The following is a 288,358-nucleotide window of genomic DNA, read 5'->3' as shown; positions in this document are numbered from 1 at the left end:
CAGGCCATGAGTATGGACGTTTTTTATTTCACAGAAAATTTGGGTCTTTCGTGTATGTATACTGTTTTATTTGCATCAGTTGGAGGGTTTGACGCGAAGATGTTTGTAAATTGGTGCGATTCCACTCCTTCCTGCAGTGAGAGCCGCCAACGAGCTAAACTTATCTAAGAGGAGAAGCTGGTGTTGCAGAATTTTGCAAGAACCCAATGACTAGTTTTATATTTATAAAACTTCTCCAAATTAGTGGAGTTGTGCGACATGTCCACCGTTTTGCTAGCTAAACTTGCCATTGAAACCATTCGTAAGTATCAAAACTCCCGTGCATTCAGCTATCACCATCATCATAGATGTCAGTTCGCGGTCAGTCCAATCCAATCCATCAGTACGGCTCCGTAGCGCTGTTGTTGATTTGTCGCGTAGTGTTGTCTCGCAGAGCTTTATAGCTCTGTTATTATAATGTGTGGCTTTGTTCGCTCTGTGGACGAAAGTAGTATGTAACTTAAGCAATTCGAAAGATACGGGAAGCGCCTGAAGCTCTTCTGGAACACCGGAATCCCGTACTGCGTCGACCTTGGTTTAAAGAAGGCTTAGTGCACATGTGATTGCCTACGAAGGTATGTATCAGTACACTTCTTGGAACTTGCTTCTAGGACAATGCAGCATGCTCATATAACATTCGTTCAGAGGACAGTGGGAGCAGTAAGCGCGAGGAGATGGCTTCCACAAGTGCGTCTTGTTCTCACACTTTCGGGAGCCTACATCACACAGCTGTGGGAGCCCTCAACTCGCGCGGCTAATTCCCACTCCTCTTCAAAGTTGCGGGACAGAGTATTTTCACATCTTGTTAATTTTTAAGGCATCGCTAGGTTCACTGTGCCTATATAAAGAGTGACAACGCGCGAAAGGCAGACCATAGAAAGCACGTGCAGTTCGCAGTGGTTCGCAACGGAAGCTTTGCGGCTTTCTGTGCACAGTCGCGTACAGTGCTGCGCAGGTTAGTGCCCTAGGGCCCATGAGAATAAATAACAGATTCATAGTCAAATATGATGTGGAAAAGTGAGAGCTGTTATTGCCTTATACTTATTGAGTTGTTTGTTAAAGTGCATTGTCTGTTATAATTGCAGCATTAAACACTTCTATTAATTGGTTCCAATGTTTTTACTTGGGCTGCTGCATTGCGCCATTTGTTTCACATGACTGATGTTTGCCGCGTTCTTTTTATTTCAGAAATCCTGTGGGTGGGAAGATTACGGATGTGTGTCCCAAGCTTGCCACATTTGAACAGTCACATTTAAGAAATTTTCCGAATATAACCCATTGCTCAGCTGATGTATCATCAACCACAATAAAATATGCGTGCTATGCATCAAATTGTTTTTGGTTTTATTGCATCGGGCGGAGTGAAAAAAGCACGCATGCACCATATATGCGAAAATTCGAGAAAGATCCGCCAATGGACGTATTCAACTGGACGTCCGTCGGCGGGCGAACCGTATACCTTTGGCCACCTTTCGGACGGCCGACGGACGTCTACCGGCTGTTTGCGGATGTTCAGCGGACGTACAGAACATCCGAAACAGACCTCTGTCGGCCGTCCGAAGGATATCGGTGGTTGCTTGGGTTCTTCCTCAGGATGGGTGCCGTAAAAGTTGATGTGCGAAGATCACTCTGTTAGCGAAACAACTTGAAATTTATTTCCCCTATTTATACCTAGAGATGTGTTTCAAAAGTTTACCAGTGGTTGCACAAAAAGGAAAATGCTGTCAAGCGTTGATTTCAAGTTTCTAGTTCGTGAAAGGCGTTAGATCCTAGCCTGTCCTTTCCATGCTGGAATTTCGCACCATGACTAGCAACTCGACGTGCTGACTTTTTCTGTGTATATTTAAATTGTCAGCTTCTTCTCAATTTGATCTACATTACCCCTTTTGCGACACGTAGTCGCATGAAAAATGCATGCGAGGAAGTTTTTCCATAGTGCCCTTTACACGTATATTAGCTATACTAAATCTACAAATGAAAAGAAAGAACTAAGGACATCACTAAGAATGAACAAGTTTTCGAACCTAAATTCTTGATTGACTTTCTCTGTGAAAGCACGATAGCTCAACTTTGACTTTAAAATTTTAATCAATGGTTTTCATTATTAAGACGATTATCAGGCTTCGCGAATGCACCAACGAGCACGGTGTGTTCGGGTGAAGTAGTGTTGTTCATTTTTCAGCCATAGCATTGCGAGGGAATACGGAGAAATGCAGTGTGCCGTTGAAAATTTATTCACTTTGGCGCGAAATATTTGTAGGAATAACAACGATTTGCCACAATATATGCTCTCCATCACTCAAATTTAATTGAGCGTAAAGGAGCCGAGCAATATACACAATCATTACTCTATCCCCCATCCGGATACGTAATAAGAAAGTGTTTCGAGCTCATTTATTTACACCGGTACGCATCACCTGCTTTGAATTTAGATCTGTACATGCGTATCTAGTGCAGCGGCTGAAACGCTTAAATAACCTATCTGCTTGGCAACAGCCGCCGTTCCTAATAACTATTAAAATCAGAGATGAAATATGATAAAGAAAGACGAAAATTGTGTCCGAATCTGCGTCCAGCCCCATGTCTCGAATCTGCCCATGAGGTCTGAAGAGAGGTTTAGTGAAGCGCTCCTAAAGAATTTAGACCACCTGGCATTCCTTCGTGTGCTTTAATCGTACAGCACGAGGCGTTTTTGAATTGTTTTAATATTCATAATGATGCTGTCGCGACAGGAATTCAATAAAACGGCTTTGGGCTCTGAAGGCAAACGTCATGACAAGTAAGACACCACGGCAATTACCTTCGTAAATATTGGGTAATAGGAAAACAAACTAACTAGCATTCCGGCACAGTTCCACGTCTGAGACGTCCAGCAAACTACATTGCACGGTCAGTATTTTAAGACACCTTTCAAAGCTTTGCACGCGAGCCACACCCAGAAATTCTGGACAAGAGTAATTCTGAGCAGGAAACCGTTTATGAACGCAATTTTTACATATACTGTGCAGTTTCACCATAACAATCAATACATCTGCAGAGCAGTCGACGGCAGTCTTGTATTTTTTCTTTCTAATCACGTTTCTACTATCGTCAAAAGCTTTCCCCATTGGTCCCTAAGGCAGTCTTGACTGTTCGATGCGATCAATGAAAAAACTTTAAAAGATTTTGCTACATAGAATAATAATCTACCATCACTTTCAAGATTTCCTAAAAGTGTCTTATATTTTTTAATTTTCAAACTTTTTGCCAGAGAAAGCTGGGCACGAGAGTCGCTGCTCCTAAACTCTCTTTACATGCGGTAGTCCGAACTTCAGTAACGAGAATCAAGACCGAAAGTTAAGCAAGTTGATTAAAGTTCATGATGAATAGTAGCGCGAACAAGAGGGATGGATGGAAAGACACATCAGAGTGGTATTTATTACTAACGCTATTCGCGTTTCCTCCAAACAATCCAGAATAAACGCTTAAGGTGCACGCATGTTGACTTCCAGTGCGGTTGGTCTGTGGACAACTAAAGAAAACGTGGTTCAGAACTAGGCGCCGGCCACAATTTCTGTAGACATGTTTCCCGCTAAGAATTGGTGCATCAGGCCATGGTAGTTCCTAATGGAAAATTCTAGAACTATCGTAGTAACGTTTAACGCTTGCAGTAACGGTTACGACCTAACGCCACTGTGAAACCCGTGAGCGGATGTTTATTCTATCCACATTTTTCTTCGCCATTGAAAACAAGCCGGAGCAGCAGCATAAGACTTCGAGTGAAAGGTGAACGCACTAACTTTGCGTATATTTCGCAGTCCTTCCGAAATGCTTTACGGGACCACAACTTCTGATCATCATACATTCCAATTTTATCCGCCCTGAAATAAAATAATAGGAAAACATGATTATTAATCACAAGCGTGGAACCCACTTTAAAGCGCCGCCTATTTCCCAGCTGAGAGATATCACTTCACGACGCTTGTAGAGAACAGCCTTGGCCTTTAAGTGCATTTTCGTGGAGTGTCAGGTGCCTGCAGCACATGTATTTCACATATTCGGCAAAGCTCTTTCCACGGAACGCGCAGTGACGGTACCAGACGTCCCATATATCCAAAGGCAACATGACAGGCGGTGTTGGGCTGCCTGAAAGGGGATGCCTTGTCGGTTGTGTTTTCAGGTTAAATTCCTCGCAACATATTGTTCTTGTTTTTTCTTCTAGCGGATAAATTGCTGTATTTAGAGAACAGAATAGTCAAGCATTATTCTATCTTTTCCTGTGCTTTGGATATGGCCGATTAGAATCAAGTGGCGTTGAAGTAAAAATTAATAAGGTGAAGCCGCATTAAAATTGCTTTACACAATCAAAAGATCTTAATCGCAACGACAGTCTCCTCTGTCATCGATGCTTTATAAATAGCAGTGTTGATGAAATTTACGTTAACAATTCTGCAAAAACCCCTGCAACGTAAGCGACACAAAGAACCAAGTCCAGTTTTTCATGAGCTTTTCACGATCGGGCACAGTTTCACGGTAATATAAAGACTGCTTTAAAAAAAAAACGTCACAGCTTTCAAGTCAGCAGTACGACACGGAGGAGGAGGAGAAGGTAAACTCTATTAGAGAAGAGGTCTTCGCCGTGGGTTGGTGTGGTGCTCTCTTCACAGCGGTGGGCTCCTCTCCTGAACCGGACGCCAGGTGGCCGACCGACGATGTCGTTCGGCGTCTTCGGCACGCTTCATGACTCGGAGTTAAACCTCCGGGCCCGAGCTGAGCAGCGCGGCCTCCCACTACGATTTGGTAAAGAGCTGCATACTCTTCGATGGCTTGTCTTGATTACATGAGTATAGGATGTGTGGTGCGTCTGCCTTTTGGTGCCCACAGAGAGAACAGACGGGGCTGAACTGCTCTAGGAACCATATAGAGTTCATGAACGGATTAACGAAAATGTCTCTTTGGAGCGCCCGCCAGCTGACTTGTGTTTTACTTAGAGACCTGTAGGGTTCTGGGAAGAATTGTCTTCCTTTCTTGAATTAGGTTGTAATTTCTTTGCAGGATGTCACTCACTCCTTGGCCGACCTGAGCTCGGTGTAGCGCACTTCCCGGTTAACCACGAATCCTCGGGCAAATTGGTGCGCCGCCTCGTTTCCAGGATGGTCCGAGTGGGCGGGGGCCCAGATCATTGTGATCTCGCGGGCATTGGAAATTTTTTGTAACATTTTGATGGCTGCGGATTGGGCGCTTCCTTTGCAACTCCTGCTAGATTCCAACCTTGCACGCTTCGCACGAGCACAACCCAAGTTTTCAGACAAAGGGAGCGCGCATTCTTGCTGCCGCCCCATGCCACCGCTCAATCTCGAGCTGCGACAATATCGCACTAAACTGCAAGCCCAGAACATGCGTCAAAGAATGTGCTTTTCGGCTGGATAAATTCTGCCGCACGGGCTCCGTTCACAGAGACAGCTTGGCTGGTTCGCCGACAGATGAACGGACAGCCCTAAATGCCTCACTCTAGGAGGCCCGATCAATGGCAGCGCGACACTGCGAAAGACCTGCCGCCCGTTGTGATGCTAACTTCCATTAAAATAGCCGGCCCGACAGCGTAGCGGCAAGCTGGAAGCAAATCTGCTTTGCTCGGCCCACGAGGGACACACTTCCGCTGAAGCCGACATTTTTGAAAGAGAAGAGAACATTTTGGGAACTAGGCAGGCATGCTTCTAGCATCGCCCAGGGCTCGCAGCTGATACTTGCAGTGGACGAAACAAAATTAGGACAAAGACATTCTGGCTGCAAAATTTTTATCTTCCTATTCTCGGCTTAAATGCAAGTCTCCAGTAAGCGTAATCAATGGAGGCAGGTTTATGTTTAAAAGAATTGAAAGAAGTCTAACTGCCGCTTTCTCATATGCGTGATGCGTGGCACTGAATTTATTCCCACCATGTTCCTTCATGGTAGGCCTGTAACCAAAAGTTCTACAGTGGAAGCCAGTGGAACGATGGTACAGATCACCTGAATGTCTCCTGGCTTCTAGAATAGGAAGTGGCCGTTGCAAGGTAGAATATCGCGAGATAGAATCCTAGTCACAGTGGGCGCAGTTTGAGGAGGAAAAATTTAAACACAAACCTCTAGAGTGCGATGTTCGTCCGTGTTAAAAAATTTCATGTAATCGAAGATCTTTCAGAGCTCTCCACTACGGCATCCTTCATAGACACCACACAGCCTCTGGACGATTGACCTACATACATATAGCTTGAGAAGGCTCCATACAGCTAATTCGCATCAGTGATCCCTTCTATGGAAGTGCAGACTTGTGCCTGATTGTTTAAACTTCCTCTGTTCCTTTTGGTGCAAAAAATACAATACATGAAGACTGTTGTTATGAATTATCATGCTGCCCTTTCGATTCTGCCTATTTGATGAAGTACAACGAAAATAATAGAGAAGAGAGTCAATATAACCCGTGGTACGAAGCCGGGTATCGGAATTTCATTTTTATCCAACTTTCTTTTTTTCTCTCGCAGAGATGGAGGCCTGCTGAGGGAATGGAGAATTCCGTGGTAAAAGTTTTCCTCCAGTCCTTTCCTGTTCTGAGCCAACGTCTCTTCTCGCATGACCTGCGTTATCTCTTCTACTCAGATCAAGAAAAAAAGAAAAATCAAGAACTAGAGGCCGGATATGACCGCAGAAGAGCATGTGACAATCTTAGTTACGCAATGAGCGACATCTCTGCAAGCGATTGCAGCCCGAGCATGCCGATTACTTCTGCCATTTCCCGCACTTATGGTACCGCTTTCCGTCTACAGGTGGTAGCTGAAGCAATAAGGCTTATTTGCTTGAAGTACTGTTGTACCTTAACGCTGCTGCTGTTTCTTCTGCGCTTTCCTTTGCCTCTCTGTACAAACAGAATGCCATGATATTCAGGCGGGCTTTTGAAAGCTTCCACAGAATTTTTGAGCTGCATTATAAGAAACTGCCGCTAATGCACTGTAGCTCGCAATCGGTAGCGCTTGTTCGCCAGTAAACTCTTTTGTTTACGTCTTGTTCCATCATTTTTTCTTACTTCCTAAGCGATAGGATAACCTTGTAAAAACCGAAAGGAAAGCCTGTTGAAGGCTTCAACTGAACATTCTTTTTTTCAGCGGTTATTTTTTTTGGGTGGAACCTTCCACATGGTTCTAAACATACCTGCATGTGCACTAAGAAATCGCATTAAATGCCTGAAGTGACATTTCTGGTCTTTATGGCAATTTAACACAAGTATTTGCTTAGTTTACTTATGCATCTGCTAGAAATATTTTCAAGAATGTCTAGTACGAACATTACTCCCCAACTTCTCTTTCGAAGTTGGGGAGCGCAAGAAAACTATTAATAAATTGGGCTCACATAAACTGCCTCTTCAACTCTACAATTTCCACATTTTTTTTGGTGAATAAACTCAATAAAATGATTCCACCGAAGGAAATAAAAAATACTTTCTGCTTTCTTGTCTGACTGACTTCCTTCTACGACAGTTTTTCTGTTCGGCTCACGACATTAATTAATCTGGGACCGTACCCGAGGAAAAGTCTTTGGTTGTCAATTTAACAGTGGCCATGTAGGAAGCTCCCGACACGTAGACTGTATTAGGCAAGACGAAGATTGGTTTCTCGGATGGCGTGCTTCTTTCTCCAGATCCAACGATCTCTGTTGGACACTGCTTCAGAGAGATTGTCAGCTTAATTGAAAGAAGCAATTAGTCCCTCTACTTCTGTCCCTCTGACACTGATCTCTCCCTAAGGCACCAGCAATTACTTCGCCTCGTTGCTTTTGGCAGTTGGCTTTGATTTCTATTATCTCTTAAAGGCTTTTTTATGGGGGGTGTCGCTCTTCTACTTGTGCTGCTTGACTAAACCTTAACACGCACGAAAGTTGATAGAGTACAAAAACAAACACAACTTATTTGTTTGAATGTTCTTGTAAAAAAGAATTTGTACTGCGAGCTTAACAACGTACTCTAAATTGACAGAAGCTGGCACGCGTAGTTAATAGATGGACTTTTATGGCATAATAGAGATAGGCTGGTAAACACATATTGCCTTTTCTTCTGTGGGGTTTAAAAATTCGGGAGATAAATCCGTATTCCCCGTTTAACCGCGGCTGACACAGTTCAAAACCGCGCGAACCCCACCCCGTGGTCGCGTATGCTACCGAGCGCACACCGACCACGGCGGGCCTTGCTCTGCGGGAACAAAGGAACGGCACACTCGCTGACACAAACAAGGAATTTGTTGCTATAACAACAATAACGCCAGCTAGCAACAAAATACACTGAGGAATCGAGGATGTCCGACTCACCAGCACGGTTACGAGCGAACGTTCGCCCACGCTAGGGCAAAGGAAGACTCCAGGGCCGGACGGGACGGGTTTGCGGGAACATGTTCCCACAACGAGGTCGCCCACCGGCGAAGAGCGGAGCCGCGCGCGACATGTCTGCGTGCTTTCCCGATACCGAGCAGAAGAGAACCGGCTCACCCCCCGCGCGCGCGCAGCAAAACGACATCCGTGGCGCTGGTGTCGCTGAGACGCGAGCGCCCTCCCCTGTTAGTTAAAGTAACACAACTGAGAAGAGTGCGTTGTGGGGGAGCTAACCACAGTTGGGGTGCATTGCGGAAAAGCGAACCACGGGGAGGGGCGAGTGCGTCCCCACACTTCATGCCAGTGCAACGAGTTACCTTGTAACAGTCAACTTTATGGCCTGAATTTTTTTGTTGTTGTTCATGAATTTACTACTTTACTGCTAGTCAATCATATAGTGTCTTTGCTTAGAGCGCATATCCGCTCCTTGCCAAAAACAAGAGGAGGCATATTTAATATCACACCAGGAATGATACGTGAGCTACGCGTGGCTCTAATCTCCGGAATCCTCAAGAGGTGTAACAAAATGGGCACCTAGCTGTAAGAAGCAAACTATTAAATTCAAACCGATCACGCATAAGCGCCAATTACAGACAGGTGTGCTATTTTAGTGTAAAAACTATGCTTTCATTCATTTGATGCTAATGTGTCACTGAAAATGACTCTCCGCTGCAGTGGCCTAATGGTCTGAGCATCCGCCCCGCATGCGGGATGTGCTGGGTGTGATCCCCACTGCTGTGGTGTACCTACCGGTAGTACGATGAGTACAATCTTTCCCCTTCGTTCCTCTCTTACACGCTCCCTTTCTTTCGTGTACACAAAACAAGAATTCACTATATAGACACGTGAACAGCCGCTGTGGAGTGAATAGTAAAAAGAACGTTGATGTAGTTTCTAGGACTGCTTTGTGTGCATGTGTTTCAAGCGTAATATGGTAATTGCTCAGAAATATTAGAGGCCTAAACCAACTAAATTAAGACTTCTCGTTGGTTGCAGCAATGATTAAGATATGAATGGCGTGGTGCAGCTGTGAAGAGTGAATAATTAAGCATAATGCTTTTTTGCGTATCTGGTTACCTGGTGCCTCCCATGTTTATCGAAGTTTTGTTGCTCTAGGACTTAACATGCCTTGTGGAAACGATAATAGAACGACTAGTAGCGTCATTTATGTAAATTATTGTTTTGTATTACTAAACTCGTGCGATCACGAGGGCGAAATGATGGATACTGTTTTCTGACTAATTGATGATTACAAATCTAAGCAAGGTGATCGAAATGCCCTGCTTTTACAACGTTGCTTCGTTTTATCTGTTTCAATTATGAAACAACAAAAGCGCTTGTTCTTCTGTCTTGTATGCATAATGAAACATAATTATGAACATCACAACCCATCCACTTCACTTATAGGAAGCAGAAAAAGCAAAAGTTACATGAGTAGTGAAAAGGAATAATGAGAAAGCTTGATATCAGTGTAGTTGAACAAGTAAAGAGCAGAGTATTAATAGCATGTTTCCCATTCTTCTGCCAGAAGTTTTCGGAAAACACAGTAGGATGTGGGTTGAGAACCGTAAAAACGCTACCATTGCCTACCAAGTACGGTAGGCTTCAGGCTAATGTCCTAAGGTATCTGTACTGGCGGGAGCAAGTTTTTTTTTTCAGTACTGTTAACAAAAAGGAAAGATACTTCAATCGATGGAGTAAGGGTGCCATGTTGCACCTCAATGGCTTTAAAATGCAGTTTTTAGTAATGAAAAAAAAAAGAAACAGAGCAAATCTTTCGTCCCTCTGGCCGCGATATTTATTCATATGCACACAAACATAATTAATCATTCTCTCTGAAGCATCAAACACAGCCTCCTCAAAGAGCACTAACGAGAAATTTCAACCTTATTTATAGAGCTAAGAGAATCAGACCTCTGCAGTCGTACCTCGGTGGTCGAAAAATATGAATTCTTTAGAGCCGTGTTCGTTTCTCTTCAGCATTAACATTAATGAATAGGGCGCATTTCCACTGCAAAGGGCACCCTGAATCAATCTTTAGTTCTCACTTTTTTGTAATGGGGCAGCTTACGTTATTGGCAGACTCAGTAAAAAATTTTAAGTATTAAGGTGGGTATCGTTGAATAGTCTCAGAAAGGTACAACTGCTTATGATAGACAGCGTATCATAACATGAGATGTCCCTTCCACAAAAATAAGAAACCATTTCAAAGAATTCGTACAGACGACGGTGAACATTGTTCGAAGTGTCGGGTACCAGTCAATCTGAAAGTATTTAATTTTAAAACTGAATAGACTCTATTTGAAATATTCTAAGGAAAAAATGAAGTCGTATTTGATAGATACTGACCCTCATCTGCCATGACCAATTCTTAACGTTCTGTTGCCTATATTATTCATTTTACTGCGTTCAAATTTTACGGTCTTTTTATCTGTTAAGTTAATACTGAGGACGCCAGTTGAATATTCAGGATTTGTGTGCTTTGTGTTTCCAGTGCAATGCTTCCCCAATGTTTTATATAATAGCGGTCATCACTTCATTCCACTTTAGCGTGTGTTCTGCTGTGTTTCCACCGTTTATATTGCTGTGTTTTTTCTCTTGCTTCTGTGTAAATAATGCATTCACCTTTATAAAATTTTCCCACCTATATAGTGCCGTGGCCATTATTATGGGCGGCGGAATGTCGTCAAGCTCTCTCCGCCTACCCAGAAGAATATAGTGCACGCTTTCAAGTCATTTGTTTTCTTTCAAACCATAGTAAATTGTAATTTAACGCCCTGTGAACGCCATTTAACGCATGTTATTAGGAAACGTTGCATATTTCGACGTTTAAAATAAAGGAAAAACAGCTTTTCTGAATACAACATATTTGCTAGCCATGTCATGTTACAAAAACCTGCGATGTATAGCATCGGCTGCACCACCGACGGAGTAAAGGGACGGAGTAAAGGCACTGCAGAAGCTGGCGGAGTGACACAACTACGAACGCTCCGCCCCTGCAGCCTTCCCTGCAATGCCAAGAAAAGCCCCCGAAGACTACTGCAAGAGCGAGCAAACAGCAGCCAATAAAAAAGTCAAAAAAAAAGAGGAAACTAGAAGCTCTGCGGAAAAAAAAATTATTCCACGAAGTTTGGGTAGATGAAAGCCATTCGTGACGGCTTCTCTTTTAAGTTGCCGATGGGTCGTGGTCTGGCGTACAAACACTGGCCGCCGTGTGAAACTTCTAGATACGCTGCCCGCAGTTTCCTTAGCATAGCTTCTTAAGGCGCTGGCAGCAGTGCAGGTCAAACAACGTTTTAAACTACGCACAGGCGGTGGCAGCTCCCAGCACCAACGCAACCAGTGGAGCAGAAGAATCCGCCGGATGGGGTCTCCTTTGTCTGAACGGAAGTGTTTGCACGAGCGTAGCGTCCTCATTGAAAGGCGGCGCGTCACAACTTGTGCCAGGAGGGTGCTGAAAGTGGTCTCGACTCTGCGCCTGCGGACGCATGTCATTAGGGTGCTGACCAGATTAACTTCGAGTGTGACAGAGTAGACGCCACTGTGCGACCTGCCTGCTTGTGAGGTGCTTTCTTCGAAGACTCCGGAAAGAACCATATTCAGCAGTGCCTCTTGCAAGATAGTTTACAGCCATTCTTTCGAACCCGATGAAGCCGTTGAACTCAAGGGGACGCACGTATCCAAATTGAGTGGTTTGTTTTACGCACTAGCTGCTCCTGTGACAAAAGGGTTGTGAGAGGTCACAGTCATAGCCACAGCTGGCTTCCTCACCTTTGTCTTATTTCAAGGCATTGTTAGCAACTGGTTTCTTAGCCTGAGAAACAGTCACACCAATTGAACAATTTCTTAAGCTTGAAGCCAGTGTTCCGTGAGCGTGCTCATAGAATACATTTTAACACTGTAATTTTTACTGAGCAACAGTTAGGGTATCAGTCACATAATCTCAAGTTAGAAGAATGTTTTTAAGTCCCGTGCTAGAGGCCTAGCTATCCGCAAGTGAAACGGATTTTTTTTACCAAAATACTAATTTACTCATGCCCTTGTTTTCAGATTTCAAAATTTATTCTCAAATGAGCACATTGATCTTTAGGCTATATGACTACACGTTCAGGCCGCAGAAGAGCTGCCTAGCCACCCCTCTTCATTAACGTCACGCTAGATATTCTTTATGTGAAATAGATTACCTAATATGTAATCTGCCAATCTCTATCCTGTCTGCTAATTTCTTCTCTTAACCTGAAATGTAAAATTACTGAGCCTTTTTTTGTTCTCCAGCGACTAGATTTCTGACTATTAGAAGGATTTTTTTAGTTGTATTGGTACCGTTACTCTGGATTAAACGACGTATAAGAAATTCAGTGCCCATTCCTTATTTTTCACATTGCGTTCCTTTTTTTTTTGTTTTTAATCAGGATCGACTAAAAGTGTTTCCCCTGCCATGCGCATCACCATTTGGTTTAAATTAGCCCAGTCCAGTCTGAGAGTAGCCGCCGTGGGTTCAATTCGATCTACGTAGTTTTCTTCCAGTGACACTCGTGTCCTGGATAACTGCTCGTCGGACAAATTAGTTTCTTCTTCTATTATTGGCAATTATGGACCATAAAAGGTTTTAACGCCATGGCACATGGCGGCGGGGAGCGCTGTATCATTGACCGCTCCAGTACACAGCGATTCTATAATGAAAATATGTCCGCGGCCATCGATAAATCTCATCACTGGCGGGGATCGTCAAATAATTCACGTGCTAAATAGAAGTTACCACATTTCAAATCGGATTTATAAACAGAGAGACCGATCGGTTTGGTTCTCGTGGACACTACGTGATATTTCTTGTCTGCAATCTCGAGCTTGAAGTTCGCTCTTCCATGCACACATTCTGCCAAAATGTACACGCAACGATTACAGTTTGAACTTCCGCCAGTTGATTTCAACGTCAACGGTGTTGTGGACCGCATACAAAAGGCTTGAAGATGGTTCTAATGTGTTCTCCTGCCTCCTGCACGTGGCAGCATGCCACAAGCATACCGAACTGTCAATGATTTCTTTAAGGTGCTAGCGCAAAACATTATGACATGGCGGACAAAATTTATTACTGCAGGCGCTGGCTCGCTCTGACAGATAATATTAATAAGAAATTTGTTTCACTGATGAATTTCGGGCCAAAAGCTAGCACGCAAGGAGCAACATTCTGATTAAGGCGAACCACCATTCTCGAACTGTAAAAGCTTCCAGGCCAGCATCACTTATTTTCGACTAGACAGCGAATCCCAGAAAAGCATTCTGCATCGGCACTGAACCTACCACTAACGTCTTTCACCACGCCCCCTTCAAGCCCCACAATTTAGGTTGCAGGATTTTAGAACGAGGCCAATCAACGCGGTGCTAATCAGTCTTATCAGTAATCCGGTGGCATGGCGCTCTTCTACAATTACCGCCTTCTGTCAAAGAAGCAAGCCCATTACGGGCCGGCTTTAGTTGAAGAAAAAGGCGGAAATTCTTTCTCCGCGCTAACAAGATTGCTCGCCTCATTCGTGACTTTGGGCAGATACTGCACCAACGACTTGCGCAAACATTCCAGTCGGGCAATCAGGATTTGTATCACACTGTCTAGAAACCAACGCCGCAGCCGGAGAGCCCCGAGATGCGTAGTCTGTCTCATTTCAGGCCGAACGTAGTACTCCGTTATAGGGGCCACTGTGGCGACTTCCTAAACTCAATCGTGTCAACAAAGCTGGAAGGATGTTGGAAGAGAAGTACTTGTAGCTGGGTGTGTTGATGAGTGTTTAGGGAGGACTTAGGAGCGCAAAAATACGAACACGAAAGAACTGAGGACACGTGGCAGACATTATGCAGTAGGGAGAAGGCCAGACGTAGAAAGGGCACATGGGAAGCGCTGGTTGTGTATAACGATGGCGCTGTTCGCAGCACCTAACATTTCAGTCACGGGGTGCTAGAAGATGGCCCCACCACCAAGCGCCAGTGTGACACGTGACGATGAGGACAGCGCTCTTCCTGCTGCCTCACTGCATCCGTGTTCGTATTTTTGCACTCCTGTAAGTCTCCTGAGGAAGCTCAAAGTTTTGCATTCGCTCCCACTGATGACTGGACAATGCCAAGTTCGTACACGTTTTTACCTGAATACTGGCCTGAGAAAATAGCTTTCATCTGGAAATTAACAATATCTTAAACCCTCAAAGAGACCCCCAAACTTGTACATCGATCACAATAGGCGACTGCACGTTATCCGGAAGGCAGCTGGCCAATCGCTTCAACGCTCACTTTGTTTCACTTGTGAGGAGTGCTCATGATCAACGCTCTACAGAATATCTAAAATTTCGTAACCCTGAAACTGCGTTTCTGTCGCCGACAGATAAGCATGAGATTCAGTCACTTCGCAACCCTTCGTAATAGTAGGTCTCGTGATATAGATGGCTTCCAGGTGTAACCTTTTAAATATGTCATTGATATTATCAGCCAAGTATTAGAGTACATATTCAATATCTGCTTATAAAACGGAGTATTTCCAAAGCGGATGCAAATGGCTAGGGTTTCTATTATCTATAAAAGCGGTGACAGAAACGACCTCTCTAACTATCGTTCAATATCGATACTTCCCGTCTTCTCAAAATGTCTAGAGAAGGTGATGTTTAAACGTATTCCTAGTTTTAGTAAAAAACACAACCTAATAACTACTTGTCAGCATGGTTTCAGAGAAGGCACATCGACAGAGAGCGCCCTTCTTGTGCAGAAAGAATTAATACTTGAATGAATTGAAAAGAGGGAGCTTGTTCTGGGCATATTCGTTGATTTTTCAAAAGCGTTTGACCGGATCAACTATGAGACTTTAATAGCCAAGCTAGACATATAACGTTTTCGGGGCGTCTTTCTTCAGTTAATCCAATCTTACTTAACCTTCCGTTGTCAGCAGGTCAAGATTGACAATCATCTTTCCGATATACAGGCTCTACGAGCTGGTGTTCCTCCAGGCAGCATATTGGGTCCACTGCTATTTAACCTTTACATAAATGATGTTACTAGTCTAGGTAACAAATGCACATTTATAATGTATGCTGGTGACACCAGCGTATTTTTTAAATCACTAATGTATATGATCTCTTTGGGCAGGCGAATCAGTGTTTGCTTTCTTTCCATGAATGGACAGCCATTAACTCCTTGGAAATTAATAATACCAAAAAAACCAAGGCAATGCTTTTCCGTCCCTGAAATAGGATCATTGATTTTCTGGGATTTTTTCTGTGGCTAGGTACGGAAAAAATTGAGCTTGTCTCGGAATTTAAAAGCCTTGGAGTGTATTTCAATGAACATTTATCATGGAATAAACATATAGATACTACGATTAACAAAATAGCTAAGGTAGTGGGTATTCTTTCCAGGCTTCGGTATTGTTTACCACAATGTGTAAAAAAAAATATCTTTCAGTCCCTATTTTCTTCTGTTATATTTCACTGCTTTTTGGTTTGGGGGGCCACCACCTTTTCGAATGTTAGCAAGCTTCATAGATTACAAAAACGAGCCCTTAGAATCATCGTCAACGTTCATCTAGACGCACCAACAGAAGCGATTTTTCGTAAATTGAATATAATTCTTATCCCGCAGCAATACAAACAAACCTTATTAAGGCGCTGCAGGACAACAGCCATAAACACGGCTATCTTCTTCAAGGAACTCTATAGACTTGAACGCAAGTCTCACAATTACAGCACTCGTACAAAAAATCATTTCGTCATTCCACAAACCCGAACAAATTACGGACGGCAGAGCATTAGTTACACCTTTCCTCTTTTTCTAAACACAATCGATTAGTTACAGTGTGCAGATAACGCTATTATTATTTTTATTACCTCACTAAAAGTGTGCATTTCTGTAAATATGTTTTCCACACTGCCTGTATGTTTTTTCTTCTTTGCCGCAATTGTACGTCACCTTTTCTACAGTCTTTAGTTAAGCATTATATGAAAGTGCCATTTCGCCCTGCTGTTTCTGTTAAAAATATATTTCTTTGCATAGTCAACTCTTACGCCGAAGTTCCCAAGTTTTTGTACGGGGAGCAGCCCCTCGTCAAGTCTTTTATAGGCTTTTTGGCTGCGCCCCTAGCATCTTTGTGATGTTGAAATAAAGATGACTTGACTTAACTTCATTCAGATCGTGGGAGCAATATCGCGACTTGATATCTCTTTTCGCTCGACGGCTAGGTTATCACCGCTTTCTTCGTACTCTGCATGCATGCTTCATACCCCTTCTTCTATATACAATGGGACAGGAAAATTTTATAACAAAGACAAAGTATGTTTTCAGCTCGTTTGTTTTTCGTTTACAGTTCATCAAGTGCCAGCTCATGAAATAATTTCAAAACTGCAATGTTTTCGAACTACAAGTGCCAGAGGCGTAGACAACGGACACGTCTGGGTAGATCGGTTGCAGTATTACCCTCGAGATGCAAATTTAGTATCTAAAGGGCAATTATTTCACACACAACACACACACACACACACACACGCACACGCACGCACACGCACACGCACACGCACGCACACACACACACACACACACACGCACGCACACGCACGCACGCACACACACACACACACACACACACACACACACACACACACACACACACACACAACACGGACACACACACACACACACACACAACACGGACACACACACACACACACACACACACAAACACACACACACACACACACACACACACACACACACACACACACACACACATATATATATATATATATAGGAATGTTCTCCTCACCGTGTTCACGGATGGTATTACCTGAGTAAAAATGCGCATATTATCCGCACCGAGTACTCTATCCGCTGTAGCCAGTTTTGTAAATACGTTCTCGCGTTAACTCCTAAAAAGGCCCCCAGCTCCGTAGCCCTATGTGACAGTTCAGATGTTGTCCCTTGTATGACCTGAGAACATTGCTGAAAGTTCGTGACCAGCTCACTGTGAACGATACGTCTTACATTTATTCAGTACTTTGCGCTCATGGCAGTCTCCAGAGCGTATATTCAGGAAGCGGCCAGAACATTCCGCCCGCAGCAGGCGCCAGTGAAACAATGTCAGCACGAATGGCGTCGCCCCCTCCAAGCTCTTTGCCCGGCAAGTCCCGACAGATACAAGGTCTGGACCCTGCGACCCAAGATGCCCGAACAAGCAGGGCAATTAGGAGGCCACGCCGGCAACTGAACGCGAGAAGTGCCCGTGTGCGGCGCCCAGACAGGCATTGGCCCCTTGCAGGCAGCAGTTAATCACGGGAGCGGAGGAACTAACGGCACGACGACAGCGCGCTCACAATGACACTTGATGATGGGGCAATCTTGCAGCACCCCGTGAATGAAATGGCACGCGCTGCGAACAGCACCATTGCTAGGCTCGACCCGCTCTTCTCACCAGCCGTTTCTGCACAAGCTCTTCCCCCACTGCATCATGTCTGCCACTTTTCGGCAGTCAGTTCTGTTCAAGCATCATCCGCTGAGCCTTGAAGCACACTTATATCGGTGTTCCGTAGATCATCCGAAACACAGAAGAGTCAGAGACTCAGAGTGCTCGTTATTTCTGACGTTGGCCTGCGAGCTTTCCCAACGCCGTTCTTCATGCCTGTTGTTACTGTGTATAGGTCATCGTCTCGCCATCACACGCGACCAGTAGAAAGGTGATAATAATACAGCTGGGGATCGAAGGTCATTTGGAGAGAGATCGACAGTGAAGCAGCGAATGTTGTTACTCTTTCATGTCTCAGTTCTCTGAGTGATCGATAGCAAAAACGTACTTTTTTATGTGGGGGGCATTCAAAACGTCTTGCTAGCGCTTTCCGAGCTGTGTACCTGCTGTTGCTTTTGAAGAGCGTTCGCCCGGCAGTTGACTCCAGTCTAATTAGAAAATTGTGGTCAAATTTTAGATACGCTCAGGTTATCGAACTGCAAGAATTCATCAGTGCTTTGCTGTCTTTGCCATGTGCGAATAGCAGGCAGAGTCACTATACAAACGTTTATGCACTCTTTTCGTTTTGTCGATAGTAAACAGTCGCATGGGAACGTAACGCCTACGTCACGTCGACGTGGTGTTTTTGCCTGTGCTCTGCGTCGCGGCGCGAGCATTTGTTTGAATTTGCGTTCTTTCTTGTGCTGCCACGCGTACCAGATAAGGGCTATGAGGAACGATGACGTCAGCGTTGACACTATCACAGACATTTCACTGAGATTTCAATGCTTTGAGCAGAGACGCACCGACAAATCAACGCTGCAGTGCGGCTGCGCTTCATGTCCCTCCAGGTCGGACGCTGACCCAAATGCGCATCCGGTACAGGTGTCCGTGGGACGCCTTCTAGATGGCGGTTCCTGTAACACTGCAACAAGCTGAAATCGCTCCAAAAAATCTTTACGGCACCGGTTGCGCGTCCTGCCCGATGAGAACAAAAGGGGCACATTCTGAGAGGTACGGCCGACGTACACGTGATAGCGCCTTCGACTTGTGCGGTAGTGTCACAGATGAAGCAGCCGTTGTGAGATAGGTAGCTATCTAAATAGTCAATCGTTCGTCATCACGTGAGGAATTTTGGCCTTCACAAGCGGATAAAACTTATCTCTAGTATGTTGCATTTTATATAAATCTTTCATTGCATCCTTGTGCTTCGTAGCATATGAAACGGGCTGCAGTTTTTACAAACGAAGTGACCCAGTTAGTAATTTAGATGGTGATGTACTGCAGCCATATCAAAACATAGTGTCGAGTACGCTTGGTGTTTCATAATATTAGCGTGCAGATTTTATTTTCAATAGCCTTGAAAAACACTTTGGTGCGTCCTGTGGATCTGGCTTGAGCAGTGAGGAAGGCATTTTTAAAAAAAAACTAGACGAACTTAATAAAAGAACGGCATAATAAAAATATACAATTAAACTTTTCATAATTTATTTTAGACCCGAATGATATGACATGAAATTTGATTAAAGACCATTTGGATGCAAGGAGAACGTAGTTCTTAGAATGCCTGAAATGGCATCGTGGATAGAGGTGTCGAGAGAAAAAATACGGTTTTAAAATTTGTGAAATCTTCAATGCAGGAAAAACTTATGCAGTTGCTCAGTTTGATGGAGTAAAATATATTAAGATTGTTTTCATGACGACACCAAATGCAGCGACACATTTTGTAATTTCGCAGCATGGGAAAGCCAAATTCAACAGGTTAGGAACATGTCAAGGAAACGTCTATTTCTTTTCAAGCGACGCTGGAGATTCAGAATTTTCAATAGAGGCTTCATTTTTAATGCTCCTTTTTTAAATTTCTTCATCCGATATTTTTGTCTAAGACCATAAATATAATTTTGATTGGTTATTTTAGTTTATTAGTTTCCTTTTATTTTCATTCCATGTTTTACTCCTAGCAGTCCTATCTATCTACAAGCTTAGATGAACCGAATCGTTCAGGTCTTTAATAGAAAGGTCAGCAAAGAATAATTGGAAACACACTTTCAAGATAAAAAATTGCCCCAAAACAGACGTTTCATCCCTTGCTTTTTGACGTTTCAGTTGCTGTGGACAACAAGATGCTTAAGCATTCAGCAACACTGGGATTTATGGGGGAAATAAACAGCATCATTGTTCTCTGGCTCGTATGACAAGTTGGCTACACCCATTTTGAATTCGTATTTCGCGAAATTCATTGCTAGAAATGAATGGGACAGCATTTGTGTTATACTTTTCAGGTGAAAAGTGGTACAGCGTGAACAAAAAAAAAACACCATTTTGTGCGACTTTCACTCCGGCCCCGTTATCGCGAAATAAGTTCACGCGCTCCCGGGAAAGCGCGCGACATTTAATATGCTGGTTGTAGCAGAGTTCCCTACGAAGATCCGTCTTGTGGTAATATGCGCCTTGTAGGTCTTTCCCTTATCGTGGAATTGGTATAGTGGGGAGGACTATTAGCCTCCACGCTTTTTAGAAATTGAAGTCCTCGCGGAAATTACGCGTAGTGTCTTACAGATTGAAATGTCACTGCCGTGTCAAGCTGCTTCCGTTTGGGGGGTGGTCAATTATCGGTCGTCAGTTCTCGTGATTGCTCTCGTAAGAAAGAGGTCAACGAACACGCTTCTAAAGTTCGTGCAACCGAAAACTTTTCAATTGGGGTGCCCCACAACACAGCTTCTTTAGGGAAACGGATTACTTCCTTCCGCACGTGTCAAGGGGATGCGTCCTCATGACTAGGAAGCCTAATTCTTGCAAGCATCTTTTTGGTCAAAGGGTTGCGGGCCCCTTCTGCCCATCCGTCTTGTCTGCGCAGAACTTTCTGCGACGAACGAAGGAAAATGGTATTGAGTGGATATGTCCTTAGCAGCTACGCGGATGTCCGTTCGCTGGGGTAAAAAAAAATCTGTTTATCGCTGCACTGAGTTATAAATATTAATTCAAAACTTAAAACACGAAAAAACTGTACCCAAGTGTTTGTCTCTACATCCTCTCTCATAGTTGCGACCAAAGTATTCTCTTCTCTCTTTCTACCATATATCATAAAACATTCTTCTGAAATAAGAGCTTTGCCGCAACGAAACACGCACGGCGACTGTGAAAAAAACCCAACTATTTTACTTAAAGGTGAAAACCGTAGAGCAAAGAGACGAGGACACAGAAAGACGGACAACACACGGCGCTACACACGGCGCACACTTGTCTACTTTGAAGCTGCTGTCAAACTGGCCTGATTGAAGTTTCTCATTAAAGGCTCCAGTGAAATAGATATCCATAAAAATGTTGTAAAGGAGTATCTCGCTTCAATGTTGAAAATTACGACATAGGCGCGGTCGCGTTTTTTTCCAGCCTGGCTGTACATTTTATTTGAAACTCAATAATGCAAGATGGCGCCTTAATGTAAAAATGTTACAAATTATGTAAACTCTTAAAAGAATTTCGTTTAAATGCATAATGTTCAAGTATACGCGCACAAGAGGGACGTCCATCGACTGCAATAATTGGGCAGCGTTCCACCTTTATCTGAAAGATAACTAAATTAGTTAGAAAAATAGTATACCTTACGTGTACACGGTTTTTCTATCCCCTGATAAATCCGGTTTTCTCTTATTCGTCAGCCTCTTATTCGTCGCGAGGCAGAAAGCTGCCCTTGTTCGTTATTTCTGAGCGATGTAAACCTACGCCCGCTTTTGCACGCTTTTCCGTAGTCGCGGCTATAGTTAAACTTGCTTTCTCTCAGCAAAGCTACCGGAGCATACTTTTCAAAATGGCTAATATTAGATCCTGCGCCGGCCATAACTCTTCTCGCCGCATCTACGGAGTAACGGTACGTTCGTCTCAAGTTTCCGTGAAAAGGGCGAACAAGGCTGTTCTGTTATTCCTCTAATTTAAGCGTTCGTGCCCCAGCACAAAAGAGGAAGGCAGTTTAGGTGCACGCTTAGGGGCGCAGGGGAACGGGGGGTGGGGGTGGGGGTGGGGGGGGGGGGTTGAGGCTGGTTGCCGTTATTCGCAGACTCTGCGAACGGCTGCGCAGATGATAGCAACCTTCACCGGATCACGTTAGGCGTCGTGGAATTTTTCTTTTTCTTTTTTTTTTTGCTCCACTCTCTCTTGTCTCACGTTCTCCACGAACGCGAACTAAAAGCACGGCGATATTCATGTTCGCCTTAACTACTCCGTAGGGGCATAATGTTCAGAGAAAGAAACTGTGCAGAACCAAGATTAGAAAAGGGGAAAAAAAAGCTGAATCTGCTCTGACCAAGCTGCCAATTCTCTCAGGTGCGGGTGCGGGACTGGCTTTAATTAAAGATAGATCCCGGTGGCGCGTCTCTAATTTGATGCTGCGAGGGAGCTCCGGCGCTCGATTCACGTAATTACATCTCCACCAGAAAAAACGCTCGCCTCGAAGAATTAGGGCACACATAGGGTGGAACAAAGGCCGGGCGAATCCATCCGCTACCGCCCTCCACACCGCCGTCGCTGCCGCCGAGTAAAACTACGAACGCAGAGGTATTTGCCGATGGAGCCAATTTGCACCTGCAGCACTTTTCTGCGATCGCCGCAAAACATTCACATTTTCCGCTATAACTTGGAGAATCACGGCATATTTGCGTGTAGGTTGTGCTTAAGAAGTGAAATAAAACCAGTTATAGTATTTTACGCTACCCTCGATGTATAGTGCAGTGGTTTAAAACGATTTTATTAGTAAGTAGACAGTACTGAACGTTTTAATATCCGTTTCTATTCTACGAAATCATTCGAAACGTTCAGGGTAATTCTCCTCTACCTCTCTAACAGAAGCCAAAACAGTCGCCTGAAATCTAGAAAGTTTCTGTGAACAAATTCACTTAAAAAAGGAGTTCAGGATCAAACAGCCAGGTTAGAATTAGGGCACACAGCATAACTGGGACGTTACACGATTCGAACGAAGCCAATATTTTACTATATCGTTGGCCATCCATCTCGCGTTTGCCCTTTTGGAAGATTAAAACGAAAGTCTTTAAACGCTGATACCTGCTAAATATCTTACTGGACAGTGCTAAAAGAGGATTGCAACGCCGGAAAACAAACACAACAAATGTTGAATGCTATATTTTTCACCACGTTCTAGATTCGGTAATGTCAAAAGTTGCCTCATTTTCAATGTTCAGATCTCGAGTCACAACAGTTCTATTTCGGTGGTGGCTTGAACTCAAATCGTAACTATGCACATCTTGAAAGAACCGCTGCTTTCTCTGTTGCATCCTACTTTAGTACTGTTTAACCTCACTGAAGCATTCTGTTGCTCCCTTTCAGCCCTCATTCAAGCATAACACGAATCACCAGTCAGAGTACGGAGTACTGTCTTGACGGTGCAGGGAATAGTATCGCGTCGCTTGAATAGTATCATAGGCTGGTCGGTTACGACGTGGTTTTAATCTTCCTTCAAATGCAATCCGAAAGGTGACTTTCTGGCGTAACATGGAAAAAGCGATTATTACGTTTAATTTCGATATAGCAGAAGACGAAAAGAACTGGGAAAAACAAGGGCGTGGAAGAAGAATTAGCATTCTCCAAAGTGGTAAACTTCACCCACTTCCTTGTCCATCCAGGTCATTGACTTGAATAGTCAATACATAAGGCTCCCAGAAGACATTAGACAGTTTTAGCTATCGTCCGCAACGGCTTAGCGTACGCACGGAACTCGCGGGGACGGTAGTGCGCATGCGTAAAACCCAAGTGCGAGCCTTGCGTCTGGCGTACGCACCCAAGCCAGCGGACTTTGCGTTGCGGTGTTAGCGTTACTTGCGTGGTTGACGTTGGCAACATGGCGGCGCCCTGCCCTCCCGCTTCGGGCTAAATACTGTGTCGCCGCTGCACTTTGTCGACGAGATATTTCGCTCTAAACAACCGTATTTTCTTTTATTTTGCTCATTCTCACCCCTTCGCAATGATATATGTTAGAAATAGTCACTGTTTTTAAGATGAATTCAAGAATTTCTTGATGTTACGCCTAACAATGTGCGGCGTACACTGTCTTCATAGCAATGACCCCCGGCGAAGTTCTCCAACTTTGCAGTAGATTTATAATTTAATTTAATTCAATTCATTATCATGAAAAAAACAAAGCCTTGTGATGCATTCATTACTTCCATTATTAAAAGAGAAAAAAGGTTCTTCAGCACACAGTTCAGGAGCTTTGACTTGTTGACAGTATGTTATGCTTCTCGGGTGCTACGCTAGCCACTCCCAACTAAAACTGTCGTTGCCAGGAGGAGCGGCAGTGCGCGCGTAAGGTACGCCCATAGCGTACGCAAAGCTTTTGCGGACGCACAGCTAAATGTGTCCGATCCCACTCCATTTTTTGCATTGACGGTTCCCACTAGTGCTTCAAAGGTACCTTTCGAGCATCTTGGTACCTGATGGAGCAAAATTTTGTCGGCGCTGCAGCAAGTCATGACACAGGCGCATGTTCCCCTCGATCACCACTGTTCACCGAAAACATTCATGAAAAAGCTTCAAGGCAAACTACCACACTCTACGTGTAAGTCACACGGTTCTAATAGTCATGAAACAAGGATTGCTGCAGCGTGCGATGAACTATTTTAAAGTGCTCTCATTCCAAAAGCTGTTTTTCTTATCTGGAACGATTTCCATCAGCAAATATATTTTTTCTTCACGCCGAGTACGCCAGATTTATAGATATCATTTTTATTGCGATGGCAATATGGATTGTACAGAGAACTGAATAGTGATCTTTAAAAGTACAAACCCTAATAGTGATCAAGAAAAAGCAGAATTTTCTCACAATTTTTCGGAATTAAAAAAATGCCGCTCTTGTCAAGTGCATAGCGCCGACAATGAGTGATTGGTTCGGCGGACATAAGAAAGCTAGATACTTCGCACTGTTAAGCGATAAATTCGTAAAAGATAATTTATTTATTTACTTAGGCTGCATGTTGCAATCACAGTCTTTAAGATTGTATTGATTAAAGACATGCAATTTTCTCGACGCCAGAGCGCTATGCTTCTCAAATGAGCACTTGACTTTGAGAAATTCACCAGCCAAACTCTGCGTTTTCACCTTCATTCTGAACAGCGGCACGTTGAGAGAAAGAGGAATTCGATTTTCGAATACTTGAATATATATTCCTCTTCGGCAAGTGCTGTAAATTGGATTGGCCCTGGATCAATGCACTCTGGAAGATGGTGATCGCAGCGTGCACCTTAAAGTGAAAAAATTAAAAATATAAGAACAAATTAAAGCTAGTCACTTGCATAACCCTAACATCTGTCTCCTTACATTGTGTCCGCCAAGCACAACAAAGTGAATGAAGCCATCATCCATGTGACCATTCGCGTAATTTTTATAAACCTCTAAGGATTTCTTTTTTAAATCACCCTGCGCATAGAATTACAAAATAGGGAAAAACAACCCATAAATACAGTCAAATAAGGCGAAGGTCACGAGTCTCTTTCGATTGGTTTTTATTGGAGCCTAACCCGTAGCACAGATTTCTCAACCTAATTTTTGGCTGTGGACAGTTTCTCGTCAACGCACTGTTTCTTCTTTTTTTTTAGTGATTCATGTGTGTTAACACATTCTATTTCACGAATCAAAAACTTAACGGTACGCTTCAGCTCGACCTGAAGGGTATGTCACGGTAGCGTCATTGCGTTAATGCACATATATGCGTACTTGGTCATCATCTAGTTACTCTCATAGATCAATGGGACCCCTGATAACAATCCTAGCGTATTAGCGCAGCTACTAAGCGATTGACCACTTCCCTCAGGCGGCAAGTGCTGCCGCCGGTGGGCCTTGTGCGATCCACGTTGCCGTTCCCTAGCAACTTCTCACGACCGATCATTAATTAAACTTTCACCTGCCATGGTGGGCAGTTTGCTCCTAACCCGATGGACAGGTTGTGATGGCGTCACAACGAGCCTAGGTTGCTTCTTCGGGGATTTTTTCGTTGATTTTTCGCTGAGGGCCAAAGAAGAAGGCGCCAGTTTTCTGCGACAGGGCACTCTTTAAAGCTTTCGCTTAAAATTCGAGCTACATTTGTTACGGGAAAGTATTGTGTCGTGTTCATGCGCTTAGGTGCGACGTGTAACAAACGCAGTGTATCTTCGTCTGACGCCAAAAAATGCTATAACTGTAGCGTATTTTTTATCTTTCATTTCCACTCCCCGAATACTTCCGTGGTTATATTTTTTCTTCTATATAGGCATACGACGGCGAAACAAATGTAGCATCAGTTTAGTATGCGGCACCTAGCTGCTCTTTATACTTTCTGATTTTCATAGAGGGAAAGGAAAGCATTTTATATGCGTGGCCAGTATGTATAGAAGACTCACCAAATCAATACCACCGCGAAGACATGCTCAAAAGATAAACAAAAAGATGCCGGATAACAGCTTCGAAATCTATCCACTTGCATCGCTTGTGGACATTATGGAAATATAGATTTTACTTGACCTGATTTTTGCAAGCTCCTGCTGATTTAATCGCAACACACGCTTCCAGCTTAACGAACTCCGGATGCAGAGCCAATGTTCTTTCGTTCAGAGTGGTAAAGTTGTGGCGCTGTTTATGATCACCCTAAAGTTGCGTTAGTTTGACCCACATGCTGTTCGGAATGAAAATAAATCCCAGCGATGAAACTTCATTATGGTCATGAGATCGGTGATGAAGTGGCGAAAGGCTAGGACGAGGAGAAAAATAAAATAAAGCAGGAAATAGATCAAGAGTATGGGCAGAGAAAACCACAGCGGCTCCATCGTGGGAGATGAGTGTGTTTACGGCCGGTTTTTTCCTTCGGAGACCCTTAAGGGAGTCCTTGCGGGGTGATGATGGAACGCTCTGGAAACGTTTGCTGCATCAAGCTAGCATACAGAGCTAAAGACATAAAACAGAAATAAAAATGGGGGAATGTAGAAGCGGAAGAGAAGAAAGAAGGACGGAACCCAGCGACGACGTGGGGTGCTGGCTGCATGTGTGTACTTTGCGCTACGCACCGAGAGCCGCACCGGTGATGCCGAACGGCCAACACATCCGAGAGCTCCACTTCCGCCCTGAAATGGTTCTCTTCTTCCTGCGTCAAATCCAACTGGCTATGCTTTGCTTGCAGTGCTTTCGTTGTTACGTGACTATATTTCTGTTGTTTTTTTTTATTCATCTAGTGTATTCCCACTTTGCTTATACCTGTGAATAAGTGTGTCATCGACCTTTGCTTTTAAAAAAAAAAACTGCTGTTGGTATCTTAAGTAACTGAAATATTTGTCCGTGATTGAGGTGTGGGTGCGAAAATCTCCAGGAAAGTCTCATTGGCATCAGAGTGTACAAAAAAAAGAAAATTGGATCTTCAGGTATGAATAGGTTCCCAAAAAGCGTCCTACATTTTATTTACGAAGGAACTGAGGGGAATGCAAAATACAGGTTTTACTCTAACCAAAAAAAAAAAAAAACGCTAACAGTATGCAGTATATTTTTGTAAACTTCCATTTTAACAGAAAATAGGACCTCACACATGTCCGCTATTGCCTGGTGGCTAATGAGAACCTCCACGTCCTCGTCAAAGTGCGTCTGCTGGCTTAGCTCCTACTAGTTCCTAGGCTTTCATGACCCGATTACAGACGTTACTTTATTAAGGATGTTTCAGACTGCTTGCCAGTCTGGTGTAGTACTTGACCGCAACCTTCTATGAACAACCCGATTAACCCTCTGCCCTCAGTCCCCTGTGACTGCGGAGCAGCTGACCGGGGTGGCGGTCAGACCTGTGACGCAGCGGAGGGTGCTAAGAATCATTGGCTCCGGACAGGCCGCCTTTGAAAACTGAACCTAGCAACGCTTAAGAAATTTGGGGGAGTACGGTGGCCGCAACTGGCGAGGGACAGGGTTAATTGGAGAGACATGGGAGAGGCCTTTGTCCTGCAGTGGGCGTAGTCAGGCTGATGATGAGGCTTGCGAGGAGCCAGTAAGTAACCCGAAAGAGCCGCCGCGAATGAGACATCATGAGCAAGAATCACAAAGAAGTGTCATGTACTTGCTTTCCCGAGTGTGCATTGAACTTGCGGAATAAAAGATGTAAAGCCATTCGACTGTTTCTGGTTTTCTGCATCCTTTACTGCCTATTTCTTTTCAATGCTAAATTTGGTATTTGCATCACGGTTCACAGTTTTATCAGTGAAGCGACGACCAGCGAGACGCAAGCAAGCCGTACGCGTGAATATCATATATCACAACCGATATTACGTGCACACAACAAGAAGCCAACAGAGAAGAAAGTTTCGTGACAGTTGCCTAAGCACGGCAAGTGAAAACGCGTTTTGTTTGCTTCTCGTGTATCTCGTCTTTGCTTTCTGCCTATTTAAGATGTGCCCAGCCCTTTTTTTTTTTTCATTTCACGCTTTCATTGTACGGCTCGGTCATCTAACATCGGCACTCATTTTTTCCTTCCGTGATTGTATTATATGCTGTAAGCTATTCGGTATATACGGTCACTGAGGTTTACTTGGTGGTAAATGAAATGCTAGTTCCAACTAGGAGTTCAAGATAAACAATACATCATTTCTTGAAGATGCGCGGGAACACTTCATATATCACAGAAAAAAAACTATTTCTGTCGCAAATGAACTATTTCTGTCGCAAATGATGTTCTTCGAAAAAAAAATGGCAGTAGTGCTCTACAATAGATACCTAGAAAAGCTTGCCAAATTGACGAAGGATAAAAAAGTCAGAAATTCCAGCCGCAAATAATATTCATCTGAAACACTTTAATAGTTTTTTCTTACCATATCGCAGAAACTTTCCGTCTGGCATGCTGACATAAAAATAGATCGGGTCAAGTTCGTTAAATGGTCGCAATCAGAAAATAAACTAAATACCTTCCACTAATCAACAGTATTTGGCGGTTCATTTATTAATTTTTGAAAAGTCGCACACACGTTATGGGCGGAGACATAACAGAAGCGCATAAGACTACCTCTAGATATCAGCTAGTTCTAGAGGGCTGAAAAAACACAATCCCGTGTAAAAACCAGAACATATGTTGCGGTAACTTCTAAAGAACAACATGATTGGGTGGCTAGCACACGTGTATACCGCAAAAAAAAGTTACCCAAATATTTAGTTTCTTACTTGAATGTAGCCAGAAGTGCAGATATAGTTATCAGCTTGGTTTCATGCAATCTTCCTACTTTGTAAGCTAGGTCACTTAGAAGAATATTGCAGAAGAATGTAAAAATATGCCCCATACTTGGATGTCACACTGATCTGTTGAAAAGGAAGCGAACAGCTATGTAGGGAGCGTTTAGAAGCCAACTGCATTCAAAAAACAAGGTGTTAACTTTATCAGTACTCATTCTGGGGCTTTTCACCTAAGAGAAGAACATACCTGGACATCTATTTGCATTAGGGGCACGTGAGAAAGCTGTCTACTCTCGTTGGCTTTCAACTGTTACCGCCCCACGTTGTGTTTCCTTATATGCCCTCTTCCTACACTAAAAAACTAATTCGTGTCCAGTGGATGTCATGTGGGCTTCTCCAAATCCGGGTTTTATTCTGTGTGTATTCATACTTTGCGCTGGTGCCGAGTTTCAAACCTGCATGCAGGGCAGAAAGTAAAGTACTAACGTGAACACGTCAACCAGCCTTTGTGCTTTTCCTTTCTTTGAGCACACACAAACTGAAATCACCAATTCCATAGGATTGACAGCTGCAATACTAGCATGAACAACGTATGTTGCTTATGCTACTTTTGTAGGCGTGTCACACATGTTACTGCAATATCTAGGTATATCTAGAAAACATGGCGTAAATGTAAAAAGAAAAAAGGCAATGATTCTGCTGTTAACTCAAACTGGATATAGGTACGAAGAAAAACTTTAAAGCATGAAAAACAGGTTCATGTCAATGATCGAACAAAACATAAAGGAGTCTAAGTAGCAGCATATAGAAATATAAAAACGTCATAAGACTGTACTTTAGGCCTTTTTCCTTTATTGCAACTCTGACAGTTGCTCTAAGGCTAACTGTTAGAACGTTGGTTTTGACGTCACAGTTACTAAGGGCACGTCATAGCGTGTTTATTGAAATAGTTGGATCAATTTCGTCTTTTATCAAACGCATGCACATTTCAAAGCCGTCGTTTCTTGCGGACAACGAAGAATTTATTGTGCACGGCAAAGTAAAGTGGTCAACAAAAAAGCACTTGGTTGCAATAACAATAATAAGAAATAATAACCAGCGATCGTCTTTGAACGAATTAGAGCCCATAAAACCAGATAAAATGCATTTCTGTGAATAAACCTACGATTTAGTTTTAAACAATCATTCAGAGCTCTTTTATTCAAATGTGCGTGTGCCACCATTGATCTCAGAAAGCAGGCTTTGTAGCGAAGTGCGGAGCCATATAAACAATCTGACAGTGAGAAGTATGCTGCCATCGATCATTTCGCCCGCCATGAACAGATCCTCTCGACGTATGGTTGGTTGTAAATCTCAAAGCATTTAGAAGGTTCAGTCATGGCCTTGTTTGGAAGACCAGCGAGCAAAGAGATTGCGACGGACACTTTAGGGAAACTTCAAACGGGAGAAATAAGCTTACGCTACGAATACGATCACAAAAATTTTGGTAAAGCTCGTGCTCAGTTCACTTCAGTAGTTGAAGATTGAACTTTAGATGTTGAATAAAAAGGTGAAATAGTTGAAGTGATGTTGAAAAGCCTGTGTTAAATGTGGTCACGTTCTTGCCATAAGAGTGTGGAAATCTGCAATTTTGTTTTTGTGAACGTATTTATTTTAAGTGAGAGTTCAATTTTTAATTGTACTTGTATATACTTTCCCTGCCAGTAATGAACCTCATGAGAGCGTGAAGAGTGTGAATAAATATTTAAACACATAACATGCGGGGTGGTCAGGAGTGGCCAGTTAGTGGCTTTTGTCACTTATTCGAGGGTAATGGAACCTATTATAAATCTGTCGAATCGAAATGTACGCATATAGGGCCAAACAAACCTTTAATGACATCACAAGCGGGATAATTGAGAGGTGAGACAAACATTTGAATAATGAAAGCATAAGAGAGAAAGGACAGTGATAAAATTGGAGTGGACACTCAAGCTCCGCCTTTAAAGGTATGACGCGAGAGCGTTGATGAGCTAATGCCTATATACCCGAATTTTGTCATCCTCTGCTCTATATTCGTAGATCCCTGGGAGGCCTCATACCACTCCTGGCGTAGTGGCAGAGTGGTTACGAGATTTTCTCTACAACGGAAGCCTTAATGTTGTCGCGTTGAAATTATCTGTTCAGATTAAAAAATGTTTGAGTCATCACAAATGAACGCCAAATTCCGAATAACTTAAGAAAAACCAGCCAAAAAGACGGGGACAAAGGAGAGACGAGGCACACACAACGACTGGACTATCAACTGTGCTTTATTGAAAAAAACAGCCAGTCTCCAAGAAAACCCAACAGAGCATGCGCAGCTCAACGGCACCGCAAAACCAGCACAAAAAACAACAACAGCGATCTCGTAAGATAGTCAAACTGCGGTGTCAACGGGACAAGTAACCTAATTCTTTCTGCATCAACGTGATAGAAGCCGTGCTAACACAGTTATCTCCATGATTGCTAATGTGAAATGCTTCGAGGATTTCCCGCTCAACCTTACCCTTGCCTCTACCGAGAAAGGTGACATTGGAAAACAACGGGTAGCACCCGCAATCGCGGCAATGGCGAGGCAAGTTTGCTCCGTCAGCCGGAGTCAGAGAGTTATGGTGCTCTCGTAGCCTTTCATTTATACACCGGCCAGTTTGGCCGATGTAAACTTTTTCGCATGCCGTTGTTTTCCAATGTCACCTTTCTCGGTAGAGGCAAGGGTAAGGCTGAGCGGGAAATCCTCGAAGCATTTCACATTAGCAATCATGGAGATAACTGTGTTAGCACGGCTTCTATCACGTTGATGCAGAAAGAATTAGGTTACTTGTCCCGTTGACACCGCAGTTTGACTATCTTACGAGATCGCTGTTGTTGTTTTTTGTGCTGGTTTTGCGGTGCCGTTGAGCTGCGCATGCTCTGTTGGGTTTTCTTGGAGACTGGCTGTTTTTTCAATAAAGCACAGTTGATAGTCCAGTCGTTGTGTGTGCCTCGTCTCTCCTTTGTCCCCGTCTTTTTGGCTGGTTTTTCTTAAGTATAATGTACCAACTAACCCAGATTTCAACTCTTCTCCGAATAACTGCCGCAAAAGCTCAGTGGCCAAAGCGTTCTACTATTCAGCATGAAATCTGCAAAAAGGACGGGACGTGAGAGAAGAAGAACCACATAGGACAAACACATGCGTTTGTCCTGTGGTTTTCTTCTTCTCTCACGTCCCGTCCCTTTTGCGCAAAGTTCGCATACGGGGCACGGCGGACGAGATACGAAGGTGGAAAAATAGAAAAGCGCTTGCCCCAAATATTTCTCGCCAATCAATCAGACTAGTAAAAACAGTAAAAGCCTCTAACATGGCGTTCTCCATAACCGATCGTTTTGTTTCGGTCACCCAAATTCATTAGTTGACGCAGAAAAATCCTCTGCCGCCTATAGCGCAGCAAAATCTAGTACGTCACTTAACCTTCCGAAGACGACCGTTCACCATTTGAACAAAAATGTTCGGGGAAATTACAAAAGAAAAAATGTGATTGCATTTCGCACGGGAAAACGCAGTCAGACCAAGGCCGTCGAGTAGAGATCAACAACTGAGCAGGAAAAATTGGGGCACTTAATTGGGGCGCCATACCTTCAAAGGCGGAGCGCCTTTGAAGGTATGGCGCGACAGCGGTTCTTCTTGCCCGCGCAGACACGGACACAGCTTCCTCTTTCACAACCATTACGTGAATAACCAAAGGACATATATATATAAAGCCCCGCTTTAACAACTCCGTACGAATGGGTCTGCGTGGCGTAGCGGTAGCATGTCTCACTCGCAACCAGAGGGCACAAGGGTAAGGGGTTTCCGATGCACTGCTTATGTGGCTGGCGCCACCTATGGGAGCCTCTTGTAGTCCTAACTTTTATGTCACACCGACGGCAATGCCGATACCACCTTTACTGTGACATGGGACCTTTACGCTCACGCGTAAATTAATATTTAATCTAATCTTTTAAAAGATGGAGGGCGAAGTTGTGGCGTGGCTTACTAACCCAACGAAGTGCCCACTCTAAAACCAACTTAGTCCTGGCTCGTTTAGATCAAGTTTTCACATAAAAAAATATCCGCAGGAAACAACTCCTTCAGTGGTTGACTTTCACGTCGTTCTCATTAGTAAGAGCGTTATCCAAGAAGTTTACATTTACGACGTACCATGCACGCTCCAGCAGGGCTGCTGGTTGCGAGGGAAACCTCAATCACGTCTGTCCTTGTAAAAAATGCGGCGACCAAATATTTTCACACATAAATCAGAAACAAGGCCGCACAGATAGATCGCAATGATGTATGTACAGGGTCGTCCACTCTAAGTACAAACACGGCGCAGCGTGGCCGCGCTCCGCGGGGCGCGAGTGCATCCGGCGCGGTCGCGCATCGAAGCTCTGCGGCGCAGGCGCACACGGGCCTGGAGGCGGTGCTTCGCGTCGTCTGCTACAGCGCAGGTGCGCACAGTGCTTGCTGTGCGGTGAAGCGCACCTAACTCTCTGCATGATTACAGCGCTGGTGTGCACCGAGACAGCACTGCAGGAAAGCGCACTAACTACAGCGCGTTGTCGCTGGTTGCGCGTACGACAACTCAGCGGCCTCTGATCTCAGTGATATCCATGTATTGCTGCAAACTGTCATTTCAGGTTTGAATTTATTTGTCCGAAAGCGACATAGACTACAAGGGATGTTATATGACATCAGCCAAAGTGTTCGTGGCACCCGTGTACTGGGGGATGTCAGCGCACGTTAAAAGCCCCATGTGGTCGACAATAATCTGGGTTTCTCGACTATAACTTCCCATGTAGTCTTGGTCGCTATCGGACGTTAAACCCCGTAAAACAAATCAATTCAAACCTGAAATGAGAAGTTTGTAGCAATACATGCATATCACCGAGATAGTGGAGGCCGCTGAGTTGTCGTACGTGCAACCAGCGACAACGCGCCGCAGTTAGTGCGCTTTCCCACAGTGCTGTCGCGGTGCACACCAGCGCTGTAATTATGCAGAGAGTTAGGTGCGCTTCACCGCACAGCAAGCACTGTGTGCACCCGCGCTGTAGGAGACGACGCGAAGCACCGCCTACGGGCCCGTGTGCGCCTGCGCCGCAGAGCTTTGATGCGCGACCGCGCCGGATGCGCTCGCGCCCCGCGGAGCGCGGCCACGCTGCGCCGTGTTCGTACTTAGAGTGGACGACCCTGTACATACATGTCGAGTCAAATAGTATGAAGACTGCTGTGTACTCTGATCAGTGCTCAACGGCTTAGCTTTAGCGGTAGCCTTCAAAGTACGCACTTAAGCTTACAAACTTACAGTAAAACGAATTTAGTGCCGTTACGCTGTACTCCAGACGTGCTTCATTCTTCTAGGAGGAAACTTCCCTTACAAAAATTTCTACCCAGTTTTAATTAAATACTTATTGACTCTCGGCAATAAATTGTATTGTGGTTTAATTGAGAGCTTATAGACTTTTTTTGTCGAGTTTCAATTTAAAATTGGCCACCGTATTCCAATTGACTGTTTATTAACTTAACTCGATAGATCCAAATTGAGATTTTATTGACTGGCAATACATATTTAACTGACTGTTTATATACCTGCAGTTCACATTTAATTGCATGTCAATTAACACTGAATTCATATTAAGTTAACATTTAATTGCCAGTTTATTATGAACTCTTTTGTGGTTTAATTGACAGTTTATAGACTTTTTTGTGTTGAGTTTCAATTTAAAATTGGCCACCGTATTCCAATTGGCAGTTTATTAATTTAACTCAATAGATCTAAATAGAGATTTTATTGACTGGCAATACATATTTAACTGACTGTTTATAAACCTGCAGTTCACATTTAATTGCCAGTTTATTACTTGGCATTTTTATTTAATTGACCTGCAGTTCACATTTAACTGACTGTTTATTAAAAGATCTAAATACATCCAGTCGAAAGTTTACTGGTTGTTTATTACCTTGCCACAGTGTTCCGAGCTACATAGTGCATCCGCTATGTGCGTGTGGTGATCTCAAAATCACAACACTGCGATACACTCGCACAAAAGAAAATTGGCGAATTACCCTTCCTGGTGTTTCGAGACCAGATTTTCAGAAATGAGTTCTGTGACATGGCATAGTGTGTTCTCATCTGGTGTGACTCAGCCGGCTGATACCAGCTCTGGTGTGCTTTGGTTTACTGTTTCCTGGTGCGGTTGGTGTAGCATTCCGGGATGATGATGTCAAAGGAAGGGTGAACCATCCAGAAACAAATTTGTTACCTAACATGTCTTCATAGTGATGCTCAATGTTTGGACATACTATCGTGAGCAAAATTAAGAAACCAATGCAAGTGCATGCTGAAACGTGCCATATTGCATATGGGCATCGGTCTCGACAACAGGATTGCTTCGTCAGGCGGCGCCCACATGCAGTTTGGTAAAATTCGGCAAGAACTCACAGGGGTCTCTCAAATTTGAGCACGGTGGTATGTACGTAGCAGCATGCAAATAAGTATTACATGATTCATGTTCTTGAGAAGCACGAAGAGCAAGTATGTATTGAAAGAACAAAAAAAATGCTCACATTTGCCTAAGAGCAACCTTAGCTTTATTAGTAGACAAAAGCAGCGAATGAGTCGCACTGGAGGCCCCTCGCGTCATAGCGTGCATCTTTTCCGAGAAAGTCGAATATCTTTCATTGCCTTGATGGCAGCTTGAATCCATTTGTGTGTAGCGACAGTGCCTGAAGATTAAGGGAGAAAAATTATATATTTATTATGATATACACTGCTACAATGACCCCATTGCAAAGACAACTAGCAAATGCTGCTATTTGCATTAAAGGAGGATGGCTAATGTGACAGCACCCATGAATGCCAACACTGCATCAGATCTCTTAGGCCTCAACACTTTTAAAATACCGATCTTCACAGCACATGGCTGCCAAATACCAACAGCCTTATTTCTAAAGCATGACAGCTGAGCATTCATGAAAATTTGTTAACTCCTGGCTAGTTTTTCTGCTCATGCACTGCCCCATTGGTCTCAGAACCTCGCCATTTAAGCTATTTATACTGTCCCTCACATGAGCTACAAACTATGCCCATCAATTAACCTCTTCCACACAAACCTTCACATGATGACATACCTACAGTGAATTGGTCACTAGCTTCCATCCCATACATTTGTTATTACCCTTTGTTTTGTGCTTCCTGATAAACCACTAACAAATCCTGAGTTGCAATTCTCGAATACACTGACGGAGTGAATATATACTTCTGTGCTAAATCCAGCTAAAACCAGTAATCACCTGTGAGTGCATCCATTTTCACTTGCGTGAGTGTCTTCTGTAGAGCCTTTTCCTTGCCTTCCAATAATATCCTTCTCCTGAGCAGCTGCCAATGAAGCTGCGCTGTACCACTGCTTCTCTTCACCACACAGTTGTGGTGGCCCGCTTCAGAAATACTGCATCCTTCTGGATTCCGTCCAGAGTTTGTACACAGCCTTTTCAATCTCGAAGCAATAAATGAATGCACCTGCAGGAAACAGAACACAGGAATAAAATTTCTATGCTATAGTCACAGCCAGGAATGAGGCGTTAATTGCGGGTTTAACGTCAAAGCGACTCAGGCTTTGAGGAACACCGCAGTGAAGGGCTCCAGAAATTTTGGCCACCTCGGGTTCTTTAATGTGCACATACATCGCAGAGTAAACGGGCCTCTAGATTTTGCCTCCATCGACATTACACCGGCACGGCCAAGATCGAATTGCATTTGTTGATTGCATAGTGTCATATGGTAATATGCTTTCATGCCTGTTGAAGCATGCAAGCCAGAAATCATGTAGTTGTTTAAAATAAACACAAAACTTACACCCTCACAATGATGGTGTCATGCAATAGTAGTAGGTTCCGATGTAAGAAAGTGAAAACGGTAATTGTGTACTTTGCCTTTTTATAACGTTAACTGCACAAATCATTTAGGAAAATGATTTCATGCTGATGAAAATCAGATTAGTGTGTGTAATAGCAAATATTCAAAAATAAAAATAGTATGCAACAGTAGGAGCACTGCCTGTATATCACACAAGAGGCTGGGCTTGCTAAGAGCAATTCTGTAATTCCAGCTTTTCCACATGCCCTTGACACAACACTGAAATGTGCAATACCTAAAAAATTTAAATGTGATAAAGAAGGAAGTGTAACACACACTGACGACTCACTAGTAGACAGAGGAAGTAGAAATAGTAATGCAATAACCAGCACTAAAACGCACTAGCCTTCATAACAAAACATGATGCAATTAGTCACATCAAGATGCAGAGCCATGCCAGACAAGCCACTTTCTTAGAATGGCAAAAGCACCACTACACTCTAGTATTTCCAAAAAGGTGCGCATGTTACAAGCCAAGTGCATCTTTATTGCTATGCTATTTTTCACTATGACCATTGCTGCTAAGTGCATGAGAAAAAGAGGGTAACATTTCGCATTTTACCTCTTTTTTGTTTGGTTTGCTTTTCTTTGTACTTGGCTCCTTTCTATTTCGAGTATATACAGTGCAACCCATATAATGTGGAAAACTGATAATGTAAACAGTTGTTAGTGCAGCATGCATTCATGTCTTATATCCTATTCTTTTCGAGTTGTTTAGCCATGCCATCAGGTAGCAAGCCAAAAATCTGAGTCAACCAGGTCGCTACAATCTCCTAGACAAATATATGTGAATTAGAGCAAGTATACTCACCGAAATGGCAAAAATCTTAAGGTTTACAGTTAAATTACTATTAATGCCTTTCATATTTTGCTCCTCAAGTGAAATCAGATGCCTTCGCTGGAAAGGTCTCTGAGGATCAATAACTTTGTGTGGGCTAGTCGGTTAAGCATCATTGTAAGAGGCAGCGCAAAAGAAACCAGGATGAAAAGGAAGACACATATACCACAGGACGAGCGCTGAACTACCAACTGGTAGTTGGACGAGTGCTGAACTACCAGTTGGTACTTCAGCGCTCGTCCTTTGGTATACATGTCTTCCCTTTCATCCTGGTTTCTTTTGCGCAGCCTCTTACAATGGGTCTCTGAGGAGTGTCATGTGACACTGGCGTTACAGTAGAAGAACGAAAGTTATCCTACTGCTACAACTGTTGAGGAGTGCTATGTGACACAGGCATTACAGTAGAAGGATAACAAGGCTGTCCTCCTGCTGTAATATCGCCTTAAAATGCTGCTCTGTAGCCCGCCACTTCAAATCCAGAATCAAAGTTGCAGTATTGCAGGACGCCTTATTGAGAAGAAACACACATATACTATTTCAAAGGCAAATGCCAACATATGCCGTCAACACTGGTTCAAAGCACACTGGTGCAACACACTGATCTCAACACAGAGTTCTAGAAAAACGCACTTTAGAAAACTCAGTACTTACATGTGTTCTGCAATACACGTTGAACGGGCACAGACAAGGAAGACAGCCCCACAGTTGGACAGCGGAGACATCCTTTTCAGTGACAGCTCTTTTCAGACCTCTTCACCATTGGACAGCAGGCACTTCACCTGCATAACATCATAATTTGAATTTCACCTGTGCAATCTATGGAAGATGACGTACCCACAATGACTGTGTTAATGGGTAAGAATTCGTACTGCCAGTTTCACACAAACACAAAGCAAAGTTTAAACAGACAAAAGTTACCTTGCTCACACTTGAATCCACAATAAGCTCTGCACTGTTTAGGGTTCTTCAGAAATAATTAATCTGAAAGGGCTATTAGAAAAGGCTGCAAAGTGCTCGAGCCTATTTTTGGACTGGTTATTCTTCAACATCTAACAATGATTTTTCTTCACGGTCGCCTGCCACTAAAAGCACTTTACGGCTACACTAATGATCGAACAGGCAGTTTTCTCATTGGGGAAGCCGCATCACTCCTCTATTTACGCGAATACGCGTTCATACAGCCTGTTACTGGATGTGGCTTTTTGAGCTTGTAAGACACCACTGCAAGGCGATTGCACCGACAGTTCAGCCTTGGAGGACGACGTATTCAGTCTGCCTTTGACTCCAACGCGATTAACCGCCCGCCACAGTGGCCAGTAGCGTGTATCGCTTGGTTTGGTTTATTGGGGTTTAACGTCCCGAACTATAAGGGACGCCGTAGTGAAGGGCTCCGGAAATTTCGACCACCTGGGGTCTTTAACGTGCCCTGACATCGCACAGTACACAGGCCTCTAGAATTCGCCTCCATCAAAATTCGGCCGCCGCGGCCGGTATCGAACCCGCGTCTATCGGGTCCGGCAGCCGAGCGCCGCAACCACTGAGCCACCGCGGCGGGTCTGGTGCCGCACAGTCCGCTGCAGCGAACACGACTCGATGTCGTATCGAGCAGAGTATATCAAATGCCGAGCCCTGACGCGTACTCGCGTAGCGCAGTATGCAGCGCCAGAGACCGAATGACGCGCACTATGGGCCACCGAGGCGGGCAGCTATGGGTTAGCTGCGTCGAATGCAGAGCGAACACAGCATACCCCTAGAGCTCGACAGCAGGTTTAATCGTCTCGCATAGGTGTGTTCAAAGCTTACGAAGCCACTTCAAGAAATTGTATCGACGCGTGTACGCGCAGCACATAATGCAACGCTAAACAGGTCAAGTTGCGTGCACTATCGTCAAACCGCTGCGAGCGGATAGCGACGAAAAACATGCGTGCAGGCAGCAGTGCACAACCACGTCGAACAATGATTTTAGCTTATTTTCACGGCGTTCGCGTCGCAACGGATACACTGTGAACACAGACAGGCCAGCTAGTTATAGTGACTCAATGTAGAGTGCATTTTGCCACCGCAGAAATAACCGTGCACAATGGCGGCAGCGCCTCATCTCTTCCGTTTCTTCTCGCCTTAGTGCTAGGTGGTTAATTTGCGTGGTGGCAAATTGCGCGCATCCCTGCGCATTATTACAGGTCTTACCTGAAAACGAAGACTCGACGCCTTCCAGTAACCGCTTTCTTCTTTTGTAAGGCGGTTCCGGTAGATAAAAGACGCAGCAGCTTCCATCGGTGAAGTCCAACGTGCTGTCATGACGAAAAGCCAGCAGGGTTCCCGGCGCGGTCGCTTTTTCACGAAGCACATGAAGGGCTGGAAATTGTACTGCCAGCGGTGCCAAAAGCTACGATCACAAGTCAAACCAAACACGAGTTTGAAGCAGCGATTTTGAAATAAATACAACACAAAACATGCCCCAACGAGCGAGCGGCGAGCACAAACGGCAGCACGCCGGAACGACCCACGTGGTCGCGTGGTGCCCGGATGTGTTCGTCTTGTCACGTGACCTGCCAGCCTGCGCGCTCGATTTGAACGGCGTTAGCAAGTCCGCGGCGCGGGCGCAAGGTACATATGCTGTATATTGGTTTCTCAATAGGTGTGTTGAATACTGGTCTCACGAGGCATTTCAACAGCCTGTATGCTTATACTCTATGGTCCAATCAAGATGATGCCACTTTATTTCATGCGTTTGCCTCCTTTTTGTTGTAATAGTCTTTAGTTACCCTCGTGTACATACGTGTGAATGCTCCCTTTGTGAGCAAATGTGTACGGCCCCTTATAACCCACACCTGTAAAAATCCCCAATTGGATTGACATCTTCAATCGTAATAAATATCAGGTTTTTCAGGGAAGACTCGAAAATTTTCAAAAATAGGCTTTTTGGGGTAAAAATATGGCTTTTGCGGCACATTATTACCAGTATCGCTGGACACCGGGAAGCCGGTTAATTGTCTTAGGTAGTAAGCTGGTAAACTAATTTCTAACTTTTTAACTATCAGAGATAGGCAATTCGTTGCAATTAGAGATTTGTAGCCGGTCGTTAGTAGTAGCCATATCAGTTTTTAGAATTTCTAAAACGCGATTACATTCGCTGCTGTGGCTCGACAAAATTTGGCTGCATCGTGCGAAAATACATTCGGTTTCGAAAGCATGCAGGCAAAGCAAGCCCTCCAGTGCATGTAACTAGTCGAAAAAGCCAAATTTTGTCAAGCCGCAGCCCCAAGGGTAATCGCGTTTTCCAAATTATAAAATCTGATATGGCTATTACGACCAGCTACAAATCTCTGATTGCAACTAGGCGCCTAACTCTACTGATTAAAAAGTTATTTATTAAAAATTAGTAAACCAGCTTACTGAAGACAATTTACCGGCTTTCTGTTGTCCGCCAACACTGGTGATAGCACAAACCATATTTTTACCCCAAAAAGCCTATTTTTGAAAATTTTTGAAGGTGATTGCTGAAACGCCCGGTATTCAGGTAATGCTGCCTCCGCACCATTATGCTGTCACATTTATGAATCAGTAACTCAAGTGAGCTCTCCCTTACATTGTGCTATTTAATTCCAACCTAAGGATAGTTTCATACCACATTTCTCACTTGGTACCAAAAAAGAATACTGTGTTCAGTTGTACGTTAAATTTTACACTGCGAAGCGACCTCATGAGCAGTGTTTTTCCGAGTCACAACCTACAACCAACTTCAACATCATGACCTCTCCCATAGCAGATATAATATGAATAAAGGCTGTTCAGCTGAAATGGGAATCGTTTGAGCTGTTGTTGCGGTTGGTTGTAAAATTTGTGAGAAATCTGTTGTAAATTTAATTTTTGTTGCTAAAGTTTTAATTCACTTGTAGTCAATTAAATTTATATTGGGTCATATCAGTCAATAACATATTGACTTTTTAATGAGTCGTGAGAAATGGGCTGTAAATGGAATTTTTGTTGCTTGAGTTTTAATTCACTTGAAGTCAATTAAATTTATATTGGGTCATATCAGTCAAGAACTTATTGACTTTTTAATGACATAGTGAGAAATCGATGTAAATTGATTTTTTGTTGCTTGAGTTTTAATTCACTTGTGGTTAATTAAATTTATATTGGGTCATATAAGTCAAGAACTTATTGACTTTTTAATGACATAGTGAGAAATCGATGTAAATTGATTTTTTGTTGCTTGAGTTTTAATTCACTTGTAGTCAATTAAATTTATATTGGGTCATACCAGTCAAGAACATATTGACTTTTTATAGACCAAAGTCATTAGGATTTGAGTATTAATAGACTTTTTATTGACTCAATAAATACTCTATAAACAGTTAATTGCATCTCAATGTTCATTTTTGTAAGGGTTGGCACAATACATATACACAAAGCCGTTTGTTAGTCCAAATACGCATAGTAAAGCGCCAGTTGTACCTCGCAAGGGCAACAATAACCCTCAACTCTACTATTCACGTGAGGTTTTGCATGATGTGTGCGAATCAGCGGCAACGAAACGGGGCATGATTTCTCACCTGCTACATTGTCTACTGTTCAGAAATTATGGAACAGAGTGTGCGGTGCTGTTAGCCGCACATCAAAGAATGCAAAGCAGAGAGCTACAAATGTTAGAACGCAAGAGTTTAGTAAGCCACATATCACCCAGGAATGCAGTACTGATAGTTAAAAAGAAATCAAAATACCCAAACAATACAGAAACTGCATTCCTTTTCCTGAGACAGGACAAACTGATACCTTTATGTATGAAACAATTTGCGAATGATAATGCTAATGCTACATTCGCGCACCCGACGCGTGTTGAATATGCAGCGCATTATAGCTTCGCCCGGAGTACAAACAAATGTTGAGCAAAAAAAAAAACGCCAGAAGTGAACCAAAAGCAATTCGAGGAGTTCTAAACCGCAGCGCTTCGCTTCTGCCCTAAGCAAGCTAAAAAAGTAAAACAGTCGCGATATTCTTATATGCGGGGGCAAGAAAGGAACCAAGCTCGGTTATCGCGGTGTAAGCAAGCTAAAAAAGTAAAACAGTCGCGATATTCTAATATGCGGGGGCAAGAAAGGAACCAAGCTCGGTTATCGCGGTGTAAATGACCAAAAGGAAAAGAAAATAATGGCCGAGTAAAAAAATCGAAGTAAAAGAGCAGAACAATGTCACCACCGGGGCAGTTTTTGTTCAGAGCAATTTTTTAAACTGGGCTGACAAAAGCAGCGGCGCAGTGTTCGGCATTTATATTTTACCGCATAAGGAAATAGCGAGATGGGGTTGCAAAGGATAAAAGCAGCACGGTTTTTTTTTCATGCCGCGTTCTGGCTTATGAACAAAAGAGCGCGAATTTCCCCTAGCGGTTCCGCTTTCAGGCGAGTATCGGTGTCGCGGCGTGCCATGATAACCGGCGGCAGGCGCGGGGTGAAAGCAGCCAAGCGTGAGAAGTGAGAAGAAGGTGAGAAGTGAGGGCGGATAGAGAGGTTTGGGTCTCGGCGTTTTGAGCACAGCTTTCTGCTGCAGGCGGCGTGGTGCACGGCGTTCGAACAATGGAGACCAGGGCAGATTTATTGAAGGCAGCGTGCCTGTGGTTAACCCGAAACTATGCGACGTGCCTTTTGGGAGACAACAGCCCCTGTAGTTGTGCTGCACATATTCTTCTCGCTTATTTGTTGTCATCAAAAGGCGAGAATGCAGGTCCCGTGGTTTCTGAGCAGGGCTTCAGTTCATTGTCGGTTTTTGCGCTGCCGTTAAGGACACGCGCCGTTTTAAGAAATATTGATACTGCCAACGGTAGTATTGCGTTTTCGCTAGTTTCATTCATTGACCACCTTGAGCCTTCTAGCGAGCGGATCATAGTTCGAGCTACTTCTTTTTTGTGTGTGTGGTGTAGGTATTAACGGTGGGTTTTTTGTGAAAATTAACTCAGGTCTGCCTTTTTATTCTTTCATTTCAGCAAACAAAGCTTTCCGCTCAGTGCTCTTTCATAATCAAGAAATTACCAGAAAGGCTGTCGATATTTCCCCTAACACACTTTCTCTTAAAAGTGCAAAGCAAAACATATTCAATGGATTTCTTCTGCACTTTCTGAAAACGTTAATCAGAACACATATGAGAATCCAAAGTAGTCCGCATTTCATAGGTAAACCACTCTCGTTTTCAGTGGCAACCTGAATATAAGAAAGAAACTGGTTTCATTCCAGAGTTCCAGCAACTGTTTCGGTGGTCAACTTAGCAGCAGCAGGTCCTTTGACGAGCTAGTAGTGAATGAGCTCAACTCCTTGGGCCCCGAGACTCTCTTCACCGAATAGAAAATTAGCAGCGCAGCCACGTGCAATCAGACAGGCATAAAACACCCCATATGAAAAACACACTGTGTTCCATCTTTCTACACTCAAGTGTTGTGAGCAACTAAGGCGGTTAACTTTTTTTGGAGGGGCGCAAAAGTTCAAGGAATTGCTTATTCAATAACCGCAGGCACATGAATGGAGTTTGGATAGGATGTGTACTTTGGTAAAATGGTGGTTTGAGCTAGTTGGTACATCTTTAAAATTTCACCAGCGCTGCGACTAGGAACAAGAAACAGAGAAGGAAGACAAGGGTAGCACTAAGAAGTGGATGAGGCCACGATAAATGTTCGGATTAAATGTTAGTTGTTCCTAGCATGCTTAATTGTGAGCTACGTCATGCACGTGCGCCACTTTTTGCTGCCTACTACTAATGATCATGTTACAAAACGAGCCGTAAAGATGTTCCACACTCAAGCCAATTCTCTTCAAGTTTAGTACAACGCAAGAATTTCTAAGCGGAAAATTGGTTCCTTCAGATCCAGCTATGAAATATGTATCAGTTCATAAATATGTCTCTTTCCTTTCAATATGCAAGAAAAAAAAGGGTATCACAAAAAGTTATTAGCCATAATAGAGAAGATAGCCCTTAAAATAATTTATTTCTTTGCTGTTGTGCTTCTTCCGCAAATCTTTCAATACGCCACAGAGTAAGTCATAAGCATGCAATCTGTAAACACATCGCCACCGTTTCCTCCCCCCTCAGTCCTCCAAGCGATCTAATTTCCTTTGCTTGCATTTTTTGTTGTTCCAAACTTTCTACAGAATGAGTAAATAAAGCCACATGAGTAGCAGTAAAAAAAATTATGAGTAAAAACAGCCCGTCACGAGATGCACACTATTGGCAGTTGAGATCCAAGAAATGCATTTCGAGACTTCAGCGAAAAGCTTCAATACATCTTTCTGTTTACAACGCAATCGTCGGCAAATTTGGGTCCTGAAATCGGACGCTGTTGGCACAGATCTCTTGTTTCCTTCGGAGTAGACCCGATCAAGTCAGGCAAGGACCACGCCTCCGTCCAAGGAAGAAAAAAATAAAAAAAAAAACAGATCGCGAGTTCAAAGGCAGGGAACCTCCATTTATATGCGCGGGTCCGTTGTTGGCGCTCCAGCCGGCTCTGTTTTCTCAGCATGCTGAGAGGGAGAAAGTGCTCCTACAACGTATCTGGTGTCTTGTATACGAAGACGCCAGAGGAGGCTTCACAGACACGCCGGGCGGGGCGAGCGAGTGCGCGTGGCGATTCTAATTCGACGTGAGCGACGTCGAGATTTCGGCGTGCTTTCTTTTGTCACCCGGCATGTGTACACGCCCGGCAAGGGTTTCATTTCCGGCGTCAATTTGCATGACAAGTACGCACTTTCTCTTCTTGACAGTGAACGTTTCTTTCTTTGTACGGGTTTGTTTCGTTTACTGCTTCCTTTTTTCTTGTTTTCTTTCTCCTCCTCACTTTTTCGGCACCATACGTGTTTTGCCGTTCCGGCAATGGAACATCCGGGGACACCCGGCATTCAATCCAAGCTTTGCAAGAACGGTTTCTCCTTCAACAACCCGAAAAAAAAGGAAAACATATTCTCGCTCCTCCTATGTTCGATTCTTTTTTGGGTGCAAGATGGAAAGATGTGTGATTTGGAAAGTTCAAATGCATACGACTGAAGAGAAACTTGTATTTGGGCAGAGATAGCATGCCTGTTCTTTCATTACGAAATGCTATATCATGATTTTTTTTTATTCCGGGAGAAAGACTAGGAAAATAGCAGGGCCTTCATAATCCCTCCACAAACTTACAAGGTTATCTTCGTAGTGCTTGGCTGAAAATTGTCCGAACCCCATGTAATTCCTTGGCTAGCACAAACTGCCCACCCGGGACTATATGCGTCTTTGTTACTTCGTTTGCGAGAAAATAAAACATACATTTTTGTTTTTTTGAGCGCGCACGTCTGACTGTATCAGTACATCCATTGGCAAGACTGATCGGAAAAATGTCTGCATTGTGCTGCGCATGGCTAGCTGCACTAGCCAAAGAGGTGAGGCTTATTCAAACACCACACGCAGGGCGAATATCTCGTGTTCGTTTTATTTTACAGCATTGTTCTTCTGTTGCGTGTTCTCAAACAGCATTTATCCCATAGCGCATCCTCAATTTCATTTAAAGCGTTTATTCTGGCGCTCAGCACTTTTTGAAATTTCAGAGGTTCTCAAAAGTTTAAGTGCATCTAGCTTCAATGTCATCAACGTCATGCAAGTACCATACAAAAACGGGTCACTATCCTTGTTGCCTTTTGGAAATTAATGATGTTCCCCATCCTACGTTCACTTACTGTTCGGCGTAAAAGAGGTGTTATTTATATTTTAAGCATAAAATGCAACAAGTGCACCCTTCTACACGATTTGTTTCCGTGTTAGAGATACTGGAAGTAACAAAACTAAACAAAACACATTCACAAAATCCCGACTAAAAGTCAATCAGTCGAAAATTTGACTCTGATGGCCACGACCTAAACAGTTCGCAATAAACCAGTTTCATGCTGTAGTATCGTGGTGGTTGAGCGCCAAATTGAACCGTCAGATCACACTGAAATTCACTGTGTAGGAAGCCGTAAGCATAGTGCTTTTCGAAACGAGATAAGCCTGATCTGGAAACATTTAGGCCAAAGCTGAAAGTGCTGTTACGTTGAGAAAGAGCGTAGTACTTCGTTATACACACCAGCCTCACACCACTTTACATTCCTCGCTTCCACTCGGCGGTGGTGCCTCGACGGCGACATGCACCCATAGTAAGAAACAAGTAGATCCTGCTGTTACTCCATTGTTATTTAAGCATGAATGAAACGACGGACATGTAAAAAGCTAGAATTTAAATGTTTGCCTTTTCGAGACGTTTGACGTTTATTAACAAGTCTCCGAGACAGTTAACATGACAACCTTGCGACAATAATAAAATAATGAGAACGTTAACGATTTTCACAAAATGACGTTTCTATGATTTAGTATAACGAGTACAAACAAGTAGGGCAGTAAGCAAGAAGTCATCAAGCAAGTATTAGAAGAAACAAAAACAAAGCCATAATCCCATTCCGTGCGTCGTGTATCTTGTCGCTATTTTTTAGATGACAGTCATCCGACTACGCAAAGAAGGCTTGTTTATGGTAGTCTTGAGTAAAATAAGAAAACAATAAAAAACGTGCTCTAGCTTAAACTATCATGCGCAGTGAGGTTAACTACGATGAATGGGGAAGACCGCCCTACTGCGCATAGCAGTTATTTTAAATTTAATGAGCAAAATCAATTACGAAAAAAAAAGTTTCAACGTCTATGGTGTGCGCCTGCCCGCTCAAAAGCTTTCTTCCGATGAATCCCGTCTTCGCTCCTTCACTAGTATTCCTGCTGCACAAAGTTGCTCCCTACTGTATGCTTCCCTTGTTTCTGTTCAAGGCTGCTGAATGTTTTCTTCTTCATTGTTTCATTCCCAATATATGCTGAAAAGAATAAGCGAAGAAAAAGATAACAGCAGAGACAAAAATTTAACATGTATCGAGAATTTCCGACAATATTTCAATTTCTTTCCACCAGGCCCCCTCCCAGATTTGTTTCAAACAAAAGAATGCAGGCAGCCCATCGTACGTAGAGTCAGGGAAGAAAAGAACGAGGAGGCCCATAGCGCTAGAAAACGAGTTATCCTGAAAATTGGTCAACCCAAAGAGAAAAGTAAAAAAAAAAGGTAAGTACAGCGCTGTCTCCGAGGCAGCCACTAGCACTGAACAGAGAACAGACGCACTCATAAGCCGCGGCGCAGAATCAGTTCCTCCCCTCTAGCCGGCTTTCCCGCTCCAATATTTGAGTTCGTCTCCCATGCTCGCAAAGACTCAGGGGGCTCCGAGACGACCAAGCGCTTGAGAAGAGAGAGTTTGGGAGGGCGGGTGTGCAGTGCAGTGGCGCGCAGCAGATTTGCTTTAGGGTGAAAAAAAAAAGGTCAAAGCTAAAGGGTGCCACTCACTTCAAAGTGTCGAGAAAAAAAGAACTGCACATGCCTTCGAAAGTTCAAATAAGAAAATACAAATAATTACTGGCCGGTGGGAAAAAAAAGCGCGCCTCTACGTGGGGAACTTCGGGGGAGTATAAAGAATACACTGAGGGAAATATAAGCATGGAAAATGAAACGCCACTCCGTAAATATAAAAGGAAAGAGGGAACCCCTGACGCGTACATAGCAGTAGAGGAGCCCTGACTGAGCCAGAGTGACGGCCGCGGAGGAGAGCTTGGCCGTTTTAAACACACATCGCTCCCCTCCGCTTTTGCCGTGAAGAGAAAGAAGGAAAGAGTGAGAGACAGATAGATAGAGAGGAAGAGAGTGAGGTCTGCCCCTCGCACAGCCAGCACACGCGTGCTCCCCTGGCGGCGGTTTTCGCTCTTGGACTCCTCTGGCGTGTGTACCGCTGACGTCGACTTGCGGGGATGGCTAGGGTCGCTCTCGGGTCTGGGTCGCAGTCGGCGCTGGGCCGGCGCTGCGGTCGGGTGTAGTACGTTCGCGCTCCGCATGCGCACAATTTTCCGATGTGAAGCGGAACACTTTGCGGGCATTCCTTAATCCTAGTTGAGCAATCACTGTCAAGTTTCTTTTCTGAGGCCCGTTTTTTTTCACCTTTTAACGGACTGTTTCCTCCCTTCAAGCACGTGGGAAGCCGTCGCCAGGAAGTAGCCGGAAGAGCGCAGGTTCGACGGCAACCTCCTTCTAAGTCACTGCGGGGTTAAAGGAAAAATGTTTGCAGGATATACGAGTTTCAAGTAATTTTCTTCGCATGGACTCTCAACGGCTGCTGAGTGAACTTCGGAACCTCGGAAAATAATAGAAATCGTCGTGTTCCTTGGATCTGCTGGCGCGGCGTTAAAACTCTCTATCCTCTGTTGGTGCTAGTGCGTGTTGTGGATGTGTGTTTGTGTCTCACTGGTGTTGTGTTGGCGCCGGTGATCTGAAACTACTTCCGACCAGTGCATCAGGCTTGAGCATTCATCGTCGCTTCCACTGAAACAGCAGTCGTGTGCTTGCATTTCTGTGCGTGTGTGTGCAGTGATTTTTTTTTAACAACGTTGGTAATAGTAGCTTGACCCTTTCGAAGCGATACAGTCAGCTCTTCTTTCTTGGCAAAATTTATTCGCAGCATAGTTTTCTCTGTGAGGCCTGAGAGAGAATTTAGGCGAAGTTACAAAGGTGAGGAGTCCGTCACTTCTTACAACAGTTAACGTGAAGGAGCTTTGGACAATCAGGGATATCTGTTTTCAAGCCTTGGTTTCATTCCACTCAAAAGTAATTTATTTTCTTAGAGACGAAACGCAAGAACAGCATCCGTATTTTCCCGCGGCATTACGAAATATGCCCTTTCCAAACACCGAAAACCAAATATAACATCGTCTATAGCAACTGCTTGTTTTTAAATTTTGTTTCACGCATCTCGCTTTTTGAGAAGCACCTTGATTAAAGAATGGTTCCTCTTCAGACCGCAGCTCAAAATCCGCCTCATCAGAATGTCTGAAACATTGACCCCATGTCACTTATTTTATGCAGAGAAAATGAGCTGCTAATCGATTCACCGTGGTTAACATCAGGCGAAAATTTGATTGGTCGCGCTCTACGTGTATACTCGCCGCAATTCAATCCTTTCTTGCGGACGCGGTGTGGACAACTCGGCGTGGTACATTAAATGAACGTGTCTTCGAGTTATTCAAGTTGAGCACGAAAGCACACTCCGGACACCAGCCTACAACGGCTGCATTGCAGCGAACACGCCCTCTACAGAGAGAAGGCAGAGCAACAAACGAGCTCGAGCAAAAGCAAAGCTGGAAAGGTGGTGGGGCTGTCGCAAGAAATAGGTTTTGCCTCAACGATCAGCGCATCTGGCGTTCGCGGCGTAACAAGGCCAGGGAGAGGGAGTGAGTGTAAGAAGCGAAGGAGAACTAGCAGAGACCGAGGCACGTTGCAATCAGCGCAAGTGGCGTAATTGGTGACGGAAATAAATGAGGCGCTGATGACGCTGGCAGCAGCATCCACGGCAGCGGCGGTCGCCGGAACTCAATAAGCGCTGAGGGCAAGCCGACCACGGACATCCGGGCTGACGACAACGGAGCATCGTTCAACGCACGTGCCTGGACGACAAGCGACTTGGGCTTCGTGAAGAGGGGCATTGGCTTCTCTGCTACTCGCATATTTTCTTTTTCTTCTTTCGTATCAGTTTCGTTAGTGATCACATCTTTTTGGCGAGAGATAGAACCGTGTCAAGAGAGTGACGAGAGGAAACTAGCCGCGCTGGGTAAAGAAGCCGAGGATCGTTCCTAATTAGCCAGCCTGTACGGAAGAAGAAGCCGATGGGCGGAATCGATCGGTGCGATTAGAGCGAAAATTTCTCTGCCGAATAGACCGTTCTCGGCTGTCATTGGCGGAGCATTCTCTTGTTGTTGTCGGCATTGTGCCGCTGCCTCTCCGGCTTCCGGGAGCAGATTGGGGAGGATTCGTTTTTAGCGACGACCAAACGTGCGCCTCCTCTGTCGTGACCATTACCAGCTCGCCTCAGCAGATAGGGAGGCAGCGAGACAAGCTTCTACGTGTGTGGTCACCGTGCTTTTATTTGGCTTGTTTTCTTCCTCTTGGTGATTGCATTGGACCGTCTGTAAGCCGTGCGGACATTGTCTTTTAGGGCTCTTACTTCCCAAGACATGCGGTCAGTGCAGTGATCCCTTTCCGGACTGAGATTTGTTTCGATTTTTCGCCGACAAAGCGAATCATCGCCATCCTACGTCCAGCATCCAGTACTGCTTTTCTGGCCCTTCGAATGCGAGGGTGTCTGCTTGACCTTATTCGCTGCTTCGTATTTCGTTATTCTAGGCAAGTGTGCGATTCTCCCGAGAAATCCGACGCGAAAGGTGAAACTACCGCCGCGTTTGAGAGCTGCAGACGTTAGCGTGAATTGTCTCCTTCTGCAGCCTATGTTTTGCGTCTAGAAGTGACACTGTTCGTAAAGTGATCGCAGTATCGTGGCTTAGGGCATTTTCATAGCTAGCGACGCGCTGTGCCGCATAAACGTGAGTCACCAGTTAAAACAAAACTTCGGACAAATTCAGTTCGCATGGAAAATAAGGCTCACTCTATAGTATATTCATTTTCAACCGAAGTAAGGTCTGAATAAGAAAGGCTTGGATACAGACTATTGATTTGATACCTATATTTCACTGCTGTAGGTTTTTACTCTCATCTTTCACACGGGCCTGAAGATTCAGTGAAGCGTCACGGCAGAAAACGCACAGTTACTGACCTCTGCCTCCACTGGCGTCTGCCATACGAGTAGACCATATACGTGTTCTCTCAGAGCGCAACTTATGTTTGAGCGCCATTTAATTACAGCTTTAATTTCATATGGCTCGTAGAAGGCTGCGAAAGACCTGAGTGCCATTTTCTCCGTAACCGGGCAGTTTACTGGATTTTGGGGCTTGAAGCGTTCTGCTGCTTCTAAAGAAAGCACGCGAGAAAGAGTACCACAGAGAATGAAACCGCTTTGGCGAGGATGAAAGTGCAAAAGCTTGAATTGACTCGAGCGCAAACGACGAAAGGGAACAAGGCGAAAGAGCACAAGCCAAAGACCGTTTGCAAAAACCCGCCTTCCGTCCACTATTATCGCCCGCATAGCACCGCGCGTGACAAAGCGGTCATTTTTTTTCTCTCTCTCTGCGGGTAGCGCTTCCCTGAGAGCCAACTCGTCTTCCCGCACCCGCCTTCCGCTTCGACCATTCACAATCCATCGTGGCTAAGGAGTAAGGAAAGAAGGAACGCACGCCAGAAAGGCGCAGCGTTGGATTTCCCTCCAGCGAACTGTTGCAGGTCTCATTCCGCTTTCTTTCCCACTGGCAGACTTTTGTGTTGATGTTCCGTCTTCTTTTAAAGACGGCTTTGGAGCACGCGGGACAGCTGAAGACGTCTTTGGTTTCGGAAGAATGAGACGAGACGTTTTCCAACGGCCCGGATGCCTCCGTGACGTTGCCGCAAGAGTGAGGGCATCGTGCTAACGGCCGAGCAAGCGGAAAAAAATAATAAATACACAAATAGAACGAAGGAGGAGAGTGACATGCGAGCAACGGCAAGCCAGATGTGGCTTTTTGATCCGCGGGACTAAACGTTTTCTTGCCTCGCTAGCAAGTGAGCGGGGCAGAGAAGGACAGCGGCTATAAAAGAGACTACTGGGAAGCGGCGGGAAAAAGAGGCATAAATACGGCAAACAGAAAAAAGAAAAGAAAAGAAAGGGAGGCCCAAGAAAAACATGAACCAAAGAAAAGGCAGTGGGCAGAAGAGATTCCGGTTCAGCGGAGCGGCACTGATGTCATCCAGTTTGACGCGCGGAGACCCGGCCCATGAAATAGGGAAATCTCTCGGTGGCGGAGAAAACGCCGTGGCGCCTTATCGATGGATGACCCGAGCCGGAGTTTTTTTGCCGTAGCGCAGCACCCTTTGTGCCGACGGCACCCGCAGAACAAATTGCAGGTTTTTCTGCTCCTGTTTGCCTCGCTCGAAGAATAGGAAGAAAAAGAGCGAAAGCAAACAAAGGGTGGCCGAGTTTTAGTCGGCTAGATCGAAGCTGCCCTGGGACGCTGCTCGCGTTCTCGCAACACGGATCGAACAACTGCAGAAGCGTGCGAGTGATAAGCCTTCCCCACGGAACACCTTCTATTTATTTCGTTTTTTTTTTATTCAGAAATCGCAGTCCAAAGCAACGGATTTCCCTGCACTCTTTGTTTCAAATTTCACAGTACAGAATTTCGTGTCCCGCCATATTTTTGGGATTGCTTTTTCCTAGTTGAGCTGGCATAGAACCGCTCGCACTTTGGTTCACGTGAAACAGAGCCTGCGCAAACGACAAAAAACACCAAGCAGTTTTGCGACTGACTGCTGTTAATCGTCGTTTTTTGATAGCATTTCCGAAACCCTTACTTCCAGTTTAGGCTCTTCGGCCGCTAGTGTTGTGTGCCCCAGGAAAAGAATAAGAGGATAGTCTTATCCTGAATTCATTCGGCGGGTATAGAACGTCTGCGCGAAACTATGACAGCCTAGAATAACATCCCACCTTTATCACTCGAAGCCAACCAATTCATCATCGCCACGAAGACTTTCCCAACTGCCGCGTCTCGGTGAGCGGCTTCGTGGAAAGAGTAGCCATGTTGGAGCCGCTTTGTCGTGCGTGCTGTGCTGTGAAAAAGTGGAGTGCTGTGCGTGAAGCGATGCCCGACGAAGGAGCGTCTGAACCGGCGGGTGTGACGGCCGCGGGGCGGCGGCATGAGACGAATAGAAGGCGATCCGCAAGATTCCCAGCGCCGTGCGCCAGGACGCTTTCCTCCCGGCAAAAGCCTTCCCACTGGCCCGCTACACTTGACTGCCGGATTGTCGCCATTGTGATTTATGGTGAGCGCTCCTCTTCTTGGTGTTTTTTTTTTCTTTTCGCGTCATGCATGGCCTCGAAAACTGGAAAGTCTTGAAAACTGAGGACACGACGAAAAGGGAGACATTTAAATGTGCCTGACTGGCTGAAATGGAAGCCTTAATATACCTCGCGACTCAAGTTCTTTTAGTGAACGGGATGGGAAAAGATTTTGATCATTGTCCTTGCCCCTCGGAACTGGCTGAAGCGATCAGTTAGTGATGTGACTGTACCACTATCACACTATGTCAACACGTTCCAGATAGTGTGCTGAGAGTCCGTTGACGGCGACGTGCTGAACCCGCACCGCCTTCGCGATGATCACAACCGACTCAACTCGCACTATTGACTGCTTAGTGCTAGGGCGTCGCAAAGAGAAACAAAGTCACAAAAGGCAAGGGCCAGCAGCAAGTTACTCATGCTTTATAGCTCTGTCTAACACCTGTGATAACTTGTGTCCATGGTAGAGAGAGGGTGTGGTTGATGGTCCTTTGCGATCACAAAAATGAACAAGGGAGGGGAAAACCTCAGGTTGCTGGAGCCAACGTTTCGACAAGGGGACTTGTCTTCGTCTGGCCAAAGCGTTCATCATTGGCAGGGATTAAATAGGGCCTTCGCTCCGAGGAGGAAGGCCCCGGGGGTGGGGAAGGAAAGTGGTGTGAGAGGGGATGCGTGTCAGGAAGGGGAGGGAGGTGAACCTTGATTCGTTAGGCTGCAATAGTGGAAAAACTTGTATCCGGGGGGTGTGTAATGAACAAAGGCTTTGAAGGGGCTGCGACGGGGGGAGGCGCTGTAGGACCTGAAAAACTCAGATAAGAGGATTAGTCAGCATGGTACAGGGAAATGAGAAGAAGGCAAACAACATAGGCTGGCACTGGAAGGCGGGGTATTTCCAAGGAAGGACAAGGCAGGGGGGGGGGGGGAATGGCTCGAGTTCAGAGAAAGCCAAAAAGGTGGGGCGGAGGGGGTAACAGGAATGTCATGGTTTCCGAGAACTGATAATAGGGGATTAGGAGAAAAAAAAAAGAAAACGGGGGGGGGGGGGGGGGGTGAGTCACAGGGAGACGGTGAGAAGGCCGGAAATGTGGTGGAAGATATGACGTGGGAAGGAGGACACAGGGGCGCAACAAAAAACCGGACATAGAAGCAGACAGGGACAAGCCCTTGCCCCTGTCTACCTCCACGCCCGCGCCCCCCATCCCGCCCCTGTGTCCTCCTGAAAAGATAATATACTTATGCGAGCTTCTAGGAAATGGTCTGAGCACGTGCAAGTCATTTGTTAATTTAAAATTATGCTAACCCTGGAATGTACCTGAGAGATTCCAGGTTTCCTCTAGACATGTTAATCCCTGTTGGTTGCAGTGTTTTAAATTTGTGGATTAGGAATGCTTCTCTGTATTTTCTGTCCCTAGTCGATTTGAAGCCTGACTGAAGAATGAACAATTTGAGTTCGTCGAATTTGTGATGGCGTTGATTAAAATGGGTCGACACTGCCTTCTGTTCATTCCGTGTTGTGTCAGCCCGGTGCCCGTTTAATCTGGCACTCATTGTTTGCCCGGTTTCCCCGATATATTGTTTCTGGCAGAAGGAGCACTGGAGCATGTAGATAATATTGGACGATGTGCAGTCAACACTAGTCTTTATATCGAAACTGAAATCGTTTGCCGTACTTTTAACCGTAGTGTCCCTTTGTAAATGTTTACATGTCTTGCATCTAGGTCGAGAGCATGAAGTTACTGTCGGTGGTGGTTTCTTACCGAGCCTAGCATGCACCAGGATGTCCTTCAGGTTTGTGTTGCGTCTGTATGTTACCCTTGGTGCGTCGGGAAATATTTTCTTGAGACGGTCGTTACCAGTTAAAATGGGGTGGCCTTTCCGCAGGATATTGTTTATGTTGGGAAGCGCGTTTGAGTATTTCGTTATAAGTGCAGGAGGTCGTTGACTGTTAGCTTTTGTTCGTATTTTAAGAACTACATCTCGTTTCAAAGTGGTTGCTCGTTGGAACGCATTATTGAGGGTTGTCTGTGGATGGTTTCTGGTGATTAGTGTGTTTTTTAGCGAGTGTAGGTGTTTCAGGTAGTCGTCGTCGTCGCTACATATTCTTCTCAGTCTCGTTGCCTGTCCTACGAATATACCTTGTTTGCAGTGTCTTGGATGATGGCTAGTGAAATCTAAGTATTGTTGTCGGTCAGTGGGCTTCCTGTAAAATGTGGTTTTGAGCTTGCTATTTTCTAAACGGACAGTGGTGTCAAGGAAATTGACTTGCGTTTTCGAGGAGTTGAAGGTGAATTTAATGCTAGAGTGGCATGAATAGAAATGTGTGACGAATGTCTTTAGGGTCTCAGCCCCATGCTCCCATATCATGAAAATGTCGTCTATGTAACGCAGGTATATAAGTGGTTTTTTAGAAATGAATTGAGAAGTTGAGATTCTAGTAGCCCCATAAAAATGTTCGCGTAAGTGGGTGCGAAGGGAGTGCCCATGCTTGTTCCAAATACTTGAAGGTAGTAAGAAGAATCGAATTCAAAGTAGTTGAGTGTTAGTACCAATTCAAGTAGCGTGAGGTACACTTCAGTTTCGTGCGGGTGAGGACTTTGAGTTAGAATTTTGGAGAGTGCGTCGATACCTTCATTTATGGGAATATTTGTGTACAAAGCGGCGACGTCAAGTGTGACAAGTATGCTATCTGCTGGGATAATGGAAGCCTGATTCAGAGACTCTATTATGCGGAGAAAGTGCGGTGTATCATCGACAAAGGAAGGGAGGTGGGTAGGAATATCTGCAAGATAGTTGTTCAGGAAAATTGATAAGTTCTCTGTGGGCGTGTTATTGTTTGAAACGATAGGTCTGCCGGGGATATCTGCGGTAAACAAGTCTTCTGCGGAAACCTTATGGATTTTGGGAAGTAGGTAAAAGCGTCCCGCCTGTTTGTTTAGCGGATTTAAGAAGTGGTAGTCGGACTGCGTGATTAGTTCCCGTGATAATAAGTTTGCCAGTTTGTTCAGAATCAATTTGCAGAACTCTGAAGTGGGATCTGAATCTAATTTCCTATAATGACAAGGGTTGTAACGAGAAATGGTGTTTAATTTCTTTCATCAGATGGTGGAAATTTGGGGAAGTCGGTAATGATCCATAACATAAGAGTAGCGCAAAACCAGGACGACGGACAAAAGGGGAGATAACACACACCCACAACACAGGCGCAACAAATTCTTTACCGCCAAAATGCAACGTTACCAACGCCTAGAATCGTCCTCGTGCCTTCCTCGGATCGTGGAGCCTTTTCTACAATGTCAATGCGAAAATGCAGTGTGTAATCACGATATTAGCTAAATCGAGCGTGAAGTGTTTTATACGTCAAAGGGTAAGGAAATCCGATGGAAGAAACGTCCCGATCCACTATGCCAAGACGTACGAACTGCCACAAGCTAGGTTTAGTGGTTAAGAATTGAGGAGCAATTAGCGAAGGATCCGTAAGCCGCACGGTGGTCGAATATAATTTTCCGCCCCAAGCCTAAAATGCAGCAAGGAATTTTATAAAAGCATAGACACACATTCTCGTTAAACACCAGAGACCCACACCAAAAAGAAAAAGTTCATAGCGCTATTTTTGAAAAAGGAGCTCTTCCTAGGGCATTTGGGAACCGGGCCAACTTGTATTCCTTCTCACTTTCGGCGTGCTTAGCGCGGATGGCATTACGAATTCTTGATTTTGCGCTTTAAACCAGCTTGCACTGTGCCACTGTATACTAACTTCATGAAATATCTTGGGCAGGGGCTCGTTAAATCCAGCGCATGGAATTAATGGTATAGCGTAGAAATTCTACGCAAATATGTGCCTTCATCAATTTCTACTTCGTGCGCAATTTTTTTTTGCACGACGTTATCTAGCAGTTCTGTATAGCAGGGCTGCTTTGCTGGATGCGGTTGTTGCGACGGGCGCATTATTACAGCAGGAGCCGTTTCCCAAATTGTTTAGCACCGGCGAACGAGTACCGGGTCCTTCGCCCAAACTTTCAGTCTACGTAGCACGAAGTGGAGCTGTAAGTACGATTTATCTGGAGCATTGCTTAAGCCCCATCAGGTTTTTGGGAACCTGACACGGAATGGGACTGCAAGGGTGCTCAACCGTAGATGGTGCGTCCACTTTCTTCCTCCCCTTGACCTGTGATTTATGCTGCATCCGCTTATCAGTTAACGACACTGTCGGCAATGCTTAGCCCTTAGGTGGCACTGTTAAATGTTGCACAAGCAACTGTGTTTAAGCGGTGACATAAAAATTGTTTTTCATTGGCCAGCAGCCATAGCTCAGCTGTCGCTGAGTTCGCGACTTTCCCAATAGTGGCAAGCGTCGGTAATTATTTAACCACTTAAAACAGCAGTTGTATCGTAAGCAATTGGACTTCCAGAGGTTTATACGTATACCTCGAAGGCGTTACGATATTTATAATGAATCTCTAGAAGATTTCAAGCTTTCGAAGGCAATAAATTTTGGTTAAAATAAAGTAATCACTAGTAAAGAAAATTTTATTAAACAATGAAAAAACAATGTTCTTTCAGAAATGCGCTTTTTTTTTTTTCAGGGCACGGAAAGAGGCGGAATGCATATATTGCGCCAGTTATTTAAGCCTAAGTTCACACTTGCTGCAAGACAACCATTTTCCCAATTATATGCTATTTTTCAATTGCCTGCAAAAGCACCAATCACATTTCAATCCAAGAAAACCAGAAAAATACAGGCACGAAAATATTCACCAGGCATGAAATTTTTCTAAAAAGACAAACATTTTCCGCAGATGCCATCAGCGCACGCAGCTCGTATTCCGGCGTTTTGAAGTAACTGTTTTGCTCTTGGTCGGTCGCTCACGAAACACCGAGGCACCAAAAATTTTTCGAAGGATTGAAGTGCGCGCTGCGTTCACTCTGACGCAATCTTTGCGAATGCATGATAAGCTTACATTTGCTTCTCTTTCTGGGTGGGATTTGCCTCATTAGTAAACGTGCTCTTAACAGATGAAGCCTGTGGCGTGCCGGACGGAAGTTTTAGCAGGAAAAAGTTAAGAATTGGGCTCATGAGACGTTTCTTTTTTTTTTCTGCCGAGAAAAACAGCTAGCGTGTATCTTTCTGCTTCAGAAATGTTTTTATTTATATTTTTGTTATGTATAATCTGTGCCAGAGAATCCGAGACGCAAATTAGGCCACAAGGTAACATAGTATATTACCTCTTTAAACTCTTTTAATATCGGTATCAAAGAGGTCCCTTCATTTTCACCGTAACCGTGTTCTGGTTGAAAAATAAATTAATATTTAGGCGCCACAATTTGAAATGAAAGAGACTCAGATATTGGCTTGCGTACTTTTCATTTTCACGCCAATATGAATGTTAAAAAGTGTTTTCACTGAATTTTTTTCTGTCATACGAGGTGTTTCGTAAGAAGAACAATGTTGTTTATTCCTTGTCTCTCAACAAGGGTGAGGTAATTATACTCCAAAAGAATTTGTAAAATTTCTTTAACAACTGGCAGTTATTCTATTCTGAAGCCTGCAAAAGGAATAGTGAAACGTCCAAATTTCTTTGAGCAGCTAATCACTCTGACATTCAGAGCCTTTGCTCTACATACGACAGTCAAAAGTTTTTATGCTTCCTTTTTAAAGGCACGCTGAGTACAAAATAATCTTGGCCAGGACTAACACACTGCCACCTTCTAATGTCAGATGAGTTTCACTTAAAAATGAGGAAATGAAATATAAGTTCATACTTAAAACAACGCGAAGGACAAGACACACAGATGTCGGGACACTTGCGTCCCGTTCTCTGCGCTGTTTTGGGCACGATTTTTCATGAAGAAGCCAAATGCGTTACACTTTTGAAATGCAGGTATTTCGGTCACCTGCCCCCTTTACATGTTAAGTGCGGCAAAGTCACACTAAATTTGTTCGTCACTCCGGATCCCTGATGTCTGGCTACATCGACATTTCTTTTAAAATGGTAGTCGTAATATCTTTTGTATTCCCACGTTACGAGTTCAGATCTAGTGATGGGGGAAAAAAACAGATATAAGGTGCAAAAATTCACTTTCTCCGGAATAAATGCGGATTTTGTCGCCAAACAAGCGAAAACACGGCAAGGAATAGCTATACAGGAGATTTTTTCTTCTAACGGAAATATGATGAAGTTTGGACTCAGTGTCCCATTAAAATGACCTTGGCAGGAAGCACAGCACAATAAGTTTCGCTTAAGAACATGCTGTGTTTTGACTTTAGCTTATTAAAAAACAACCAGAACGAAATTTTAGTGCTAGAAGTTGGATGGCACAGATGTTTAATAAAAGCTGGTGCTAACCCTTGCCTTTTCGAGAGTCGGAAGAGGGGGTAAGTTACGGGACAATGTAACGACAGCGACGTTCTTTTGTTTCCGAACCTGACGCCGGCCTGACGCGAATTCCATGCAAATTTAATGACGCCGACTTTGCCATAGCTGGTGCCAAACTGGCGCAGACTACCTGACAAATTGATGATTCAACGAGCTCCACCCCGGCGCACCACAAAAGAAATGATACCAATTACTCGGCCGCAAAGAATACAGTAAAAGTGACGACGTAGAGTGGCACAGGCACAAGAGAGAGATATATGCAAACGACGGTAAGGGGTAATGATCTACTGAATCTCCGCCCTTATTAATTTTGAATGGAGCAGTCATTACGCCCCGATGGGTGATATGAGCCCTTGCAGGTCAGCTAGAAAGAGAAGGAAAAAAAAAAGAACTGGAGGTAGAAGACGTGTCCAACGACGAGACCAGAAGGCAAACGGTGGGCCTAATGGCGGCACGTGGTTCTTTGCGGCATTGTTCCATATGCAGGCAGTGCTGATGAGACGTTAGCAGCTGTGGGAGATGGGCGCTGCGTTAAAGAACGAGGAACGTCGATAAAGCGTGAATCTTCACTGTTCTGAGCGCGCCATGATTCCAGAGCCTGAAGAAAAAAAAATGCACATCGTAGAAGCCGTTTAGGGTCTCTCTCCTTTCATTCTGGGGTGTTTGGGCCCAGCAATATAGGCGAGCTTGGCGGCAATGCTCATGTTGCTCGTGCACACGAAATGGCAGTAAGTGACCAGTGCCTCAAGTGTGGCAATGTCAGTTTTGGAGCCGACGTTGAGCTCGTCACTACTAACTAAATATCAGATCAATTATCCTATAAAATGGCGCTTTTCTTGATTTAGTAGTCTAACTACCTGCTTTACACTTAGGTGTCGGCATCTTATCAATAGTTTTGCGCCCATAACATTGCCGCGAATAGTAGCAAAAATATAGAGGACATACCTGAGCTACTGGCTGATAGTCATGCATATGTTTATTGCTACTGGATAGAAACTTGTTTCTACCAAGTTGCATGCTCTTCTGCGCTAGCCGTGGGGACGAGAGTATTAATCTCATGGGTGGTTCAGTTATGGCGAACACATTAGGTTTGCAATGGGAGTAGAACCAGTGCCAGTACATGTGCCGCATTTTTTAAATGTGCCACAAAGCAGTACATATCAATCCTGCTTTTGTAGCAGGAGGCGCCAAATTATTCAAGCGAGCTGCCATCGATGCTAAGGCTCCAGCCACAAGGCATTTTATTGCTTCAGACTAGTTTTCTCTTATTCGTTAAGGAAAAATGATGCGTCACAACTGAAAAAACGACCAAAATGCATGTTTTACGATTTTCGGCAGCACGTCGTGTGCAGTAACGTCTCAACCGTTGAGCGTTCAATAATAGGAGTACCAAATTTCTGCCGGATATAGTATATACATTTTTTTCTGCTTAGCATTCCTCTCCCCCTGTGCATCGTCTACAGTTTAACAGAGTGCATCAAAACTAGGCTAACCGGCCTCGGCGGTAGACGAGCCACAGTTAATTAGCGGGAGGGATATCCGGTCTTTACGCACCAGCTAGCATGGGGCGTATCAAGGCAGCGAACACGAGGCTAAAATTCTCTGCGCAACTCATAACGCAAGTATCAATAAGTATATTAGGTGCACGCTAACTTTTTCAAATATAAATACTAGGTATCAGCTATGTTGACGCCGGCTCAACATACCTTGCGTCTGAGAAAAAATGAAGTAAAATGCAACGAAAAAGCACGCAAATCTGTAATGCGCGGAAGTACAAGTGACTTCGATATTTTTCTCAATAAAAAATAACCCTTTAGATAGCTTAAACGCACCAGAACTGAAAAACCGGATTTTTATATGAGTGTGGCTGAAGTATGCATAAACGGCAACTTAAGACCGATGGAGCTTAATATAACGGATTCAGGCAACTCATCTGTGAGAAAAACTCGAGCTTGCATTATCTCATTTCCCCTTTTGTAGCCTCCCCCAAGAAGGAGTAAAATGAGGAAAAGAAAAGTGTCGTGAATTTATAAGCATTGTAGACTAAACATAGACATAGAAAGAAGGTAGTAGACAGTTCAGGTGAAGATCTTTCCTCTTCAATTATACTTAAAGCGAAAGCTTGATATAATCATCTCCTCCTTAAACCGAGTAGACGTCGGTTCCTTAGCTGTCTCCACCCTAAATATATTTATTTGTAATCTCTGCTGCGGGTCAACCAAAATGTAATGAGCCCTGCGAGCATTCACGAGCTTTATTTCGTGCCGGGTAAGTTGGCGAATTACTCACATAGTGCTGCACCTATAGCTTATTATGGTTTAATCTCAGGATGCGCTTTACTCTTCTCTGTAGATAATCAACTTACCTAAAACAATTCAGAATCAAAAACTTTAAGCCTGCGACGTAAGTTATCTTCAGTCGCCGAGTATAAAATAAAAGAACACCGTTACCTTACATTTTGTTTGGAAACGAGTTTAACGACCCGATGAAATGGAAATCGTCCTAAAAGTACGTCACAAAACATAGTCTGTGTCATCGCATGGACTCTGTATGTAGATTTTATCAAAAATGTTTAAAGCCCAATGTAATAATAATGCAGAGGAAACGACAATTGTGCTCCCGTACCGCGGCGCGTTGCTGGAAGAATATTTTTTCATCTGTAGAGGTGAGTTCAGTTGCGGAGAATTTGCAGAGAAGGGCGAACATTACATGGCGTGCCCATTCCTTATTTATTTGAAATATCTTACAGGCCCGTTGGGCATTGTGTAAGGGGGCCTCCACATTTTGAACACATTCTAACAGAATGAGCCGAACGATATGAAAAGAAGAAAGTAGTACATAGCAAGATTACGCAAACGAATGAGAAAAGAATGGAATAAACGTAACAATAGGGAAATAAGAAAAACAGATACGCATTGAAAAGTAAAGCACAACAATAAAATAGGATGAAACACCCGTCGTTCATGTTATCATTACGTAATCAAACAATACATGATAGAGTACAATATACGATATGCGGAGCAAATTACGCCAAACAGATATGAAAAAACATACAAAGCATAAAAGTAAAACACAATTGTAAGTATTCCATCAAAATGACGATTAACGGCGGCAACATAACAAAAACGATATAAAAAGATATGACTGAAGGTATGCTAAGTGATGGGCTCACTGAAATGTGTGGTGATTTGATGATGGAACCTATCAGGATGAGACAGAGAAGCGATGTTATCTGGTAAATTATTCTATTATCCGATTGCTCGAGGAAGTGCTGACGAATAGAAAGCTATTAAGCTATTATGTTGCCGTATATCCTTCTGAAGCTGAGGTATTGTGCAATCTTTTAGACGTGCGAGACGGAACATCAAGGAGAACCGGATATTACCTATCGAGGTGAACATGCTTGTGGAATAGTGCTAAGAGAGCATTGTCACGGCATGTCTAAAGACTGTATTGGAAGGCCGCCTTTGATCTGAGTGGTGCTGGAATGGTAGTTACAGTTTCTTGACATCAATCGTGCAGCTCTGTTCTGAATGGCGTTTAACCTGCTGGCTGTCGAGTTGAGAGGTTCTTTTTGTTAAGGCTGAATAACCTGCGGCATATTTGTAACTGCTATGAGCGACACTTATCCTTATCCTGCTATGAGCGACACTTATCCTTATAGGCCTGAAATTCTCACAAGAAAGAAACATTGTTAAAGTTTTGTGACAAAGCGAGCAACTCCCTTTCATGCTCGTGTACTATCCTTTTCGTGACACTAAGCACTAAAGATATTGTCGCATATTTCTAATTTGATCCTACAAGAAGAGTTCTCTCCCCATGCTAGTTTCTGTTAAATGTGCTAACCTTGAGAACAAAGAACCCGAAAGAACACAAAAAAGGGCATTGTCCGGCTCTTTCCAAGCTGTCTCTTCTACCCTCAGTTTTTCTGCGCATTATAAGATTCGAGAGTTTCTGAATGTGCGGGACGAATGGCGACGGTGTCGTGGGGAACTGCGAACGAGCAGTGACGGCCGAGCCGGCGAGCGGGGAGACAAGCAAAGAGGAGCGACAGCGATGAAGGAGGCTGCATGCCGGGACCAAAGGAGTTCCAGCAGGCATTGTGGGCTGGGCACGTAAACGAATTACGTCCTAAGCCTGATAAATGCCTTGAGCGCGCGCGCCAACTTCGCTGAATAGAAGGGCGGGCGACTTTGGAATGGGGGCAATTTGTCAGAACTTATGCAATGCCGTCACCATCTTCTTCCTGTCGTCTGCCGATTATTCTTTTACTCCCGCTTTACACCGCGGTGGGGCTTTTATTCTTATTTTCATCACATCGCTTTTTTTTTTTACACTTTTTAAGGTATCAGTGGTTTGTGGCTTGCTTCGAGCCCTTTTTTCCATTTTTTTATTATTCTCACTGACATGGTATTCACCAACCCCACTAAGGACCGTCCTCATTTTAAAAGGAGCAGTTGTTGCCTTTTATGAAAGCCTTCCGTCCTTCGCTCATCCTCTCTCACCTAGTGAACGGCTGCTATTCAATTTGTGTTTTATTCTTTTTTCAAAGAATAAACGCTGCCAAGAGTGAAATACTGTGCCGCATTGTTTGAGACGTTGAGTACAGTGAATACATACTCGCGATAAATTTAATGCCATAATAATGAATTTTTTTGCTGACATGACTAGAATACATTTTCTAGGCAGAGTGCAGAAAGGATGGAAAGAAAAAAATATAATCATACTTAAAACGCTGATGCTGGAAAGAGAATCAAAAGATTAGATCTAGGGCTTTATGCTGCCCAGAGAGGAAGGGGTGAATTGAAGATTATTTTTTCCAAAGAATTTTTTCTCAAAAGCTTTTTTGTCAAAAGCTTCCCTTCTGTATGTTCTGGACACTTTTAGCCATATTTCATTGTGTGCTATCCAGAGAATGCAGAAATGACCGAGGCGTAGATGGCATTACATCAACGTTTTTCCTTCATAACCTAAAAAAAAACTTACTTTAGAAGCTGAGCGTCAAGTGTTCGACTGAAAGATTCTCAGTTGAAGAATATCACGTGACCATCAAAACAATCACTTTATTCTGTTTTGCGTCTGTGAGGAATCCCAACTTCTCCGTTCGCGAGTTGTTCAACAGTGCGATATTGCTTTATTGTGTTACAGTTTTCAAAAAAGTTGGTTACATATACCGTATGCACATAGTGAGCTTAACTGCTTCACCTTTCAAGGAGAATGGTGACTGTACAGTGCACCACAGAAGCAGGTAACTCTTACTTACCAAATCATTTGTAGTCGCTCGTAGGTTATACACAGGCCTAAATACAATTTATTCCAAGTGTGCTATCCTCAGATGAACGCTTAATCAGCGCATCAGATTTATCGTAGGTTGATCGTAGTCGACCACTAAGCCCCAACAAATAGTTTATTCTGCGTTCAGTATCTCGACAAAAACTCGAGGATTCTAATATCGCTGTGAGAAAACAACTATTGTGCGCACTTGCCAGATTGACTCTCGGCAACGTCCAACTTGTCTTCGGCTATGAATCCAGACTGCCCCACTGATACAGCCACTAATAACATCTAGCCGCTGTTCCCTGCCGAAACCGCCGGTGAAAGCTTGTCTTCGAAGTTTTGAGTTCCCCATTTGTAGAATTAAGCTCTGATAGAACCATCATACCTGCAAACCTGGTTAATGGACAGATGAGCGAATTTTACACCCTCACCAAAACCGTGAACGCATGATGGTGATTCCGCCTTTCTTGGGCAGCACATTCTGATCATTAAGTGCAGAATTCCTTGTCTTACCTCCTTGATCTACTAACCAATCCCACTCTCTTCCTCCCACGCCCGCGATTTCCTTCCCCAAGCGCAGGATAGAAACAGGAACCCCTTCCTGGATAACTTCCCTCTATTCAGCTTCCTCCATTATTTTCTCTAGTTTACTGCGGAAGCATCTGTTTGACCGCTAAGAAGTCATGACACTGGAAAATCATAGCTTTTTCACACACAATCACAAAAAATTGAAAGCTATAAAGAGACTCAACATTCAACCACAATACGATAAATTACAAATTCCTCAATGTTTTTCACTAGTGACCAGCATACATAAAAATGAAAACAGATTGAACGAATTGTCTCCAAGACTTCAATTTTTTAGATTAAAAATAGTCGCGTTGTCCTTGGGGTTAGTGCGTGTGCACGCATCTGTACGCGTGTCACGTGTCATGCTGTGTGCCTGGAATCGGCGACTTACGGCTTCGTACCTGCGGAGTTTCGATAAATTTCAGGTGTCGGTCTGAGAATATTGTTGATTGCGCGTCAGACCCGAATGAAACACGAAAAGCGCCTATGAACAGAGATAGTTGACCTTTCTACTTTAAAATTTTGTATACAACCTGTGTGGTTCACGTGACCGATGACGCCAACGAAAAATATGTATTCCTAAACCGGTTGATAAGGATTGTTTGGATGCAACGTAGAAATGTACTGCATACGCATGTTCGCGTTTAAGCTCGACCTGATGGTGCATTGTCGGAGCGCGCTGTAAGCTCTCAGCCCACATGCCTTGTGCTAACTGAAAGCCACAGCAGTTAGTGCTTGCTGAGCGACTTGACAAAACTCGCTTCGCCGCCTCGACGCATACCAGCTAATTGATATCTTCACTTCCAGCAAACGTTGCAGCGTGAGTGGCGCAGTACACCGCAAGTAGTCGAAGTCACATCCTGTGGTCCCATTATACACGGTCATACTTCTTTTAAAAGGTAGCTGAAAGCCGTCATAATGGTAGTAAAAAGTCAAAAGGCACGTGATTCCTGAATGAAGTAATTCGCTGCCTGGACAGGTGACATTCCGTCGGGTGTCCATGTTCTAAGCAACTTTCTCACAGGTGTTGCCTGCGATGAGCACACCAGCTTTCCTGTGACCTAGTGTTCAGGTCGTTTGAGATGAAAAAAAATCTGCATTCGAATCCACTTCGTCCACACGAAAATCATATCCACTGATCTTTTTGGTCAAAACTGCCCTTGTTCTTGTAAAATCATCATTACCACTACCACCACCACCATCATCATCATCATCATAAAATATTTTTCCACACTCTCGTTTCTGCATAATATAAGCACCCTTTGAAATCAGTGTCTGGCTTATATCTTTCAAAAAAGGAACCTGTACCTGCATGTCATTTATTTTTTCCTGATTATAACACAGCCTTAGTTAACAACAACTACTTTTCTAAGGCATCATTTTGCTCAGCCTCAAACGCGTTCTTCACTGCACGATTCGCATCTACAACCTCTTCGATCACCTGCCGTTGTGATGTTGCCTAAAAGTGTCATTGGAAAGTAATGTTCGTGAAAGGAATGCACATAAAGAAATCAAGCACGAGGCATTCGAGGAGACGAGTGTTTTAGGTTCCTCTTTCGTTCAAGAAATGATAGGTAAGCGAGCCCGTTGGGCGAACTTCCTTCCGCTACAGAGTAAACAAAGTTTTTTCCAACTTGATCTTTACTTTCAGCTTTGCTCTTGACCACCACCTGCTGGTCGGAAATATAATATAGCAGTTCATGTGGAGCACGGTAAAATCAGTTGTACAATATAACGAGGTGACATTCTGCCAACACTGAGCCCAAGGGTTTCTTTTCATCCGTCGAATACGCATGCGGCAATCATTATACAAGCCGGATCTTAATCCCCGGAATTAATAAATAGCAGAGCCAAAATGCTACATTTGCTTAAAAACATTGCTCTGAATACGTCGTTCCTTATGTAAATGAAGCTAAGCCGTAAATTTGCCTTCACTTCATCTGCTTAGCAGCATCTAGGCACATTGTTCTCTCGACGCACTTAGATTGAATGCAATGGTGCCCTCAATGAATCTGCCATTTGGAGGTAGTTTATTTGAGGCGAAAGTCACAAATTGAAGCGCAGTTTGTCGGCGCCTAATATATCGGAAAGCCGAACTCCGGAAGCACTCTTGTACATACTCCTAAGCGTCATTTTGAACTAAAAAAAGGCACGCTAAGATAGTCAGTTAGCGGAGGAACCTACAGGCGAAATATGTTATTGTAGTGAGTCAATCAGCAGAAATAATTGGCTGACAAATAAAATTAACTGTACGTTCTCGCGCAAATGAAGCAAACATACGCACGTTGCCGGTAGAGCATACACAGAACTAAGCAATACAAGAAGAGCCTCCACTTGAGCAAAACAAAGGCTGGCATCAGGTCCAATGAAACCTCATTGAAGAAAGGAAAATGAGGCATGAGGCTGTTAAATAGGGCAAAGAGCGAAGTATTACTAAGTGAATACGGCCCCATCGACACAGCAAAAACCTGGTTTGGTTTGATCTCTCTTACTTCGCACTTCCAAAACGGTTTATTTGGGTTTATTGGCTCCAATGCGATGGCAATCAACCTCATTTCATTTAGGGCAACTCTATCCATCCGGCTCGTGACACCTCAGTAGGTTCTGTTTGAATGAAGCAAGTAGTAAGCTGCACTGACCTGTGGCGTCTAACCAATGAGGTATTCTCGTGTTTTGCTTTTTGAGAGACCGCTTTGCAGAGAGCTTAAACAGCTGTGATGAATATGTTAACACATCCAGACCAACATTGTGGTCCATTTGATAGCTTCCAGCACATACAGCCTCAAAAGTTGAGCCTTTGCATACTTCATAACTGCTGTTTTTGACATAAACATTGCTTTAAGTGCGAAAATGAAAACTGTTATGTCTAAAGCTTTGTTACAAGCCTACACTTCGTGTTTAAAATGTTTCCCTCGAATATTTTCACAATTCAGCCTCGACAAATTATATCGAAAGATATGCTGCGAAGCTTTAATATCATGACCAAATCTTTCATCGAAGCTTACACAACGTAAAGCTTAAATCTGCACATTTGAAGAATCAGAAAAAATATTCTCAGAAACGCACTCTTTGGAAGAACGCGAAGAAGCCGTCAGGCGCCAATATATTGATTTTCAACCTGCCTTTGGATAGAAACTGTATCGTCCTTTCCTGCTGTTTATTTTTTTTTTTATCTAAAGGCGGCCGACGATTCACTTCTTGTCTACCTTGTCGGAAACGAAAGGAAACGGCAATATTTCCGACAGTTGCCAAACACTAGCGGGCCATTCAGTTGCTTCCTCCTGCTTGTTTTCTTTTTTCTCGTTCGCGCCGTAAACCAGTTAATTCTGCCGTTCTCTCTTGCAGCTCCTATAAAGTTTTTATTTGTTTGTTTGCTAAATTACATCTTTCGTCCTGCGTGCAGTTGTTTACTCCAACGTTTTTATTTCCTGTCTCGATTCATCATTCTGTCCTCCTGTCAAGCCAGTTGTTCTCGGTGCAGACTCCGCAATATTTCAGCCTTCGCCTCCAATACTGTTTACTTTATTGTTGTTCCTTCGAAAATAAAAAAAGAAAAAAATTTGAGCGAAAGTGGAGCCGAACCCGAACTTGGCCTTATGAATCATGAGTCTGAAGCGCCCGAAACAACGCCACTCAGGACACACGTCAAACGCAGGCCAAAGAATCGAGAGAGCAAGCAGTGCCAGCACCAGACTCACGGCAGTGCCAGGCTTCCAATGCAGCCTGGAATCAATAACACAAATTTTGTCTTTCTAGTTCTCCTTTCCAGCTGACGCTTTCATTTTCTTTTCTTTTTATTTTGTTTTCGCACAGTGCAGCCCTGTAATCCGAGCAGAACTTCACATTTTTGTCGCGGGAAGTTGCCCGACCTGTACATTGCGAACCGATCACTTCCCCCTCAGTACCGGATTGAGAGACACACGCAGAAAAAAATCCATTATACCTTTTCAGCAACTGCCTCAGCGAAGCCTCATTTCAGTTTTTTTTTTTAATTATTGGTCTCTCCCGTAGTAAGCAAGAGCGGCGCTCTCAAGTGCAACGCGTATTGAGACCGATAGCGGCAGATTTGTCTGGAACCCCTGCGCGCTCAACCTCAACTTGTAGCATGGCGCTTTCGAGTTTTAAGCCACCCCTGAAAAATTAACTCGACTGGCGGGGTCGCGACAGCGAAAATGAAACCGCTTTCGAGGAATGAGAACGAAACGTGCGCAATGGACTGCAAAGGGTTTCTCGCACATGGCTTCATATGGATGTACTCTCCTCCGCTCAGCCTTTCTTCTCTCTCGCTCTCTGTCGGCCAATACTACCTCTGCCATGGTTCTCTGTCACGGAGCACTTACTTCTTGATGCATAAATGAAAGGAGGCGCTGGTGGGAGAGGTACATGCTAAATAACAGTTGTTTGCAGCAGTTTCGCTTGACATGCAGGACGTGATGAACTAAGTAGTGGGACCAAAAGAGAGGATGAGAAGGAAAGATTGTATGAGGAACGGAGAGTATAAAGGAAGACGAGAGTGATGGCGGACAATGAACGTGGTGGAGAGGGGCGTGAAAGGCTTAACAGGGCACGTCAGTGCGCTGATAAGAGGTTGCGAGCCGGTAGGAACACAAAACGCGCGTGTTCATGTCATGCTTGCGGCCCAGCTAGTCTGGCTGGGTTATCTCTTTGTCTGGCCCTATTATTTATTCCGTCCTGTTTGCGCTGGCGCTCCAAAGTAGGTCGCACATATTCTCGGTGGCAGTTCCGGATCCTTCCTGAAAGCAAGTTGAAGTTTTTATTTTCGGTGCTCGTTTCCGGGTGAATATCCCTGTTTCGCAAAGACCGCTAGGGGAGTTTTACACTAGTTGGTTAACGTTCCTCCCAAATTTACGCGGGCCAGGAATTGGGCACAGAAAAATATGGGACTAAAACTTGCTCGTATAGTTTTTTGCTTTCGACTCAGCAGTATATATAGAGGCTGGTAGAGCGTGTAATGAAGAGTCGATAGCAAATGTTCATGAAATTCAGTGGCTGGAGAGCTGGGCTGGGGATTTTGATTCATTTTAGATCTGTTTGCCTGGCACAGATAGTAACAAATGGCGCATCTATGCCTCCTTTACGCTAAACATATCCGGCGAGCAATGCGCTTGACGGGCTTAAAGTAATTTTCTTTTCGCCCATTTATCACAGGTAAACTCATCCTTCGCACAGCCCATGCTGTAGAGACCTCGCGCCTGGGCTTTTTTCCTGGGTTAAGTGCATGGTTAACGTCCTGGCCCAGGAAATATATCACCGGAAGAAGTGTTTCTGGAAAAAAATGTTCCTGGAACAAATGAGGTCCAGAGGAAATAGCCCCCTGTACAAAGTGGAAAAAAATGGCGCCAGAGTTCCAAGGCCGCACTCTCACTTTTTCTGAAACGATTGCGTCTGATGGTTCTAGCGTTTGGAAACTGATTCCTATGGCTGGTGTTGCCATCGGCTATCCAACCACGGCTGTCCCAATTGCCATGTCTGGCTGCCGTACCTGGCAGCCCGGTTCCGACTGATTCATGGCTGGTCCCATCACTTGTTTGAAGGTTAGGAAACTGGTTCCGATTGCTGCATTGAGTTCTAACCTTCGATACAGCGGGCTTCCAGAAGAAAACGACACTGATAAGATTAAACAATACGACTGAGAGAATTGGTGTCTTACGACGTCATATGATCGTAATATAATGAATCGTTTCGTCAAACGAATGATACTGTTGAGCGCGAAACAAGTGCTTTGCGCTCGTTGCAGGGCAATAGCTGTCAATGTCTAGTTGCAACGTGTGGAAGATACTTCGCGGAATTTTAAACAACCTCTTCTGGAACGCACTTATGAGATATAGAAATAGTGCCGTATTTTGATTCAATAAATATTGTCGCAATCTAATGGAGAGTAAACCGAGTGAGCGCCTGGTAACATTGAGTTGAGTTGAGGTGCTGTAAGCTACAGGGGGGTTAACCTGGTAGGAGGCGAATGATTCCTACCTATTCCCCCACGGCGTGGTACGTCCACTCGGTCACTGTAGATGTAGGACACAGGACAAAGTCATTCCGAAGCCAACAACAGGAAGCTGGAAGTCATGGTGTACCACAGCCAACCAAAATTCGCACGCTTGTCCTTCATGCCTCGTCTCTAGCATCGTCATTGTTTCGCACTATGTTTCGTTCTTGAATATGGATAACCAGCTTGTTCAAACTTATTCCGTTCTGAAATGTGGGTGGCGTGGGTGCTATACTTCTAAAGAAGTAACTGCAACCATTAAGAAGTCTCAGGGCCATATATTCATCCCTTCGCCGTGCAACAGCGTCTTCAGAACTTCTGTGCAGAATACACTACCCGAACATAAAAACTGTAGACTTCTTGCATGCTGTTGGATATTCGGACATGCATACCGCTTTACGGCCTCTTGTAACCTGCTTGTACGAAAGTTCGCGAGTCACATTTCATCATAACTGCTAAACAGAGCGAAAAAAGGACGGAACAACACAGACATCACACGAGCGCTGACCTCCTGCTATTTTACTTCTAGCTGTTGCCACACTACATACACACTGGAAGCGCAGGACCAGAACGAAATGAAAACAAACAATCTGGATGACTGGCACAAGAGTGCAACTGCTCAGTTTTTTGCCGATTGCCAACCAGATAAAAACGCGAGCACTTTTCTTAATAATGCGAGTGATACCAAGCTCACATACCGGTTTCCCAAATGTTCAGTATTCATTGGCTCAATAAATTCTCTAACCCGCTAGCCATTGTAACGATCGATAACGTGACTTTGTCCGAATAAAGGCATGTATGGCCTCGAACGGTTCCGTCGCATAGATTTTGTTCCGCATCAACGGCAGTGCACTCTGAGGTGAACCCTGGTTGTTCGCCTTGACACTGTAGTTACATTCTCCTAAACTTTTATTAACGCTTCTTCTAGTTTGCCCATTGTACTCGTGTCCTCAAGAGAACGACACGAGATAATCAACACCCAAATCACGAAATACAAATCGCTGGCACTATCAATTAAATAGTAGCTGGTTGGCAATAAGCAAGGAGCTGAGGAGTTGCACTTGTGTGTCATTGTCCTGATTGTTTACTTCTATTTCAGAAAATTACTTGCACCAGAGCTTGTGGGGTAGATTTTGGAAACATATTGTACCGCAAAAAAAAAAAATGAACACAGACGAAGTGAGGGAACGGGACGAGTGCTGTACTATCAACAAGCTTTATTGCACAAACAGCGTTTATATACCAGCTCCTTTACCCATGCGCCAAGGTGCAGACTACAGACATTTATGCGTTTATAGATGCGTATTAAGCAAACCATTTCCTTGCGACGAACAATCACTGTCGTAGGAGATGAATGCATTAATTGATACGTCAGCGGTTCTTCGCCGGAATGAAGTGGTTTTTCATTCATTCATTCATTCATTCATTCATTCATTCATTCATTCATTCATTCATTCATTCATTCATTCATTCAATGGCGCATTCTCTATTTCAATAGCTAATTTATTTGTATAATCGTCACGGCCGCATTCTTGTTATTAGATCCAGTCAGTCTCTTACCTTTTCTGTCCTTTTTCAGATTTCAGTTCCAGCCTTCTGGCTTCAATCATTTTTTTCCCTCATTCCTTTCGTTTTTAATCAGCAGTCTAATCAGCAAGCGAGAGTGAGGCCTCAGCGCCGATAGTGTCCGAGTTCGCTCATTAGTTGCTCCTTTTACTACCTGCGTTTTTTAAACTCGCTGCGGCGGTTATTCATTCCGCATGTAGGTTTTTCGAAACACCCTGCGTGACCGCTCCTTGGTTGGAGTAGCTGGTACTATGATGTTGCTGAATTCGTTTTTAAAATCCCACCAGCTAAATATGTTTGGTTTTTTGGCGCAGTTCCAGAACGATTTTCTGCACTCAGCAGAAAAACAGTTCAAGATTGTGGGTAATTCATGTAAGTATTCATAGCACAAAAAATTGGCTGGCGCTTTAGCATTGCTAAGAACGAAATATTGTGTGAAAGCAGTGCGTTGCAGGTGGGCACCACAGCCACACATCTGAAAGCACGATTTAGGTTTCCACTGACCTATTGTGCTAGTTATGCGCACTTTAACTCTTTCTTCGTCAGTGCCGATTTACCCAATATACGCCGACGGCGCATGCTCCAGTGCCAAGCTTCAGCGGCAGTTCATCGACGCCAACGCATATAGCTTTAGGGTGGTGTTTCTGCGAAAACGCTGCCTACGCCAACGCATGCAGCGCACATCTCTCTGTAACTACCACCACATGGCTCAAAACACCAATATTAGTTTCATAGTAGTATTAGTTACTGCAGAAGCTGATGTACAATGCATGGCGCGATAGTATGTTGCTGTTTAACACGAGGCGTGTTCGGCTGCGGCGACGGCATAGTGCTTTCGCGCAGTGGCCAGTGAAGCTGATCTGTTCGCACCCCCGCGGGATGGAAATATTTATATATTTATAGTTTGCCCAAAGTAGCTCTCAAGGTTAAGCTTCAGAGAAACCGGTGAGCCGGTTTGACCTAATGAAGTAGCGCTCTCGCGTGTAAACACACATACATGCACGTGTGGGCCAAAAGCTCGTGTCCTGTGTTTCTTTCCTCGGGCCGCGTGTGTCTTTCTGACGTATGGTTGTTCACATTAATTTCAGCGATCAGATTATACGTTTCTAAGCTCCCTATAGTGTTGAGTGGCTGCGTGACCGCTAGTGGTAGAGTTATCACCGTTCAAAACTGGCAGACTTCTTTCGGTATTATGAACGTAAAGCTATGATTACAGCTTTGATTGTGTGTCGAAACTTCGCGCCGAAATTGATTGATACTCGCTCTTACGCACGGCTTTCGTGCTGCAAACAGTCGCCATACGCGCTTGGCTGCACTCAGTAGTATGAGCTTAGGTGAAATAAGTAAGGAAAAAATAGAAAGGAAACAACAACGTCCAACTCAAACCTTCGGTGGCGACGCTAGTCACCGGAACGCCTGCTCAGTGTTGGAAAATGTCGTCAGCTAAGCGCATCGGCTCCGATATCCACTTGGCGCTTCTTCGACGCATCAAGCGCGCAGTCAGTAAAATCGTAATTGAAAATCAATATACCACATCGACCTTCACGGCGAGGACGGGTTCTTGCGAGAGTACTTTTCATGCGAAGGAGCTCGCTCTCGCTCTGTTCCCAATAAAAAAAAAAGAAATAGGAATAAAGTGCCCGCGATGAAAATACCCATGATTAACGACCTCGGTAGACAGAGTCGCGCGCCGCCCCACAGGCGTGGCTGGCACTCGTAAAGATTACTTCTCTTCGCGACGAAGTTGTGTTGTGGAAAAGCAGGTCCACTAGCCGGGTGCGGCGCGACAGGAACTCGGTCGGTGTTCGGCCGTCGACTTCACCGCCGCAGCGGTGTAATGTCCCCATTTTACGGCCGGTCGTTCTATACGATGCCCAGCGAAAGCAGTTGGCCCAGCGCCGTCAATTTCACCGCCGCCGTCGTAGCGGGAACGGAAGGAAAAAGGGGGTAAAAAGGAAAAAGATTGCAGATGGCATCACTTCGTCAACTTGACGCCCGCCTCGATGGCTGCCTTCGGTGGTAATGGCCGAGGTTCCCGAGATTCGACACGCGTCCCGCTACGGCTTGGTTTTATCGGCGCTTCTCGCCACTTAACGGGTTTTTTCGTTTTTTTACGGACATAGTTCGTGGCATGGTTCTGTTTCCTTCTTTGAACTAATACAGCGATGGCTGTAGCCCCTCAGACTGCGATAATTTGCGCCTGCATTTAGTGCGGTATATAAATATATGTGTAAGATGTGATTGATGGCGTTGAAGCAAATCATGTTTATGCGGCTTGCAAACTTTTGCGTTGTGCGCATACTTATGTCGCGTAAATCTGAACGCTTGTCGCTACAAGAGTTTGCCTGTGTACTGAAGAAAAAAGAAAAATATTACCACGGCATCAGCAAAACTGGGTGCCCAATATGTTTATCTTTATATAGTTTGCCCTGGATAACCATTTATCTGTTTCGTAGGCAGCTAACGTGTTTAGCCGGAACTTACAAAATGAAAATTACGGAAGGGAAGAATTTTTGAATTGCGCAGACCTTGAATTGCGAAATTTCTTCCCCTTAAAACGGCAGAAGTTTCAAGCCCACTGCTCCTGTCTTCAAGCACATTCTAAGATGCGTGCTGTAAGGTGTTCTGCAGCCAAGTCCATCTCAGTACAAGTCTTGCCTAGAAGAACTTCCAGCGTCTTTTTAACGATATTCAGGCCTTTTTCGAGAAAAACTTTTGTGTATGATACTAGACTGAATTTTGCATGTATGAGAAATCATGCCAGCAGGAATATTTAACGATGATCTTTGTCAGAGATACCGAAACTTCAACGCGCCTGCAAAATTCTGTGATTGGCCAGCCTTCACTGAATAATTGTTCAGTGACAGTCCAGAAAAACGCATCTTCTCCGAAAAAATGGAACAGGAAAGAGCTAGAGCAGAACCACCACATACCAGTTATAGTTACTATCGTATTAAAGGTTGATACTTCAGGCTTGTGCTATACACAATAAAGGTAAGTTAAAGCATGACATGCACTCAAAAAGCATATTATAGGACATGATTCTATCTGAATATTATAGAATATAACTGGTAATAATATATGACAGCTGCTGGACAAATGTTTTACGGGAATCGCCCACGGTGGAGTAGATTTATAATAAGGAAGAAATTACTCATTGGCATCCACACAAGTGCAGCCATGCGGCTACAGAGAAAAGCTATACAGCTTTCTCAGAAACTTTGTAGTTAAAGTAAAAATTCGTCCTGGTTCGGGGCTCGAATCCCGGGACCACCGCTTCACCGAAGCAGTCGCTCTACCAACTGAGCTAAACGGGACGGCAAGCTCACCGACCAGTCCTCAACCAAGCTGCTATTTTCTGATGTCAACCCATTGCTATGCCGTGAACGTACTACTCTTCATAGGGATATTTTGCGTAAATAAATAAAGAAAGAAAGCACATAAGTGAGCTATTCTGCACAGCTTCTTGAGTAGTGCCCGTAAGTGCGAACAGCTTTCATTTAAGTTTCGCGATGGTTGTTAGAAAGCCTCATATCTTTGTGCCATAAATGTTATGTGATGCACATTGTTCCTCTAGTTCTTAGCTTACTTTACTTTATTTAAGCGCAAGAACACGAAATTCGGCAGTTTTGAGGCGTTAAATGAAAAATATTTGGGCCTCGGAGCAAATGAGGAAGTTTTCATGTCGAACATAAGGAACTGCCCTCTAAAGAGAACAGCGCTTGAATTGGCACCAGGAGTTCAGAAGAGAGAAGTGGTGGGCGCCACGAAGGAGGGCGCCTTCCGCGAGTGGCCGCGCAGTAAGCGGCGGCGTGGTAGTGACACCTCCGAGAGTGTCCTCATCAGTCTTTCGGGCAAGTCCATGATTGGGGCGGCTGGCTTGCTAGAAGGAATTAGTGCCTCCGCTTGGGAACACCGCCAATCCATCAGGTCCGGCCGCGTCCTTGTAGGCAGGGAGAGCCGCGCCACCAACAGCCCGTGAAAGCCGCGTGGAGCGCTCAAAGCGTCTTCTAGAGCGCCGACTTGAGTCTCTCAACGCAGTTTCTTTTATGCGTAGCATATTGCAATCGCTCAGTTCAGCCCTTGGGCGCAGCCGGGCAGCCACCAAACCACCTGACGTGACGTCACGACAGCCGGAGGAAAAACCGTAGGTAAAGATGATGGCGATTCTTGATGAGAATTGCAAACACAGTAAAAAAAAAGAAAACCAAAAAAAGGGGAAAAAAACGGCTGAGCATGGTGGCGGTTGCCACCGCCCCGTTTCAAAGGGGGCGCTCCTATCCATCCATCCATCCATCCATACGTCACGGAGGAAAAGCTGGTGAGAAAATCAGTGCCGCCAAGCAATACCTCGCGCAAAAAGACCGCGCAATATGCAACGCATTCTTGGCTTAACCAAGGTAAGCCTGGGCATTTTTTTTTGTTTTTATTATGTTATTTTTCCTATGATAATTCACGCATCCATGAATTCCAGGTTTCCGCTGCGTTAAGCACCATTAATACTAAGGCCCGGCGCAGCTGCCTTAATGTAGGCCCCTCTGTTTCTTTTTCTTAAGCGTGGGGAGGGGAGGGGGGTAAGGCAAATAAGTAAGTAGAGCGCCATTCCCGGCGACATCACCTTACACCAGGGGAACACAAATCCAGCGCTGGTACTAAGCCTAAATAATATGCCACCTTCCATGATATCGGGAGCTAGAGCTTAATCTTCACGCCGGTACAATACAGCATGAACAGTCTGACACGGGTGACACAGTTCAGCTGTTTTTGCACCCGCAAATTTTACTGTTCACGCAAAATAAGAGCTACCAATTTATTTAATGTTAGATATTTCTTGATGCGAAAGCGTTGAGAGAAAGTGGGAGGGGGTGAGCGACTGCATGCTACGGTACAATATTAATGAGCACCGTTTGCAATTCTGTGCCGGCACCCTCCTTTGTGCGCGTTGCTTTGAGCATTATTTACTTAGTCCTGAGGCAGGCAATCTTGAGATATGGGCTGTCGCGTTAAAGGTGCACTGAAGAGGAATCGGAACTTGTCTTTTTGCCGCGGGAACTCGATCTACACGTTCCGAGCATTCTTAGAAACTGCGACTTATTGCCCTGTATGGCCGATTTCTCAAATTAAATCGAATTAACGGCCGGCTCCCGCCCTTTTTTTTTTTTAATTCTGCCTCGTGCGGTGGGCGGAGTCGACCAAGCGTGGAGTGCCTTTCACCCAGTCCCGTGGCGGCTTGCCGATCTGTCATCGGCGGAGTAATACGTAGTAGTCCGTAGTCGCAAATAGTCCGCGCGTATTTTTATTTCTGCGGGCTTATTTTGCGGCTATATTATCTGCGAATGAAACTATTTATTCATGAAAACCTAAAAAACAAAATAAAGCGAAAGCAAAGCCTCCACGGAGCTGGCTGAAAGGAACTTCACGCGTTGGTCGACTCCGCCCATCGTACGAGGCAGAATTCAAAAAAAAGGGCGGGAGCCGGACGTTAATTCGATTTAATTAGGGAAATCGGCCATACAGGGCAGTAAGTTGCAGTTTCTAAGAATGCTAGGAACGTGTAGATCGAGTTCCCGCGGTAAAAAGACAAGTTCAGAATCCTCTTCAGTGCACCTTTAAGATCTGACAGCTTGACCCGACACACGACTCGAGTCACTTAATTATAAGAGCTGTCTGGGAGTCACCCTGTTCCCCACATAGGGATCGCACAGCGGAAGTTTTACCGTAAGCTTTCTGTAACTGTTTGCAGCCAGCAGAGCGAAACTACGCTGTGCTAAAATTCCCATGCAGACGATGGAAAGCTTTATACTAGAGTTATCAGCTTCATTTTTGGGTCACACAAACACAAAAATTTCAAAAAAAGAGAGAGGCTTGTTTCTGCTATTGTATGCGGAAAACACATGCTGGTAACATGTTTGGCGATCGACGCCTATGCAGCTGCAAGAACGAAAAGTTAAAGCACAGCTTCTGCTCTGAGCCCAAAATGCGATGAACGAGATTGACCCTAAGCGAGTGTTCACTTACGTGGGGTAGGGTAAGCGGCGCCTAAACTATCCCTTCTCGCCTCTGTGCTTTCAGCTTTTCAATAGCGCTGCGCGTACTGGAGCATTGAATTTTCTCCCAGTGCAGCTGTATATAAAATGCAGATGGCTGAGGGAAAGGAAACAAAAGGCATTAGGACTTGGTGTTTAGTCTTAATCATCCCGTAGTATAATCGCCTTACTGCAGGGTAGGCATGTACTCTCCGGATCGAAGCAGTCCTCCTGCGTGTTTCCAGAGCCGCTTTGTTTGACCCGTAGCAGGACCATGAAGACGCCAGCGATGAGCGTTCAGCATAAATGGGAGATAAATAGACAGTCTAGATCGGATTACGAAGAACATTGTCAGGGGGAAAACTACCATGACCGAAGCAGCTTACTCCCATTATTCATGGATCGGCCGGCGCGACGCCTAATCTATAGTTAGAGGAGCTAAGAAACGGCAGCCACCGCCGCGTATCCCTCGGCACGAAAGCGGACGCGATAAACAAAGGGCAAATAACACTCAGCGAGAAGGTCTGTGAGAGCAGCGACGCTGAACGTTCTGGTAAAGGAGTACAGACAACTAATTTTGATAGCATGTTTTCTTCTCTATAATGATGCGGAAGACACTGCTATGCATGAATCAGCATGTGGTATGCGCCTACGACCGCTAAATAATTTATCATCGAATTTCTGTAGGTTATAGGTCACGTGAGGCATAGAAAAACTTCGCTATAATTGCTGCTTCATCGTTTTAATTAACTACAGTGCTGAAGGCAGCCTCCCTCAACAGCCGGAATGGCAACATATGTAAGAGCACCGATTATATTAGTTTTTTTATGCATCACGTGACGTATAAACTTTCTCTGACGTCACAGTCATCGTTCGGCTGTTGAAATCGAAACCGAAACAGCACGAGAAAGCAATTTGATTATGAAATATTGGGACGTCGTAAGAGGGCACCACGTGGTAATCCGTGTATCATAATGTCTTACATCTCATTACAAAGAAGAAAACACGCACAAGAAAGTTTAAAATCACGAAATTGTTCATTTTGACGCCTTTATACTAATCGTACCAAGCGTGCATATGTATCTTAAAGGATTTGCGTGCTATAATGCATGAAGTAGTGTATGTTGGGATGCTCGATGAGCCGCGGATACCAGCTGGGCGGTTTCTTTAGGCCCCCATCGTGTCAAGCAGGAAAAGTAGTCATTCCGTTCCAAAGCTGGGTCGTGTTCTTTGAGAAAGGTGACATTTCACGATGAAAAACTGTAGCGCTCGAGACGAGGACACAACGAAGACGACAACACATGCGCTATAGCGCATGTGTTGTCGTCTTCGTTGTGTCCTCGTCTCGAGCGCTACAGTTTTTCATCATGAGCAACCAACTCGCCCAAACATCCACCCTGACATTTCACGCTCGATGAATGGTTTATTTTCACGAAAAGCATATTTCGCTGTCCAAATCATTGCATTCCACGTCCGCCATGGCGGCCATGTTTTTGGCGGCAGCAGCAAGCACTCAAACCTGAATAGCGGGCTTTCTGTGCTTGTATCCGCTCACTTCGACCGCCGCTTCCAGTATCACCGGTGCCGCACGTCATTACCTCGTGGGTCCGCGGCGGCGGGCGCATATCGCCGACCTGGCCCCGTAATATCCCCTCATGTAAACAGGCATTAAGATATGAAACCGATATCTCTAAGATTGTGGGGCTCTTGTAATATGCATGGATGTCATAACCTGCACTACGGTAATGGCCAGAGCTCGTGTTACTTTTAAGAGGTTTTGAACAATGCATAACGAACCACACGGCTTGGCACAGGTGCAAAACACTACTGACTTTAATCTTTTAACAAATTGTCTACAATGAACGTGTATGTGGTTGCTTCAATGTCTTAGTAATGTCCAACTGGCCTCGTATTTGTGTCCAGCAGTAATACGGGATCATTAATTTATTTGTCTAGGGAAGCACGGTTACTCCTTTCGTCTCTAAATGATCGCGACTGTTTTTCCCCGAGAGTCTAGAGTGCGTTTCCCTAATAGGCATGCCCCTCTTAGGAAACAAAGAAGGTAAGTAGGTTTTTAAAAGGCGAACATGGAAACAAGCTTTACGTCAATAATAGGCTGTGTTACGTTAGATGCGACATGCGGAGGCACTTGTCTTCTCAAAGACAAAATGCGTGCAACAATGCAATGGTCACTCTTTACGGATTTAAGTGACTGTCGCGCTCTGTTGTATATTCCATCCAAAAGACTTACACACGCTAAGTGCTCGATCACACGTCGACATTATTTTTGGCCTTTCTTGTAAATCATAGACCGACAGGGAAGAACCAATCCATTGTTTCGCACATTCTTCAAATGATTCAGAGTAGCAGAAAACCTTGAAGGGAGTAACTTGAGTGGAATGCGATATCGGCCTAGTTGGTGTTCGTTTTGCGACAGAAAAAAAGTTTAGGTCGAGCGCCCGAGCAGCGCACATAGGATGTGCTCGACCCGTATCCTGAATTGTATGCGTGCCATTCAAAAAACCTTTTCTCTTTATCATTTTCTCTGGGGAAAGTTACGTAAAGGAGTCAGTTTTCGTCCTGTAAATTACTTCGACAACGGACAACAAGAGTGACACGCATATTCCTGAGATTTTAGTAGACCAACTCAAAAAATGGTTTTGTTTCTTGACTGCGGGTACAAAATAACCCCTATCCAATTAGTACTTCTACTTAATCGCTCTAAATCTTTGATCTACAAAAAAAAATGCCAGTACGCAAACAAAAAAGCACAGCGTTCGATTTCTCCAGAAATTCATTCCGATTGGTTGCTTACAGAACTTCGATCGTTGAGTCAATGCTCTCTGTTTTCGCTACGTCTAGTGCTCCCATTTCTTCATCTGTCTGTATCTCCAAGCTCACCTAGATGACATGTATAACATATTAAGCCACTTAGCAGCTATGTATGGTGTGTGTTTTTGATTACTTAGTCTAGCATACAATGTTCCTTTTTAAAGACGTGGCTGGTCTTTATGTTTAGGTAAGTGGGCTTTCTATTGAATAGAAATGTGTTCCTGAGAAGTACGGACGCACAAATAGAGAAATTTCGAAGTTAAAGCCGCAAAATTTTTTTCTAGATTAGAATTTCTTTAGTCTTACAGAAAACACCAAGAAAAAAGTGCGAGAAGGAGGGTGGTGCATTAAATTGTAGTGTTTTTCTTTTTTTTCACGCCTCTTTATTTAGCCCCACTTCTATTGGTCACTGCTGCTCATGCATTTGAGGGCGGGTATCTAGTGAGCATTGCGTTGATTGTTTGAAATGGTATCTACGGCGGTGCTTACCAATGACATAATGTTGCCAGAAGGGATCAGCGCAGGAATTCCTACACGTTACGGCTTTTCATTGCTTGGCTACAATTAGAACAAGGAATATTTTATATCTAAGGCAGAAAGCCCGGAAAGTTGTGTTTAAGAACAGAATATTTAGCACTATGCTCGAACCATCGGGACGAAGGAAGAATAGCAACACAAACTCTGGAGTACAGCTTTTGTCGTTTATGCGCAGCAGTGGTTAATAAGTTGCTGGTGCGCCAGACTGTTCGTTTGAAAAGAGGTGAGCTTCTTTTCTCTACGAACCACTTTGAGTGTTTCCAATGTGCTCATGCTACCTTCCTTACGCAGTTTTTTTTTTAACTGCTAGTTGTAAAAAAGCTGATGAAGGCTTTGCTGCAGAAGTGCCATAATTTGCTTCAGGGTTGCATGTTTTGTGCGCATAAACGAGGAAAGCTGCCAACTTCACCGCCAAATTTGTTTTCAGCTTAGAATATTCTCTCAGTGTTTTCTTCATTGCGTTTATGTGTGAACAATGCTAAGCGGTTTCCTGCCTCTCCAGTAATATTTAAATATGGGGCAATATTTCTGCTTGTGTCGCTTATTTTTCCTTTCCCTTCAAAATTACATGCTACCTTTGCTTCTATTATCTGGGTGCTTTATACGTAATTGTCCATGTTTTTTTTTCTTTCTGGTCTTTAGAAGCGCGGCTAGAAAATACTGGAGACCCTTTGATAATGCGTCTACCGTCATTTTTACCGTCTTTCTTCTGTTTGTTCGCTTATTTATGGACCACTTATAATAGCGAGTGAATAGGAACGCCGTACCTCTGATTAAAACCACTAGCTTCTCGTACCCTTTCGGCCTTGTACTTGCTTTGCCTTTTACCATGAGGCTATAAACCGGGCATTCAATTGTTAGTAAAATTAAACAAATATTTCAGGATGTGGGCGGAAGCCTTTAGACTGCGTATTCACATTAAACTCTAATGATATCGAATTCTAATACATTGACAATATCTTCGACCAACTGCTAGCATAACTTCTCCAAGCACCTTCAGGATGCGTCGTTTTGAGCTCTAAGTTGACAACCTGAGGGAAAAGAGGCGAGGAGAGGTTCAGCTGTGTCATTAACGCCCCTAGGGGAGTGGAGCTCTCCCCTCGCGGCTGACCTCTTTGCAGTAAGCTCGGCTGACCTAATGGGCCAGTTCTTGTCTGAACCGTTGTGAAATCACTCGTGATGGAGACTAAATGGCTCCTCGGAGTCTTGGCCAACCCTAATCACTGCGAAGCACGCACTCGGCTTCTCACTTGATTAGCTGCCAACACAGCATTGCGTCCTATTTGCTGAGAACTGATTATTTACGTTGCATTCCACATGCTTGATATGCGGCCACATAAAGATTGCGACAGAGTCTACACGGGTGTGGTAACTTGATGAGCAAACCGTTCGCATCACCGATGTGAGCACTACAACTGAAATTCTCGAGTCTTGTCTACACATGCTTTCGCTCCTCGGATTTGTGCAAACGTTAATTCCTGAACTGGGCTATTGAAGCCGGCGTTTTTAAATTTATTTATGAAGGAAATGTGGCCACTGTGGCCGTAATCAAGCTTACACGTTACCCGAAATCGTAGGACTTTTTGGCCGCGAAGCCACCACAGCGTGTGAGATTCCGTCATGAGAATAACAACGCGCTGACTCATAGCCGGGTGATCAATGCCCACAACTCGTTTTCTTTATGGATGACTTGGAAGACCTGTTATAGGAGTCCCAACAAGAACTCCAAAGGTTGAGAGGCAGCGCTGAGTGCTTGACGTTCCTCGTTTTATTCACGTCTTGTTAGCGCTTTATCAGTGATGTGATTGATTGTGATTGATGTGATTGATGTGAGTGATTGATTGTGATGTGTTCTTTTGAAGTGAGATGTACATGGTGAAAGTTTTGTGCTTGTAACTCTGCCTGCGAGCGGAGGTGTCATGTGTGCCTCTTTGTTGTACATTCCCCCCCCCCCCCCCCCCCCCACTGTAATGCCACGGCGCTGTGGGTTCCTTACTAAATACTAAATAAGATCGTTGATAGGTTATAGATGCCTGGTGGAAATGTAGCTCATACCAGCGGATGATATGTTTTCTCACCTTGCTGACAACTTATCGAAAGCGACTCCTGACTGAGCTTCGGCATCATTAGAAGCAGAATTTAACGAAACAAGGACCCATTGTTATCCTCCAGCTCCTGGAGGGATCTTGTTTTTTTCACCTGCCCAACCTGCTAGGCCCGCCTTAAAGCATCAGCTCCTTGTTACACTGAGATGCTCTTTGCGGCTGTCGTAGGGGGCAGCGTAGCCTTCGCGCCACCTACTAGACATGAAGCGCTTACTGCACCATTATTTTATAGATAAGGTTAAATGAAGTACCCACGGCTCCGAGAACTTACCAAGCGACTAGAAAGACCAGTAACCGTTAAGTTTTTTTTTCTTGTGTATAGCAGTCTCAGGCGCAAGAGACACTGGAATATTTCACCAGCATTCATGGCCACGATGACTGGTGCAATAACTAAATAGAGCTTTTAAAGTAGACAAAGAGGAGAATTTTTATGGTGTTGGAGCGATGTCGATGCTGACAAAAATTTATTTCACGAATTCTCATGATACTCTACGACGCTCCCCAGATCCTACGTGCAGCTTCGGAATTTTGTACCCACATATTATATCATAACTAACATAGCGTACCAAACTATGTCGCACCATACCATACAATACCATACCAGAACATAACACAACATGCTATACCATACCATACCATACCATACCATACCATACCATACCATACCATACCATACCATACCATACCATACCATACCATAGCCGCCGCGGTGGCTCAGTGGCTATGGTGCTCGGCTGCTGGCCCGAAAGACGCGGGTTCGATCCCGGTCGCGGCGGCTGAATTTCTTTGGAGGAGAAATTCGAGGCCCGTGTACTGTGCGATGTCAGTGCACGTTAAAGAACCCCAGGTGGTTGAAATTTCCGGAGCCCTCCACTACGGCGTCTCTCATAGCCTTAGTCGCTTTGAGACGTTAAACCCCATAAACCAACCAACCAACCATACCATACCATACCATACCATACCATACCATACCATACCATACCATACCATACCATACCATACCATACCATACCATACCATACCATACCATACTTCTAAAAAACCTAACACTCGCCAAGAAATTGAAGAACAACAGGGTAAAACACAAAGACGTTTCGGGACCCCTACGGATCCCTTGTTCACAATGAAGACGAAAAACGGATCGGCCGCGTTTATACAAGCGAAGGTCGCTGTAATGAGCATGCATATGCTGCAGGCATGGGCCCACGTGTCCGATTAAGTGCGTGCGGAGTTGATTGGATATGGAATGACTCTAGGAGTAGGCGGGATGATAATGATTTCTCGGTGGATATGATACTGGCTGCGTCCCAGGCGATAATGTGGCCGGTGCTTTTTTGGTGATCTGCCAAGGCGTTTTCCTCGGTGCGCCCCTTGGCAACGTCATTTTTATGCTCCCTGAGCCGTGTCCTGTAATCCCCAGATTCGCCGATATAGGCTGCGTCGCAATCCTGGCAAGGGATCTTGTACACAACCCCGGGGTATCTGGTGCGTTCAAGCTTGTCTTTCACTCGCACGAGTTGCTGTCTGAGCTTGTTAGTAGGCACATGACAGATTTGAATATCGTAATCACTGAATATTCTTGCCAGTGTTTCGCTCACACCAACCGCGTAGAGAATGACGGCTCGCTTCCGCTCTTTCTTCGGTGCCGCGGGGGGATTTGAACATCGCCGTTGCTGCGAGTTTAGAACTTGCCTTGGGTAGCCATTTCTAGTAAGCTCTTCTTTTATCCTTTTTTCCTCTTTTCTTCGCGCTTGTGGGGATGAGCATAGGCGTTGCGCGCGTGTGAAGAGCGCTGATGCCACGGAGCGCTTGTGTCCAACCGGATGCGCAGAGGCAAAGTTCAGGTATTGGCCTGTATGTGTGGCTTTCCGGTAGACCGACGTCACGAGGCCGTTCAAATCCCCCCGCGGCACCGAAGGAAGAGCGGAAGCGAGCCGTCATTCCCTACGCGGTTGGTGTGAGCGAAACACTGGCAAGAATCTTCAGTGATTACGATATTCAAATCTGTCATGTGCCTACTAACAAGCTCAGACAGCAACTCGTGCGAGTGAAATACAAGCTTGAACGCACCAGATACCCCGGGGTTGTGTACAAGATCCCTTGCCAGGATTGCGACGCAGCCTACATCGGCGAATCTGGGGATTACAGGAGACGGCTCAGAGAGCATAAAAATGACGTTGCCAAGGGGCGCACCGAGGAAAACTCCTTGGCAGATCACCAAAAAAGCACCGGCCACATTATCGCCTGGGACGCAGCCAGTATCATATCCACCGAGAAATCATTATCATCCCGCCTACTCCTAGAGTCATTCCATATCCAATCAACTCCGCACGCACTTAATCGGACACGTGGGCCCATGCCTGCAGCATACGCATGCTCATTACAGCGACCTTCGCTTGTATAAACGCGGCCGATCCGTTTTTCGTCTTCATTGTGAACAAGGGATCCGTAGGGGTCCCGAAACGTCTTTGTGTTTTACCCTGTTGTTCTTCAATTTCTTGGCGACTGTTAGGTTTTTTAGAAGGATGTCATTTCCTCGCCAGACGAGTTTTCGTCGAACTCTGGACTACCATACCATACCATACCATACCATACCATACCATACCATACCATACCATACCATACCATACCATACCATACCATACCATACCATACCATACCATACCATACCCTACCATACCCTACCATACCATACCATACCATACCATAATATAACATAACGCAAGATACGAGGTACTCAGTACGCTGGACCGCTTCCTCTTCGCTATTTTTTGCCTCCTGCCTGCACACATTGCCGAAAAAAGGACGTACCTATTTTGCACACATCTCTTTCAAGAACCTTTGTCTTTTCTTTCTAAGTTTATGCTTACAGTAAAATCTGTTGAAAGGGGTGCCGTACAATCTCTCCTTTCGATCATGCGCCGGTGTGCTACTGTGCCTCCTCACGGCAGAAACCCATCAAGCACAGCTCTGAGCTCACTGCCAAAGAGAACGCGCACGCTACACAACGGAGAAAAATGCACAAGGGCCTGTTCGGTAAACAACGCACACTTGAGATGTCGCTGCATGATATTTTTGCGGGAAAGAATATATTTATAGATATTTAAAGATAGAAAGGAACAGCTGAGGGCGGCACCGAGAACACAGCCAGAACTTCGTTGTCGTCTTTCGTCTCCTCCGACTCGTTCCATCGCTTATGGTCGTCGTCGTCTACCGGCTTCAGGACCACCGGCTGCTGAAACGCCGACTCGCCGTTAGGGTGCTGACGTATGAGCGCAGTGAAGGCCGTACGGGGCTGACGGGCTGGAGACTAAGGCTTGCAAGCTCTTGTCGGACGACGGCTTGTACCAGAGAGATGGTAGGCACGTGGTTGTCGCCGTCACGGGGGCAGGGGTCATAGCTTTGAGTTCACATCGAATGGTGCGGGTCAAATTTTCTTAAGGCACAGGAGTTTCCCGGTGCCGCAGGTCTTCACATAAGGATGTCGCAGCCGGGTTGGGGATGCGTGTGTACGGCTGGCTAACACGCCTGCTTTTGGCTTCCTCGAAGCATCGACATTCCTTAATAATTCCGTCGACGGTAGTGCAGTTCTTCTATACGAGCAAGCTGAAGGCATCGTCGGCGATTCCCTTCAACACGTGGCCCACTTTGTCAGGCTCGGGAATGTTGGTGTCAACTTTGTGGCAGAGGGCCAACACGTCCTGCATGTACAAAACATATGACTGCGTAGAAGTTTGAGCTCGGGAGGCAATGTTCCTCTCAACGGCAAGCGTTCGGCCGAGCGGTCGTCCAAACAGTTCGCGCAGTTTCTCTTTGCACACGTCCCAGCTGGTGAGATCGTCTTCGTGGGTTTCATACCTGACCCGGGCGGTGTCTAAGATAGAAGATGACATTTGCCAGCATAAGGGTCGGATCCCAGTGGTTGTAGGTGCTAACGCGTTCGTTCATGTGTATCCAATCGTCGACGTCAACGTTTTCGGTGCCAGAAAATGTCTCAGGGTCACGAAGGGGAGGAAGAACTAGTGAAGTGATGACATGGCCGGGGCTGAGGTTTGCTGGGAGGCGTCTTTGGTCATATTAGCGAAGGCAACTGGCGGCCGCTGCGGTGCTCCGTCGTCGGTAGGCGTAGGGGAAATCCGCACCTTCACCAAATATGTTGCGGGAAATAATATATTTACAGATAGAAAGGAACAGCTGCGAGCGGCACCGAGTACACAGCCAGAACTTTGTTGTCGTTTTCGTCTCCTCCAACTCGTTCCATCGCTCATTGTCGTCGTCGTCTACTCGTTTCAGTATTATCTTGAGGGCTGGTAAGCGGGTTTTACAAGAATATTGGTAAGTCGTTTGAGTGCAGACTTAATGACAACGGGAAAAGGAAAATGAAGTTTTGCGTGCGTCTGCACTAATTTGCAAGAAACATAAAGAACCTGAAAATGATCCAGGTGGATCATTTTCCAAGTGGCTCATTTTCGATGAATAAACCTGATGATGGACTGGAAGTTGCTGAATTCGAACAAATACTAACCATGTAAAGCTTCAAATTCATAACTCTAGGTTATAATTTCCAATGCCTAATAAAGGTAGCCCCTGCTATAACATTGCCTATGCAAATGAAGGATTTTTAAAAATCTTAATGCAAATAATTGGCTCAGCGCTTCCATTTTTCTTGCTTCAGGTTTTTTTCTTCAAAATCAAACTGTTTTGAAGAAAAGAAAGTTTTTTTTTTTTTTCATCGTTTATCCTATTCCCCATCTCTTTTAAATTAGCTTCTGCCCGCGGACTTTTAAAGTCCCGTTCAGTAAACAATATACAGCAATGCCTCCTGGTCTAAGTGCCAATGTGAAGCCTAAAACATTAGGTAGAAGGGAAAACGAAACCAGCTTCCAGAGCCACTAAAATGAATTCAGCTGTCGGCGCCAGCTTAGCCGCTTCACCTCTCCATTCCGCTTACTTCGACCGGAACGCTCCCTATAATTAGCTCTCCAGTACTTCACAGAGCAAAGACCGTTTAACCCATGATAAAAGGCGTCGCTTCTTTCCAACTATCGCCGCCACGTTCAGAGGAACACTTCGTTAATTCGTTCGATGGGGGCCCCTCACAAATTAACAGCTCAACCACCCCGGAAACCAGAAGGCTCACTCGCGCGAGACCAGGAACTAAACACGCGTGCGCTTAAACCCTTTGCATTCAGATGGGTCATACCAAAGCAGAACGACACAGGGAAGCCCGACTAGGCTGATTGCCTCCATGATGCGGAGAGAAAACAAAGAGAGTTGAAATGGATCGATCCCTGCACGAATGAAGGTACGTAAAGTGCAAAGCGTACGGGATTAGAAGCGAGGAAGGAAAGCAGACACCGCGGAAGGTAACTTAACCGGAACCGTTTCACGGTGGCCGTGCCATTCGTTAGGCACGTCGCGCCTCACTAGTTTTGCCCGGCCTATCCCCCGTGGAACAGAGCACGGAATGCAGCTCCCTTAATCAGTAATTTCAGGGTTGGACTGTTTCCTACCTTCCTCTCTCTTTTCCTGTTTTCCCAACCGCCCATCTGCTTCCCTCTCTTCGATCTCTGGACGGGACGAAATGTTCGAACGCTGCCTGCTGGCATTGCGTCGTAGTCGGCCTCGATCACCCCTAATTGCTTCGTTGTTTTTTCACCATAGATCTAATCCATTCATTTTGCATTGATAGCCATATTACTGATTTCTTCCGGTTGCTGAATGATCCCTGAATGCACTGTTCACGGAGCTCAATCGAGTAATGGGCTATCTTCGCAGAATTCAGCGTCGATTCCTTTCAAGAGTCGCTGCTTTTGCAACGCTTTTTATTCGCGCTGAAGAGGCCATGCCTGCCTTGGAGCGCAAATTCATGACGTGTAAATTTCAGTTTTTTTGTTGCCTTTTTCAGCTGGGCGTCTGGTTGTTAATTATTTGTCATGTTCGTTTCGCGCTGTTATCTAAGTCTATTTTTAACTTTTTTGTAACAACCCATCCAGTTTTTCATCCAAAGAGCGCATCGGACGCTTGATATGCGGATCTGCGTCCGCAGTAAACTATGCACGCAATACACTTCGTGCGTGTTGGCACAAATTGAGAATATGACGGGTTGAATAATGTTTAAAATTCATTAAAGCCCTCTGTGGAGATTGCTGCAGAACCTGTTTACTCCAGGTTAAATGCATCGACGACATTTCTAAGTCCTTCAATTAAATATATACTTCGAGCATTCTGATGGTCCCGCCCCTTTTCACCTGAGACTCGAAACATGTCGGCACTGCCTACGTTCTCTACTCAAGTTCACACATAGTTGAGCGCGTGCAGATGATTGGTGGTTGCGATCAGTTAGAGCGCTTAGTTCTTTTAAGCGCTGAACGATATGAAAAAGCTTTTGTTGTGGAGTGAGGTGTTGAAACAGCTAATGAAGAAAAACTTCCCGGAACGCCCTTCTGCAAGATCACTGGGTGCCTCAACAAAACGGGAGAAGCGCGGCAACTGTCGCTGCCTAAACACGCGGATCAGCGGGAGGTATGGAAACCGTTTGATCTCCGGCTCGTCACATAAAGCTGTACAGGACACCTCCCTCTTAACGATGCAAAGGCTGATCACAGAAGGCTTGCCCCAGCTTTTTTGACCGCTTTTACAAGAATTGTTTTATATGGTGTTTCGACATATTAGAAAAAAGCTGATATAGGTATTTGCAGGGGCCTTTTTAAAACGCCCGCCCTGTAGGTGCACTGTGCGCCATCGAGGATAAACTCCAGCGGCTTTCTGAAAAAAAAGATGTCGACTTATTTCTGAGTTTGATTCAAACCTATGTAAAGAGGAAGATGAGCAGCGGCGGCCGCCGCTCCGCTAGCGCGCGGCGCGAGATCGCTGGCTGGATGACCGAAGCTCGGACTGGCATTTTGGCTAGCTGTCGCTAAGTTACTTTCCCCGGAAATCCTGCTACAATTTGGTGGAGGTGCTGGGTTCGCCTGGTGGAGGTGCTGGGTTCGCCTGGTGGAGGTGCTGGGTAGGTGATGGCTTCGCCTTCACCTACATTAATTTCGACGCACTAATTTGAATTACAGGAACGCGAACAAATGGATTTTTCATGAAGGTTTAAATCTTTCCCTACCAAGCCTATTGACAGTCCTTAACCCGCTAACGGTGGATTCGGATGCCATTTTTAAATGCTTTTGAATCGTTCTTGAACATACTCAGAAAACTGCTTTGAAACTTCAAAACTACAGTTTAATTTTGTCTCTAGATTGTCGATTCTCCGAAAACTGCTTTGAAACTTCAAAACTACAGTTTAATTTTGTCTCTACATTGTCGGTTCTCCGATCAATGGTGCGTCCAGTATGGGGCTTTGAGTCACCGAGAGTTTGTGCACTTTCGCTTATCCATCTATCCACATCAATTCATACAAGGCAGACATACGGCTGTTGTCAAGAATTTGGGACAGTTACTAGCCAGAGCCTCCAAGTATTGCAGCCCATGCTTCTTCAATGGGGAGAAGTCGAGTTTTTGGAGCATCAAAGTGAGCAAATATGAACTAGGTTTTTCCGCGGGATTTAGGCTCTAGGTGATCACTTGGAGAGATATCAAAGTCACCAAATTTGTCGCTAGACAGCGTGACGCGCATTAGTGACGTCCTATGTCACACGCCAACGAGAGCGACGCTGCATAAACGAAAGGTGTCATTAATCTCGGTGGCTGTAAAAAGGCCATGTTAAGAAAGATTTCGCGGTGTTCGAAGGATCGCTATGCGCAGCGAAATTGCTGTATTGGTTCCCTGTTACGCTGTTCATGATGAGATATTAGATATATTAATATTGTTTTCTTTTTAACTTGAACTAATTACTTTTTCTTCCCATGTCGTTGATGTTTTGTATTTAACCAACCGTCATCTTTCCAATAAAACAGTTGTGAGAAAGGCGTGTCTTCTGTGTCACCTTTTACTCTGTGCTTGTAAAGTTCGCCCCTATAAATTTCGTCATGAACAGCCTTCAACTTGCACAGCTTTCTATTTTGTTCTCTGTTAGGCTTTTTTATACATTTTCGCCCAGGAACAGCGGGCTGCAAGGTTAGTCCATCGGTGAAATTATAAATGCAGCGCACTAAAACGCTTCTGGACGTGATTTGCGTACAGTCGGCCTGAGAAGATCATTAAACTCATCTCTAAACTCTTGCGTCGGCCTCGCTAATTGCCTCGCAGACGCCAAACTGTTTCCCAAATTATCCCATTGCCCCTCGACGCCAGCACGCTGAGTGTCGAAGCGCTGCGTTTCCTCGTCGCTTGGATGACTATTGGTTGCCCCTCAGTTAACGACGGCGAGCGGGTAGACCAGTGACGTAAAACTTGACTTGATATCGCGCTGCTGCGCGAGAACATGCGAGAGAAACAAAATACAAGAAATATCTAAACGTGTACAGAACACCCGCCACTGCCTTCCTCACTCCCGCAGTGCGCTACCAGCTTTGCCGCTCCAATTTGTTCGTCGAGATAGTGGCTGGGGGAGAGGGGGAGACGTTTTAGTCGGCTCCAAACTTCGCGCCGTCGTCAGCAGCGCTGCTCTTTCATGGCCAGAAAACATCCTCTCCTTCAGCTCCATCGCAGCAGCAGCCTTGCTCCAGTGTAGGACCCGAACAACCGCTTCGCGAGAACGCCTAAAAAGAGGAAAACCAGAATTCGCTCTTTCTTCTCTAACTACACACACCGTTCATCATCGCACTGTTTATTTTGTCAGGCCGTCATTGCCGTGTAGCGAAGCAAGCGACTCATAGCGCTCTAGCGGCTCTGAAATGAGCGCAAGGAACGTTCCCTTCTCCACTCCCATCTCCTCTCAGTGTCTTTCTGGGCGGGCAGAGCTGACAGCCGGGGGCAATAATTTACGGCGCGCCACGGTGGGGAGGGCTGAAGAGGAGGCTGTGACGGGAAAGAGAACGTCGCTCTTATCAGGGATTCACTCTGTTTCATCGCCGGGCTCTGCGCCTCTCTCTCTTCTTTCACTGCGTTCTCTGGTCTCGGCGCCCAATCTCTGAACAGCCGTTCGCAGGGACAACTTCCAGCCTCCGTTAGTCCGCGCGCTGTGCAGACCGGACTGACACTAACCCGAAAGATAACTTGGTGCCATCGGGGCCGTGTCCGCATGGGCGCTCGCGTTTCTGAGCTGCACGCCATGGCGCCCTTCGCCTTTAGCTAAAATGTGTTCCTTTTGTACCACCCTTTTCGAAGCGATGCCGCAATACTCGTCTCTGTTTGTTTTTAGATGTGCGAGTGATAGGGAACTCAAGCTCAGCAAGACGGGTTAAAAAAGAATAACCTTCGTTTGCAGAACACAAGTTCAAATGTAGTAGCCGCTTTACTTCAGGAGGGAGTTGCAGTCAGATTAGGGCGGTCAGGATGCTTAGTATTCGCTTGCGTTGGATTAACTATGTTCACCGTGGAAACTGACGACTGGCTTCGGTAGTCAAGCATTGCAAGGCAGTCAGGCGTACGGCGCAATTCTAAAACCATTGCTGTTAACGAAACTGTCTCAGTTCTCCATCTTCATCCTGATGAAGATCAGGATAAGAAAATCGAAAAAAAAAAAAAAACGTTTGTGCTTCTCTTTCACGGAAACTTCAGTCTATGCAATAAGAGAAAACATAATATCACTGCACGTAAAACCTTGTAGCGCTGAAAGAAACACGGCATCACGCCAACGTGGTTCATCTTCGCTCTGTCAATAATTCAGCCTCGGCTGAATTCACCAAGTGAACACCGCTGCTTCCGTACACAACTTACCGAATGGCACCCGATAAGTGGTACTTCACGCATCAACTTTTTTCTCACACTCAATCAGCCCCGGAATAAGCGACCACCTCGAGCCCCGCTCCCCAGCATCTATGCCAGAAAACTACAATAATCCGCTTTATTTTGAGAGAGAATGTAGTGAATACCAAATCCGAATAATAAATGCCACCGGTAAAGCATCCTGCAGTGTTGTTGTGAATACGAGAAGTTAAAATGCAGCTTGTTAATAAGATTTTTCTTCAACCACGCAGAGAATAATTCGCAGAAAAAAACGAGCGAAACTTTAAACGAAGATCAGCGCTACACCCAGTAGCCTTCGGCCTGCATCCGACATATAGATCACGGCTATATGCCTAGGATGCAGGACATTGGGAAATTGCACGGTAAGTACATCCACTGAGTTATTAGATGGACATTAATTATGTAGCGCGTATTGCTTTCTGCTGGTCGAATTACGTGTGCTAGCTCAAGCTTCAGAAAGAATTATATAAAAAAGGAAGTAAGCTAGTTAGACTTAGCAAAATCCTTAGCCGCTCACAGTTTTCTATTGTTCCAAATGACTGTAGTGGACCGGTGACCAAAAAAAAAAGAAAACAATCAACGCTGTGCCGTGAGGCAAGCCGCTTTTTCTCTAATCTCCCAGTTTGTCGCCGACAGGTCGTAAAAATTAAATAAATATAAAATCGAGCGTTGGAAGGCGATAGAAAGAGATAAGAAGGGCGCATTTGCTCGTCTCTGCGTCTTCGTTAAACTGCTTGTCGTTATCATTCTTTCCGCGTTGGATTTTTTATGTCTTTATATTCACGCCCCACAACCCAAGTGATGTGGAGCGCTACCCTTTCTTTTTTCCTTCTTGTGGGCGCAATTCGTGCGAGCGACATAGGCTTTACAGCCACTGCGTAACAGGGCGCTTCGTAGCCTCAGTGAGCGCCCTCGCTTTAACAAGGACTCATTTTCCTCAGCGCGCTTAAAAGGCACGAATCACGGGCACGACAGTGGAAGCCTGGGGGCACGTTGTTGCAAACGTGACGAATTCGGGTGACAAGCCGAGCCCGAGCAAGCGGGTGTGCCCTAACAAGCGGACCTGCACAGCATTCGCGTTGGAAACACTGCAGTGCTGCCAGCTTCACAGGGGCACGGGACTGTGACCTCCCGAATTAGGGAACAAAAGGGTAAGGCGAAAGTAACGAGGCAGCGTTGGATGCAAATAGAAGTGCTGCACAGCACGTTTCGCGAGCAACATGGCGAAACATTCGCGGGGCGGCGGCCGAAGAGAAAGGCGTGTTAAATTACCGCAGACCCGTTACGGTACCCCAGCTTTGTTTCGGCGGCGGTTTAATCGAGCTTTCAGGTAATTGGGTCCCGATGCAGAAAATGTGGCTTTCAGTATGTTTTATTTCTTGCGCCAGTGTTGAATGTTACAGCAATAAGATGGAGATAGCATTGTTCTGTGCCTTTTCTAGGCTGTGTAAACATCTAGCGTAGTATATAACAAACGGGGAGCTCCGACATCCACCTCGTCTCAGTGATAACGTGATGAACGTAATCCGGTGACATGATTACTGTAGTGCATGTGAAACATGCCAGAAAGATCGCACTGATGTCGCACGCTTAGTGCTTTCTCGTGCACTCTCTCACGTGCGCATTTCACCCATCTCATGACACTCCTGCCAGTTGGATGAATGGGTGGGTGGTTGGGCGGGCGGGCGGGTGGATGGATGGATGGATGGATGGATGGATGGATGGATGGATGGATGGATGGATGGATGGATGGATGGATGGATGGATGGATGGATGGATGGATGGATGGATGGATGGATGGACAGACGGACGGGTGGATGGATGGATGGATGGATGGACGGACGGACGGACGGACGGACGGACGGACGGATGAATGGATGGACGGACGGACGGACGGACGGATGGATGGATGGATGGATGGATGGATGGATGGATGGATGGATGGATGGATGGATGGATGGATGGATGGATGGATGGATGGATGGATGGATGGATGGATGGACGGACGGATGGATGGATGGATGGATGGATGGATGGATGGACGGATGGACGGACGGACGGACGGACGGACGGACGGACGGACGGACGGACGGACGGACGGATGTATGGATGGATGGATGGATGGTCGGACGGACGGACGGACGGACGGACGGACGGACGGACGGACGGATGGACGGATGGACGGATGGACGGACGGACGGACGGACGGACGGACGGACGGACGGACGGACGGACGGACGGACGGACGGATGGATGGATGGATGGATGGATGGATGGATGGATGGATGGATGGATGGATGGATGGATGGATGGATGGATGGATGGACAGACGGACGGACGGGCAAAGACGGACGGGGACGGACGGACGGATGAACGGACGGACGGAGGGACGGACAGACGGACGGAAGATGACAGAGCCCCCTTTAAAACGAGGTAACGGCCACGGCGAGGTGCCACCATGCTCTGCTTTTTTGTTATATTTCTTTGCAGCGTTGTAAATCGCACAATAAATTCTTCATTTCCTTTCAATACATTTTGAATCCGGCACTTCTAACATGATGTGAACTCTCTGCTTTTGATCCACCATCTTCCAGTCGCTTTTTGCTGCCTTCTACTGCGGAATCACATTCACGACCATTGTTATCTATTCACCCTTGGGCCGCAAGGAGAGTGACTGCACCTGCATCGACATCACGATGGATATCATCACATTCGTGTATAAGATGTTCAATCCTTTCTACAGATTTACCTCCTACTGCACATGTGTCATCTGCTTGGTTAAATTTCTTTTTATAGCTGACAGTTTGACAAGCCGTTAGAGAGAGTCTTCAGCTTCAGTTTATATCTGGCTCATCATAATCCCGTCGAAAAAGTTAAATATGAAAAATAACAACCTACAACTAAGATTACAAAGGAACGTTCAACTACAAAGAGACAGGGAGCAAATACGAGTTTCTAAACGCCATTTCTTGCAGAGAAAGAAAAAGTAACAGACGTCGCAGGCTTTCGAAAATATCGTTAACAGCAAAAAAAAAAGCTACTCACTTGATTCCAACTTTTGGCGAAACTCCAATTCTTTGGGAACTCAGTGGTGCGCTGAATGACTGCGCCGAAGCGAACCGTGACGTCGAGAACGATGGCGACACTTATAATTATGCACAGGGTCCGCTGCGCCAACGCACGCACGATCGAATAGCATAACTTCACGAGCACAGCTCGCATCCTGCCAAGTTCTCGATGGTTATTATTCATCAAAGAACACCCGCCGGGGTCAAGACCTTTCACTGAGCGAAATAAAGTAAAACGAAAATTGCCCTGCTTCTTACAACGTGCTAATTAGCGCTCTCGACGTGTGTAGTAAAAACCGTAAATAATCGCTTGAGGGGCTTGGCGACCCGGAAGGAACGTCGTCGTGTCCAATAGCCCTGAAAATAAAAAAAAAAGTATAAAAGCTGCAAATTGTAATTGCGTACGTCGGAAAACGAGCAGCACTAGCAGAGCGAGAGAAATAAGAGTGGGAGGCGAGGAAGAACGCAGAGAAGCGTCGACTGAGGACTCAAGCGTGAAACATAATTTCCGCGCGAAAACCCCTTGCGTATTCGTCGGCCTCCCCCTTTCCTGGACCCTCCACCAGAGTTCGCCTCTCCCGCTTGCTTGCGTGCTGCTTCAGGGCAGCGCCGTATAGCGACCCGTAATTTTCCGAGCGCTTCCTTTCATGAGCTCCCTCTTAATAGTGGCACGTGGCGCCCTCTTTTGCTGCTCGCGTACGGCTCGTGCATGACGTGTGTGTTGGGAGCAGAGGGAGGGGCAGATGAGGAGAAGCATGATAGTTTCTTACGTCGTGTCGTGGGGTCATGACTCGTATGCAAACTGGCGTGTCAGCCAAGTCTTGAGGGCGGCACGACTGCGAGCGCATGCGGGATGAATGGCGCCCCAGCAGAAAGACTCTAGAATGCGTGCCCTTTTGTGAATGTCTGATTCTTCTTCCATCCCAGAGCTAGTTATGCTTTCTTTTCTTCTTTTTAGCCCGGGCAGTGAGCATTTAGATGGTTAGGCACCGTTAATAGTTTTAGGAGACGCTTGGATGTGAACGGTTGCTTTTTTTTTTTTAGTTTATCAACTTACTGCAACTAATCATTTCACCGCGCTCACCTTGCAAATTCGTTTTTTTTTAAATACGCATTTCAATTTTAGCATTTTGGCTGCCGCTTGCTTCTGTCTTAATTGGCACTAGCACAAAAAAACGTGGTTAAAATTTTCATTGGGAGCTGCCTTTTTCTTTGCGAACTTGTAGAAACTTTAGCGCAAAAAGACACAGGCCCCAACAAAGACGAGACGACACACAAGCACAATCGCTAATTGACAACTGCTTTTATGGGGGAGTTACACCTTACATATACCGCCATTTTTTCCATGCGACACGTCAGACTATGTAATATATATAATGTGTGACCTTCCGACCGTAAAACCAGTTGTCAGCTAGCGCTTTTGTCTGTGTCGTCTTTCTCTGTTTTTTTCTTTCTCTGTCTCTGTTTGTTTTCTAGAAGATCAGAAGGCATCAACTCGCCCAAAAAGAAGGTTTAATGATGTTGCTTTGGTACAGTCGCGATCGTGCAACTGACGAGCCGCTTACAAATTCGGAGTCGTTAGGCCTCACAAATTGCGGCTGCGGGCCCATGGGATGCAAACGGAAAGATATAGATGATAAAATATTTAAAGAAACGCTAAGAGGCCACATTTATTTATATTTGCCAATCTGAAAAGCCTAAGCAAGCAGTTTAGCACTGGATGAGCAGCGAGCAACGGTGCCTTGGAAAGTGCAGTGGGACGGATTCGCCTTGACATGACCCAGAGCGCTGCTTAGGAGTGAGCAGCTGAAGCGATGCGATTAGAGCCCGCTGGGCTTCAGACCTGCTGATGAGGATAGCGCGTGGGGCAGTGTCCTGCTACGCTCTCGATAAGCACCCAAGTCTTTGGTGCGAGCACCCGAATATCGGGCATTCGTTATTTAGCTCGTTTGTTGAGGGCGCCGTGTCCCTCTAACGCAAGTCCTTAAATCCGTACATCACCGAATATACTCCGGTTGAGCTAAAAGCTAGGGAATCAACCAACATCATATGCTGTAGGTTGCTGCAAGTTTTTCCCGTCTTCTTTAAATCCCATGTAAATGTGGCCGGTCATTTCCTCGTACTGTTTCACTTGTCAAGGGCCTGAAAATAAGGAGTTATTGGTGGCCAGTAGCCACGTACAATAGAGGTGCGCATCTCGTGCACGAAAAGATTTGTACACTAGATCTCAGCTTTGCTGACAAAAAGAAGAACAGTCCTGTATATTACTCACCTTGTCATAACCTTTGATTTTAGTTTTTATGGGGTTTAACGTCCCAAAGTGCCTCAGGCTATGAGGGACGCCGTAGTGGAGGGCTACGGAAATTTCGACTACCTGGGGTTCTTTAAAGGGACACTGAGGAGAAATTGAAGTTGGCTTGTATCGACAGAATACCAGCTCCTGATTACAAAAACGCCACTCATACTGACAACAAAGCTCTTGTAACGTAGAAAAGAGCAAGAACCAAAATACAGGTATCGCCGCCACAGGCCAAACTCGCAAGTACAAGCGTCATGACGTCATATAACAAAACAGTGTTGCTAGAACCAATGGTTCTAGCAACGCTAGGACACGAGAAGCACAAATCACTGAGGCGCAGCCAATGCATGCGCAAATCTCCTTGACGTCGCCAGATGGCGCCACGTGCCGGGCAGCTACGCGCTCGCCTGAAGCATCGGGACCAATCAGCGCCTGCTCGCCGGCGTTAGGCGGGCTCCCGGTATTCCGCTAGCGGTATCAAGGTACACGGTATGCTAAAGGTGTCTATTTGCGAGAACTTCGTTGACGACTTCGAGAACGAGATCCATCGTAACGCTCGCAAAACGCCGGTGCAAACGTAAGCGAAGCAACTGTAGCGACGGCCGCAATAGCCGATAGATGCCTTCAACGTGCGGCCGGCGGTAGCTTTCTTATCGGCTGCTGCTAGGCCGCGCTGCTGGCTGCCAGAAATCACGGAGTCTGCATCACGTCATGTCACGTCATGTTTCACGTCACTTAGTCCTCTGTCGTCATAGCCGAATCCCAAGTTTGAATCACAGCGGCGGGAAAAACCTTTTCAACTTCGAATCCAAATCTCTTAGAAATAAATGCATTTTTCGCTGCCGGCCAAGTGGCAACAAAGCCATGACATGCCGAACTATCGGATTTTGCTATAAAAAATATATTAATAGTGCTCTCCTCAGTGTCCCTTTAACATGCACTGGCATCGCACAGTACACGGGCCTCTAGAATTTCTCCTCCAAAGAAATTCGACCGCCGCGGCCGGGTTCGAACTCGCGTCTGTCGGGCCAGCAGCCGAGCACCATAACCACTTAGCCACCGCGGCGGCTGTCATAACCTTTCATACCTCTTAGTTGTTTTTGGGGCGCTTTCGCTCAGCTCTACGTGGAAAGCAAGATATCAGCTTCCTCATTAGCATTGCGTCAATTCTTTAACCGGTCGGTAAAGTACATTAACTGCGACCAAACATTTCGTGTTGATCAATCAATGCGGCGTCAGGGCTGATCTTTCTTCTCGTCTCGGAATGAAAGGTCTCGGAACGATTAAGAATTGAAAGTTTATATTACGTTAAAGTTTATGGCATTATACCGCAACACAGTTAGGCATTCCTTATAAAGTTGATATCGATGTGCAGGTATCGATCTGTATTTTCTTTCTATGTTTTGTTGTTCAATTTCATATTTAATGACCACCCGTATGTCAGGCTTAATAGCTAGCAGTCAATGAACATCAACGGGTCTTAAGTGGAAGAAGTTGCTTGCAAATAGAAACTGAAGCTGAGAAGTCAAGCAGAAAAATCAAAATTTCCAAAATACAGACATATAGCAATCATCTTACAAGCTCGGGCTCTGAAATTAACTAACCCTCTCGGAGAGTGGCAGAAATTTTTCACAGTATATGAGAGGCTGAGTACAAGCGAAGCAGCTTTGTGTAGAGCAGACAAAAAAGTGTTGAAAACTGCCAAACATAGTGTGGCATATGTTTTTAGAGTTCATATCGCAGGAGCCTTCATCCATCCACACAGAAGAGCGCAAGGTCTGCAGTCCCACAAATTACGGGAACTTTTCGCGAACGCGGGAGATTAACTGCGGGCTCCTTCTGATAGAGGAGCTGCTTCTGCTCCATTGAACAGGACAGCGTCGTCTGCTCGGTCCGCCCCTTAAAGAATGTAATGGTGGAGGGGGCCCGTGTCTGCCGTCTGATTAAAGCCATTTGTCACGAGAAAAAATCTGACGAACGTTCTTCAGGAGGCCATTTTACTTTTATTTCTTCACTCTTGCCACCACGACTCCAGTGCAGCCATTTCTGGCTCAAGAAAGTTAAGGGCAAACGACGTGCGCCGCACCCTTCTGGAAGGTGCGATTTTTTATGTGCTGGAGGTTTGTTGCGTGCGCAATAGGAGAACTGCAGCAGAGAAGCGCTTCATTTTTTATTTTATTTTAAGAGAATTTTCCTTCAGGTCGCATAGTTGGGTACGCAGGTTTTTTACTTTGCATGGATTTATGAGTAGTGTGAAAATATTTGGGGTCCAAATTCAGGTTCAAAAAAGTTTTTGCTCAACCTACAAATTTTTTGCGGTGCTTTCAAGCAGGCGGATGTTTCGATGATTATAACCTTTTATACATAACACTCATTACTGACACCATGTATTGCTGATAATGCTTTTGGTCCCTGAGCAGTAGCCTGACACCCGCAGGCCATTTGCTCGGACGGATCTCCACAAACGCTGTGTAGCGTTAAGCTCGTAAGCTGGCTACACCCACTTTCAGGCTTAACATGAAAGCTCACAGGGGAAAAAGAAGGAAAATTCGTAGAGCTTCTTCCAATGAAGATTGCACTGAAATTACATGAAGTTGTATGGGTGGACTGGGCTTCAAATGTGCGATCTTTTATAAATTCGCGAACTGTCTTTTTTTTCTGCGTTCTCTTCTTTTGGGAGGGTAAGTAACTTGGCGACAATGAAAAGAAATGACTACTTGTAAAATGATAAGGATACCTGGGGAGAGTATCCTTAATGAAAGGAAAAAAAAGAAAAATTCTGCCGTATCTTGAATTCAATAGCAGTTCTTGCTTCCTAAAGAGAGTATTGCAGATATCTGCAAGGCTGAAGATAGTCAGAGCTCAATTTTTTGGCTTTTGGAATGAGGATGAGGGAGCCATTTTATTAAACACAATGGCGAGAGTATCGCTCGATGTCTAACTCTAAGTGCGCGTAAAGCATTTTTAACGCAGTGTATGTCCTGGCAGCTTCCATGACACTTGTTTCGTTCTACCAAGAATGTTAGAAAAGTCGCTGGAGTTTGCCTCGCTACGCCAATTGGATAAGGTGTAACACAAAGCACACATGTCCACCAGCTTTAGTTTGCATTATATACACGCGAAACGAAGTTTTTAACGGCAGGTATTCTGTAATCCAACGTTCTGATACCATGTCTAAACAAGCTCTTATTCATATGGCTAGTTCTCAGGAAAAGGGGCTGCCGCTGTCTCACTTTTATTTTTCTTCCTTTTTAAAGCCCTTTCTATCATATTTCTCTGTCACAGTTGAAGACCTTACACCAAAATTCGGACTGTCGCCCTTAAGAATGAAGGCTGTGCATAATTCCCCTTTTATTCAACACCGAAGAAGCGTCCACTACGTACAAGATAGTGTGTGAGCTCTAGTAGCTGTCATTGTGGATCGCTGAGGTCTGGCACTTTCCCTTTTCAAAACGTGTATTTTAAGCATGATGATCGTGTTCTTGCGCGATAAAGCGTTTGAAGAACAGCGTTCCTTGGGTTTGTGAAACATTCTAATCTTTTTTTATGTAGAAAATCCTGCAGTGACATCTAGCCAATAAACATGCCTATAAATAATTTATAGTTCAAGTTAAAATTTCCGCAAATGCTTATGATTCGTTATGGAGAATGGAAGAGATGTGATTGCAGAGCACACTAGCTACCCTGGTGGGGGTGGGGGAAATTGTCGTAAAACCTCTTGTCCTGTAGCACAGCGTCAAGGTAACTAAGAGTACTGACCTTCACGAGAAACGATGTGACACTTCGCTTTAAGTGTATACCGCCATAGTGTTAATAGATTTGGCCACATGTGCACAACTGCTAATTCTCGACTTTACATGGCTAGACCGCTGGGAGTCCTGATATCATTTCTGGCGACTTGGTGTAGCGATTTAGCTATGTGCCGCGGCCCTGCGATGGCAGGTGCTTAAGCGACCCAGGTTGCTCTTCCTGAGCAACCTCTCGCAGTCAATTACAAACTCAGCTCTAAGCTACCACGGTGGTCAGTTTGCTCACAATCCCGACCAGTTGATCCGGGTGCTCCGGCGGCGAGGCTTCAAACGGTCGCCAACGCCGACGCCGGATATTTTGTTCTCACAAGGGGAGTAAGTATTAACGCTCTAGTGTCAACATTTTCCAAGTGTTGCAACCAAGAACAGTACCTCCAGAAAGGAAAATGAACAATAGTCTTAAATTTCTACAGTTGTTATGTTTCTTCTATTCTTTGTGCAGGGGCGCTTCCAGGATGCCGGGTCACCTGATATCTTTTGCGTCTTGTGATTGCAGTCGAGTCCCTGCATGCATCTCTCTGTTTCCGTTAAATCGTTGCTGTAGAGACGCTGAAACTTATTATTATTCGTACATTTCCTGCGTCAGCCGTAGAACCAATGAGCACCGGATTTAAAAGTATTGGCCCTATACTGTGTCGCACGTCTGGGATGGTTCTTGACTTAAAATTTTGGAAGTTACGACAAAAGGATAATTTGCGATTGCTGTCTGTCTGTTTTTCAGCTTAGATTGTGAAACGGTCTTCTTTCTTTCTTCAACAAGGAGTGTGGCCATATTTTCACCATGGTGCATTCTTTCGGAGCCATCTTTTGAAGTTGGTGACACCTGTCTGTTGTTCAATGGCCTTACCCCCTAGCGCAGAAAGTAATTTTGTCTCCTTAAATCTTGTTCCACCAATCACGAGTGCACGAATCTGCAATCGCAATAGCCTGTCACAATGACGTCTGCAGTAAGAAAGCTGACACGGATGTGTGCTCAGAAACACCGCGTATTGAGTTGTGTTCTCCTACGGGCCTTTCCGTACGGAGCTCTAGCAGAGGAAGTGTTCAGGTTAAGCAAAGGAAATGAACGGTGTGTCTGAGCAATCCAAGGCGACACATGAAACCGGAATGCGTAAAAAAAACGCCTAGCTTTTTTTTCTGCGGGTGACACTGAGGTGATGTCAGTATATTTCTAGCAGTATTTCCTTTATCTCTGCCCGTGTCAAAATTACCACAATGAAAAGAGTCGCAGCAAATCAGCGGGTGCTTAGCCATGGTTTGTGTGCGTTACTTGAAAAAGTAATTGAGATATTTACAACCTCCGAGATGTCAGGAGGATAGTAATCACGAAAAAGGGCTGGAAGAGCACGTGTGTGTCGTATAGTGGAAGGTGCAGAAATATCCACTGGATGAGAAAAAATTTAACTGTGACAAATATACTAAGATACCAAGCACTGTGTCTGAAATAAAATTAAGGGCATTGCGAGTCACGACTATGAAGTGAAGCACTGAAACATTGTCTGCAAAATGCAACACGGGCAGCTTTTTAAAAGCACCGCGCCGAAAGTGGGATACTTTCTTATGTGAAGACAATGTGATCTTTCATTTACCCTAGCTTCTTATTACTGCTGGATATCTGCTACCTGCCGCTCCATATACCTGCTATCTAGAGCGGCAGGTTGGATTACCTGAGATACTTTTTTTCGGTATTTCATTCCGTCACCTTTTTTTTTTTTGTAAAAGAGTAAACATGCATTCCGAGAACTCATTGTGTGATCGGGAAATTTTTATTTGTACGGATGTTTTTTGAACCAGATGGCTTGCCAGGTTTTACGTATTAAAATCTTAGCGTTTTATTTTAAGGAATATTCAAAAGGTGAAAAAAATTTAAACCTTTATATCTCCTCTCGCACTGTACATGAAGCGAAATGGAGTGAATATTTTCACTGAGATAAAATTGAAAAATCAGATTAGTTTATCCTAACCGGGTTATTCGCATTAAGATCAAAATGAAGTTTTGGGCAACGAGGAATGACATTCTTTGGCAGTCTAAAATAAAAATATTCACTTAGTCCTGCCGGTGCGCCGTACACCTTGCGGCGTGGTTTCGCATGTTCATTTTACTAAGTTTTCTAGGTCAAGAAACAACTTCATATAATAGCGATGCCTCTCGCCTGACCCGCAGCAAGACAGCTAGCCCAAATGCGAATGAAAAAAAAAAAAAGAACAACAAATACTTCAGGGAGTTCACAGGTTTCCGCTCCTATGCACAAAGTACGCTGCGGTTTCCTTTCTTTCGACGCAGGAGAACCTTCTGCGCAGTTCAATTTCCTCCAGGAATGGGATCACGTTCGCGAACAAAAACTTGCCGAACAAAGGCCCCGTTTTACCGTTGCCAGCGGCGCCTCTGCGAATAAGTCGACGGGGTGTTCGGAACAGAGAGAGTGCGGTAGCACAAAAGAGCAGCGACGAGGGTTCATTACGAGAAATGCTGAGGGCTGAAGCCGGAGGCGCTACCCAAATGAGTTCTCCTGGGAGGAGTCCGCCGACCCCGCGCTCCGTGACCGCTGCACAAGCGGGCTGGGACGAACGCTGTGCCACGCCATGGGAGAATGGAAGGGAGTGGAAAGTACGTATACGTGTGTAGAGAGCGAGTTCCCCGTTCACTTCAGGGCTGCATTTGCGTCGTTCAGCACGTCCCGAACACGTCGCGCTGTCGTAGTTGCTTCACAAAAACGCCCAGGTGTGAGACAATTAAAGGCGTAAACGTCAGACTCGGTACTCTTGGGAGCCGACAGCCGGGGAAGAGTTGTGGCGACTCAGTGCTGCCGCCGAGTTCAGTGCGACATTGGGGCTCTGTGGGGCAGCTATCCAGTGAAGAAATAGGAGAGATGGAAAGGGCTATTCGAGCCTCACATATTTACTCGTTCTTCCCGTTTACCTCTCGCTGATTTTGAAGTGTGCCTGGCAGTGGACAAAGCTGCGAGCTGCTGTGAGGAACTTGCAAATTTTTGCGGGCCTCGTCCAGTCTGGTTGCGTGCTCGCGATGGGCTGGTTTGTTCACCTAATTCAATCACTATTTCTTTAGATATTTTTAGTTCCAATCGTTAAAGCACATTTCAATTCGTAATTTGCAAAGCAACGTAAACCTCGATTAAACAGCGCTTGTGCATTCAAGCCTGGGGAAATACACTAAGTCTTTACTAACAAACTCCTTGGTGAGTTGCTCTGACATGGTGGTAGAAAAGAACAGCCCCATACAAACAAACAAAACGTGTACCGCACGCTGTGCTACTTCTTTCCTTTGTCCGTGTGCCGTTGTGCTGTTAACCGTCATACAAACAAACAAAACGTGTACCGCACGCTGTGCTACTTCTTTCCTTTGTCCGTGTGCCGTTGTGCTGTTAACCGTCATGGCAGACATGTCAGAAATGATAGCTGCCAGCCGAGCCCTGGCGGTTATACCTGCTTCCCTCTGCGTGTTCGTAGCCGTCTGTTTTCAGATATTAATCCATAGTGCGTGCGTGCGTGCGTGCGCGCGTGTGTGCGCGTGTGCGTGCGTGCGTGCGTGCGTGCGTGTGTGCGTGTGTGCGTGTGCGCGTGCGTGCGTGCGTGTGCGTGTGCGTGTGCGTGTGCGTGTGCGTGCGTGTGCGTGTGCGCGTGCGCGTGCGTGCGTGTGCGTGTGCGTGCGTGTGCGTGTGCGTGTGTGTGTGTGTGTGTGTGTGTGTGTGTGTGTGTGTGTGTGTGTGTGTGTGTGTGTGTGTGTGTGTGTGTGTGTGTGTGTGTGTGTGTGTGTGTGTGTGTGTGCGTGTGTTCGCACGAGAGAGAAATGGGCTGAACTACGTTTTACTTCAACAGGAAACGTGAACCACCCTTCGTGGCCTTGGTTGAGTTTGTGCGGCGAGACGAGGACAAATGAAAGGGCGAGTGAAGGGGGCCCCTCAGCAAACATTCCCAGACAGCCCACTACGTTGTATTATGCACAGCCTGGGATAATATTCGCTTTTAACGCTGGACTAACAAAGCTGCACAATTTTGTAAAAACAATCCCCTGTTCACTGCGTTCAGCAGCGCCGAAAGTAAAGAATCTCGGCACTGGTAAAGGGGGACTGCTTTCGCATGTTCAGCCGCGCTACAATTCATGTGACCTCTTAACCACAGCACATACCTGATTTTAACCCCTACCATCATCATGGGAATACGGATTTATTAAATAAACGATTTGAATCTTTCCTTCCTTCTGCAACGGCTGCGATGTGCTCTACAGATGCAGCGAACATACGCGCTTAAATGGCGCAACTTTAATAATGACCCTGTGTTTTAGGTGCCATTTTTTATTAATTACGTCTGTTTTGTCGAAGACATTCTATAAAATAACGCCTTCTTTCCTCGCGTTGCTTATGAACAGGCTATTTTTCTTCCTAAGTTTGCCTTATTTTTCATGCATTATTGGCTGAGGAGGAACGCTACTGCTAAGGCTCAAAACAAAATCCAGACTCAAGACGAACGCCACTTTGTCATTTTCTTGTCGTGTGTATTTTTCCTCGCCTATGTTTCAAATCTGTTAGTATTGGAGGCTGAGCTGGCATTGTAAGATGGCACACGTGCACTACAAGCATAACCGTCATTTTAATATTGTACTACCAATTATCCAAAGTTGTTAAGTGCTCCAATGCTTTCTTCATAACTGCACAATAACAGTTTCAATTCGTCCTTGTTTATTACAAATTTTAATAAATGAATGTCAGCTCACTTCCACTCTACTGTAGGCAGGTTCTGCATGGAATCGTCGCAGTTGCACTCTCTGCCAGTGCTCGCACGCCGAGTGAAAAGTGGGCTTGCGTTTTGTTCCGCTGAGCGCCTCCGGTGACCCATGCTCGTCCTCCCAACTCCACCGTTGACGAAGCCCCACGTGAGAGAGGCTGACCACACCACCCCTGACCGCAAGGCCCGGCCGGCGAGCGGCCTGTCATCGATCGCCTTCGTCCCAGACAGCGTTGCTACAGTGGCGCGAAGACCCGCCCTAGCCTCATCCCTTCTTCGGGGAAAGACAGAAAGAAAACCGTGCGCGAAAGTGCAAGTAGTAAGAAGGAGATAAATAAAAGTTTCTTCTCTGCGGTGTTCTTTTTTCTGGCCCACTGATCCCTTCCGTGAATTCGCGGCGGCTCGCCTTCCCGGCTCCAAGGGACACGTGGCCCTACTCTGCCACCGCCGATAAATAGCGCCCACCAAACGGGCAACTAAGAAGGCTCGGACTTGAGCTGAAAAATAAAAGTTATCTCTCTCTCTCTCTCGCCTTCCCGGCCCGCAGATAAAGCATACCACACGCAGAGAGACACGACTGGATGGCCGTCCAACGCAGCGGGACTTTTTGATCTATCTCTGTTTCTTTGAAAAGACTCACTTCTTGCCCGAGCGAACACCTGGAACAAAACGAAAACTGTTAAGAAACTCATTAGTATTTTGGAGCAGACGCCTGGCGCAATGGTCCTGAATGCATTTGGGTCGCAGCACAAATCTCATAAACACAGCGTTAGCTGCAGTCGATGCTTTTGTACTCATATGAGTTATTACATCTTATGCTCTCTAGCGATATAAAATAGGACTGTAATTTTGAGTACTTGTAAAAATAAAATGCAGCTGCAACTTTTATGCTCTTCCACGCAGTAATTGCAGAAAGGAGAGAAAAATAGATACATGCCTTAACTGTCCACCATATCCAAAGCAAGCAATGCTGAAGTGAGCCACAAACAACTACATTCTTTCAAAAATAAAACATTCCTTTGACTAGAAAGTTGGATTAACTAAACAGAAGCTGGAATCAGCAAAGTACCTGTTTTGTAGTGTTATCAATTCTAGAGGATTTTGGAGGCATTTTTTGCCCCGGGACTTCGCCACCTTAAAGCATTCAGCATTGTTCCCTCTCTCCTTTTGTTATCCCGTGTCCCTCGCCGCGAATTCTTCCTTCAAGCTTAATTTTCGTTCACTTATACGGCAGCTCGTTTCTGCGGATTCCGCGAGCGCAATAGCTTTCCGCTGAAGCCCTCAGCGTAGCGGAGTAATTTGCCTGTTCCCCGGAACCTTCGCTCGTCCGTCCACATCGGCGCCATTTCGCTTGGCTTCGGGAAGTCACAGAAGAAATGGAATGCAATCTCTGGCGGGACGGTTTTGAAGATTGCGGTCATAAAGAGCGTTCACGTCCATGAAAACGTGCGTTCAGATTCATGCTCTTGTTTTCTCTTCCTGTGTTTTTTTCCCTTTGTTTGAAACAAAGGAAACGGGAAGTACTGTCCGCTTGTCGTGTTTTCAACAAGCCATTCGCACTGAGCACTAAATACTTGCGGTGTTTTGCACGGTTTTTTTCACTGAAGATATTAGTGTTTTTCATGTGCTTTTGATTGCCATGCACAACTTTGGTTTCTTTCTTTGCGCGCTATATGATTCTAAATTTACTTTTTTTATATGGTTCAAAACAAAAGCTAATTCAGTTTGAGTTCTTGGCAGTAGTTAGAACGCGAAGCTGGTTTTCTCGTTACCCACGTTGCCGTGGCATATAATTTTTTACAGTTGCATTTTTCTGCTGGAGCTTAATAAGGAGTGCTGGAAGATATGGAAAAAATAAATACTGGTTATTTCGCTCAACCTGGTTGTTTTATTTGTACTAGACGTGGCAGCTTCTTCATAAACTTCAGATCAAAGATGATAATACGTCCAGAGCGCACCGTCGATATTTCGAAAATAGGACACGCTCTTATCGAGTCCTTTTACCGCCTCAAGTTTCCAATTCTTGCTTTTTAGACGTGCCTCTTGGGTGACTGCATCTTGTTACCTTGAAAAGCATTGTTGTCATTTGCTGGTACAAATACGTTGCTCCTGTTTAGCTGAAAGAACCATCGTTTTAGCCTTTCTATATCGCTATTTACGTATTGAAAACAAGCTAAATGCTAGCCCATCCATTTACACAACAGTGTAAAAGAAACTAATTTCCGATGGTTTGAGAAAAATTTGTATAGTACAAAAATCAATTTACATGCGTTTACTTCTCTATCGCAATAGTGGAAATTACACGCTGCAGTGAACATACTAATTTTATTCTTGCATAGGCATCAGTAGAAGACTCTGCAGTGCGGCTTTATTCACCCCAAATAAAATGAGCATTCAGAGGCGTTAATGATGTTAACTACATTCAGCATTAATAAGACTAAAAAATTAAATGCCTTTCGAAAAAGCGTTACCACCAAGTGTGCTGTGCTTTACAGGGCATGAAATTATACTATACTGCGCTTTATATGCCAATATAGCAGAATAAATGAACTTTCCTTTCTCTTCTCTTCAGTCACTCATGCATAGTACTAAACTGACGATGAAATATTATTTCAGTCTGCCATACAGTGTGAAGCCCAGGTACTCTTTAAAAAAGCCGCAAACTATCTTCAACCAGCATGCGGCGCCTAACGAACCATGTGCATTACTGGGAAACGCTGAGCTGGCGCCTTGACTCGGCTGATTCGTGATTCAGCGTTCAAGTCACGTCCAGTGCAAAGGAAGGCTCTCATCTGTGAATTTTTTTGTCATTCTTTGAACAAGTTATTGAATTATAAAGCGGCTTTTATTTTGCGTCATTCTGTTTTCCACTCGCGCTGTAGTCAGCGTAGATTTTTTACTTCTTTCGAATAAGACCCTGTGGTTGGCAACGAAGCAAGTTCCAGAAGTTAGACCCCACTGAAAAGAGACAACAGAAGGCAAACGCAGCCTACGAATGGAGCTGTTACAAATGTTCAGGTCTGTGCTAGTTTTCAGAGATGAGATAATAGGAGGACTATTTTTCATATGTAGTAGCACGTTCATTGTTTTTGTTTTACCTCAAGTCATGGTGTACGAATTGTGATAAAATAGGAAAGGCCGCCTCTTTGAAAAGCAATTGCTGCAGTATTTGAAAGAAAACAATTAACATGCACACACATGGAATGGCGTGGGTTGAAAGTATCTGCATTTAGAGACGCAGCTACATTGGCTCATAAGGCACTTCTGCGGGTCCAGCACAATTCAACAGCAAGACAGCAGAAACAGTAAAAAATGAAGAATTTTCTTCATAATAAAAAATACAAGGAAGAGCTGACAAATCTGCACCAGCTCAAAGTACCCAGGAATACGAAAAACAAGATGATTTCAAGAATTTTGACTTGCAGCTCTTTCTTTTCTCTTTGCTTTTTTACAGTACGTGGTACCAGCACCGCAAGAAAATGCTCGTAGGAGGAAAACTTAATGATTCGTGCTAAAACACGCTTTTTCTCTGAATGAAGAAAAGCAGTATTGAGTTTTACAACATGCTTCTGCAATTGGCGGATGTCTAAATACAAACAAAATCGTCTTTCCAATATGTCCTTTTTTTGGAAGAATCGCCTGAGGGGCGAGTTGGTGCATGATGAAATGAACGGCGGCGCAACAAGGACACTAACAAGAAAGGGGACACCACATGCGCACACTACCAACTGTTTATTACATGGAAAGGTGGCATATTTAATCAAACAGCCCAGGCATATGACACTCATCGCATTATCGCTCCGAACCCAACACATAAAAAAAAAAAGCAACAACATCAGGATAACAGAGAAGAAACCCTGCAGAAAAAAACTAAGAGATTCTGATAACAGAAATTAGAGGAGGCCATCTCGTAGCAATAGCAGTGCCAAACAATCGTAGCAAAAGCAGAGTCATACATGAGAAGCAAAAGCAGTCACAAACCAAACGCCGAAAAAAAATTAAAAAAAGTAAACAAACAAATGACAATTGTAGCAAAGGCAGAGTCTAACACATGAAGAAAAGCAGGCAGAGCCCGAAAAACAACAAAAAGGAAAATACAAAAAGAGTAACAAAGTTAACAACCCGCCTAAACAAACAACAGACGGCCGCTAGGAATGCAGGGCTAAAAAGGTGCACAGAACACGACGTCACAAAAAACTATCCGGAAAGGACACTTCATTTCTACGGAGGGACACTGAGGAGTCGCTAACACAAGTGCTTCCTTTCTTATTGATCATAAAAGCCTGAAGGATTTCACGTGCCACCTGATCGCGACTCCTGCCCAGAATCCTTATTGCGTTAATTAAGCACTCGCTCACACTTGCAATCTTTACAATGTATGGGCAAATTCGACCCACCTCCGTTTTCTAACGATATTTCATGCTCCCGTGCCCTGTCATTAATGCAGCGACCCGTCTGGCCTATATAGACTCCCCCCGCACGTCAGTGGGACTTCGTACACCACTCCGATGGCACAGGACACGAAATGCTTGCCGTGCCTCTTTTCGCACATGGCTTTCTTCTTTTGGCCGATCCGCGAGCATAACCCGCTCAGCTTTTTCGGCGCAGAGAATACGACAGGAACGTCGTACCGGCCAGCAACCTTCTTCAAGCTGTGCGCCACTCGGTGGATATAGGGGACCACTTGTGGTCGCCTTGATCCCGGCTTAACATGGGATTTTTTCTTCTTGCCTTTCATTTTTTGAAGGAGGATCTCCGCTACGCTGCAAACAGCAGAACACGGGAAGCCAGCCATTTGAAGCCTTCGGATCAGATTGTTGAAGCTTGCCTCAGCCATCTGAGCACAGGACTTCAGTAATGCGGGCTCGAGGCAGAGTGAAGCGATCGCCCTTTTGACTGCCTTGGAGTGCGCCGATTCGTACGGAAGCAGTTCATTGTTTGCTCGGGGGGAATACATCCAACACACTCGCCCTTCTAAAAACTTGATATCAATATCTAAAAACTGCAAGCTGTTGTTGTCTGGAAGTTCATGAGTAAATGCCAGCCCTTTTCCCTGTCGTCTGAAAACGGATAACATTCTTTCCACTGTAGTGGGGAGCGTCAATGCAAGTTAGTACTTTTTAGCATTACCAAGAAGTCGTCCACGTATCTAAAAATTCGCAGGAGTCGGCCACTGTCAAGGGAAGAAGCTAAAGCACGGTCAATAGTTAATAAAAATGCATTACACAATGCAGGGGCGACACAGGAACCGATGCAGATGCCTCTTCTCTGCCAGTACATTTCTGTTTCAAAGGAAACAAACGTAGACCTTAGGTAAAATTCAAGTAGTGATAAAAAATTGTCAACACTTTAAATATGCCACCATTCCATGTAATAAACAGTTGGTAGTGTGCGCATGTGGTGTCCGCTCTCTTGTTAGTGTCCTTGTTGTTGTTGTAGCCTTGTTGCGCCGCCGTTCATTTCACTTTCGTCCTCTTTTTCTTTGCGACAGTCAAAACTGTTAACTGCAGAGTTCAAAAGTATGTCAGTGCGGTTTCTAGCTGATAAAGTGAAGGTGCCGGTGGATGCTGGATCTACCTGAGGGACTAATCTGGCGGCAATTGCTTTCCCTCTCACAAAGCTGTAGCTACTGATGGCTGCACCAAGACAACGCCGCATCTCCCATCTGCTGCGTCCGCCGACGGGAGCAGAATCGACGCTGGAGTTTGCTTCCTTGGCTTGCTTCTGTAGCAAAAATGCGCAATAACCTAAATGCTTTTCCAATTTAGTTATCAACGGATCCCCACGATTCCGTTTTAGAGTGTCGTTTACCTTTTCGTATCTGCAAGAAATTTGTCTAAATGCTGCAGTTGTATTGTATTCCTGCAGGCGAATTCACTTCTAGCGAACTGTTACCACAGGCCCGAATATTTATTTCAATCACTGCGCTCGAGCAGAGTCGAGCGCCGAAAATACTGGCGCATGCCGAAAGCGTGACTTTCTTACTGTATGACTCTGACGAAAACAAAGGTAGTCGCACTGTGCTTTGCTTTCCGAAAAGCTTGGTACACGTAAGGAGCTATATGGAGAGAAGGTGGTATGCAAGCTCTTTCGTTTCAATGCTTCACGTATGCTATAAGAATCATGATAGTGGACGGCCCCGGATTAATTATGAAAAGAGGCGCTTCATTAAGGAAAACTGAGGTGAAATCGAAGTCGGTCTGTACTGACCGATTATTGTATTATTCTAACGGCAAGCACGACACTTTCGCCAAAAACGAAGCTTTTATATGTTAGAAAACGCCATAAAATAGAATACCGGCGGCCTCACTACCGGCCGATCTCCAAAGTAAATCGGTTTCCTTGATACTGTTTCTTTGCAAATAAACTGATTTATTCACTTATTCACTAATATTTGATGAATTGAATGAGTGGCTGATTTATTGATTAATCGGTTTATTTTTATTTAATTATCGACTGATTGATTGATTGATTGATTGATTGATTGATTGATTGATTGATTGATTGATTGATTGATTGATTGATTGATTGATTGATTGATTGATTGATTGATTTCGGACGTGGATTCAAGCGCCTACCCTACACCACATCACTTCAGATCAAGCAGTCCTTTTCAGGGTAGACATCATAAGTTTGAATACAGTGTAGTTCTAAGCGAATTATCTCAGCAATAATTACAGCTTTTGTGGACGGAAAATACCAGCAGAAAAAAACATAGTATTGATTTTTACTGAGACCAATAATTAAAAAGAAGTTTTCTTCGACGTCCTTTTCACATCCTCTCACGCACACCACACGCTATTTCTTCTTCTTTATCCTCTATGCAATGACACGCTAGGGTTTAGAAATTAAGCGCATCTACACAGCAAATATACGCGGTCGTTTCCTTGTCACTGAGTGGGGTTTTAGCTGTTACCATGTGGTCAATCCCAGCGTGTACAGTACGTATAATGCAAAATCATTGCCTTAATGGGTATCCAATGAGTCGGTCTTACCCAAAACGCTCGAAACTAGACCGCCACAAAACACTACCGATCCCTTACTGTAAGCAGGATTGCACCGTTAAGTACCGCAGTCAACAGGCCGGCCACTTGCGAAGCTCTTTTAAAGCGGCGTTTTACGTCCTTGTGCTAGTGGTACAGCTTTAATATCCGCGACAAATATCTATTCGCGTTTGCTTGCGACGATTGTGGCGGTGCTCACCGCTGCATGATGAAGCGAAGATGACGGTTTGTCTCATGACACGGCGGCTAATGAAATACTATTCTGGTAACAAGAGAAACGAGCATTTATAATCTAAGTGATAAATTGGCGCATTTTGCTGCGAAAAGAAAAAAGCCAGTTTCATTAGCTTGGCGATGCTGGACAGAGGTTTCTAACACACCACTTGCTTCGTATAACAAGTAAAAGAAGGTTACGCGCAACTTTTCTCAACATTGATTGGACCCCAAAAGCTAACCCTCGACAACAATTATCCAAAGAAATGATTATTTCGTGTTCCTTTCTTCTCATCACAGTTGTACATACCAAATATTGCATTGGATCGGGAAAACATTTCATTAGAGACCTAAGAAGAAAATGCGACTGTGCGGGCGGACTCGAAAGCGGCGCGACATGTACCGTCTTCCGAAAACAATCCTCAGATTACCTACCCTCATTCCCGAATCCTTCGATGAATACTTGATGTGGCCTAAGGCGGGCGAGTCCTCCCCGTCGTAGTGGGTTCTTCTTTCACTTTCTCTGGTGCTAGCAGGCTGGCCCTAGCGTGCATCAGACATTGAAGCCACGCCAAGCAATCAGGAACGATGACGACCAAACGAACGGTGGTACGTGAAGGCAAGGCAGAGCAGGATTGCCGAGGCAGAAGGGCAGCTTGTTTCCGCAGTCCCTGGCGTGCATCTATTTCGTTGCGCAGGATTCCCAAATACAACCGAACGGCTCTACAGAATGCATTGTACTGAGCAGAGATCTGAGCAGAAGATAGAGAAAAGTTTTACGTTGCGTGATTGCTCGCAGGGGAAGGCAAAGGTTATTGCAAAACAAAGAACTCTCCGACGAGATGCAGCCGGCGTACGCCCACATCAGTGGCAAGGGTCCAGACGCTGTTGGTAAGCAACGGGATTGGGGCGCTGTTTGCTTCGACTTCTATGTGCTCCGCAGTTTTTTGTAAATTATAAATCCGACATCTTTGAGCTGCCGAATGTTCATCGCCTGCTTTTCTACCATTTACTTGAGAAAGAACAACAAATACAGACAGTGATGCTGGCAAGACAAAATAACTTGGGATGGCCGAGCGCATCAGAAGGATATGGTTGGAAGAAAACAATAGCGGACATGGTGCTTCTTCGGACGCGCATCTTGTGTTTTTGAATTTCACCGGATCCGAAGAAAATGGGTTCCCAATATCTGGATGTAGTCTGAAGACTGTAATTTGGTGGCATGCTCTCGGGTCGTGGTTGGTGTTTTCGAGTTGTGCACCGCTGTACTTTTTCTCCATGAAAATGGGCGGCGGAGACGGGCCCCAGCCATTCCGTGCACTGCGGCCGTAAAAGAAAATGGTCAATCGCAGGGGGAATGCAGAGAGAAAATAATCTTGCGACGAGACGTGTGGAGGGCATACGTGATCGCTCAGAATAGCTTAGCTGAGTTTGGGCACACTCACGTGAGGCGAACCGTTAGACGAGCAATGATGTTTTTAAAACCTGGCATTGTTCTCTAGTAAGTGGAATGAGGTATTACCTGTCTCCTAAGTGCCGTAATAATGCTCCTTTCAAAGCGTTGTTACCCTTTCGCTGTTATCTTGCCCATAGTCCTCTCAAGAACTGCCCTTCCATAATTTTTTGCCAAATTTGCATAACTTCAATGGTTAACACGGCTCTTCAGTAAAGCATTCAATTTATTCTCGAATTTTTTATTTACGACCAAACAACAGTGTAGCAAAGAACTTTTATCCTTCACTGAACATTTTCTTTTCTCTTAAACAAAAATTTATAGTCCACTAGGAAGCGTTATAGATGCTTAATGACGATGTGCGCTAGGTGTTCTTTGTTTAGATTGATGTATAGTCTACCCTGAAGAAGATTTCATCTGAAGTGAGCGTTCCACTGCATGCCGTTTTACTTGAAATAATCTAGCTACCTCTATTTGGACAATCACATTACAGCCCCCCCCCCCCCCCCCCCTCTGTTATTTTCCCCGACACCCATCTAGCAGCGTGGTCTGCACATTGCAGGTAGAAACATAAAGACTGGATGAAGGTAAATCCTGCCAGGTAGCGATTACGTAAGGTATGTGAAGTGCGTTCGGTACACGACCTATTTTAAATTGTATGGTACCACCTCAGCTGCGTTAGCAGCTTGTGCCAAATTTAAATGATCGTATCATCGTACCAGCCCAAAATAGAGGTGAAGTAATCAATGAAAGCTTTCCGAGTTACCATGAAGTTTTCTGTTTAATTCGCTGGGAACCTGCTATCAACAGAAGCAGGGAGGATAATCTTTTTTTTTCATTCAGGGCATCCTATAGCGTTTAACCAGAACACTCCCTTTTCGTTAGTGCTTGAGAGAGAGAGAGGGGGGGGGGGAAGACAGGGATGTTAACCAGAAAGGATTCCGGTTGGCTACCCTGCACAGGGGAAGGGAATGAGGGGAATTAAAGAGGAAAGAGAGAAGTAAAGGAAAATAATCACAGTCTGTCAATCAAGGCAGTCTCTCTCAAAAAGCGTAAGAGTGCCTTGTAAGCCTTGATGGCAGTTGACTGTTGTGGCCACGGACCGAGGATCTTGGCCTCTGTGAAAGGGCGAGAGTCCAGGTGGTTCTTTTGTAAGCAAAGAGCTAAATCAGAGTCAAAAGCTATCAGTACAAATCTTTGACTTAAAGCAGGAAAGGAATATGGAAATTATTTTTTGAGAAAGTCTCCGCATAGGAACCTAATCCTAGCACTACTTTCGTGCGGTTGCATACGATGTACTTGTACTTCAGTTAACAACATCTATAGCCGCACCATTTCTGCATACATGGGTCTTGTGTTATTGGTTTTGAGAACCATGGCACAAGGGCTTGGTGTGTGACCCACATAGATAAACATAAAAATTCAAGCAACCTAGAGACTTAAACATGCAGATTCAAACATGAGAGAAACGGCGAACCCAATGTAATACGTAAAGAGTGAGAACACTGGAATGCACAAGAATGAGACGCTTTTTCAAGGCTGTAGCCTTCTGGACGCAGCCAGCGAGGCACTTACGAACCAAAACGATGCGTCGTCGGCGCGATCAGCGTCTTGGTCCGTGAGGATGAAGGAATAAACAGACAGAGAAGGACGAAGGGTGCAAAATGACATGAACGACGAACAATGACCATTTTGCGAAAGCATACTTGCGCTTTCATAGCGACTGCTTTTCAGAAAGGCAGCGTTGCCTCGGAGACAGATGCCTAGTCCTAGAGCAGCCGGCCGAACGGAACGCCTATACGCCATCGTTCCACCCGGTCGACGCGAACCGGTGATCGTTCATAACGTCCCGCCCGCCTTTTTTCGCCTTTTTCCATTCGGCGAGCGAAAATGTGGAGGCACGAAATGTACACAAAATGTGTGGAAACTTTTTGCTGTTTGTGTGTTTTTTTTATCAAATTCAGCGTTGTACATGACAGCATTACCGCGCTTGCCGGCTTATTGTAGCCTGGAGATAGCTCTTGAAGAGTTAACAGAACTAAAGAAAAGTATTACAGAAATAGGCCATGCACTGACTGAAATTTTGAAAATAACATTCCCCTGAGTAGTTTCAAACTTCCAGTAGATAAAGCGGTCTATTCGCGGTTCGTGGTTATTCAACTTGGATGGTGTCGTAGCTCTTTAGGGAGCTTTGTGCTTAAGTCGAAGCTAATCTGTCGAGATAATGGTCAAAGGTATCAGTTTACGTCTCTTGATTTATAGTTAAGTGAACCAATGACAGTGCTTAGGTATTAGAAATGCCACTGAGAACTACGCCAAGGAAACTAATATCAGATCATCTGATTTTCATTGCCTTGTCTAAGAGAAACTTGGTCGGGGTAGATATTTAGGGTAGTGTTTATAGCGCCACTGCAAGTTTCGCGCAGCAGAAAATCGACAGCGTGATGACCAACGAGAATCTACGCCCTTATGCTACGCTGTGAACTGGAGAGACACCCTGAAGGACACAATTTTTTTATTTTATTTATTTATTATACCTCAAATGCCCCAGTTGGGGTATTACATGAGGGGTGGGCTTATTACAGGCGTTATGTTATTCTTTCGATGAATGACTTGAAGCGGTCTGGATGGATGTGGCGAACTGCTTCGGCAGGAAGGTGATTCCAATCCTTTGCTGTCTGAACGAAAAAAGAGTTCAGATGCGCAGTGGTATGTGCTGATGGCGGGTAGACTGCTTTGCCGTGGTTAAGGCGGTGAGAGGCTCGATGTGCAGGGACGATGACACAGCTTCCAAGTGATAAGTAGTAAAACTTGTGAAAAAGGCATAGTCTGGCTATTTTACGTCGCGAATCGAGGGATGGAAGATTAGATTGCAACTTCATATTAGTGAAGTTCGATACCTCACTCTGTTGCTCGAGGTTTATACAGTGCATCTGATCTGTTAATGCAGCCATGAACGTGATGGTCCTGTCAAAAGTAAGTGAAAAAACAATACATTTATGGATGACATCCAGGGTGCTGCATGTTAGGCGCCGCAGTAAGTTAGGGTACAAATGTGGCCCTAACACATTCACACATAGGAACAGTTGGAACATAAATTGCACAAAACTGCACGGTTGTGCATATTGATCTCCGAAGCATGATCTCTTTACCTGTGATCTCTTTTGCCCGCTTTACATGCCACATAAGAAGGCTGCAAGGCACAAAGCGTCCAAAGTCTTGGCAAAAGGTACCGCCGCTTCACGAGCTCAGGCCAGAATGGATGCTGGCGGATGGCCGTTCTTATCGCCGGCCCGCACAGGGTCGCAGAGAAATGACCACGCTCGATCTATCGACCCTGGCCATTAGCGCCGGCATCGCTGCGGGCGTTCTTACAAACATCGGAAGAGGGTCAGGACACGGTATGGCGCCTTACTGCGGACCTTCCGTCCTTGCTGAGAGGGGAATCTTGAGATGATCCCAGTTTTAAGTGTCACAACGCTCGTTCAAAGTTACGCCTGACCCTGCGAGGAAGGAATTGTGGTAAGAAGTCTTTGCTGTGGATTTCAGTTGGAGAAAGGAGAGCAGCTGACGCATTTAAATCTATCATTCTTGAAGAATGCTCTGTAATTAGAATTTTTTCCTTACTGCCCAGATATTATTTATAAAGGAAAATTGCCATTTCTTAATCAGCAGGAAAATGTTCGAGATCAGCTCTGAAATTTGGAAAAGACCCATTCTTTTCCGCGGTTAATGTCTGGTTAGAAGCGTGTAAACATCCCTACTAAAACGATGCATATAATTGCAATTGTCAGGTTAATCACTATGCTACATTACTACTTCGCTACACTACTTCAGGAAAACATACGTACAGAGGGCAAAACGCATGTCTAGAACACGCTCTGAGCGTGTTTCGGGCGTAACACGCGATAACTAGCGATTAGATTTGGTTACAAAAGGTCTGGATGTAAATATGGGCTGTTAAACTCATTGAATTTCATCGTCATTTTTTGCCTGCTTGGTTGCAGCGGCTTTGGTAGCTCCGGAACGCAGAGTTTGGCTGTTCTAGGCATGTGTTTTGCCCTCTGTACAGCGGCGTGTTTTGTACCTGGCGGTTCCATTCGTTCACTGGCTGCATGGCCTGTAGCGGAGGCTACAGGCCGCATATGCAACCGATCACGCTGTGAGACCAAGCCGCATGTGAAAGCAAAATAGAATACAGTTTTGTACTGAAGGGAGTACACAAAGCCAAAACTTGATACTTTGTGAAACTCGCCGTCTGCCCCTGGCGCCTACTTGATGCCTTGCCGCCGGAGCATTGCATGCGTTAACAATAGTTTCTTCCCAGTCCCGTTGGGGGCGAAGTTTTCACGCGGCGCGAGGAGACAGCTCTGCCGTGCGCAGTGATGCAAAACTGTCGATTATAATATCAATACTATCGATTGTTGCGTCGCTATCGAAGTATCGATCTATAAAAATGAACTATCGATAGTACTATTACTACTAACAACAGCGCGCAATCGATACTACTATCGATAGCCGTATCGATACTACTTGCTATATACCGGGTGTCCCAGCTAACTTGAACCAAGGGTTTAAAAATGAAATATTGGGGTCAGGAGAGTGAAACTACCTGCATATTGGTGACAGGCATTTGGCGCACCACAGGAAATTTTTTGTATTGCAATTACTTAACTAGTAATTAAAATAATTTTTTTAAAATTTTTAATATTGACTTTAGACACTAAGTGTGATTCGCAAAGTTGGAGAGCACTTTCAGAAACCCCCATTCCATTATTCGCCATAAAGAAAACCTTACGTGTACCTCTTTTTTCGAGCTCGAAAGAAAGCCCGCGAAATACAAAAAAAACCACGTGACGAGCGCATTCGCGCGCCGCGATCGTGCTGCTCTCAACCGTGCTTTCAGTGAACGAAATCAGCTCCGGTATTCATTCGGCGGCCCCGTTTCAGAGGCAGGCCGATATCTTGGTGGTGGTTTCTTCGGCCGTGTCAGCCAGTTCGCGCGTGACGGTGTAAATTGCAGCGAGTGCGCTGCGCTTTGCAGTCGCGATAAAGACTGCCAAGCTCGAAGTTTTCAAATGAGAGGAGTTTTATTTGCCAGTTGCAAAGAAAATAAAAGTGGCGGTTTATGGCTTGGCTGTGCGGCGATGACAGCCGTGGCATGCGGTTGTCCTGACTCCATTTCATTTCGGTTTCTTACCAATTATAAAAAGTGCTCGAATAGGTCACCTTGTGCGACGATACAGCTATGGCATCTTGTAACCAAATCAGCCGTTGCATTTCGTATGACAGCCTCAGGCATGTTTAAACAGACTTCCGTTATTTTGTCTTTAAGGTCTTGCGGTGTGGAAGTTGGTGTGCTGTACACCTTGTCCTTGATATGACCCCACAAAAAGTAGTCCAGAGGTGTCATATCAGGAGACCTGGCTGGCCAGTTCACGGGACCTAGTCGTCCTATCCATTTCTGCGGGAACGCTGCGTCGAGCCAGGTCCGAGCCTTGGCGCTGCTGTGCGCGGGGGCGCCATCGTGTTGAAACCACACATTTGTGGCCCTGGCGAGCGGTAGATCCGAAAGGAAGTCGTCAACGGGTCCTCTGAGGATATCATTGGTGTAGCGATCTGCTGTCAGCGTCTGGTCGAAAAACACAGGCCCGATCAAACTACCGTCGAAAAGTCCACACCAAACACTAAATGACCACTGGTACTGGTGCTGCGTCTGTAAAACCCAGTAGGGATTTGAATCGCTCCAGTAATGAGCATTGTGCAGGTTCACCTGTGAATTGCGCGAAAAACTAGCTTCGTCACTCCATATCACTTTGTTCAAAAAATCCGGGTCGTCCTGCATCTTTATCAGAATCCAATTAGCAAAATCGGTCCTGTTTTGGAAGTCCCGTGGCAACAGATTTTGATGAAGCTGTACGTGGTACGGATGCAGGCGGTGTTTGCGCAGTATTCGCCAAACTGATGACCTGGAGACTCCGGTATCCTCGCTCACGCTGCGCACGCTTGCTTGGGGTTCCAGAGCGAACAGCGATAAAATATGCGTCTCGAAGTCCTCGTCAAAAACAGGTGCTCTGTGTCGTGTGGACGTAAAACTGCCCATCCGTCGCAGCGTCTCGAAGGCACGCAGGATCGTTACTGAACTTGGCCGCCTGCCTGGGTGCCATTGTTGCATAAGGTCTGCAGCGCGCCTTCTGTTCCCATGACATGCACCTAGAGCCAGAACCATGTCTGCTTTCTCTTCATTTGTAAACGGCATGTCTGCAGTGCTAGTAATCACTACACCAAAGATTCAGTCTCGCATGAGAGTGGCATAAGAAGAGCACACGACAAACTGTGCTTCACCGCTGCTTCCAGCTTTCAAAATCCTCATTAGGAAACTGCAACACACAGCCGCCAACACCTCGCGGCGAAACATTATTCCCTGTATTTCTCTTTTGCTTCTGAGTGACAAAGCAGACTCGCCATCTCAGTATCTTATCAGATTGGGACTAAGTCGTCGTCGCCGGGTGCCAACTAGCTGACGCGGACGAAAAACCCCCGCCAAGATATCGGCCTGCCGCTGCAACGGGGCCGTCGAATAAAGGCCGGAGCTGATTTCGTTCACTGAAAGCACGGTTGAGAGCAGCACGATCGCGACGCGCAAATGTGCTCGTCACGTGATTTTTTTTTGTATTTCGCGGGCTTTCTTTCGAGCTCGGAAAAAGAGGTACACGTAAGGTTTTCTTTATGGCGAATAATGGAATGCGGGTTTCTGAAAGTGCTCTCCAACTTTGCGAATCACATTTAGTGTCTAAAGTCAATATTAAAAAATTTAAAAAAATTATCTTAATTACTAGTTAAGTAATTGCGATACAAAAAATTTCCCGTGGTGCGCCAAATGCCTATCACCAATATGCAGGTAGTTTCACTCTCCTGACTCCAATATTTCATTTTTAAACCCTTGGTTCAAGTTAGCTGGGACACCCGGTATAGTACTATCCATTCTAAAAAACCAACCACGCGTACCCACTGCATCCTAAACTCGGATTCCAGAGAGTGTGGTATGGAGGTGATGGTCTGAGTGGCAGGACTCGCCGTTTTCGCAGCCTACGTGTCACCGAGCTCTGCAGACGTTCCCAACGTACTGTTACTGGATAAAGTGTTAGTTTGCGAATGTCCTATTTGCGAAGAATGTATGCGAAAAGCATTTGTGCAGTGGTTACGCCAGCAAGACGATGTCTGCAGTGCATGATGGTGTCGTGATAGCCAGCACAAGTTGTGCTGTTGGTTCTTTCATCGGATCTCCAGCTATCTTTCCGAACTGTCGCAGCTAACTTTTAAGCTGAACTATGTCGCTTTTGCATCCCAGTTTAAAGTGGTATTTATTTTAATTTAACTCTAGTATGCTCTCACAACCAGCCACTTATCTTTAAAATTGGTTAACTTGTACACAGAAGTGAACGGTCAGTGGCTAGTTGGTATGACGTGATTACAAAAGATAAAACTGAACAGAGGACACAGGAGAGCAGCAAACAGGACGAGCTCTGAGCTCGTTCTGTTTGCTTCTCTCCTATGTCCTGTCCCCTGCTCGGGTTCATGCTTGTATGAACGTCGGCGTATAGAAGAAAAGTGCACCTGACATGCGCAGTGCATATGCCATGCTATCACGAGCGCACAAATAACGACATGCACAGCATTTAACGTTCTTTCTTCTTGTTCTGGCCATCATGGTGTCGAATGCCTTCGTTGCGATGTGATACATAAGTAGATATTTTTACGTAGGACTGCTACCTGTAAGCTGTGATTTTGTGCTTAAATTTAGCTTTTATCAAGCTAGTGTATAAAGACGGCCTTCTCGTGTAGTATTCTATTTGAAATAGTTTTGAGGTTTGAGCGATAAACCACTGCCACGCTTACAGCCTCACCATCTATGAAATGCTTGATAAGCATCGCATTACATTTCCATGCACTGAACGCAAGGTAGGTATAGTGTAACTGTTTACTATTGAGTATGAATGTATCGACGAACACGCTCCGGGTCTTTTACTGCGTAAATGACTATTTCATTCGTCCACAAAACATTTCATGAATGCTTGAATTGGGTATTGCTGGCAGTCAGAGACCGCAAATGCCGCTGTGGTGGCTCGGGGTTATGGTACTCGGCTGCTGACTAGACTGCTGACTCGGCCGCGGTGGCTCTATTTCGATGGAGGCGAAAGGCCAAAGGCCTGTGTACTGTGCGATGTGAGTGCATGGTAAAGAACCACAGCTGGGGCGCTATGCTGGAAGGTCCGAGTTTGCTGAAACTCGGAATCTTCCCGAGTTCAGGCGACGCCCTCAGATGAGTGAACTAATGGTAGCAAGACAAAATCCCACCCTCGTCACGCCTCCAGCTTCATTGGGTTATCTGGATATATTCCGTGCTTTAACATCACATCGGCGCCGCCTCATGGGCTTCTTGGGTGGTCTACAAAGAACGGGTCACGTGAGCCAACCGCCGGTGCACTTTTCATTTGTCTGTCGCTCCACCAAGTGCATTGCGTGTGCAATTCGACAAACGAGGCTTGTTGAATTTTATAATGCACTTAGTACACCTTTATAAGCATTTTATAGTGTGCAAGATTTGGATTTAAAGCGCGTTAGAGTGATTCATGCATTATTAAATTTTCCTTTGTACCGCGAGGGAACGCTACCAACGCTACATCATGTGCAACGCTGTGAAGGCTACGGAAGTTGTCCGCAAATAAAAATAAAGAGAGGTGTATCGCTCTGCGCTGTTTTGTGGCCGTGTGGTCTAACGCGTCGCTCCGGAGGGTCGACAGGCAATGGGAGTGCGTGGGTTCAAATCCCGTATAGTTGAACTTTTTTTCCCACATTTTTTTTTTCATCGCAAGTTGAATTTCGCCTGACTTGAATGAGAAAACTCGTTTTGTTCAGAATCGCTTAGATATTATTCCGTGTTCTGAAAGGAACAGCATGCATCTGTTCATTTGATGCATAACGCATACACCATACACCATGCAAACACCACCTCGATATGGCCTGTTTTCCCGTGTTCAGTGTTAAATTTTGAACATAGTATTGATTCCCACAGTGACAGAAAATAGTACTGTCTCAAGAGTCAGCTTGGCACGATTTCCCTGCTCTCCTAGAAGAGCAGAAGCTGCTCAGGCAGGATTTTCATGCAGCCAGGTACAAAGAGTTCCAAGCTGTGGGAGCGTCAAGTAAGAATGCAGAAAAAGTTGTACAATGCTAGGAAAAGATATTTCGAAAGAGCAAACAATAAATGAGACAGGACAATAAAGAATGCTGACCCCGCAGTGTTTGCGAGAAATGGTTTATTCTGGAAACAGCCAGTGGCATGGATCACAGTGAACACAAATTAAAGGACACATGCAGTGGATGTACACCAACACACCAACACAATCAGTCAAGTGCTCCAAAACTAAAAAAAAAATGTGGAGCCATCGAACAACACTATTTGATAAAAAGAAAATCTGATCAATGTACTAACAAAGACGTGACTCGAAACAAATTCACACTCCACTGAGCAAGAGCCAGCTTGAAATCATTCACACCTACGAAAAATTAAGGACAAAACATACAGTACTGGCTACCTCAACACTGGCACTGCATAACATGTCAAAACGACAAGAGATTGACAGTAATGCAAGACAGCACCAAACCAGGAATCCCTTTTCAGGACATGATGATCAGACACCCATACATACCATTCCCAACCCTCACACACAAAATGAGGCCAATGCCTAGGGGTTTGTGAATGTTCGAACTTTTTGGACAGCATAATTGAACAAATTTATGTTCAGTTAGTAGAACGAATCAAACAGTATATGTTCAAAATTATTTTATATGAATCCAATTTGCTCTCAAATTTTCATATACTTTCCGAATAATTGACACAACGCTTCATTAAGCTCCACCGTATTTTCTGCAATTAATCTTCCAAAAACTGCAAACATTGACGACGTGTACCAGTATACGAATTCTCATTGGAAAAGTACTATTTGCACTCCCTTACAAATTCTACTTCTCTACAGACACTATTAACACGACCACCTCAACACCTACACTACAAGTTACTGCCCAATACAATTTTACGCAACGAATTGCAATGATGCAATGATTTGATGGAAATGTTACAATTTCCTCTGTAGACTGATCGACACACACACCCACATACACACATATTTCACATTTCCACCCACACACGCACAAAGGTGATCACAGAAAGCCGATGAGTCCTCTCTCTTTCCTCGGTAGCATATGTATTACACATCAGTTCGAAGTCAGACAAGTTCCTCGATGCCACTCAAATCTTCGTCACTGGAATCGGTGCTCGACTCATCAGAGGAGGAGTTGCACGAGTCATAAATGCTGAAGACAACCGGTTCAATTTCAGCGTCAACAATCATATCACGTTGCCATGCATCAGCCTCAACTTGCTCCACATGAACACAACAGTTTTGCCAGTTTTCCTGGCTTACAGACGCCAGTGCTTCCGGCAGGAGCTTTTCCACTTCAGCCAAAGTGAAACATTTATTACGACTTACGATTATGAATATTGCATAAGAATGCAATCTGCCAAGTGACATAAATGCTACCGTTTAAAAACCCGTTAAAATTCATGCATGAAATAGCTGGAAAAATCCATGCACCTATTACGCGCGCAAACATGAGGTAAAACAAAAAATTATCTACACTGTGTGTAAAACTGCTCAGTTACTGATAAACGGAAGCGGTTTTTGAGGTTTAATACCCCAAAGTAACTCAAGCGATGAGGCATGCCATGGTGAAGGGCTGCCAATAACTTCAATCATATGGGGTTCCTTAACATCCACTGACACTGCACAGTACGCGGACCACTATCACTAATAAATGGGAGAACATTCCATTAACCGTGACATGCATGAAAGCAAAAACAGAGCATTCTTACAATCATTGTGTTCAATACATAGTGTGCCTTCCTCGTGAAATAGTAGGCCTTCACTACGTCAGGGCTGGACTTCGAAGGGGCCTTTACGCCAATGTAGGTCCCGTCGACGCATCCCACGACGTCTGTGATGCCGCCGCGCAGAAGGAAACGCTCCTTAACATACGCACGCTCGGCCACAGTCGTGGGGAAAGCACGACACAGCTTCTACACAGCCGCGTCGATAAGCGCGTCGGAGACGTCCTTCACACAGCGGCTCACAGTGCTTTGGTGGCGTCCAATAAAACGGTCTGCGCCGACGCTCCCCTAGAAGATCCCGGTCGCGAACAACCGGAGGGCGCAGAGGACTTGCTCTTCGACCGAAAGCGAATGAGGCCCGGTACGTACTCTCCACAGGCGTGGGTCGCCGCCTAACTCTTTACACAACCATCGTACCGACGTTTTGGAGAGGCGAAAATGTCACTGGAATTCGTCGTCGGCCATGGCAGCAAACGGGTCCAGCCGGCCGTACTGACATTTGCTGTCAGAGGAAGCGATGACCCAGGCTGCTGTTGCTGCCGCCATGACAGTCCCGAGATGAATTCGGGGCACTTCACCGTTCACGAGTTTAGCTCCGAGTTCACCTGTCAATCAAAACCATTGTTCACGCCCCCGGCGTGCCGTACATAAATTATAAGCGTACGCGCTATGGGTGGGCCACTCCCAGCATTCCTGCAGGCTACAGGTATGCTGCGCGGCTGTGCTGATTGCTGACAGACATCGACGATGTTGACCATCGAAATATATAACAGGCAAAACGGACGTCATCGCTGATTAATCTAAGCACCTCTGCGAAGGACACGCAACATGGCGACAGCCGCCAATTTCTTCGCTCGCATACCAAGATTGCACAAAACTATAGCCTGTTGCAACCACGTAAGACACAGCACAACGCTGACGGCGCGTCACACCTGCTTGCAAGGCGTCAAACACGGACCACGATGACGAAACGGTGCTTGGAGCACGTCCTACTCCAACAACATGGCACCACAGGTGTTTGGCTTGGCCGTGCTTTTATCGGTGATAAAGCTCAGCATCAATGTGTCAAACACATCCGGGATCGACAAACGGCCGTTGTTCTAGACCCAGTGCAATAAAGAGTTTGTAATTTCCAGCACGCAAGCACTGCGTACTTCGCAACCGTAACACCTTTCTCTGTTATAAGTCCGATTCCATTATTACAAACAGGATCCCTCATCTGCCCGAACGATATTATTGCGATGTCACTGCGGTATACAACGGCGATCGACGTTAGTGACAAAACCAGTCCGCAAAACCTTGAAGTGCACGATGTAAACAAATACTACGCAGATACGCGCGCCACCACCTTCACAGCTTATAGTCAGCGTCTGATGACATAGGATGAGTTGTGTCGCTGGGTAGCACGCTCTTCGCATCCGCAGAACACTAAATAGTCGTCACACACAACAGGCATACGTAATGAATCATTGAATACAGCCAAACAGCAATTCTTTTCTCACACCGCATCACAGCCGCTCGCACGGCCAATTTCTACCGCTGAGATTCGCCAAGAGCGTACTAAAAGCAACGGTTGGCCATAGGGGGGTGCGGCAGCGGCCGTAGCAGCGGAGAACTCCACCTGAGGTCCCTGTAGAGAGCAGCAGTGACGCGGGGGGGGGGTGCAATGCAGTTCAGTTTTTGCTGTTGTGTATTATTCAAGCCAGAAGATGCATGACTGTTATATTTCGATATACGACACAATAAAATATATTATCGCAATGGACGAAAAATAAGTTAGATTCAGCGTGTAGTAGTTGCCCAGTCTTTCCAGTCGAAGGCAGCGCTACCGGCGGCGTGTCAGCGCAGGAGCTCTCGTTTTCGGCACGGTGGGCTGCCGCTCTAGTTCGTATGCAAGCCACGCTGCAAGCAATGGTCTCAGTATCGCCACTAGCGGCAGAAAGTGTGAAATCTTTGTTAATTTCCTAAAGCTATACTTTTCAACAACGCTTCATTGGATTCAGATTTTAAAATAAATTTGGAAATGAACAAAATGTTCGTAATATTATCTGTTGCCTTTTAACGTATTCGAGAGAAGAGAAAGGGTTGATACAAGAGTGCACCTAGTGCGCACTGTTCGTCTTCGGAAATGGAGAGACAGATAGAGCCTGAAAGAGAAGACACGCCTTTGACCCGCCCGAAAAGGCGTGTCAAACAGCTAGCGGTGAGTGTGCAGATAGATAGGAGAGAAGTCACGATTTCGCGATTGCTGACATCGCGCTGATAACTTCAGGTAGCGCTGCGGCCTGGTATTGCGCAGTTTATTGTGTCTGAAGTGTGAAACAGGCGCGCAGGGTGCGCTTGTATCGCCGTTACGTGGCTTTATCTTTATATTTTATTGTCCGCTGCCTGCGCATGTTCCGCGCTATCTTCGTTCACTGACTGCCGTCATCGCAAACTCGGATGAAACTCGGGCGAGCGCCAAACTCGGGCCTTCCGGCATAGCGCCCCTGATCGAAATTTTATCCGGAGACCTCCACTGGGGCATCCTTCCTAGCTTGTGGGACGGTGTGCCTCACAAGACCGTGAAACCAAACAGGTATCGCAAATGATTTGGTTATATCACTGACTAACAAATGCTAAATATGAGTAGTGTTACTATCGATAGTTTTACTATCGTCAGTCTTGCTATCGACAGCGGAACTATCGGTAGTAATACTATCGATAATAATACTATCGATTCTACTATCGATGCTACTATCGATAGTATTCTTTACACAATCGATATTTAAAAAAAAAACTGGCCATACTACCGACCGTCAATTTACCGATAGTTTTGCACCACTAGATGGCGCCGCACGTGTTACGTAATGCCCGCGTCCCCGGGTAACTACGGGCAGCGGGTCTAGTGCGGAGCCATGGCGCCATGCTTCGCCGTGGCGCGAACCGTTGAAAACAGTAAGGACGGTTGTAGGCAGGGGTCCTGAATGTTGCCCTCTACCGCTCAAGGGACGACATGGACGTATGGTTATGTATTTCAGAGGCGAGGCTTTACAACGAGGTTCCGCCTCTACAATAGGTTACGCCGGTGCTGAAAGGCATTTCATGCTTACGTCTCTCTCAGCCACGAGATAGAGTGCATTATCTTTTGTATCGAAAGGTGCGTTGCAGGTAGCATAAGTGTCATTTAAATATAACCACGCCTTTGAAGAAAACTTTAGAACGCCCGCTGAACCACAGATAGTTAAGGTTAATGCAGGAACCGACTGGAAACATCACAGGCAGTCTTGACGAGACGGCGGAAAGGTTAGATGGGTTAGGTTAAGCAAGGTATTAGGGTTCGTGGGTTCGAGTTCCTCTAGATGCTAAATTTGGTTTTCTGAAGTTTTGCTGTCTTGTGGAGGGATGAAAGGAGGAACATGTGTGGACAATGAGATATGCTCATCTGCAATTAAATGCGTTCCTACACAAAAACATCGGAGTAGTCATTAAGGAATCAAGTGGAAGTGTGATAAGAAAATCGATGCGTCTTGTATTGGGCTTTTCCTCTGTCCCGTTTCAGAGGTGAGTTCTCCTAGGAGCTAGGCATATGACGTCATACCAGCTTGATCCGACTCTTTAGGGGCTAGGGGTGGAGCCACATGTGACGGGCTCCGTAAAATAGGTCTCGCTGTGAAAGGACTTCACCACGTGCTTAAATATACCGCCCCTCTTTCCGCTCGGTGTGAAGGCACTGATGTGAAGTTGCTGCAGGAAATGTTTTTCATAAAAGCGTGAAAGAGAGGTCGGTGTGGAAAACGAAACTAAGAGACCCGTATTGTTCTGCGCAACCTGAATCTTTAAAACCTTATCCGCTATGCTTTTCTGAAATAGTACGTCTTTTGTTGAACTTTCAGTAGGGCATAAATTAATGCTGAGAGTTAGTTTCATTCTGACTGTCCGGCAAAATTGCGAAGACGAGCAGATAAAATGTGCAGCAAAAGATTTCTTTTTAAAGCAGATTATACAAGTTGGCAATGTTGAAAGATTAACATCAATTTACTTTTCTTCTATTTAAGCATATTAGAAAGAGTTCTAAAAGTTATGTTGGCTATTGAATACAAGTTAACAAAAGAGCCCTCCGAATCGGAGAGAACAGAGGAACGAGCGTTTTGAGAACTATAATTTGGACTCAGGCAAAAAAGGCACAAAACACTCAGAACCACTGAAGACAGCAGTCATTGTGCGTTGAGCTACCTAACGTAGACAGTCTGCGACAACGGCTTGGGTAATCCGATCAATGAGGTTCGGTCGAAGGTTCCTGAAAATGGCGAGCGACTGCAGCCCACTGGAAATCCCGTTTACAGGCCGGAAGCCCTGTACCCTGTTATCAGGGGCTTTCGTTCGAAGCAGGAGCCCGAGTGGATCGATCGAATATGTCGAACTGGTGGTTTAAAATGAAGAAGGCGAGTGAAAAAAAAAATGAACAACAAAACTTTAGCACCGTTCCATTTAATCTTCAGCTGCGCCCAAAATTACGGCGAAATTTTTCCCAGTTCCACGCGTTGCACCTTCGTTTATTTTTCACCGTCCACTCTGTTGAGAAAAAATCCCAACTAATGCAATAACATTCCTCTTATATGCCCAGATCAAGTTGAAACAGAAAAGAAATTGTGACCTCTTTTCATTATGTTTTGTTGAACTCTATAAAAATATCATTAAATTAACATGCAGGTTAGAGCGTTTGACATGGCTGTATTGTGCACAGCTCCCGCAACAGGGACAACACAGGCATATGGGTTTGCTGTTACCTGTCTTGGGTGGCCTCAAGCACTCAACACTAAAGTGTAATGAATATACTTCACAAGAATATTTACTTTCTTTCTTCAATTTATTGGCTGTTTTATAGTTCATGGACACTTATAAATTTCCCTTGTACACCTCGAGGTCTTAACTGGCAAGTATAGTTGCTTTGTTTTCAATTTGTGTCTTTTGATGAAAGTATATCGATCAGCATTTATTAATGACCAGGATTGAAAACTTCAGAAGGCACGCCATGGGAAACTTGATCTCCCGCAAATGAAGCTCTCCGTGAATCAGCACAGGATAGGAAGAAGCTGTGAACGTTCATTGGAAAGAGCGATCCCGCGCACACAAGTGGTATGTAAGGTGCAACAGCAGGAATAACAACTGCAGTCAGCAAATAAATATGTCTATAAGGGGGATGTCAGCCAGGAGACCTTATTGGCTTGATTCCCAAGTAAAAAAAAATGACTTTTTTTTGCTTTTCCGCAGGTTGCCTGGCAGCATCAAGTTCCGCTTCCGCTTCGACGTCGGCCCAGGGCGTCGCAGGGCCCCTACCGTCCTTCCGGGGTCCCTCGTTCACGTTGGAGCCGCCGCACTGGCTGGAGTTCTCCAACGCCAGCGGCGGCGAGGTGCGCTGCGAAGCCCAGGGGGAGCCACCCCCGCAGCTGCTGTGGGCCACGGCGGACGGCAGTCCCGTCACACCTGTCCCCGGTGCCCGGCTGCTGGCCGAGGACGGCGCTCTCGTCTTCCCTGCCTTCCCTGCGGACGCCTACCGGCAAGATGTGCACGCGGCCTCTTACCATTGCCTCGCCTCCAACGAACTTGGAACGGTGGCCAGCCGGGATGTTCACGTCAGTGCCGGTGAGGGGACGCCACTGCTTCAGCGCTCTCTTTGGCCTGTCATCACATTTCTATGCATGGATATGAGCTGTCATTGATTCAAAATGTCTGGACATGTGTCTGCCAGTGCTGCATAAGAGGCTACGGCACGAGTTCGGCCACTCTCCGTAGAATGATATGCGTCAGCAAATGAGAAACAGAACCAAATAAATCCTTGAAAGCTAGCGTGCTTCGAAGCATGCATTTCAGCTTAGTGTCAAAACATTGTCGAACGAGTGATTATAGCCACTGCAGGTGGCAAGGTGTGTTTTCAGAAGGTGACATGCGCCAATGCTACAGCGCTCCCTAAAAAGTGATATCGAAGTCGACTTTCTGATTCTCAGGTTCTAGCTATTTTTCCGAAATGAAAGCCAGCTGTTCCTACCATTTGAGCTCACGCTGTAAATTAAGCCTGCTCATCAGGTTAGCTTTCTCCCCAGGTTACGTCTGACTTCTGTGAACAAGGGAAAAATTAAATAATTCTAGAGGTTTTTTCGATGCTTCCTTCAAACTTTCTTGGAAGGAAATTTCATGTACGCTCAAAGGTATACAGCTAAAGTACATGATATGATAAAAGTATACAGGTAATGCAAGACGAAACAACATTTCTTAAACCTGCTTTTCTATTTTTCACAGAGGAAGCCTGCAGGGGTGGTTTGCCAGGTGGCCCATTTAAAAGAAAACATGCGAGCTTTCAGTTGGGGCTCAAAGGCGCACAGGATAGCCTGTGTTGCGAGATCATAGCGGCGCTGGCTTGGTAGTTTAACTCAGTGCGTTGCACTATAGTCTAGTTTAAAACGCGGTAGCAGATCTACCGCCTTCTTGTGTACAAAATGACTAAGACATCAGTGTTGCAATTCGTGATAGAACAGTGCAGCGAAACCAGCGCTACGTCAAAAACATGGCCTTGCGGCGCCACCAAACACGGTGCATCACCGTGTCAGAAGCCAGTGCGGAATAAGCCCACTGTTTTTATATTTTTAATTCCAACATCACGCTAAAATTAGCGTAAAAAAACAGCTGAAGATTAAGGTGAACGCTGAATTTATAAAGGAAGTCCAGCAATGTCCGACGCTGGTTCGCCCAGCACCAATGTTCTACATCCCGCGATCGAAAATCATTTGGTCTGCATTAGAGAAGCGATTCTACCGCCAAGGGGGCCGTCGACGGTGACCAGGCTGTTGAGCAGAGATAAAGGTCGTCAAATTAATTTCGAACTCTTCGTAACTAGACAAATTGTTGGCCACATGGTATTCGACTGATCGATCAACAACTGTCTGTGTGTGGTAAAATTCAGACTTTACCTAAAATCTGGAACAAGTAGAATTGAATATTCAATGCTGCATCATATCATGAAGTGTACAGCGCAACCGGAGGCACGCACAGTGAAGGCGTGAAGGAATGCACAACACTATGCATAACTTCATGTTCTTGACGCAACGCTGTGTGCGTCTCCAGTCGCGCCGCACCCTTCATGAAGTTTTCGAACCGACAATCCCGCGAAAAGCCCGAAGTTTATTGTATAATTGCAACTCCTGGTCCTAAGGAAGAAAATCGCCTTTTTATTAGAACGTTGTGTGTCTTGCACTATGATTAGCGTTAATAAATCCTCCAGACATCAGTCACCTAGCTTACTATCAAACAGAGCCCGAATTTCGCTTTCTCGCAGAAATGAATTGTAGTTCCAAGTGACTCAGTTTCAAAGTACATCCTGGCATAGCAGAGCTAAGTCACCGCCAATTTCATATACACCACAAACCACGCAGATGGCGATGCGCAATAGTTACTGCGCTTAAGAAAGAAAGAGAGAGAGAGGGAGGGAAGGAGGGAGGGAGGGAGACAGTCGGCGAGGCGATGGAGAGCGCGCGGCGGCGGCCCCGGCGGCGGCACCGGCGGCGGCACCGGCGCGCCAGTTGTGCGCCGTGTGACGTCACCCGCTCCTCGAGCATGCGCAGCTTGGCCTTTCCAGAGCTCCGCGAAATGGCTGGAAGAGTAGCGTAGTGTTGCTCCCGCACACAAAACAATATATGCAACATTGTGCTCCGGGCCATGTGGAAACCCCAGGGGGGAAAACGAAAACATTAAAGGTACGGTGGTGAAGCTCCTAAACCACTACCTTCCTTAACCCTTTAATGCCCACCGTAATATGTGTGACCTAGACTGTAAACACGCGAAGCTCGTTCATTTGTTCTTCCACATATGCATCACTTCTCTACAGACCTGCTGAAACAGGACTTTCCGATAAACTCGAAATTCCCGCCAACAGTGGATACATGAGGCCTACTAGAAGGTAACCCTAACATTTAACCCTAACGGCTGAACACCGTAGCATTTTTATATAAAAAACTGATTCAATGGGAAGTGCTGGAAAATTTTGATTTTGCTATAAATTTATTGCATGTGCTTGATTGTTTCTTATGAGGGCTCTTTTGCTCAGTAACTAAAAAATGATCATAGTTGAATGATTTTCTTTGGGCATTTCCAGGAGTTTATTAAATAATGTACCCATTTTTAAATTTTGCGATGAAATTACCGCTAGTGACTATGCATTAGAGGGCCTTTTATCCGATGTTTTACGTGCCTGGGCAGCAAAGGGTTAAAACGCGAGGTCTTTTACTGCGGACTACAGAGAGAGTTTTCGCTTGCTGAACAAGATAAGAACTAAATACTTTCGCTTGAAGTGAACTTCGTGCTTCATTATTAACGCGGGAACATCTCCAACTACAGAGGCTAGAGCTTCTCGCATTGCAAACGTATCTAGACAAAAAGAGATGCAGTGCCTTAGCAGAATTTTTGAGTGAACATTGATATGGCATAAATGAGTTTGAAAACAAATGGGCCCTGAATCAACTATATACCTACCGCTCCATTCTGTCTTGTTCTTCAGTGGTGGACTACCACTACGAGCCTCGAGTGTACGACGGCTTCGTCATACGCGGGAACACCGCCGTGCTCAAGTGCCACGTGCCGTCGTACATCCGCCAGTACACGCTGGTCGATGCCTGGATACGTGACGACGGGTTCACCATCAACGCGTCTGGCAACAAAGGTACGTGCGATCTCACGTATCAGATAATTGTGATTGATATTCTGACAATAAGTCGGCCATCTGGAGACATTGTTTGAGTTTGTGAGAGGTGGAAGTAACAAAGAGCGTGTTGATCGCAGATTTTATTAGTCGAAAAAGCGTTTCGTAAACGATTTTTTTATGCCTGATTGGCAAGAGATTAGAAAAGATGGTCTCCATAAAATAATCGGTTATCATTGCCCTGGGGACTTGGAGACATACACATGAACGTACAAATTTCCTTTTATCATTGCATAGCTGGAACCGTTAGCCCAGTCTGAATACCTTATATTCAGGGTGCCTTTTAAATTTTACAGCTTTTTAATGCTATGTCACTGATAGTGACGCCAATGCTGCTTTCACTGAGTGTACGTTGGGTTTCGCGAATATAAGATTACGAGATACCAGTCAGTTATGCGATTAATTTGCCGAAAAGTGCTAATTAAAATTTCAACAAGTCACTTTATGATCACAACCTGCAAACGCAACCTCCAAAACTAGATTAACTCGAGACTAATCTAGTCTACAGAAATTCAGATTGTACAGTAGGTCTTCAGATATTCTTCAGTCAATTGCCGGCTTTTTAGCTGTGTGTCAATCGGTTTAACTTTTTTTATAGAAACCTGCAAATATAAAAAAAGCATCGTATACATTTTCGTCATAGTGTCACCTGAGGCTGCATTTTTCGCAGCATTAAACTTTATGTATTGCAATCAGCCGCGGTCCTCTTGCGCAGCTGCTAAAGACTGGAATATCCAAGGCGTACTACATGAATGAACAGTGAAGTGAAAAATGATAGGTGTAACGATAAGACACAGGAAGAGGGCAGAGTGGGTAAGGGATCAAACACGGGATAGTAGCATCCTAGCCGAAATCGAGAGGAAGAATAGGTGTTCGGCATAGTATGTTATGCGAAGGCATGCTAAGCAATGATAATTAAGGGTAAGTGACTGAATCCCAAGGGAAGGGTAGCGTAACAAGGGGCAACAAAAAGTTAGGTGAGCGGATAATATTAAGAAGTTTGCGGGGATAGGGTGGCCGCAGCTGGCACAGGGCAGTGTCAACTAAACAATTATGGGCGAGGCATTTGTCCTGCAGTGGGCGTATTCAGGCTGGTCTTGATGATTATTATGATGATGACTGCATAGTGAATTTTAGAATTCTAATTTATGGTATCGACACGTACCGTTGTCGTCTAATGCGTGTATGAGTCTGAAAAATGAAATGTGCTGCAGCGCAGGACTCGGGATCATGCAGTGTTTATATTTGCGACGTATGTAAACCAATTGCATGCTGTTCAGTGCTACAAAAACACGAAGACGTTTTAGGCGGGCTTGCGAAATTGGTCATGTTTCATGCACAACAGAGAATGGAAGCGGATAGTTCTGGGTAGCGAAAATATATATTTCCGATTCGATGCATTCGAGAGAATGGCATGAGCGCCGGGAACTGAAAGGCCCTCACGAAGAATAACACCGGCGCGCCTCGTGTTTTTTTCTGCCAGCTGAAATGTTTTCCGGAGCAGGTCCTCGAGCAAGCAGCCTCGCTCTAGGGGCAGATCGATGGTAGTCTTGATGGCTTCTGCCTGGGCTAGGCGCCGGAACACTGTCGGTGCCTTTATGCAAGCCTCGGCAATCGACGCGGATGTTTGCACGGTAGAGAACAAAAGAGATCTGCTTTTCCTCTAAAGACATGGCAGCGAAACAACGAATAAAAAAACACCGATGGCACATGAAGGTTCGTGGCGCGTCGATAATGCTGTTTGCGAAGTGCGTTAGCTCACTGCAGTACTAGGCTCCGAGGCGTGAAGGGTGGACATTGTAGTGGAATACTATCATATATGTTAGATGATGGAAGGCGTAAGCCTACAAAACACGCTCGTTGCTGGAAACATTGCGTGTTCCATCAAGGGTTTTCTCTATTCCATGTGCACAGTCGTTGAATCTTTCAGTGACGCAAGCAGGGGTGGAATACATAGGGATCGCCAGGTTGTCGTCAAGATTTCACGTTTGGCTGATTTCACATGTCTAATATGCAACTCCGCGCATGCGCAACCAACCTAAAAAGTTCCGCGAAACTTAAACAAAAACTACATGTCCCGCCCCCCCTTCTCCTTCCAGCAGAAATCCACAGCCGTAGCTTTACCGCGCTTTACCGACTTGAATCACATGATTAGCAGGAGGTTTTACTTTTTCTTTTTCTTTAGCACGCGCAGCTGCGTGATCTTGTTTTCAATACACAATGTCGTCGCCATAACCCCACCGTTTAAGGGAACAAAAATCCGTGGACAGGTACAACTTTACTATGGCTCAGGCCTTTCGCCCGAACGAATCAAGGAGATCTCTTTAGATGCGTGGCGGTGAATTTCGTTAGCCCTGTCTCATATGGGGGTTACGCTATGGCGGGAGCCGTAGCGAAGGCGAGGGGTGAGAGAACGTGCTTACCAGATAAGCTAATCATCTCTTTCACATCTTTCTCTTCTAATTTCGGGAGGACTCTTCTGACGTGCGTGAAAACCGGTCTCATGATATGTAAGCACAAATGTTCTAAAGCCTCCCTGGCTGCAACGTATGGCGAGTTCCTCACTAAAAATTTAGTGCTGCGACTTGCGGTCAGTCAGGTTGGCTGCAAGAAAATTAGTACTAGTAAAGCAGCCGTCTCTCCTCAAGAAACTCGGGAGACTTCTCTAACGAGTTCTTTGTTCTTTTACATACAAAACCAATGAACATAGCGCACACGATTGCGAACACCAAGATATTGGTTTGAGCCTGTCTCTCCGGTCGAGTACTACAGTCCCATCACAATTAGCTTCCCTGCAGCACAGTGCTTCCCCGCTAGCTGAGCCGGTCGGTATGCCGCAGGTGATCACGAAACGTTTTGCTTTATTTTTTTCAAAAGCTCGAAAAGGGGAATGAAAAAAGCACGTTCTACGGGTTGTGAATAGCCTTTTCACCTTTATTCGGTTGTTTATTTGCCTTTCTTGCTACTCTGTTTCTTTATTTGGAGTATTCCCCGTCTTGGTAAACTTCATATCGCGCAGCGGCACAAGGTAACGCTCTTGGAAGCTTCAGTAACAGTCCCACCTGTGAAAATAACCAAATATTGTCCAAAATTATGGCCTCACAAGAGTGTGTAGAAGCTGCTAGATACAAAAGGTTTGCTGTTTCCCTTAAAATCTTAATTTTTTTTTTGCTTCGGGCACGAATACAGCTGGAAACTTCTACAATTATATTGGACACTCACACTGTTCGCATATCGCCGTTAGCTAGAACACTGATGCGCCACACTTATTATCGAAATTCGCCAGTCGGGACCAAGACTATATGAAGACAAAATTGTATGCAAGATGAATAAATGTGTTTGATGTATACCTTGTTCGAAACGAGATGCACCACGTTGCGGAACTACAAATTGGAATCTTAATTAAGACAGAAAATTTTTTATATGAAGAAGAAAAATTTCTCCTATGGCAGAAAGGACAGGCTGAGACGTGGCTTTAATCTTGATATCTTTTCTGGTCGTACGATGAAAGTAGCACGGTCCTGTTTCTTATTTGATTTTGCATAATCTTACATCATTTCCTCGGTATGTGCTTAAGTTCAGCCCCTGACGGTGTTGAATCATTAAAAACTACTTTTATGCGCGAAAATATAGCGGCATTTTGCATAAGAAATCGAAATTATATAATCTTTACTTGCAAAAGAACTGGTCAACGAGAACTTTAAAAAGAGAGTGTTTAAAAACTATTTCCAACACTTCGAGTACCCTAACTGGCCTGCAAGCCAAAGTGTCCTCGAGTATTTTCGATTCGCCGTTTTTAATCAAAAGCTCCGCTGAAAAAGGATCTCCGCTGATTAGCCCAATGCCCCGGGTTGTAACCAGCACATGGCTGCCTCCGTTCGATGAAGGCAAAATACAGTACAACAACATCAGGTAGTGTTAAAAACCCGCAGCTTTCTACGACGGCGTACATTACTATCCAAACTCTGTCGATTAATAAGGCAAAAATTAATCATTCACGGGCGCTTCTTAATCTCGCATCCATCAAAATGTCCCTCTGAGCCAGAGTTCAGAGCCTGACCATTGTAAGCAGCAGTCAAATGTGCAGCCATTAAACTACAATGGCGGTTGCTCTACCAAAAAGAACCAAAATGTAAACTACAATGATACTTATACCACGCAATAAAACTTCTTTTTGGGCCAGTTGGTGCATTTTGAACCTAAGAAAAGGAGCAGTGCCAAACCATGCAACCACAGAGGAAGAAAGGACAAGACACAAGCGCTGTCTTCTGCTTTCTTCATCTTTGGTGCATGCTTTGACGCTGCTCTTTTTCTTAGGTTCAAATTATACCGTGAATTTGCCATTTTTGGGCGTCGACCTAGACTAGCAGCCTCACAGCGCCGCGCTTTACTCGTGCTACAAGAGCCGCACTGCGTCAAGCATCCCGATTGAGGTGCTGAGGCTGTCGAGTGCTGTGACACCTGCTGCTGCTGGCCCCCAGTGGTAGGCTACAAGCATGACCTTGCAGACATGCCCCCAAAGTGAGCGGAACTCAGGTCTAGCACCCTGCCTCCGTGTGTGCGCAAGGAAATGCAGGTCAGCTTTTGCGACCGGGGAACAACGTGAACAGACGCAGTTAACGGTCGCACCGACGCCGGCACTATCCACGTGCTAAACGGCCGTGTACGGCGGCACGGAATAGCGTACTCGTAGGGGGGAGGAGTGCACGGGGCATAAGTGCTTTGGACACGAGCAGTTTACTGCTGCCCGCTAGCATTTTATTTTAGTTAACACGGGGTGTTTACGTCCCTACTGCTGTTTAGAATAATGCCCCTTCGAGGCATAAATGTTTGAGAGTCCCGGATGTGGCTAACGAGACACCGTTATTTACTTGCGTTTTGATACTGTGACAAACGCGTGAAAAAGTTGCTCCTCGTAACCGACGAGCCGCCTTTGGCTTCGCAGCACGCGGTAGCTGAAGACTATTGCCTTGCCTTGCTACCCGAAGCAAATGTTGTATCTAAAAAATCTATATACTGCCAAATAAAGGTGGGCCCGGTACCTATTGTGCAGGGCTATATGTACACGCCTACGTCTACCTTAAGGCCCTGCACATATAGATAGATATACGTGTTCCATAAGTGGCCTATTGGTGAGACCCACCGTCAGCACTTCGTCCACTTCGTCAGCACGCGCTTCGTCCGTTTGTGTTGTAGTGTGTATGTGCCTTGTAGCGCGAATTGATCAGTATGAACCACCGTCAAGTGCGTGTGATTCATGCGGGGCGTCCATGTCGATAGGAAAGCAACGCAAAAAAAAAAGGATAAAGAGACACACACAATTACGGCACTTCTCTCTGTTCGTTTTCCCGTATTTCACGGGATTGCTTCTGATAGAAATGGACCGAAACAACTAGCTCAACTCTCTGTCCTGCTTATCCTAATGAATGTGTGCGGCTGGAAAGAGGTGCTCATAGTGTACCATGTATGGTCACGGGATCCGAATGACCAGATAAGATAGGCGCACTGGTGGAAGTTGGGTGCGAGTCGAGTCAGTTCATCGCCTGTATTTAAGGCGTAAAGCATGAGCTTTTTTTTTCTTTTTTTCTTTCCGCTCTGAAAATTCACGCCGAACTCTGCTGATTCTTTTTCCATTTTAGTCAGTTCTAGGTGCGCTAGTTGCAGAAAGAACACTGTCAGTAATTGGGGAAAAGCGCAGAATTTTTATTAGTGACTTTAAAGTGCTAAAATGCACACAAGAAAAAAAAATTCCCGCCCGCCCCAATGGTACATCGATTCTAAGGGAGGGAGCAGGAGCACAATTTGAATGGCCGCACCACATAGGATAGGTATACAGTCTCTTTTCTTGAAATTTCAAGACTTACGACGGTTGAACTGAATTAATATTTAGATTTAGTCGGAGATCCAGGCGCGAATAAATGAAAAGCTCCAGTAACATAGTTTTGGGACGCAGAAATGGTATTGGTTATTGCTGAAGACTTGACGCCTTGACTGTATGTGCTAAAACTGCACTAAAAGCATGAAATGCGAAAGTGACAAGCCAGAAGTCAAGTACACAATTCACATCGACATTGATTCACAATTATTTTGAGTTTCTTGAGCATAAATTAATTACAAACATATCTTTTGTGTTTCTGCCTACGCTGTTGCTTCTTTGTTTTGTTTTCAGTCCACTAAGCACAGTTTTATTACCACCAGTTTGTAATGAATGACATGGTTCATTGGTTCAAATACTGCTAGTGTTATGGCTTCACCATGACTCGGAAACCGGTCAAGCTCTTATTATAGGAGAATTCCTTTACGAACTCACTGCTTTTAAGTATTTCGCCAAACCTATCGCGTATATACCGACGCGTGTGTTCAGATACAAAAATGTAGAGCAGTTTTTTTTAATCTAATGTCGTTTTGTCACATGTATCACATGTTGAGGCTTGTGTCCTGCGATTGGAAATTGTTTTGATTTAGTTGACTCTAGCGGTGAGAATTATGAGGCCATTAGTTCTGCTAAGAGTGCCCCGTGGCATGGCCAGCTATTTAATACCCTTTTACTTGCTTATTTTAAAAATGTAAGCCTCAGGAGGCCATATCTTTAGGCCGTTTGGTAACTCATAATATGTTTTAAAGAACGCATAAGAGAACGGACGGCAACAGTAAGCGACACAGGGCTTTGTTCACTGCCGCCTTGTGTTCTCTACTCCATCTGTAAAAGGTTTTCTACGGCTCTTCGCCAGTTTCGTGCAATGCTCAGGCATTTAGTCGCTAGGGTAGCAACAAACTTCAGTTGTTCTTTGAATTATTGCATTAAAATATTAATTTAATGGTACTTATGCACCGCTTATGTTATAAATATGCATGAATCTTAAACAATCACTGACGCACGTAAGCGCGAAACACATTACCTGCGGCCGGACTTTAAATGGGCTTGTACCTGAGCTTGCATGCTCGCTTTCGCCTACGTGAGGAAAGACCAGCCCTGTTTTCTGCAAATCGATGCGTACACAAACGCTAGTTGAAGAGCTGTACACCTCAATGATGGCTTCACATTTTATAATTTCGTATGCTGTACGAAATAGTAAAGCTTTGGCGCTACAGGTAATGCAAGTCGCGCGCCTTTCTAGTGTCAGCAAATTTGCGCCCTAGCTCTTTATATGTACTCTGCTTTCAAAGGAAAAATCCATTTAACGCCTACAGTTCCGCACCTATCTCTCCGGGAAATTTTTATGCTGTTTGTTTCTCGGTCCGTTCATGCCCGGCCTCAAGGACCTTCAGAAGTGCACAAGGTATTGCTTGATTGAGGTTCGAACTTTTCTCATTTCCTGTTTCTTGTTAGAAACAACAGCGTCAATTTGAATGTGCTAACTACGTGCAGTTTCACGTTATCGCCTACAATACCAACGTTGTTGAAAGCAGCTGTGCACTGCACCACAAAGGGGAATGTTTTAATGAAAAGACTAGGCAGCGACAGCCATATAACATCAAAGTCCGCAGTGAGGCTGTCAGATGGCGCCACGTGCCCGCGAGTTTGGCCGACGCCCGCCGCGTCGAGACCAATCAGAATCGCGTGAAAACCCCTGAGCGCCACGTTCCGGCGAGCATGGCGCAGCACTCCTAAGTCATCTTGACCAATCAATGCGTGAGCATTGGCGGCGCGCGATGCTGTTGCGCTTACGATACGCACAATGTTAAACATTCATTATGCTTGAGATACGTCCTTGTGTCTTTCAGTGCCTGTTTCATCCCTTGCCTCGCAGCAACATTCCGAGCCTCCCCCCCTCCCTCACCTTTTTGGCACGCGCTCTGCACTTGTAGAGCAGGCTGTGCGTGCGGGATACGTTCTTTACAAGCATGCGCTTGCTGCCTGCACAAACTGTGTTCCTTTGACACTAAGAACACTGGTCAGCATGCATGTAGTCCTGTAGCGGGGTAGTCTAGGCGTAGCACGGATTGCAGCACAACTTTTATTTTTATCTATTTGTTCTCTCTCACCATAAAAAGCAGCTAACCGAAGTTTGTTTTTCTGGTTGACTTGCCTGCCTTTATTTTTATGATCTGTTTATTTCTCTCTTGAGAATTATAGGCTGCCACCACTACTTAGAAAATATCAAGTGTAACCGAGAATGTTACGTTTTCATAGTTCACAATTTAAAAAAAGGAATTTGCAGCCCGCACAAAGGAAAGTTGCACGCAGATGATATCCTGGCAATGAGCATATTAATCTGTCTCAAACGTTCGAAGAACAAACTATTTTGGATTAGGAAAATTTGGAGTTTTAGTACCTAAACATACCTATAAATAGCTAGCGTGAATATGAATTACGAACACACATATACATGTGCCCTTTAGCTTAGCGAGCTTCCAAGGTTCCCTTTTTCTGCTTAGGTCACACGAAAGCCTCAAATGATAGATTTGGAAGCTGTCATTGTTATTTCATTCAGAATACTGGCGATTTTTACGTGTGTCGTAGTCGCCGCGAATCTGTCACGCTGAAAGTCGTCGGAGTGCCCCCCCCCCCAATCAAGTGTGTCTTTTTGCGCTTTCTACATAACAAGTAAGCAAAAAAGAACTACATATATCTTCGGGATTCCTCAAGTACATGCCTGCGACTTTCTGTGTATGAGATACCATGGGCAGCAAGTGCTTAGACTTATAAAAACCCATGTTCAGGTTACCATACAGGACGTTCGCGTTACTCGTTGCTTCTTGTCGACACTGGAGGAAACCACGTGTCAAAATGTTAAAGGCTACCACATCTTATTACAGACATTCCAAACTTGGTTTGTGACTCTGTATAGAAACTAGATTGGTTAAAACAACTGTGTGCCTGCAGCTGTTTTGGTAACGCCAGGGCTTGCAACAAAATGGATACGTAGCGTTGCATGCCTCTGCTTTCAGCGGCGCCGTCGCTGACCTGCAGGAAAGGCAGGGGCGACGACGCGCAGAAAGCCGGGAGGCAGCAGGTCCAGACGCGCGGGAGACTTAAGTTCATTAGAGTGTCCCCTGTCGAGGGCTGGACCCTCTTCTTTTCTTTGCTTTCATAATTAATTTATCCTAATTGGGAGGCTGCAAGCACCGGCGAGCAGTACGACTCAAGGAACTTCCGTGCGGCAAGCAGCGTCTTGCTGAGCCTGCGAGGTTGCCTACCACTTCCGCGTCCGCATTTGTCTCGCCGTTTCTGTTACGTCAAGCGCGGTTGTTGTTTTGAATTCACATGTTAATTTTCCGGAGCATTTGTTAAACCTAGGTCACCGCGCGCTCTGGTTTTTCGTAAATTGCTTGGGTGGCGCACGTTTGCACTCGTGGAGGCAGATTTAACCCTGACAGATAGAAGCGTCCTACGTTACAGTCATACTCGCTGAGCTCCTGGGCTGTTTCTCGTTTCATCTTGTTTCATTAACATTCACGATATTGTGCGTCATGGAAGTTTGTTTCATTTATCTGCTCCAACTGTGCAACTTTTCTCAGTGCATCATGTCTGACTGCGTTAATAGTTAAACATAAAATAATTCTTTCCACTGAAGAAAAGGGCACGAAGACGGATTGCAGCTATATTTTAATAGGTTTGGTTACCTCGGTGGAAATTATAGCATTCAGAATATATCAACGAACGCGCAGTCAAAGTTCCCGTGACGGACATGGACATTATCTAAAGTTTTGGCAATTTTGCGAGGCCAACGGTTCAGATGTTCAACACTACAGCCATGCAATTAGTAAGTAATAATGTATGTAATAGAACACTTTATGCTCCTTTTGTGGTCTTCTGCAAGATATCAACTCAAGTTTTTTTTCGCATACATACTAAGTGTGAGCGAAGAGGTCGGGGGAGCTGCTTGCCTGTGCGCAAGCTTGAACAAAGAAAGCGCTAGAATGCAGTAGCTCACCTGTAGTGTCACCTAGCGCAGGAATCTGGCTTTTGTTCATTGAATGCTTCTTCCGTGCAAAGCTTACTGCAGCTATAAGGTGGCTTTCCCTGGTATTCCGAGCAAATATAGTTCGACGCCTATAGAGCAACTCAGTTAGAACGACGATCTCGCATGCTGGTATTCATGCCGGTGAGTACACACTGCTCTTGCACCGTGGAAATAATTTTATCCTCCTGAAAGCGGAAAAAAGAAAGTCATTCCCGCGGCAGTATAATTTCGTCTGTTCACGGAGCCGTCCTCGCTTGTGTCCACATGAGCACGCCTAAAACGCGTTCGACAGAGACAGTGGCGCCGTTTAAATGTCAGGAACTGATATATACAGGGGCGCTCCCTTGACCGGAATAGGAGGCGTCTGACAGAAAATAACGAGAACGCCCGTTCACCTCCTTTAGAGAGTCTTGAATTTTTTCTTTTGACCGGAGCAAAAAATTTTCAGACGTGATGCTCTGAAAGTAGTTCTCACCGAGCAACAGCTCATTCGCAACACAACCTCAACACAGTGTTGAACTTTTTTTATTCAGCGAGTTTGTTTCAGAACATTTGTTCTCCTCTTCTGAATTGTATTTCTTGTACAATTTTATTTTTACCTAGTAGTGCGTGTGGGCTACTTCGGCGAAGTTCCACGACGCTTTCACTTGATTTTGAGGAGCAAAATGTTCAATTTTCTTAGTGCCGCGTTCTTTAAATATGCTTAGTATGAACAAGAAACCAAGTAAATATACCTTGTATTACATTTCGTACTTCCAGTCTTCTTCAGCAAACAGTCCCGTAAACAAAGCTAGGCTTCAAGCTTGGCCAATTTCATTGAACCTCTGAAATCTGAGCAGGCAAAAATATATCGCAAGAGTTTTCCTCCTCTCCGAGGGTGATAAGGCGAATATATTTGGTATTGTTTTACATATTGTTCTATGAATCCTGGCATATACTAAACGGCATTCAAAGCAGATTCAACAAAATACTGTCTCTATTCTGCAAACACTTTAATGAAATGTAGTTATCGTGTTTTCACTACTTTTGATTAGACATAAACCCAGAATTTTTACAGCCCATAGGGGGAGGGCCGCTCCGTGGAGCATGCATCGCATCTACGGCCTCAAGAACGGACCGCTCAACACCCCAGGGACACGCAAAGATCGGTAGTTCGCGCCCGTAGAGCGTGCTCCCGGCGCATCGCGCGTGATATGTGGCGCCAACGCACTTTAGTCGGCAACGCTCGCACTCTGCGGCTTCTGGAGCGGATATGATGGATGGCAGTGGCTTCGCTACCGTCGTTGCCTCCATCACATATTCCGTCAGGCCATCGGTTCCCCTGCGCTTGCTGCCCTCTGGCGTCCACCTCACGAGGGTTTGCATGACTGCGTGAGGCGTAGGGTTCGATGATGAGGCGGAGATCCGGGAATACTCAGAAGTTTTTCTTTCTCCTTCCGGAAGCGCGCACACTCTATGTCTTCTACGGATACGCTCTTTTAAGCGGTGTTATGTGGATGAAGCATAAGTACGTTTGCAATTTTACTGTCCACGATGGCTTAGCAGTAGAGTGTGCGTGAAAATCTTCCTTTAAGCTAGATCCACATGACAGACTGGTCCGCGGACGAAATAGAGACGTCACTAGCAACTTGTCGATCATCCTTCAGCAGTTTGCATGCGCACAGCGGGCTTCGAAAGCATACGGCGGAGTAGATGGCCCGGAAAATTCTAGAAACGGTTGTGCTCTTCGCTCTCTCGTGCTGCTCCCTAGTGCCTTTGGAGAAGCGAGACTGGTACCACACCCCTCAACTGCCCCAGCTCATAGGAAATGGGCAGCCGACAACACCTAGCCTAACACGGTCATTTGCTGACACAAAAGTGCCCTACATTGAAAAAGAATAAAAAACTGAAAATGCGTTGCTTCCACACTCAAGAGCTCCAGTTCTTTTAGAAACGCAGCACACAGCCACCATAATGCGACAGGCGAATATCACAGGGCTCCGCGTTCGAAGCCTGCGCTATCCACTTAGTCCCTTGATCAATATTTTATAAAGTGGACTATTTAAAATTGGTCGTGTCGAAGCGTTGCTCTGTGGACAGAGGCTTCCCTATGGCCTCTTTTTAATTTTTCTCGCAGTGGCTGCTTAGTGAATATGACGTTCGGCAGCTGAGGCCGAGGTAACACGATCCAATCCCTACCTTGGCGGCTGCCGAAAGCGCTCCTGCATTGTGTGATATCAGTGCAAGTTCAAGAAATCCAGGCCGTAGAAATAAAAAAGGAGCCCTCAACTTCAGCGTCTCTGTTTGCCCATGTGTAGCTTCGAGGTATTAAAGCCAAGGTGATTTAAACGCATACTGTAACATAAAACAACATAGCATAACTGCGTAACATCCCATACAAATACAGAATATACCACAACAACCTATACGATATCATTACATACGATAGCACACCATTCATGCCATAACATAGCATAACATATAACTTATTGTGTTCAGAAAAGAAAAAACAGCGCTCAATTCTACACAAACCACACAGAAAGACGGACAGGACGGGCGCTGACTCCAACTAAACTTAGTTGGAGTCAGCGCCCGTCCTGTCCGTCTTTCTGTGTGGTTTGTGTAGAATTTAGCGCTGTTTTTTCTTTTCTGAACACAATGCCACACCAACTAGCCCAGCAAAAGGTACTGTTAAACATATAACTTACCATGCCATATACTTACATACCTTTTCATAGTGTGTTGTGAAGAATTGTTTTTTTTTTCTGGTTTCTAATCATACATAGTCTATTTAGAAAGTAACTCTACTCTACATAAACTTAAGCAACTTCGTAAATGAAATAGTTGAAGTATTAGGCCCGAAAGGGCGGCTGTGCTGAATCGACTCTCTTCGCCAGTGGAAGCAGCCCCAACAACTAGGTAGATCCTGCGTGCCGGCGAAAAAACATCGCCAAGCGGTTCGTTCTCTCTGAAAAGCCGCTTGGGGTGGCAGTGTGGAGGTGCCGCACAGGGAGACAATGGGGGTCGCGGAACAGCGCCTCCACTGTTCCACGCAGCTTCGCGCTCAGGCCGTGCAGCCGTTATCGACAATCGCTCAATTACGTCCTTCAGGCCAGAGAGACGCGTCCGTGCGTGCGCACACGCTCCCGGCATCGTAACGTGCCTCCTTTCTATCGCCACGCTGATGGGGGTAGCTTTTGTGAGACAATCGCATTTCGCTCCCCTCTTTCGCTCTGCAAGGTGTTGCAAGGACTCGGGGGAGCGATTGTGGCGGCGGCTTCTTCGCATCAGCAAAAACGCACTGCACTTGTGCCTCGTGCTTTCGTGAGTGTATTATTTAGGGGTAGAGGCTGTCCAAATAATAAACGGGCGTAAAGATCACTTTCTTAATAGCCATCACTTTATACCGTTCGTCCTTAGAAAAGTCACCTGCTGAATATATTTCTAATCACACACACGTCCACCACTGCTGAATCCTTTAGAACGTTCGCTAAAGTGCGGCTTATGCGGGCAGGTGAACGCAGGAATTGTTAAACGGCTGAAACTCCAAGTGGAATGGTACTATAATTTGTCTCTAAAGACCGCGATCGGTGTTTGCACAACAACGATGCTAGTAGAGGGGATTTATACTAGCAAGTGCTTCATTGTTCCTGCTAGCAGTACCCTGATTTTGTTGTCACTTGTGTGCTCATAGAGTAATTCACCATTCTTACTTGCCCTACTTATGTGAGTTCCGCGCATTGCTTGTGTGAAGGAAATGTTTTGCAGTGAGATGCTACGCTGGAACAAAGATCCCGATTCTAAATGAAAAACACTCTGCCCTAAAATTTACCTTCGGGCAATGACGCAGCGGGGATTAAGATGCATAGTTTTTCTATTTTACCCTTTTTTACCAGGATTAGTTTTTTATTAACAAGATTAAAAAGGTGTGATAAATAGTACCGGATTCGGTTTCCCCACCATGCAAAGAAGGATGCTAGCAAAGATGAATTATGGCAAGGAAACTCTCTTGCAACTCTCGCTCAATGGAGCCCGTAACTGGAGTACTACTGATGTGAAAGTTTGTTGAAGAGAAGGCTATTGTGAGCATTTCTACTTTAAAGATCTACCTTTCTTTATTTATGTCTCGCGAGTATCTCGAATATCTTTAGTATTTCATTTCCTGCAGTGTGCTAAACTTATAAGTACATGATTGCGATGGCAGCCGGACAACCTTTACTGAGGTTGTCATTCATGTTTCTGTGTCTATGTGATTCTTGAGTCCGTATACCCTTACTTAGTACTACACCCTTGTATATTTACGTATTGCTATAAATGTTTGTTCCCACCTGTGTATAGTAATGTATCTGCATTTACAGTGATTATACTGACTAATTAACGTCCTTTGTTGTGACGCGTATACTTTGTTTACTAAGTTGCATACTATTCTTGTTGTAATTATGTTGTGATTTGTCGAGTTGTATATCGTCTGTGCGAGCGGTTTCTTTAGATTTTCTATAAAGAGTAGCGTGCGTCGCTAAATGGCATCAACCACTCCTTTCATGTCAACATAAATAAAAAAAAGCCTGGCCACGGCTTTGGCCGCCTGGTATTTCCGAACTTGTTGGGGAACGCGTAATAACAATAAACCACAGCGCGCTCATGGGGAATGATGCTAGATTCTTTATGGGGTGCTTGCTAGAGTCTTATGATCCTGTTTAAGAGCAGAGAAAGGACTGTATTTATGCAGTCGGTCTTTTGCTTGTTCCGAGTACATTTTATTTTCTAAGTTGGAGAGCACCTTCAGAAACCCTCATTCCATCTGTTTTCAATAAAGAAAGCCTCAAGTGTATCTTTTTTTCGAGCTTCGAAGAAAGCCCGGGAAATACAAAAAAAAATCACTTTATTAGCGCATTCGTGCGCCGCGATTGTGCTGCGCTTAACCGTGGCTTGAGTGAAAGAAATCAGTGGTTGCGGCGCCCGCACGAGCCAGTCTGCAAGCGCGACGGTGCAACTTGCACAGTCACGCTTGCACTCTGGGGCGCGAGCGTCGCAACTACCGTCGACATATCGGGCTGCCGCAGCAATGGGGTCGTCGCACCATGCCAGTGGCTGATTTCTTTCACTCAAACCACGGTTAAGAGCAGCACAATCGTGGCGCACGAATGAGCTAGTAACGTGATTTTTTTTTTGTATTTCGCGGGCTTTCTTTGAAGCTCAAAAAAAAAAAAAAGATACACGTGAGGCTTTCTTTATCGCAAATAGATGGAATGGGAGTTTCTGAAGGTGCTCTCCAACCTTGCTATTCATATGTGCTGCCTGAAGTCAATACTTACGCATTTAGAAAAATTATCTTAATTGCTAATTAATTCATTGCAAAACAAAAAACTGCCTATGATGCTCAAGCCGGTTAGTAGCTGTATGTAAGTGGTTTCCCTCGCCTACCTCGAATATCTTAATTTTTAACCCCTGGCTAAAGTTAGCCTGGACACCCTGTATACACATATATATGTGTTAGGAGAAGGTAAGTGACGCCAACCAAGTAAAATACAGGAAAAACACGACGTTTCGGGACCGGCTCGGCCCCTTCTTCACGGTGTGACTACGGGCGAGCGCAGCTTGGCTTTTTAAGCCCCTGTGTGGAGGACCTGCGGGTCAATGGCCGCAGCCCATGGACGTAGGATGAGGGGAGAGTCCCCAGGGAACGATTAACATTCTCTCGTGTTTGCTGTATGTGCCACGACTCGAGTAGAAGCCTCCTGCGTGGGTTAGCTTCCGTTTCCAATACAATGGTGCTGTCGAAGTCAATTGGGTGGTCACACCCTTCACAGTGTTCGGCCACGGCGCTGCGTTGACGATTCATGTGACGGACGTCCGCTTTGTGTTGGTTCATCCTTTCCGCGAAGTTCTTCGTTTCCCCTATGTACGACGCCGGGCAGACGGAACACGGAATTTTGTACACGACGCCCTGGGCCTTTTCTCTGGGCTGCCGGTTTTTTGGGCGGGGGAGAAGGCGACCGATAGTGCTGGTCGGTTTGTGCGTTGTCAGCACCCCCTCTTTTCCGAGAATGCGACCGAGCGTCTCGCTCACGCCTCTCACGTAGGGGATGCAAACACGTTTCCGCTTCTGGCATGCGTCTGAGGAAATAATAGACCGGATTTTGTTTTGCCTTTCTTGCTTCCTGATAATGCGCCGGATGAATGAGCTTGGGTAGCCGTTCTTTTGGAGGTCAGAAATGACTCGGTTCTTCTCCTTCCTTTTATCTTCACTTGAGGAACATATGGAGTCGGCTCTCTTCAGTAATGACGTCACGACAGATGCTTTGTGCGGGATGGGATGGTTCGAATCGAAATGTAGGTACCGTCCTGTGTGGGTTGGCTTCCTGTGCACCGAGGACTGCAGGCCTTTGTCGTGCCTTGTAAGTAGGACATCCAGAAAAGGCAGGCTGCCCTGCTGTTCATGTTCAACAGTAAATTGTATGGCCGGTTCAACTGAATTTAGATGACTCTGGAGGTTTTCTATCTCTGAGGTTTTCACCACACAAAAGCAGTCGTCTACATAACGGAGGAATAACTTTGGCTTGGGATTAAAGGAGGAGAGGGCCCGGCTTTCGACGTCTTCCATGGTTAGGTTAGCCACTGTGACTGAAATTGATGCCCCCATAGCAGTTCCGGTTGTTTGCTTGAAAAATTCTCCGTTGTAGGTGAAAAAGGTACTGCGCAGACAGAGGTCGAGAAGGCGGCATACCTCATCGACGTTGAGTGGAGTTCTCTCGTGCAGCGTTTGGTCGTTTTCGAGTGCGCGGCGAGCGACGGACACAGCAAGGGGAACCGGTACGCAGGTAAATAGCGACACCACGTCAAATGAGACTAGGCTTTCGTCTTCCTCCACGGTAAGGTTCGAGACAAGTTGGACGAAATGCCGCGAATTCAGTACATGCGTGGGTGTTCTGCCGGCGAGCGGCGCCAGTACCTTGTGCAGGTAGTCAGAGAGACGTCGCAGAGGAGACAGGGTGAAGTCTACAATTGGCCGAAGGGGGACGCCAGGTTTGTGAGTTTTAGGTAGCCCGTAAAAACCTGGAGCTGAGCCGTTTCTGGAGATGAGGCGGAGGTAAAGCCATTTGAAATCAGGATGCCGCTTGAACATCTCTGCCAGGGTTTTGTTGAGTGTTGCCTGAGTGTTTGAAGTCGGATCCTTGCGAACCTTCTCATACGCCCCACTGCTCAAAAGGGCTGACGCCTTCTCCTCGTAGTCGCGTCGGTCCATCACCACTGTAGAGTTGCCCTTGTCTGCCGGGAGTATGACGATGTCGGTGTCGTCCCTGAGACCGCGTAGGGCTTTTCGTTCCAGTTGAGACAGATTGCTCGGAAATTTGGGGGGTACCTTGGCGATGACACCAATCGCTTTCAGGCGGACCTCTTCCCTGACTTCAAACACTCAGGCAACACTCAACAAAACCCTGGCAGAGATGTTCAAGCGGCATCCTGATTTCAAATGGCTTTACCTCCGCCTCATCTCCAGAAACGGCTCAGCTCCAGGTTTTTACGGGCTACCTAAAACTCACAAACCTGGCGTCCCCCTTCGGCCAATTGTAGACTTCACCCTGTCTCCTCTGCGACGTCTCTCTGACTACCTGCACAAGGTACTGGCGCCGCTCGCCGGCAGAACACCCACGCATGTACTGAATTCGCGGCATTTCGTCCAACTTGTCTCGAACCTTACCGTGGAGGAAGACGAAAGCCTAGTCTCATTTGACGTGGTGTCGCTATTTACCTGCGTACCGGTTCCCCTTGCTGTGTCCGTCGCTCGCCGCGCACTCGAAAACGACCAAACGCTGCACGAGAGAACTCCACTCAACGTCGATGAGGTATGCCGCCTTCTCGACCTCTGTCTGCGCAGTACCTTTTTCACCTACAACGGAGAATTTTTCAAGCAAACAACCGGAACTGCTATGGGGGCATCAATTTCAGTCACAGTGGCTAACCTAACCATGGAAGACGTCGAAAGCCGGGCCCTCTCCTCCTTTAATCCCAAGCCAAAGTTATTCCTCCGTTATGTAGACGACTGCTTTTGTGTGGTGAAAACCTCAGAGATAGAAAACCTCCAGAGTCATCTAAATTCAGTTGAACCGGCCATACAATTTACTGTTGAACATGAACAGCAGGGCAGCCTGCCTTTTCTGGATGTCCTACTTACAAGGCACGACAAAGGCCTGCAGTCCTCGGTGCACAGGAAGCCAACCCACACAGGACGGTACCTACATTTCGATTCGAACCATCCCATCCCGCACAAAGCATCTGTCGTGACGTCATTACTGAAGAGAGCCGACTCCATATGTTCCTCAAGTGAAGATAAAAGGAAGGAGAAGAACCGAGTCATTTCTGACCTCCAAAAGAACGGCTACCCAAGCTCATTCATCCGGCGCATTATCAGGAAGCAAGAAAGGCAAAACAAAATCCGGTCTATTATTTCCTCAGACGCATGCCAGAAGCGGAAACGTGTTTGCATCCCCTACGTGAGAGGCGTGAGCGAGACGCTCGGTCGCATTCTCGGAAAAGAGGGGGTGCTGACAACGCACAAACCGACCAGCACTATCGGTCGCCTTCTCCCCCGCCCAAAAAACCGGCAGCCCAGAGAAAAGGCCCAGGGCGTCGTGTACAAAATTCCGTGTTCCGTCTGCCCGGCGTCGTACATAGGGGAAACGAAGAACTTCGCGGAAAGGATGAACCAACACAAAGCGGACGTCCGTCACATGAATCGTCAACGCAGCGCCGTGGCCGAACACTGTGAAGGGTGTGACCACCCAATTGACTTCGACAGCACCATTGTATTGGAAACGGAAGCTAACCCACGCAGGAGGCTTCTACTCGAGTCGTGGCACATACAGCAAACACGAGAGAATGTTAATCGTTCCCTGGGGACTCTCCCCTCATCCTACGTCCATGGGCTGCGGCCATTGACCCGCAGGTCCTCCACACAGGGGCTTAAAAAGCCAAGCTGCGCTCGCCCGTAGTCACACCGTGAAGAAGGGGCCGAGCCGGTCCCGAAACGTCGTGTTTTTCCTGTATTTTACTTGGTTGGCGTCACTTACCTTCTCCTAACATTAAATTTCCCAACCAGACAGACTTCTGTCGAATGTTTTCTTTTGAACATATATATGTGTGTGTGTATATACATTAAAAAAAAAACTATTTACAGAGCACGTAGGTAGACGTCTCGTGGCACAAATATGATAGAAAAGAGCAGAACTAAAAGGTCGGCAAGAATATACAGCGCATCAGGAGAGGAAGTCAATCCGGTAAAAAGTCCAATCCTTTGTAAATGTCCGTTACCTGCAGCAACATTCGAATAAAATAAATTCTGTGCGAAACAACAGGTTCAACGTTGCAGTCTTGCATGCTATCGCCACAGCTGGTGACGCCTCGATTTAAACTGCAACACACTCGCGTGCTGTGCATAGATGTCGTCTTCATCAACTTTCATCTTTGGCGCGAACAGATCAGATCAGCGTAAGCGCGATCAGAGCTTAACCCTCGTTTAATATGGTCGCCAGAAGTGCTGACGACCCATCAAAGTCAAACTATGAGCCAATCAAGCTAAACACCTGCTTTCGCGTTGTTTCTACTCGGTTCAACTGCGCTAAAACCCTACCATTTTTATGCCAACGCAGTCCTAGATATGAAACCAACGACAGTCGACGCGTTAAAAGGGTTTGATCGTGATGCTCACAATCATAGGCGATGTCGACTGTTGTACGTATTCCTGTTATGATTTGACGGTTAAGATTGCTGTTGTCCGTCCGCACGGATTTGCTGTAGCCGGCAAGCTCGTTGGGTGCGGCCACGCTTAGTGGATTGAGCACAAGAATTACGCGCCAGGCCTGGAGTTTGAAGTACAGTTTTTATTGACATGTGAGTTGGGGACAAATTAGTGAATGCTGAAAGCCAACGAATTCAACACGCGACGGTCTTGGAAACGGCAGCAGCAGCTTGGGCCATCGATTCAAGCGGTGTCAAATGTCAGCAATACCGACTGGAGCCGTTTAATGACAAATTCGACGAAGATTTCTGGTGCCCATTTCCACCTGTTGAAAATGTCTGTGCGCTGGCTTATTGAGAGCTAGGTCACGACCCATGTCTGCGGAAATTCAGTGGCGTGCCTCAGTCGATCATAGTGGAAGAGGAAGTCTTGTGTGCTATTGGATTCTATAGGAGCTGGATTTTAGCGGGAATAGTCAGCTAAGGCCACAGCACTATATATTACCAGACCATGGCGAGTCGCGGCATGTGGGACGTCTCCGACGCACTGGGCAGAAGTGGTGCCGACGACCCAGCATTGCGATGGCTCGTCTATCCAAAACTGCGGCCGAGTGTCGTTACATTAGGGACGTTTCCTTTTTCGTGGCATCGCACCAGACATCGTGGGATGTGTCTGCGGCGCATACGCTGGAATAAAGGCTCTTTCAAAGTCTAACCCAGACGTGGGCAAGCTATCAACCAGATTTTCTTGCTTGAGCAAGAAAAACTACGACATGAACAACCACTTTCACTCCCTTAAATGTCTGAGCGATGCACAGTCATGAAATCATGACTGTGAAGTCGTGAAGTCATGAAGAACGACTGCTCCGTGGAGGCTTCCGGGTTCCCGGGTACGAAGCACAAAGATTAGTAAGCGAGATGATAGCAAGCTAACGAGGGTATCGTGACATTTGAAATTAGAGTGGTGACTCTTTACATGCATACCTACTTGAGGGTGCTGAATCGTCAATTTTACCTGGACGGACTAACTTCGCACCGGTGCAAGGTGCAAAAGTGCTCATTGTTGATAATGATGCCGAACTTCAGTGCAGTTGTAACTAAAAACGAAAGAAACTACATCGAGGTGCGCAGAAATGGGCAGCTTTTCTCCGCTCCTCCGCCGCCGTAATAGGCTCATTCTGGGAGTTTTTCTAAAACACTTAGCAGACCACAATCGGTGTTATAATCGAAAAACTAGGAAAACGTTCCCGAGAACTTGTCACCTCAAGTGGGAATCGAAAGTGAGGTCATCTGCAAAGACTAAAGATGTAATCGTGGTAAAAGCGTTTTTATCTTGCACATCAATATAGATTCTTTTAGTACTGTTGCATATCTAGTCAACGCCGTAAAATGTCGTGTAGAGGTATTTTAATGTCAAAAAGCGCACACACTGTTACTTTCAAGAGGTATATTTGATTGCGCAATATTCTTCTCGCCCTCGCAGAAGACCGCTACTCCCTTCTGGAAAGTGGCGAGCTGCTGGTGCACAAGGCAACGCCCGAAGACGCCGACCGGAGCTACCGCTGCAGAACGCGGCACCGTCTCACGGGTCACCTGACAGCAAGCTCAGTCGCCGGCAAGATCACCGTGTCTGGTAAGGTACATTGAGACCCTCAGAAGGAAACAGAGCTCGACGCCTTTACTCTTTTGAAAAGCTTAAACTAATGTATACAAAGTATATTCAGAAAATTATTGCCAAGCAAGCAGTTAATATAACGCTGAATAATGCCATTTACGGGTATTGTGAGCGTCATTAACAATGTAAGGGCACCTGCTAAACATGTACTGTACAAATGCTTCAATTAGCGAGGATAAATGTCCTCAGAATGTCACTAATTATTCCAGACGCATCGATCAGCGCTAAGGTACTGCGCTACTCAGCTGAATGGAGAGAAGTCTGGGCTTGCGCCTCACTTATTCAGTGTCAAGAAAAGAACAGTTAGAATGGACGAAGTACACTAAAGGAGCTGAATTAGATTCCTGCATACTATTAATGATCAGTATGCTATCAATTCGCTTTTTTTAGTAGGCAGCCTACTCGCATTGAGGAAATTCTCCACGATAAGCAAGCCACATTTTAATACCATCGAGTCGAAGCCAACGAAATGCGTAACGCAATAGCAAACAATTAAGAAAGGTATTCTGGAGAGAAGCTTGCCTTAAACGGCACCGGTAAGACGCACGAGAGCTTTGTGATCAAACTTAATTTTCAATGCCAGTTCTGGCATTGGGAAAAAAGAAGCACAAAGTAAAGTTAAAAAATATGGTAGATGTGAGGAAGAGTCTAGGCTCTGACCCGGAAAAGCTGTCTAAACCATGCTGCAAATCTAGTTTTAAGCGCCTTTTCAATTCGCGTTGCTGCAACGCCCTTCTGTGGAAAAAGGCCTGCGGGAGCGGATTCAGTGATTTCGTAGGCGCTGGTCGCACGCTTTGACGACGACGCCCTCGGAAGACGTGCCCAGAGTTCGGCGTGCCCTCTGGCAGTTTTGTCGTCGCTCCGAAATGTACGTCCGCACGTGTGCTTGCAAAGTAATTCCTACTGAGCTGAAGGTGCGACCAATTCGTCTTCGCATCGTTCTCACGTACTAGCATCGCTTTAGATGCTTGTGAAGGGCTAACGGAAAGAAAGAGGGGTAAACTAGCGTCGTCGCTTTTTCCTTCGGGGTGTCGCTGGTTAAGGAAAACTCGATCAAAGCTCAAAGCAGACTACTGCCCGGCAGCATAAACAGTACAGCGAACTGAGCTCCGCAGCTCTCTTTCATTCAAGTTTTCAATGCGCTGAGAATGTGCGATTCATGGAGCAAGCGCCTTTCTCTTGTTTTCAAAATCTCTGTTTTAAGTAAATAAGTAAATAAAAAAAATCCTTGGACAGTACCGACTGCTCGTGATGCAGCTTTTGAGCGTTAAAGCAGATGTGCTAAAGAAAAACTTCCATTGGCTTCCTTGGATAATTTGGCATCCGTGGGGCAAGTATAACTAAGTAATGCTAAGGTTCGGCAAAGAAATAGACACTTCGCAAGCTTAGGTCTAATCTTCTCTAAAGAGAGCAGATGACAGTAATTATTCTGTCCACATTTTTTGGCTGCATTGCGATTTATATATTTTTTTAGATTTGTTCCTTCAATGGGCGCGACGTAATACCCAGAAAGAAAAAAATATTTAGCGGGGACTTGCGCAGGGTATGCTGATTTCTGGGTGTCACAGTATCACAGGTAATTTTTCGTTGTTATCGCAGATGCGCACGCGATGACACAGGTGAAAGTCACCCTCAACTTTCCCGAAGTCAGGACAACTGTGGGCAGCCATGTTGACCTACCTTGCGTCGCTCAAGGGTACCCACCCCCACATTACACGTAAGTAATGCATGTCTCATGCGTGAGCCCACTATTAGATAACAAAAGAACAGAAAGTATCGGTCGATTCCTTGTTACGCGTTCCAGGTGTGATCTGTCTGGCGGACACAAAGAACGAGAAATCAAGCGTTCATACCAGCATATTTATGGCCATTTTGTGCAGGCGATCAGCCAAACAGAAACACAGAAATCACCACACGCGAAGACGACAAACGCGGACACTATAAACACGTGCTAGCCAGGCTATGAATGCGTTCTCCAACACGACAGAGAGGGGATAAAAAGTTGCAACATTTTTGAGGAATCACTGTTCAGTCATATCTTTAGGATATTGTACATTTAAAAACGGTTAAATCTTTCCTGGTATGGTGTCTCCTATATATATCTTCGCTTTCAAACTTCTGCTTTGTAACGTACGAAATGAATGCCAGTTTTTAGCAAATTTCTTGTTGTTCCGTTTTGCGCTAATTACAGACCAGCACGACAGCTGCGACTGAGGGCAGCTGGGTGAAAGTGAAAGAGACCCGCAACTTTTGAATGCGCGTGTCACAACACTTGGACATGATTCCAAAAAAGCCATACCTACCATTCACTGTATTTTGACATGCTCAAAATACAGGTATATAAAATGCTGTATTTTGTCGCGTGAGCTTCCCTTCGCATTCATTTCAGAAGTCTCGCTAGAACTCTACTTCTTAAGCAGCCTTAGATCACAGGACGATTGTACTCGGTCGACACATCCAACCCGCATTTACCAGAACAAAACAAAAAAAGCTGGTGAGGCTGCGTAACATAAACAGCGTGGTGAAATTAAAGCAGGGGTCTCCACCGAGATGAGAGGGGATGCTCAGTGCAGTGAAGGGTTGCTTAAGCCGATTCTTGGCCATGTCGAAACCCGCCTTGTTCGCGACACCGACTCAGGCGCTGCCCCACTCTGGTCACGCAGGTGGTACCGCGAGGACCGCGCAGGCAGGCGCCTCTCGGTCGCCGAGTCGGACCGGCTCCAGTCTTCCAACGGCGTGCTCAGCATTCGCGGCGTCAATGTGCAAGACGGCGGCCGCTACGTATGCGTAGCCCGGAACACCGTGGGAGAGCAGAAGATCGAAACCCTGCTCTCGGTTGCAGGTGGGTCGTTGCCTGCTGGCATCCCTGCTATGCGGGCGTCAATAGTCGGTGCCTCCCTCGCAGCTATGCCTCGGGCTTGGGTATCGACTGTGCCTTTTTCTTGTCAGGTGTTTCAGCTTCTGGTGCTTTTTCAGGAAGGGGGAGGGGGGGGGGTAGGTGTATGGAAGAAATTCTTCAGGCTACGCACGTTGCTTCGATGCTGAGACGGTTGTCGTTGCACGCTTGTTAAGGGATCTAAATGACGCGCGAAACGAAATCAGTATTTCGCTTCACAGTTTTATCTTCCCAAGTTCTGTGATGTGCTTCTTTTCTCTCTCTTGTAGTTGTGAATAATATCATTGAAATCTTAGATGAAGCACGATTTGCATTTCTCCTCCTTAGGGATGAAACATTCTCGGCCGAAACAGATGTGCATATTATGCTTAATCGTGGCTATGTATTGAAGATGATGAATACTTCTTTTTAATGGCATGAGAGGCAGCTTTCTTCAAAGAAGGCATAGCACAAGCAGTTCACTTTACTCGAGGTGGGTTCAAAGGCTCACTCACGCCCAATAATTCTAGACAAATGTATTTTTAAACGGGAAAGATTTGATGAAGGCAATTTTTTGACATACTGTAAGATTGCACTATAACAATCAATATATACGCAGGTTTCCCGGCGATAGGCCCGCATTTTTTTGCTATTAACGTTTTTGCTAACGTGAAAACCATTCGCCATTTATTTTTATGGCAGTATTAAGTGCTCGATGCAAACGGTAGAAAAAAATAAAATAATGATATTGCTACACAACGCAAGAATGAACCATTAGCTGTAATATTTGCATAACATTATCTTCCGATTCCGCAACATTCAAAATTTTTGTCCAAGAATGTCTTACATGTGATGATTTCAACCTCTAGAAGACAAGCACCAGGCTAAGAGACAGCTTGAAATCTACGAACGCTAGCGCCTATTTTGCAGTTATTCACTAGTAACAACAACACGCTGCAATTAAACACAGAAAGACATGGGCGGCTAGAAAAAACATAGAGCTTTCGCCTATATTCTGTAAACGTTCGAATCAGAATTGTATGAATGATAACGAGGACGATGAGGACAGGGCATTCTCTGACAGAGCAATGATGTAAAAAACTTCAGGGGGCACTTTGGCTCTGTAAAGTGCTGCAAGGCGAAAGCGTTACCTGGCGCACTGTTTGTTTGTTTTTATTTATCGTATTCTAGTTTTTATTTTTCTTATATTTTGTTTTTTAATTTTATTATTTATTTTTGTTTCTTTTCTTATTGCTATTTTTTATTTCTTTTATTTTATTTATGAAACCCATGCATTCAATAGGTGCGCCTTTATTCATGCTCAAATTCATTCATGCTGTGGGAGCGTCTCCACTTCAAATGCCAAAGGCCCTGGTTCGATTCCCAGCCTCAACAGTTTTTTTTTAAGCAGTGAAGCCAAAACGCGGGCACATCTGCCAACACGGCGGCTGACGACAGTATGAGGCATTAAAGGCTTCCGCCTTAAAAGTCCGACTTTCTGTCATGGTTCCAGCAGGTATACGTTTTGGGTAGAAGTACTGTCGCCGTTTCAGCAAGCAGTCTTCTGCCTAAAATATGGTCGCAGGCTTTAAACCAGTAAATACAGGCCCGTCTTTTGTGTCTGTAGTCTGAAGCCTTTGAGAGAAGCGCGGTTTTGAGCCCAGCCGGTGCCTTTGCAGTCTGTGTCGAGAATCAAGGACTGAACGAAAACTTTTTCGCTTCGTGATTGCAAAACCCGCTCTACGAAGAACACTTGGGGCTGAGAAGGGTGAAAAGCTGCATGTGATCGATATTTGCTCTTTGTATTAGAACTAACACAAGCAAAATGGGCAAAAAGGTGATGTGGGCATTTAGCGATGGATTACTTACGACCTTTGACGATGTGTGTAATATTTCTTCTTGTGTTCGCCGTGTTTCTGAAAATTTTAAGCGCGCACTTTCCTTCCTGTTTAAGCGCATAATCAGTTGCTGTTCTTCTGTAGCTATCAGTCCTCTCAGACCAAAATCAGATCTGTTCTACTAGGTGAGTACTTAGTTCTTGCGCTTATATTATAATGTCAACTACTCTCCGAAATCTCCTCTCTTTACCTTCTAATATTCTAAAAACAAAGCCAAAATATAGGTAAGCAACGCTGATATTGTTTATAGGAAAATCTATCACTCATTATCTTAGTGAATGCAACAACAAAAATTGGCGCTTTGCAGAACTGACAAAGACGCCTGGAAGACAAATGAAGAAAACGTTCAAATAACTTACAAAGGAAAAAGTTATATTAAACATTATTAAGCCGTAATGGTAGCGCTATGCTGATTGCCTGGTTCCAAATAACGCAATATTTATTGACGTGCCAAAAGGCACGCAAGTTTTTAGGGAACGTTAGGGCTTAGAGTTAAGTGCTAACTATGCGCAACTTTCCTAAACATCAGTCGCTGAATGTTGTATTTAGGTTCCCTGCTTTCCTTCCGACTCGCAGTGCCCCTGAGTGCGCGGCTGGAGCCTCGGCTTCAGACGGTGGCCATCGGCATGCCGGCCGAGTTCAACTGCAGCGTGGAAGGGCAGCCCGTCCACCGCGTCGCGTGGCGCAGGGACGGAGCCCCGCTGCTGCCCGACGGCCGCATCGAGCTGGTGGCCGAGGAGAGGCTCCGCATCCGGACCGTGCGCCGGGAGGACGCCGGCATGTACCAGTGCTTCGCCACAAACGACCGCGACTCGTGTCAGGCCGCCGCCAGACTTCGACTAGACGGTGAGTCTCAAGCGCAGCGGGCCCGCTACCTTCTTAGGTGCAACATCGCAGGTGCAAATTAATCCGGAGCAGTACACTACGGTGTCAATCTACCACATGTGTAGCTTCGGCACGTCAAGCCCCATATGCGACTTGACACTCTTCTTTTGCGTGTTCTAGTCAGTGAAAAAGTTCTGGCCGTTATTGAAAATTTATGCCGATATGCACTCCTCCAGAATACATCGGTACCTAGAATATCGACGATTACAATAACATGGCACTCAGGCATAGAATATAAGCATCCAGTCGTGTGAATATGGCTGTTCGATTAGTGAAACAGCTTATGAATTCACTGCTCCAGTTAAAAAAAAAAACAGCATTTCTTGTTATTGCAGTTTTCAAACCTTGATGTTGTCAGCAGTATTTCGTCTGAGGTGCAGCTTATGGTCAGATGATCACATAGTTGGTGGATTAACTCAAGTTTAAACACTTGTTTATTGGAGCGCCGGTTTAATGTCACTTAAGGCAAAATGGATGCATTAGACATTTTGTAAACTGATTTGCAAACACAACGTTGCTATTCGCTAAACTCCCGTCGCCATCATAGAGTAGTGAACTTGTTGAGCTAATGTGAAGGGGAAGCAGGTGGTCCATGGAGATTGAGTTCTTGAACGCGCGAACTTTGAGAGCTATCGCAGGGTGATTTCGAAAATTGAGTAAGTGAAACATCGGCGCATTTAGTGTGGGACAAGCTGAGAAATTCTGGACAAATGAATTATCGCTCAAGCGTATTAGCCACAAAGAAAATTGGAATGAGAGGATATTAGGGTGTTCAGAAGAAGAAGAAATGTACTGCTGGAGAGGAAAAAATACAAGTATTAAAGAGTCTACTTTCACTCTGGTGGAGTTCGCAATACGAAAAAGTTTTGGCAAACGCTGTAGGAACGTTAAAGTGGATTTTGGACGATAAAAGAAAACCGTCGGCATGATATTCTCAGGTTGTTATTTATACCATCGATTTCATTTGCAGAACTTATAATTAGTAAAGAAATCAGAGCAAAAAAAAATGTTTTGCCTTCCTCTTCTATTGCTAAAAAACCATTTTAAGTGCAGACTAACGAGGGAAAAATCAACAGAATACATGTATAATGCGCCACGCGACACAGACTAATGAAAGAAATGTAGACAGTTCTCAATTACATACAGATATGCCTCTATGGCGGGTTCAAAAGAAGATGTTTTCAAGTGTGAGTTTGTCTTACAGCTTTGCGACTACGAAACTACTTCAAAGTTCCACAGAAATATTCGTTGTTGGGACGCATCAAAAACTAGCTAAATCCATTGAACCCCTCAAAACTGTCTGCGGGAAATGCAAAGGCCTAGACGTAAATGAGATAAGAGATGCGGCAAACGGAGAAATGGTAGTAATTTCACTCCTGACACGCCTTTTGGCTTATTTATGTCATCCATTTCGTAGCATCGTATTCCTTTTTACTGCCAAAATTTCTTTCATACCACTTAGATGAAGAACTTTTATTCATTTTTGTGTGCTCCCAAACTAAGTGAACAAGGGAAACACATATATGAGAAGGAAAAAAGTAAGCTTAGCAGAACCTCACAGACCAGACGCTAGACTCGGGATGGCTTGTCTCGAGGGCTTCGATGTGAGCTGCTGCGTTATTAATGTCACGTCCATCCTCCGGCGAAGATGCTGTCCGAGACACCTGCCGTCTCATGAATTTTTTCCCAACTCATTCCCCACTCTATTTCATCACGAACACGTTAAAACCTGGTGTCCATCTTTATAATAGCAAGGCTTCAGTCATCCCATTTTCCATTAATGTCTTCAACCTGCGTTGCGCAGAGTACAAATTTCGAGAACAATCATTATATCTGAATGTTGGGGAAGAGCGATAAAGCTAGTTGCTGGCGGCTTCAGCACGGCAACCTTTCGCCAGCTCTGATTTGGAGCTCGAACAGACCGTTTTCTGGGCCTGTTTCTTGTTCTTAGAGCCCGGGACAACGGGTGTATTACGTGAATGTTGAGGACTGCTGAATGGATCAGTTGACGCTTCTCCTTTTATTACCAAGTAAGAGCCCGACAATAGGATTCACCTGGTTAACGCTTCGTACTAAACTGAGTGCGTACCGAAAAACAAATGCGCAACAAAGCAAGACACCTCATGGTTCATTCATGCGCAACAAGAAAATTAAGCCGCATACAAAATTTTGTTCTTTATGACCGGAAATCTTTGCTCCCCTTATTTATTCTCAGAGGAGAAGAGAGTTCTGTTTTTTAACTTATATGCTCTTCTGGCACCATCCTTCACTAATGGACTATTGGGAGCTTTTTTACTTGTGATTTTGAAAATATGTTTTTAGTAAGCTCGCACTAGTCATAGCTACCATAAAATACGGTTACGTTCACCAGGGGAGTGTTTTCATTATTTTGTTCTCTTTTAGAAACCACAAGAATCTTCGCAGTGCTTCATAATAAAATACCACTCCGTTCATAAAGACCGAACAAGAGCGCACGCAGTTACTTTTTCGAAACCCCATTCTAAAGAAAGCAGTGCTGGCTCCAAGGCTTAGAGAGCGTTGTTCCCGGTATAGGGATCGCATCTGGAAAACGATGTGAGCCTGCTTTCCTTTCTTGTAACCTAATAAGCCTGGCTCGCTCGGGTGAACCGAGCGAGACTACTTGCGCGGAAGGCTGAGACCGAATGGAGAAAAAGTCCGGACAAAAGCATGTATACCCTGCACAGCAAGGAGCTCCCGCCTATCTATGTTGGCGGAAAGAGCGCGCTCTCTTTGACGGACGTCGGAGGGCAGCACGGTCGGTTGCGTTTCCATGGACGTCACCATTAACCCACGGACTTAGGAACGAGAGCGACACTGAGGTACCCCCCCCCCCCCCCCCGCCCCCGTCTCAAGAATGGTAAAAAGAAAAGCCCTACTCGCTCCTGCGGCCGGGAGAGAAACGAAGCTTTGTCCTCTCTTCCGCAGCTTACGATGACGACGAGCAGTAATCGATATGCCATGGATGAGGCCAGCCGCCAAGGAAAGAATTTTTTTCTCCGCGTTTTCTGGCTTTGTTTTTGCTTTGCGAGCTGCCGTCATTTTTCTTAGTTTTCCCTCATTTCCTTTTTCTTTTTCTACGCGATCTTTCTATGCTAAATTTTTCTTTACCTTTGCGCGAAGCGTCTTTAGAACATACGCGCTCGAACTGATGACACATGTCGCGGGCTTACTGTGTTCCCTAAGAAAGTGTACCGGTGTGGTTCATTTTTCTCTCCATATTACGGCGAAATAGTCACTTCGAGAAGTCATCCCGCCATATATGTCCAAAATAAGTTGACTGGACATTCACAGCATAACAAGCGTCTTGCTGTTCTGTTCTACTTTAAGGGACGTTAGCATCTAAGGCCATCTTGTGCCGAACGTATAGAATGCGTCCCGCCCACTGAGCCATTGAGATGCAGTTCACGGAAAAAAAAAATGCGCACAGCATGAAAAGTGCTTGAAAGCGCTATAAATGCATTTTAGTGCGAAGTAGCTGAAGGAAAGGAATAAAGATAGCTTTCGAGTGCATTCCTCCCTAAAGTAAAAGCCAAAACTGCAGCGTGCATTAGGAGGGGCGACACATGCCTGAGTGCTTCCTCAAATGCGTGCTCGGTATTAAATCGCAAGACAACAAATCAACAAACCTAAGCTTATGAACCTATGCAGCTTAGGTCCTTATTGCTATCAAGGACAAGTACGTCCACACGAAAGCTGCATATTTACTGCTTTTCATAGTTCGTGTTACCTCTTTCTACATGTGGCGTTTTCGCCGCTTCAATCTAGCTCTAACGAAACATTACGCCAAATTTTCTTTAATCTCAACAGCCTGTGTTTCAAGTGGTGGTTGCGGTTCCCATCCAAATTTTAGTTTTTTTGACATGTAAGAATGCTTGGAAAAGTGATACCTTGCAGCATTTTTAGAACACAGACAAAATGCATTGCGGAACCTAGTTTTGGATTTGCACGGGAAGGTATCTTCTTTTCCAAAAGTAACCGCCTAACGGATTCTACCTCGCAGCCACGTAAAACGGCACTTCTGAATATGTGTGAGGTAAGCAGAACCCTCGTCCTCCCCTTTGGGGGCCATATTTTTGTCCGCAGGAGTGCCGCAAGGGCTTCACAATACGGCTGAAAAGCAGGCCTCGTTGCTTGGTTACTTACTGTTCTTGCAGCTTGAAAGAAGTTACTTTGTGCGCTGCTTTGGAGAAATATCAAACTTTTATTCCGAAGCATGCCCTAAATTCTGTCACACAATTTTATGTTCAAGAATTGCAGAAGTATGAGCGCAAGCATTTCCACCCATATGGTCTGTGTGAGCTCATCGAGTTCACGTATAAGTAACGCATTGTGGAATCTGAACATTGTTAATCCAAATTTACAAAAAAAGTGCCGAACACACGTAAACACTGACGACCCCGTACATGATATGAAGAGCGCATTACAACATAGCTTTGAAAGCTTCTTTAAATATAACGTTTACGAGGGAGTTCATCACATATCCTTGGATGGGTCACAGATGTTGCCAGACTCTTGGAATTGCACTCAGCCAGTTGTTGAAAACAGGTTTCATTCTCCTTTCGTGCTCAGCAGTACAGAGGCGGTCAGCGTCCTTCTCGCTCATTATGCTGCTGTTGCGAGCTTTCGTGCAGTTGTCTGCACCGGCGTCGAACCCGCGTCGCATTTCACGTTCGCAGGACACTACCTGTCTCCCTAATCATGCAGCGCCACTCACCTGTTGGGACACTGCTGCTACTGAGCACATAGATGCGGTTAATGCACAGAACCCCTTTTTAGACGAACCGTTCTCCGCTTCGTAGTGCTGGCAGAGTGGCATAAGGGCTAAGCTAAGAGTGCTTGAATTCCTTTGACAAGTTTTTTAGTCTCATTATAAAAGACAGCGTGCCTTTTCATCTTCCCTGAAAGCACGATGCCTCACCACAAAAACCGAATCTATTGTTGAGCATTATCGATATCCTTATTGTAGCTGCAAACTCGGACATATCGGAAAATGCGAATTAATTTGCAACATCAAAATCCACTTTCGTATCTTTCTTGAGTTTCCTCTTTGTCTGGTTACAATCCCTTAGTGTAATTTGATGTTCACATCCCGTCCGCTGTGGAAGTGAGCGGCATGCACCTGAACCGCGTGATGATGATGATGATGTCCTCAGGCTTAATGGCACATGACCATGGTCTTAGCCTGGTTTTCTTCCTCTTTGCAGTTTTTGGCCCACTTTATTTATGGCTGCTTTGATATTCCATTCAGACGACCGATGCGTAGGCCGGGGAGTGAAAGCCACACAGCTATCGTTTGAAAACGACTACCTACATGCTATTCTTACCGCAAATGCATGAAGACTTTCACTCCAGTGCCTTCAAAAAGAAGTTTACTCGAGATTTACCTTCAGCGTAATCTATATGTCACAAATAAAACACACGTGTTTTTTATGCCATCAACTACTTTCCATCACTCATAAGCATCCCAAATGAAATTTTAACTGTGTTTTGAAGCAATAATGGAACGCTATCATATCGGTGTCTTAGAAGCTCCTCAGGAAGGACGCAATGATGTTCAGCAATATGCAGTTTTAATTGAATACTCGAGATTCAGGTTACTGCTCCTCTCTTCTGTATTGTTGCTCTCTTCGCCAAAGGGGCCAAGGCTTTGCAATGCCTTTTCATTATTTAATTGTGCATCGGTGAGGGCACCCATTATGTTTATTAAAAGATAATTCCGTTCTTTTAGTACAGCTGCGATATGCGTCATAAAGTTTTTCTTTCATTCTTTACGCAGACATATCTCCGAAGCTGGTGGAAACCTTCCAGCCGCTGATGGTGAAGAGGGGAGACCCAGTGTCGCTACTGTGTCGAGCGCGTGGCAGCCCAGCGCCCGAGATCAGCTGGGCTATCGACGGCGACTTCCTCTACCCTTCGCACCGGCTGAAGATCAGCGCCGACAGAGGCGCCTCTGAAGTAGAGTCCCTGCTCAACATCTCCGAGGCACGCGTCGAAGACAGCGGCGAGTACAGCTGCGTGGCTCGCAACGACATCGCGACCGAATCGCACTCGGCGAGGCTCGATGTGCAGGGACCGCCTTTCGTCAGGCCCATGCGCAACGTCACCGTGGTGTCAGGCACACAACTCACGCTACGGTGCCCCTACGGCGGCCATCCTATCGATTCCCTGGCTTGGCAAAAAGGTAAGCGGATTTGTCTTCGTGCTACCCCGTTTGCTTGGCCGTAGAGAGTAGGGGCGTGGCAGCTACGGAGACGTAGGAAGAGGTGTTGACAACAAAGAAATAAATTATTTTATTGAATGTATTTGCAATGTCGCAAAATTTACAAGCAGAGGAGTCCCGACTGAGCTAGAAAGCGAATTGAGACAGGCTGTGTTAGACCACTTGCGCAGAGCTTCCAGCACCCTCCGCCATTGCCGATATTGCCAACCCTTTTTCAGAGTTCGTCGCTATAACCTATCACTGGCATTTGCCGGTGATAGGAACGGGATGTTTCCCCTACAATTGAGTAGGTCGATACCGGCTGGTTGCCGGCGGTTAGTCGTGAATCGTGGCGCAAGGCTAAGCTAGCTGTTACCGTGCTGCCTCAGTGGAGTCCTTAGGGCGATACACGGCCATTTCCTCTGAATTCTAGTTTTATGGACTTCCCTAAAGAAAGAGCTTAAGAAACTTGCAGAAACTCACAAGGCTTTTTTTTGCCAAAATAATGGCCGTACCGAATGTATGCGGTTTACCTGGCGATCAGCGCTTCGCCCTGACTCTTTATGCTAGCTTACGGTAGCATCAAACACCGCACAGTAAGCATACTTAGCGTGTTTACTGCTCTCGTTTACTCTCATATACTGACAAAAACCCTGCAATTCTTCAGACGTAAAAATCAAAATGTCACATTCTGCCATGGAACAAGGAACTATTGGAAATTTAAATGATGTGAGGAGCACTGACCGGAGTCATTCGCTGATTCTCGACTACGTAGAAACTTTACGCTACGGTTTACAAAATAGTGCCCAGCTGTGTGTGGGAGTTCGTATGTGCGCGTGCGTGTGCTGCGCGCATGTGCACACATGTGAACACATGTTAGCTGTGTGCGTGTTAGTGCCCTTGCGCGTGTAAGCATAAGTTTATGGGCATTCCTACGTCCTTGTCGTCATGTTCTTTTGAGTGCGCGTGCGTATAAGGGCCAGAATGCTCGCGTGTGCGCACATATGCGCACGCGCGCGCGCATGTGTGTGTGTCTCTCTTTCTTTCTCTCTGTGTGCGTGTGCATGCGTGCGTGTGTGTGTGTGCGCGTGCGTGCGTGCGTGAGTGCGTGTGTGTGCGCGCGTGTGTGCGTGTGTGTGTGTGTGTGTGTGTGTGTGTGCGCGTGCGCGTGTGCGTGCGTATGTGTGTGTGTGGGTGTGCGTGTGCGTGCGTGCGTGTGTGCGTGTCTGTTTGTGTGTCTGTGTGTGTGTGTGTGCGTTTTCAGAAGCGATGCATAGGCTACGAGGGACGCCAGGGAGGGACTCCGGGCCAAATTAGAAGACTGAATTCTTTAACGTGCACTGTTCTCTTATAAGACATGCATGAAACGCGCAGAACCAGAGATTGAACCGGGGTTCTCCGGCTCTGTTGCCGGTCTTCCTTACCACTCTAATTAGTTGGCAATCATTTCCATTACACAGTTAATTTTGTATCAACACTGATTATTCGTAGAAATGTTGAAAAACATACACATTACATAAATATTTTTATGCTGTCTTTAGTTCCTCTAACTACACAATTTTATTTCTTAAATGTATAAAAAATACTCCCAGAAAGCAAACACCAGATTTAGGGACAAGCAGTTCACCTGTAGCAGTCGAACTATGTCCATAGCAGGAGAAAGGCCTCACGAATTAAGCAGCGTGAATTGCCGTGGGATAGTGCTGTGACTATCCTAGCTCGTGCAAAGACGAAAACTGAAAGAATGACTCTTTTTTCATTGCCGATGCGCAGTATCATGTATTTTTCATACAGCAAGAAATAAGCAAATGAAAATAAATAATGTTTCTATTGATTTGAGCGGTCCTGGTAACCGAGCATCTCGATGCAGTTTGCTGAGAGGCTAAGGGAGACGATTGAAGAGGACGCGCAGAAGGATTGAGTCGACGGTGCGTTGCAAGCAGTGGACAAAATTGGCGGACGCGCTTCGCTAAATCCCACAGCGGAGGAATAACTGTAGTCTAAAAATAACAAGGCGAGAAATGTAGCAAATGCTGGTGCGCAAAGCAAGCGAGACAAGCCGACGGGCAAACTAGGCTATTAGGTGAAGAGGGAAATACTGTCTGTGGTTTTCGTTCAACTGAGAGATAGATCTGCTTGCCCTTTGACAACTTGAAAAAGTGGGAAGAAAAAAAGAGAAACGGAGAAAATTTAGTATAAAAAAAAGTAAGATGGGCACAACGGACACAGAAAGCAAGTTTGAACATCTGAAAGCCTGCATGTGCGCAGGTATATTCTTGGTTCGTTTAGCATAACTGGTGTGGGAGGCGCCCGAAAAGAAGCCAAACGGATATATGAAAAAGGAGGATCGCTTATGTCGAAGAGTGAGCGGAATTCAAGTAATCTAACCACTCAGGTGCCTATTCGCTCCTGTCTCGTCTCAAAAAGAAATTGAAACGCAATCGATTGAACGCTTTTAGCTCCCGTTGTCGGCAGTGTGGTGACGTCACGCCGAGACCGAGAGCCAACATCCGGGCACTGAATTCTACTCATCCGGGCACTGAATTCTACTCATCCGGGCTCTGTAACGAGAACATCCGGGCACCGTACGAGATTTAAAGAGTTTCAACGAGACTCTCTAAGCCCTCCTACGGGACCGGCATACAAGCGTCGGTTGCTCTCCAAACGAGTCACAAAAAATAACTGCTGCAAGTGTCTTCTCAATGTTCATCAAGATATCACTCGAGCTGTGCATTTGATAATGCACGGAATTATAATTTCCGATTTCTAATAACGCCAGCAAAAAGCACATAAATGCCACGATACACTTCGTTGTCATACATGATCTCTTAGGGGCTTCGCGCATCGATGCAAAGCCGCGCAGGCGCACAGGGGCCCGGGGGAGGAGCTTCGTGTCGTCTGCTACCGCGCTGGCGCGCACCTCGCTTGCACCTCGCGTGAGGTGCGCGCAGCGCTGTAGCAGACGACACGAAGCTCCTGCCCCGGGCCCCTGTGCACCTGCGCGACTTTGCTTCGATGCGCGAACGCGCCGGATCCGCTGGAGCTCCGCGGAGCGCGGCCACGCGGAGCTGTGTTCGCACTTAGAGTGGACCACCCTGTACATTCTTGTCAGGCCTGCGTCTCGTCGTGCCCGCGTACGCTTCTGCATCGTCCTGGATTTCAATGCCGCCACCATCACAGCTGCTTAAGCCGAGCAATGGAGCCTGTGTTAGGCCCGTAAACATTTCATGCTTACTCTACTCTCGGTTACGGGAGAGGCGCAATTTTTTTTAACCTATCCTGAGTTGCGGACAAAAAAAAACAACACTGTTGCGCATTTCCTTTGTTTTCTGTTTTGTTTTTTCTTAACAAGACCGCCTTAAGCGGCAATGCGAGGGAATTTGTGCTAATGCGACATTCTAAAAATATCACTGCCCGACGAGCAAGTGGGGCAGCCAGAAATTTGTTGCTTAATGTTCCTTCTGAATTAAAACATCAAGGATTCGGCACAGTGATTTATGCGATGAGATTTCTCTACTATTCCTATCTCTATGAAGAGGATAAATGGTGACCCACGTTTTACATTAGTGTTATTTTTGTGTACGAGAAAAATCAAGGGGATTCAGCTTGCGTGGCTCGCTCGAAACGCACGAAGTACATCTCACCATTGGCAGCTGGTGATGCTGTGGCTTATATATATATATATATATATATATATATATATATATATATATATAAATATAAATATATATATATATATATATATATATATATATATATATATATATATATATATATATATATCCTAATTTCTAAAATGATCTAAGCGTCATTTTGTCAGCCTGCGTTATCAGCCTCTTGGCAATTTTTGATGCAATGTTATCGTGCAATGTGTTCGTTCGCTGTTGCCTCCTGGTCCTAGGCATAGGTGGTGTTAAAAACGTTTTTTTCTCTGAAAAGAGAGAGTTACGTGGAGGTTGCTCTTGGGTCAGGCTTATTGCCCTTCTCACAAACACTAGGTGGAGTCCCTAGTACGGGACACCAGTGGCTTCCGCTGCCGCCATTGCTCGTTCGACCATCGCTTTTTGGGCTTTCAGGTCGGAACAGGCGAGTAGGGTCGCCTCCCAGTCATCCCGGGTGGGGTTTTGGGTTGGGAGTAAAGGCAAGGTTGGAGAAGCACGCCCCTACCATGTGGTAGAGGTCCGAGGACCTCTCCCCGCCAGGCGGGCACTCCCCGGAGAAGGCAGGGTCAAAGTGCTTGAGCGAGGCTGGGCACATGATGGTGCTCGTGACGAGGTGGAGGAACAGGCGTTCTCCCGCTCTCGTTAATCCTTTACACGGGGGGGGGGGGGGGGGTACAGTTTATGTCCATCTTGGTATAGTTGAGTTATTTCCCTGAGAGTGTAGAGAGGCGACTTCCGCTACTTCTTCAGAGCAGGCGTGGGGCGAGGCTGCCCGGTTAGAGAGCGCGCGGGTGGCGGCGTCCACTACCTCGTTTTCTCCTAGCCCCGAGTGTGCCGGAGCACAGACTATGAAGCGCTGGGATTGACCTCCTGCGTACGAGCTGTTTTGCAGTAGCTGGTAGGCCAAGTACAGGACCCAGCCCTGTAGGACGTTCCGACGCACCCCTCGCTAGTCGGTTATGATTGTCTCGAAATCGGAGTGTGTTGCCGTTAATGCGATGGCGATTTCCTCTGCTTGGGTTACGTTTCGGGCTTTGAAGGTCAGCCCGTTCACCATTTTGGACTCGTGAATCACCGCCGCCGTGTACCACCCGCCTTGGTGCGGGCCCGACGCGTCCACGTAGTATACCCCTGGTTTCCTTCCGTAGTGGTGAGCTAAGGCCTCTGCCCTGGCCCTGTGTCTACCGTCGTAGTTATCCCTGGACATTTTAATGGGGAGTGATCTAACGTGCAGGGCGTAACGCCACTCCTGCGAGACTCTTACTCTCTCCATGGTTAGAGTCGCGTGTTCTATGTGCAGACGGGCTGATAGGCGGCGTCCCGACGACATCTGCGATAATCGCATGTATTGTCCTGTGAGGTGGGCTTCTCTTAGTTCCTCGAAGGAGTTCGTCATACCCAGACCTTGGATTATCATGTTAGACGTGGTTATCGGGAGGTCGAGGGTCTTCGCCATTTTTTGCGTGTGATCACCTCGATGATGTTCTGGTCGTGTTTGTTGAGGCGGACATAAGGGGTCCAGTATAGAATTCTGGTTGTTATAAGGACATTGGCCAACCGCAGAGCGTCTTTGCTTCGCAATCCTCCTTTCTTGTTCGAGCCTCTGCGGATCATTCGGCCCACCTGATCTCCCACCTTCTTTAGCTTGTCCAGCGTGGTCGTCGCCAGCCTACGCTGGTGGATGAAAAGACCAAGGACTCTAATTTCTTTTCTTTCGGATATCGGTTCCGATCCAAGTCTCAATGCTGCCTTGTGTGTGCATTTTATGTAGGGGTGAATGTGCACGAATTCAGATTTTTGCGGGGAGCAATCAAGGCATCATCTTTTCGCGTGCTCGTTCACCGTGCTGGCTGCCTCCTGCAGGCTGGCCTCCATTTCTCTGAGGGAGCCCTGCGTGGCCCATATGGAGATGTCGTCAGCGTACAGCACGTGCTGCGCACCTGGGACTTTCTCCAGGTGGACCGGCAGGCTCTTCATTGCCAAGTTCAAAAGCAGGGGGGATAGCACCGCTCCCTGCGGCGTCCCTCTTGTGCCTAATAGAAAGGGACTGTGTTCCGCGTACTGGATCCTCACGTAGGCTTTTCCGTCCGTGAGGAACTGTCTTATGTACTTGAAAGCGTTCTCGCCGCATCCCGTCTCTGAAAGATGTATCAGGATCTGCTCGTGTGTCACATTATCGAAGGCTTCCTTTAGATCTAGGGCCAGCACTACCTTATCCCCGTTCGGATGTTCGATCGGGTTTAGTACCTCCCTGCTGAGCTGCAGCAGGACGTCCTCAGCCAATTTATTGCCTGAGGCCGTACTTCGAGTCGGCGAAGACTCGCTTGTTTTCTAGGTACTCGGATAGTCTGTCATTGACCATAGCTTCCATCAGTTTGCCCACGCACGGCCCACGCACGAGGAGAGAGAAATAGGTCTGAAGTTATCTGTATCTATGGCCTTGCCCGCCTTGGGGATCAAAGTTATCAGCGCCGTATTCCACTCCGTGGGAAGGGGAGTTGCGCCTATCCGAGTCGAATTAAAGTGTTCTAGGATGGATTCGTATCCGTGGTCCGACAGATTGGCTGGAATAGAATAGAGTTTTTCTTGTAAATGATTTGAACTTAGAGATTAAAACCAATAAAATATTGTACAATTTTTTTTTTGGTGGGCGCTCTTACAGGCTGAACCTGAGACGCTTTTGAGCCAACAATTTCTAGTTAAGATCCCCATAGTAATGCCGTAACTATTTTTTCCTGCATGTTGGGAGCGATGTTCCTTCATGTTACTTAACACTGGCCAGCGGTATCTCCTGTCCTCGAGTAGCAAAATTATGCCATTAACACGGGCTGTTTGCTAAGATTATTGCCGAGTGTTCTGCTTGGATCTGTAAGATGATCTGCAGTATGAAAATAAATAAAAAAATATACTGCATGCTCAATGTTCTGTGACTTTAAAGCTATTGCAATGGATTGTTTCATCATGCTTATATACCAGGTGTTTTAGGAAAGCCTATAACTAATTTTTAAGATCAGGTTTTTTTATGGTAAAGAGAAGCTTTTTACTGCTTAGTAATGCAGCCATGGGGGTCGTCGGAAAGCCGGCAAATCAGCCCAAACTAGCTTAGCCACAGCGGCAAATGCTAATAGCGTTTTTGAAATTCAAAAATTCTGAAATTGCTATTGCCAATGGCCGGCTACAAACCTAAACCTGAACTGGAATTTGGCGCATATCGCGAATAGGCAACTATTAAATTAGAGTATTTATTCCATCTTATTCTCATGTTTTCTGACGTCCGCCAACACTGGTATTACTATGCTGCAAAAACCGCCGTGATGGCTCAGTAGTTATGGCGCTCGGCTGGTGACCCGGAAGACGCGGCTTCGACCTCCGTCACGGCGGTCGTATTTCGATGGCGGCTAAATGCAGGAGACCCCTACGCTGTGTGATGTCAGTGCAGATTAAAGAACCTGAGCTGGTCAAAATTATCCCTATTATTTTTTTTTATTTATTATTATTTTTAGTATTTTTTCTGTAACATCGACGGCTGCAACTTCGATTAGGGAGAACACAGAAAGTCTGGAGTCATGTTCAACGCCGAAGCGACGTGAAATGCGTTTTTTTATATAACATTCGTTGACCAGGCACCCTATATAACACCTGCCGGTGTAGTTCATTGCGAATCATATGAATAGTCAGACACAAAAAATAATACGGCGCCCCAAGAGTGTCGCTACGTGGTCAGCTGAAAAAGAGTTCTCTTTACATGTCGACACTGAAGCAGCAACGATACCCGACGCCTTCAAGCCCGCATATTGAAGATCAGAAAAGTTTGATTCTTTCGCGAACAAAGCATTTGTTTCACATTCTGGCGTGTGCGACGAGGCACAGAAACATCCCTTGCAATTCTCGTAGCAAACTCGCGTCTTCTTTCCTCTGTGCAACTCGTCTCCTCTCCTCCGCACCATTTCATCCCTCTTTTTTTTTATTTCTACACAAGGTGGAAAGCGTCTTGCCCATCTCCTTTGCACAACAGCCACAGTTCCATTGGGGCATAAGTTCTCTTCTTCAGCCGTGTATGCATAAAAAAGTGTTGACAGCCTGTTCTCGCTACCTTTTTTCTTCTTTCACTTAGTGCAGTACTTTCAAGAAGGCGCGTTCTTCTTTCTCAAGCGCCTGACTCTTCTTTATAGCTGGCGCGGCACGCGATATGTTTGTAACAAAGGAGGTGCACGCGGTATGTTTTTAACAAAGCAGACTGTGATACATCGGGCCCTGATAAGCGATTTCTTCACTTCCCTCTCTCCTTTTCCTTCTCCTCCTTTGACTCGAATCCTAGACGAGGCTACACCTACCAACTCTGCATCTTCACCTTCAGGAGGCAGGACGCTAGTTGATATTGCCCACCAAAAGAAGGCTTCCGAGCGGAACTATAAAATTCCGACACACTGCAGGCGATTTACAGGAGCTGTGGAAAGCCGCCGGCCCCGCCGCCCTCTCTGCTTGCCGAATGTGCCGCTGGCGTCTTCGTTACTGCCTTGTTTATTTGTTCACTGGGTGGTTTTCTCCCGCAGTCGCTTCCGTTCGTTCTCTTGTTTTTCCACTTCCGTGTTAACCTGCGCACGCCGAGCCAGCACTTTATTTCTGGCCGCTCTAGAGCACCCCGCGTAAACAAACTGCCACACAAGTCGGAAGATAACAGCCGCGCCAGAAAGGAAAGCACCGGCGCTCGAAATGGCGATGAAAAGCGCCGACACGCTGCGGAAAACACCTCGTTTCTCTCCTGAGCGGCACTGCGACGTGCGTAGTTGATTTGGTCGAGTAGTGTGTGCTGGAAATTTGAAGAACGCTGCACTTAACCGCACCTCTATAGCTAAGGAGAAGGCACATAGAGATTTAGGGATCTCCAGTGGCGTGTATCACCTCTCAGCGGTTTTTAGGTCGCCGGGAGAGCATGTGTGCTGGTGAAATTATTATCGTAACTTGAGAAGGGATCACGTGGTTAAAATGCACATGATGCTTCGGCGCGTATCAAAGCTTATTATAAAGAATTTCTCGCCATGTGGAAACACTTTATCATCGACTTCGTCTGAACGCAGCGTTTACAAACGGCTTGCGATACCGCTTCGGTCAAATGAACTGTCCGCTTTGCAACATATCCTGCTTCAGTGCCCTGCGTATGCTGACGAGCATGCGTACTTTGAACATCACATGAAAAGGTTCTCCTGGTGCTTCTAACAATGGGCTGTGTTCTAGGTCCCTGCCCTAGGCGCCAGAGACATACAGTCAACTTTTTCTCTGCATATTTAATGGCATTGCAGATCTTGACAAACTCTAATTTCACCTTGTAGGCTATCGTCAACCTTTCTTTACACGCAGGGAACATTGTTAGCTGATAAGTCGGGCTATGCGCTTAATCATTTCATATGTAACATCATTATTCACCGATGCTCCTTAGTACACATTTAATGGCCGCATTTTATCATCTCCTCTTCTTTATTTTTACAATTTTCCAGACCACTCTCCCTCCACCTTTATCTCCCATATTTCCTTCTCCACGCAGAGTAGCATACCAGTGATTTTTAGACACTGGCTAAATTCTGTTTCTTTTTTTCATTAAAGGACTTCTCACTCTCCCTCCACTATAAAGCGGGTATTTCGAAAAAGAAATGAATTGCTTTTTTTGTATGTCTATAAGAAGTTGAAGCAGTAGAAGCAAGTTCATCATTCCAAACACAACTCACCGCTGGTGCATTGGATAACCAGATGCCTTTTTGTAGAGTGATTCCAACGACTGCCCTGCATCCTTGAATAGGACATGCCCTGCCATAACGTCAAAGAAGCCTCCGAAAATAAATATGTAACATTGTTCACACTCGCGCATTCTTCGTGGGAGCATTTATAGTAAAGCTAACTAGTCCCAGAAATTCGCGAGATATGTATAAACGCGTTCAGATTTCTTAATAGATATAAAAAGCTTATCGTTGAACTGCTATGTCCGCAGCTGGTATGGTGCTTCCTGTCAACTACCGCCAGTCGGTGGACACCAGAGGTCGCCTCCTCGTTCAGCAGGCCCAGAAGTCCGCCGATGAAGGAGAGTACACGTGTGCAGTCACTGGACCCACAGGCCTTGTCGCCAGCGGGTCCACGTACGTCTCGGTTGTGGGTAAGTATCCTAGAGGTGCTTGGGAACCACTCGCTTATCGTAACCGCTTATAAAAAATACGAAGAAAAGAGGAGGAGGCTTAGAAAGAGGAGACCGCAAGAGAACGCCAAAGTCATTGTGCTCTACATACTAGGATCTGTTATATGGACTGTTTTAATAATTATATACAGTTCGTGAGGGTGCACTAATTTAGATTTACACGTTTTTTAATGGCCAGTTCTAGGTATCTTACAGACAACCGCAAATAAATTGCCGCGCGGCGTTTTCCCGCACACGACAGCTGCGTCTAAAAACCGGATCATCATAACTTTCATACGTGCTGACAGCGCTCGTACAAAGGAATAATCATTCTTTTTTAACAATGTAATTAGCATTGCACGAGTTATCAGACATTGCAGAAACTCCTGCCGCAACGAAAATACTCTATGAGAACACACAATACGACATATGCGAAATTGAGTACGGAGCCGTTTACACTTGGATATGCACCCGGGGGTTCCTTACCAGTGTGTAGTTTATGTTGACAGGCAAGCTAAAGAGGTCGCCAATGAGCTATCATGCCACTGAAGTAGCTATGTCAGCATCAAGAATGTGCATAGTGGCGGTCTGCAAATGGTTCGTTTCATGCGACTTGGTATGCAAGACAAAAACTAAATAAAAACAAGTTACTCCTCACGGCCTGCCTGAGGTAGTTTCAACCGGGAGTGAAAATACCGGTTTTCTGTCATGACGTAACTACGGGTTGAACCGATAAAAAGCCTTTCAAGTTATTTTAGATACAACCATCCTTTCCATATATCCCTATTTAACACGTCATCACGTCCCACCAGGAATGTAACGTTTGGAAACTTTAATCTGCCACCCACTCACAACGTATATGGAGAACGACAGCTCGCTTTTATTGGTGCAAAAATATGGAATACCCTTCCCCACGAAGTAAAATACGCTCAAAATTTCACTCCTACAGCAAAAAAATTCTTTCAGCACATACATACTAAGAACTAACTCTTACTCAACCTGCTGCGCGAATTCGTTTTTATTATTATTATTATTTCTTTTTTGGACATAGGCGATGTTTTTCATATTATATAGTTGTTCCGTCTAATGTTTTTATTTTTTCTTTCTCCCATTTCTGCGCTTGTATTCATACACATGTATCTACCCCGCTGTTACAATTTCTAATTGCTTTGTACTGGAGTGTCTGTATGACTGTATTTCATTTTTTGGACCCATGACTAGCCTACGGCTACGGGTCCAGACAGTGTTGGACACATCTTTGTGTACTTTTGAATGTAATAAAGAATTTGAATTTGAATTTGACCTTGAAATATATTTGACCGCCGCATGTAAACCTAAAACATTTGGATATTTGATTCCGTAACAAAAAAAAAATACTTGCATTCCTGCTTACTGATTGGATATTCACAACCCTATTTCTGGATGCTTATGATTAAAATGGTGTTCTATCAGTTTTATAACATGATATCCACAGAAAAAACTTTTTATCCCTATATCTTCTCTGCCCTTTTTTCGTATAAACTCCCCAACATATATGTTTAATCACTTTGGTATAAGGATTGTGGCACACCCTGTTTCGCTCTTGATAACCGAATACTAGTACGTTTTATCCAGGTCGCTTTAAAAATATTATCGTCCTATTCTAACCCTTTCCATAGTGGCACCAGTCATCGACGACCATTTCTTCCCGGACGTCATAAAGGTTGAAGAAGGCACTCGGTCACGGCTCATGTGCTCCGTATCCAAGGGCGATCCCCCGCTGCGTTTCCGCTGGCTCAAGAACGGCCTCAGCATCGGGTCTCACGGTGAACGGATCATTGAGACGACCGACGACTCATCCATTATCAAGTTCGGTCGTGTGCGCTTCGTCGACAGAGGGCGCTACGTGTGCTTCGTCTCCAACGACGCCGCCTCCGTCAACCGCACCGTGGAGCTTGTCGTCCATGGTGAGGAAGCCCTACGACGCACTCGCTTAAGTGATTACTGGCAGAGAAGAAACTCTCTACATTAGTATCAGGTTTTAAGCTTTGTGAGCGCTTAGTAGCGACGCATTACGCTCACTGGTCCATGAATTTCAGAGAAACAAGCCTGAATTGCTTTTTGGTCCGTTCTACGCGTTAACACGAGTTTTCTGGTACCAGCGCTTTTCAAATGCTAGGCATATAAATATTTGCGTCAAAACTGCTGCTGCTTGCTGTTTAAGTTCACTATGCGGAACTAATCTTCTAGAAGCTTCGCTGGTGCGCACCGGTTCATCGTTTTAGGGTTTTTCCTCTATGCGTTGATTCCAAACGCATCGATAACCCGCAGAACTTTGCTGATACCTCATGAAAAAAAATCTTCAGTAATACATGCAAGGGATATAATTTTTATGTTCAAATACTCTCATTGCGACTTCATCATCTCATTAGGGTATTTTTTCTTGTCGCCTTCCGGCTTGCAACATCCTTAGGTTTAAGTCCGTGCATTGGCAGTTTTTCTCTCGCGACAGGGGAGTAGCATGTGGCCATTAGGACATGGTGTCCACAGTCGCCGCGACTCGTGGGGTGACGGGGAGTGTCGATTAAGCAGACCCTAACAAAATGTTGAAGCGAGGGTTGCTTTAGGTATCTAATAGGCTTCTATGAGTAGCCACACGCGCCTCAGCTTGTCCCTGAGGTTCATTAACAATCTATTAATGCAGGAGAGTGCGGCATGCAAAGAGAATAGAGCCGCGAAGACTGAATCATGCGGTCAAAAGCCGTCTCATAAATTATTCGACGAAATTTCTTGTTAGGTTTAAATAAAGTTGCAGCCCCGTTCTGCGCGATGCGGTTGTGAAATGGTTACTGTCACCGCAGCTATGTGTTTTCCTTTAGAAACGGACAAAATGACCGAAAAAGCAGTTTGCTTTCAAAGCCGTTGTGTAACTAGCTTAAGTTCATCTCTCAATTTTTCATTCGTTTTCGCCTTTTACATGCAGTTTCTCTTTTTCTAAAGTCATAATGTGCTCTGGTGTCTTCCTGCTTTCTTTCGCAGTGAGTCCGCGCTGGAAGACAGAGCCCCAAAACGCATCCATCGTTTTAGGCGCGTCAGTCTTCTTGCACTGTTCATCGGACGGTTATCCCACACCTGCAGTAACATGGAAGAAAGGGCAGAGTAAGTTTTTGTCTCCAGTCTCACCCTGCATCTCAGTTTTTGTTTTGGAAATTGCTTCATTATGTCGTGTGTGAGAGAAAGCTCTCATAGAAGGGACGAAGGCCCTGTTTTAAGTTCGAACTAAAACTGCCTTCTTAAGGGTCCCCGGGATGAGCATATAAGGATGAGCATTGAGTGTTGCTTCCCCCCCCCCCCCCCCCAATCTTAGCTTGTCCTCCCAATGAATGCCTTGACACAGGTTAAATGAAGTCATAAACTTATTTCTTCCTGCTATATGGACTAACCTGCAACGTTAAATTTTTTGCTGCAAATCAACGTGCGCTGTGCATTGTTTGTAAGCTTGTAGTGTTTAGTTTTTCAAAGATTTTCCAAATTGGGCGGCCGAAGAACGTGTTTAATAGAAACAATTTCTGTTTCGTTCGTTACTTCCCATAATATCTGTGGGTGTTCGTGTGCATGTCTGAGGGTGTGAATTTTATCGTTCTCCAAACGAACTGTCACAACAGAAGAGTGCAATAGCGCAACTTTCGAGTTATTAACGACCTCTTTCTCTGAAACAGTCATGCAGAAATTCTTCATTACTCGTAGAGGACTTCCGAGATCCTAAAGTTCTCGACGCACTAAAAGTCTTCACGGGTCCCAAAAAAGCGCCGAGGATTAGAATAAGGACAGCGTTTACGACCCTTTCTCCTACTCTGACTCCTCGTCGCATGAAGCGCCAGCGGGGTTCCGAAAACTTTCGCCGTCCACATTAAGAGCGGCAGGGATTAAAAATTTTGAACGCTCCATAAACTCGCGCCTCCTCGTCCTTGGCAGCTCCTGCTGCCGAGCACTTCGTTCCTCTCCAAGCATCGCGACATTGAAACACACCCATACACACAGAGTTCAGATGCCAAGAACTCCCGCCCGAGCCCGCATGACTGGACAATTTCCTTTCCGTCTCCTCTGCAAAGCTTTTTCGCGCCCAGTTTCGGAGCTCGAGAGAGCAGTTGTTGGCAGTGCCTACATTCGCGGCACGCCTTCAAGGCGGCACGGAAGGTCCCTGAAAGAGGCGCCATGGGTCCATTTGTCGAGGCGGCAAAGAAATGAGACGTCGTCGGGTGTTCAGCGGCGCCTCAGGGGCGCTTGTGGGTCGCGCTTCTCTGCCAGTCTCGACTTAAGCAGCCGTGCTCCTCAGAGAGCTGCGCTCATTCCCTCCTTGAATCCTCTCTCTTTCTCTCTACTATTTCTATGTTCATCTCCCTGTTATCTGCATCCTTTCCTTTCCGTGCTCTCTACGACTGCGCTCTCAAAACTGGGTCGTTTAGTGCGCAGATTTTGTTGGAGCATAGAATGTGTTTCGCTTTGCGCCAGAGCTCCCATGGAAGCACCAACTAGATCTCACCAGCGTGAGCCTGCGAGAGGGAGTGAGCTTCTGCTAGTTTTTTTCTAGTTCACGGGTTGGTGTAAATTCCGACTATTGCCTTGTTTTTTAGTTATAAAAACCTTCAAACATATCTTTCTTTTCTTTATATTGCCTGCTATGTGAATAAAAATTTCGAGGAGATCAGTATAATTGATAAGCATGAAGGCAAGTTTATCTCACCGGAGCCAATTTTAGAGGGGTGAGGCTACAGCGTTCCCAAAGCATCCAATTAGTCGTAGTGTCAGTTAGCAAGAAGAATTTCTTCATCCACTCGCTCAAGAAGAAATGTATATGTCATCGTTTATTCAGTGCTGTTGTTTTTTCATCCATATTGTAGCTAAATTTCGACATAAGTAAAAACTTCCCGCTTCAAGCTCTCAGCAAAATTTGTCTAAGTTTCGTCCCATTTATTTCTGGGCAAACACTGCGGCAAAGTTGAAGCAAACTCATAAGCGAAACTAGATAGTTTTTTTTTTATTCCTGGAACTCGGACAATCTTTGTTAGAAATACTTACCGTGACCAACTGACGTAAGACCACAGCACACTGCATACATGATACGTCATAGTAAGCACACGTTTTATGTAAACCACATATCGCATTTCGCATGTTCTTATTAAAAATGGAATTAAAATTTCTTTTCTTGGTGCGTGGAGCAAAATTTTGGGCTACCTGATACCGGACTATAATATAAGCATCGTAAATTCTATGGTGAGACGTATACTACGGAAGCGCATTACCATAAATAGCGCGTCAAGAAAACTAGTTTGAATTTTCGCCCAAACAGGTGAAGCTCCGAACGATCGGCATGAAAGAGGAACATCGAGCACGCAACCAAACTTCAAAATTGATCCATGCTGCCGGACGCTGTGCTAGAGAACTAATCGTGAAAAAAAAGGCTGAACTTTTATCATTTATTGCCATGATTTTGCACTATAGGTGCACATACCGGATGTTAAGCCAAGGAAAAGTGCGCGATGTTAGCGCGAGTTTTCTTTCTCGAGCAATTTCTAAACATACACTAACGAAAGCGTGCATGAAGGAAAAGCGTTCTTGTTTTCAACGCATTCATGGTTTTACGAGCTCCCGTAAAGAATTTTATGTTCGATCGGGCTGGCTGTTAACACTTCCTCTTGAGTCATTCTTTTCCAGTTGTGGTTTCTTTTCACTTCGTTAATTTTTTTTTTATTCTGCGGGTACTGAGTATTCGTGCCCGAGTAAACATTGATGGCGTCAGAAACGGCGGTTTCGCTCTATGCCATTGGGACTTCTGTGTGTGCGTTTATCTATGTGTATGCGTCTGAACTACTAGATTCATGCGTCTATTTTCTCACTGGTAAAAAGTTTTTTATTCTTTGCTTAAAACATTTTGGAGCACCTAAAACAATTTTTTTTTCATACTTATTTTCTCTGCTTCTTTTGCATGCTCATTCACTCCAGATTGCGCTAGTGTTAATGTTTCTCCTTACTAAGAATTAATCATTTATGATATGACTGGTGCTGTGCCTTCTTCTGTCCGTTGTTTACTAGGAAGCCAGCCCCGGAACTTCTCCTACATCCACTACAACTTCCGTAACCATCATTTCATCAATGGCAGCCTGCTGATTCGCGAAGTGGAAGAATCCGACCGGGGCTTCTATTTGTGCGAGGCACACAACGGCATTGGACCGGGCATCAGCAAATTGGTCTTTCTCAAAGTGCAGGGTAAATATTGCCGCCTGCTTCAGTTCCCGCCGCGGAGGATTGAAGCGCCTGAAGGCTTTGATTGAAGGCTTTGATCTCGTTGCTTCGCGAGTGTGTCTTTGTCACGCTCCACCTTTCACGATGCCGCTTCTTCTTTATTTTTCTGAAATAGAACTTACCAGACGAGTCCTCTTTCCAAAATTTATCGTACGCGCGGAAATAAACATGCTGTTAAGATGTGTTAACTTTCATGTTTGTGAGCAGTGTTCCTGGATTTTTTCTTTGAAACGCACAACGGTGGTCCCTTCTGTGCTATTCCCTTATATTTACGATGGTCAATGTACGGCATGCTTAGTGAGTAGGGACAAGGGCTGTTACCGATCGCCTGCCTAGGGACGCAGCTTTCAATTTCAAGAAACCTTGTTGTTCACGTCATGACGCGAAGCTATGCTCAGTACTGCAGGTTTCTTTTTAGCAATAACAACGCGACACACGACACGATTCCGCACGTTGCTTTGTTTCTCAGTCACCGACGCTGACAAGTGTAACGAAAAAAAAAATGGTAGGCCGCCAGTTTTAACCAGTTTAAATACTTGCACTAATATAAGAACGGGAGGGAGAAAATTACAAGGATAGGTTTTTAGATTCGATATATTTTCCTTTGAAGTGATAACGATCAATACAGCACGTGCTTGATGACCAGACATAATAGGTAATCATCAAATGGTTTTTTTTTTCTCAGTAGATGACTAGGACGTACGCCCACCCAGGGTCTGAGGGTCTTTACTAGTATATGGAAGTAAAGCGAATTTTTTAACGAGAATACATATTAATTAGGCTGATTAGGCTTCTCGTAAGTTTCTACCATGTTTTCAGCATGTGCTTGAGGATAACTTGAATTAACTTTTAAAGGTAAAAGACTATATTCCATTTACGTTGTACCCAGTTCCACCGCGGTTCGAAGTCAAGCACCGGAGCTTCCTGCTCAAGAAAGGTGAAGACTATCGAGCTCAGTGCCTCGCTGTCGGCGATCCACCGACATTTTACTCATGGGAGAAAAACCAGAAGCCGCTCAACTCTGAAAGGTAACTGATCATTTATTTTGTAATAGTCTTAGTTTTTTTCTCTCAAAGAAACTTCCCTCACTCTTGAGCTGCGCAAAAAAAAAAAAAACACTCTCTTCTAGGCTTAAGTGTATTCAATGATTCCAGGTGCAGCTCATTCTCACTGGTATCCTTGCGAGAATCAGAGACCGTAATAACATATGATAAGGTTACGGCAATAAACCTTACGTCTCCTTACCAGTTTTCCCCGGGGCCGTGGCAGCCTATATGCGCTGTTTCTGTAAATGATAGCAGCTTGATATCAGTGCACCTAGGAAATTCACTGCAAAAAGTGTTTTTAGCTTATCTCAAACAAGTAATTTGGTTTTGGAAGAGCAATGATAACAACACATTGTACAACGTCTTGGCTGATAGAGGCAATGAAATGGACTTAAGACGATAAGTTGGTCTATAAGCGTAGGAAAGTAATTTCGCTAGAATATTGGGGCGTTTTAAATATTTGAGAATAAAACTTGATCCCTCTTTTTTCGCAATCTCTGGGTGCACAGAAGGTTGCTATTGTGATGAAAACTGAATATTGTTTTACACCTGGTGGTATGAATAGCCACATATCATCGTATACATATTAAAGAGGCGTAAACATTAGTAACGATAGCTTCCTAGGGATAATATTTTGCTCTTTTAATATTCTTGTCTTCAGGGGACTTTGCACTGTGGTGAAATTGAATGCGCTTCTATGCTATCAATGTTGGCGAAATATTTCAAGCGCAATGAAGTTGCATTAGCAAAGTATATTTTTCTACTCATGACCGCTTTAGTGTGGGTTCTTTGCTATTTTTATTTTAATTATAGTTGTGCTTGGCTTGTTGAATTCACTTGCAGATGCTTGCGTCTCTCAATCTCTGAAATGGAGACATTTTCCTTGTCGTTCCAGATATCAAACCAAGGAGGAAGAAAAATCCGGGGAGGAATTCCAGTCCGAGCTCACGATTCCTCAAGCAACGCGCGAAGATTCGGGAGTGTATACTTGCAAGGCCAGGAATACCTACGGCGAGGACACAACCCACTTCCAAGTGATCGTCCAAGGTTAGGGAGACCACCTAACTAAATTCCGCGATCTGTGCCATAGTGGTTCCTCGAAAGTGGACACTGGAGGAGTCGCACGAAAGTAGTCTATATGACTGTGGTAAATCCAGATTGTATGAGATTAGCCTTTATAGGTACATATGATAAGGCTACCTTAGAAAAATATGTTTGCTTTTTAAAATTCTCTCATAACCAAGGCAGCGTACTCGATGCGCACACGCGCAAGCTTAGTAATGAATATGGCGGGGACTGAAGCTGTGTCTAGTCAGCATGGCACATGAAATGCTGCTTCACTCGAGCCGGTATCCAACATCCCTCCTGGCAATAAGTACTGTCTACAAAGCAGCGATGTACAAGAACCCGCTGCTGAGTGCTTGCACGAAGAAAAAAATCACGCTAACAAATTCGTAGCCGTACTTAAATGTATCGCAATTAATTTTTAAAATAAGGTGATTATGTGGTTCTGGGAAGCTATATATAAATAGCTCCAAAAAACTTTAGTCAAAATCCGATAATCAACTTCATGTCTCGGTGCTCGGAGGAAGTATAGCTTTTTGTTATCTGTTTTTTATTACGGGTAGCGCAGATAGGACTTGTGGAGCTCTGCAATTTCTTGATTCAGATCCAAAGTACAGTCTCTTATTACGTATTACATAATCTATTTCTGGTTGTTTCTGCCAAGACTATATCACCCAAACGGTTTGTCTTTTGACACATTTTTGTTGCAGAATATCGGTGCATGTTGAAGAAAGAACAAGCTACAAACGATACAAAGAACAGCTGTTTAATTGATTGTTATATTCATCCTTGTTTTGATGATGATGATGATGATGATGGTGCGGAGTTTTTATGGCGCTAGGGTATCTGTAGCCAAATAGTCATGGCACAATGTTTCTTTTTCTACTCAAGGTGGGGTCAAAGATGCATTTCCCAAACATTTCACCCTATAAAGCAGCCGAGCAACAGTCAGGGGAACGATTGTACCCACTGTATCACCGGTGGGTACCCAGTGGCACTGGTGATCATATCCCGCGTCTCTCGCATGCGAGGCGAATGCTGAAACGACTACGCCACCGCTGTGGTTCATCACCCTTGTACTTCGGGGCGAGCTAGCGGCACGCGAATTCTTCGTTCTCTTCAACAGGCCCACTCAGTGCTGTTCTTTCAAATAGTTTGTCATTACTAAATGAAGCATGGCCATCAGGGCTCACCTGTGTAACAATATCTTCACGCTTACTGTCTACAGCAATGGCTTCTCTTTATTTTATACCTTCTTCTTCCCTCTATGAAAGCCCCTGTCTAGAGAAAGACAGGCAGAGCCCAATATTCTGTGATGAACGTGCTCGGCACCGTTTTCTTCGTCTGAAAGCAAAAAACTGTACCGGGTGCAGAGCGCACAGTACTACTGAATTCGGCCAATAATGCAGTACTTCGCTTCGTCTCTCCAATATATAACGTGACAGTGCGGTTCTGAACCTGATGACCTCTCCTCTGCTGAACTGAGGTCATGCAATAACGAAATTGTTTCATCAAGCTTCGAACCCTACGCTTGTACACGATGGGATGGCGAAAGTTGAATGAAACCGTGATCGAGCTCTTTAGAACGATTTAAGGCCCCACCTTATAGCTTTCGGATGGGCTGTCATGCTGAAGCGCGAAGCCACTACGAAGCCGAAAAGTGGTTAAACACGAGGCTGTATTGTCACAGTTACAGTTTTGTTAGCTTCCCTTGTTGTTGGACAAAAAGCCTTGATATTTTAAGCAACAATTTTTCAATCCTCCATAACAACACTTTTGACTTAGTTTTAGTACACTGAGGGATTGAAGCACGGCATACGCCAGTCATTTATTAATGCGAAAGCTTTATATCTTTTATGAGGCGAAAAAATTGACAGAGGCTTAGCTTGGTTATTCCCGGTAAGTTGCGAAAGCAATAGCCCTGGCTGCGTCTGGTTTGGCTGGTGGTGTGTCTTGGTAGTGCTCTTAGGAAAGGTTATGTTTATCAAAGTTTTGCCCATTTGTTTTACATGGCATTATACTCACCACACGAGGGCCCCGACGTGCTTGGAGATTTATGCATGCCTCGGTGGCCAAAACGAGCGGCTTATGCTAACGGATGATTGTCTAGAAGCTGCGAGCTACGCTGCCAAAGCCGGCGGCCGAAGTTGCGGATAACCGCTGAATAGATGGATGGATAGGAGCGCCACCTTTGAAACGGAGAGATGGAAATTGCCACCATGCTCTGCTTTTCTTTCGTAAGTTTTTATTTTAAATTTTGTTGTAACTTTTTTCATTCTTGTTTAATTTTTTTACCTTTTTTAAATTATTTTCCCTTTTTTGGGGCCCTGTCTCTCTCGGTCTGGCGTGACGTCATAACGAAGGTCATGCTAAAGGTAAATGGTAGATCCGCCAGGACGACGCTGAAGGCTCAAACTGTGAGCAGTATTGCTTTCGCAATAAAAGCTGGCGTAGCCAGCGTCACCGGTCCGAAAAGGCACCTGAACTCATAAGGAAAGAAAGAAAATAAAATTCCTTAAACAAGATTCGCTGGCCGTTTCATGAGAGCACTGCACCATATCCGCTGCCAAACACCCAGCGCGCTCAACTGGCAACCTCTCGTGCTGAGTTTGGCTATCGTCGTCTTCATCAGCTCCCATTCGGGCAGCGCGAAGAGATCAGCTTCGCTGGCCACAGGATTAGAGTAGTACGCCATCGCTGCAGCCTAACACCCCGTGTGCACGCTTTCGGATTCACAGCACATAAGTAGTCTCAGGGGTCCACCGCAATTTTTTCTGTAATAAACAATTTTTTTCGAAGCCTTAGCTAGCATGTTCGAAAAGCACTCAGGAAACTCGGGTCGAAGCCACTATACGCTTACAGAAAAGGCTTGCCGTGGCGCGGTTATGATATGGCCATGTCGCAACACGTCTTCAGGACAAGCGAAAGTGAATGCATCGGTAAAACGCTCGATATCGCGCTTGGCTATTATCGCTCGCAGAGCAGTAGAGGAAATACGCAGTCGACGACATCAATCATCCCTATGGTCTTGACCATTCCATTCAATACAGTGCCATTTGAAAAAAGAAGACATAAAAATAAGACAAAGAAGTGCAAATTGTCAGGCATAGTAGGTCGTGAGTGTTTTCATTTCCTCTTTGTCACAGCTTCGCCTTCAAATGTTTTTTTTTTTTTTTATCGCTTTCGTACCTTTACTGCATCACCAGCAAGTACTACCGAGAAGCTGCAGTGCGCCGCGTTGCCAGGCTTCCGGATCGTTGCGCCCCGAGTCGATAATGGCTGCTTCGACAAAAAGAAGCGCAAATGAATAACCGTGTAGAAAGTAAAACTAAAGCAGCAGAAAAAAACAATCGCCAATGGAACAGCGAAGCTCAGAGAAAAAGGTCGGTATAAAGCGTGGAAATAATTTTCAGAAAAAAAGGGGCTCTAACATAATACAAATCACACATGAAATGAAGGAGGCACACTGACAATCGGCCGGGAGGGTGGTTGAAGGCCCTTGTTTCCGTTTCGCGTTACGTGGAATGGGCGTTCCCGCAACGCATTTCGTTCGAGAGTCCCCTGCAAGCTTTGGCAGCCGTCAGGCCGGGGCCATAGTATTCGGAGACATGGAAAATCCGTTCGATGCGTAGCGTCGAGCCTTGCCAGCTCGGGCACAAACAATCACGAGCGCCATGTATGGTGGGCTTCCGACCGTCTTTAAGAATGCTGAATTTGGAACGTTACCCTCGCAGCTTCCTCTTCAGGTTTCTTTGATGAGCGACAGATGTGGTTGCTTTATGGGAAAGTTGCCTGCACATTTGGGGCGCTTGTGGGAGGAAAAGGTGCTGATAGAACAAGCACGATGAAACTGAAACACAGCAAGGCATACATTATCTGATAAATTAGATGAATACCTGCAACGAAGAAAAATTCAAACGGCCCTTTTATGGACATTTGTTTTGTGCGTTTGGGCACTGCAATAACGGTATAAAACTCTTGGCCACATGGTCACGCCCAGTCTCCACCCTTCGAGTAGGACATAAGAGGGACATAAGTCAGGTCTGCTGTTGTCCATCCAAACTACTTGTTGCAATGACACAGTTAAGGACAGTGTTGTATCGTAAGAAGGGTTAATTAGAAATTAAGCAGTACACGCAGCATACGGTCGAGCCCATCTGTATTCTCTCTACTTCCTCCTCTTCTCTCGTGCGCGCGAGTGCGTGCTGCGCACCTGCCACATTGCGTCTTCATTACATTTCCGCCGCACTTTAAGAAAAAAAATTATTGTGAATGTCCTCAGTATCCGAATATAGAACATAGTCTTTAAACCTTGCGGGCCGCTTCTTTTGGCGTGTACTTCTGCGAGGCGGCGCCGGAAGTGAAGCCGCTGTTGCCGCGGTTGATGTAGACGAGGGTTGAGGAGTGGCTGCCGGTTCTGGAGCGGGCGAAGCCAGGTGCGACGAAGGGCCCTGGCTAATATCAGCGGCTGACATCAGTTGGGTTGAAGGCGCGTCTCAAGATGTACCCTGGACCAGAGTTCCGGAATTTGGACTGGTCGGCGGCACTCTGCTGCAGTCGATAGGCGGCGAAATGTCAGCGAAAAGGGCCGCTGGAGCTGAGGAGGGCATTTGCTGCTGAACGACTTCTGGACGAACCGCAGAAAACCTGGACGAGTGCGCCCACCATCCAGCAGATAAGATGCAGGTCTACGTTGCGCCACAAACTTCCGAGGCTCTGAGAACTGAGCTGAGAGTTTGCCTCGTACGGTGGACTTGCGAACACGCACGTACTGGGCGATCTGTATTCTCTGTACTTCCTCCTCTTCTGTGGTGCGCGCCAGATCGTGCAGCACACATGCCGCTCTTCGTCTTCATCACAGTCAGAACGCACCGCCCCTGTGGCCTTCCTTTTATTGCCAAGAAAAACTGTTACTGAGTGCAATCACGTACCTTTACGTCTCGAGAACTGAGGTGTTTCGGCGTTCACTTAATTGAGTTGACCTTTCGACGCAGATAATCTATTCTGTGCAAGAAATAGGTGCGTGACAAATGCCGCTGTTGACGTTTTCTACGAAGTCAACTGTCATGCAGAAGACGAACTAACAGTACGTACGCTGGACTGCAACTTGTAGTTCACTGAAATGACCTCCTTGTTTACAGGCTAGGGAAAGCAATGTTGAAAGACAACAGGTGATAAGTACACAGGAAGAAGTTCGACACGGCAGCTAGATACAAAGCGCTTTGCGCTTTGCATCAAGCGGCCGTGAGTTCGAAAACAACGCACTCAAAATAGCAAGAACGCAAGCGCAGAAATTAACGATAGGCAAAAAGCACCTCACCTGAATGCACCTGAAGGCCCCTCACCTCTTCTACTTGTAGTACGAGTAGCAGAAGTGTATAAGTGATATTACCATTACTTCTTGAAAAATTAAGTGAATCCATAGGATCATGCATTGTGAAAGAAAAAAAAAAGGTGGGGTGCGCAGAAATATTTTGGCATTTGTGAAGGCCATGGGTCTTGTGAGTTCAGAAGGATCGCGGTCAAAAGCAAGGCTGGCTCAAAAAACATGCTGCAAGTTTCACTCTCTGAAGTACGAGTATGGTCTATAAAAAACCGTTGCCGTGCATGATATGTTACATCCCACGTAGAGGTCAAGGACAGGTCGTTAGAGCTTCAAAAGACAGTCGGGGCGCGGTAAGTGAGATTACAGTTGTCGATTCATAAATGGTAGTTGCATATCCACAACATACCTTAATGACTCACGTGCCGTAGAAACGTTTCTAAATAGGCGCGCAGATAAATTTTTGATGCCGTTTCTTCCAAATTAAAGCAAAAAATTCGTAACCACTGCTTAATTGTAATTGTTATCCTAGACGATGCACTAGCTCAACCTGCCTGATTCCTTGCATGAGGGCGTCGAGCTCCAGTGTGCTTTTGCTGGTCCCTTTCAAGCAGTCATTGGTTATTATTTTCAAGCTACACTGCATGAGCTAGAGCAGGAAACAGCCGTGAAAACAGATTTGTGACCGTCGTTTATGTTTTTTGTTTCTTCCATTTTCTCGTTGATTTTTTGTGTACTTGTGCGCGCTGTTCTCAACTATTAGCTATTTTCAGCTAAAAATTGTTTACTCATTTCTTCATTTTATTTTTTGAAACACCCTGAAAGCCCCGCAAGATATTCGGTAGGGGTGGGGATACGAGAGCAATGCAGGGTCAAAACACCAAACATGATGAGAGATGATGTAACCAGGATAAAACAGAGTAATAATTAAAATGTCAAGTAGCTTGTATAAAAAAATCCAAAGTGGGCAAATAAAAACATTCCAATTCAATAGTATAACTGCGATAAATGCAAAAAATAAGGAACAGTGGTGTTACGCAAATAGTATCAAAACAGGTGCATAATGCACGACACCCTAAGAGAACAAAAATAGACACTCAAAATAAAACTTAACACGAATCCTCGGAACTAAGAAAAAACACGTTCAAAACTACATGTTTACGCTAAAAGCGTACTGGCGCTAACAAACGGAGACAACAAACACAACAGAACAGGACTGGCATCTTGTTGTGTGTGTTGTCTTCGTTTTTTAGCGCCAGTAGGCCTTTAGCGTAAACATGTCATGGTACAACCAACTAGCTCAAATCAAAGTATTGCTGGTTCAAAACTAAGTTGTCCAAAAACTTAACTGTCCAAAACATGCACAGTGATATTGAATCAGCTCTTATTTAAAGTCAAGCTCATTTCCAGCGTTTTCTTCGCCCTTTCCACTGTGTCTCTTGCTTTCGCATGCCTGTTTTCGCCAATTTCGCGCAAGCACCACCAGCAGCACGTTTTTCATTTAGATGAGCTATAGTGATACGCTCCTTAATGGGCTCTTTTATATCTACCTCGGCCGAAGCTAAATCGGGATTGTGAGAAGAAAATGAAAAACCTCGATGACATTCTACCTGGAGCACTTGGTCTGTGGATGCTGACCAAATACATTTATCTATGCTATTCGCGCGGAGAGAAAACAAAACACACAAATTAGTGCTATAATGACAGAAAGGGCGAAATTATTAGCCATTTCGTGAAAAACTTTGTTGTCCTGATAGCAGGGAGCTCTGTGCTTTAAGGTATGAAAGGTCAGTGTTGTATCAACATTGACTTTTCTTTGAAGCGAGACACTGGTATGGTCAAGAAACTGATCAATAATGATCAATTCTTAGAGTGATAGTGGGATCATTTTGATGACAGCAGAAAACTGAGACAAAAGTATCGGCCGCTAGTAGGTCGTTAGAAACGCAATTCTCAAATAAATAATGAAAACAAGATGAACTGGAAACGATACATTAATACTATGTGCAAAGATTACTTCCTTATCATCAAATGATTGCGTATTTTGTGACAATGTTTTCGACGCCGTAGATTGGGATGCGTACACAAAGACACGCGTACATCGACGATCCCAATATAAGTACCCCAAGAACAAATGTAGGCCGATGTCACGATGGACTGACTTCGAACCGTATAACAATGAGGACATGCTTGAAACAGAGCTCATCCTATCTCTGTCATGTAAATAAACAAACGAGCCAGCACTGTCTTTGATGGGCTTTATTCTACGTGAGAAGCGCACAATGGACCTTGTCAGCCACAACCGCCCTACTTGCATCATGCCGTTCCTAGTCAGTGCGGGGAACCTGTCCGCCCTTCTCATATCTGAAGTTGTCCCGAAAGCTCGATCAGCAAACGCCGAAAGAAGGGCGTTTTCGGAACGGTGCCGCCGCCGCCGGTGCCGTCCTTGAGCCCGCAGAGATCCCGTCCGGGGAAATTCCGCTTTCGTCTTTTTTTTCCCCTCCATTCGTGTTCCGAAGAGGTTGGCCTGACGAGCGGGGAATCGGAGCGTGTTGAGAAGACACGGCATGAATCTGGTCCCGTTATCTCGAATCAAGTGCGGGTGTGGAGCACGTGCGTGCGAGTAAGTCGGCGTTCGTAGAGGAAAGTGGCCGCGCCCTGCTATAGACAACTGCGCCGGGAGGCCGCCTTTCATTTTCTGTAAGTGGAATCGGCAGGAGACTCATCGACTGATCTTGTGTCTTGTGCCGAGTCTGTACGACGCAGTGCGTTTTGGTGAGATTCGCGTCGATGCGTCTGCGTGTCCTTGCCACATCCATTTTTCCTGCGCGAGCCGCCATTCTCTTCGAAACCTCGTCTCTCTTTCTTTGTTTTCTTGTTTTTGTAATATATCATCAACCACAGCACATGAATGTTAGTCGAAATAGATTTCTTGAGGCCATAGTAGGTTCGTTATTTAAAAGAAAAAATACAGACCACACGTTTCTTTTTTGGTTTGCCAGACTACTTAAGTGTTAGTTCCCAGTTCGATTCTTAACAAAAAAGTAGCGTAAAAACGGGACGAAGAAAGACGAGGACAGGATGGTGTTACTCTTACAACTGAGAAAAATTTTTTTTCGTCCTGTCTTTGCACCACGTTCTTGTTAAAAATGGCTGACCAACTGGCCATACAGCAAACTTTGTCAAATTTCTTATTTGATTTTGACTTTTCTTTGAAGTCACCTGCCTCTAATGTGCAAGATAAAGGTAGTGTATCACTCGACTGAAGAGTTTTGAAGAGGAAATTTTCATCCGTGCAGATGTATAAATGCATTTAAAATGCATGACGTGTGAAAGCGGTTAAATATGGGAAAAAGTTGGTGGTTCAGGCTTACAGACATCTAATGTCACCAACAAAAGTTTGTATAATCTAGGTGCCACGTATTTTACGTGAAAGTGATCAAATGATTGTGTCTGATCAGACAAACGAGTGTGGTGAACATTGCATGAATAAGCGGACTGTGGATCTAGTTTGCGAGTCGTGATAGCTACTTGAATGCAAGACAGCGATGAATTAGTGGGATCGTTATGGGTGGCCACTGAATTGAGCTTAAAAGAACTCTTAAAAGAGCTCTTAACAAGTACCGCTCATTTGCAGTAGTGAAAAAGACATAACCTCACGCCATGCTCCTGTGAGTGATCTATGTAAGAAAGTTATCAAGTAAGTTTAAATTGGAGACCCACAGAGAGTGGAATTTGTACGACGGAATTGTCCCATGTCCAATAGCCTCACGTAGTAGTTGCTTCTATAAGTTTCGATTATTTCAAATTTGAATAATGCTCCTCCGACGAATAATTAACCGTTCTATGGTAACTCTTGTGCACTATATTTTCAGTTTGCTAAGTATTAAAAAAATCATGATGATGTTATCATACTTATCGCACTGGCCAAAGTGTTCGTGAAACAGGAAATGTTGCATGCGCTGATATTGTGAGCAAGATACAGGCAGCGTTTCCTTATGTTTTGGCAGCGATCTTGCATCACTTAAAGGATCATGGTCGATCAGCTTTGTACTCCTAAGCAATCGACTTAGAGGACAGGTTCTAATAGTACATTGTTGTTAAAATATAGAGATGGATTCATCCGTGTTTTGTTTGATTTTGATACGCCTAGTGTCTTGGAACTTTGGAACTTGTCTTGGCTAAATAGAAATGGTTGTAGTAATGGGCGACTGCCCAGTTTAGGGTGGTCGTAGCTATATAATGTCAGTGAATACGCTTGACAAACTTGCTCATACCTCTACCGCGTACCCGCACACCAACGCACCGATATGTACAACGAAAGACCGCAATACAATCTCGGCATCCATACTCGACGACACCTGTTTTCTGAGCACTGTGATGTGAAAATTGTTCCCCTTGCGGTTTTGACATGACATAGTGAGGCATACCTCTGTGTTCTCTTCTAAGCGAGTAATACGACTGCCCGTTCCGAGGCCGTAGCTCAGAGGTAGAGCACCGGACGCGTAATTCGGAGGTCGTGGGTTCGGATCCCACCGGTGGCAGGTGGTTGTTTTTTCTTCTGCTTTTCTAATCAGTTATCTTTAAACGATAACATATTCAGTAATATTCTAAATTGATCAACACCACAACATAAAATAACTTTAAAAAAAAATCCCCTGTGCCCCTTGGTTTCTGTGGCTGTTGGCTTCTGTCATATTTATAACGAGCCCCTCATCCCCTTCTCTTGTTTGCTTAATTGCTTAGCGAGGGCCTCGATTCTGGCAGCCTTGATGCCTTAGGAAGCATAAGAGGGTTCTCACGCAGCTTCCACCCTCTCCGTTCGATGACGTTCTACGTCACACCTGCGGTAACTCAGGACGTTCTACGTCCGCCGCTTATGAACGTGGGTGGCGCTGATGAACACTCTCAAGGTTAGGTTACTTGTAAACATAAATACCCCCGAAAGCAGAAGAATTGACAGCCGTCGCCGTAGCTCAGAGGTAGAGCACCGGACGCGTAATTCGGAGGTCGTGGGTTCGGATCCCACCGGCGGCAGGTGGTTGTTTTTTCTTCTGCTTTTCTAGTCAGTTATCTTTAAACGATAACATATTCAGTAATATTCTAAATTGATCAACACCACAAAATAAATAACTTAAAAAAAATCCCCTGTGCCCCTTGGTTTCTGTGGCTGTTGGCTTCTGTCATATTTATAACGAGCCCCTCATCCCCTTCTCTCGTTCCGATAGACGGCATTCAAATCCTTTTTTGGTTTATGGACATGGCGATGACGTAGTGTGCGGGAAAGGAAACACGCATTGGGCATTTTAATCTTCCCTTTTCATTCGTGGATTTTGAAGTGCGGCGACCACTTGTCAATCAATGGCGATCGAATTTTTTTCCTCTGCAGAACCGCCTGATGGTCCAACAGGGGTGACGGTGACGAACTACACAAGTCGTTCTGCGACGCTGCAATGGCAGACACCGTACAACGGCAACAGCCCCATAACACGCTATATATTGCAACACAAGCTCCAAAAAGGTGAGGCTTTTACTGACTGAAGTTTGCAGCGATTTATATTGACTTACGTTTATATAAAGCGAAAAAATCTCATCGAGTGTGAGATGGATGACACGTTCCACGTAGTACTAGTACCGAGCACATATAAGCAATCCTCTGATGTGTCTGATCAGTGTGATCGCTAATGTTGTCCGCTAAGTGTACAATGAGTGAAACGATCTCCGACTGAGGCTCTTCCTTTCAGGTTCTTCACCTTTTATGTAGTGTTTCCGGCTTAAAAAAAATTCGTTTAGTTGGCAGCCAGGAAACAATGACAGGCTTTCGAATTTCAGTCCGGCTGCAGAGATTAAGCCCCATATTCGAGAAGCTATGATGAAGGAGGAAAAGCATGGCGAGAGGAATTCACACTTTAATACTATAAAATTCAAAACACGTAATTTATTTAATTCTCCCCTACATTTGTGGGCAACTAACTGCGATTGAATAATGGAAGTGAGTGCGCGAGTTTTCTTTCCATTCTGACAGGGAAAGCGCTCAAACAAGAAAATGACTATGGAACCCTCCTTCGCGCTTTCTATATCTCTCTTTTTCTGTCGTCCTTGTATTTTTGAGGGCTTTACTGTCATAATTGCTATTGAAGGGTAGCACTCATTCCATACAAGAAGGCGGGTTGTAATCTTCATGTCTTTGTTCGGAGTTGACGGCGGGCAGGCAGTCATGTGAATAATTGTGCAGCAAACTCGCTTGCAGGGATTGCTCTCACAAAAGATGAGACAATTTTCCGTTGAACGTTAGTTCCTTAACTACTGATTGCAGGAGTTTTGTACACTCCTGTTGATTTGGGCAGGACAATAAAGTCCTATCCCACTGTTCTCTTTTATGTACAAGAGCCCTGGAGCGGTCCCGTGTCTCAGCTAGTCGTTACCGGCTCCGACACACAGGCCACTGTTCGTGGTCTTCAGCCGGTCACCAAGTACGCGCTTCGCATTGTGGCCGAGAATGTGCTCGGACCAGGTACACCCAGCAACGAGACGTTGGTCGCAACTCAAGAGGAAGGTGAGTGCTGATTGCCACTAATTTATAGAAAATTCATTTTTTCCTGCAATTAATAAGCTCACTTGTGCTGAACGGTGCATTTTATGGTTGGTTTTGTTTCATCCGCGGCTCTTAAAGCTGAGCACTGGTAGGGAATTTTGCGCCTTTCCTTGCAATTATTTATTTTCAAAATGGATGGATTCATAACGTTTAAAAATTGACAGAGCCTTGAATTACGAGGTCTCGCAATTGCTCCTATATAATATGCGCAGGCGTACAATATGGAGTTGGCTAGTGGATGTGAAAAGACTTTTTCTTGCATTAAAATGTCTTCCTGACTAAGCGTTTGTACTTACCAAGAAGCCGGCTTATTATATTTTAGAGACGAACTAAATGCAATTTTAATCTTTCATTTCTCAATTATTCGGGTCTCTTTGTTATCTACCTCGGAGCAAATGATTCGAACCTTTGCTGCTATGAAAGCTTTTTTTCTTCACCATCTGCCTCTTTATTATGCTCGCAGCGCCTACTGGTGCGCCGTCTTCTTTGACCGTCCATACAACTGGTTCTCAATCGCTGAAAGTTTCTTGGAAGGTGAGTGCTACTATGAGGAAATACTTCGTTGCAGTTTATTGTTCGGATGCTACTCGAAAGACATCGGTTCGATCCCGGCCGCGGCGGTCGAATTTCTATGGAGGAGATATTCGGGAGGCCCGTGTGTTGTGCGATGTTAGCGCATGTTAAAGAACCCCTGGTGGTCGAAATTTCCGGAGCCCTTCACTACGGCGCCTGTCATAGCTTGAGTTGCTTTGGGCGTTGAACTCGATAAAAAAACCAAACCATTAATTACCCACGTAACGTTTGAAAGCCCATAGAAGAAGCGTGTAATACCGACTTCAAAAATTAGACCTCCCTTGAAGTCTATGCTTGAAACGCATTTTTCGTGATTTCTCTAAAATATGGTTGTCTAAACTATAATTGTCTAAACTACGTTTCTAAGCATGGACCTACCAAGAACCATAATTCAATTCGGTTTTTTTTTTGGTACTGAAGATTTAATACAGTTGACCTCATTTGTGATAATTTCCCGGGTTTTTGAGATGCACTATTCCGGCGGGTTACCTCCTTGGAGGCTTTGTGTTGCCGGTGTGTGAGCAACGAGCTTTGTGGCTTGGGGAGCTGATACTCCCCGCAGGGGTTAGTTGTTTGCAACGAACTAGCAGGCAGCAGAAGATTTTCGTTTATTGCTCGTTATTTTATTTCTAGGCAGTCACTTCACTCTGTGCAGAAGTTGTTGCTAAGTGAATTAAAAGAAAAACAGTTAGTAGGATTTTTTTTTTTTGCATTCCACCAGAATCCTTGATGGCAAGCCACCGGACTGGTGGCGATAAAGGTATCACGAAACTACTCAACGGAGAAACTACAAGCGATTGTGAGGCTTCTTTAGGGTGTGCCTGTAGTGGAAGCTATGGGCGATCGCTGGTAGCTCAGAGGCCTGCGTCTTTGGCTGGTCAATGCCTGCGAACAGTGCGCTGGTGAAAGCCGGTGTCTCGGGGTCGTAGCTTCCACTGCATAACCACAGAAATCTGTCCCCGAGTATATAGGCTGCCGGCGGTCAATCCCTTTTCAGGAGTGACCGCTTTAGGTGTCAATGCACTTAAATGCGACACACGTTTAAGTCTGTCAGAGGTTATGTTAGACAAAAGGACGCGCCTTACATGCTGGTAAAAAAGTATATCAAGCAGAATTATTAATATGCCCCGCGTTTTAAGAGGATTGTTCACAGTGGTGCTCACCAGAAATGTATGAGCCCACCGAAACCTCGAGTCATTCATCACCCAGACAACGCCTAACACACTGAACAGGCATGAGGGCACCTCTCATGGTCGTAACTGTTTAGAATCACTAAAAACGCTCCTAAGCGCTACAAAAGTTCGGATACGTCCGCCGGCTGCCTCACTGTGAGCAAGAGATCCGTAGCGCTACAGAAGCGTCATTTTTTTTTCACGATGGTCACTGACCAGTGAACATGATCAAGAAATTTCCTGTCAGGCTCATGTGAGATAATTTATGCGCAACATTCCCACAGAAATGTTCATTACGAGGTTTATTTCTGCAAGATTTGATAGAAATAACGTTGCTAAAAAAATTGGCGGTGGCTTAGCTTTGGTTAAGCCTGGTAGGTTGCGAAAGCCCGCAGCGCCTCCAACTGAAGGAACGCAGTGCGCCGCGTCTACAGGTCACGCGTGGCTACCGGCTTTTTGAGGAAAGGAAATGGCGCAGTAATTCTCTGTCATCTCGGTGGACACCCTAACCGCACCGTAAAGGAAAGGAGGAACGCCACCACCCGTTCGGCGCGATGCCTTGTTGTTGCGACTGAAAGAAAGAGAACTTGTAGAACGCCGCCGGGCTCGCCATTCTGCGGCATAGGCGTGTGTGTTAACCAACCACTCTTGCCTTTCTCTTTCTTCATCTGTCTCCTCGGCACGGCGCCGGCGTTTGCGCGCAGCACGTCGCTCCAGCGACGCCTTGTACAACTCCTCAGACAGGACTAAGCGGAGCGCGCCTGCGGCGCCCCACGTATCCTTTCCTAGCGAGCGCCCTCACGCGGCGGGCCGAGGAGGCCGTCACGTGGTAGCCGCCGCGCCGAGCGAAGGAACGACTACGGCCGAAGAGACGAATTGGGGCCCCTGCTCTCCTCTGGTCGTGACGTCACGCTGTCACGTGGTCGTGCCACGTGACAGCGAAGGAACGACCTCCGCCCACGGCAGAAAAGTGCTAGCAATATTGTTTTCGCAATAGTAGTAGTAGTAGTAGAAGACGTTTATTCGGCCAAAATTTACAGGCCGAGCATATCGACCGCCTGGGCGACCAGAAGTCGCTGTTCTTCCTCCCCTTCAGCGCCAAGCCAGTCGAGCCAGGTGGTGATGGATAAAGAAGGTGGGGGGTAGGAACCCGACTGCTGAGCAGCCGGGCAATAGAAGAGGCAATGGGCAAGGTCCGCATAGATACAGGGGCAGTTGGGACAGGAAGGGTCCGATCGATAGCGATAGAGAAAGAGGCGAGACGGGGTGATGATTGCATTCATTTGAACGTGCCGAAGAAGGCGAGCCTCCGGCACTATGAGTGATGGATGAGGGGGAGGGTAAAGGCGTTTGTCGAGGCGGAGCTCGAGGTAGACCTCTTTTATGGTGCGGCGAAGGGTGAGTCTCCCACCGTCCTCCGAGGGCTTGGGCCAGGGGATCAACGGTGTTCGGAAAAGTGTGTCACGGGCGAGCTGATGAGCCAGCTCATTGCCGTCTGAAAATGTCTGAAGAGAGGCGAAGAGCACATTTGTTGTGACTTATGTTCTCTTCAGACCATGCTACAGAATGAGTGGGGCCACTGGGACGATGTAACCTCGTGCGCAGGTAACTTAGCTCTCTGGCAGAACTGCATTGCTTAGTTTCTTTTCGTTGAGGAGCGTAATAGGTAAAAATAAACATGTTTTCCCATTACGAACACCTGGAAGAGATATGTAGAGGTATTTTTTCTTCCAGTATTGGTGCTGACTTTTTTAAATTGTTGCTCCCGTAGAAACCTAATGACACGAGCTGCCAACTTGATACTTAGGTTCACGAAGCTTTCAGCAAACCTAACCTAGCTACTCCTCTCTACTTCTTTCTCTATACCCATGACTCGCAGGCGCCAAACAAGGAGCAGCAGCACGGAACCATTCTCGGTTACCGCATCGGCTACCGCGTAGCCCACACGGACGATAGCTTCCAATTCAAACAGGTCGAGGCACGTCGAAGTGCTGCCTCTTCTCTGTCTGAGCGTCGCAACAAGGAAGAGCAGGCCGAAGGACCGGCAGAAGAGCAGGAGGACGAAGATGCCCTGGAGACAACGTATCTGACCAACCTCCGTCGCCTCACCAAGTATGGCATTGTGGTGCAGGCCTACAACGCCGCGGGCACGGGACCGGCTTCGGATGAGGTCATCGCCACCACACTCGAGACAGGTAGGCGTATTGCATTTCCAGTATTAGATATACCTAAATGCAAAGCGTGGGTACTTCGTCACTTTTGCACCGCATGAGCCCAGCACTTAGTTCTTGCTTGACGCCACGCATGGGGTGACCCACTTACTTGTCCTCGTGCATGTTCGCATTGGCCTGCTTAAAGAGGCAGGGCGTGTCTTCACTTTATATCGAGACACTTTCGCTCTCTCGCTGGTTCCTATACTGCAGCGCGGACACCGCTCGTTCTCTTCGGTTGGTGTTGATGTAGGTCTAGCATCTGGAGACAAAACAGGCTTCTAGAAGGTTGCGTAGCTTCGTAGTTCTCGAACCACGTCCACTCAGAGTCTTCGAGAGCGAAGTAGACATTCCGCTCTTCTTCCAAACCATTGTATACTTGTAACTGTAAAGCCGCAGTAAAGCCGTTGTAACTGGTCGAGTGAATCTTCCGCGCCCTCGAAGTGCGCTACATCGAAAGATGGTGGCTTTCGCGAGTGGTTGACAACAAACTGAGCGAATGAGGTTTCTCCGCATTCCTAGGAGCCGCATTTGAACAGTGCATATCCTTACAGTTGTGGCCCTTCTGAAAACCATTGACACATCAAATGCGTTAAAACAAAGCAAAAATAATACAAAACAAAGTGCCATTCAAAATATAAGAAACCATAAGTTGTTTATCTGCAGACATAAGCGCCATTTCTTATCACTTCTGGCAATTTTATTTCTGTTTCGAAATTTCAAAACTCCTCTTAGATTTTAATAAATGTAGGCGGCGCGCAATATTCCTTATCTTTTTACCGTATTTGTAAAACTTCGCGCTGCAATCTACCTTTCTGTCTTAATTTTACTGTACAGGGACACAGCCCGTTGTGCCACCTTGCAGTTCGGGCAGGGCACTTTTATTTTTTATTTTTAAAGCTCTTTCTAACAGATGTACAGGGACTTTAAAGACATTCCTGAAGTAAAGATGTGTGATAGCTACATAATTAAATAGTTGTCATATTCCCATTATAACAAGCCAATTTTATTTTTGCTACACGTTGGGACACTGCAAATATTAGTACTACACGTTATAATGTTCTCACTTAAATATAGAATTTTGGCTTTCATTGGGTAGTGAGTACGGGTTTAATATAACGTCATACCGTAGATTACAATTAGCGAACTCCTTATACATCATTAGCATTAAGTGTAGCGTAGTTTTACCACTCAGGTTGTAATCATTGGAAACACAGCTGTAAGCCTATTACATATACGGCGTCATTAAGATTATGGAATACAGATTTTCCAAAGTGGTGAAGTTAGGCAACTGTAGTGTGTGCATCTTGATTACATTACATGGCGGACATTATTTACCCAATAGAGGGCAACGAAAAGAGGAGTAAATAAACGAAATACAGTGAGCAACCTTATTTTTGGTTTTAGGGCGCAAGATATATTAAGAAATTCTGAAATACCTAAAGGAGCAACACCACTGCGGCAGACTGCCCAAAATGAACAGATCAGTTCATTAAGGGTGGAGCTTTGAATTTGAATTAAGTTTATTCGTGTCATTAAATTTTGGCGTCTATTATAAAAGAGGTTCGAAAACAGCCGCCGAAAATGAACATTTTTGATGTCGGAAAGGCTCATCGCACAGAAAGAAACATAATAGCCTTGCAAGTCAGCGGCGCAGCGAGTAGACGACACGGGGCTTGCGGCAGCATTAAAGCTGGCCGCATCATGTTGTCACAGCCAATGGAATCCCTGCTTCTTGTAAGAACAGAACAGCAATAAAAACGGCGACATCTGTAGCTTACGTTAAAACAAATTTCCGCCGCATAGCAACGAAATTGAGGCCATACCAGACGGGACGCACTGAGTTCCTCAGTCGCGAACAATAGCAATGGCGGCAGTACTGAAGAAAGAGAGAGAAAAAGCAAAACCAAAACCATACTTACAAGAAAAAGTCACAAGTTCTACGCGAGCCATCTTCTGTGGCGAAATGCAGGGTATTCCCTTCATCCAACGTTCTGTTTATTTTCTTCGCCTCTAGTATGTTCCTTGCCTTACATTGCTCCGCCATTCGTTCGCTTTTGCTTGCCTCTTTTGCGAAGCTACGTTTTGGGACGTTTTTTTTTTTTTTTTACTACATGCGAGATGGACGACACATGGTGCTCCAAATGGCAGGAAAATTAGAGGAAAAGCCACATCAGGCCAGAAAATCTCTGACAAGAGGTTTAAGGCGGATACAGAAGGCTGCTTTCGACTGTGCGTATTACTAGAACCTAGCAAATTGACATGGGTGGGAAGAATACGAAAACATAATTCTTAGTGGTGCCACAAAACAAACAATTTGTCATTGTCATAGCGTTAAAGGTTTGGTTCGACCGTGAGAAATATTTTTAGCAAAAAAAAATAAAGTGAAGAGTACACTATTGGAAGTTTGATGACAAGGATATATGCCAAGTAGTTTTACTGACAGAGCGATAGTTTCGGCTGAAAATGAAAGAAAGAAAACTGTAGGGAAAGAAAGAGTTTTAATGAAAGCTGGTCGTAAGATCGAACATTAGCACAACTCTTCTGATGTTCATGGAAGCATTTTGAGGAGCACATGACACACACGGGCACCAGCAGTACAACACACATGTCATAGCGTGGTGACTACTTTAGTGTCCGGTACATTTTCTCCCTGTCAGCTCCTCCCACATCTCCGTCTATCAAGGCCAGCGCTCTCTCAACAACGTCGCTCACAGTACAATGGGAAAGAGACCCGAAGGACAAGTCCTCCGTCACAGGTAAGTGACCGTTATGTGAGAGCTGTTTTAAATGTTCGCATTGTGTATCCAAAGTTTAAACAGTTGAAATAAAAGATTATTATCCACAGTCGAAAAATCATAATCTTGAGAACTTATTTATGCTCGATAGCACAACATGGACAGAAATTATTTTCTGCTTCGTGACGAGAACTCTGTCACTGTCAGTCGTCCGCGAAAAACACCACCACGAAAACCGAGAATACAGCAGGACATTTAAACAAGTGGCCTTGAGGTTTTCCATATGTGGTGCCTAGATGACGCAATTTCTCCTATATTTGATTTTGAAAAATACTAGTATCATTCTAAATATTTACTGGGCAGCATGCGAGGAGACTTTCCTTCCCTCCTTTAAATATAGATTTTTTTTCTGAGACGAGAGCAAAAGTGTTGGTAATTGAAGCCGAATATTTTCGTGCATTTGAGAAATTTTTCCCGTCATACTTCAATGTTGAGCACCAATATTCAGTTAAATTTGTGACTGAAAAGTACGCTCTTTTTTATTTTGTGAAGCGAAAGTCATAATTTCTGCTGTTAAAATACATCTGCACTTCTCTGCAATCTGCCCTAAATGCAATGCAGCCCTCACATGATCTCGATATTTCTATTGGAGCTAGTTTGGAACTTAGGAGGCTTATGTACTCATAGTCGTTTAATATTCAACCAGAGAAATTCAATAGTCCATCAAGCTCAGTACTGACAGGTATACGTGTCCTCAAGTGGACGCCTTAAATAAATGGGGGACGGCATGACGCAACAGCAGTTCCTCTTGCCCACGCAGACACGGACGTGCTTCCCCTTTCACAATAACAGCCATTATGTAAAAGACGCAGGACATACATTCTAAGCCCCGCTTGAACAAACATGCTCGAACGTGACTGCGTGACGTAGTGGTAGCGTGTCTGACTAGCAACCCTAGGGCCCGAGAGTCGGGGGTTTCAGATGCGTCGCCGATACGGCTGGCGTTATCTATGGGACCTTCTTGCAATCGACTATTCCTACTTTTGCGTCACGACGACGGCAACACCGACCGCGGCTTTTCTGCGACACGAAGCCTGTGCTCTTTCGCGTAATGGAGGTCAGAATTCACCTAAGATGATAGACTCGTTCAGCAGCGTATGGACGCAAACGCCATTTACGAAGGTCGAACAACACCGCGAAGCTGTTATGTAAAGGGTGCTTGTCCATAAGTAGATCCTTTATGAGGCAAAACGCAACGCGCAGTGCTAAAGTGCTAGCTGTTGCTAGCTTTTTGGCCCCTTTCATTCCTACTTTATGTTTCTTTATTTTTCTTTTTATTTGTTTCTCTTCTACCCAATTTTACTTTTTAGTTCTTTTTTCCTTCCTACTTGAGCTTTTTATTTCTCTCCTTTTTCCCTTTTTCGTTCTCGTTTACGTTTCATTTGTTATTTTCTGACTTTTTTCTTTCTTTTCTCTTTCAACTTTTTTTCACATTATCTCTTTATTCCTTTCATACATCTCTTTCTCTCTATTTATCCTTCCTTTTTCGTTACTTTCTTTTATTTCGGTACTTTGTTCTGGTCGCACGAATAACTGGAGAGACCAATAATTCATACTCGTGACTATGCCAGTACTGAAATGTGAACGATGCCAAGATACCGAGTTTGAAAAAGAAATCCGCTAATGCGTCGCTCATTTCACGGGCAAGAAATTCAGAATTGGTTTGAATTTAGCACGAACTGTCGTACGTATCCTGCGGCCAGTCTTTCGCAAGGTGCACGGACGATACCTTTAGCCTACTTTGCCGCAATGATCACATGCCCTGAGATGCCACACGACTGTTTTTCAGGCATAACTACTCGGTTCTGTAAAGGCATTTAGTGCACAAATTTAACAGATTTTAGAAGCACTATTTACTTAATTGTTTTTATTCCACTTTCACGAACGTAAGTTAGCACAAAATCACCTGTCGCATTTTTAGAACACCGACTGCATCCGCACGTAAGAGCGTTGCAAAATAAACATGTCGAGTTGGAAGTTAGCAACGAAATCAGTTTTCATTAAAAATAAAGGACGTGGAGTACATTTAGTCAAAATGCGTTTGTGAATGGATTTTGACTATGAAAGACCAGTAATGTAGTGACCATATCAAGCAGAGACATAAATGACGCAGAGTACAAAACAAAAATGTAATAATTTTTTTTAGCCACAACAAATGGCGTGACGAAAAAGAAATACATCACTTAGCACATAACGAGACATCACCTTTAATTGGCTCGTGATTCAGAACGACGTACAAAGGAAATGGACTTCGCTTTGCTGTAGCAGCGAAGCCTTGGGTTCGAGTGAGGTGGACGAGGAGATTGGCTGCGTCGAAAAATTGCGTGAAAGGACCCCTAATGCCCAGTTGCAACACCTTTTAGCGCGCGCGCAATGCTGTAATATTTTTAGAGACGATCACAACGGCTCGATGTACGTACTGAACTTGTTTATTTTAAGTGTTTGAGCCTGATAACGGGCCATTTGAACGCAAAGCGGCCTAATGGTTTTCTTCTCTTCGTCCTGGTTTTAAGCTGATGTGATAAGTGTCATTTTTAGTGCACTAGGAACGAGGTACGCAGCTCTATTTGTAGCAAAACAAATGCTTTTTTGAGACTGTGCTCGTGAACCAGACAGTCTTATTCAACATAATTTTAACTTTAGAAATCTGTTTATTCACAGAAAAAGTTTTATTTTGATGATAATATTTAGAAAGGGCGTCAAATTATGCCTTCGCAACGATCACTGGTCACCACTGTTAATTAAAAAAAGGTCTCTGTTTATTCCAAACAGAGTTCTTGTGGTCAACTTTTCGCAACCACTGCCCCCCACTCTCCTGCCCCTCACTGCAAAATCGGGCATGACGAATAGTCTGTGGGGTTTCCTACTATTCGTGCAAGTATTAAACAAAACTCGCTCAGGTGAGAGTTATTCGTCGCCATCGGGACGCAGACAAGCTCCTAGTCAGTGCACATATACCATGTAGGCGGGTAGAACAGAGCCGGCCCGCGCCGGCAGGGCGCCTTCGCTGTTTCGGGCGGACGGGTGAGTGGCGCCGAGCAAACAGAGATAGCCGGCCGGGCCATGCCTAGTTGTCCTCTACTCGGCTGCTGGCTGCGCAAACATCGCTCTGTGCAAACAGGATTCGCGTGTCCCTGTCCAAGGGGCGAGTGCGCGCTCGCTCTGTCCGCTCTGAGCATCGTGTTCATCCGCTATCGACTGGCGTGCCTCACGGCTGCTTCTAAGCTTCGAGCACTTTTAAATACTCTTTTTTATTAGGTTCCGGCCGTAGTCATTTCAAACGGTTGGCAGTGCGCTCAATGGTGAGCCTATACCCTTTCATTGGAGGCTGTCGAAAATTTCTCAACGGCGTAGGCATGAGCTTTAACCGCCGAATACACGGCCGAAAAGTTCAGGTCGTCAACCTCTCTATCAACAACACATGAGCGCTGCTTTGAATGCATTCCGGTTGGATGAGTGACAGCAGCAAGCGTGATCTCGGTGGTCACGCTACAGAACTAAATTTCGATCGTTCAGTCTCACCTGCGATGCTTTAGTGCTTAAGATTGTAGCTATCTAAGTTAAAGAGCAAGGGTCGTGTTTTTTATGAACTGTTTGTAACAAAAAATTTTTGCATCTCCTGCGCAAGGCGCAATATCCTGTGGCATAGCTTCTTAGATGCCAGTAGTGTCATCGGGCGATTAAGGTTTGAAAGTTGGGATTTGACCACTCGTTCCAACCTAACAAAAAATTAGCTGGGAAGAAAGAATCACCGCGAAATACGACCCTCAGGCACTATTTCGTAAGTACAGTGTGCGTTGTGTGGTTTAGGTATCGCGATTTTTTTTTATTAAATGATGCAATACCAAGAAATTATAATCACATGCTCAAGAGAAAAGTTACAAACTTCTCTGTCTTAAAGGTACGTTCCCAGTTCTTGAATATAAGCGCAATAAGAAAATGGAATGAAAGAACTCTATGGCTATTTCGTTTTCCAATTCTTGACAAGAAACTCTGTAAAATGAATGAAAGAAGACTGAAAAGTAACCCATTTTTTTTTACGAAAAACGGGACCGTGCAGAGTGCAGGCAAAGGAAGAACTGTCTTCTTTCTAAGTGGTTCTTTTACTTCGCAATTTCCGCGCCGGCTCACAGAAGCGTAAACCATCTAAAGAATAACGTACAATGTAGGATGACATCAATCTTTCGCCCCAATCTCACAGGCACTCTTCAAGTACAGCGCATTGTTCATGGTGCACTTTTTTCAATCTTGTGGCCGAGGAAACTGGGCAGAAGAACCGCAGCGTCCTGAGTGCATCCAATCAGCGGACGTAGCTCAAACAGCCGCCGAGTACTCTGTGTTGCTAGCTGCGTGTTGTACTGACTGGTGAAAATCTATTCACCTTTTTATTTCTGTGTATGCGTTTGTGTGCGCGCTAGGCTTGAATCCCAACGGCGACCATTCTTGGACACACTCATGCGTGTTGGTGGTGTTTCTGACAGAGTATGTGCTCCACTACGGCACGGAACATGGCGAGTGGAAGAAGCTGCCCCTAAATTCCACTAAGCAGACGTTCGTGCTGGACGGGCTCAAGTGTGGAACAACGTACCGCCTCTACATGACCGCCTCCAACAGCCTTGGCACGGGCGAGCCTGGAGAAGAGGTCATTGTACGCACTAAGGGCGCAGGTTCGTAGAAATGAAAATAGACAGGATTTCGCGCGCAATCCCAGCAATAGTGGCGAAACCCGTTAAGAGGCCTACTTTCGGTTCAGTTTTCTCTCTTTTTGTACCTCAATTTGTAGATAAGCATGCCCTTCTCTGTAGATTGGTTTGGTCCTTCTCCCAAAGCAGTTTTGCTTCTCCGGCACATCTGTTCGCTTTATTTTCTGCCTTGCGCCTCTTTCTTGGAATCCACGCTGGCCGCTATCCTCTGCTTTGTATGCGTAGAGCCTGCTGCTACGTTAAAAAAAAAACAGCTTTATTTTCGCTGTACCTGTCGCCTAAAGGTAGTTTTGTTTTCTAGATTAGCCAGCTTTTTTTTTTTTTTACTTTTTACGGATGTCTGCGGCAACTAAGGCAGCATCCGCCTATTCCAGCGTGACAGCGCTTGGTCTGAACGCCCACATCTATGCTTTGAGCCACCTGTCGGTACGTAAAAGAAGGTATTTAAATCAACCAGTCTTATGACACGAACCACGTCCGCGCCCCAAGCATTTTTCAGGTTTTCTTTTTTTTTAGCCTTTTGCTGATCTACATAATAATGTTGTGTTTACTATACAGTTCGCTTCCTTTTTCTTTTCTCCATATCTTTTTGCTTTCCTACATTTTAGTGCAGATTCCTAAATCATGTCCTATACTTTGTCCGTTTGATTATTTTTATCCCGCCACATCCCCGAAAGTGGCCATCTTCCTTCTTAGTTCTGGCCTTCAGCATCTACAAGCATGGTAATCTTATGAAGCGCAGCGTTCAGTTCACTGTGCCTATTGGAAATGCGCTTCATTGAGCGCTTTTATATTTCTTGGACACGCCAGTGCACAGCAGTCATATATCGCAGAATTCCACATCAAGCGCTGCCTTGTCGGGATGTGTTACATTAGTATTGCAGCTCTCCAGGCTTCATTAAGCGCCCTTATTAACGCGGTCTCATCTCGGCATATTCACTGGGAATTCGATTGTTCACCGGCGGCCCAATCTGCACTACTACTCCCGAAACAGCTTGTGCTCACCGCATTGGCTGACGAAAAACCTTTCGATTGATTCCTTTTTTCTCTCCCTATGTTATATAAAGATCGCGGATTATTAGCTATGGTTTCATTGTAGAAATACATTTTGTTCCCTTGTTTTTTTTTCTTCCATTTCCTTAGTGTAAAAGCATCAATAATTAAGGTTCCTGCTTTCGGGTGCAGATATGTTTATTTTTCAATGAACTCGTAGTGGCAAATGAATTGAAATGAAGGTTTGAGGGAAGAAGGATGAAACTTGACAAAAATATTTTTGCTGTGAATTCTTCAGTTTGTTGCTGGCAGTTCGAAAATGTATTGCATGTACTGCGCGACTATTTTCAAAATAAGATATGCTAAAATTAAAAAAAAAACCTACCCCATGGTTTCTTTGTTGTCAGACCGTAAAAAGTAATGCTATAAAAAAAACAGAAATTGAAATCGATGGGTAGTGCTTTGCTGCGTAATGCTTTTCTCTCAATAGCGGTTATCCTTTTTAACGTGAGAACGCTAAGAGGGAAAGAAAAGCTGTATCGGGAAAAAATATGTCAGTGGTCAGAAGATTCGCCCACGGACTAGAAAAAACTGACATCACCAGACCGGATAATTACCGTTGTCTGGAAGAATGCTCTGCCACAAGAACGGATAATCCCCAATGCCTGGAGGTAAGCGGCGTCACCAGACCCCAAGTAATGGAACCTGATCGGAAGTGACCTTACTTCCGGTAAAGGCATCGACAACTTCAAATGCTATCGCATTACCAACACATAACTAGATGCCCCTTTGACCTTTTCGACTGAACACGCATGGACGTCCTTCATATTACATGCTAATAAAAACAGCTGGAAGTTTCCAGATTTCCGCGCATTTTTTTGTTGTTTTACACAAAAGGCTTCTTCTTGAGGAGTGTTAAAATGATGGTCTGCTTTGCGATTGTTTTTCACAGATATTACCGGCGTTAGCTTTCCGTTAATTAGTCACAGTACCCGAGATGAAAAAATATGATGCTGAGAGCAGCGAAGTTCGTTACCTAACTAAGCAAACAGCTTCTGTGCAAACAGCTTCCGTATCCCAATGATTTTTCCGTGAATGACCAAGGATATCTGAAATATTACGCTCGTACCGGAAAGAATAGTGTTCGCATGCTTTCGCTGCCCGTGAAACAACGGTGTCCTTCCATTTGTCCTGACAGAGGACACGCTTTGGTGAAATTTTCGAGAACTTTTCCTTTACTACAGCGGCCCCTAGCGCAACATTCTTTGCTCCTACGAGGCGAACACTGCCATGCTACACACTACACTCGATAAGGCATGGAATCGCTCCTTTCAGCATACCGGACGCGAAAAGTCACGCAATCGTTCCCTCTTACTCGCTGCTGTACCACGTGACCTCGCTCGCTTCTTCGATTCTGCCCCCCCCCCCCCCCCCCCCCGGTCAAATCTCTTTCCCCTCAGTGCTCTCTCTTGACGCCTTGATGACGTCATTCAATCAGCTGAAGGAAACTTTGATGGTAGCCAACGAAAGCTATTAGCATTAAAATACGCAAGAAAAGAGCGCAATATCTTAGGCATTGTTTCTTGTAAAGAAAGATAACGGCTACGTTCAGCTACGGCGCAACTATCACTTTACCGCCCGTTTTCCCAATGGCGCAGCACCCATTTCACCACCACTGGACAAATTTATCACGACGAACGCGACCAGTGCCACTCTGCACTTGGGCGCGTGGTCTACTGGCGGCTGCCCCGTGACGCGCTTTGCCGTCCAGTACCGCCTGAAGTTCCACCCGGCCTGGCTGCCACTGGCCGACGCCCTGAGTCCACGTCGGCGGCATTACGTACTCGCTGACCTGGTGCCCGGTCGACAGTACCAAGTGCAGGTGGTAGCCCACAGCGAGGCTGGTGCCACTCAGGCCGACTTCGAATTCCAAACGCCGGCTCTGTCTGCTGCAGGTAACCGAATCAGAAGTACGACTTTGCACTGTTTAAACCTCCGGCTGTCTGACTAACGCGGGGTACTACAAAACTTGACACTCTGTTAGATGATCTGCTTTCGTGGTTAGAAACTAGCTGCATATACCCTGGCAAAAATTACACATGCGGCAAGGCCTTTCCCATGAGAAAATCACGGTCCTTCTCTTCAGTATTTCATCTTGGTACTTTTGTCGCTTCGTAAATAATAGAATTGCCCCGTGCCCAATGCCATTTCTAATGAATTACAACGTGCTTAATACTATGATTATTAGTGGGCTACCTATCTCGTGTTTTACTACGTCGAGCTTTACGGACTTCCTTTTCTGGCATTAAGGTTCATTACGAATACTAAAACGTAGCGCATTGTTTATAGATTTATATGTAGTAATGGCAATGTTAAGTTCTTCCGGCGAAGGCGAAACTTGTGTATAAAAGCGCTTCAGTCAGTTGTTTCGGCACTGTTTGAAAAGCGGTGATGTGATGTCCTTGCTCTGTTTGTTACGAGCTCTAATAGGTGCGAGTTTTAAGTTTTCAAAAACGAACTGAATGCGAAAAGTGAAGCTATGATACGAAACAAAGTGTAATAAAATACTGAAATGACCGAATAAGAATAGTTTCTGATATTCGCTAGCTGAGTCAACATTCGTGTAAAATCATTCACCGTTGGAAACAGCTAAATACTAGAGGCGGACCAGCGGGACGGGATTATAACATCGATTTGTCGCTACAAAAGTCAAAAGACGCGATATTTATCTGCAAAAGTAGATATGCTAGTAGAAGTCCGTGTTTCTCGAGTAGACTCCGAAACTAAACAGAAGAAATAATAAATATATTTTATTATTGTTTACAGTAATGGATTATAATTAGTCTAATAATTTTAGCAGAACCACAACTGTTACCATTATGTCATGCATAGAGAAACTACCGTCCCATACTGGCGACCGCTGTGGTTTAACTAGGACATCATCTTAGTAGATGGGAGCGGGTTAAAGCTACGTAATGCAATGGCCTCCGAGATCTGGCGTTAAGCCACGGTTTGCTATACCTGCCTGAATACTGCCACGTTGCCCAACCTTGGAGCCCATGTGGGAGTATAATGACCGCTGCTACACGAATCCAGTGAGTCGCTGTTCGGAACCCGCTATCCAGAGAATGATCAATCTCGGCGTCACCCTCTGCGGTGTTGGAGTGGATCATCCATGTGAAACACGCATGAAAGAAAACTACGGCGTGCCATGTTCGGACATTGCTAGTTATTCAAGAAGAGTTAGCCAACTTGACGAAGCATTCAGTTCGTTGCGAATAACTTTGAGCTTACATCGTTTTGACTCGTTCAGCGAAGCAAATACGAAGATATTCTATTCCCTATTCGAAAATATTAAATATTCGCACACTCCTACCTCTGTGTCACTCGTGACATCTGCGAAATAGATCGAGCCCTTAAATTAACGTTTGTTCAAAAGGTCTCGTAGAGGGGTTTGCCGTCCCAAAGCGACTCAGGCTATGAATACGCCGTAGTGAAGGGCTCCAGAATTTTCGGCCACCTGGGGTTCTTAAACGTGCACTGACATCGCACATTCCACGGACCTCTAGAATTGCGCCTTCATGGAAATCACACCGCCGCTGTCGGGATCGATCGATTTGGGGTCAGCAGCCGATTGCCGTAACCACTTAGCCACCGCGGCGGCCACATTTGTTTAAAAGTCCAGACTTTTGCCGTTCCTGAAATTCTGAAAGGCTACATCGTCAAGCGATAAAATATTTTTCAGTGCCTGCTACTTGTGAATTTTCCCAGTGTTTCGACCTCCTGCACTTCGTAAAGGCAACCGCATTCATGCACTCGTTTACGCAGTGGCCACGTTGATTCCGACGGCGATTCAAGACCAGGCAGCTCTTCCTCTGCACAAGAACGTGGCGGTCGTCGCACCGCTGGCGGTGTCTGCAATTCTGGTCGTTGTGGCCATCATTACCGTGTACATCTGCCTGAGGAGAAACAGCTCTCGCTGCAGCAGCCCCACTGCTAACGGTAAGCGTCGAGCAGAATCTTTTTCGTTGCAGTTGTGGCGTGTTGTCGTGCACCTTAACGTCGGTTCTCGCCGCAATTTTTCCAAACTTGGAGATGGCTGGATGCCAAAAACAACAGCCAAAAATGACATCTACGGCTAAGCGATTCTTGAAAGATTCCATGAGACTTCATGCGAATGCTTAGCTTAGACTTAGCTGGCAATGCCCCTCTTTAATTTTCCTATTTCCAGTGCTGAATATTGTTTTCATTTTGCCCCGAATACTTAAGCAGCTGCTCGGCTATGGCTTCTAGCTCCGTGCTACGGGGATGAAAGTCAGAAATATAAAGGTAATACGTTGCAAATACTTCATAAAGTAAGCTAACATGACGGCTTTGTTTCCTCACAGGAGCGGTTTTATTTATGAATATAGAATGAAATATTTTTTACGGAGTATTGTTCTTGCACGCAAAATGTAGAACACAAAATAAATGGCTATCCTAAAACTCCCAGCGCAGAAAATGAGCGCATGCTTCCATGTAACAATGATTACGAGGAGAAAGGTACTACTACAATGAAACGGAACCGAGATTCTGCCTAGATGACGGTGCGATTATGCAGCTAGCGGTGCTGCTACTTCGGCCTCTTCGTACTTGCGAGCTTGGGCAGAAAGTTGTGCGCAGCATAGATGGTCCTAGCTTGTGCCCAGTGTTGGTCCGCCAAGCGCCGCTCCAAGATTGGCTGCCAGGGTCAGCACGCATCGCTTCCACTGTGTGGCTTGGCGCCCTCTACATTACTTTATTGAGCTCTACTCTCTCTCTTTAACGTCTTGCGTGTTTCGTTCATTCCTTTACCAGCGCGGTCTCTAACCCCTTTCTGACTCGATGCTACCTGCTTCGCTTTCACTTGCAGTATGTTGGGTGTGCGACGCACACACTTTTCGACGACAGCGCCGACAAACACGCCTTTATCTCGAAGTTTTAGCTGAGATGATTGTGCTGTAAAATTTCCGCAGAGACGTTAACACATTTCTTGTTTAAGGTAATACCTTTTTTGTAGCGTGTAGCTTGTTTGTGGGAGAATGGTGGGCGCCTTTTTGGGTAATTACTCATCTACGCTGTGGTCAGCACTAAACTTCAGGCTCATCAGAAAGCGCAAGTAGTTGATTTTTGTCGGGAGCATACAATTTTTGCAAGCACTGACTATCAATACACATTTTCCAACAAATAGCCGATGGGGTTCAAGTATCTGATTTTTTTTTTGTACCTTCTAAAACACATAACGCTTATGTCTAGCCGACCCTATAGAGCGAACGCGCAGGGTGATTCTAAGGCCTTATTTCGAGTACGCTCAGAGGGGGATGTTCGGTTGAAACGAAGTCATGCTGATCCTGAATGTCAGTCAAACTCAAAAGAAACGTAACTGACAGCGGAAAGAATGAGACACAAGGAAGGAGACACCACGAACGCTGACTGTCAACTGGCGTATTTTTATTCCACGAAACTGAGGGACATATTACGCTTTACAAGATAAAAATCACGAAATAATTTCAATGGTGTGCAACGCGGAATAACAGAGGGAACGGCACATCTGCGCTCAAAGCAAAGCACACCTTCGCAACACTATCCTCTTTTATCGGGCCATCAGGTGGTCCGCACCCGAGGAAGTTGTACCTGGACGACGCAGTGATCCTGTCGGAGTTCAGCCAGAAGCAAGGAACCCTCAAGGACACGCTCTCGCGTTCCTCGTACTATGCCTCGCCAGCCCAGAAGCCCGTCACTGTAGCATCCAAGAACGACAGTGAGTAAAACAATTTCTTTGTATGACAACAGAATGAATGGACCTGAAAATAGTTCGCGATTTCAATATGAAAAGCCACTACCAGAAGCCATTTTTTTCTCTCCATAACAATGTAGAATTGCTGCATTCTTATATCTAACCGTCAACGACAGTCAGATTTCTCAGGGCCAAAACAATTCGCGCTTATTTGTTTTTGCACCTGTTGTGATTAAACCTTCGCAGAGCAACTAAGAGACCAGCAGAGGTGCGATGCATACGCTGAGGCGGAAACAACCTATTGCGAGCATCCGCAGCCGGTAAGCCGGAAATCAACGTCGGAGCAGTTCACGACGGTGGCGCCACAAACGCCGCTCGCCCTGACACTGGTGAGCTGCTCATTGGTCTACGTGCATTTCTGGCAGCTGTATTGTGAAAGCGAGCCCGTTATTTTTGTTTCTGGGGATATAATTTTTGCATGCGCTCGATATATGCTTTTTGGGCATTTACACACCTCATGAGTCATGGTGTAAGTTTACGAAAAGTGCTCATTTAAACTGAATCACTCTACAGAGAGGAAAACACGAATGTATTAGTTACGAGCACAAGGTACGGCAAGTTATCTTGGCTTGCGTGGAAGCCACAGAAGTAAACGAATGAATCATTGTTGGGGGATAATATCATTTCCTTTAAAATGCTTGAATCAACATACGGGCAAATGGGATGCAGCTAACTTGTGTTTCCGGCTTATTAGCACTAGCGTGCACTCAATCGCCGGCAAAATCTAATCATTCCAAGATCTGATTAGGTATGTTTATAGATGTACGTCGTGGTGTTTAAAGATTGTGTTTCTGATGGCAAAAAAATGAAGCTAAAATAAATATTTTTGGTAGGAATTGAGCATTTGGCTGAAAAAAAAAAACAGGGACGCCAAAAGAGTGATATTTATCCATCATGCAGCATTCATCTTACAAAGAAAAGTACGCCATGTGTGTTTTCATAGACGGGTGTGTTTTCATAGCTCACTACTTCCCGTTCAGCAGAAGGTCTTAGAAAAAGGTGGCACTGGAGCAAAATCTGATATTTTCTCAAAAAGTGCCTTTTCCAACAAATTCGTTAATTCTAAACGTCACATCATTACAGTCAGGAAAAAGTTGACTTACTGTTCTTCATCAATGTGATCTGAGTTCGATAACAAAACCTTATTAATGGATAAAATAAAAATCAGTGATGCGCTGTGTTGCTCTGCTTCCTTAGTATTCGTGCCTATTGTGTTTTGGACGCATAAGAAGAGAGATTGTGGTGTTTCTCGCACATTATTCATATCAGGATGAACAAGGGGCGTCACATATCTCTTTCATATCTTCCGACGCACGACAAACACCAAACCCCTGGCGCTCGAGTAAGACAGCGCTTGAAAAAATAACGTCGTCAAACAATCCTGCGCTCTGCCCAGTTTGGGTCCTCATTTGTTACATCTGCTGGATGAAAAGGAGGAGGGGGGTGGGGGTACGAAAAGCCCGTGTCGCGCTATGGAGAAAACATTTCTGACGGTTGTTGCAGCCTCCCACGGAGCGCCAGACACGATGGTTAATTAAGCCAATGTGCATGAAGTCGACCAGTGCCTTCTCTCTTATTCTAACCATCTTCCCACTCCGGCAAATTTCTCCCTTTCCCGCGCGACAAAACGTCCCAGCTTATTCAGAGAGACCCAAGTATGGTTGTCAGGACAGGGAAAAGGGAATGCTAGGGTGGAAGGGGAAGGAAGGCGACGCCCACAGAGACGGCTTTCGCCGGGGCATCGTGCACGCTTGGCTCCTAATTGCGATGCATGTCGGCTGTCTTTTCAGACCAGCTGCCCAATAACTCCTCGGGCGACCCTGTCCAACGTGAGGGCATCCGTCTGTGCCGCCGGTGAGTACAGCGTCCGTTTATCCCCTGTCCAAGTGCCTTTTTCTCCCCCGCTCCCTACTTCAGTGTCCCTCCTCTCCCTGTTCCCTTCCCTCGTAGCCGTTCGGCGACCGGCGAATGATCATCCCGTCCAAGTGGAAGCCCCGGGGGAATGCCCCCTGTTACGGTCGCTCCACTCGGACAGGCTTCATATCGAGCAAGCATACTTCTCCTGGTCCCTTTGAGTGACGGTTTGCGCATAGATTTGAATCGGTAGCAGACCTCTTCCTTTGCTCTTCTGCGCATTAGACTAAGCACTTGATGCGTTAGGAATGTCGGTAGGGAACTGAAATGCGTTGGAGGATATGGGGCAAAGGAGGCGGTATTAATGTTTGTGTTTGCTGAAAAGGGAGCAAATATGCAAGGAGTGTAGTCTTGTTGGGGAGACTAAAAAGGAATGCGAGGACTCATTCCGATTGTGGGAGGAAACTTTTGGGATGCCTGGGTAAGCTTTTTTTTTTTTTCAAGCAAGCATAATTGGCTCCACGATTAGTGGTCTAATAGCAAGTATAGCTGCACTCACTTTATTTCTATAGATGGTGATGTTATCTTGTCAACAACGGCTTATGTGTTACGAGATTGCGAGTGCCTGATATTCTGGTGTACCTTATGAGCAATCACCGCTTTTCTCTATCTTACTCAATAACAACAGAACAGTGTGAATATTAACAGGAAGCAGCGAAGACACAAGCTAGAAAATAAAAATTTTGTACTTTCATGCGCCAAAGTTGTGTATGCAAATTCTGGTTGCATGGATCGTGCTCCTGCAGCGCGTTTAGGCTTCTTAACTAAGCAATAGCGCCACACGTCTCGACGAGCAGTCTAACATGATTGCAGATAAAAGTACTCACCTTCTTACCAGGGTCGAAAGTAGGCATTTCTCACCAGTGTCGAAAGTAGGCGTTACCGAAAAGTGACGGGGCATTGCAATCACTAATGTTTTAGATGCTGTATCGAGTCTGAGGCGACTGAGCACGCAGCCTGGAGGAAAGATGCCGAAGGCTTGATGACCTGAAATCGAGAGGTTCTAATGTAATTTCAACAGAACAAAAACAAACCGCCTGCCAGTGGTATGCGTGAAATTAAAAGAAAGGGTGAGCGTACCGGCTTCCCTGCGTGAACAAGGCTTCCATTCGGAAGGTGAAACGTCAGTCTTCTTTAAGCCCCAGCCACTTGTCGGCGCTTGTTTGCATGCATTGAAATTAACTTTCTACCCATTCAGATGATATTTCGAGAAAACCCAAGACTGTATGTTTATAGAATAATTGCACCAGTAAAACTAACGCATGTCGGAGAGTACAAGCCGTGGTCGGCCCGGCCAACTCTCTAACAACGTGAACACGGAACGACGCGTCTCAATTGGCGGGGACTCGCACACCATGCGCCAGTTCGGTAAAGAAAAGCGGCTACGGCTGTAAGCATTTACTAGAACGTCTACAGGAGTGGGTTACAAAGCTAAAGTATTTTCATTAAAGTGAAATCAAAATCAGTAAACGCTATTCGATGTCACTTTTCTTTGATGCCATCAGTCGGAAGTTACACCAAGACTTCGAAATGACACCAGGCTTAGCGAACAATAAGAGTCGTAGACTCGCAGGTCTCGCTTCTTGCCCTGCCACCGCGCTTTTGGTAATCAACGAAAGGGTTAGGAAGTGCCGTGGGCATAGAACAGCTTTAAAAAGAAGAGACAGCTGAACTGTGCTAATACGCCGTGTAGAAGCAGCGGCCCTCCTGATCCACGAAAGGCATGCATTTCCATGCACTAGCGGAGCCACTCCCCCACACAAATGCAAAAAAAAAAAAACTGACTCCTCGAATCACACGCTTTCCCTGCGGCTACACGCTGCCATCTTTACACGGGCCAAATGATGTTCGCGTGGTATACACCAGTTTGATCACTGCAGCACACTGAGAAAATGTTGCACGTTGATGCGAGTTACATGCACGTGCACAAAGGAGTTGTGCCAGAAGGACTCATCTCACGAGTACGGAACGTGAAGTTAGCAGCATGGTACTCGTAAACGTACATTTTTAGAAAAACACGTAGAATTACTTACCGCATAGAAAGCACAGAGACCCCACAGGAATAACAATCACGGTTAGATTTCCGGCTAAAGATAGCTGCCGCTTTCATGAGGTCAATAAAATTATTTTCTTCTAACTCGGTATTTTATTGTTATTTGCAGATGGCCGGATCAGCCACTCGGTCTTGCCACAGGACAAGTACGCTGAGCAGTACGGTAGCAATTCGAGTCAATCGGGCGACAGCCTGGCGGGCGACAGATGTGCCTCGTCGGGAAGCTTACGGAGGCCTCAGATACGACGCTTCGAGTTCGCCAGCTAACGGAGAGCTCGCCTGATCTACGCCGCCCGCTTGCATCGCCACGGACTAAGCGATACGAAGACTGTGCGCCACTACTCGCGCTTTGCGGAAGCGGGTCTAAAGTGTTTGCTCCGATTACAAAGACAAGAACTTTGTGACAAGCTACCACGGGGCCACGACGCGTGTGTGATCGGAACTTCCGCCATTCCAGCCTGATGCAAGCGTCTGTGCAGGCCCACAGCCTAAGAGCTGCGCTGTTCGGCATCAAAAATACCTTTCGTATCTTTCGTGCTCCCTTAACAGGCGAGGTTTTTTTTCATTTCACTGAAATCGTTGACACTGTCTCTGAACACAGCTCTTGCACGGAAGATGAACTGCATATGTGACGTCTTTTACTCTCAGTGCTTAAGAAAAGAAGACTGCGTTCCTAAAGCATATGGCTAGAAACCGCAATTCGATTAAAATGTAAGAATGCAGCATCCAGTCGCCACTTGTTTTAGTCGTCGCAGATGAAAGATTTCTTTAATTTTGTCTTTAGAGCAAATGCAACAAGCAGACGCTGAAAAATATTTTTCGGCAAGACAGGAGTTGTCGCCATGAAGGTGGTCGATGAACACGCCTGATTTGTGCAGTGCTTCGTCTCTACTGTGTGAGACGCATGGACAACAACGTTGTGTGCTCCGCCAAAAGCGCCACCGCCATATACGCAGAGTGATGAACGTTACGTTTTTCACAAAGTGATTGAACCTGTTGTGAATAAAGAAAATAAAAATGCATTCACTGAGTCTTTCATCCTAAAATACTGCTGAAAGTTTTTTGCAGGACTTTTGTTGGGAGGTCAAAAAAATCTGTGCTTTTCGAATCTGGACAAATATGTATCGAATGAGAAAGTGTTTGACGGAATTTGTGTTTTTCAAACAAAAGTTAAAAAATACTGACACCAATCTTTAATTTATTTTCAACCAATTATTTCGAGAACAACTCGGTTCCTTCGGCAGGGGTCGCTGAAATGCGGCCCAGCAGCAGTCGTCAGCGGCATTCGTTTTCCATTTGTTAATACGTAACGAAGTCTATTAACGAAATTATTGGTTGGTCTTCGTATTTCTAATAATTATGCGTGTAACGGGGTAGATGGGAGCACAAAGTTAGGGAAAAGCTCGTGCAGCAGTCAAGTATATAATAACACGTCCCTTCGGCTTCACCTTTGAGACTTGCGCAGAATTTTACGGTTTCTGGTTCCCAATATTCTTGAACACCAAAATGAGCATATTTTTTAACAGAACACCAAATCTAGAGCTCATTTTTTTAAGGAGCAGCAGCAAACGACACATTTTTTCTCTAAATATGTGCCTAAAATTGCTTTTTTACTGCTGAAGTATGCCTTAGGGCGTAAATAGTTTAGATATATTCATACACGCCAGACACCCGACGAAACTCCAGCAAGGTCCGTTTGACAGGACGCTTTCGCTATAGGTAACTTGTTTGCAAGATATAGCTGCGTTATTGATGCGATGTAATGGCTGTAAGATGACCATGAAGAGCGGGGCCCAAAGGAAGCGTAGGGCGAAGTTTTGTACTTTGCGCCGCACAACGCAGGTCGCCAACATTGACAACAGAAAATGAACATTCTGCGATTATTTCGTCGCATGCAGGATGTGAATTGCAGTCGTCGCTTGTATCTATCTTTGCCAGACAAGTGATAGCGTCACTTGTTTGTATAATTTGACGTGAAAAGACATGGAAAGGTCGCCTTTGGCCAAGTTAATGGGCTGAAAATATTACAGCACTAGCGCATTGCCGCTTCAAATCTTCGGGTACCAATGGCACGAGAACTAGAGTGCGGGACGCTGCGGTGTTTTAGGCACACCATCAAGCTCAACAGGAGGCAAGGAAATATCCTATTAAAGGTTATCTTCTTTTAACTAATTGTTGATAACATAAACACGATTCCCTTCATCGCTGCCATCCTCCTGTCTTGCTTCTTGAGAAGCATGTAAGACTGCCTTAAAAAGTGCGTTACGCCATCACATTCAAAATGTGAGAACCAAATGCACCCCTTGCAAACAATCAGAGGTCGACTACATCTCTGCCTCAAGCGATCTGAAACCAGAAATTAATTGCGTTAAAAGCGTTGCAGTTTCAACAGGCTATTTTAAGACTCGAATACAGCTGTCTCTCAGTGGCTCTTTTTCTCAAGCGGCTGCCCAAGAGCAAGTTCTTTCTTTTCACCCAGAAGAGCTGTTAACTATCTCAACTACTATTTTCCTGGCAAAGTTTTTTACGGACGGTGCTAAAAACACTAGCAGTAATTTATTCTCTATTTCTAAAGCTTTCATGACGAGAGGGCATTACAGAATTGACTATAAATTATAAACTTGATAAGAATGCAAGAGCGGGGGCTAGTTGGTGCTTCATAATGATGAATTCACGCCAAAGGCGCAGAAAGATGAAAACACAGATGGACACAGTCGTCCATCTATGCTTTCGTCTTTCTGTGCCTTTTAGCGCGAATTGATCAGTACAAACTTTAGTGCCGTGAAAACTAACACAATAGACAGTGAAAAACTGAAACCGTAATTCCATGGTTCTCTACAACGGTCTCGGAGTGGCCTTTAAAGCAGCGACTGTGCACAGGAGCGGGTCGAGGATTGCAGCGAACCTCTTTCAAATTATAATGGCCGCGGCGGTGGCTCAGTGGCGATGGTGCTCAGCTGCTGACCCGAAAGATGCGTGTTCGATCCCGGCCCCGGCGGTCGAATTTCGATGGAGGCGAAATTCACGAGGCCCGTGTGCTGTGCGACGTCAGTGCACGTTAAAGAGGCCCAGGTGGTCCAAATTTCCGGAGCGCTTCGCTACGGCGTCCCTCATAGCCTCAGTCGCTTTGGGACGTTAAAGCCCATAAACTAACCATAAACCAACCAAACCAATCAAATAATAAATGAGGAAATACAAGAACTACAGTGGCAAGCTAGGGCTCCCTTTTTAAATGAATCGCCAGTGTAAGGTAATTTAGCAACGGAAAGAGGAAGACTGTCTGCCGTTAACAAGTGCAAAAAGTAAAAAATCTCCGCTACGGAATCAGCCATAATTATTCACAACACCTTGAAGCCAATGCTTTTGCCAGCCTGCGCGTACTTTACCTTTGAAAAGGGGCGCCGGCCAGCGAATTCATGTGCTCGCCTCCGCTCGCAGCCTTTTGTAGTGCGAACATTTCTCGGTCTGGGGCACTAAGAGCGGTCACTCTAAAAAAAAATGGAACGCACAGTGTAAGTCAAAATGTTGTACAAAAGCACTTTCAGACTTCATACGAATGAGAAAGACATTCGAAAACTTTAAGAGAGGGTTCATTTCCTGTACTTCGAAATCCTGACAGCCATGCTTAGCTAAAGAACCTGGCATCCTGATTCTAGAGCATAACAGAACTTGGCTAAAAAAATGAACATAAAGCTCTTTCAACATGATTTTCTTTCTTTCCTTGTATGTCCCAAAATAAATCCTATGGCGGCCGTTTTGCATGACGAATGGTCATTAAGTGTTTCTTTGCCAGAGGAGTCAATAGCGAAAGAACAAAATATTACCACGTATCAGTGTAGTGTCCGTTAGTTCGCACTCAAGGCCGCGGAAAGGGGTGTTATCATTTTTGTTCGCGGCGCTAGCAGCAACCGGGCTAATCTCGATTGATTGCAGCCATGAAGAGCTGCATCTACGTTTTTCTAGATTACTGTAGATTATCTTGTTCTCTTATCTCGAAGTTTCCTTGCCGGGTTTAAATCGTGTGATGCCGCGAGCGGCGGGCATTCGTAGTTCGACGACTGACGAGCACGTTTGTTGCTTATGCCGCCGCCGAGTGATTCAGTTCTTTTGCGGGCGCAAGTCAGCCCAAATAAAGAGCTTCGTTTCCAAGTCTTGTTGGTGTCTTCCTGACCGCTGGACTGCCGTCACTACAACGTGACAGTATTGTTATTTTTTGAATAATGTTTGTTATGGTGTCTTCGACTGGTCGCTCCCACGATCCCGTTCGGATTTGGCAAAGTGAGAGCCGCTCTAGCTCTGAGCGCATAGCGTGACCGGTCAAGCCGAATGGTCTGCAAGTTATCAGAGCGAAAGCGCAGGGAGCAGAAAAACGACGTAACTTCCGGAACCGCCACACCGCCGTGGCGCCGCCGCTGCCGCTGGTGTCAACGACAGCAACGACGGCGGAAGTGGCTCTGTCACGTGAATACATCTCGGGGCCGCTCCGACTTTTTTCTCGGAGCGCCTCAGAGCGCTCTGAGTTGGAGGCGGGCGCTCTGAAAGAACCAGCCGAATGTAGTCAGAGCGCTTGATTTCGACCAGCCGAACGTGCGGCTGCATCTCAGAGCGCCCTAGAGCGATCTGAAACGACCAGTCGAAGACACCATTAGTATCATGCAGTTTGCGGACAAGCCAAGATTGCCTATGGCGAAATGGGACGTATTCTCGCGAAGCTTCACAAAAAAAAAAAAGAGTTTTTGAAGAGTTCTGAAGAGAACCTGCCTGTGCCTATAATAGGCGACCAACAACAGGCCAAGGTTTACTTACTGTTCATAAAATACCGATGTACGCAGTCAAGACAACTGCATTGCTGAGGTCCTGATAAACACACGCAATTTGCGACACTTCCAGCCGCCAGCACTCACTGAAAGGGTCTGTGATGGCGCAAGGCTAATTACTATTCCTCATAAAAGATGCATTCGCCAACGCCCCGCGGCGCTGAGGGCCTTAGCGTGGCGGACACCCGTTACCACAATGCCTCCAGTCATGGGGAGCGGCCGTTTTGGAAATGTTTTAGGCGTCAGTGCAATTACCGAACGGAGCACTCGTTATCCGAACTCACATCTCTATAATAAGCACGCATTTACCTTCCTGAAGTGTGGGTGCCCATGTAAAAAGAATCAGGAGTTAAGTGTGTGGTTAGCGTTAGTTTACCTAACGCATCCTGCGACAAAAACGTATATGAAGCCATAACGCCGACCCGGAGTAATAGAGTGGGGCACAGCTTGCTTTTTTTTTAATCAGAGAAACCGGCTATAAGTGGTCCTGTACCCAACGCTGACGAACCTTTGAGCGAGTAGTCGGCAATAAAGGAGAAACCACAACACGGTTTTCAGGAGAAAAGGTTAAATAACCTGTCCTAAAACGCTGTTCTCTACCTCGCATTAAAACACAACTGCTCGGAAGGAGCTCCTGCACGGTAACTTTAAGCACGTTAATAGTACAATTCAAGAGAGAGGTAAGAAAAAGAGTGAAAGAAGGAAAGTTAACTGTTCCAAGATTTATTATTTAGTGAACCTTGTAGGTATGCGAAGGGCTGTTTAGCTAAATTTTCTATAGTGAAGAGTTACACATCCGGAAAGTAGAAACGTGAAAATAAAAGAAATATTCACAACATGGTATTTTCATATGTACAGGCGCTCTTTGGTGCCGCAATGACCTAATAGCTTCTAAATCACCCAAAAATTTTGAGGAAATGCACATAAAAACACTCCGAGCTTGAAGTGAATTATCATTTTGAAGTTCATTCCAAGTAGGAATGGTAGGAGCATGTAAATTACGCTCACCTTTAGATATGAAAGCCTTTGAGATAAACGTACTGTCGCTTGAAGCCAGTTATCTTGGAATGCTGTTTTAATAACTTATTATTCCTTGGAGTTCAACCTTACCATCTTTTTATTTTTTTTTATTTATTCATACTGTTAACCCTCTGCATGAGGGTCATTACAGGGAGGGAAACATATACAGACACAAGTGCAATTCTCTTCGCTAAAAAAAGAAACACTCAAATGCACAGAATTACAGATTTGCACAGCAATCTTCCAGGAACGCGTTCACACCTATCACAAATTTGTCTACATCTGTTTGGTCCACAACGTCACTTGGTAGTTGATTCCAAATTTCTACAGCATCGGGAAAAAAGGAGTAGCGATAGACATCAGTACGTGTAATAATAGGTTGTAATACCTTACTGTGATTTTTCCGAGGGCAACGCTTCAGGGGAGGTGCAACATAGTGATGTTTATTAATTTTGACTTTATCATTCATTATCAGAAAAAAAAGTTTCAATTTCTGCTTTAGTCTTCTTACTTCTAGTGATTCTAGCTGACACTCTTTTAGCATTGCTGTGACTGAATCAGTGCGGCGGTATTTAGAGCATATAAAACGTGCTGACAACCTTTGCAATCTTTCCAGTTTCCGTTTTAAACCCTTTTGATGAGGACTCCACACTGCACTTGCGTACTCTATTATTGGCCGCACGAACGTCTTGTACGCAATCAATTTAATTTCTCTAGTCGCATTCGGCAACTTCCTCCTCAGGAAACAGACCTTCTGGTAGGCTTTTAAATAGACATTTTCAATATGGGTGCGCCAGTCAAGATTATTTGTTAATGTCACTCCCAAGTACTTGAGACACTTTACTTGATCTAAGGAATTTTCACCGATATTGTATCGAAACATCATAACATTCTGCTTCCTTGTTACTTGCATGTAATTAGATTTTTGGTAGTTTATTTCCATACCCCATTTCAGGCACCACGAGTTTAACGACTGAAGACATCTATTTATGTTCATCTGATCTGCCGGGGAAGCCACAGGAGAGTAAATTAAACAATCATCGGCAAAAAGTTTCATTCTGACAGGCGTTTCGACGATAGCAGAAATATCATTTATATACAATAAAAACAAAAGCGGACCTAAAACGGAGCCCTGTGGCACCCCCGACAGAACTTCACGCCTATTCGATACTGCACTTTCTATTTTGACGACTTGACAGCGGTTACTTAGATAGGCCTGAATCCATAGTACTATATTTTCAGCGATTCCTAATCTGCGTAGTTTAAAAAGAAGCTTATGATGCGGAACTTTATCGAAAGCCTTCGAGAAGTCTACACAGACCACATCTACCTGCTGACGTTCATCTATAGCCTTGCAAAAGTCGTTCACTGTTTCAATTAACTGCGTCACTGTCGAAAGGCCGGTCCGAAAACCATGCTGAAATGGACACAATAGGTCATTTATTTCTAAAAAATGAAGGATGTGTTTAGCTATTATGTGTTCAAAAACCTTGCAACATACGGAAGTGAGTGAAACTGGCCTGTAGTTTTTTACAAGAAGTCGATTACCGCCTTTAAATACCGGAACTACTATTGCGCTGCGCCAGTCACGAGGTAAAGAATGATCCCGCAATGACTTTTCAAATAAAATTTGCAAATAATATGATAACCACTCAGCATACCGTTTAAGGAATTCCGTCGGTATTTCATCGGGACCGCTCGATTTCTTCGGGTTCAGAGACAGCAGCTGCTGACAGATGCCCTCCCTATTGATGCGAATCTCGTGCATTGAGTATGGCAACGTGTAAATTGTTGTATGATCACTCTCAATGTCATTATCATCCCTACTGACGACCGACTGGAAGAAATCATTAAACATATTTGCAATATCGGTTTTATCAGTCACCTCATCGTTCCCATTCATTACCTGTGTGATTGCGTTCTTTGGCCAGAACTTTTGTGGTGAGCTTGTGAGAAAATTAGCCAGTGTTATATTGAAGAAAGTTTTTTTCGAATCCAATAACACTGTTTTGAGCTTCTTTTTGATGTTTGAAAGTTCTGTCGCTCTATTTTTTTGCTTTCGTAGCCTTTTTACCTTGCGCTTTAACTGAATGATCTCTCTAGTGATCCAAGGATTGAGCTGCTTCGATTTCTTTGAGCGAGTGGGAACGAACTTATCCATGCAATATTTTAGTGTGCCCTTAAAACGTTGCCACAATTCCTCGACACTTTTATGGTGTGATGATGTTGCAAACTGATTCAAGTTTTCTTCTAAGACGTCTAAGATAGACGTATCGTCTGCCCGGCTGTAGTCTTTGACCCGTATTAAAACATACGATTTTTTGCGGACTTGTGTGTTCAACCGCACATTCAAACAGATCATCTTGTGGTCAGATAAACCCGGCTTGACAGATACAGTGTGGTCTGCCACTTTAGGGGATAAGAAAACCAAGTCCAACAATGACTGTGACCTTGATGTAACCCTTGTAAAATCCTTTACTATTTGCTTAAGGTTATGAGTAAACATAATTTCCATTACTTTATTCGCACTGCTTATTTCTACATTACCTGTTGACAAAGAAAGTTTCCCAATTAATATGTGGCAAATTTAAGCCGCCAGCCATTATCAGTCTGGTGTTCTTATTTACATGAGAGTTAAGGAACAAAAGCAATTCATCCAAAAATTCAGGAGATGTAGAAGGCGGCCTGTACACAACACCTACTAAATGTACAAGGTTCCCACAAGAAACCTTGCACCACACCATTTCAGAAAGGCTGCAGTTAAGAGCGACTGCAGATACTGTGCTTTTCATAACAATAGCCACCCCCCCTCCTTTAGAATTTCTATCCCATCTAAAAACATGGTAGCCTGGTGGGAAAATGCTATCGTTACTAACTCCCTCATGTAACCAGGTCTCGGTTATTAACAATAATCAGGGTTCTCGAAAATTAGCAAATGTTCTAAATCAGTTGTTTTGTTTGCTACACTACGGGCGTTTAACAGAATAATTCTGAGCTATATTTGCGAGCAATCGCTATGATCATCAGAATCTGCAGTTGATTTGGCCGGGGATAGCGAACTATGACCAGCAGACTCATCGTTAACTTTGGGTCCTCCTATCTTATCTTGGTGGGTTCGGTACAGACAACGCTCTTGTCGTTCATGATCCCATGCGTAAATGGTGTTGTTAATCTTAAGTTTATCATGTATCAGTTTGACCTTTGTTCCGTTATCTCTTTCGGCTTTACTACTTTGCCACAGTTTTTTTCTTACTGCTACTGTTTCCTTCGCATAGTCTGGGCTTACACTTATCGGGCCGCCTTTCAACTTCCCGCAATTCTTAAATATCAACTCTCTTTCTCTAGAGTCGAAAAAGTGCATAATGACAGGTCTATGGCTACCAGTTTTTTTCTTGCCTATACGATGAATTCTGTCTATAGTTTTCGCCTGAACGCCCAATTTTTCATTAAATATCTTCTGAACCACAGCTTCCCTCAGATCGGAATCTGATTCGTCTTTTGCTTCTTTGACACCAAAAACCAAAAGATTATTACTTCTGCTCCTGTTCTCGTATTCAGTCAACTTATCTGCCTGCTGACGAACAAGGGTCTCTAAAGTTTGCATTCGTTTGTTCATTTCTTCGATAATATCAAGAAATCCAGTCATCCTATCGCATTTTGCATTAAGTTCGGTCATTTATGTTCTCAGTTTATCTATTTTAGCATCCGACGTGGCCTGGTTTTCTAGAATTAACTGCAACATTTCAGCAGCCTTTGGCCCCGGGTTTTCCTCAATATCACCAGAAACCAACAAAGACAATAACATAGACCAAGTGTCACTCAAAACAGTCAAAGCAGTCAGCAATCTTCCAGGGCACGGCAGAACTAACAGAAAGCGGTTGTCACTCCTAACACTTCCAATATTAGTCAAATAACGAACCTGTAACAGCAGGATCGGTGGCTTAGACATGTTGCCGGTTGTCCAGGTGCCGTGCCCTCTGAATGCTCCGGCGTCGCGCAGTTCCTTTTGTAGGCTAGCCACTGGTGACGTCACTGTCATCGACGAAAGACGCCCCTTGAACAGGTTATCGCCGATATCGCTGTCGTGATGGGTCGCGTAGAAAAATGGTGTTTCATCCGTTCCACAGGTGGAAATGCTTGCGGCAACAATCCACGGCAGGACCTGTAACAGCAGGATCGGTGGCTTAGACATGTTGCCGGTTGTCCAGGTGCCGTGCCCTCTAGTACTCTTAGTACTCCTCAGAATGTGCTGAGCAGACAGAAAGAAGAATACACTTAAATTTGAGTACGTTTTCGATGTTTTTGCGTGGGTAAAATTATGAAATACTGTGAACCACCGATTCGCACTGCGTGTGCGGAAAGCTTGACCTGGGCTAAGTGATGGAAAATTCTTTATTTCCCACCAGACGAAGTACCTGTGGAACGGGAGCCAAACTCACTCAGCACACTGCTTACAGAAAAAGTTTTCGGCTTTGAGCTGCTTTCTGTTCATTTCAGAGACGTATATAACCGCTTGGTGCTGTTATTTTTTATTCAAAGGCATTGTATACATACTCAAAATCTGACGCTTTAGTTGCCTACGGGAGCAATTAGCTGCTTCTTTCACTTAAGCGGCGTATTTTTCAAATATTTAACACGACGATTTTAAAGGTCACTTGCAATTCGTGTAGTTCGTGTAGTGATAGTGGGACACCTTTTTAGCTGGTACAGGACATCTTTGAAAAGCAAGCTGCATTTCGAGGCAAGAAGCTGTGCTAATCAGCAGCTACATCCACGGATATCAGAGCAACCAAACTAGTGATGCGATGCGCGGCGCTAAGTCAATCCGGCGTGTCTGTTGGTCGGCTCGGATAACGAGACGTGATGTTTCAGTCTCGCGAGGAAAACGGCCGACTGCCTGAATGCCTCATCCGTTTCAGCAGGCTGTTCCCAAGCCGCCGTCACTCGCTTGGCGTCGTCTTGTTGAGCGAGAAACGCGGCATTCGGCACTTTTTGTCCGTGTCAGTTGATTTCCATCCTGTCTTCGTCGCCCACATGGTGAAACCCTCTTACTGCATGCGAGTACATGACAGCAGCCACGTCATTTTGATCCTTCATGGGAAGTAGCGGGGCCAGTTGGTTCATTTTTCAACTTAAAACAGTGCGCAGGGACAGGACACAGTCAAGAAACACACAGACACAGCACTGTGACGTATGTTGACGCAGCGTCCTGACTGCCCAACATATGACGCCCCGCATGACAAGGGGATCTTATAAACTACATCACTGTCGCATTCGGTGAATTTGTCTTTGTGCTTTGTTTTACAACGTGCTGTTTTTTTCAGCGCCTTGATTGACCATTTTGCAGAACTTGGATAATTTGCTGGGCGCATTGAAAACTAAGCCCACTCCAGCTCGCGCCACCACTTTCTTTAGTGCGTGGCTGACACCGTGGACATATGGCATGACGGCTACCTTCCGCTCTACTTTTTGAGGCTTCTTGGGGTTCGGTCGCTGTGTCTGTGTGTTTCTTGACTGTGTCCTGTCCCTGCGCACTGTTTTAAGTTCATTTTGATCGTTTGCGATACGTTTCCCACGGTAGCGCAGGTGTGCGATACCGAACATATTGCTTACATCGGACACCGCGAGGGTTTCGCGCATGCGCGGTTCGGTCAGCCAAACGAGATTGAGTGCACTGCAGACGAACGTATAGGATCACAAAAATATATTTTGAAAAGCTAAGTGCAAACAAATTACATATGAACTCAGTTTTGAAAGCCGACCAGAGAAGGTATGATTTTTGCAGTTTTCATTCCCTGATGCATTGATTTCATTCTCTGAAGCATATCCCGGATGCTTTACATCTAATACCACCAAGTTTGCCTATAAAGAGCGCGTGTTGCGGGAAGAAAAAAAAAACAATTTATACGCTGGTCAAAATAAAGCGCGCGGTGGCTGTCTGGTTATCATACTCGGCTGCTGACCAGAAAAACGAGGGTTCGATCTCGGCTGCTGCGGCCGCATTTCGATAGAGGTGAAATGCTAGAGGCCTGTACACTGTGCGATGTCAGTGTACGTTAAAGAACACCAGGTAGTCGAAATTATCCGGTGCCCTCCATTACAGCGTCCCTCATAGCCTGATTCGCTTTGGGTGCTTAAATACCATAAAACTTCAACCGCAAAAACTTAAGTACGCTGATAAAAAGTGCGCTATAGCTGTTGGACTGAAGAAGTGCACTTTTTGACGGGGATTTTGAAATCATGTTTAACACCACCATCACTTCTGAAAACACCTTTGAGTTGCCCTGGGTCATGAAATATTTTATAAGTACATTTTAATGCGGGTCTCGTAGACCATTTTAATTTGCCATAAAATTAATTGTCCATTCTAAAATTACGTGAGAGCTGCAAAGCGGCAGAGCATAAAGGTTGTTTTCTAGCCATTCATATATGAAACAGAATTCAAGCCATCTGTGGCTTGCTTTTAGATTCATACCTCTTAAATTTTCTATAATTTGTCTTCTCTGTGAGTATTTTATGTTCAAGGCATCATCGGACTCTTATAGGATGCTAAAATAATTAAATAAATTTGTAAGCATTAGAAAAAACTTTAGCCTTGAACTTTTTTCTGCAGCCCCCAGCTGGGCGACTGGGGCTCTGTTTCACAGTAATCAACCTCAGTGCATTTAACTTGTAAGCCTTGGTCGTGTCTTTGTCAATATTAGCTACAGATGTTGCAGTACGAGAAAGTGTTAGCACGGCCGGATCGAATTGCTGAACAAGCAGCTAGTATCTGCCTTCCTCAGCTAAGGCAGCGCGCAGATGTAAGTAATTGTATTTCAAGCTGAATAAATGCTGTAATCGAACTCTCGTTTAGGCGTCCAATATTTAGCCTATTGCGTAACTTTTATCTTAGAATTTACTTCTTAGTGTACAAGGAACGCTGAGTATCTTCTTTTCAAACGAGTATCCCTTACTGATCTCGCCAGAAAGCATCGAGGTAGCGGGGTTGGCCCTCAGCGCACAAGAGATTTTGAGCGTTCCTTTCAGCGGCTCGTATAATGAGGCCAGAGATAACAGAGTTAGAACAATCGGGGAGAGCACCGTTGCCTTTCTGCACCTCTTCTTCTTCCTCCCATTCCCTGCACCGCTTAGCCAAGGGCTGTACATCATAGCAGACGAAGTGCTGCTTCCCCAACCACACTTCTCTCTTTCTCTGTCACTCTATCTCTCTCTCGCCTCCTACTTTTCCATCATTAGAGGAACTTCTCTTCCTCCTTCTCTCCATCACTCGTTTACATTTCCTGCAGAGTCTCGTCAGCATCATCACTTTTTTTCTGAAATTTCCTTCTATCCGGCTAAGCCCACCGCAACGGTTCCACCTCTGCGCGAGCTACTGTCTTCAAAACGGCGTGCCGCTTAGTTGGCCTCTATTCTTTTTAATATTTTATTGCACGTTCCCGTTCTAAGCGAGCACGAGTCTCCATCCGCGGTCCCCCGGGATCGAGGAGCAATTATATGCGATTGCATGAAGCATGCATCTCTAGGGGGCAAAGCTCCCAGTACCGTCGCTTCTTCGTCACGATGCGCCGCTTTGGTTCTAGTTGAGTTGTTGAGCCAACTGCGTTTTGCGGTTTGCGGAGAGCCTAACATCTCTAAGCCTTTGTAAATGGTTTTCACGTGCGCTGAATGCATTTTTGATTTGCTTCTGCTCGCTGTCTGCGCTCAAGAGGCGTTCATAAGTTCGACGTCAGAAGTTGGGAATGACGATTATTTGTTGGTTAGATAGGTTTTTAGAGAGCAGACGAATTGATGTCAACGATTATGTACTGGAAGAACAAAGTTTCTCCAAAAATTAACATCGCTTTGTTTATTCGCAAGTGTTCCGCACAACCATAATAAAATTTATGACGTTAAAAGTGATCCAATGGTGGCACTTGTATTAGCCCGCTAACAAAAGAGAGGTATAATAAAATGCTCTTTTGGACTAACGCACATATAATTTCTTCGCAATTCTGTATTTTATACAGCTTTAATATTTGTTTCTGGAGTGCGCAATAACTAAATTATTAATAATGAACTGTCATGGACCAAAGCAACACGGAAGGTATGCGGGACGCCGTAATGAAGGACTTGAGGCAGTATCTACAGCCTAGGGTCCCTTAACGACTGTCTAAACCTCAGCTCACAGGTATTCTCACAGTTTGTGATCAACAGACGAGTAGCGAACTCTGAAGGAAGAAGTCCTTTTCCACTGATATCCATTAAACCCTGTCCTGCACTAGTTGCGACCGAGTTACCTTTGATCCCCAGAAACAACCTGCACTCGCCCGTTGCCATGACCCTCTCATACCCAACAATTCTGGACAAAAGCATTTTTGGACAGCAAAAAATTCATGAACGCAATTTTTTTCATATATTGTCAAATGTCAGTATAACAATACATATGTCAGCCGATTTACCGTTTGCTGGCTTTAATTTTTTTTTGTATTTATATTTATGCTATCATCAAAAGCATTCCCCATTAGTTTTTTATGGCAGACTAAACTACTCGATGCAAGCTGTAGAAACGATATGAAAGAAAGATTTTGCGACCTATCGGAAGAAAGAACCATTACCTTCAATATTATCTAAAGACTACCTTACAGTTTTGCAATATTCACAACTTTTATCCAAGAATGTTGGACATGGTTACATGGCTCCCGCGCCTTACCGGTTGCGTTTTTCTTCTCTTCGAAAGAACTTCGTTACCATAATGGAACTTTGGTTATTCCTTTTTCGCCTTACACACCCTGGCTAGTCTTATTTCGCCCTCTTACTCCATAAACCTTAAAAAGGCGGAAAATCACACCCTTCGAAAAACTTTTTTAATGCGCTCTCGCGCAGCGCTAGGAAAAAATCGCTAAGATAGGAGCTAGCAGTGATCTAAAAAAAATAAACACAAATACCTTGTCTCTCAATATATTCAAGGTCATATTTTTGTAAAAAAGTGACTCACGATAAAATGATCGCACTTCAAGGAAGCCACCTGTGGAAAATTCTCAGTCCTAGAAAGCCACAGTACTGCGGCTTTACTAGGATCTCGTTAAAAGAAATAATTTGTGCATGAATCACTGTGATATATAGGTTTTTTAGCCTAATTTAAATTATTGGAAGCTGCTCTTTGTAGGTACCTTTAGGAACTAGTTACTTAATCTCAACTTCTTATTTTAAGGGCTCTGCATTAGCTAAAATATTCATTTTTCTAGATAAAATTTTGCAACATGCATCTTTTGTTTTCCGCAAATAATAAACGGAACGGCCAGTGGGGCTTGTGGGTTTTCGCTGTGATATTATTTGCAGCCAAACTTTTCTAATAATCCGAATTATACAATTTATTAAAATTGCACATTTTAGGCAGCTCCTTCTTTCTATTCATGATTTTAGACATTGACACATAATTTTTTTTTTATCAAAAACACTGTCAAAAGCGTCCAATGCTTTCGACAACAAACTTCCCGGTTCAAAACATAGCGACCATATCAGCGGACGCTCTTTGCTGGTGTCGCAAAAACAAAAAAGAAAGATTACCTTGAAGATGGAAGTTTAGATGTTATGTAGTGTAACGAAGTTTTCAGGCAAGTCGACCACTTTTTGGTATTTTAAATGTTTAACCGAATGACAATCTACAGTATGGAGCTGCCAATATTTTGGACAGTTTTAGGTCATGCTCTAACGCTTTAAGTTTCACCCATGAACTACCAGACCGCAACACCATTAGGTTTTTAGATATTCTAACCTTTCATAACAACGGGCATCTTTGTTGGACCTATGTTCCACGAACAAAGAAGGCCTTGTTACCATACAGTTCATGCCATTCAAAGATAACCAAGAGAGGCGTAGCCGGCCTTTGTCTTAAGAACCGTTGCAGAAAAGCTGATATCACACCATGCGAGATAGCTTTCTGCAGCAAGAACAACGTTTTAAAGAACCGGGCTTCGCTACGCACTTAACAAAGGCTATTTCTGAAAAGCTACTAAAAACAGTTAAGGCAAAAGAGACGGGTCTGGCAGGTATAAAAAGAAGGTAAAAATGTGAAGTTATGCCGTACGTGCATTCACTTTCGTACAACATCAAGAAAGCCGCCAATCGCCAATGTGTTGAAGCTGTATTTGCAGCCTCACACAAACTGCCTAGTTTGTGCAGGCGCATTGGTAAGACCAAAAATTCGCATTGTACTATAAATCACGAGTTTAAGTACGTCCCCTGCTCAACGCAAGTCGTTTATTGTGTGTCTTAATCTTGCGGAAAGATATATGTGGGCCAAACGGGACGGTTCCTGAACGTCCGGCTACGCGAACATGAAACGTTCGTGCCTTCTGAAGATAGAAATAGGTTGCCTAGACACTGCCGGGAGCATCATTGCCATCCTCTGGTTTGGTTTGGTTTATGAGGTTTAACGTCCCAAAGCGACTGAGGCTATGAGAGACGCCGTAGTGAAGGGCTCCGGAAATTTCGACCACCTGGGGTTCTTTAACGTGCACTGACATCGCACAGTACACGGGCCTCTAGAATTTCTCCTCCAAAGAAATTCCAGCCGCCGCGGCCGGGATCGAACCCGCGTCTTTCGGGTCAGCAGCCGAGCACCATAACCGCTGAGCCACCGCGGCGGCTCATTGCCATCCTCTGTTTAAGAACACCACCATTTTTGGTAGGGGCAAAACAAAAAGCTAACGCGAAATTTTGAAGGCATAACACATCGTCAAAAACGAAGATAATTGCGTTACTGACACGTCTGTGATATTGTATCAAAAAGAGTATCGCTTCTTAAGCGCTTTAGAGAACCTGCATATAATTCAGCATGCAGTGACGGGCATTTTTATTTTCTATTTTGGTTTTTTTTTTCCCCTTATGTGTGATGTACGGTGTGCGCATGTGGTGGCATACTTTGTTGAAGGGTATTTATCTCTATGTTTCCAGCGAATAAATCCGTTGCAAGTCCAGCGTCGTCCTGTTTCCCCCTCTGTCTCTGCGTCCTTCTCCTGTTTTTTTTTTTCGTTAAAATTATGTACCAACTGGCCCAGCTCTCTACCCTACTGTATAGTTCCAATTGCCTTTTCCCATTCTTGTGAGTTACTTGAAGAAATATCACATCTCCAAGTTTGCTTGTAGTGACTACCAGTGGCGTAGATATATCGGGTGGCATGCCAATAAGGAATTCTTTCGTGAGTCAGCGCTGTGTTGAGTCATTCTGGCTGTATAGCAACGGAAACAGGAAACAACTCGTCCTACAACTTGTCGTACGAGACGACCCTACTGTGCCCAACGCCTTCCACAGCTTTTATAGACACAATAAGGTGTCTTTAAAATAAACGTTAAAGTAAGCACGTAGTAAGACGCGCGAGCGCTTTGCGTGTATTCCTTATGATTATCTTCCATGAGATATGCAGGTGGCTGAAAATGTAAGCTTCTTGTACAGCCTACTGAGATTAATGATAAATAACAAAAATATTCTGTTCCTTTTCTCCTTTTGCGCTTTATCACGTATTCCCACGAGAGGATGATCCGATGATAAACTGTTTTAACATTTACTTTTCTTGTTGACTATCACCTACAGAGTGTGCTAAAAAGGTGGGAAGATCTTGGAACTATTACCGTGCCGTGTTTGAAACAATATAGCATGTTTGTGCAATTGTATGTAGTTCGAGAGCGGCGTACTTCGTGAGTGACGTGTAAACATCGTTACGTAGGTTGACATCAAGCAAACTAGTACCTGACATACCAATTCCCGAACTCTCTCTGTAGGTTTGCATACGCGCAAGGTTAGTAAAGAGGTAGCGAAGATCAACAGTTATTGAATGCGTTATTAAATGTGTTCGGCTGCGAATGACTATCTTTAGTAGTTGTGTTCGCTCTTTTGTATTCTTCGCATGTTTCCCGCCGTTGTGTAGAAGATTACTCTTTGCTTTGATCACTGTGGCATGGCAACAGGAAACGGCTATTTGAGACCGCCAGCCTCATTCACTGCGTGAAGGGATGTTGTGAAATTTCAGTATCCTAGCCTCCTGAGCTTGAGTCTCAGAGCAATTCCTCCTCTCTTATTGTGTGCAAATGGCTGCACAACAGCATTTGAACATTTCTTATCCCTGAGCTCTCTCTTCTATTCTCGTTATCATTAATAATTTAGATGTCCTAACGAGGCCGACCTCCAAGCTGTTCAGCAAAAAAAAAAAAAAAAGAAATGATGGTTTTCCTCTTTATCTATGATATTTCTATTCGTTTTTTTCAACGCCCTCTGCTAAGAAGAGGCGTAAATTTTTTTTAGCTTTATAGCAAGTGGCCCCCGAATATTTTCAGCCACAGGTCCAAAGGTTGCGAGAGCATAGCGGACATGATCGATACGATATGGACGTGTCCTAGCTTTGGAGAACCTGAAAGAACAAATGAGCCCTGGGAGGCACTGCTTCTAAAGCGTGAAGTCATCCGTCTCGCCCTGGCCTCTGCATAGATCCAGGAGATCCGGGCCGAGGTCTGAGGGGTAGGACATGGCTGGGATTGAGCCGCGCCTAGGAATTCCGTCAACCTATTCACGGGTGCTAAAAAATGTTATATCTCTCACTCTGTCTCTAGCAGTTCCATAGCAAAATGTAGCATCACTACTTTGCTGCAGACCCTTCTTAAACTGCCTATTTCTAGTTTTTCTTTCGTAGAACCCTGTTGGCATTTGTTGTGGCCGTAAGAGATTGTTTGGAAACTCTACTTCAGAAGCGCGATGTAAAGGCGCATTCCCTGCGTCGCTGCCCAGCGCCCAAAAGAAGGAGCTAGCCAAAAGGTTCGGTAAAGGCGCCGAAAGCTGTTCGACATGTTACGGAAGCGTGCTGCTCAGCAGTGGTTGTCGGCGCTTCAATCTCCTTCTCTTCTGTTTTTCATGGTCCGCTGCCACCTTCAGAAGATATCAGTTCTTTCTTATTAATTAATTAGTTATTATTTATTAATTTATTTATTTATTTTTATTTCATAATACTGCAAGCCAACAGATTGGCCCATGCAGGAGGGGCTATACAAGGCATTGAAAATGACAAATACAAAGAAAAATACCTGGGGTTACAAACAATGAGGAGAATAACAAAAATACAACGCTCATTCACTCGAGAAAATGCTCCTCAAGAGCTTTACTAAAATTTGAGGACTGGAAAATGGCCTCGGGAAGAGAGTTCCAGTCGGAAACAGTCCGCGGAAAAAAACTGTGCTTGAATGAGTCAGTCTTTGCAAAAATGGGTTCCAGCAGATGAATTCGTGAATGGTGTGTTCGGCGCGACAATTGTTTGAGAATTACAGGGCGGGGTATGTTTAGCTTATGTGTTAAAAGGTTATGCATAAACAACAGACGGGAAATTTTTCTGCGTACTTCAAGTAATGGAATATGGTTGGTTTTATTAGTGTTGTAGGTGAGTCTAACCTCCTGTATTTGTTATAAATAAACCTAACCGCTTTCCTTTGCACCATCTCTATCTTGTATATGTCTTTCTTTGTGAATGGATCCCATAATACCGAAGCGTACTCTAATTTGGACCTAATGAATGTTGAGTATGCAAGGAGTTTAACTTTACTTGGGGCATCTTTAAGCTTCCGCCTTAAGTAGCAAAGCTTGGAAAAGGACGAGGAGCAAATGTCTGCAATGTGTGAAGTCCATGTTAAGTCATGAGTTAACGTTACCCCTAAATATTTGTATTGTGTAACCTCGTGGATTAAATGATTTTGCAGGGTGTAAGAGAAAGAACTAAAATGTTTTTTGCGCGAAATACGTAAGAGAACAGTTTTATCAAGGTTTAGTTGCATATCCCATTTTACGCACCACTGATGAACAGCTAGAAGCGCATTTTGCAACATGTAGTGATCGTTCTGGTTATTTATGGTATTAAAAAGTATGCAATCATCTGCAAAAAGCTTTAAAGAGACATTTCCGGGGATGAAAGTAGACAGATCGTTGATATAGATTAGGAAAAGCAGTGGCCCTAAGACGCTGCCTTGAGGTACACCTGAAGTAATTGGAAGATCGTTAGATCTACAGCCATTAACGTCTACGTATTGTTTTCTATGTTTAAGATAAGCATGAATCCAGTTGACAAGATAAGAAGGGACGCCAATACTATCTAATTTAGAAATGAGTTTGCCATGAGAAATAGTGTCGAAAGCTTTGCGGAAGTCTAAAAAAAGAACATCAACCTGCCCGGATTTATCAAGAACAATTTGGAATTCATTAACCGTAGAAACCAACTGCGTCACGGTGGACATACCCTTTCTGAAGCCGTGTTGCAAAGGGGATAAAATGTTATTTTCAGCTAGAAACGAATTAAGGTACCCTGAGACTATGTGTTCTATTAACTTACAACAAGAAGAAGTAATTGAAATCGGTCTGTAGTTAGAAATACTTAGCTTATCTCCTTTTTTATGGATTGGTACAACGCGGGCCATTTTCCAGTCCTCCGGCACATCACCAGAAATTAAAGAGACTTGAAATATCTGTGTTAAAAACTCGGATACTTGTGTTGCAAAACGTTTAAGAAAAGCATTTGCAAGCCCATCAGGACCAGAACATTTCTTATCATCAAGTTTACGCAGCAATTAATTCACATCATTAATTCGTACTTTTCAGACCGTGATATTCAATGCGTTTTCAGTTAAATTAAGTCAGTATTGCATCCCTGAGAGAAAAAGAAATGGTGTAACGCAGTCACGTTCGAAGAGGAAGTGTATCAGGTCTTAAGGCGTTTTTATTCAATGGGCTTCTGTTTTTACATCACCTGTGGAAAATTGAAAGGAAGTGCGTGTGCAGCGAAAATGGAAACGTTCAACTGGGAAGCAATTTTCGGAGCAGTGAAGCTTCTTAGTGAAAGGAAAAACGACTCACCAGCGATTTTCTGCTGGATATGCAGACTCTAACTTTCTGCAGTGAGGTTCACTGCTCACGCTCGGAATTCAATCAAAGCGTGAGGTAAAAACATTTTTCGCACTCGTTTTCAAGAATTCCGGTCCCAGTTCTAAGCAAACAGTTGTTTACTTTTCCTTGCCTGTTTCTAGTATTGACTGAGACAACGCCAAAATAATAAGTAAGCTTGTGTTCAGATATTCTCATCAGCCAAAAACCAGTTTTAATGATGCTGGGATGACATTGCAATCATCTTGGCGAATCCTAGCAGATTTATCTTTTTATATCGGGCCAATACTTTCGTCCAACGTAGAGTGTGGATTTAAGATGCATTTAGTCTATGTCAGATAAATCAGCTATAACCTGGAGTGGAAACGCATCTGGGACGCACTTGTTAGCTCTCTCTGGGCTATGAAATAACAAAATTTTTGTATTCACGCCATGGTAGCTGTGGTAAAAAAATCGGCGCTTAAAAAAGTCCCAGTGAGTCACTGTCATCAGAAATTTTGCCATGTTCATGATAAAAAAACGATATTTCATGGGTACCGCGAGTCGCCACTGTCGGCATCGGCTGGTTAAGTGGACTGTTAAGTCATAAAAATATAAACAATTGAGATTTTAACAAGTTTATTTTGTTTATTTTGTTTATTCAGATGCTAAGATTGCCTATCTCATGCGAATAGATATCTCAGCAGAGACACTTCGAGTATGAAGGTGGTCATTACAGGAAAAATAGAAAGCTCCTTCTAGAAATGCGCTTGTAGGAAGCAGCCACACCTTTGAAAGCAGCACCTTTGAAACTTCGGACCTTTTGATTTTAACTGCAGCTTCCTCAACCTTTTTGTGGTTGTAAATAATGTCTCTGATGATTGTTTCGCTATCGCAGGTCGAAATGAGCATGCACACGTTCCTCCAGTTCACTTTTTGAGAAAAAAACAATCTACAATGTAGATTTCTACCCACACATAGCTATCTCTAAATTGTGATTCAGCAACAGTGAAGCATCCTTAGGCTGACAGACCGAAGATACCAAAGATACTATGGTAATAGTGTAAAGCGGTTTGGCCACCCTGGTCGCAGATGCAAATACGACCCATTCAGCGGCTGGTCAAACTGCAAAACTGGTCACGAATAAGTTACGCAATAAAGTGGCGACAAAAATCAATACCGAAAAAGTTCGTTACCTCGTCGTCGAAAGGAGATGTAAGCACGAAATTCACTGTTCGAAAGTTGTAGTGCATTCTAAAACGGCTCATAGATGGCGGCAGCTGCACTCAGATATCACCCAGCTTTACTGGCTGCTGAACGGGCCCCATCTTCTCCCGTTTGCAGTGACTGAAGAATGGTGACTCCTACACACAATATGGAATATAAACGTACTAGAGAGCTACTGTGGACCGGAAAACAGATTGCTTATACTCACCACACCTCGTTAATAAGGGAACTTTCTTTCTCGAAGGAAAGTGTTCGTTAAGCGGATCGTAGAGAATAATGATTAGTGAAAAAAAGCATGAAATATATATTGCGAAATAACTGCGTTTTTCGCATAGCTGTGCGCATTAAAGATGACATTTGACTTATCATGCTTTCATAGCCGTTATTTTCTTCAGAAACTGCAAGTTCGAAGCTACATACGGGCAGTGCGGCATGTGACTTCGCCTTAAAAAAAAATCTTTGTTCTGATCAACCGCTTTTACCGCGTGTTTCAGCGAACACTTTCCAAGATTTTCAAAAATAGGCTTTTTGGAGTAAAAATATGGCGGCTGCGGCATAGCATTGCCAGTGTTGGCAGACACTAGAAAACCGGTGAATCGTCTTAAGTAGTGAGCTGTTGAACTAACTATTAATAACTAAGTTTTAACTACTAAATTTGGGCGCTTAGTTGGTATTAACAATTCTTAGCCGCCTCTGTGTGTGTGTGTGTGTGTGTGTGTGTGTGTGTTTGTGTGTGTGCGAGTGTGCGTACGTGCGTGCGTGCGTGTGCGTGTGTGTGTGCGTGCGTGCGTGCGTGTGTGTGTGTGTGTGTGTGTGTGTGTGTGTGTGTGTGTGTGTGTGTGTGTGTGTGTGTGTGTGTGTGTGTGTGTGTGTGTGTGTGTGTCACCTCTCGTCATTTGTTTGCGCCGCTCGTTAGTATTAGCCATATCAGTTTTAGAATTTCCAAAACGCGATTGCACTCATTGCTTTGGCTCGACAAAATCTGGCTGCAATGTGTGAAAATACATGTGCTTTCGAAATCATGAAGGTAAAGCAACCCTTCCAGTTTGCGTGACTAGTCGGAAAAGCCAAATTTTTACGAGACACAGTGCCAAGGGTAATCACTTTTTGGAAATTCTAACAACTGATATGGCTACTCCTAACGGCCAGCTACATATCTCTAATTGCAGCTAGGTGCCTATACCTACTAGTTAAAAAATTGATTAATAAAAATTAGTTAATAAGCTTACTACTTAAAACGATACATCGGTTTTCTGGTGTCCGTTAACACCGGTAGCACTTTGGCGCAAAAGCCATACTTTTACCTAAAAAAAAAACAATTTTTCAAACTTTTTTAAACAATTGGCTGAAACATCCGGTGTATCTGCAAGTACGAGTAGGTACCGAGGGCGTGAAACGAGTGGAAGCTACCTAAATTTTTTTTGTTCACAAGCAATAATGTAACGTGTGTCGACAGGTGTTGACCGAGCATTGTGTACTGTCGAGCATGGAACCACGAAAAATTATGTGACTATTAGTGAGGAAATGCCGCTTTGTCGCTGCCCTCTTTTGAGAATTCGATGCCCTCTTCCCATCGCTGTCACTGATGCAACAAAAATCCCTGTGCCCCGATGGACGCCAACTCCATCATCCGAACGCGCTGCCGGTGTTTGTGGCATTGCGTATGCTGTGCTGTGGCCTCCGTCCTACATGTTCTGCGCTCACATTACTCTTTCCTTCCAACTCTCCTTTTGTCCTGCTTCCCGCCTGTTATGGTGGTCACGCGATGTGCGAACTGCCCATTAAGGCACAGACGCGAGCATCGTGAAAAAAAGCAAGCGTGCGAAAGGCTGACACCATTTCATGCAATAGTGTCTTTTCTCCGCTTATCCATCCCTTTGCGCTCCCTGATGAGTCGCGCTTCGTCACGAGAGTTAAAACAATCGTATCTGTATGATGCACGCAACTGACGTTGCATCACTGCAGGTGAGCGTAAATTTTCCGAATGATCTCCAGTAGTGCAGAGCTCTATGGCCCCCGCTTTACACTGCACCTTACGCCATTAGCCTTATAAAATGCAAATACTTTTTTAGCTCTACGCGATTCACTGAAAAAAGGCGCAGCATCACACCAGCTAACCACTTAGAAAATGTAAGAATGGATTACAGAAGAGAACCGAAGAGGGTGAAATAAAGGAAGGATAAGATTATGACATATGTGGGGATAGAGCGTTTGCAGCTCGCATAGGACACGCCTTGCCCTGCAAGCCTTTGCCCTGCAATGCGTGTCGTTAGTCTGATGATAATAACCAAAAAGCTCGAATCGCAGCAATCTTGTCTGTACAAATAACATTGCGTCATCACTTTTCCGGAAAGGTGTTTATTATTCTGTAAAACACGGGCAAGCCACAAACTATATAGAAAAAGGTGAGTGATCGATAAGGGCTTCAACTCATAGGTACATACACGAACCATCAAAAATAACAATTACGAGGTGGCGGCAAGAGTTTCATAAAGGCAAGGTCGGGAAAAAAGGGATGAGCTAATTTGAAATGAACAAGCAAAAATTATTAGCAAAATTTAAGCAAAATTTAACCGGGAGCGTTGTCCCTGTCAAGCCAACAAGTTTGTCTGCCTTTTGAACACGCACCCAGCACCACCTTTGACAGACCGAGAAAAATACTATACAAAAATACCGACCGGCCGACCAACCATCTGATTGATTGATTGATTGATTGATTGATTGATTGATTGATTGATTGATTGGTTGATTGATTGATTTGACGTTCCACCGGATTAGAAGATGAGAACGCTAGTCGCTGCAGTTAAGAACACGCCGATATAGGGCAAGGCGTGTTCGCAAGCGGCGACGCCGCGCCAGCCTAGCGGTGCGCTTTTGCTACTCCGGTAGCGTCACTTGCGCTAATCTTTATTGAACACGTCTCTACTAAAAAGCCAACAAACGTGCTCTTTTACCCCTCTTGGGAAAATATCGAGGAACGAATTTTTAAAGAACGAAATCGGTAAGAAACGAGCGCTTTGGTATTTTCTTCTCAAAGGCGCGATTAATAGTTTCGGGCTAACCAAAGACGCGCAGCCGGCAATAAATCTTCCAGTCGCGTCATTGTTCACCGCCGTATAGCGGTGCCTGGAGGCGAAAGCTTAGTCCTCTCTATCTATCCGTGCTTTGCTTTCTCCGCCCCCACCTATTCCGCTCAATCCCCTCTTCCCTGCCATTGGCCATGCTCGGCTCTGTCATCTGTTGGCTGCCTTTGTTGTGGTTATCACACGGCGCAACGCCAATGCTTGCGTCAAAGTGTGTGATCCAACGAAGTTCCCAATTTTTGTTCACAACCTGGAGCACCTGCCAACAGCGCCGCTTTCATCCTGCGCTGTCCCTCCTCACTCTTTCTTTCTCTGATTAAGAGTGTGAAAAATCGGAAGGCGAGCTCGATGCTTGTGTCAGCCAGCTGAAGAAAGCTATGTCCAACCGAAGCTAAAGTCGTCGTGTGATATTGATGTTCAGCGCTCTCTCTCTGTCTCTATCTCTCCCCTCCCCCCCTCCCCTCGCTGTCTTATCTTTTTTGTTTTTGTTTTCTTGCAATCACTACAGATCACTTGTAAGTCCCAAGACTCGCTGCTGTTTCTGAATCCTATGACTCGTTTTTGGTAATATTCTCACCACTTCATCGGAAACCTACGCTTTAAAACCAAATGCCATCGTTCAAGGTTTTTGATCACTTTAACCGATTATTGCGCATAAAATTCTGCCCTCTCCAGAGACACGGCATTCTCGGTACTGCAGTTTCAGAAACTGTAATGCATCAGCTGTCTGACACTGTAAATTTGTGATACCTCGTGCGAGTGCTATTTTTTTTTTTAGTTTTGAGGCAAATACAGTACATGGTTCCCTCCGTATGAGCCTTTAGTAGTCCTCTGAGGAAATCATCAGTTGCTGCTTTGGTTGCGTCCTTCTCCTGCACTAATAATAGCAGAATTTGCTTTCAGACGCTGTTAAATGCAGGTTGAAATGTTAACTTATGGTTAGGCATTAGTATAGAAACTATTGCGTACACGATCACATTACTAATCCTTTGACAGAGATGTTTGTCCTATAGTTTCTACGTATACCTTTGTCAAAATTAAAGAGCGAGATCGGTTTGCTTCCAGGCCGCTTCGTAGAGTTCTTGTAGAAGACAATCGATGTGTGATATTTTAAAGGGGTGAGCGCAAGACTTCCTCAGATCGCCTGGATACTTTGAACGCTGGAAGTGCATAAGAGGCAACCTAGCATGAGCCATATTGAGACACCTACGGTTCTGCATTTTTGACGGAAGTTTTACCTAAAATACCTGCACAGAACATTCCCGTGGCACTGATTTGATAGCTCAGCATTCAAATTAACGCATACCCTAAAATTTTTATTATTTTGTTTCAAAGAGCCACAAAAGCACCAGCTTAGAAACGCTTAGTCTCTGTTTCATCACCCGCTTTCAGAAACATTAATTGAAACAGGCTCAAGAAAACAGCAAGAAAAAGAAAAAAGAAATAATTTCTTTGTTTCTACTTTTTACATGAATTGTCGTGCTTTTTGTACACTAGCAATCATGAAAAAAAAAAGCCTCTCAGGTAAAACCAAACATATTAAGGTTGAAGCCTTTAATGCCTTATCGTTTTAAGCAGGAGTTGTCGACAGAGATGTCACGCTTTTTAATTGGTCGAAATGGTCGTGACGTCACAGTCCGCGAATTTTAAACGGGGCCAATTGTACTTTGCCTAGTAACCATGCAAGCAATTAAAGGAATGGTATAGTGATGCTCAAAGGAAAATAACTAAATAAAACCGAGTCGGGAATTGGTCGAGTTGGGGAATCGAACCGTGGTCTCCGGAGTACTTCTCAAGCACGCTAACCACTCCGCCATGCCAGTTTTTTTTCTTTATTGCCTAGCTTTGACACACAACATTCAACAAAACGTACAATCAACAAAACACACTAAACGCTATGTACATACCCACGGCACTGTCGTGGTCTGCCATCATAAATATGGCTTCGTAAAATTAAAATTCACGCAATTGCACCACGGCTCTAGTCTTGAGAGCCACTCCGGAGGCTCCACAGCGGCTTTCTGGATGGCCAGAAACCAGTCCATGCTTTCCCGAATGTAAGTTCGGGCAGGTCTTGCGCCTTTGTCACAATGGTAGCCTGCCATTCTGGGGCACCATACACAGTGGAGGCCTATCAGCATTATTAAGTCAAACGGTACCCCATATTCATTTCGTACAGATAAGTACCTGGTGCCATACGGGTCTAGTGGTAATTCTTTCTTTAGGGTTCGCTGCAACACATCCTGAAAATAAACCCCTTCCCAACCGTGTAAAAAAACGTGTTTTATTGTTTCCGGCTTCCTGCACATTAGACAGATCCCACTGTCAATAACCAGCCAACGCAGGAGGAGTGGGAGGCAGCTGTAACCAGCTCGGACGAAACGAGTCAAAAGAACTCGTCGAAAGAGTGCGGATAGCAGCCTATGCCAATGGGGTTCCGGACTGAGAGCTCCACCCGCCGCTGCAACCTCCTAAACAACTTCATTAAAATATTTTCACCACCACCCCAGGGTGAAAATAATTCCTTTCTCTCTAAAAATATTTTAACCGGTAAGGTTCCGGTGTGCAGCTTAAAAAAGAAGGTTTTTGTTCCTGGCGGCACCTGCATTTTTTTAACCCTCTTTAAAACTTCTCTGCCTAGGCCTCCACTGTGCAGGGCCCTGTACAAGGGCACTGGGAAAACTATATCGCACAAAGCACGGTACAGTTTCTTCCCTTTAACAGTCGACAGAAAATCATTTGAAAACCACGCGGAAAGGAATCTCACACTCGCTACGATTTCGCGGTAAAAGCCGCTGATCCTAAAGTAAACCTTAGTAGTAAACCTACATATTCCGGCAGCATGCGCCGCAGCTCAACTTGGCATATGGTGCGCAAAAACAGGTCTCTTGTGTCCCGAAAAAAAAAAAACGATAGACCAGCTGCCGCAAAAACAAATGGCCCAGTCCCAGCCCTCCGTCCAGTACCCGTCTGAATAGGTTGGTCGGGCTGCAGCTCTCCCATTCAGGCGACCAGATGAATACGGCGAAAATCCTGTGTCGCTTTTGAATGTTTAACCTTGAACAATGCAGCAGCTGCATTACGTACCAGAGCCTGCTGATAAAAAACAAGTTGAAAACAGTGATGGACAAGGTTGTTCCTTTCCACTTATCCGCTCTCTCCCGTATCTCTTTGACCTGACGTTTCCAATACTGTTCACTGTCTTGGTAAGCATCGAGCGGAACGCCCAAGTACTTATCTGGTGTCACCGTCCAAGGCACACTGGGGAACCGTTCAGGCGTAGATGGCCACCTTCCATGCCGAAGCCCGAGGCACTTCGACCAATTAATCCCGCTGCCGGCAGCTTGGCTGAATTCGCGTACACATTTAACAGCCTCGCTTATGCCTCCCTCGTCAACCGCAAACACACCGATGTCATCTGCGTACGCCAAGAGCTTTACTTCGGCTGCTTTAAACTGAATCCATTGATACTCCCGTTTTTCAGCATTTTCAAACAAAGGGTCTCATGCAAGTACAAAATAAAGGGGGCTGAGGGGGACAACCCTGGCGCACCGAACGCTCCACGCTAATGGTGGCCCCCAAACTCTTGTTTACAATCGACTGCACGACAAGATTGATTGTTTTCTCCGCCATGCCAGCTCGGTGGTGTGGAATGAACAAAGGCGCGTCTAGTGAGTACCGTGTCTTCGTTCACTCCCATCTTCCTCCCTTCCCTGTTGACGAAAGCCCAAAAGAAGAATGAATCCTAATGAAGGCGGGTAAAGCTTATTCAACACGGCCCGAGAAGCATCGAGGACATAAATCGTTTTAGGTTGGATGTGCCGCATCTCTCTTGGATAGGTTGGTGGCACAGACGACTTGCACTCGCCGAGAAACAAAGGTTCTGGGTTGCCTCGGAAGGCGGCCGCGCTAAGACTGAGGCCTTGTCTAACGATATTTGTGTGAAGTTTTTGCGACAGACTGACTGCATGATAATGTTCCGAGAATTATTGCCTTTCGGAAAGATCGTGGTGCAGATAGTGATGGCTTCTTGATTTTTATCGGCTGTTATTGTTGCACCCTTTAGTGAAGTTCAGTGAGGTATGCGTATATGAGTCGATAAAAAAAAAAAAAAACTTTGTCGGGATTTTACCATACCTCTTTATACAGCAGCAAGGGTTCGTGTGAAAATTGGCCGTACATGCTGGGTTGTTAGGTTTCACTTGATTTTCATTGCATTTGTCCAATGTCATTGGTATCTGCTCTCGGTGGAGTCGTCCGTAAGGTGGGAATAGTGTTGGTAGTAGAAGAAACACATTCATTATGCCACTTACTTGCGTAAACGCGCTTCACGCTATGCTTCATTGGCAGACCGGTGCAGACATGTGCGAATCATGATTCACAATAAAAAAGATAGGCTGGCGTTACGTGCATCAAAGAAAAGAAATTTTGCAGAGGTTGCTGCGACAAAATAGCGAATCATGATGTCTGTGGAGGACCGGGGAAACAGGGGTGGCAGCAGGGTAGATAGCTGTGGTAATGCATTCAGACAGGCACACATTTATTGGACGTTCGCTTCCCTACTTCTAATTGCTTATGCCTCTATTTATCTTACGAAACTGAAACGAAGAGAAATTGAAACCATGCAAAATGCTGCCCGTAGCGGACTCTAAGCATGGCCCATAAAGACCGTGTGAATGCTAGGCATATCTATGGATTTCAGGAAGTGAGCCTACCCAGGTGTGAAACTGTGGGATGATCTTTGAAGTTCGCAAAAGCAACGTTGGTATATGTAAGGCTATAATAATTATTTCAATGTTGGTTTTACACAGCAATAACCACATCGCGTTCCTCTGTCGCATTGCATTCCAACGAGAAGAAAATAAATGCATTTATTCAGTGGCACCTAACGATCATCCCAATCAATTACTTCCTGTTTGTTACTTTATATTGTTCCAAGCCGGCTCAGGTGGTTAAGTTTATACATTACGTTACTCGTAATTTTCGTTACTCTTACTTCTCGTTTTTTACCTGCCGCCGCGGTGGCTCAGTGGTTATGGTGCTCGGCTGCTGACCCGAAAGACGCGGGTTCAATCCCGGCCGCGGCGGCTAGAATTTCTTTGGAGTAGAAATTCTAGAGGCCCGTGTACTGTGCGATGTCAGTGCACGTTAAAGAACCCCAGGTGGTCGAAATTTCTGGAGCCCTCCACTACGGCGTCTCCATAGCCTGAGTCGCTTTGGGACGTTAAACCCCATAAACCAAACCATCCTTTTATACCTAGAAGAATAGCAATGCATTCCATCGAGGCGAGGGGGTTAGCGTCCCAAAGCATTTAGGCTATGAGAAAGGCCGTATTGGAGGGCTCCCGATAATTTATACCACCTGTGATTATTTAAAGTCTAAAGACATCGCACAGTACACGGGCCACTAGCATTTCGCCATAGCGAAATGAGACCGCCGTGGACGTGATGAAACCCGCGTTTTTCGGGTCAGCAACCGAGCAACATAACGACTGAGCCACGCCGGCGTCTAGAACTCCTGACATTAAAAAATCATAAGGTTTTTTCTCTATGATGAATTAGTATTGAATGCACTTGCTGAAACGTATGTAAATCATCTGTCTTAAGAGCGACTACGACGAAAGGTAGACAATTAACCAGGATTATGCAGAACGAGCTAAGTAAAAAGAGAATTGGTTGGCAATGCCGACAGTTCGAACCTGTTATACGATCATGGAAAGAAATTCAAAACAATAGAGAGAATTTTTTTATTTCCTTTCTTTTGGGCTTCGAGAAGTCCTCTTAAAGGGAAGGAAGTTAGCCCAATGTTAGTTTTAAACTCACGGCGATTACACTATGCGTTTGTCTACTTCCTCACAGTGTGTTTGGTATGTAGCAAAGATGTTTTGAAGCGATGACGGCAAGGGGACCTATGAGACCATGCGATTGAACCAGCAACTTCAGCAGAATGGTTTCAAGTATTATACGACTAGTGTTACATCGGGAGTATACCTTCAACCTGGAGATCAACTGCGCACCAGTATTTGGTCTACCGGTCCTCGTTACAATAAAAAAGTGATTATGACAGCATCAGAATAAAAGCCTTCACTCGCTAATCATGCAAAGTTCGCGCTTAGGCGGGGGCTAAGTGCTAACAAGGCTAAGAAATTTGCACCGGTGGTACACAAGACTAAGAGGGCCGGTCGAGGACAGCACACAGCCAGAAAAAGTTTGAAGAAAGTTGAGAGGTGCCTAAGAAAATTGGTTTTGTTTTCAAGGAAAAGAGTCGAAAGTAGTCTTCTGGCTGCGTTCGAAGATATTGTTTTTTTTTTATTTTTACCTGGAAGAAATTAGCATTTGTCATGACCACTGGATCCAACAGCAAAAGCCTCCTATTGCTGGCTCTTATCACGTGCTGCCAGCGGCGACTATGATGTTTCCACTCGTGCGAGAAACACTAAAATCCTGAGCCAACACACACGGTTCGCGCTGGGGGTGCTACTTCGTTTAATGTACATGCAAAAAATGTTTCCAATTCACAAGCGTAAAAATTAAAAAGTACGCTTTGGCTCTGCCAGCACTTTAAGAAAGCAGGTATTTGCTCTGTAGAGAGCCATGTTTCATAATTCTTTTTCGTAAGTATTATGCGCAGACAGACAAGCACTTTCATTTGGAAACGAGTAATAAACCTTGAACGCCGGGTTCGATCGCAAGCCTAGTGCTTATTGTTGCCCTAATGTTTGTGCAGTATCATTTAAAAAAAGCCTGTTCTCGAAAGTACGCTTCAACACGGCAAAATTATCGTAAAAACTGCTTCATAAAAAGCCAAAAATCAACAATTTTTTTAGCTTTCACTTCTAAATTAAGTAAAGAATTGATTAAACTCACATAAGAAATAGCTCTACTGCAGATATAGTGCTTTTTCGCTATTTTCAGTAGCGAAGTAAAAAAAAATAATCATTTTCCTTCAGTCTATAAGGATTACATTTGTGGGGAAACTTGGGTTTACTCCGCAATTTCAGAAGTGAGCTAATTCGTTTTCTAACTACGACCATCGTGGATCCTGCAGAAAATTAAAAAAAATCGCCTTTGTTTACAGCAAACTAACCGTCGAGAACAGTACACGTTAACACGCTTGCTGCAGGCGAGGGCTTATTATTTTTTTGTTTTTAGGGCAGCCTGAAGCTACTGAATGTCATGTCATGGATGCGCGCAGAACGCTTCGCTAAGTACAGCTTTTTTTGCAATAACCAAAAACCTGTCGCAGCCACATCTTCCTCAGACCGGAATATTGCGGAGAATTCCAGAAGCCACAACACTTTAATTAGCTCCCTTGTGGAATGGTGTGCCAGTATTCATTTCGGGGCAATTGCTGACCCAGAAGACAGCTAGGTTATACGGGATACTCCCAAGCAATGAGAGATACTCGACACACACACACAAAAAAAACACATAAATGCTAGAACATCTCTCATCATTTCATCTTGGAGAAACACATATCATTCGCATTTATCATCTCTGAAAACTATTCAAAACCAAGTCATTCGCATTTTAACTTACAGTCACTACTCGTAAATGCACCTCGTCTGCTCCTATCCCACAATATTTTGTCTGTGCGCAAAACAATCGAATACAAATTATGCACCATTATGCACAAATCTACCACTTTATGGAACTCATTACCTGTTACCATTAAGCAATCATCAAATATCTGTGCCTTTAAATCCGCTCTTCGTCAGTTTTTACAATCCCCTAATAGTATTTCTCATGATAAATGGTACTAGTTTTGTCATTTATATCACTATGATTTTTGTTTTGTGTTGTTCTGTACGCTTTTAGGTGTGCAATCATTTTTCATTCAAATAAGTCTTTGCCTTCTTTCCTGTATCTCACTTTCTGCTCTTTACTGATGCCAACATCTTTATAGTTTTTGCATCTGCTGCCCCATATTCATTCTTAAAATTGTTCTCACAGGAGGTCCCGTCCACAGTCTCTGACTTTCGGACCTCCTTCGGCATTCTAATGTTTTTTTATTCTTGTACCATTAACATGCAAGAAACGAACCTTGAACCTTGAACAGTGTGTGTGTGTGTGTGTGGGGGGGGGGGGGGGGGCAGAATGAAGAAGCTGGAATGGAGAAGTGAGAATGATATTTAGCGAGCATAATATGCGCGTCAGGTGTTCAAAATCCCCGTTCCACGGGAGAAGTCGGGAAAGTGGCGTGCACAGACTGAAGCAAGAAAGCAAGAATGTGCAGTTTTCATTGTATTTATAGTTATTATGCTCCCGAGCCATCTTATTTGTGAACCAAATTGAAGGCGATTACACCGGTGGCACACACTGGTCTTTTCCAATTACTTTGTGTGCTGCGATTGAGTTTATGACGATTGTGCTTCACCTTTGGGATGTTTACAGAGCATGCTTTACTGCTTTAGAGGTTTGTGAGTACAAACTTGAGAACGTTCTCGAGCAGTGCGTTTGCGGGTGAGAGCTCACGTCCTCTGTTCAACCCGCGTCCCATTTTTGACCGTTGACCTCGCCTCGTAAACTTAGCAAAAACCGATGTGGCTGCTTTGCATATGAGTGCAGGATGCCGCGATATCCTGTTATAATGGATGCTCTCATGACACGAGTGTCAAGAAGTTTATCGGCCTTTTTTAGTGACCAGGCGTCTCATGACGACGGTCGGTGTTCTAGGGGAGGGAGACACCCTTTTTCTGATGGAAATAAAACCTTTACCAATCAACCAATCAATCAATCAATCAATCAATCAATCAATCAATCAATCAATCAATCAATCAATCAATCAATCAATCAATCAATCAATCAATCAGTTTGGGAGTCTTCGCTTTTACACCTATCGCTCTCAAAATCCTCATTTAGCCAACGGGCGGCGGCTTACTCTCGGCTTTGAAGCCTTCTCAGATCACGAGAATACGGGTTGTGCTGATGGGCAGGTTGCGATCTTACTGAGTCAGCGCGCACCTTTCATATTACATAAAAAGAAATATAGCTCATGAACCCATTTTGGGAGAGCGTTTACATCGAAATACAACAAGCGTTCTTTCTGTTCAAGATAAAACAATTTTTAACTTACTATTTTCTTACTGCTGCAGTGCCCAAAAACAAGGTTGGCGCAGAAATGACAGACATCTATGCTATACGAAGGCCTAGAGAATAGTCGAATGAGAAAAATACAGAACACAGAAAACCGAAGAGAATAAAAGTGAATTACGTTAACCATCAGATAAGAACACACTATGCACCGACTGAGCTCTTTGCTCAACAGCCAAGCCATGTCATCGGGACGTATACTGGTTGTGAGAGGAAACAAGGTGCGTTTGGAGAAAGTCACGTGGCGTTTGATTGCTTGACTTTTTCTGAAACCAAGCCAGTTAGACATAGAATGAGGTAGGGGATTTTTACTCGCCATGTTGCTCCCTGCTTTTTCAAAATGTAGGAGGCCACAGATCGTGGTGGGTTGGTACTTGATAGTGGATAGCACCAGCGTTGACATAAAAGCTTTTACATAAATTGGAGTTGCAGTACCTTTCGGTGGCGTGCTCATCCCTATTTCCTGTCTAGTGCTCTGTTGTTTAGCCTTTTTAAGATGTTTTTCGTGGGCTTTCCCGAAAGCTTTATAAACAGTTCAGGTAATTCAACTTCGGATTAATAAATACCAACTTTAAAAAAAAAACAGCAATAGCCGGTTGTTCGCGCGCAGTGGCCAGAGAAGCTGATTCGTTCGCGCCGCCACGGGTTCGAAACAAGGTCGCGGCAATATTTACTTATTTATTTATATATGGCTTTCCCAAGGTCACCCTGAAGGTTAAGCTTCAAAACCTGCGAGCCGGTTTGTCCAAATGTAGCAGAGCTTTCGTATTGCCTGTTTGATTTTCCTTTCATCAGATCAGTACTAAACCTAAATTTGACCTGTGCAGCAAGGTGGGAGATATAAAATGGCGTTAAGCATCTCGACGATCGTCACATGCACTTTCCAAGACCAGATATTGCAGGCAGGGCTTCCCTGTCGTAGTGGCAGAGGCATCTGAATGAAACCTGCTTTGTACTGCTGCAACCTGACGGCAACTCGACGACGTGCTGTCCCGGGGTTAGAGCCGAACCAGGCAGGGAAACTTCATTAACGTTTCTCAGGATTCTCGCGGCCTTCTACAGCAGTTATACCCTTATAATCCCTGTGCTTTCCAAGCAGGCGTTAATTAAGAGGGTCCCCACCGTAATTGTCTTTCCGATGAAGGTTGTAACCACTGCGGCCAGCAACCTTACCTAGAAGGGCTGAAGTCAAAGCCCCAGGATGAGGAGTGGAGAGGCGAGAATCCTCAGACGCTATGCGTGCTGTCCTCGGTGGACGACATGTCATTGTTGCAAAGAGGAGGAGTGACCGCGAGGGCAAGGAGTACGGCGCCAAGAATTTGCTGGGAAGGACTGAACCAGCGCTTCCAGAATCGAACCACAAATCAGTTATTTTAATTTTATCTACAAGGTATGGAAACGTTGTAGCTTGTCGACGTATCTGTGTTCTCCGGCGCTTCCAGCGGCAGAATTGTAATTGTTTGCATTGGTGTTATGGTAACATAAACCGTGGCTCTATTTCACCACGGGTGCTTTTAGTACTAGCGTCGCTAACTGAGGTTTCACAGGTTATGTTGTTTACTTGTTGAACTCTTAAAGTGGCACTAAAAGGACCAACAAATAACAATATGGATAGATTTTCAGCAGGAAGGTGACTATGTTGCTGAGAAAAATCCGAGTGAAATTTTAAATTCTTTTTTTCCCATTAGAATAGCCACCGGAATATGGGGATAAGCTCGCCCTTGTGAAGTGTATTAGTCAGTACTTTCCGGGAAACCAGAGCGAGAATAGGAATCATACGACAAGGGATATGGCTGCGTATCAAAATAGCGGCGGCAGCGGCTACAGCTCTCCGGCCATTGCTTGGATTGCATTTTGAGGCAAGCTTTTGTGGTTTCATGTTAACTGATTTTCTGCGGTCTCGAGCTTTCCATTAGTAGTGTAGGTTCAATCAAAGATGAACCAGCGATCTACGGACATGCGGCTATCGCCAGGTTGGTGTGTTAGGCAGCGAACATTGAGCATTGAGCATTGGGAGAGGTTGGGCGAGAGTGATATACCCATACCCTCGAAAACCTAACACAGACGTCGTGTTTATTCATTTTCAATAGTGGCTTGCCGACCGAGTCATGCAATTTTGCAACCTTGCACAGGCCTATGCATTACAGTGGCGCAACGATTGCTGCGGACGTGATTTATATTGGGCAATATAAGGTTGCCGTGCAGATGACCAACCAGTTGTAATATAGTGGGATCGTCACATCAGTTTCTTATTGTTGTAAGCCTGTTTTACAGTAACTACGTCGGTTATAGTGTTGGGCTTAAACGCAAAGTCTTCCATGCTTTGCTCGAAAAAAAAAAGGGGGCAAGGGTGCCCGTAAGTGCGATCCTGTGTACCTACCACTGACCAGGATTCGTCGCCCCGAAGAAAGAAGCTTAAATATTGCAGCAAGCAACTGCGGCTGAAGCCATCGGTAGACTTAGGAACGTCCACTTCATTTTTCTTGCCAACGAGAGCATTCGTTTCGATGTTCTGGATTTCTGGTTCCTTTTCATTTTAGCACCGGGAGCGATAGGGCCGTGGGAGACAGCTGCAAACTCGATCGAAGTTACACAGCTCTTCCATTTGGCTTAGCTCCGCGTTCAGTTGTGTCGCAAACCCCCAAACACTTTCTGTGCTTCTAAAAACAAATAGCAGGAAGCGATACAGGTATGGGCCTAGTTAATCGATTTCTAGAAAATGATTGATGTTTACTTCTTATTAAGCAAATGAGAAGCGCAAGTAAATGAAATACTCGGACTACAGTTCACCATTTTTCAATTAACAGAGATATTACTCCTTGGTATTGGGATGCCTGTTCCATGAACACAAGAAAACAATACGTGCGGCAAAAACAAAGGCAGAAGCCATGCCATGTTCCCATAACACTCGCGTGTAAAAACTGCATTTGATGTTTTGTTCAAGTGTTTAAAAAAAAGATTTTCTATATATGACTTCTAGACCAGACTTCCCCATATGCTGTTCATTTACCCTGTCTAGCTTCTATTTACTTAAGGGCCAGCTGAGGTTCTTTCAGTGCAATTCCAATGAACCACCATTTATGTATATCACAGCCATACATGAAGCCTAGCCCGTACCCTACCTCCGTAAAAGCTTGTTTATAGGAATATTTCGTGCGGTGCTCTACAGCTTGTCAGTAAGGGCGTTTTGTAACACGCAATGCAGGTCACTTTCTTTCAGTAAAATTCAAAACTCGATGCAAATGAAGATGCAACTCACTGTGTCCTGCCACTCCAGCGCCAATGAAATGGACGTTGTACAAGAGAGCACAGACACAATATAACTAAGGTTAAAAACTTTGTCACATAAACTTTGTCACCTGCCATTCACTTTTTAGTTTTTATCGATTTTCTTTGTTATTAGATATTTTATCGCTTTACACCATGTGTCTTTATTCCCTACGCAGTCAGCCATTGTGCCTTGTTCACCTTTTCTCCCATCTCTTTTGAGACTTCATCTTGTTTCTTATTTACCACCCTCTTACGCTATTTATCCAATTTATGGCCATTTATACCTTCTGACGTCGACTCCTGATTACACCTGGCACTTCCTTCCTACTTATTGTGCACGTTTTGCTCAATAAAGTTCAGTTGTAAGTCAGCGCTTGTGTTGCCCGCTTCTTTCCGCCGTCCTTGTCTTGTCTGGGCTGTTTTAGAATGGGTACCCACCAACTCACCCAAACTTCTACTTTGGCATTTTACAAAAAAGGAACTCAGTCATAACTGATGGATTTCTTTTGCAACTTGGCTTGAAAAATATTGCTGGTGGTGCTGCTTCGCTCAAGCCAAGGGAGTACTCACTACACTTCTGTCTTTCGCGTCTTCGCTTCGCTTATGTCGTTCAGCTTTTTGTGTGGCCAATAAATATGTGAATAAACAACAAAAGCCATCCCCTGGCTCTGGCAATTACGCAACGTGGGAAACAGAAACAACGCCGAATCGCTTTTGCCACGTTTTAGGCGTCATATACATCTACTTGCCAATCTCGGCAAATTCAGAAAAAGCTGGTACGGAAGCCGTTGGCAACCTGCATCTGTAAATGAAGCGGAGTCTGCAAGAAAATATGACGATTTTGCATATAAAATGACAGCTATGAAAAAAAAAACATTCAGCCCCGAGTAAAATTATACAAAGAACCAACGTCAACAGAGCAGTACCCTTCTTAATTGTTTTAGATCTATTGTCCATCACCGAAGTTCAAGAGGATAGACGCGTAGTGAAAGAGAGTGATTAGTGACGCTAGCGAGCTGTAGCTGGCAACCACTAAGCGCGCGAAAATTGAGGAGTGCGAAAATGAGCCCAACGATACACGCCTTGTTAAAGGATAAACCGCGAGCATTTTTTTTAATGGTCGTTTCGGTCCGGTTCGAGCATATTCAGAGCATCTATACCTGCGCAGTGAAAAGGCACTTCGTTGTTTTTTGTTTTATGTGAAATAACTTAGCTGATGACGGCGCGAAGTTCGGGGCGGGCTGAAAAGCTACCCAAGGTGCAATCTCTCTAGAAAATTTTCAGCAGCAAACCAGGGCGACAGAACTTGGAAACTGACGAAGGCACAGGGTTGGGTGATGCATCCTCACGCAAATGGCTTTTGCTGCTCTTTGTGATGTACAGCTTTTGTCAAAAGTTTAGAGCCCAGGGAGAGAGAGAGAGAGAGAGAGAGAGAGAGAGAGAGAGAGAGAGAGAGAGGGGGGGGGGGGGGAAGGCAGGGATGTTAACCAGAAAGGATTCCGGTTGGCTACCCTGCACAGGGGAAGGGAATGAGGGGAATTAAAGAGGTAAGAGAGAAGTAACGGGAAATAATCACAGTCTGTCAATTAAAGCAGTCGCTCTCAAAAAGCGAAAGAGTGCCTTGTAAGCCTTGATGGCAGTTGACTGTTGTGGCCACTGACCGAGGATCTTGGCCTCTGTGAAAGGGTGAGGGTCCAGCGGTCCAAAGCACATCGCAGCTTATGTCTTTCGGCTACAAAGGCAGGGCACTCACACAAGATATGGGTGATTGTCTCATCACAGGCGCAGGGAGTTTGCTTCTAAGCACTGTTGTGGCGCTCCTGCAGCACTAATGGAAGTCCTACGCATCGGAGCTAGCAGGACCAAAAATATTCTTGCCTTCAGGAGATTTAGGACGCTGAGGACGCATTACGAGCAAAGCAGTGTGGCCCAGAAGCAGACCCCCTGGGCTCTAAACTTTTGACAAAGGCTGTAAGTTTTGTGGAAAGTGGCGGTTAGCGCAAGCACCCCTGTCCTCGCGCCTTTCCCTAGCCACCATGAGGACCGGTATCATCAGACAAGAGCTGCGGGAATTGCCGGCTTCCGAAATGTGCGTGCCAACGATGCATTTGGTAGAGCCGCGACAAAAGCAACATCACTTACGGGATGTGATAAATTACTTCTGGCGACGGATATAATTATCTTTTTTAATAAGGCGAACTGTAAAGATATGACACACATGACCGCGAGCCTCCTGGCAAGCCACTCTGTCATGGTTACCGATCCAAGTTCCGATAGCCGATCCTTTTTAAAAGCGAGGTCAGATGCAGGGCATGACGATCCGCTACATGTTACGCAAGGTAGTAGCAATGAAAGATGACACTGCATTTGAGCACTCTTCCCTTGCTCGTTTTACTTGAAACGTCGCATTAGAACCTGATCTTACTTGATCTCCTGCTCGCCTGACTGCACTCATAGACGACTTGGACTATTCAGTAAGGATGCTATGGTGTCCGCTTCATATTATGAAAGCCAAGACTGGAGCCTTCCTAAAAATTTGACAAGCTAAAAACAATCAATGTTGGAAAAATCAGGACTATCAGATTGATTACGGCCAGCCATAGGCCTCTCCGCTGATATTACGTTTGTTTGGAGATAAAGTATCATAGCATCGCCATGCCAGGTTAGAAGCACATTTTCTTGATTGATATTTTATGCCCCACTATATTTACTGTTCCTTTTCTCTGAAAACCACTTGACTAAAGGGGAATAACAGGGACTTGTTGGCGGTTCACTGCATGTACACGGCAACTGATGGGCACTAGGAATACAAGGGAACAGGGAACAGCAGTTCGCAATTGGTAGTGAGGTGCTGGAAGTAGTAAGAGAATATGTCCACTTAGGGCAGGTAGTGACCGCAGATCCGGATCATGAGAGGGAAATAACTAGAAGAATATGAATGGGGTGGAGTGCATATGGCAGGTTCTCTCAGATCATGAACGGTAGCTTACCAATATCCCTGAAGAGAAAAGTATACAACAGCTGTATCCTACCGGTACTCACCTATTGGGCAGAAACGCGGAGGCTAACAAAGAGGGTTCAGCTTAAGTTAAGAACAACGCAGTGAGCTATGGAAAGGAAAATGATAGGTGTAACGTTAAGACATCGGAAGAGGGCGGAGTGGATGAGGGAACAAACGCGGGTTAATGACATCTTAGTTGAAATCAAGAGGAAGAAATGGGCTTGGGCAGGGCATGTAATGCGAAGGCAAGATAACCGCTGGTCCTTAAGGGTAACGGAGTGGATTCCAAGTGAAAGCAAACGTAGCAGGGGACGGCAGAAAGTTAGGTGGGCAGATGAGATTAAGAATTTTGCGGGGATAAGATGGCCGCAACTGGTAAAGGACAGGGTTCATTGGAGAGACATGGGAGAGGCCTCTGCCCTGCAGAGGGTGTAGTCAGGCTGATGATGATGATGAGCAATACAAGACCAACACAATAAACAAAATATGAACAAAGCACTTCGCGTAGTTCGTTCCTCTAGTGTTCTTTTTATTACTCTTGCGTTCTTAGTAGCGGTCAGATGCTTTAACCGCTCAAATACCTTACCGCTGCTGGAGTAATGACCGAATTTACTTCAAAACATTAACATAATTCATGCTTGTAGTTCTTGAACAATCAAGGGCTTGCAGTTATTGAACACGTCTACATCGGATACCTCTGTGTAGCAGCTGTCTCTTGTTTCAGACCCAAGGCCGAAATATTATTTGCTGGAAGCTGTGCTACATTACCACGTATCGTTGTAGTGTCCTTTCGTTCGCGGTCAAGGCAGCAGGAAAGGGATGGCATCATTTTTGTCCCTGACGCGAGAAGTGACCAGAAATAATCTCGATTGATCACAGCCATGAATATCTGCATCTACGCTTTTCCAGAGTACTGTAGATGATCTTGACCAGTTATCTCGAAGTTTCCTTGCCGGCTTTAAATTGAGCGATGCCGCGAGCGGCTGGCATTCGTAGTTCGACGACTGACGAGCATGTTTGTTGCTTACGCCGCCGCCGAGTGATTCAGTTTTTTTGAGGGCGCAAGTCAGCCCAAATAAAGAGCTTCGTTTGCAAGTCCTGCTGCTTTCTTTCTGACCGCTGGACTGCCGTCACTACACCGTGACAATATTGTGGACGTACGGCTATAGCAACCTTGCAATAGCATTCTGCACATTTCATGCTAAAGTCACGTTCGTCTCCCGCACACTTCTGAGTACTCAACGTTTTATTTCAGCTCATCCTTGAGAGCAGGAATATAGTCGTAAACCACCTGCGCATCATTCCTGTAATTTGAACCGCTCGCGAGCCCTTTATTTGTTATGCTTCTGCAATTTTTCAGAGATTGAAAGCAATCTTTGTAGCCTTCAGGCAGCTGTATGTATTAAGTGAAAATATGACACTTTAAAACACACATGAAAGAGACAAAGGATATAGCGGTACTGATTAAATGTCTCTTTGCAAGGTCAGATGCAATAGATGATCCGCGGCCAACCTCTTGTTCTCATGTGCCACCTTTAACATCCACTCTTAACTTCCACTGCCACCATTTCACCGTTAACTGGTGAAATATTTGCGAATTGCTTTCCTCAGTAAATCATATGTTATTTTATATGTGAAAGACACCTAAAAATAGCACGTTACTGAAACGGCACCCACTTTGTATTTCGTTCACTACGGCTCTTAGCTCATAACTTCTATGTGACCCATGAGGCAGCCAAATACAGAGCTGCTTTGAGCCCCGAGATGCGGACAATGCCAGGAAGAAACAGGCGCTGGCATAGCTAATATAAAGATGACGAAACAGGTAATCTTCTGGGAACATAAGGGCACGCAAGTTTCTTTACTGCGCTTCAGAGCGATTGAATCCGCTTAGGAGGTCTCCTTGAATGCAGTTCTCTTTTTCCTTACAACGTATTTCTTTGCTCTCCCATTGAGCATCGCGCGTTCATCCTCTATTCTCGGAGCTCTCAGAGCCTTCCCCACCCCTTAGCTCTCTTTCCCGAATAGAAGAACTGGCTCGCGAAGCATGCCAAGAGATGGAGGGCCGTTGAACCTGCAGACGCCGACCAGAATATAATCCGATTAGCCCTGATGGATTAAGGGCGAACCTGCGGATCTTGCTTTATTTCCAAAGTTCCTCATTCCACTGTGTGCTATTCGCTCTATCTTTCCACAGTTAGAAGAAAAGGACGCCATCGAGAAACTACAGTGTTCTATACAGAGCGGCATTCAAAGCACTCCATAAGGCGCGTTCACCCTCTGCATTGCGCGCGATAAAAAAAGTAAAAGCTGGCAGCGAGAAGCGAGAAGCGCCGCACTCACCCCGCCGCCCGTGTGCAGACAGTAAATTGGCTTATTTGCTGCTTACTATATTTAGCTTACTTTACTAAATACGCTTTACTATTGCCCCTCAGGCACGTACTTTCGCCAGGAAGCTCTGATTTTACCAAAACAGGGTGTGGAAAGAAGAAAGCAAAAAATATTTTTTTTTTTAGATTCGCGATTATTTTAGTTACGAGTCGTCCACCAGAAAAAAAAATGCGATAGCGAGATTCTGCTTACTTGACACAGTTAAAGTGGACAAACGTGTATATCGAGAAGGTGGTTCGCTAGGAAGCATATTTCTCTGCTACTGAATCAGCAATAAAGAGAACAGTCTTATGAGGCCACGAGCGCAGTGGCACTGCAATACATGCTTCACACTGAAGTTGGAATCCACAAGACGTTAATGTCGGCGTGGAGCGCGACCTTTAATGAAGCACTGAAAATGTTTTTTTTTTTCCTCCTAGAGCACGTACAAGTTTATTTTCTTTCTTGGGCAAGTGTATATATGCATATGCAACTTTAAAACTACCCGGGACTTCAGAAGACACCAAAAGCACACCTGTCGCAATCTGCTGCGAAGGCAGCAGCAAAACGCGCTTCATTGTTGACACCACTCAAGTATTTTTAGTTTAACTTTTGTACACAAGCACCGGAGGAAAAGTAAAGTTGCACATGTGGAACGTCCAATGCAGGTACCAGTGACTTTTTGAAAAGAGAAACTAACCTTCAGTTTATGGAAGTTTGTAGGCAAGGTGGAGGTTGTATGGGTTTGATTCTAAAATTTACGCGCTGTCAAATGCCAAGCGCTGCTGAGAAGACCTATCCCCAGTGCATATACAGTAAACACTCGCTGAGTGTAGCAGCCAACGCGATCTAGCGTAAACTTACCGCAGCGCAATCTCAGGGCATTACCAGCGCTTCGCCGTGCTTTCCCTTTGTTGTAGTTTCTGGCAAAGCAAACTGAGGAAAACAGAAAGGAGCCTAACTTCATGTAACACGTAGTAAATAAAATCGTAGTCGCACACAATTTAGTTTTTCGGAAGTTTCTCTCAGCACTCTTTCAGTGCTGCTCCTTAAGAAATTGCATTTATTCGAAGAAAATAAACTTCATTTCTCTCAAACTTTTTGGCATTTCTTCTCTCAAAATAAGTTCGCAACTCTATTGTCAGCGTATTCAGTCGCAAAGAGGGTGTTGAATTTTAAGGCTGCCTTGTTGCGAAAAAAAATTGCTGTGTTTTGTTTAGGCACTACCTGAAAATCCCATAACTAAAGAATCAAGCTCAGTTCAGTCCAGAAAAGGGGCTTAGCATAAGAAACAGCTCATGCTAACGCTTATATGAAAGCATCGGTCCCCAAACTCTCCACCATCACTTCGGCATTCAAATCAGCGGCAGTGTACGCACCATCACGAGAGACCGAGACGATCGTTCCTTCACAAACAAAGTGGCATGCTTAAAGTGTGGATTACGCGTTGTGATTCTGTGTTCTGGAATTTTCGTTGTGACCACAACGTGGTGTATAGGGGATACTGAACATAGCGTTGGTTGCTTACAACAGAAAACCGTCCTACCACGTAGCAGCGCCAGTATGTTGAGAAGGGGTGGGAATCGAAAGAAACTAGCTGAAGCTCGCATTCCTCATTCAGTGCTCGAAAAAGGATCGATTACGATAATGACCGCGAGAGGTCGTCCACCCATTATCACGTTAGGCTTCTTTGGGCGCCGAGCTAGCTGGAGGGCGGTCGCGTGATGATGCATTTGAATCAGTCTAGCTGCTTCCATGGCCCCGAACAATCGTACCCTTCGTAGGATCAAGGCCACAATGGCGCATTGAACGCCTCTTCTGCGCGCAACATTTGTCTTTGCTTGTTGGCAGGTCACCGAACTTGCTGTGGAAGCTTTGCGCAGTATCAAGTGGTAGCAACGGTTTCACTTTTAGGAGAATCGAAGGCGAACGTACGGGGATGCTTTGAGCACTGGTATCGATAGTGCTGATGTCATACAGTCTTTTCTTTGTTTGGAGCAGGGTTTTTTACCTTCCCCATGGTGTTCTCTTAATAGTTCGCCAAATGAAGCTTCACTAAATTTTTTTTTCTGCTATGTCCTAATTCTCATTATTCTGTTTTAAGTTGAAAAGGTTTTTGATTTCCGTTGAGGTCCAATTTTGAATGAAAATATCTTGAAAAAGCGAAACTTCTCTGACTGCAATGCGATTGGTGGGCATACATTTAATGTCTAGCTGACGTACACTGCAAAAGCGCGTGAGTAAGAAATGTCCTTCTAGTGGAAATACAGAAAAATATGCTCTTTTTGGAAAAGGCGAATGATGGCATCGTTTGAAGTTTTCTGCAAGGTGTGTATGCTTTTGATAATGTAATTATTAATTCGGTGATGCTTCCTCCTGTCTTGGAAGAACAGTGGATACATAGAGATCGGTCGTGATTGGTGGGGAGACAAAGCTGACAGATTGTTCTTTCTTCCATGGCAGAATCTTCGCAAAGCAGAGGCGATTAAGCAGTTGTACAGAGAATTCTCCGGGGAAAATTCTTGCGTGTGCAATACAATAATTTTTAAGGCCATTCATGCCAAATAAACAAATCAAATAATTTGGGGACTTGCGGAACGCGACACTTTGGCTCTTTGGAGTAGTTGACAATTAAAAATTGGTCAGTGGAGCCCTTTACTTAGAAATAGATTTTCCAAATGACAAAGGTTTGCGTTTGCTTTCGTAGCCTTGTGCGAAATCACTTCAACAAACATTTTGACCTACAATAAATTTCATTGTTTACCACGAAAGGTTGGTTTTCTCCCCTGAAAGAACTTGGCCTGCAAAAAGAAAGGAAGACCTGGCCCGCCTTTCTTCGTGCAGAAGGATGTCTGCAACGTACATACGTGAAAACTTTAAACAACAGATACAGAAATACTCCTCTTAGGTGTTTGTTCCCACCGCAAAATGTCGCGATACTAAGCCTCATGCGAAAAGAAGCGTTCTGACTCGCAAACGACGAGCTGTCGGGCGCCATTTTTGTTTTACCGAAGCGTTATTTTCGCGAATTTTTATGTGTGTTTCAAACCAAAGCCATCTCCATTAGGTATTGCTATACTTCTTAACATCTGTGTTTTCTATGCGAAGTGCATCTATCCGGTCTCCAGCAACCCTTGCTTATTCGATTCACGCAGCTTGGCAGCTTTCAACTGTATTTTCTCATGCGGATGATTTGCAGGGCTTGCTTACTCTGGTGCATGCCTAACCTGCGAATCCCTATGACGATCGAGTGCATACAATTTACGCGGTGGACCGAATGAGCGAAACGGTGTAAGTAAGGAACCGGATCTTACAGTAAATAAACACCAAGAAATGTTCACACAAGAGTGCATGCGCTCCTTTTCCAGTGATTTAGATGTGAGAGGGAAAACAGGAGAACTGTTGTGAATGCTGCTCCCAGTCTTTTTCTTATGTCTAACACCTATTCGAACTGCGCAGAGTAGCGAAGTTTAAGAAATTTAGATAAAAACATTCACCAACGCAATGAATGTAACGGGTAAGGGAGCTTCTTTGCCAGTTTTTCATGACAACATTCTCGTAAGTTGCAGCCGTTGCCAGATTCACCAGCAAGAGTACCTGAATATGTTCACAGCTTTTTTCAATTGCGTAAGGTATTTTTCAGTTAGGTCATTCAATTTCACACGTCAGAGAGCTGTATATTGTTTATAAACTATATTCGTAAATAACATAGCATAGCATAAAACACTCTATGATGTTTTTTGTGCGAATATCAGTTTCGTTCTCTACGTGATACCTTAACAAGACTTATGCGAATGGGAAACCTATCGCAGACCTGGCGCTTCCTCAATACTCTATTCGTGAGCATGTTCGTAGCGCGTTTTAGGCCTTTGCGAGTTGAGTGAGGCAGCTTGTCTTTGGTGCTTATGCTGATGGAGGTTCGAGAACGACGCCCATCTGGATTCGGTCGCGGTGAATAAGTTTGGCTGTTCAGCTTCTTTTTTTTGTAAACTCCTTGCGATCGTTTATCTATGTGTCCCATTTGAGAATATTTTTTTTGCGAGCTGTCTTAAGTGACTTGCTTTATGGAAATTTCAAGACAGGCTGCTGCTCTTTCGTAGCGTACAACTAAAAATAGCAAATTTAGTTGAACTACTGACCCAGTCCTGGTACGTGTTATAAAAAACTGACCTAACGGCTTAGATCTTTTTTTTTTTTTGTTCTGAAATGTGGCCCAGCACACCTTACTTATTCCTGCATCAGCATAAACTGAGCGTAACGACGTAACGCTGAAAACATGGTCTTGAAGCACGTTCAAAAATTTTTTTCTTATATCTTTATTCTTCAATAGACAAACTCCATAGTTGCCGGAGCTGCTTCCTCAGGTCTTCACTTTTAAGTGAAGATGGAATCTTTGAAGCTCCTTTCCGAAGAATATTAGGTGCCCGCCGATACCTCGTGCGTAAGGAAGAAAACTAAATTCCGAGTAAATGCTATAATAAAGTCACTCAAATAAGGGGCTTGTGTTCACATTTTGTTTAACCTTAGCGAAAAAGCTCACGCCTGCCAGCACGTTTCAATACAGCCTTTTAAATACTGTCCCGCTCTTAGCAGTGGTATGGTTCTTTTTTTTTTTTTACCTGAGCCACCAATAAAAATAAAAGAAATGCTTAAAAAGAAATTCGCTTGATTCTTTTCAGTGCAGTTCTAAGTTTGTGTCATTCGTTGATATAAACACTTGGAAAAGATTGATGCACTAAAAACAGGGTAACTTGCATTAATTCCTAAAATTCGCAATGCAAGAAGTAATTTCATACAGTGTGTTCGGTGAAGCCGCATAACGAGAAATGAAAGACCCTTTAAAACGGCTCCGAACTTTCGGTATTGGCTGCGTGTAGGCAGCCACGCTGTATTATCGTATTTCAGGAAGACTATTTTCATGGCTCGCAGTAGTGCAGCGTTGAATTCGTGCAATATTTCTGTCCCACGCACAGGTTTGTAAAATAAACCGGCGCATTCATTTGAGGAAAAATGTAGTGCGCGAAATAAGAAACAAAGATTTACATAGGAATTTTTCGTCTCATCTTTTCAACTCGGCATATTGCCGAACAGGACTTAGTTCCTTCTTTATTCATCGAATAAAAAGCTAATATTGTTGCCGTTACCTTTTATCTGTTTCTTCGTAATATCCGAAAAAGCTTTCTACGTGCCCAAACGCTAATTTGAATACAAGAAAGACGGACAGTAAATCTTAAGCGACAATACTAGTCGACAGCTTAGCTGGATGAGGATATTGCTCATCGGCAGGCACCGTATGTGTCCTTTGTTCACCTGTTTCACGCTGGTCATATAAAGACTGAACTGACTTCAGTGTGCACCTGAGGACGCCATTTGCAGGGCGCTATCCATCACATCCAAGTCACTCCCCCTCGCGCTGCATCTTTCCATCAATCTCTTCCTACTTCCTGTCTTCTTTCCTCTTCATTCTATTCGAGGCTTCAACGCCGATCACGACTCATCGCAGAGAACTGACTGTAACAGCTGCGCTGTAAAAAAAACAGGGGGGTAATTAAAACGTCACATGCACAAACCGGTCTGTGCAGTTCAAGCAGTCGTGCCCTTCACGTCGGCTTGCTTCGCAGTGTGGGCATTTTTTTTTTCGGCGTGTACTTTTTACAAATGCAAGTACCTGCCATTAATGGGCACTTTAGGGCACAACCGCAAATCGAAGTGCTCATTCAACGTCGGTCGTCGCACTTTTGTGCTCGATGCGTTCACAAATGTAGGCACTTGAATATAGATAGACTGCATAAGCAGCATCATAGTAAGCCGTTTTATGTGTTCCGTCCGGATTCCAAGAATTTTCGCTGCCCAATAGGAGCCGGACCCTTTCGCGCCATCCCTAAAACAGTTGTATCAACTTGTCTCTCACTTTCCTCTTCTACTTTACTACAGACTCTATTATCTTTATAAGATCGTCATCATCACCGCTATTAACGATATGGTTACCGATAGTTCTAGCCCATCACAAAACCTGTCCCTTGATTTTTTTTTCAGGCCTTTCGTGATTACCTCTGGTTTTAGCACCGGTCACATCGTAGATAACGGCTGCCCGAATTCAGAGAAAAAACAAAAGAGCATACTGTAATGGCAGGGATCTAAATCGTTCCGGCCGCTTAAATTTCTTTGGGAGATAAGTTCGTTTCGAACCGTCTATAAATATAAGTTCTTAACTACATCCGCATTTTCTACATCCGCTTTCGTTTTACTTTGGATTATAGGTAATACACACAATTCTACGATATGATCACATTCTAATAAATATGCTGCATCATTTTCGATAGTGACAAATCCCTTAGCGCCGAAGAATAAAATGTTTTCGGAAGGTTTTCGTGCAAGTAGCACCTGTAATTTGGAAAACATCCTACGTTCTCTCATTGCATTAAGAAAACAAATGCGCTTTGTTTTATCGTTCTCGGAAGAAACACATGCATGACTGGTCGGTTTCGAAACCATTATATTTCGCAGAGAGATTTAGTTGTTCTGTTACTTTTGCAAAGGAAAAAAAGAGTATAAATGTATTTTTTCGGGAGCAAATTGGACTCTTGATGAAATCCCAAATGCTTGATGCCAGAAATTGAGCGCAAAGAAACGTCCTAGCAACTCACTAGCCGCTTTCCCAAACGCACACACTTTGCGAACAGAACTGATATTACATTTGTCCGATGGCTGTCTGCGCGAGCACTAATATATAATGCCCGCAGCTGTCGCCGTCCATTTACTCAGTTCTCCAATGCTTGTCCGTGAACGAACAGTGATCACGAGGGCCAGCATGCAAGAAACAATATTTGTTCACTCGAGGCTTGATTATTGATCGCCTGTAATAAAGCCACGGGACAATATTGGTTGCTCGCCATCTGTTGCCGCACAGGGACAGGCCTGGAAACTAACAGGGCTTTGGATCTCGCTTTACGGGGCAGTCCTCGAACTCGTTCTTTTTTGTTTCTATTTTCTTGGGATCTCTTCCACGTCTTTCTGCGTGCGAGATATGTTTTCTTTGTTCTCCACGTCTACGCCTCGTAATGTAAACTGCGGACGTTGAGCACACATACTTCGCGACTACTCTAAATATAATATGAGCGCGCGGTTCGAGTCTCATCGTAATCCTGTCTGTAGGAAGCGAAACTTTGTCATTTTAATTAAACGAGAACAGAAGTGGACAACTCCCTCGTGTATAACCGTCTGCAATAATAGGCCGCACTCCTCGCTTTAGTGGTATATTATAGTATGGGCACATTTTTTTGCATTAGTCCCATATACGGCGTGCGCTGCTGAAGACGGTTAGAAGAATACAGACGGGCGAGGGTAAAACTTTTAACAAATTAAGAAAATCAGAAAAGGCGTAGAAAAAGCCTGTGACGCATGATTCAGTGGCAGCTTTTGAAGGAATTTTTCCTTCACGATATATCATGCTAGAGAATTTGAGAACGACATGCATACGTGTACTGTTATTGATCAATTACTGTAGTTTTGTTTCACATACTCGCTAATGGTACTATCATTCCTCTCCAGCCTTTCCCTTTACGCGTGGGGTCACTTAGCATAGCGTCTGTTTGGGCGGCGCATTGTTCAGTAGTCACCGCGACAGACAGTGCTACATTCCTTCCCTCTCTGAATAGGCTCCCCCCCCCCCCCCCCCCCCCCGCCTTCAGCGGTAAACCTCCTCCTCCTCCTACCACGGTAACCACACGAAGGGTGGGTAAAAGAAACCACTCTTCGGGCGCTCCGCGTGACACTTCCTTTCAGGTTGCGCATTCTCAAACACTCACCATGCCCTCCTTATTCCACGGTTACCACTCGGAGGGTACTACTACTACTACTACTACCACTACTACTGCTACTACTGTAGCTACGAAGCAACATTCAAGGAACGTGTCTTGAACAGATGCCAATGTGAGAATTTGCTGTACCAAAAAGTGTCGTCCTCACAAACATGGCTGCGCCAGAAGCTTAAACTGCGTGGTTTTATCTCCACAAAATTATTCTCCCTATATGAGAGCGAAACGCTATTGCAGGGATCTCTATCCGGTGGTGCCTCACATCGCCCAGCAGCATTTTGCACAAGTGGCTCCGCGGGTGGCCACGGTGTCACTAGTACGGCACACTCCACCCGAAGACGGTTGGCGCTGCCCTCACACCAATCGGGTATAAAGCTGCTTTCCTCTGCTGATGCGTTAATACCTCATCGTTTGGCTGGGCGCGAGCGCGGCGGCAGTGGTGCCAGCGGAGTGCGGCCGTCGGCGATGCAACGGCCTCTCATACACATTGCGCCACCGGTTCTGCGACCCAACAATGGGAACTGAAAATCAGCCACCCAACAGGCTAGGACATCATTTAACATACGCCGCCCGCGTTAGCCTGCAGCCACAGTGCCCTATTGTTGAGATTATTTTTGTGCAGGCTTGGCACGCCGGGATGAGGCATTTTATACTTAGCAGCATATTGTTTCTGCGATGACAAATATATTTGACGAAATATAATGATTCCAATTTAAACAAAGGATGCACTGCATTTCGAAATGAACAGCACTTTTTAATTATTTTATTCGAAGCTTCTAGCCTGGACTCCAAAGTTCACAGATGCGTGGTCAATGCTTTCTGATATCGATAAAATAAAAACTAATAACACTCCGAAGCTTGGCCTCCGTGTGATTTTTGTAGGCTGATGGTCTCCAAGAGAGTGAACGACAATCAAGAGAAAAGATCTTTCGAAGAGGGTCACCATGGAGAATACCGAATTCTATTCCCTTACCGGGACGCGAATTTTCTGTATTCTGTCTCCTCCTGCTCTTTTAAGTAGGAAGATAGGCAATGCATGTAAATACGTCCCACTGGGTGTAGGCGCTCATGAGAACAGCGGAAGATAGAAAGCATTGCGAAGGAAGACAGCTGGAACTTTCTATCACTTTATTATTCGCCCAAATAACCAATCTAGATGATGGCCCGTGCCTACACTCCGAGGGCGAAGTACCCCCTCTATTTGGTAGAAGCGGCGCATGTGCTTTTTACGCCCAACTTATGAGAGGAGCTAACGAAACAATTCTACATTTTACCACAAAAAAATGAACATACAATACGCATGATCATGGCGAGAGCGTCGCTTCGCAAAGTGGAGACAGAACTTTGATCTTTGCGTGCTTTTAAAAGCACTCCCCTCCCCTCCCTTTCCTTCATCTAAATAATTCACAGCTTTCATTCTCTCCAGGGGTAGTTTGAGTTTCAGGCTTTTACTAATGAACTGATACTTACTTGCACCTGTTTACTTACGTCCAACCAACATGGCAGAAACACTTTCAAAAGAGTTTGTGTTACGTCTTTATTCTGGCAGATCTATTTCGGTGTAGTTTATTACTCAAGGAGAGGTATAGTGACAGGCTGCTGTACATTTTTTTTTGAGGCAGCGTATGTGCGCATTATGGCAGTGTATGACATTATGATCAGTTTAAAGTTTTATACCACTGAATGCGCACTGGTTTATTTTTACGGTAACCTGCTATTGTAATGGCTGCATTCCAGCTTCGTAAAAAGTTGCGATCTAGCGATAAACCCGGCGTATCAAAGATAAAAAAGTAAAAACCGCAAGTAAGGGCGGAGTTCAGACGAAACTGCAAAGACACCACCGAGTGAAATGGCTGTGTTTACGGACGGCTGTTTCCTTCTTGGAATCTTTACACACTGCGTCGCATGGTGATGATGGAATGCTGTGGGAACATTTGCAGTGCCTTGCTAGGATAGCAAGCGTAAACCGTAAGAAAACTGGAAAAAGAAAGAAGTAACAAAAAAACAAGTGGGGAATGGGAATGAAGGGTGTCATGCCCCTTATTTCCTTTTGAGTCTCTTTTCTGCAGTATGCCGAACGTTTTAGCACCACTGCGGCGTAACGACCCACACATCCGAGAGCTCCACTTCCCCTGCAAATGGTTCCCATCCTGCCGGGCTCCGTCGAGCTGCGTGAATTTGCGCACATTTTTACTCTTTAATTTCCTTTTCTGCTGTGAGATGTTCGTTTCCTTACTGCGGTGCTCCATTTAGTGAGCACTTTTTTGTGAATGAAGGTATTGTTAGTGTTAAGTCGAAATCATGTCCTAGTGCGTCAGTTATGTCAGAAATTTTAATAAAAAAATTGCTTTCACGATGCTGTGGCTTAAACAGCATAATAAAGGAGCAAAAAGAGAGGGAGGAAGAAAGAGAGGAATAAAGAAATAAGTGAGCAAGTAGAGGATATTAACATAAATGCTCTATTCCTGACAGTATTATGGCATAGAGATCTCAACAGGACCAATTTAGTCAGTAGCATATATTATCGTCAAACTGCTAGCGGAAATGTGCAACTCTATCTTGAGTACCGGCTGCTTTCCGACCAAAAATGAACTAGCTCGTGTTGCCGTTGTGTACAAATTGGGTGAGGTAAACGATGTGCAGAATTGCAGACCCATTTTCGTGCTAACAATATTCTAAAAAAAGGGCGAAAAAGGGATGAACATGCCTTTTTTGCCGTAACCTCAGCAGAAGTGAAATGACTGAAAAACACCAATACGGCTTCTAGAGAAACATAACAGCCAAGGCTGTGATATTATAAATATACAATAAATTAGTCACAACGTGCATAATGAACCTATATATGAGGGAATATTTTTATATCGGCCCAATTTACTCGAAATTGTATGCCAAAATATTTTGCTCACTAAATTAGCTTACAATTGGGTAAAAGGAATTTCATTAGAACTTTTCACAAACTATCTAAGCAACCGGGAAAGGTTCACAAAATCAATACTACAAGTTCTCACGTGCGCCTTGTAAGAAGTGGTGTATTCTAAGGGTCCATTTTGGCACCAATTGGGTTCCGGCTGTGCATAGATAAAACAGTTGTTTTCCATATTACAAGAACATTATAATATACGCAGACGACAATGATCTATTTTTTGCTGGGCAGAGCTGTCAGGACATACAGGAAACGGCAAACACTTGGATAGAGGAACTTTCACTTTCGATAAAATCAAAGGAACTAATATATGTGGTTCCAACAAAGTACATAGGATTAAGAGCAAAAAAACATGCAAGCAGACAGCAAGGTCTTCTCCTAGAATTGAAAATGATCGTCTCACAAAAAAAAATCGATAAATTTTAAGGCACGATAATTGAAAAGCATCTTCTTTGGACGATTCGCACAGAATACAATCCGCCTAAGATCGCGCGATCTGTAAGCTTAGTAAACAAATTTCGAAAACTGCTACCCAGGAAAGTACAATAACGTATTTATTACTCACTTTTTCATTCGCACATTATTACGGCTTACTTTTATGGGTTAAACCGATCACAACAAACCAGAAAAGAAACTTTAAAGAGCACAGCCCTTCCCTCGACAGGAAACGTTCCTTCCTCTAATTGCATGCCCGACTGTTTTTCAAGATGTAACTTATTAACAATTGAGAAGAGTTAGAAAAAGGAACCTGCTATGTGCCTTAAAAATCTAGCAGCACTTAATAAACATGTTGCGCAGAAGAATTCCTAATTTCAGGCTCAGCTTTAATTGCGGCGCTCTAAGTACGAAGTTTATGAACACCGTACGAGTTACGGTTTTGAAAATGTCACCTATAAGGGGCCGAATTATAAAGTTGGCGCGGAGCTCTAGACTGGGTACTTGAAAATAACACAGAAAATAAATTTAAAAGTGAAGTTCACGAATTTTCTAGCTTTCTAAATACACTAAAAAATGCCCACTTCAGCGCTTTCTTACAATTATTGCTTTCCCTTCTACTATGTTACTTGCTCCATGCATAATTATCTCGCTTTTAGTTGTCTTCTGTGTTATATAAATGACAATGGATGGCGTGTGTGTAGGGCTAGAAATGCCAGTGTCTCCAATCATTGTCTGATTGTCTCCAATCAGGGCGACTACAGAACGTCATGTGTTTTTTAACAACTTTCATCACTACATCCTTGGTTTTGCATATCTTGAACAGAAAAAAACAATCGTCATTATAAATGCTATCAAATAGCAGTTGAGCATGTTAACGAACAGAAAGAATTAAACTGAACTTTTTTTGTCTTTTGTTTTATTTGTGTCATTTGCCTGCATTCCGGATTCCGCTGATTACTCCCCCCTCCCCATTTTCTGGCGATGAATCCAAGGAGAATTAGTCGGTGCATTGCGTGCCTTAGCTGAATACCAGCCCGAGTGCGGATTTCATGTCCGTCATTTCGGAACGAAATATATTTCGCGATAGAAGTTTTCTGCTGTTTTATTTTTTACTTTGGGATAAAAAACAGAACATAGAAGGCGCGTAACCGATACCCTTCAGCTGTTAATGGGTGCATCAATACTGACACGAGGCCACAGTTTGTGAAGCCCATTGGCTGCATGCGGGACCTTCAGTACAATCTGTTTCCGCCGACTGCAAACAAATCAGTGCATGTTTAATAAAACATCAAGTCCGGCCGGAAGAATCAAAGGCTGCGCTCTTGTGCTTCAGCAGAGGTGAGAAAGGTCGCGCTTTAAGCACGCAAGAAATACATACTTCCTCTTTGACTGACTCCTCATGCATACCGCTATTAGTAGAGAACAACGTATCCCGCTCCGGGAGGCGGCAATAATAATTTTTCTTAGACGAATTTTTTTTTTGAAGCTTCTCTTTTAAGAGAACGAACACGTTACACTTCAGGGCTATAAAAAAGAAACGCCAATGGTTGTGTGTTCGATTTTGTAGATTGCACAGTGCTATATTTACAAATATTAAAATATTAACTGTGTTCGAAGCTCAATATCAATCAGTATTAGCAGTCTCCTGTGTGGTGAGTCCTGCGGCAGTCCTGTTACTGCCAGTTTTACAACTAAAATTGAGAAAGTCAATTAGCTTTGAAAAGATGATTCCACGAAGTATTATGAGGAGAAAGCGTGATCAATGGCCCGTTAGACTAAAGAAGTAGATTCGAAGCGACACGAAAACTACCCCAAGGAGTGAGGAAGTGAGGTTTGTAAATGAAATTCGAAAATATTTTCGAATAATACGGTTTTGGGTCGCTCAGAACAGGACGAAAAGAACATCTATTGGAGAGGCTTTTCTCCAGCAGTGTACAGAAGCTGCATAATACCAAAATGGCGCCACCGTCGGCGTATTTTGTCATAAACGAAAGGCCCCATAGTGCCCCGCTATCCAGAAAGAAGATGTTTTCCAGGCGTGCCTAATCGACAAAAGACCACAGGCGCTCTGAATTGTATGCCATATGGAGCCACGTGATCTCTGGTGAGCGTTGAGGCCGGTGCACTTCAGAGAATTTTGGTTTGAATTTTGGGGAATTTTGCCACATCTTCGCGATGTGAGAAAAAAGAATGCCTCAAATTTCTATAAGCACCTTTTGGCAAGCACGCAGAGTTGATATAACGTGCGCAAGGAAAACAAATGTCCCCTCACCCAGGACAGAAACTTATACATTATAAAGTAGAGAGACGCGGTTGGCGTGCACACTTTTGATGCTCCTTAAAAAAGATTTGTAGCAACTTCAATATAAAAAATTACATTATTTATGGTTGAACTTGAACACACTGCAAGAGAGAGAATGCGGACGGGTCCGAGAGGTAGGTGTAATGTTATTCTTGGTCCTATAAATAATGCGAGGACGGCAAGGGACGAAAAGAGAACGCGGACCGTGAGAGGTCATCATGTTCGAAGCGCACAACTAGGGGTGAGTGCTGAGGGCATCAAAAAATGCAGTCCAAAGTGCCGGGATATTATGATGCGCTGCTGACAAGAGCTGTGCGGAAAAATATTGATGAAGTTTAAAAATAAACATGCTACCAAGGAGAGTTTACAGTAAACCAGTCGAAGAAGTGTAACATGCTCAAAACCGTTTTCTCATTAGTAGCCTGTTTTTGCTTTCTTTGGCTCTAAGATATGAGAACACGCATTGCCGCAAGATGATCCTGGAGCACAGAAACGAAATTCTTGGGGCAATCCTCTTGCGAAAACATTTTCACATAGCCTTCCTCTATGCACTATTAAACGTTCAAACACCTGGCAATGCAGAATATATAAAAAGAATATTGGCTGTGGCTTAGCTAAGGTTAAGCCTGGATATCTCGAAGCGAAAACCTCTCGCTGCTTTTCAGCCAACTCCCAGGCTACCACTTCTGGATCGGTGTTTCTGCGCCCTCCGACTGTTGCTTCCTCTTCTCGTTCCATGGCGAGTGTCTGCGCCTGTTCTATGAGCAAGCGCGCCTTATATACCCCTCCTCTCAAATGCGCACTGCGCATGGCTGTGGCGAAAGGTCAAACGGTGGCGAGGAGGAGAAGCGGCGGCGCACATGCGCAGTTGCACACGGCGGCGCGGAAAGGTCAGGCGACGGAGTCAGTGGCGGCGGCGGCGACGGCGGCCACCTGCGCCATGCGTGACGTTGCTCGGTTTTGCGCATGCGCAGAAGTGGCAAATCTGGCCTCCGGCTCACGCGAAGCGCGGTGTTGACTAGCCTAGTGAAGCCTTTCGCTTCGAAAAGAGAAATCCAAAGCTCGCAGCTGTGGCCACCGTTCTAGTCTTGGATAAAACAGTAATCGGTGTCTGCACGGAATGAGAGGTTGTTGCTTCTGCGCTCAATGAAATGCAGAGAAATTTATGACATTCGACGTGCTTATATGATGACGGGAGAACATTGTTAACAGTACAATAATGCATGTGTCTTCCATTTTTACTTTGGCCATACCACGCATTTTATTGTGAATACTTCATTTCGATTGGCTGAATAATCATTCGGTGCTTAACAATGTGTGCAATAAAGCAGCGAGTATTTTAGCTGATTGGTGGGAACAGAAACAAAACGCATCCGGTGCAAAAAAGTTTTTCGCTGCCGGTAACACAACACTGCTGGCTGCGGCTTCAATTTTTAAACTTTCTGCTCCGTCGCTAGTTTAGAGCTGGCAAAGTTTTTTAATTTCTTGCAAATTATTATTACACAAGAACACACGGCACCGTTACCGATCCGAGTCGACAGGCAGATCGTCGTTTTCTTGACCCACTACCCTAAGAACTTGTTGAAGATGAGGTCGAGCAGTTTTTAAAACCCTTTAAACGTTTGCTGAAGTATGCTTAATTTGGTGGAATGGCGTGCTATGTGCCGCTTAGACCAGGTCTACCGCCTCTCAAATTTTTCACATCGCAAGTGATCAGTAGGGCGAGTCCGCAATTTGGTAACCTTTGCACTGGCAGAAAAAAGACATCCATGCTGCCAGATATTTCAGGGCCACAACCGACACGAAATGAATTCATCGTGATAGCAGATTCCCACGATGCGGGAGAGGCGAGGGTTTGGTGCAGTCCCAAATAGGAGAAAAATTTATCCACACTTATCTCGAGTGGCTCACAAATAAAAACTGTGGACTCTGAAAAAAAAAGAATAATGAATTTTTAGAGATTTTGAAGAAATTGGAATGAAAATTCATGAAACAAAGATGTCAAAGTCAAATAAATAATTGAAAAATAATATTCATAACAAAATATCTTTTCAGACAAAAAAGTGAAAGCAACGAAGAACTGACAGAAAAATCACCCGGTCTCATAACATACCTGTGAATAAGCTCAGCCACCAGCTTAAGGGCATGGCCTTTGACGGCTGCACCAAAGGAAAGGAGGACGGGAAGAGTAAACGGCAGCCCTGTTTGAGTGAGGAGAATTTGTAAGTGCTTGATTTCGAGGAGGAGAAGATGAAATGGTCTAAGGATTCAGAGTCCAAGCATGACGCGCACCGATTCGATGGTGTGAACCCAGAACGGCATAAACAAATATTGAGACGAGGAATCCTGCAGCGCAGCAGCGTCATAGAAACCTCACTTTGCCTTGGAGCACATGGACGAATGTTCCATGGAGATTTTAAGTCCACATAGTCCGCTGTAGCACGGAGGGGCTCTTAGCTCAGGTCCTGCTGTAGTTGGAAGCGTTCATAACGGGATCTGTTCAGCTGGGTAGAGAATACAACGACGTGGGCAACAGGCCCATTGATAGCGGATTTCCCGAAGAAATTGGCCATCGAATTTAAAGTAATGGCACAGTTCCACGGCAGGTGCATTAACGACCGTTAACAAGACTACATGATTTCAAAAGAAGGGGCTGCTATGGCGCCCCTGCAAGCTCATTGAATGCGTTTCAAGGGATTTCAGCTGAAGTTTACCAACCGGGAAATTATCGGAAAAAATAAGAGGCGAGTTCAAAGAGAAACTGCTGTTGTTTATATGCGATGTAATAGTTTAGGCCATTCAATTATTAATGCGTATCTGCCTCAAAAAAGGGCTTCCTGTTGTCTCCTTCTAGAGTCCCGTCTGTTTTGAGGTTGTTCTGGCTTATTAAGTGAAAGTCTGTATGAAAATTGTGTGTGCGGCGTTTACATCAAAACTTCTCTTGTTTTTGAAACTAGTTCTGAATTTTTATCTCTCAAGTCCTCATCAAAAGAGCGCAATGCTGATGCTTACGTTTATTTGCCTTAGTCATACACTATATTCGAATGATATCTGAACCTCTTCGTTTACTGACTTTTTGTGGCGCTGGTTTTCGCTTCTTTTCTTTTGTTTATCATCACTGCACAGATGAGCTTTAATCGGCGGAAATTTATACTTATTATTCGCGGATTGTCGTGAAATGACAGAGCATGAATGAAAGAAAACTGATTATTTTGTACTGAGCAGATCTCTAACACGATGCTTGTTGAACAGCTTTCCTGTATAATTTTCAATCCCCAGACTGCTTCTTGTCTGATACTTCACAGTTCTTCAGAGTAACACATGTGTAATCTCCCCTTTCCGCCGAAATCATGAAACCATAGCGTTTGATTTGAGCAGTGTTGCGGAGCGTTCAAGGCTCCTCTCGGGCTGCAAACATCTGCAATGCGAGAAGAACTATAGCACTCACCTTTCAGGGCTCTTTGGCCTTTAAGGGTACCGTGATTGTTCCACAATGTGGCTTAAAAGTAGACCTTGTGTCCGAATTATTTCGACCAAAGCTGTGCATATAATACGTGCCTTTTGTCAGTGACTTCAAAACTGAATTACAGGCTGACATGAAATTTAATGTCGTGGTAATAAAACATTTCCTAGAAGCTTTCATGTAGCGGAACCAAGCTGTGGAAGTGCTTAGTATTCTGGAACTATACCGAGGAACTTTGTTTGTTTGCACAGTTTTAAAACTTTTTGCCGCTCTGTTACGCAGAAAACTTTGTTCAGGGGCTGTAAGTGAAGAACGAACAGGCTATAGAGTGGGAGCGTCGTAAGGTGGACTCCTGCTTCCGTACATTGAGCGGTTGGACCCTTGCTTAAAACCATTCGGCCTCTCTGGAGCCAATCTCCCAAGCCTGTCGCCAATGTCAACATAAAAGGGGACGCCGCTGTCTCGAGTGCATTAGCTGAGTAGCAACGGCGAGAGGTTTTAATCGAAAAGTCCCATTAACGAAAGCTGATGGCAGCACGGAGCTTGAAGGGAGCATGCGATGCCGGTAAGCATTTATTTGCATATGGAAATAGGCTGCGTCACTAGCTGGGGTCCTGATGGCATCGCATGGAGGCTGAAAGCTTAAGAGTGTCGAGCCCTCTGACTTTTCCAGCCACTGGCGTTTAAAAAAAGCATGATTTTCCCTCGCTCAGGTTTCAGTCTTCTCTAAATTACACTGGTCTTGGCAGAAACTCCTCGGGCTAAACTATTTGCGCTGAGGTCTTTCCATGTTCTATGATTATATGTACGAAAAATGACGAGGAGGGACTGCGTCGAATGTTTGTAGCCAACAACAAAAAAAAAATTGCCGGGCCGTCATCAAAAACGCATCTCTTTTGAGCCCCAGCTCACCGCTCAATCCGCCTCCCTACAATATTAGTAATGTCCGAATGGGTGGAGCGCGCACGTAGCCACGAATTCATGGCATATTTGAGAGCTGGTCGTAGACCGAACACAAAAAGCCGAACTGGTGGATGTTTATCACTGAAATGCGCGACTACCATCATCCTGTTTAGAGTGTGTGTTGCGCATGGATTAAGTGTTATGAACTGGCAGGTAGGGCTCAGGGGGTGGTATGAGCGAAATGTAAAAGCAGAATACGTCACGAATGGATTGCGAGAAATCAAACGTAAGGTAGGTAAGTTAACTCAGAACAGCACGATGGTGATTTTTGTTCCATTTCAGCCCAGCAGGTTTGTCCTCAGAGGCATGTGGTTCCTCAGGGCGTTGCCTTGTCGTTGGCGTCTCTTCTCGGCGTTTCACGATGTAGCATAATATGATCTTTTTATCCTGTGGCGCTCCCGATTAGCTTCACAAACACAAGAAAAAAACGTGCCATATACTCCTGCAACACGTGCTAGCTTTTTTTTTTTTTCAGTTGCTTCTCTACCGTAGCATCGGGCGCCCAGATTGCGTGAGCTAAAGCCGGAGAAAAGGGGGAGAAGGACATTATATTCCCTGTATTTATTGCTATAGAAGCTCAGATATTTCCTCGTTCAGAATGTGTACGTCAAGTGTGGCTGGAGAAACGCAGACTCACGGTCAATGAAAACATTAACTGAATACCACTAAGAATGAACAAGAGGGCATATTTGTGTGCGAATATCAATAAGCAGCATGCTGATATGACGACGTTTTTAGAGGTAAGCCGGCTGGTAAGAATTAAAAACGCAGCTTCTCATAGTGAGAATTACACCTCTAAGCTGTTAGACATAAGAGGAATTTTTGGTACTGCTCTTAATTGGCGGCTAGCCAAAGAACACGACCACAAGCTCGCGGAATAAAATATTCTTTATCTGTCGGTGTGCAAGCCATAGCGCTCCGTCCGGTGCCACTGCTCACATCGGCGTCTTGTTCATGGCATTAACGCGGTCACCGAGTGAACTTCCCGACCGAATACAAGAAACCAGGGGATAACGTGACGGTGGGTATGGTGAGGAAGGGTTAGAAGGTAATGGTAGGCTTGCCTCGAACACAAAAATGTTTTCAACAAAACACGGCGCCCCTGTAACAGCCTGACCGTATCTTTTGTTCCATGAAAGGGACGGATCCTTTGGTTTAATATGCACAGAATCGGAATGCGTTCTGTGCTGCTGTCGTGAGCCGAAATTTAAGTTTTCTTCAATAAATTCCCCCTGAATCCGCAACCTCAGGGCCGATATGAGTCGTATTTCAGAAAATCATTTGCACATAGCTGCCACGCAGGTAGCGTTAATGTGAAAGCTTCTGTTATTCAAAGGAATAAATGAAAGAACCGCTAGACCTCACAGCAAAGAGTCCCTGTTGCCATGGACAACTGCAGTCCTGAACACGATGCTGTTCTGCCGCTGCAGCACGGATGCTTTCTGTTACAGGCTCACACAGTGGATTTTCTAAATGAAGGCAGAAAGACGACCCCTATCGCTAGTAAGACGAACGGCACACGAACTCTACCTGAAAAGCATCGCGTCTTACCCCCTTTCCGGCGCTAAAGAGGCTTCTTCTTACCTTAAGAACATAATGCTAAACGGAGGGGCCTAGCATACTATCAGCCACATCTAAAGAAAAAATTAAAGGCGGCTACAAGGGAGCCTGATGTGCGCAGCCAACCCATTCTCAAGAAGGGTGGGGGGTGTAGAAAATTGACGAGCACGTACTTTGTGGACGGTTTGCTTTTCATTTAGTAAAGCGCGCAAAGTTCATCCATGAGCGTGACACGCACACTCTACCCACACCATTATTTCATGTGGTTGCAGTTCCTAAGACACACTGGAAATATTCTCGAGTTTACGTAAGGATACCCGTCAGGAGAAAGCCGGCCTGTTAAAAAAGGGGCGGAATTTCTGTGGCCAGCTTTCGCTGGTCACAAGGTAACGAGTGAGTCAGAGTCAAAGCCTGCCTTACAGAACAATAAATGTCGATTAGGAGAGAAATGATACAGAGCATTTACACTTGAAGGAACATCACTTGTTATTAGGGCCCGAAAGCCGTGATGTCACCCTACAAGCGACATATCGCAAGCAGAAATAGCCGAAACACCAGTTCACTGTTGCTGAAAGTTCGAACAGCAAAGAGAATTAGTGCGGCAAGAACAACACAAAGAGAACGCTGGTGCAATGAGCACACCACTTCTTTTGCAATAAGGTAAGTAGACTGCGAGCAGTCACAGCGCAAGCAGGAACATAACAAAAGTTATGAGGCTGAAAAATATGTGAGAGCAAGACGAAAACAGCAATGTGAAAACAGCAATGTGTCACATGGCGCGTGCCACGTGACAATCTCTGCCCCACCCGCACTGCCCCAGGAAAGTGGCAAGGAGCGATGAAAACAGCAGCTGAGGTGGTCACTGGACGTGGTCACTGGACGTGGTCACTGGACGTAGTCACTGCGCGACCATGTAGCGGGGCCACTCTGTGGCTCCCAAACTCTTTTTTTACAATATAAAAGTTTTCACCACCACCACTGCGCGAAGAAGTCACGCGATATGATCTACGTCAGTTCTGGCTCTCAGCAGGAGCGCGATTTTCAAAGGGCGCAAGATATGGCCTAAGTTTGCTGACCTACTGCGAAGAGGGTAATCGCTGTTTCAAAATTAAAAAAAAAAACTACTATGGCTGTTTTTTATAGTGGACTACATGACTCAATAAATAAGAAGCGAACAGTAATAATTAAAGCGTTGATTCTTCAATATTAGTTACCCAGCTTACTACTGAGCAAGTTTTAGGTGAATGTTTTTTTTTGTCGTACACTGGCAACAATACTATGCCGAAAAAGCTCTCTTCTAACTTAAGAAAGCCTATCTTTAAAAACTTCGGAAAATACAAGCTCCGGCTCTAGCCAGCTTCTCAGCGTTCACTCCATGTCTGTACAATCACTCTGAGGCGGCCTCGCGAAAATGAAATTGGAAATGCGAACAGCTTTCATGCGTTGAATATGTTTTTTTTTTTGCATTCGACAGCCAGTTTTCTTCTCATAGAGAGCCAAACAAGTTTTAATCCAAAGATGCCACAAACATTAAGGAGAAGTTATTAGGCACCTGGCGGTGATGTCCGTACCGTTAACGTTTGAAATATCCGCTATACTTTCTAGGAAAAAAAGTCGCAGACGCCAGAATTAGACGCAGACTCCAAACGCTGCAGCGCGTGTCTCGGTGCTCGGGAACCAGGAATGCGAGAGGAAATTTGCATTTCAAGGGAAGCACAATCGTCGCCATACAAGTATGAGAAAAACAAGCGTCGCCAATTAAGAAACGGCTCGTTTTCGGAGCACGGCGTGCGGAGGTACACATGGGCTCTTTATTGCCACAGAAATTCAAGAAACAGTCTGGCAGCCATGAAGTTGAGTGTGTCTACGAAGTACCAACCAGGAGAAATCGAAATGAGAATTCCACCACGATACGCGCAACGGTCAGGCGGATCTCGCTAGCAATTTCGTGGAACGTGGAGCGTGTCCTATGGAGTTCTGCTGAGTAATTAGTGCAGCCTGTGCTAATTTGCACCACGCAAAATTTGCATTTTCAATTGCTGAAGCGTTAAATTTCCAATAAGAAAAGTACAGGCGGGGCTCTTATAATATAGCGCTCTACCTGTTTGCGCAAAAAGATGGAAACCAAAATGAGATGAATAAAATGAAACGAGGAGAGGTTCAGCAAAATGCTTTCAGCGAATCGAGAAGGGAGCATTCGCGAAACCCAAAGTTTCAAAGTAAACGGAGCAGTTAAGTTGGACGAGCAGAGAATTGTACGCGCAAAGTTCAGAATGTGACTGGTATCAAAAGAAATGCTGAAACCACATACATGGGTAACAGAAATAATAGTATTTTTGAGCATCACAGCTGACATATTATTGAGTACTCGGACAAAACCGTAAAAAAGAGAGCACTTAGTGAACATTGCCTGGAATTTATGCAGCATAACTAGCGTCTCATTCTTTCTCTGGCATTAATTCAGTGCTGATGTCCTTTACCTAAGTTGTGTATGTTAAGTCGTTAGCACAGATTTGGAATATTCATATTGTCACGTTGTAGTGACGGCAGTCCAGAAGTCAGGAAGACACCAGAAAGACTTGCAAACGAAGCTCTTTATTTGGGCTGACTTGCGCCTGCAAGAGAACTGAATCACTCGGTGGCGGCGTAAGCAACAAGCGTGCTCGTCAATCGTCGAACTACGAATGCCCACTGCTCACGGCATCGCCCAATTCAAAGCCGGCAAGGAAACCCCGGGACAACAGGCCGAGATCATCTAGAGCAATCTGGAAACACGTAGATGCAGCTGTTCATGGCTATGAACAATCGAGATCAGACCGGTCGCTTCTCGCGTCACGAACAAAACTGATAACACCCCCTTTCTGCGGCCTTGTGCGAACGAACGGACGCTATAATGATACGTGGCAATATTTTAACGCGGAATCGAAGGACAGTAGTCACGCTGAATGTGATTTATCTGGCGCTCCAGTCCATGAACTAATTTAACATCTTCATTTTCTTTATTTTCATGTCTCCTTGTGTGGGGTGTCTGTCCATCCAACCAGGCTAACAGCTAGAAATCTAATCGTAAGAAATTCATTGTGAGAAGCGTGTAGGCTTAAATATCATTCGAACCCAGGCTTCTTGGGCGCAAGGCTAATACCTCTAACCCTTGAGCTATATCTGCATTTTTTTTTATGTCAACGGGGTTTTCGTTACAGTGAGGTAATACAGTATGCACATTAACTATATATAAAGCATTTATGGAGAGGCGCCAAGCCTGTCCTAAAAAAGGTGAAGACTAAAGAAAACTAAACAAGAGGCAAGGCTGAGCACGATACGAGGAGGGAGACATTTCACTCTTTAGATGAAAATGCTTCTATATGGTGTTGCTAGCGGAAGGCCACGGGTTACAAAACCGATAAAAAAAAATCTCTGAATACCTCGTCAGCGACCATGGCTATACACAGCAATGTACTATTCTCATTAGTGAGCATGCCACCACTTAATTCTTTAGTGCAGAGAACCTTGAGTTGAAAGGCAGGACTGTGTTATTGGGCTATACAGTCTAGCCCGT

At 44.8% G+C, this 288,358-nt stretch overlaps 1 protein-coding gene, 2 long non-coding RNA genes and 1 pseudogene across 3 annotated transcripts; 2 read left to right on the top strand and 2 right to left on the bottom strand.

Annotated features, from left to right (window-relative positions):
- Positions 1-391: 391 nt before the first annotated feature.
- On the top strand, positions 392-1,366 carry LOC149371898 (uncharacterized). Its single transcript, XR_016292108.1, has 2 exons — positions 392-614; positions 1,228-1,366. It is a non-coding gene; the product is annotated as an uncharacterized LOC149371898 (long non-coding RNA).
- Positions 1,367-36,452: 35,086 nt separating this feature from the next.
- On the bottom strand, positions 36,453-40,555 carry LOC149371897 (uncharacterized). The gene is made up of 3 exons (XR_016286940.1): positions 40,029-40,555; positions 38,493-38,620; positions 36,453-36,607 (listed from the first exon to the last, which is right to left on the bottom strand). It is a non-coding gene; the product is annotated as an uncharacterized LOC149371897 (long non-coding RNA).
- Positions 40,556-48,716: 8,161 nt separating this feature from the next.
- Positions 48,717-223,602, top strand: LOC149371895 (cell adhesion molecule Dscam1-like). The gene is made up of 26 exons (XM_089566211.1): positions 48,717-53,652; positions 133,558-133,929; positions 136,835-136,996; positions 158,144-158,293; positions 159,935-160,052; positions 160,999-161,177; positions 163,685-163,954; positions 169,791-170,195; positions 179,859-180,020; positions 181,697-181,984; positions 183,057-183,176; positions 186,111-186,284; positions 187,210-187,348; positions 188,262-188,413; positions 199,144-199,275; positions 200,143-200,310; positions 200,813-200,883; positions 203,974-204,289; positions 206,965-207,063; positions 211,584-211,769; positions 214,457-214,753; positions 216,627-216,800; positions 218,425-218,577; positions 218,800-218,942; positions 220,404-220,467; positions 222,690-223,602. The coding sequence occupies exons 1-26, from the start codon at positions 53,409-53,411 to the stop codon at positions 222,845-222,847; spliced, it is 4,896 nt and encodes a 1,631-aa protein (XP_089422337.1). The 5' UTR covers positions 48,717-53,408; the 3' UTR covers positions 222,848-223,602.
- LOC149371896 (uncharacterized) lies at positions 174,221-176,246 on the bottom strand (annotated as a pseudogene).
- Positions 223,603-288,358: the final 64,756 nt, after the last annotated feature.

Source organism: Amblyomma mixtum, chromosome 1 (assembly GCF_055824585.1).
Source record: "Amblyomma mixtum isolate Tamu chromosome 1, ASM5582458v1, whole genome shotgun sequence".
Taxonomy (NCBI): Eukaryota; Metazoa; Arthropoda; class Arachnida; order Ixodida; family Ixodidae; genus Amblyomma; species Amblyomma mixtum.
The sequence above is the reverse complement of the archived record's forward strand: the minus strand, read 5'-3'. Positions and strand labels throughout refer to the sequence as shown.

Excerpts from the sequence above, each read along its gene's own strand:
- LOC149371895 (XM_089566211.1), top strand. The coding sequence starts at position 53,409 with ATGTTGGAGCCGCTTTGTCGTGCGTGCTGTGCTGTGAAAAAGTGGAGT. Across the intron at positions 158,294-159,934 it reads CGGCAAGATCACCGTGTCTG|ATGCGCACGCGATGACACAG; the intron begins GTAAGGTACATT and ends TTGTTATCGCAG. Across the intron at positions 200,884-203,973 it reads CGCTGAAAGTTTCTTGGAAG|GCGCCAAACAAGGAGCAGCA; the intron begins GTGAGTGCTACT and ends CATGACTCGCAG.